Below are 261,442 nucleotides of genomic sequence, written 5' to 3'. Positions count from 1 at the left end.
TGGTTTAAATTATCTTTGAGCGGAGGATCTGTATATGGGCTGTTATATTTTATTTACTTGGGCTGAAAATGTTTTCGGCTATAAACAGATTTATTGTAAATCCGGTACATTTATATTCTGGTATTTAAATTGTACTAGTCTATTATTTTTTAAAGGGCCACTAGCTGTTTTGGGCCATGAGCTTAGAAAACCTCGTCCTGCTTTGCAGTTGGGCGTCCAAGAAGGTGCGGCCCATTGGCTATTCAAAAACAGTGACATAAATTGTTTTTTGACAAAATGCTAGAGTGGTGTTTTGAACCCATGAACTCACACATAAGGGCTTTAAGCTCAACTATTAGGCTAGAGTTTATTCTAAGTGTTTTTATTTAGTAATTCAACATGTAATTATGGCATAAAATATTTATTTTTCTAAAATATATTTTTTGCATGTACTTATTGAATATATGCATGTCTTGATATTATATTGTCATATTTTATCGCATTTATTAGGCATTTTATTTTATATTATAAATTGCCTAGATTATTATTTTTGGGTGAATAATAATTATTTGAATGAAATGTGATGATTATTTTTGTACATGTATTGTGATTACATGTAATTGTATGAGTTTATTTTATCATTTGTATTGTTAGACTATTTTAAGAATTGTCTTCAATTTTTTAGAATGTGATAAAGTAGATGATTAAGTAGTCCTAGTTTGATTAGTCCATGCTTCTAATTGGCTCAAAATGAATTTCTTCGATTTAGGAATAAATTATTTTTACATATGATTGACTCGATAGATTACTTATCCTAGTGGGAGTATGATCGATATTAATTTGAAATTAATCTCCTATATGATATAAATTTGAGCGAAAATTAAGGTAGAAATTAATAATTAAGCATTGAGGTGCAAGAGATGACTAGGAAGCTTAACGAATTTTTGATCTTGCAATGTGTATTAATTATTTTTGTTCTGACTTAGATTAACGCGACAAATTTCTTAGATGTGTGTGCAATTAGATGCGCATAGTTTAGTAATTTTGAGATAACCAAGAATAAAGCCTAGAGATTATGTATGCGACTTTGTTATCACATTAATTTCCTCCATGAGCAAGTAGTTGGAAATGAATAAAGATTATTATTAGATAGTCTTAGACTATCATTATTGTGAAACCTTTGAAAGATCTATAATAAAATTGGAAGTACGTGTGGGATGCATGCACTACAATTTTTCATAGAAGTTGATAAGATCAACTGTCAAATAGAGCTAAATCACTATTTTGCCTTTGAATCTTGTGGGTAATAATAGAAGTTGTGTGTTATTTTTGTAACGCAAAAATTAATTGCTCCTATATTTGAGATTGAGTATTATAATCTTGAAGCAACTTAGATTAACTCATAGATAAGCACATACCATTGCTACTTACTAGTATATCTGGCAAGTAAGGACATTAAAATTTGAGTGTGCAAGAGTGTTGATGACATTCTTGATTGTCACATTAATTTTTTAAAGTTTTTATCAGTGCACCTTTCTGTGGTATTAACACTGGTAATCTTGCTTAAGTTTTATTTCTCTCTGACAAGAACAAATAGGTTCTTGCAGATATATAAATTTTGAACCACGCATTGAGAGTAATGTAATACTAAGCACCTTGGAGGTTTGCATGGTAACTATGGCAAAAGTCTGAATAATTACGTACGATTTATCTAAGCCTAACCTAAAAATTTTGCTTATGGTTGCACTGATGAGGTTTTAGGCTAAGATAATTTCTCCCAAAATTTTTCTTTTTTCTCCTATAGTGGATTGGAGAATATGAAAAATATTGAGTATGCAAGAAATAAGGATATATCGCTAGTTAATAGCTAAAACGTTACATACTGCACTTGTTGCACAAAACGATATTTTTATTAGTGCTTTTTAATGCTATATTAGTAAAGTCTATACCTAATTTGGTTTAAGACTCATTGAAAATAGTGGTATTAGTGAGGATTTCTAGAGTTTTTTAAAGTTGGATGGCCACTCTTTGACTGAGTGATATTATTTTTTGGGTGGAGAGATGATATACTAAAATATGCCGTGGAGGTATAGGATAATGAGTGTGAAGCTTGATAAATTGAAATTTTTCTTACTAATGAGATCACTCTCATTGATTTAGAAAAGTAAAAGAGAATAGGCAATATGAGTATTTTCTATGTGAAAGTTCCTAGACGTGCACACCAAGAACATGAGATGATAAAAAAATATTGTTTCATCATATAAATACGATTCCAAATTTTTGGAGGAAAATATATTTTTTCAGTTAAAATATTTTTTCAAAATCGAAATAGTATGAGTTATATGATAAGAACAATTATTTTGCAATTTAATGACTTGCTGAGAATTGAGTTATAAATGAATTATGGTGCAAAACAGTTGTTACATCACACTTGAGTTGATGCAATATGAAGTTGCAGCCTTAATTCTGAGTTGTCATCCTTACTTTGAGTTCATTTGCCTTTGAGAAAGGTTGAGTGACCATTTTGTGCAAACGTGAATTCTATTAAAAATCTAGAGGATCTAAGTTTGATAATTTTTTGGTTGAGTTAAGAAAATTACTCGTATTTTCAGCGAGGGTAGGGAATTGTGGATTTTTGTAAACACTTATTTTTGGAAAGAACATTTCATTACGTTTTATTCCACATTACTTAACCTTAATATTTTCAAATTTTTTATAGAAGATCGTAAAAAATAGTGGGAGTAATTCAACAACTAGTTGGAATATACCTTCAAGTTAATGTGTATAATTAGTGATAGTGACTCTCAAAAGTTATAGAATATAAGGATCCTCATAAATAGCGTGGTAGCTTTGTATCAGTATTCTCTCGTCGTTTAGAGATTAGAAGAGAATATTTGTAATATGACTCTGCTAAAGGTATTGAATTCACATAGTAGGAATCCCAACATAGAATCTTAGATTCGCTTCACTTATATGATCCAACTTGGGGTTGTTGATCTAATTGATGAATGAAAAGTAGAGTTGATAGAGGTATAGATCAATCTCTTAGCACTAATTGAGTTGCATTTAAATAGCTATTGATCGTATATTTATTAGAACTTTTCTTAAAATAGTTAAATAGCTGATTCTCATAGGAGAATTAGATGATTAACTTTTGTGATGTTTAGGCATGAAGTATTATGAGTGCATGATTGTTGTTAGTACTATTTTGGTACAAAAAGCATATGAATGCAGCTGGTGCTGTTTACGTGCGGCCTAAACAAACTATCTATTCAAAGATACCCAATGTACCTAGTCTTTTTTTTATTAAACGACCTATTCAATAAAATGAGATTCTTTAAATGTTGTTGACAATCTTAGAAAAGTGTCATCCTAAGAGATATTACGAACTGATTGTCTTAGATAATTAATTGTCGCCTAATAAGAGGTGTTCCATACTATGAGCTGATAGACATGAGTTTGTAAAAAGTAGCTCAGGCCTCATGTCTTGTGAGACTGTTTACAAGAAAAACAATTTCTAGGAGCTCTTGTTCAAAATTCATAGACAATTAATGAGATAGACAATACCAAAGAATCTAATTTTGCCTAAACTATTTAGTGTTTCTATTATGGTTTGCTCATGGGGGTTAGAGGTTAAAATTTTATTAGAAGGTAAATATAGCTTACTTGAGTAAGTGAGTTTGTGATGCAATTGTCGTTAAAAGTAATGACTAGACTATTATGACTGTCTTTGGGGGCAAATGCCCTAATCGCTTTACCCTTAATGAAAAATAAATTATGGTTATCTCACATGCTTTCGTTGAGTACAAGAGATTTATATGAAGCCTTGAAATCGCAAATTAAGTTTGCTGAATGACATTTGTGGTCACCTTGTAGATTCTTAAAAATCGTAGTTGGACTTGCTGACTAGAATCTAAGATTTATATTGTGAGTTTGACCTAAATAAGATTCGCGATGAGTCGTCGCTGACTTAATGGTTATGCAAGGGACTTTTATATGTAAATGCACAGTCTTTTGATAACAACATGTTTTGAAAAGTTACAACACATTAGAATGGGTATGGAGAGAAATGATCATTGAACACCACTTGAGAGTTCTGATTTAATAATTTGTTGTTGACCATGTGATTTCTTTGTACCTCATAGTATTGCTTGTCGTGCACATGATACTGATGTGTTCTATGATCATGTGACGTGATTGGAAGCATTCTTTGGTAAGCACGCACATTTACCATAATTTTAGGAGTTATGATGAAAAATGTATATTGATAGACTTAGATTGGCTCACTCACATGAGTGATCGTCTTTGGCATTACAAATAGGTAATGAGCAAAGATGAAATAATGTGTCACTTGGTACTTGTCCGTAGAGGGATAAGTTGGAAGACACAAAAGATATGTCGCCTTAGTAGGAGCTAAGATGAGGTCTAAGGACAGTGCATGGTTACCCACAATCCATGTAGCCTGTAGTTTAGCCAGATGCCAGACCCTCTTTGGCACTTTGGATAGCAAGCAAATGGAGGGACTCGGGTTAGGCGCTGAGATAGCGATTAGACTAAGATCTGTACGGTGTATTGAGATTAGATATACGCTCTTTTTTCAGAAAGAGAACTCCATCATAGCATGTATTTCATATTACATGTGCTTTTACGACCAACAGTAGATGTGAGTGAATGGATCCCTACTTTCTCACCGTGTAAGTCCTGTAGATCATAATTGATGACCTTAATTTATTTATGTCCTTAGGAGACCTTTGACTATGTCACGAGGTTAATATTTTAGTGTCTGCTACTTTGGCATGTTATCTATGGACATGAATGATGCGGTCTAAAGAGGCATTGTTGGGAAAGCGATTGAATTGAAACTAAATGACATGAGTACAAAGGGAAGACTATTTGGTAACACATCGATAATGATGTGTACTCATCGCCGGCAAGTTATGTTGCTTCTTGGGAGTTGCAATATAGCTGTGAGTACATCATGTTTTATGGAGATTGAGCATTACTCTGTGTCATTCAGACTCAAGAGGGATTAGGGATGCTTAGTCTGATGTGACCAAATGAGTTGGGGCATAACGAGACATTTTTTAGGGATGTTGCTATGCTGGTCTTCTCTCTAAAAGGTTTGGTATAGTGCTCACATTTTTCTTTTACAGCTGTGCTCGATGGTTGCATAGCCTATTTGTCAATATGAGCAAGATTGAGAACATATTGAGGAATGCAGACCTGGAGTCTTGTCCACTATGTATGAGTGAAAGATGTAAGAAAGGGGCACCCATAGTGGGCACTCATTCACCTTCTCTTGGAGGTTATGAAGTGGTTCTTAAACCACTTCATGAGACTTGATGGCTGGCCATTAAGGGTCAACCGGAGGTTACACTTAGAGAGACTATTTACATAGCCCCTCCCTCCTTTGTATGAGTTGCTTGCATCACAAATAGAAAATCTCTCTCTCAAATAGTTCTTTCTAGTTTCGGCATTTACGCTGTGGAACGTGTGAGTGTTGCTATGATATTACCACGTAGCACACTCCACCATCAATGTAACGATCGTGGATGAACAACGATGTTAGAGAATCTGTGGAACAACCGCACTAGATCCGAGATATTTCTGACGAGATAATATTGCTTCCCCTGTGCATTCTGATTTAGTTTTTCTAACAATTATAAATAGACTCATTTAAAATAATTATGAATAAAAACTTATGTTCAGTTCAATTGGTGTCGTTACTATTTTTATGATTATAAAATGTATGAAATATAAACTTATTATAAATTATAATAAAAACATTAATGCCATTTTTATAAAGAGAATAATAAATCAAAATCTGAGGGGGACGTTCGGCCTTATCATCTTCAATTTCTATTCTTCTTTGCTGGTAAGATTGTTCTATTTGTTATTTTTATTTTTTGGGTAAGTTTCTTCTTCTCAATATTACTATTTTTGTTGCTTTCTGGGTTAAACTACTTGGATGATCCAAGCTGGAAGACAATAAATACAGGATTCAAAGCCATGAATGGATCAATCATTGCTATCCTTTTTTACGAGGACAATGATATAATTACAACTCTCTTTGTATAACTTTTATATAACTATGTGATGAATGAGAGATATTTTTATAAAACAACTTATAAAAGTAACATCACAATATATAAATATTCTCAATTTAACACATGATTGTATAAAAATGATAAATAAGAGTTGTAAGTGTTTCATTATTTTTTCCATAAAGTTGACAATATGTTATTGGAAAGAGAAGTGCTATTGTCATAAAATGATTACACAAAAGTAATCTCACAAATGATTTTATGTGATTCGTTATATCTGCTTTACAATAAAAGTAACTTTACAATCTGACAAATCACATCAAACCACATCAGTTTATGAGATTACTTTTATATAATCACTTCGTGGCTAGAGTATTTCTCTATTGAAAAACATATTCTTATCTCAAAATACATCTGTTTAAAGCTTTAATGTTTTGTGGGGGCAATAGCTTTTTTTTTCTTTTTGTTTTTTTTTTAGAAAAACCATACTCATTCTCATTCACTTGTTGTAATAATCGGCCTCAAGGCTTGACCCAGGCCCACGGCAACTCATCTTTGAAGCTCTAGACGCTGTCGTTTTCGGTGAGTGACTTTCCCCTTCTTTTTCTTTTCTTCTTCTCCCCTTAACTGCCACGATTTTTCCATGCCTACGCAGCTTATTTTTTTCTTTCCTTCCTCATTTCTAAACCTCCCAACCAACCACTCTCCATCTCTTTCTCTCTAAAGTGCAGACCTCTCGTATCCTCTCTCTCTTGCGATTTCAGTGATTTTGGTGCACCTGGGTTTCGATCTCTGGAGTAAACCAAGGTTAGCATCTCTCTCTCTCTCTCTCTTTCTCTCTCTTCGGTAGATTTGAGATTTTCAGTGTTTACATTTGATCACAGATCTTTGGGTTGTCGTCGAGCCCTCTCACCATAACTGCTAACATTGGTAAATCTCCATTCCACTGTCCAATCTCACTCTCATTTTTTACCTCTGTTTATGTGCACCCAGGCCCTCTTTTTCCTCTGTTTTTTGCGCACTCGCCATGGCAATGCCTTTTCACACACAAAATCTTACTCATTCACACACACACACACACACACACACACACACTCAAGCTCTTATAAACTCTTTATTTTTACCCAGTCGCGCACACACTTTAACCACACACTCATTTTATTTTCAGAGTGTTTCCCCTCCATCGAGCAATGCCCCTCTCGCGTTTGTCAATTTTTATCAAAGAGCCCAACATTGGTAAGCCCAAGTTACTCTCCTTTTCTCTTTTGTTCATCGCTGAGTAAAAATGGGATTTTGTTTTGTTAGTTAAATTTTAGTTATTTTAAGGATTATGTTAAAAGTGTGGCGACTTGAGTTGATGTGTGGAAAATGAAGTTGATTAGTGGCTGCTCGGGGTGGTTTATTGACAGTGTGCACAATGTGTGTTTGAGTTGGTTGTGTTGTATGTGTTATGAGTGGCATAGATGCCCATGATTGAAGTGTTGGATGATTAAAAATATATGGTGGTTGTGTTGAAGTTTTAAATTGAAGGTTGGAGTTGACGTGATTGTTTGAGTTATGTTTTAGACGCAGGAGTTGCCATTGTTTGTTTTGGAGATGTACTTGTTGTTGGTTTTGTGTTGGTTATAAGGAATGTATTAATGTTGGGTTGTTTCTAAATGCTTCTGCTTGTAGGCTTGCCTTAGTCCATTTTTGAATAGTGGAATTTTGTTAATTAAGTTGATGATCGGATACGAGTTATTAACATGATAGTGTATAATTTTCTATTTAGGTTGTGACATTGATAGAGCTCGAGTCTAAAGCTTAAGTAACTCTTTACAAGAATCAAGTAAGCAGAGTTCCTATACTAGTTTTGCACAAAAGAAATGAAATGAGGTTGCTTTGAAAATATGCATGTTTATCTTTGAAAAGAAATCTAAAAAATGACCTCAGATGTTTGTTTTGCATATGCATAAATCCTATATAATCAAGGAGGATAAGATGGAGGAGGATTCTGTAAATCAATAACTGATTTACTGGAATCCTCTACAGCCCCCCACAAGCTAAGAGTGGGATTAACACACACTCGAAGCTTGGATCGAAAAAAAAGATAGAGATCCCATGAAACACTCTTGGTGAAGACATTGGCCAATTGTAGGTGAGACGGAACATGTTGAAGACGAAGAGTTCCAGCAACAAGAAGTTCACGTTAAAAGTGATAATCGAGGTCGATGTGTTTGGCGTGCTTATGGGACACGTGATTGGAGCTAAAAAAGATAGCACTTTTGTTATCACAAAGAAGTAGAGGCCGATGAGTTAAGGTGACCCGAAGATCACGTAGAAGATGAGTGAGCCATAAAACCTCAGCAACAGTGAGAGCGAGAGCTCGATATTCGGATTCGCAGCTTGAACAAGAAACCGTGGGCTGTTTCTTGGCACTCTAAGAGACAAGATTATTGCCGAGATAGATGGAGTAGCCAGAGGTGGAGTGTCTAGTGTCCGGGCATCCAGCCCAATCGGCATCTGAGTATGCAACTAAACCCATAGAAGAGGATGAAGTGAACTTGAGGCCAAAGTGAAGTGTGCCTTTTACATAGCGAAGTATTCGCTTGACTGCTTGGAAATGAACAGCAGTAGGTGCATGAAGAAACTGACTTACAGAATTGACTGAATGCGCAAGATCCGGATGTGTAATTGTCAAGTATTGTAAGGCACCTACTAATGAATGGTAGATAGTAGGATCTTCAAATGGAGCACCTTTGGAAGAGAGCCGTTGAGAGACTACCATAGGAGCTGGAACGGGTTTGCTGTCCAGAAGTTGTGCACGGGCCAATATATCAGTAGCATATTTTACTTGGCTGAGGAAGACGCCGTCTGGAATGTAATATGCCTCGAGACCAAGAAAATAATTTAATGGACCTAAATCCTTGATAGCAAACTCGGCATGCACTTGGGTAATAAATCGATTTATGAGAACTGAATTATTCCCAGTGAGGATAATATCATTGACGTAGAGTAGAAGATAAATCAAATCATCCTGCTGATTAAAAACAAATAAAGAAGGGTCCGTGCGGCTGCAAAAAAAATCAAGTTTTAGTAGAAATGAACTAAAACGTTGAAACCAAGCACGTGGTGCTTGTTTCAAGCCATAGAGAGCCTTCTTTAATTTGCAAACATGGAAAGGATGGCGAGGATCAACATAGCCCGGGGGCTGCTCCATGTAGACGGTTTCATGAAGAATGCCGTTGAGAAAGGCATTTTTGACGTCGAGTTGACACAAGGGCCACTTGTGAGACACTGCGAGAGAAAGAACAACACGAACTGTGGAGGCTTTGACCACAGGGCTGAAAGTGTCCGTGTAATCGAGTCCAGGAAGTTGAGTATAGCCCTTTGCAACGAGGTGCGCTTTGAAGCAATCAATGGACCCAACAGAATGAAATTTAGTTCGAAAAACCCATTTGGAACCAACAATATTAGTATTGGATGGCTGGGGAACAAGATCTCACGTATGATTTGTTTGAAGGGCCTTCATTTCGTCGTCCATGGCAGCAAGCCAATCTGGATTTTTGGCAGCCGATTTAAATCCCTTAGGCCCAGAGGTGACAAGCAGAGCATGGAGCAATGGTGAGGACTGCACAAGGTTGAGATGGACTGGATGCCGTGTCTTAAAAATGCCAGATTTTGCACGAGTAACCATAGGATGAGATGCACAAGAAATTGATGGAGTATTGGCATCAGGCGGGGCCATAGAATTAGTAGATGAAACTGCAGGCGTTGTTGAGGTAGTAGACGCAGGTGCAGGTGAAACTACAGGAGCTGTTGAAGTAGCAGATGCACGTGTAGGCGCAAGTGTAGTCGAAGAAGGAGTTGACGCCATATCAAAGGAAGAAACTTGCAAAGTGTCATTTGTGCAAAAATGACAAGGAGCAGGGGAGATCTGCGTAGTAGTGGGCGAAGATGTGCTGGGAGTGTGTTCAAGAGAGTAAGGCTCGAAAAAATTAGAAAAGTCAATATTAGCGATAGAGTTAGCACGAGAAGTGTTTGAAAATGGAAAAAAATTCCCATCAAAATGAGCATGCCGTGTAATATATGTGCGAGAAGTTTCAGTGTCAAAACGACGGAAACCTTTATATGAAGAGCTATAGCCAAGGAAAATACATGGCAAACTGCGTGGAGAAAATTTATGAGGTGCATAATCACGCAAGCAAGGGTAGACTCGACAACCAAATGGATGAAAATTTTCATAATTAAGAGACTTACTAGAGAGAACTTCAAAAGGTGAAAGACCACCAAGAACGGGCATAGACAACCGGTTGATAATGTAAGTAGCTGTGCTGAAAGCGTCAACCCAATACCGAGGAGGAACGTGAGAGTGAAAAAGGAGGCAAGACTAGTTTCCGTCACATTCCAGTGTTTGCGCTCAGCTCTACCATTTTGAGAAGGAGTGTATGGACAGGACATTTGGTGATGAATGCCAAATTGTCGAAGGTGAGATTGAAACAGATTACTTGTAAATTTGGCGCCACCATCGCTTTGAAAAATTTTAATTTTGGTGGAGTGTTGATTTTCAACCAATGTTTGGAATTGGAGGAAAATATTAAAAAAATCCGATTTCAATTTCATGGGATAAAACCAAGTAAAACGAGAGTGATCATTAATAAATAGCACATAATAGATATAGCCGAAATTAGATTTGACGGGAGCGGGACCCCAAATATTGCAATGGATGAGACCTAAAATATAAGTATATCGTGTAGTATTTGGGGAAAAAGGTAAACAATGACTTTTAGCGAGTTGACAAGTAAAGTAAAGAGATGGATTGGGCAATAGAGAAGTCAGAAATAATTGTCCTTTTTTATTCAAAATAGATAAAATAGAATGATTTACATGACCAAGGCGAGCATGCCATAATTCAAAGGAAGCATGTAAATTTTTATTCCTAAGGACAGAAACAAAAGCAGGGTTGCCACAATTCAGCACATAAAGACCACCTTCACATTTACTGGTTGCCACCACTGTTCCTGTGACTCGATTCTATACAACAAAATTATCATGAGAAAAAGTGACAGAGAGAAGGAAATCAGAAGTTAGTTTGCTGTTGGACAACAAGTTTTTGGTAAGACAAGGGACAACAAGAACATCTAAAAGTTTAAAATTGGAAGAAGGAGAGTACGTGCTAGTGTGAGTAATAGGGATAGAAGCACCATTTCCCACTATTACGTAGTCCTTACCATGATAAGGCTCAACCTTTTCCAACTGAGAAGAATCAGGTGTCATGTGAGCAAAAGCGCCGGTATCAGTGAACCAATCAAACTCTGAACCATTTGAAAGAGAACAGGCCGTGGTGAAGGCTTCAGCAAGGTGGGTCGTAGGTTCGTTACACTCATAACGATTCTAACAGGGATCGGAGTATGCCCTTCAGTCTTACAAATCTGACATTGAGGAATATAGGAACCTTGTTTGCCACATCTGTGTCCATGTCCTCCATTATGCCTGCCGCGAGATCAACAGAACTTGGAGTTGCTACCATCCCGTGAAGAATGAGAACCTTTGGTTGCAGTAAAAGCATCAGAGGAAACAGGGGAGGACCCGAGTGACTTCTGAAAAATCTCAAAGTTTTCAGCTTTGGGAACCAAATCTTTGAAGGTTGGTAATGGGGTGAGGAACATCTGGGCAGTAGAGAAATTAACGAAGTCAGCACCCAACCCTCTGAGATACCAGTGAACCTTGTCTATGTCATCAACTGAGCGGCCCATTGCAGTGAGTTGATCACATAACGCTTTAAAGGAATGGGAATATTCAGTGACAGTCTAAGTTCCACGTTTGATGAGCTGCAAATCATCCTTGATGTGAAGTTCACGAGTCTTGGAAATATGGCTGAAAGAATTTTCCAAAGCAAGCCAGACATCACGAGTGGAGGTAAGACCAAGGACTTCAGCCATGGCTTCTTCAGTCAAAGAAGAAAAGATGAGACTGAGATGACGTTGATCTTGAAGTTGCCATTCCGCATATTTAGGATTGGTTGAGAAGAAGAAGAATCAGTGGCCATAGTGGTTGGAGGCGCTGCAATGGAACCATCGACATGGCTAAGAAGGTTCTGACATTGAAGAAGAGGGAGGAGTTGATTTCGCCAGAGAAGGTAATTTGTGGAGGAGAGTTTAATCGTGACCATGTGAATCATGGTGTTGAAAGAGAAGGAAGAATCAACCATTAGAGGATTGAGGAGATTAATCCAAAAATGAATCTGATACCATAACAATATTTGTAAAACCACCGTACTTCTCTCTGGTGGAGTATTGCATTTATATAGATGTATACAAAACAGAGTAGAGTTTGAATACAATCAGAAAAACTAGGAAAGATAATTACAAAGGAAAACCTTATCTCCTATAATCAAGGAGGATAAGATGAAGGAGGATTCTGTAAATCAATAACTGATTTACTGGAATCCTCTACAGTTTATAATCCTACCACAGGGGTGAAACATGGTATACAGCCTCGCCACAGGTATAATAATGGTTTATAACCCTACCACGGGGGTCAAACATGGTATATATATGGCCCAACCATGAGTATAATGGTGGTTGATAACCCTACCACGGGTTGAAACATGGTATACGACTCAGCTATTGGTATAATGGTGGTTTATAACCCTACCACCGAAGTGAAACATGGTATACGGCCCGGCCACGAGTATAATTATGGTTTATAACCTTACCACGGGGGTCAAATATGGTATCTATCCCGATGTGATACTCTGATATGCTACGAAGATGAGGTTTCAGTTTGTGATATGCCAAAGGATTTTTCAAACAAGAAAATTTTATGAAAGCTTCGCTCTAACTTTTTGATAATGTGTTTCAGTTTGTGCAATTCTGAAAGTAAATATGTTATTTTTGTTTTCTGAAAGTACATGTTTTGTTATGCATACCAAACTTTGTAAATGTTCATGTTTACATACTAGTATATATTATCTGCTTACTGAGTTGTTGATAACTCACCTCTTTATCTTCACAATATTTTTATATGACTAATGGTTCAGCTAAGGGTCAGTAATAGAGGTTGTGGGGAAGATTAGCTATGGATAGTAGTTGGGTACCTCGGGGTACTAGTGCCGTTGGTGGATTTACTTATTTAGTAGGTTGATTTCAGTATGTTTAGACGGTTTATGAAAACTTATGTAAATTTCTATTTCACTCTATTATGTTAATTGAGACATGTAGAGAAGTTGATCTATTTTATTTGGGTTACTGTATTGAGGATCTGATATGTGAGTTTGTGCGGTTAATTAAATTTGAAGTATTTTACGTTTGTATTGGAGCCTTTGGAAGTAGATATATTTGGATTTTGGAAATATATTAGCATTGTTGGAGTTGATTATCAGGTGACAGGAGTTAACTCCCTGGACCTCCGGGGTCAGGGCGTTACACTTGTAGTAAAAGAGTCAATTACATGCCATATCATTCATAAAAGCAAAGTAAATAACATTTGGTCTATCTTCTATCCATATTTGCTCTCCATCCATCTGTAATGCCTTTCTTGATAGACCATGTGCTGCACATCCTCTATATGTAAACAAGGCTTGCCAGTTTGATCTCAATGAAAAGAGATGCTTGATATTTTCCAATAGCTCCCTCGACCATGACCGTTCCTGCTTGTAATTTGAAATAGCCTGTATCACATTTTATTGCCCTCAAATAGGACATCCTTAATATCAAGGTCTCTACACAGTTCAACTACCCTCCATAAAGCACAACATTCAGAAAGAATAGGTAGCCCACTAAATGGCTTACAAGAGCATAATGAGAAAAGAATCTCTCCCCCGAAATTCCTTCTATTAAACCACTTCCCAATTTATGATTTACAACATCTAGTGCATCATCAAAATTAAGTTTTGTAAATCCTTCTTCTGGTTTTATCCATTTGGCTTCTTTTGTGCTATCTCTTTTTTGCTCCTTAGCTTCTTCATTAAGCCTATGAGCTTCTCGAAATTCTACAAGGCTTGAAAGAGCAATATTTATTACTTTGTTGGGGTTATCAAATCTATCCTTGAATATAAGTTTATTTCTTCCAGTCTACAAACCCTTTAAAAATGACTGCTAACTCTTCTAGTTTCTCCATCTGAAAATATTGCTCCATCCTTTCCCATAATTGACTAAAATCTTGATGTTATAATATTATTGACTATGGGGCTATAGCTAAAGTTTGGAGAATTATTGTTTTTTGAAGTATGCCTTGTATAAAACGAATAATATAAAAGAACCTTAAGAAAGAGTTTACTCGGTGAAACAAGTTGTTGACTACAAAAGAGTAAATTTGTAAAAAAAAAAAAAAAAAAAAAAAATACAAAAAGTAAAGTTACAAATTGATATAATTTTATATGATACATGATTAGATTTATTTTACAATCTAATATACCACATCAAACAACGACAATTTATGAGTTTACTATTGTGAAATCTTTTTGTGGCTAAAATATTTTTCTATTGGCTATATTAATTTTTCTTTATAACAGATTATTAATGCAAACTTAATAGAAAAATCATGATCCACGCCATTTGATTTTTGAACATCGTAATATGTTATACTTAATCCAGTTAGTATTAATGCAAGGATTTAAAATTTTTAGAGTTTTTATTTGAACTTCATGATATATGTCTTCTTCTTTTTTCCCTCAACAAGTAATAGATTCATTCCAGTAACTAAAATTGTTCCTTACATCACAAAAGAAAACCAGATTAAACGAAGCCAAACACACAGAAGGCTAATAATTTACAAAAGGTGGGTCTTTCCCACTAGGGAGCAAACAGGTGGAGATTTTGATGAGTGGGATATTTCCAAACTCTATGTTGGAATGAGCCTATTGTGCATGGAATGCCCGTATTGATTCTGGGATTGATGTATCTTTTCATCTTGCCATGCTTGAAGGTCTTTGAGCAGAAACCGAGTGTCTCGAGCTATCCCTTCAGTTTCTTAGTTAATGGCCTTATGAGGATTATTAATGGAATTGATTGTTTTAGAGAGTCTCCTGCAAGAACAACTTTGTTAATCTTCCTTGTATGTGCTTCTTGGACCCCTATGAAGGCAGCCATTGCTTCCCCTATGTTTGGATTAGCACTCCAATTGTAGTGTGCTACAACAAATTGTAATGTGCCACGACTATTTATGCATACTGCTATTAAAGTGCTCCTTTCATTTCTAGCTGCCACATCAAAGCTAATAGAAAAAGTATCCTCGGATTCAAGAGGACTCCAACTTTGGTTTGATTCTTATGTCTCTTACACTATTTATAGTTGTTTGGGTATAATTTCAAACATCCTTAAATATTTTATAAATACTATACAGCTCACTTATTTATCAATCTCTTTTTAAAATCAGGATAAATATTATCAATGATCTAAATTTAAAATGTAAATGGTTAATTAATTGATCAAATAAAGAAGATTTTACATTTAGCTAGTTGATGGGTCCAAATTCCCAATCATACGAGAATTCCATTTTTTTTATGACAATCAAATTAGAAAACTTTGATCTTTTGCTTTAAAAAGATCATAGAATCTAAACATCTAAACTCCTCTCTCTAAAACGTTCTCTCCTCTCAAAGGTTCCTCTCTGGGTAGGGGTCTTTCTCCTGTCTCTCGTACAGCTTTTTTGTTGTCTTCGATAACTAGAAAATCTAGATGTTCTATGTCAACATTTGTCCTTATCAGAGAAAGAGAAAAATGCTATTCCTGTTGATTCTTCATTTATGGAATCTAATATTGCACGCGGAGAATGTTGTTTGAATATGTCTTTGGTAACTGATCAATATTTTAACAAAGAGGCACTCAAGAATACAATGAAGCGGGTATGGCAGCCTTCTCAGAAGATTGTTTTTAAGGAGTTGGGTGCAAAAATGTTGCTGGTAGAATTTGATGATATTAGAGATAAACAGAAGGTTCTTTGAGGGGGCCCATGGTCCTTTGATCGTAATTTGATTTTGTTAAAACAACTGGAGGGTGCGTTGCAGGTAGCAAAGATTCGTTTATTTGAAGCTTCGTTTTGGATAAGGGTGTATAATATGCCCTTTAATGCGATGAATGAAAAGGTAGGAAGGCTTGTAGGGGAACAAATTGGCATAGTAAAGGAGGTGGAGGGTGTTCCAGATGGTGTAGTTTGGGGGAAGTTTTTGCGTATTAGGGTGAAGATAGATATTGTGTAGCCTTTTATTAGGGGTACTCATGTAGATCTTGGTCCATTGGGAGTGTTCTGGGTTCGATTTAAGAATGAACGGCTACCCAATTTCTGCTATGGGTGTGGAAAGGTGGGTCATCAGTACAAGGATTGTGTCACTATGAATAATCCAAACGCAGTGGATGTTAACGATGAAACAATGTTGCCTTCGGTCCTTGGTTGCATGCCGGTGTGTCCATGGAGGGCTTTCATAAAACAACAAGATCGAATGAGACCATACAACGTAGCTCTTCGCCATCTTCATCCTCTACGAAGAAGAACCCTGTTCCAATGGAAGAACTAGGAATTGATTCTCCGACGGGGAAAGTGGCGGATAATAAGGTAACGATTGATCATGAAGCTACAAATCAGGACACCAAAGATCTTACTGCGGTTTTAACTGCACCTGTTATGCAAGATTCTTAGGAGGAGATTATGAAAGGAGGAGATTCTGTTTTGCATGACATCAATATGGGGACAGGTGTAACAGATTTGAGGAAGGTCACTAAGGGAAGGAGTATCATGGCTAGCACAACATCTTCAAATGTAGTTACTGCAGACATCCACATGACAGGTGGTGGGCTTAAATTAGTGGATGAATTGGACCCAGTTGATCCAACTTCCCAACCCAAAAGAGGGAGACCAGGGAGGAAATGGACTCTTGTCCATTTTCTCTTGGAAGCCCAATAATAGATCCTATGTTGAAAGATACTCAAGGAAAGAGAAAGGCCATATCACTGACCTCATCCGAGACAAAGCGTTTGAAGAATGAGGGGTCACAGGGAAATGCAATAGAGTTTGATGAAAGACAAACGGTGGAGGCTGCTAAGCAACCCTCTTGATATCAATGAAAATCATTAGTTGGAACTCCCGTGGGCTTGAGAACCTAAGGGAGTTCGAGCTTTTCATGATCTCATCATGAGGGAAGTTTCCATGGTTGTGTTTCTTTGAATAAGGGTGGGTTTTGACGGTTGTTTTATTGTACCGAGTGAAGGGAGGAGTGGACGTTTGGCTCTTATGTGGAAGAATGAGGTTAGTTTGAGTGAAAGCTACCCTTTCTTTCATATTGATGCAAAGCTAGAGGACTCGAGTAAAGGACTTAAGTGGAAGTTTACAGGATTATATGGACATGTAGAAACTTAAAGAAGAGGAGAGTCTTGGGATTTAATTCGACTTTTAAGGGAGCTTGAAGATATCTCATGGTTGGTTTGTGGCTATTTCAATAAGATGTTGAGCAACCATGAGAAGTTAAGTGGAAGACCAAGGCAAGAGAGGTTGATGCATGCCTTTAGAGGTGCTCTTGATGACTGTCATCTACTAGACTTGGGTTTTCAAGGCACTAAATACACGTGGTCTAGTAGGAGACATAATCAACAGGTGATAAGTGAAAGGCTTGACCTTTTTGTTGCTAATATGAAATGGCACGAATGCTTTCCACAAGCTCGAGTATTTCACTGTTCTGCTGCATATTCTGATCACCTACCGATATCACTTTCTCTAAGTGATGCATCGACTAGAAGCACAACTAAGCTATTCAAGTTTGAGGCCATGTGGATAGAAGATGATGAGTGTGAAGAAGTTATTTCAAGACATTGGCAAGAAGCTGCTGGAGGCAATAATTTAATGGCCATATCCCAAAAGATCAAGGGTTGTAGCAAAGGTCTAGAAGTCTGGAATGAGAACAAATTTGGCAAAGTGCATTAGAATCTGAGAAAAGCACAAGCTACTCTTCATAGACTACAAATGACAGATCCTAGACAAGTCTTAAAGGAGGAATTGACACAAGCAAGGAAAAATTTGCAAGTTTGGTTAGAAAGGGAGGAAATCCTTTGGCACCAGAGAGCTAAAGTTTTGTGGCTTAAGGGGTTGATATGAACTCAAAATTTTTCTATCATAAGTCTTCACAAAGGAAGAAAAAGAACTATATTAAAGGACTTAAGGATGAGTGGGGCATATGGAGATTTGAAGAGGAGAGAGACCATCTTACTGTAAGCTATTTCCAGTCCTTGTTTCACTCTCATATTAGTAATAGTAACTTGGACTTTTTGGAAGGATTAAGTAGTCGGGTGTCTGAACAAATGAATGCTGAATTATTGAAAGAATTTCATCGTGATGAGGTCAAGGCAGCTTTGGATCAAATGGCCCCAACAAAATCTCCTGGACCTGATGGAATGGCACCTATTTTCTTTCAACAATATTGGCATATTGTGGGTAATGAGGTTACAAATGGAGTGTTGTCCTCCCTCAGAACTGGTACTCTTCCTTCCTCTCTTTATCAGACTTTCATAGTTTTGATTCCAAAGAAGAATAAGCCTGAGAAAATTTCTGAGTTTAGGCCTATTAGTTTATGCAATATTTTGTATAAATTAGTGGCTAAAGTTCTTGCAAATAGGCTTAAGAGTGTGCTTGATGTAATTATCTCAAAAACTCAATGTGCATTTATATCAGGAAGGATCATTACTGAAAATATTCTAGTGGCATATGAGGTGATGCATTTTCTGAGAAATAAGAGATAAGGCAAGAATGGTTCTATGTCCATTAAGTTGGATATTAGCAAAGCTTATGATCGTGTTAAATGGCCATATTACAAGCAATTATGGAGGCAATGGGATTTAATGCTCAATGGATCTATCTCATTATGATGTGTGTTAAAACTGTTTCATTTTCAGTTTTGATTAATGGTGAGCCAAAAGATTCATTTGCTCCTTCTAGAGGTTTGAGACAAGGTGACTCTTTTTCCCCTTACTTATTCTTACTATGTACTAAAAGTTTGATTTCATTGATCAAACAAGCCGAGAGAATAGGTGAAATTTCAGCTGTGAAGATTTGTAGAGGTGCTCCCAAGATCTCTCATCTACTTTTTGCAGATGATAGTCTTTTATTTTGTAAGGCTAATATGCAAGAAAATAAAAAAATTCAATCCATTCTCAACTATTACAAAGCATCTTCTGGACAAATGATAAACAGAAGCAAAACAGGCCTTGTGTTCAGTTCAAATGTGCAACTACCAACTAAGGATGCAATTTTGGAATTTTGGGGAGTGCAACAAAGTCAGGAGAATGAAAAGTATTTAGGACTCCTATCATTTGTTGGGAGGTCTAAATCTAGAGCTTTTTCTAAAATAAAGCATTGAGTATGGAGAAAGTTGCAAGGATGGAAAGAAAAGATACTCTCGGCTGGTGGAAAAGAAGTTTTGATTAAAGCTGTAGCCCAAGCTATTCCTACCTATTCTATGAGATGTTTCAAGCTTCCACCTTCCTTGTGTCATGATCTTGAACAAATAATGGCAAAATTCTGGTGGGGGCAAAAAAATGAAGAGAAGAAAATTCATTGGATGAGTTGGCCAAAGATGTGTGCAACAAAAAAGGAAGGTGAGATGGGATTCAAGGATTTGAGGATCTTTAATGATGCTCTTTTGGCCAAGCAAGGATGGCAAATAATGTCAAATACAGACTCGTTGCTACACAGTTTGTTTAAGGCTAAATATTTTCCAAAGAACCATTTTCTAGATTCTGGTTTGGGAAGCAATCCATCCTATGTATGGAGAGGAATTTGGGGCACAATTTCAAAATTGAATGATGGGTGCAGATGGAGAATTGGTTTGGGGAACACAATGGAAGTATGGACTGATGTATGGGTACAAGGGTTTAAAAGGATTGCTGATATGAACTTTGTGTCTGTTATAGGTGCAGAGGAAGCTATTGTGAATTCATTATTTGTCCCTGAGCAGACAAAATGGGATGTTAACAAAATTACAACCATGTTCCCTCCTACAGTGGCACTACAGATTGTTAAGATTGTGCTTAGTCTAGGAAATTCAGATGTGATTTGCGGGACGCTTGAAGCTTATGGGAGATACACGGTCAAGAGTGGCTATAGACTTTTCAGATCAGCAAATATGGTGACACAGTGGTGAAGCATCAAATACTGCTCTTATCAGGAAATTGTGGAAATCTATCTGGGCTATGAAACTCCTGTCTAAAGTAAGAGTATTTGCATGAAAGGCTATCAAAGGAGTATTACCTACTAAATAACCTTCGGAAGAAATTGCAGAAAATTGTGTTTTCTGTGATGATAGTAGAGAAGATACTTTGCATGTATTACTCTCCTGCCCATCAATTAGAGAAGTCTGGATTAAAAACTTCCCAAAGCAGTTACAGATTAATGAGTCCAGCTTGTTTATTGATGTTGCTCTTAAACTACTACATTATAATTGTGCTGAGTTGCTGGAGTTGTTGTTTTTAATATGCTGGAGTTGCTAGTATAGAAGAAACGTGAAGATTTTTTAGGAAAAAGATGTACATGTTGATGCTATGTTGGGAAGTGCCTTGTCTATGCAGAAAGGTTTTTATGAATTGAGGAACAAACCTCTATCTGTAATTAGGCATCATTGCAGATGAGAATTCCCACCACCTGGCACTTTCAAATTGAATGTAGATGAAACCTTTTCTCAAGATGGATCTGTGGCAGGTATAGGCACCATATTGAGAGATTCAGGGTGAAGTTAAAATTGCGAAAGCAATAAGAGAAAGGGCAAGTCTAAATGTAATCGAGCTTTAAGGCCTTGCAATCCTTAGGGGGCTACAACTATGTCTTCATCTTGGTATCCATCATATGTCAATTGAATCAGGTTCTCTCTTGGTTGTAAATGAGTTCAATCGAAATGGACAGTCTATGGCCACCACGGGGAACATTGTCAGTGAAGTTAGGAAGTTAATGCATCGATTTCAAAGATGTGTTCTAAAACATGCAAATAGAAGCTGCAATACAGCAGCTCATACTCTTGCCCAGCTTGGTTTGATTGTCTCAGAAATTAGTTCATAGTGGGGTTCTTACCTGGATGTAATTGCTAATTTCCTTTGGATTGATTCTTCTTTGTAATTTGTTTATTTTATGAATGAAGATTGGTTTTCCCAAAAAAAAATGCCCACACTCTCAATACTAATCATGAAGTGACTGCATATAAACACACGTGGTAGGAAAGATTTAATTAATCGAATTTCATTACACATTTAATTAAAAGATTATAATCCAAAATTTTGAGAGATTTTGATCCTGTTGAAATATATAAATATATGTCATTAATTTATATTAGGAAAGGATACCAAAGTGAAAGTTTAAATGCCTGTTTCCACGGATGTAGCAAAAGAAAAATGTTTTTTTTTCCCATCAAAACATACATATTCATAGAAATCAAAGTCTGTCATTACATTGTTTCTCTAATTGAATACAATTCTTTATCAATTTTGGACCCTTTTCTAAGCAAAATAACTCTTTATCACAAAGACAAAGCAATAAGTCTTTATCACAAAGACAAAGCTAGCTTTGTCATCTAATGTGCTTTTTGATTGCATTCTCTGGGTGCATAGTGAAGATTCCACCAATCTCTACCTTGGAAGGAAGCTTTGATGTCTTCTATCATCTGACCACACCAAAACCAGCTCTCTTCAGAATTTTGTACTTCTTTGATGACTACAGGAGCATCTCCTTAAAAAATGACATGTTCTAATCCAATCTTGAGACATAATCCCATAGCCCCCTCTAAAGCAAATATTTCAGCCATAACAGGATGGTTAACAAACATTTTTGGCATGCAAAGAGAAGTAATTAAATCACCTTCCAAATTTTTGATCATAATACCAGCTCCCATCTTTGAAGTGTTTACATCTAATATTGCATCCTAGTTTAATTTATAAAGGTTTGTACTTGGCTTTTTCCACTTGATAGCTCTATTTACTAAAGACTCATTTTGTTTAAGAACGTGGAAAATCCCTTGTGCCTGCTGAAAGCTCTCCATCTCTTCTTTTGCTCCAAGTATAACTTATATGGGACTATCAAACTTTGTTTCAAATGCATATCTATTTCTTCTTAACCAAATTCTTCTAAGAACACAAGCAGCTTCTTTCAGATCCTTCCTTTGTAAACTTGTTGCCATCCCCTCCCATATTTTATAGAATTCAAGCTCTTGCACATTTCCATTTTTGTAAACTACTTAAATCTTTACCCCAAACATCTGAGGTAGCACCACAACTCCACAAGGTGTGACAGCTTCTCTCCTCACACAATTCATATATAGGACAAAGATCATTCTCAGTAATTTTTCTATAGAATACATTCCTCTTTGTAGGAAGGACTTCACTCACAGCTTTCCCTAGAATTTGTTTTACGAAATTTGGAACTTTCAGCTCCCAAGTTTTCTTCCATCCTATACCATTAGTGCTGGTAGACTATTTGCCTTCCAATCTTCTCTTCATATGAACTGATGAATGGTATGTGGTCTTCACAGAAAACATACCAGATTTATTAGAACCCCATATGATTTTATCTTCTAACCCTCTCCTACTAACAAGTAAACTACTAATCATTGCTACCTCTTCTTCATTCATCACATCATGAATAAGATTTGTGTTCCAACAACCCTTATTATCAATTAACTCTTTAGCTGTAGCTTCACTAGAAAAAATCTTCACTTGTGGTTGAACCAAGTGAGTAGTAAGTGTTGGCAACCAATTGTCACTCCATATTTTAATCTTCTAACCATTCTTCACTCTATATCTCATATCTTCTTTTATTAGACTCCCGTATACTCCTCCAAATCTGTGAAGGATCATGACCAAGCTTAGTAGACAAAATAGTACCTGTTTTGAAGTATTTTCCTTTCATAATCTTTCCAACCAATGAATTGGGATAATTAGTAACCTTCATAATTGTTTTGCTAACATAACTGAATTAAAACACTCAACATCTCTAAAACACAACCTTCCTTCACTCTTAGAGATTCCCACTTTGGTCCATTTCTTGTAACACCAACTCTCCATGGTTGATAATAAGGTTATTCTTTTAAAGATTTGGAGAGCCGGAGTGCTACTATTGAACTTGTCTTAAAAATATTTTCTTTTATTCGAAAAGAAGCATCGGATACAAAGATTTCATATAGTAAATGCAATAATTCTTTATTAAAATTTATACTAAAAATATAAATGACTACACATAAGCATTTATTAAACATTTCTTGAATTCTAAAATATAAAAACCATAACTTAAAAATCTCTATACATGATCCAAACTTCTATCACGTCTCCTAGGACCAAGTCCCACCTTACAGCTCGATCATCATAATTATCCTGACTTAGGTGGTTTAAAAACATAAAATAAACAAAATGAGTCAAATACTCAGTAAGAAACTTATCATAACATAAACATACTTAATATAAGATTTTCCATAAAATATTTCATGTTGAGAACTTATAATTTATGACTGTTCATAATTATGCTGATGACATGCATGACTTGTCTGAATTAACTGACTTGTTTGGAAAATCTAAATTATCTTATTATTTTGACTAGCCAACACATATAACCTTGTATGCAAACTTGTGCACCGGCTCTACATCCCGCAGCCACAAAGGGAGCCACTGATAGTATTCTAGCATACTATGGTAGAATGCGCTTGAGTTCGTGACTTGCACATCTACCCTGAAACTGCATTGGTTCCATGCATCTGATTGACCGTCTAATTTATCTCATATTTATCTTACACTTATCTTATGCACTTAATCTTACAAAAGCTTACTTATCTTATGCAATGTAAGATGCATGAGATATATAATACATACATAACTATAATATGCTGAATGAAACATGATCATGAATTATGTTGAATGACATGCTGGTAGATATCTGCTTGGCATTGTGGTGAGAAAAATATGAGAAGTTAAAAAGTTTAGGTAAGCTGGGTTCCTATGCTAGAATTTGCATGAAATATATGTACTGATATTGACTTTATGAAAAATTATGCATGTTTTGTTATGAAATGAGAAGTTGGAAAAAAAACCTTGGTCATTTATTTGCATTACAGATGAGATTTGTACAAGGAGAGAAATTTTTTTTGTCATCATTGGTTTAGACATGAGCAAGTTTTTGGTATTTAGTTCTTGAATTTTGTAAAAAGAGTGATCATGAAAACCTAAAAAATTGTGCATAGTTTTATGAAGATGCTCTGACTCTTTTTTTTTTTTAAGTATGTGAGAATGATTTGAATATGTTTTGTACCCTGTTTTACATTGATATGGCATATGAAAACCTTTGGATTAATGTTCTGATTTTGTATCTGACTCTGATTCTACTCTATTTGGGTTGTTACCAACTTCTCTATCTCTGAGTGCACCCACTTTGGAAACAGAGTGATTTTTTCGTGGTCTTTCCTGTGTGCACACTCGGGGCTCCAAGAATAATAAAGGAAAGATTCACTTCTATCTCTACCCGGTTTGGCCATGGGGATAGCATAGCCCTACCACGGGGGTTAACCATGACTTCTATTCTAATATGATCCTCTGATGTGGTATAGTGATGATACTCAGTTATGCTATGCCAAAGGACTTTGGAATATAAATATTTTGAACTATCGCTCTGATAATTTTGATAAATGATAACAAGTTTTGTTCTGCATACTGAAAATAAAAATGTTTTATTTTGCATTCTGTATTCTGTAAATGCTCATGTTTGCATACTAGTATATATTCTCCGCTTACTGAGTTGTCAATAACTCACTCTTTTATCTCCATAATGTTTTCAGATGTTTTGGATGTTTAAGCTGAAGTCCAAAAATAAGAAGCATGGATAAGGCTATGTGAGCATAGTGGATTAAGTATAGAGAGAATACTTTTGGGTACCTTCATTTTAGTAGAGTTTTGTGTTGTAGTTTTAATTGGTTCTATTGATGAAAATTCTAAAAGTTGATGGTTATTTTGAGACTTCATGGTGTCTTAGAGTAATTATAATAAAGTCATTGGTTTGTAATCTTTCTTTTTTTTTTTTTATGGTTTATAGAGAATTTGGAATGTATATATTGTGTTGTTGGGGGATGATTGTAGGTAATAAGAGCTAACTCTCCAACCCATTCGGGATCGGGGCGTTTCAAATACCTTAACCGAAATAGTCACCGAAACAAAATTCAAAACTTTACTACTAACTATTACAACAACAATCCAAAACGACTACGTATCAAACAATTCTTAACTAAAAAAACTGCAACATCTTCCTTCATCTTTCAATTTCAGCTCCACCGTGATTGAAGACAAAAGATTCAAGTATCAGTTGAGTTTCTCTTGTTTTTTTTGCGGTGGCGAGTTATGGAAAAAGTGGAGGCTTGTGTCTCTTCTGGAAAGGGTTGGTAAATTTGCTTCTGCATTCTTACTCTAAATCCCGTTTTGATGTGTATGTCTTGGGATCCTATTACTGATATAAATTGGAGGTTGTTTGCTATCTATGGCCATCTTGATACTCAATGTCGATATGAAACTTGGGCGTTATTGTGTGCTTTCAAAAATCACTTTGATGGGCCATGGTTATGCTTTGACGATTTTAATGAGATCTTGTATAACTCTTAGAAAATGGAAGGTAGAGAGAGACCATTTAGACAAATGTATGATTTTAGATCTACTTTGGATTATTGTCAACTTCAAAGTCTTGATGCTGAAGGGTCTCTATTTACATGGAGCAATTTAAAGGATGGTATGGCACTGGTGAAAGAAAGAACATATGGGTTTGTAAGTAATAATGCTTGGCTTGAGATATATCCCTCATATAAAATAGAAAAATTGCCACTTCAGTTTCGGGCCGTAGCTGTTTGTTGTTACATACTGAAGGGGTGAAACCTTGTCATGTGCATCCTTCTCTGTTATTTAGGTTTGAGGCCATGTGGGTAGGTGCAAAAGGGTGTGTGGAAACTATTGCATCTATGCATCTGCATGGAAATCATCTTCTTGTGTCCCTTTGGATGAAAAGTTTGAACAATGAAATCATGCTCTTGATATTTGGAGTCAATCCCAATTTGATAATGTCAAGACAACTTTGGCTATCAAAAGGAGGGAATTGATGTAGAGACAACGTTCAAGGTTTACTTGGTTGCAAGATGGCAACCAAAATATGAAGTATTTTCATTGTAAGGCCTCTCAGAGGTGGCGTCGTGATCTGATTGATAAACTAAAGGATGATATGGGTTATGTTCATGAGGGTACTTCATTGGCAGCTATGGTTACAAACTACTTTTCGGATTTATTTTCTTTTACTAATCCCTCTAATTTGGATGATATTTTAAATGTTGTTCAGCCTCGAATTATATGCGCCATTTCACTGATGTGGAGATAAATGAGGCATTATTTCAAATGCAACCATTGAAAGCTCCTCGCTTGGATGGTTTGTCCCTTTTATTTTTTCAGAGATATTAGCATTCGGTGGGTGACTCAGTTGTTACCAATGTGTTACAAGCTCTAAATTCTGGTATATTGCCTACTGAATTTAATCATACTTATCTTGTGTCGGTTCCTAAGAAAAAAATCTTGAGTACCTGAAGGATTATGCACCCATTAGTTTGTGTAATGTGGTCTATTGGATTATTGCCAAAGTTGTTGCAAATAGATTGAAACTGATATTACCTATGGTTATTTCTAAAACTCAATGTGCTTTTGTTCTGAGGAGAATGATTACTGATAATGTCATGGTGGCATTTGAAACTATGGATGCTATATGGAGATGAAAGAGGGGTAAGAAGTGTTGTATGTCAATAAAATTAGATATGAGTAAAGCATATGATCAAGTGGAATGGATTTTTATGGAGAAGCTTTTAATGAGGATGAGTTTTAATTCTCCTTTCATTTAGCTCATCATGGCTTGCATTGCATCTGTTTCTTAAAAGGCCCTCGTTAATGGAGTTCTTACTGATTCTATTTAGCCCACATGAAATTTGAGGCAAGGATGTCCTCTCTCTCCATACTTATTTGTTCTTTGTGCTGAAGTGCTATCCTTAATGTTACAGCAGACTGAGGCACAAAATCTAGTGAAAGGGATTAAAGTGTACAGTAATGCTCCTCGGGTAAGTCACTTATTCTTTGTTGGTAACAATATCATTTTATGTGAAGCATCTATTTCAATAAATATGCATATTCATAATATTTTGTCAATTTATGGGGCTGTATCGGGTCAACAATTAAACCGGAAGAAGACTGAACTGTTGTTTAACCGAAATATGGATAAAGTGGTAAGAAATGAAATAAAGGAAATTTGGGGTGTCCAGACCATTCATCATCATAATAAGTATCTTGGTTTATCTTCTTTGTGGGTAGATCAAAATACTATACATTTAGGGATATAAAGGATAAGGTTTGGGCAAAATTGCAAGTGTGGAAGGAGAAGGTTTTATCCCCAGCTAGTCGTGATTGCTAGATTTTGGTGGGGACAAAGAGGTCAAGAAAGGAAAATACACTGGTCAGTTGGAACAATATGTGCATATCTAAATTTTTTAGAGGTTTGGCTTTTAGGAATTTAGTGGCTTTCAATTTGGCTCTTTGAGCAAAGCAAGGGTAGCGCCTTATACAAAATCAGGGCTCTCTGTTTGCTGCTGTCTTTAAGGCAAAATATTTTCCAAGTTGTGATGTTTTATCTTCCAAGTTGGACTCTAAACCTTCTTACGTTTGGCGTAGTATTTGTGATGCAAAATATGTGATTAGATCAAGTTGTTTATGGTGTATTGGGAAGGGTGATCAGATCAATATTTGAGAAAATAATTGGGTTCCATATTCTTGTAATCCTTCAGTTCTTACTTGCTGCAATACTTTTCTTGCTACTTCTTGTGTCAATGACTTATTCGACACAACAACGTCTGGAGGATGGGATTCAAACTTGATCCACCGAGGGTGTCTCTAACCATACCCCCAATAAGCTCAGCCCATGCAGACCCGTGCACAAGTCCCAAACCATATACCATGCAATCAATCTTGAGTTTGGGGTCAAGAACAATAGCTAAATATAACAAGATATTTTGCCTACTCAAATCCCCTCAATACTTGTCATATTTGACCCTAATCATCAATGTCATCTCCCGCATCCTGGTATAGTCACTCATACACGTCTCATCCAATTCTTCTTTCATACTACATATTTGTTGAGTGAATACATTGAATGTAGGATACAAAGAACCATATATTTTCAATGTCGCCTTGTTGAAAATCCTTAAAAAAAATCTACAAAGATAGCAAAATATCTGACATATTGGATGTTTTCATCACCCAATAATTCAAAAGATGCCTTATATTTTTGGGCCACCTCCAACATCAAAAAGGTTGAGTTCTTCCATCTTGCAGGAATATCAGTACAAATGCCATTCTTGGATGTTATGCATGCATTCCTTGCAGTAACTTTAAATTTCTCCAATTTAGAAGGAGAAGATCTCACAAATCTCACAGCTATTTTGACTTGTGCAACCGAGTCATTAACATCTTTTAAGCCATCGAGCACAATTAAATTCAAAATATGTGCAACACATACAACATGCAAAAAACCACCACCCAAGATTGTCTTATTCGCCTTTCTAAGATAGGTCTTAAGATATCCTAATGCGACATCGTTAGGCGAGGCATTATCAATTGTAACCGTCGTAACTCGTGCCAACTCCACTCCTTTATTACGGCCTCCAAGATCTTCCCAATCGTCTCACCCTTGTGATAAGAAATTAGACAAAATTTCATAATTTTCATATGTAGTGTCCAATCACAATCAATGAAATGCACAGCAAAAGACATGTAAATAAAATTTTGGACGGATGTCCAAGTATCGGTAATAAGGCAAACAACTTGACCCGCCAATTGACCCCTCATTAAATCCTTCTCCTTTTGGTAATATTTTTTAATATTCTTTGCCACAATATGGCGAGAAAGAATATTAAACCTAGGTTCCAAGCAGCTGGAATATTTTTGGAATTCTCTCCCCTCCACAAATTGAAAAGGTAGCTCGTCCATGATAATCATACGAGTTAACTTTCTTCTATACTCATCAAAGTCATACTTAGTATACCCATTTAACATAGAACCCCCACTACTCTCATTCGCCATTTCTTTTAGTCCAATTTCTAGTTTAGATTGACTTTTCTCTTGTAAGGATCTCAATGTTGGACTCTTCTTGCATTGTTCTTCTAAGTGCACCTTTAACTGTGATGTACCATGTATGTGCCCAAATTTAATTTAAGTTTTAGTAGTTAGTAAGATCTCACTAATTATTTATCCTTGATTAATACTAAGATTGAAACCCCTAAATTACTTTAGGGTTTCGGATTGGAACCCTAAATTAGTTTAGGGTTCAATCCAAAACCAATGAACAAAATCACAAATTTACAACAGGTTACAAATCACAATCACATGCACAATCAAATCTCGATTCTCCACAGCACACAGTTCATAAAGGCCCATCCTCCATCTTCATTTAATCCCAACCTTCCTCCAATCTCCATAACTCAAAAAAAAAAAAAAACTTAAAATACTAAAACTAAAAGGTTCGGATTTGGGGCTTACGTTCAGAGACGATGATGCGATGGACACAGAGAGTGACGGCAACAAACCCAGAGAGTGACGGAGATGAGCGAACACAAGACACAATGAAAAGACGATGGAGAGAGAGTGATTCGAGAAGGGAAGGGGGGATAAATTAACCCAGACCAAATGGTGCTGTTTTTTCTATAATGATAAAAAGGACGTCGTTTCGTCTGGGTTGTTTTAAAACAACCCCATAGAGAAAATGGCGTCGTTTTGTCTATGGAGGTTTTTTTTAATATAATTATATATATTATACATATATATAGGACGGGGGAAACCCATAGCGAGACTGGGCTACGTTCAACCCCCACCTTCGCTGGGGGCCACAGATGTAGGTGGGGCTATCAGCCCCCAGCATCTACAAAGCGGATCCCCTCCCTGCCTGGGAGGGGGCGGGCCAAATGAGGCAGTGCAGTGGGGGCAAGGCTCTGCTACCCACCCCTACGATATAATGTTGAGTTGTAGGAAGGATTATAACTTATAGCACATCACCAAGAAAAGATCAAAGGGTAAATTGCCTAAATAGGTTCACTAATCAGAATACATGAATACAATGACGATTACTATTTGCTAGATTCTAACAAACATCTTTTTTTTCTTTTCAATGCATTACAAAAACTTAAAAATGCCTAGAAATTATGGAAGTGCAAATATCAAATCTAATGAAAACTTGTCAAGACAACAATAGTCCTGCTAGGCCAACCCAAGAATCTCTGGGAGCATGGAAATATGACTTTGTTCATGGATGCATAACCAGATGAAGCCTATCAAGTGTTTTCAAATTAATAAGCTAGACCAGACCAGACTTTTGAGTTACACTTGGGATGCTTGAATTGGCATGCTTATTAGAGCATAAAAAAGTGAACTAAATTTTGACTATCCAAACACCCCAGAAGGGAATCATTAAGCCATACAAACTATCACCTGATCATTTATAACAAAAATAATACAAGAAGGAAGGTTGCTTTGTTCTACAAAATGATTAAGGACCCACCACATAGTAATTGTCCTTCTCCACCATGTACTAGACTTCAAATTCTAACGAATCATATAGATCACCCAAAGAGTTGTCACCATTGTTGCTGAACCAAGAAATTCCATGACAAAACTGCAAAACAAGATCTGACAATTTCCCAAGCTTGCTAGAAATCGATGTCAGGGCACAAAAAGGGAAAAGAAAGAAGGAAGCTTAACACTTCTATAGTTAGGAGATCAAATTGATACTTTTTCAGTAAAAATGGAACCTTGTCTAGGCTAAACGCCCATCAACAATATTTGTGATATACTAGGAGTTTAGGGAAAATGCATTTTGCAGTTTTGAACCGCCATCATTTTTTCCAGTTTGCACCCAAAACCATCAAATTTACTCAATTTGCAGTACCCTCGATAATGATCATATTACGTCCTAATTTTCATCAATTTTGAAAGTCAAAACTCTAATCAAGATGCAAATTGAATAAATTGATAGCTTAGGGTTCTAATTATCTGTTTTAGTATCTCAGGGAGTAAATTACTTGCAAAAAGATTAAAAGTATTTCAAGGTGCAAACAATCCTTTGAGCCATACCACTAGTGAAAAGTTAGCAATTTGACTAGTTTCGTGTAGAAAAGCTTTCGAGGATGTTGTGCACGGGATCAAGATTTACTCTTAGGGGTGGGTCTAAAGGACCTTGCCTTGGAGAGGTTTTCTGACATAAAAAAAAAAAAAAAGTATTTCAGAGAGTAAATTGAAAAGCATGGTAGTAGTTCAAGGGAGCAAAATATAATTTCCCCCTATAAATTGAGAACACCAACAAAAAACTTCCCCGCTATAAAAGAGCCACATAAATAGTTACGCTAGAGTACCAATTTGATAAGTACATATCCAATACCCAAAAGAAATCAATTTTTCCTAGAACTTTGATCTATCACTACAAGAGTTATGGCCTTTTGCCATGAATTTTTTTTCCAAGACACGCGGTCGTGGCAAATAATTAATGAATGAAATGAAAACCGTTCGTGAAAAATAAAACACGCATTTTCCCACGCAATATTGTCGGCAAGTACAACTTTGTGGGAAAAACATGTTTTTAAGGTGAAAAATGATTTATTGCCGCAAATAGTTTGGTCATAAACTTTGTCCATTCGTGGGTTATTATCTTGTTGCAACGAAGTTATCGGCTTTTTGCGACGACATTTTGTCGCCGCAAATAAACTTACTTGAATTAATTATTCTCTTAAGGGTTATTTGGTTTTTGCGGCAATATTATCTTACATTGCGGCGATTAAAAGTCACCGCAAAATATAATAAAATTAATACCTGCGTTTTCCTCTTTTCCCTTTCTTGCCCCATCCCTCCCACCCCGTGTCACTCTCGTCTCTCTCTCTCTCCCCCGGCGATTGCGAGCCGAGAACTCACCTCTCTCTCCCTGCGACCTCACCCAGTTTGCCGCCCTTCCCCAACCACCTCTTCCTACCGCAGTCCAGTAGACGCACTAGGTCGACACGGTGAGCCTCTCTCTCTTCTCCCTTTCTCTTCTCTTTGTGTAATTTGTGATGATATGATTGTGTAATTTGTGAATCTATATAATGTGAATCTATGAAATTTGTGTTGATTCTATTGTGTAATGTGTAATCTGTGTAATTTGTGAATCTGTATACATGACAATTTGATAGATTGGATTAGTGAAAATTCTTTAAAAAAAAAAAAAACTCAATTTAAAGAAGACCTTTATCTAAATATAAATATCTAACCATGGCTAACACCCATGACAATTTTGCAAAAGTCATAGTACCAAATGACATAGTGCTCAACTGCTACTTGCAATGAGAAAGCTTGGGTTATGAAGTAACTGTGTATTATCTATCCTCCTTGTATTAGCATTGCGCACAAATGAGGAACCTCAAGTACTCTTCTAGAGCTGGATTTTATCCATATTCCTTGCATTCTTGCGAGAGGTCTGAATTTGGAGATATGCATTTCTGAGATTTTTGAGTGAAGATGACAATGGCATTTTACAATTTACATTGGTAAATTTGGATTTTAATTTCAGTTTAATCTGTAGAATTTTATAGATTTCATCCCCAAAGTCTGGGTGATTTTTTATTTATTTTATTTTTCACGATCTAGTTCAAAACATCTACATTATATCAGTTGAGAATGCATTAAATACTGTCTTGAAAAGGACCTATAAAAACGTAAGAATCAAAACCATTAAAAAATTAAGAACCTCCCTATAAAAAAAAATGTAGAACCTCACTTAGGGATCAAAACATAGAAGCACTGGAAGCTTTTGAGAAGGACTAATTTTACTTGCATCATACCCTGATTTCTTGTTTGACCAAACTATTATCAGATGAAAATAGACATGAGCCATAATATAACTTGGTTGTGTAAAATTTGTCCATGAAGAGGATGATGATGATATATGGTTGTGTAAAACATATTTCCATAAATTTTGAAGACTGAAATCCTGCCTTTGTTTCTGATTGAAAGGTTATTTACTAGGAAAGGACTGAGTCTCATATTATTGTCAGTTTTGTGATGCTCTGTTTCTACATGTTTCTCCTAAAGACAGATCCTTAAACCATTTTGCTTGTACCTGACTCTAAACCATTTTGCTGCATTTGCCCATTCCCTTTCCAACCTTTACCGCACAACTCTCATACTCTTTCTACAATAGAATCGTAGGGTTCAATACATCAATTATAGACAAGATCACATGTATCCTACCATATTTCAAAACGGATTGGTATCATAATGCATGGTTTTCAATTTTAGTATACTCCATGTTAGATTGCTATGGGGGTTTATCTCTATACTTTGACCACCAAGCATATGAGCCTTAATATGTCTTAGGGACCAGTTAACTTACCTACTTATCTTCGCGAATGATTCAGAATAGTGGCATTATTTTTTTATTTCCTTTGGGTGGCTAGTGTTTAGAGCCCACCATCAGTTTGAACTAGGAAATGTACATAGGATCTAGGATACGAGCATTATAATACTAGAATGAAACCTAGCATGTGAGATAGATGACTTTGAGAAGCTTATTACTTGGCAATTTGATATCAGACCAGTTTATTTCTAGCAGTAATCCACAATCCTCTCTTTCTAGCACCAACTTTGAATACGTAAAGTTTAACCAAGTTGTCAAGCCGTACACAAGATAACAAATAGGAATGTTTACAACATTCACCATAAGACCTCAGAGGAACATGAGGATGATGATGATGAATTCTCTAATGTTGATGCAGAAAACGATGATGACACTTATCTTAAGAACTATGGTTTAGTTGATGAAACTAACCCAGCCATGGTCAATCCACTAACCCGAGTCGATAAAGAGCACTTGCCCGTTGATCCGTCAACCATTGCACGAGAGGTGCTATCCAGAGAAAGTGACGATGAGGTCTTCATTGATGATGACCTAGAGTATAACGAAGATTGGAGGATGGAGAATGTAGATGATGGGGAGGACGATGATAGTGAAGCAACACGTCATTTTGATGATTATGCAGACAATGATGATGGTATATCTTATCGTATATATTCATTATGGGTTCTCTAATTATATTTAATGTTTATCTCATCTACAAAGCTATTTAGTTAAAATACATAGCTTCCATTTTGCATCGACCATACATGCAACCTTGAAATGTGGATATGACAGATAGATAGACTAATTTTTTATTAGTATTGTATATTCCTACATGCATTTATATTAATTAATGTTTAGTCATGGATTATATAGCTCTCTGACTTGGTGCAAATTAATTATATTTGCAGAAAGCTCGTGTTAGTTGCTTTGACGGACTCGACGAATCTGGATGAGCCACTGCATCGATGTTGACTTTAGACTTTAGCACTAACAACTAAAATCCTTGTCATGTCTAGTGCTTCCCCATTATGGTGTAAATTTACAATCATGTGGCCTGGATTTTAGTGTTTCCACAAGCTTCATAAAATTGACACCAAAACTGCATCCACCCCTACTTTTTTACATATGCCCGTGGAATATATTCATGTTCATGTTGTCCAGCATGCTTAGAATTTCTAATGACTTACCCAATATATAACATTAGAAGAAAGATCACAGTTGGTGAGCATATTTGGCTAGTTGGGGGAGTATAAAGTGATGATTGAGTCATGATAAAATTACTTGTGACAACCTCAATGGATGTGAGAAATCCGCCAAAATTAAAGTGATGATTGGGTCATGATAAAATTACTTGTGACAACCTTAAAGTGTTGAATCTACTAGTATTCTTCTCCTTCTGCCTTGTTATCATGCCCAAACAATGATGATATGTACTAGCAATATCATAAGCAGTAGTAAAAATGGGTCCTCTTCAACTTGTACATGCAAACGAAAAACTCTCACAATTATAAAGACCAAATCTATTCACATGCAATCTATTATATATATATATATATATATATATATATATATATATATATGAAGCAACATGCAGTTATTTAGTGGAAATATTATATGGTACAGCATGAACCAGAAAAATTTTAAAATAGAATAATAATTTCCGTGCATTTATAACTTAAAGATATGTCCAAAAAACTCTATGACCATAAGGTTTTAGAACAAAAAAAGTTTCATAAAAAATTTGGTGCAATTATAAGTGTCCATGAACCACCATAACCAAATCTCTTCAAACAATCTTAGAAACATCTCCACATGAATCCACAAGTCACACGTACAAGTCCCCACAACAGTAAAAGGCAGGATTTTAAGAATGGGAAAATGTGAACTGGCGGGATCTCTAATGGTATAGTGGTTACATCAGTAGCTCCTGGTTACAGTGTTGAGTCTACTAGTATTCTTCCTCTTTTGCCTTGATATCATGCCCAAACAATTATGATATGTACTAGCAATATCATAAGCAGTAGTAAAAATATTTTTTATTTTTTATCTTTAGCTTGTGCATGCAAATGAAAAATCCCATAATTATAAAGACCAAATCTATTCACAAATCTATTATATATACATATATATATATATATATATATATATATATAAAGTAACATGCAGTTATTTAGTGGAAATATGATATGGTACAGCATGAACCAGAAAAAGTTTAAAATATAAGAATAACAATTTCCGTGCATTTATAACTTAAAGATATGTCCAAAAAACTCTATGAACATAAGGTTTTAGAACAAAAAAAGTTTCATAAAAAATTCAGTGCAATTAAAAGTCCATGAACCACTAGAACAAAATCTCTTCAAACAATCTTAGAAACATCTCCACATGAATCCACAAGTCACACGTACAAGTCCCCACAGAAGTAAAGGAGGGATTTTAAGAATGGGGAATTGTGAACTGGTGGGATCTCTAATGGTACAGTAGTTACATCAGTACATAGCTCCTGGTTACCTGAACTTGTGATGTCGTGCACAAAGGAAGTAGGCTAAAGAAGCAATCAGCTGAGGATTCTTTAGATACTCCAGAGGGTTGCTAAAAGTGTTAGAGTACCACACGGGAGTGTATGCACAACCCAGCCCTTTCTGAAGTTGAAGTGGAGCATCTAATTTGTTCTTCATCTAGTGTGAGCAAAGGCATTTTCGAAGGAAGGAAAAGGTAGATTTTTTTTACTCAGCCTCATCTTATTTCCTTGCATATTTCAAAGCCTTTAATCCATGGTATTAATGTGTGTTTTAACCTCATAAAAATCAATACTTTCATGAGGAATGTGACAAGTGTGAAAGGCATGTGAATGTTTACCTTTGGGTAAAAAATCTTAGGGATTGTTGTTGTGGGTTTGACAGTCAGTGAAATATTTAGAATATTGTTGTTGTTGGAGATAGTAGTAGCCCATGATATTTTCGGCTTGTTTGTTTGCTTCAGCTTGAAGAAGGCTCATATGATGTCCAACGTCAAAACCAGAATTTGTACCTTGTTTGGAATAAATCTTCCAGCTATCTCAATTTCATAACAGTGTTCACCAGCTGGCTTTACTCCCAGTGTAAGGGTTTTGTTTTATTATATCATTAACTTTGATCGGACCAGATTTTGTAATACTCTTGTTTGGATTTAGATTTATTCAAATATATGCCTGTATTCCCTCGTTATTTTAATATTTGTACATTGCATATTAAAGTGTTGAATCATATTCATCTTAAAACTCTAACCTGAGGAAGTATTTGTATCATATTCCTATTGCCGTTTCATTACATAGATCAACAAGTTGCATCGTGCGACCTTCCAGCCACTTGATTAAAAAGTTGATGTGTAAGGCATACTATGGCTTATTTGTAGTAGGCTTGTTTTGTTTGATTATTAACTTGATAAGTTTCTGATATTACAGCAATGGTGATATCTGTAACTCGAGGACGGAGGGGACTACTCTGACCCCAACGTCCACTGATAGTATCAAGCCCTATGATGAAGCTCTAGCTGCACTGCCTTCGACAATGAGCCTAATAGATGAGGCCGAGGATCCCCAAGCTGATGAGTCACCTCAAGCAGTACCTGAAGTGGACCAACAAGAGTCGAACGATGTATAGAATGATAAAAATCAGGGGGATATTATCACAGGTGTGGTAGTTAAATACATGATGTTATATTGTTTTCAGCTTGTCAATTTATTGGTTAGGAGATAATATTCTTCTTGTGCATATCCATGACTCAATTACTAACTTCTTATTATAGTTACGCCCATAAAAAAAAAAAAAAAAAAAAAGGCCGAGGGCCTACGAAGAGGACAACATTTCAAAAGTTACGTAAGTTGGGTAAGATTCCTTTAATTATAAAGGATGGGCACAGGGGTCCATCGTGCGATAATGCGGCTGTCTTCAGTAGTCAAGTGAGCTAGGTAGTGAAAGTACATGCAGAAATAAGGCATGCAAGTTGGAGCAGTGTAGACAACAAAGAGAAGCATGAGCTCATCAGTCGTGTTAGAGTAGGGGTTTATAAAATATACCCATATTTTGAACTTTATTCACTACATAATTTTATTTTTTATTGTGACAAACCATATGTGATTCTGATTTTGGTTTTGCAGCAAGATTTGTGTTGGACTGGACGAAAGAAAACCACTGTGAAGCTATGGTAACGGCTCTCGCTGATAAATACAATGCATACCACTATGAATTGCACAAGCATTACCTCAAATATGCATCGCATGAGGAGGCACTATCCAGTGGGATGTCCCTGGTGGAAAAACCTGTTTAGGAATGGTTATGTGAAAGGTGGTCCAATGGCCCATTCAAGGTACTTGTGACTAGTTTTGATTTTGGAATTATCATGGTCATGCCATGGTGATGGCTTTTATTTAATTGATCTGTCTTTGATGATAACTCTGATGATCTATTACTGACGTGGAACAACCATGTATAGGAACATATTGAGTGTCGTAGTAGACTTTGCATTTAAAATTTAGGCTACTGAATAGTTACCATAATGTGCTGAAATATTTTTCATTTTCTGCTGTTGGGACAAGATGGTGTTTTTAATATATGGATCTTCATTGTGTTTCTATTTATAGATTTAATAAAAAATATCGACTCCATGTTGTTTAAATATGTAAGTTGATTTAATACTCATAGTACATAAGAACCAAGACATGGTTATGTTTACATGGTAATTCCTCCCAAATGTTTGGAGAAGCTAATAATCAACAAGGCATAAGGCCCCACAAGGTACTTGGAGTGTTTGTAGTTTGACTTGGATTATTCAAGTATACCCAAAATGATTAATATGCCATTTACATGACCATTTCACTTGAGTCTAAAGATAAAACAAAAGGGGTTGTCATCTTGGGACCTGAAGTAAGAGACACAGTTGTGTATTATGTTATCATAATACTAGTTATCACTTCTCTTTACTTTAATCTTTGGAAGTTATGATTTGGTTGGTGTGTTAGACTATGCTTCCTAACTGCTATCCAGATTTTCTGAAATAGATTTTTTTATTATTATAGCAACCCATATCCAAGCATTATTTGCTGTATAAGTGTTCGATTTCAAAAGTGGTGGTGCATGACTTTTATTTATCTTGTTTCACAATGTTTCAGGAGCAATCACGAAGAAATACTACTAATAGGAAAAGACAAAAAGTGAAACATACTGGTAGGAGGAAATCATTTGTTAGAATTATGGAAGAGAAGGTAAGACATGTAGTGTGCAGTATAATATAAGTATTTTAATCAAAGTGGAGTTTGATAGTTATATGTTACATACATTTTCTGTGAAGAGTGAGGAGGCACCGAATATGATTGCTTTTTATAAAGAAACACACTGGTCTAGGCAGAATGAGAAATTCATAACTGCAACAAGTGAACACAATTATGTGAGTTTGTAAAAAAAAAATCATCTTTTTTAGTTTCAGCCCAAATTTTTAATGGACTATGCATGACTAACAAAAAATGTTCAATTCTTCTTGATGATATTCAGAATCTTATGGTAGAGAGGTTGAATGAGATGGAGTCTGAGGAGGATGTTGATGCTGTGCTACGCCTGTTTTCAAATAGGTCTTAGGGTTCAAATCTAGATATGCGCAAGGGATGGGGCACTCTATGATTCCTAGGTCCTAAGCCCTCTCCTTCACTGCAAAAAAAAAAAAAAAAAAAAAAAAAAAAAAAAAAAAAAAAAAAAGGCATTTGTGTGATTGGTGGAGAAAAATGAAAGAAACCAGACTTCTGCAGACATTTATAAGACTAAACTAGAGTCACTTTTGTCTAATATGGCTGCTCTAAAAGAACAATTTTCTGAGCATGACAAACAACTGAACATGATAACATCATAGTTGGAGTCAAGTAGGGAGTCACAAGAAGAGACTCAGGGAGATGCTTAGGCATCTCTAGACTTGGAAAGTTTTTTAGAGTGTGGGGCTTTTGTGTTTTGTATTCCCCCTGTGCACATGACAGTGTGTCAAATGTGTTGGGATTTTGATGTTCCCTGTGGAAAGTGTAGGGGGTGTTATATTGAGGGAAAAGTGGCAAGTGGTTGTATAGCATATATTTTGTGTTTGGAATATATAACTTGGTATCACCATGGAAGTAGATACAATAGTTTGGTGCTGGTATAGTGCAGGTAATGGTGTTTGTGATGATGTGAGTTATCTTTTCCTATACAATTCCTTACCTGATTTGTGAAAGTTGATTTAATTTTTTACCTGAGTCCAACTGGGTTAAACTTACAGATTTTTTTGTTGCAGGGATACAACAAGATGTATGTAGGTAGCTGTTATGTGCAAGGGTTCCAGCAAGGAGAAAAATAGCTTGTTGGAACTACACTGTGTCGTACCAGGTGGAGAGAATTGGTAACCACCAACAGAAGTGAAAAATATAACTGGATAGGAGTATGTTATCGGTATTCCCAATGTTACTTTGAGCTAAAATTTCCCCAGTTGCGGTTCATAGTTCATATAGTTGGGCTGTAATGTATCTAGGTGATTTTAAAAATAGTTTGTTTATAATATAAATAGGTTGGTAATGGCTGATGTATACCAACACCTTTTGCAAATTAATAAAACAGATTGATGTTGGTTATGTAACTGGCATAGCTAGCATTAAACTCTGATGCCACATATTATATATAAAGTGTAAACAACTAAGTTGATGCTAAGGATTGGTTTTGCATCAAATCTAAAGGATGTGTTAAGGTGCACATTGTGGTCCATGTTTATTTATGTCTTAAAAAATACTGGAGTGATGGTTCGACTTATGGGAACTTTGACTTGATAGTATACTTTCTTGTTTAAGCACATGGTCTGAAAAGCTACAAATGAGAATATTGATACTGAGCCATATGTTTTGGTAGTGGAATCTACTGTACAAAGATATGCCTCATTATTTTATATAGGGCTTGAGCTAGCCAACACTTTTTAGGGCCTAAAAGATAATTTTTCTTCAACACCATGCAGATTCGGTTGACACAGTATTAAATATTACTTTAAAACCTTTCAGCCATATACTTGTTATTTGATTTTAAGTTTGCTGGAGGATTTTGACCCCCTCATTGTGAGTTTGTTTGTGGCTGTAAATGACCAGAAGTATAACTTGGAGATTTATGCCATGAAATATGTGGATACAAACATTTTAAGCAACAATAACAGTATGGAAGCCTGTTACTGCTAAGGCACATCTTGCTTTCATGGGCTAACATCTTTGTGCTTTTTTTTTTTTTCAGGTCTCTATCAGCCCTCTCATGTGTGGATGAAGAGGATATTTGGTGATCATCTGGGCAGATCAAAAGTTGCTGAAGTACATCACAAATTCAATGAATCTATGTTTAATTTGGAGTCAAGTTGTAGTATCATATATACATACTGATGACCCTCCTGTCATTCCCACTCAACAAATATTAATCATGTATTTCCATGGCCTTAATTGAACAATGGTCCTGATTGGAATTTGTTATAACATATTGATATATAACTATGTTATAGTCATGTGAGTGTTTATTGTAGTATGTTACATAATAGATTGAATTTGATACTTATTTGATCACATAATTTGAGTGTTTGCATAGATTATTGTTGTCTAGATTATGGTTTGCAAAATAGACAACAATAATCTATGCAAAGCTTGATTGCATTGATCTTCAGAGAAAATCAATATTGGTGATCTTCAGTGAAAATGCAAAGCATGATTGCATTGATATAAGAATATGGGAAAAGTATTGATTGGCTAACAATTTGTGAGAAATGTCACAAATCTAGGCTATTGTTTATGCACGATAATAGTTAAAAAAAAAATACTTTTTCCCACAAGCTACTGTTTGTAGGTAAAAAATGGTAGCTAAACTCAACCATCAAAATTATTTCCCTTTTTTCTCTTTTTTCTTTTTGAGAAATTCTATTTGCAGTCCCCAAATGGGGACTGCATAGCATTGCTCTTTTTTCCCCTTACGAGCACAGGTCTTCTCCTTGGTGAGCTCGTAGATAAGTGTTGTAGCTGACATAATAAAAGAGGGCATATATATATATATATAAATACATATATATTTATGCATAAACTATAAAATCTTGTAGCTTGGACTTCTGCATGGGTTTCAAAACCAAAGAATTGAAGCTTCCTCCAAACTCTAAAACCACAAGACCGCGCGCACGTTCCGAGTGTTCTATTCCTACTACACAATTAGCTTAACCATAAGTTGTATAAATATTGAGATCGATCAAACAACAATTCTCTATGTAAAGGACGTGTCTCACTTCCAGTCTGCAACCATTCACCTGCATGATGACAAGAAGTTTCGGTGTGATACACCTGGGAAAACTTCGGTGCTTAAGTCAGTAAGTGTAACAAACAATTCAGAATTCAAAAGAGAGATCGATCCCTTACTGTCAAGGGTTACCTGGTATATATATTCAAACGTGATGCCTATTTGCATGAAATCTCTATCTTCCCATGAAGGTGGTGTGTGGGGTGTGTGTGACTTTGCTGGGCCTTGGACTCTCTAATTCCCTTCAGTTAACAAAGAGTCTTTTATACTGGGCTTCTTTCATATTGGGCTTTTAACACAGAATGGGCCCTCAACTAAAATAGACCCTCCAGCTACCCCGCTAATTCCCTTCGCCCCATGGCGTAGAGAATGCATGTTTGATAAATCTTGCTGCCTCATAAGTGTTGTAAACCTCATTATGGGCCCCCTTTTTGTTTCTAGCCCTAAATCTTTTAATGGCTTACCACGGGCTTGGGCATGGGCAAGGCGCATGGTGCATAGGAAAGCAAATGGCTGTTGGGAAAAGCCCATCCCATCTATCAACTATTGAGTACCCGCCGGTCTTTTATATTCCTCTTCTTGTACCGTTTCACTTCTTCAAAAATCAAGGAGCCCCCATGATTTCCAGCTGACGTGGCGAAATGGGAGGGGGCTTTCGTGTGACGGTTACTCTTTAGCTTCAGTGTCAGGCCACGATGTCTACAACTGCTGGCATTCAGTATTCGCCATTCTGTCTTCTTCGTCTTCTTACTTCTCTTCCCTTCCAGTTTTCATGGCTGAACATGGTGACAACTCTATACAACCTTTTCAAGTCTCAGAGGGCACGACCTTCGACAGGCATGTTGGCATTCAGCCCTTCAAAAGAAGCATCTTCCCGAGATTCGAGGAATATTGCATCCCTAAGAAGGTGGTGATCGAGTTTCCCCCATCGAGGTGCTGTGATGATGAGGGTTTTGCAGGCAAGGTTACTCTGACCACGTCCCTGATGTCCCATGGGTTGGGACTTCCTTTCTGTCACCCCCTTCGCATCATCTTAGACTTACTCGATATAGTGCCGGCTCAACTCCATCCTTTTGCTTTGAGGGCTTATCTTTGTGCTTGCATTCTTTTTTGCATGGTCTTGGAGCCTCTTGGGGATCTTTACCCCAACCTGACCACCCGGGAGTTTTTGGCTTTCTACAACATGTGGCCAACCACCAAGGGTAATGTTGCTAGCTTTTGCAAGAAGGATAAAGGGCAGACTTTGGCTCGATCTGAAACTCAGTATTCTAACACCAAAGCTTGGACAACCAAGTTTTTCTTTATCGCTGGCCAGGGCTAGGACTTTCCCAACCAATAAGTTCTTTTCCGAGATTTTCCAGTTAGGGCGATCTGGTGCCCCTTTCTTGACAATAAGAGTTTGTGGGCAACCATGCCGCCTTTGTCGCGTTGGGAGCTGGCCTGAATTGGGATAGTCCGTTCTTGGGCTGCGACCCACCCTGAAGATCTTTGGACTGATTTTTTGCTGACGCCCGATTACATTGACCGATTTCTGATGTCCCCAATTGCTCCCATGTTCAGGGGCGTTCGTTCATGATTTCATATATAATTCCTGCTCCTTTACGAAAACTCTACGAGAAAAATAAGGTGGATGGTCACTCCGAGCAAAGAAAGAAGGAGAAGAAAGAGAAAAGGTCTGAGAAGAAAGAAAGTGAAGAGAAGAGGGAAGTAAGAAGCAAGAAAAAGAATGACGATAAAAGTCAAAGAAAAAGAGCTTGCTCTGAAGATTCTTTTCCCTCATCGCCTCCATAAAAGAAAACTCTGGTGTCTTCAGAGGTTGCCCGAGCCCAGATGCCCAAGTAGCTAGCCGCAGCCATGCTTCACGTGCCATTGCCTATGGAAGCTTTGGCGCCCTTGGAGGGCGCCCAAACTTAGACGCTTATGCAGCCAGCCATCGCTACGTTCCCTATGCCGCAATTAGAGGAAACTGCTGCACCCTCTGTGGGTGGTCAAGCTCAACCACCCACCCCGCCAGTTACTGCTGCATTTCCAATAACTTGTAGTTCCTCTGCATGGCCACGTTCTTCTAGCCTACGAGATGCTGAAAGTTTGGCCAGCATGGCCCTCTTCGATTTGGCTGTCACTTTCCAAGTTGAGCCCCCCCAGTCGGCGAGCCCATTGGCAGCCAACCCTACATTTGAATTTCTAGCTATTGAAGGTTAGGTGAGGGAGGTTGAGCTGGATGTTGAGGTTGTGGCCGCTCTTAACTTGGATGTTGTCATAGGCGCAGGGGTTTGCCCACCCATGGCGGGCGGTCTCATTCCTTCCCCGGCTGGGTATGTTCGTGAAAACTTGGGCGTCAGGGCTGCTGATCAGGGTGGCGCCATTGGGCATACATCCCTTGTTGTGAGGATGTTCGCATCGTGGTGGGGCAAAATAACCCACCCCAGAGACCCCACCAATCATTGTTTCTGGAGGAAGTAGCCCTTCATTGGTTGGCAGCGGCGAAGGCCTTTCTTTTCCTCCCCTCTATACCCCATCTTTTAGGGGAGACACCGACTCCCTATTCGAGGAGGAATGGGACAATTGTTTGCAAGAAGATACTTGCCTAATCGAGGCTGACTTGGCCTACACCAAGTCCCCCCTTCCGCTTATACGCCTCGGGGGTCCGCCAGAAAAGGTGGCGGATTCAACCCTGAGGCTTGCAAAGGCTTCTTCATTCGGGGTTGTTCCTAGCCCTAGGGAGATCATTAGTGGTGATGCTAGTAGTAGTGCCAATGCCCGAGCTGAAGCCATTACTCAGATGGCTAACCATTTAAAGGACTGGTTTTTTGAGGTACCATGCGGCTTATTTTTCTTCTTGTTGTGCTTCCACACAGTTTCTTATTTGTGTTGTTTCACTTTCTTTTGTAGGGCATTAATGATCTGGCAGCATGGATTGTGGTAGATCGTGCCCGCCTAGAGGAAGTGTTATGTCGCGAAGCGCACTTCCGAGAAGTGGCAGGCTGACAGGGTTGAGCTAGACGTCCTACTGGAAAAGAAGAAAGAGCTTGAAGTACTGCTAAAGCAGTTGGAAGTTTACTCTCATTCGCTGCAAGGCGACTTGGAGATTCACCAGGAAGAAGTCCTTCAGCTAAGTGAAGCTGCGTGCCTTGCCCAAGAGGCGAAAGTCAGGGATGACTTTGCCCTGAAGCTCCTTCGTTCTGAAAGTGACTCGACGAGATCCCAACTTTTTGAGGCTCAGAAAGGCTTTGAAGCCGAGTTGGCCCTCCTTAACTTGGATCTTCTCGCCCGTAGCAAGGACTTAGACTCGACCCTCGAAGAGTTGACTCATTCATAAAAGTACGGTCATGAGTTATCACAGTAGCTAGCGGCGTCCCTGGAGAAAGCCCGCGTTACTGCCCTTAATCTTTCTGAGGTGCAGGGGGCTTTGGTAGAGCTTCAAGAGCGCCATCAGAAGTATAAGGATAACCAAAAGGACTTAGACAAGAACCTTAGGAAGGCAAATTTGGTTGCCATTGTCAAGGACCCACAGCTGACCTGGAAAAAAGATGAGCTTGCTATTGCCTAGGCTGAGATTGATCGCTTGCGTGGTTAGTTAGCTTGCGTCCCTACTACCAGGGATCACGCCTTTGCTTATGGCTATGGTGCCTAAATCCTAAGGCTCAAGTCTCGCCTTGTGATCGATCCTACTGCGGACCTTGCAGCTTTAGACCAGGGCTTATTCTTTCTCGAAGAAAACAACTGTTGTCGAATTGACACGTTTGGGCGGGATGAGATTCCTGATGCTTTTATAGGCGTACCTCCTCTCCTACCGCCCAATGATGCTCTTTAGCTTCCTGGCCCCTCTATTTTTTCCTTGGATTTTTTGTATTTTGCTCTTGCTCTACCTTCATTGGTTTAATAATGGACTTTGGTTTGTTCTAAAACCTATAATGATGTATGTCCGTTAATTTCCTTGCTACATGTCTTTGGTTCCGGGCTTTCTACTTTACATGGGTTGCTTGCTCTTTTGCCCTTGGTCTTGTAAACTACTAGAGTCCTTGAGAAGGGTGACTTGGTCTGAAGACCTCCACACCCTTTTGCATGGAACCACTAGCTGCAAGGGCTTGCTTTTGGTATTTAGGGGTGGCGTGGTTTGATGACTTCTGTGCCTTTTTTCATGGCACCACAAGCTGCTAGGGATTGCTTTTGGTGTTTAGGGGTGGTGTGGTTTGATGACCTCCGTGCTCTTTTTCATGGCACCACAAGCTGCTAAGGCTTGCTTTTGGTGTTTAAGGGTGGCGTGGTCTGATGATCTCCGCACCCATTTTCATGGCACCATAAGCTGCTAAGACTTGCTTTTGGTGTTTAGGGATGGCGTGGTCTGATGACCTTCGCGCCCATTTTCATGGCACCTCAAGCTGCTAAGACTTGTTTTTAGTGTTTAGGGGTGGTGTGGTCTGATGACCTCCGCGCCCTTTTTCATGGCACCACAAGCTGCTAAGACTTGCTTTTGGTGTTTAGGGGTGGTGTGGTCTGATGACCCTCGCGCCCTTTTTCATGGCACCACAAGCTGCTAAGACTTGCTTTTGGTGTTTAGGGGTGGTGTGGTCTGATGACCTCCGCGCCCTTTTTCATGGCACCACAAGATGCTAAGGCTTGCTTTTGGTACCCGCCCTGGTTGTGCTTATCTTTACTAAGGATTTACCAATCAAAGAAATCGTGACAAATTGTGAGTAGTGACAGAGTAATGCAAATGTTCCCGCAATCATGGATATAAATGTAATTAGTGTGAATATAAAAGAAACGAAATTAACAGAAATGAAAGTACTGTAAATGCTATTGATAAAATTTCCTTAAGTGCTCTGCGTTCCATGGATGTGGTAGTTCCTTGCGCTGGTTGTCTTTCAGTCTGTACAACCCAGGCCTGTTGTTAGCTACCACCAAGTAAGGCCCTTCCCATCGGAGCCCCATTTTTCCTTCGCCTTAGGTAGTCACTCCGCTTTTCTTCAAGACCAAGTCTCTTACTTTAAAAGTCCTGGGCCTTACTCTCTTGTTGAAGTACTGCTTGGTTTTAGCTTTTTCTTGCAATATCCTGGCTTCCGCTATTTCCCTTTCTTCCTCTAATAAGTCGAGGTACTCCTCCATCTTTCTATCGTTTTGGGCGGCCGAGAAGTAACTCGTTCTGTAGCTTGGAAGCCCTACTTCGATTGGGGCTACTGCCTCGCAACCATACACCAACGTGAACGGGGATTCCCCCATTGGAGTCTTTACCGATGTTCTATACACCCATAGCACCCCTGGTAGCTCCTCCGTCCATTCTCCCTTTTTCTCTGTGACCCTTTTCTTTAGGATCGAGAGTAATGCCTTGTTTCTTGCTTCTACTTGTCCATTCGCTTGTGGGTGGCCTGATGAGGAGTACTTCACCTTAATCTTCAACTCTGTACACCATTCTCTAAAATGGTCAGAGTCAAACTGACGCCCGTTGTCTGTCACTATGCTCTACAGGATCCCGAATCTGCAAACAATATTCTTCCACAGGAACTTTGTCAAGCTCTTGCTTGTTACAGACGCCAGTGGTTCTGCCTCTCCCCACTTCGTGAAGTAATCCACAGGAAAAGGTCCAACCAGATCCATGCCCCATTGGGCAAAAGGCTGGGCACTGTCATAGATGTTAACTCCTCTGGAGGGGCGTGCGGTACTGGGGCATACGCCTAACATTCGATGCACCTTTTATTGAATTCTCGAGCTTCCCTCAATGCGTTGGGCCAGTAGTATCCTGCCCTTACTGCCATTTTGGCCAAAGCTCTTCCACCTGAATGGTTTTCACATATTCCTTCGTGTATTCTGCCAAGACATACTGCGCCTCTTGCATGGAAATGCATCGTAGTAGCGGGGCGGAGAAACCCCTTATATAAAGGACTCCATTGATGAGCAGGAACCTTGTCGCCTTCCTTCTTATCCTCCTTGCCTCCTCCTTTGCTTTTGGTAGCTTCCCCTCCTCTAGGTACTCAACCACCTCGCTTGCCCACTCTGGAATGTTGGAACCCAGGGTGCCCACTTCTGTCCCAATGGCTAGGACCTTGATGACTCTCCGTTCAACTTGCCATAGGAGAGTGCCTCTTCCATTCCCGATGTTGTTTGCCCTAACTTGTCCTCCATTTCGTTGTCCGCTCTTGGTATCTGAGTTATATTGAAATACGAGAAGAGGTCGCGTGCCTCCCAGACTCGTTCTAAATATTTTTTTCAATTTTTCCCCCTTTGTCGCATATAGGCCCAAAACTTGATTCAAAACTATTTACGAGTCTAACTTGGCCTCTATCTCAGTCGCCCCTATCCTGGCGGCTATAAAAAGTCCTGCCACGAGTGCTTCATATTCGGCTTCGTTGTTTGTTACTTTGAATGTTAGTGTTACCATGTAGTATTGCTCTTGGCCATCGGGGCTCATCAAATGTATTCCCAGGCCTCCGCCCGCCTGCTAGGATGAGCCATCTATGAAAAGTACGCATGGCTTTCTCGCTGAGGCTACCGTCTCTTCTTGGGGGAAACCTGAGAACAACGCCACAAAGTCTGCCAATGCTTGTCCCTTAACCGCCTTTCTTGGCTCATATTCTAAGTCAAACTCGGTCAGTTCCATCGACCATCCTATCAACCTTCCTGTGTCGTCTAGTTTCCTCAGGGTTTTTGCTAACGAGGCTTTCATAAGCACTCTTATTGTGTGGGCTTGAAAGTATGGGCGGAGTTTCCTAGCTGTCGTTATCAAGGCAAAGGCTAGCATCTCAATTTGAGGGTACCTTACTTCTGCTCCTCTGAGAGCCCGACTTATGCAGTACATAGGATGCTCGGCAGTCCCTTCCTCTTTTACTAGGACGGTGGACACAGCATATGGGGAAACTGCTAAGTATGCACAAAGCACATCGCCTTTCTCTGGCTGCCTTAGGAGTGGTGGACTAGCTAGGTGCTGCTTCAATTTTTTGAAAGCCTCATCACACTCTTCATTCCAAGGATGCATCTTGCGTAGTACTCTTAAAAAGGGGAGACATTTGTCTATTGACAGGGCTATGAATCTACCAAGAGCGGCGACTCTGCCCACCAACTGCTGGGTTTCGTTCAGATTTCTTGGCGGCTTCATGTTGAGTATGGCTTCTATCTTCTCTGGAGAAGCCTCGATTCCTCTTTCAGATACTATGAATCCTAAGAACTTCCCCGACTCGACCCCAAAAGCACATTTTGCAGGGTTCAGCCTCATCTTGTAATGGCGTAAAATCCCGAACGCCACTCGTAGGTCGTCAACGTGTTGGGCAAGCTCCTTACTTTTTATTTTCAAGTTGTCCACGTAAACCTCCATAGACTTTCCAATTTGCTCTTTAAACATTCAATTGACCAGTCTCTAGTAGGCCTCCCTTGCATTCTTCAATCCAAATGGCATGACCTAGTAACAATACAGCCCAAGATCTATTATGAACGAACTTTTCTCCTCATCTGATGCATGCATCTGTATTTGATTGTATCCTGAGTAAGCATCCATGAAGCTTAACATACGGTGCCATGTCGTTGCATCCACAATAACGTCGATACGTGGTAAAGGGAAGCTGTCGTTTGGGCAAGTTTTATTCAAATCGGTGAAGTCTACGCATATTCTCCACTTTCCATTCGCCTTTTTACCAAGACCACGTTGAACAGCCATTCTGTATAATGAGATTCCTTGATGAAACCAACATCGAGCAAACCCTCTACCTCCTGATTAATGGCAGCATACTTCTCTGTGCGAGATCCACACCCAAGCAGTGTTCAATGATGTCGTTATTTATGCTAGGCATTTCCTCTTGGCTCCATGCAAAGACATCCCTATGTTTGATCAACAGCTGCTTCAGGACTTCTCTGTCCATCGGCAAAACTGGTGTCCCAACGCATGTAGTAGTTCCAGGGCGGTCTAAATGTAACGTCATGAGCTCCAACGGTTTGTTGACTTCGGCATGTTGCTGATTCTATTCGTCCCTGACTTCCACATCCTTTTCTAAAGTCACCGCCAAAGGTGGAGGAAGGGGGAGCGCTGGTGCCTCGTTCTGTTCTGATATAACACAAACCTCGCCTGGCCCTTTCTTAATTCTTGCACATAACACTCCAGTGCCAAGGCTTGCTCGCCTCGCGACTCCCCCACCCCATTATCGGTTGGGAACTTTATCTTGAAGTGATATGTGGACGTCACTGCCCTGAGATGATTGAGTGTCGGTCTCCCCAATATGGCGTTGTAAGAAGAGGGAGCTTTCATTACCAAGAAATCGGTCATGGTGGTCGTCGTTCATGTTCCAGACCCGACGGTCACTAGAAGGGTGATAGCTCCAATGGGCTGGATCGTGTCTTCAGAGAAACCCTTCAATGGTGTTGGGGAGAGCCTTAATTTACCGACGTCGATACCCATTTTGACGAACGCTTCCCAAAATAGTATATTGGTCAAACTTCCATTGTCGATTAGTACCCGCCTAGTCATATAGTTGGCTATCACAAGGGTGATCACCAAAGCATCATCGTGGGGGTACAATACTCCTTCCCGATCTGCCTCCTTGAAAGATATTACCATCTTATCACCACCAAGCTTTTGCTGCTTGGGAGCTCTATCCGCTACATATACCTCTTCATATCTCGTCTTTCGTGCATATGCCTTCCGACTAGATATGGATACACCGCCTCCTGCAAAGCCCCTGCTATTGTCCGAATTTCTCCTATGGGCGCCCTATTATTGTCCCCTCCTGGGGGCGCCCTGTTCCCATCTTTTTGGGGGCCACTTGCTCAGCACCAATGCTCAAGACTACTACTCATCCTGGTTTCTTGTCTGGTTTCCTGGTGCCTTTTGGGCTGTGAGCATTCTGCAATCATTCGTTCCAATTCCCTCGATCCTTCTAGCTCAATTACTCTCTTCTTCATAGTCGTGCAGCCTTCGATCTAGTGGGACCCAGTTTGGTGGTATTGCAATAGCGACTGCCTGTCTTGAGCTGACACCATTCCTTCTTGTCTTTCTCGTCCTCCCACACTTTCAAATTGTTATGTATTAGCCTAGGATTATAGTTTGGCCACTTTTCTCACTTCTTCTCCTACCGACTTGCACCGATTTTTCTGTTAACCTGCCCGCTCCTCCATTCAGCCTTGTTGTCCGCCTTACGAGGATTCGCCAAGGCCTGCAGAGTATCTCCAGCATTAACGAAATCATCTGCTTTATCCATGAACTCCTTAAGGGTGGAAGGAGTCCTTTTGGCCAATTCTGCCATAAAGAGACTCTGTGGCCATATCCCGCCTAGGAGGGCAGCGAGGGTGACCTTTTTGTCCTGGTCTTCTATTGTCAAATGTTCTTTGTTGAAGCAAGTAAGGTAGGTCTTCAGGTCTTCACTTTCCTTCTGCTTAACCGTTAGCAGGTAGGCAGTTGGGCACCGACGCCTCCTGCTGGACATAAACTAGGTTAGGAAGTGTTTAGCCAATTCTTTGAAACTGTCTATTAACCTTGGCCTGAGGGTCCCGAACCATCATTTTGCTGTTCCCCATAGGGTCAAAGGGAAAGCCCGGCATGCAATCTCGCTTAGAAACCCCTGGAGCGTGATGTGGGCATTGAAGTTCTCCAGATGGTCTACTGGATCTTTGGACCCATCATACATGTCTACCTGAGGTACCTTGAACTTTGGCAGGAGGGGCACGGCCATGATTCGGTTGCTATACGGCAGATTTGTTTGGTTTAGCAAGCATTCCACCAAGGAAGATCCCCCCATCCTCTTCGCCATCTCCTTATACTTTCGTGCCAGTTCTTTCAATTCGTCATGCATTTTTTTCTTCTCTGTCCATCCTAGGTTTGACTCCATATTGTATGGTGCCTCCCTCTTTCCTTTCTCACTATGAGTGGGTATGGTGGTATTGCTAGATTTAGCATTCTTTCGTCACAAATCGTCGTTCTCCTTCTTCAGGATCTCCATGGCTTCCAACGCCTGCTTCAGTTTTTCTTCAGCTGCTGCTAGTCGTGCCTCCACGGATGTTGGCAACATATCCATCGCTTGGCTTGCTAAGGAACGAGTTACAGTTGGCATGTGAGAACGACGTAAAGAGAAAAGAATCCCACAGTTGACGCCACTATAAAGAACGTGTCTCACTTCTAGTCCGCAACCGTTCACCTGGGTGATGACAAGAAGTTTTGGCGTGGTATGCTAGGAAAACTCCAATGCTTAAGTCAATAAGTGTAACAAACAATTCGGAATTCAAAAGAGAGATCGATCCCTTACTATCAAGGGTTACCTATTATATATAGATTCCAACGTGATAACTATCTGGTGTAGAGTTTATTGGTGTGGATCATTACCCGGTAACGAACTAATCACGTATTTGCATGAAATCTCTATCTTTCCGTGAAAGGTGGCGTGTGGGGTGTGTGTGACTTTGCTGGGCCATGGACTCTCTAATTCCCTTCAGTTAACAAAGAGTCTTTTATACTGGGCTTCTTTCACATTGGACTTTTAACACAGAATGGGCCCTCAACTAAAATAGGCCCTCCACTCAATATTGTTTTGTAGCAAAGCGGAAGAGAAACAATCGAGCAGAAAGTCCGAGCACGAATCTCTAAAGGTAGGTAATCTTCTGCTAATTTCTACTTCCCTCTGCATTGTTTTCATTATTTCTAAGAGTCTTGGGAATACTCATGAGATCAAGCTAAATTATTAACTCCAGATCAAAAAGAGGAAATGGAGAGTATGTTTGGTGATGGAGAAAGTTGGGTGATAGGGCCATTGATCAGCAAAGGAGATTTTGGGTCCGTATTTCTTGCCACTTTGAAGAAATCCAAATCAAGGTTCGTTTGTTTCCCTTCAACAATGGCGGTGAAATCTGAAATTTGTAGAGGTGTCTGTTTCTGGTTCGCTCCAGAAGGAGAAAGAGGTTCTCAACAACGAGGAAGGCTCCCCTTATGTGATTGACTGTTTTGGGGAAGAGATTACGACCCAAGAAAAGGGCGAGATGGTCTACAATCTTTTATTGGAGTATGCCTCTAAAGGAACACTAGCAAATTCAATCGAGAAATCTGATGGCTGTCAGTTGCCCAAAACTGATGTAAAGCGCTATACCTGGTCAATCCTCAAAGGGCTCAGTCACATTCATGATTGTGGTTTCATTCACTGCGATTTAAAGCCTGAGAATGTTTTACTCGTGCCCGCCATTAGCCCCAGCAGTAATTTTGTAGCAAAGATTGGAGATTTTGGATTATAGCAAGGATGTTTGTGAGATATTTTTATAGACGGATCAATAGAACTAATGAGTTTTTAGTTTGTCAGAAGATAAATGTCCCAACCGAAAATGCCATATGTCAGGACTAATGGTAGATGTGTTAGCCAAAAAAGAGCTGTTTTTGAGCTTCCCATTGGTCTCCATCGTTTACTTTCTGTAAAGTCATCACTCATCAGGGTGTTTCAATTGATTTCAAGGAAAAAATTTATTTCTACTATTTGTTTATGGCATTAATTAATGACTTTGCAAAAATAAAAAGTGTTTATAAATTAAGATTTGGATACGTGAAATTCATAGCTTCACACACACACACACACACACACACACACATATATATATATATTTCTGCAAAGATAATTTCTGCGAGTCAGAATAATTAGTATTTTTGGAGAAATCAAACTTGTGGAAAATGCTTTGTACAACCTTAATTATTAGTCAACATGCATGTAGCCTGAAGACATCTGCTTTCTACATTCTCCATCTTCAACATTATCTACTAGCCATATATATACACACATGTACATAAGATATATGTACGTATATGCTCTTGGACTAGAAGAATTTCAGGCAGAGTGCAACAGAAGATCAATCGCACTACATTTTATATAAGGATTTCAATAAAATTTTAAAATAATAATTTGTATCCCCTTTGACATTTATAATTTGACAATCACACTTTATTTTTTTCTTGTTATATTGTATTTTGGTGATTGCATCTCGCTAATTTACTAATGATGATCAGTTAATTTTGAAGATTGGGAAAAGCGATTAGTGGTCAGGAGATCATCAACTATTAGAAAAGAGAATATCACTACAAGGAATAAGGCCTTTACCGGCGGTTCATATTCACCACATTAACCCACTAAATCATCATAAACAATTTTTACTAGCGATTTTTACTTTGATGCAGAATGGTTGCCAAAAAATAGATGAAACAAATTGAAAGCATCGAATTTTAATAATTGCTGTGAATAATATTTTTAATGACGGTTTGTCATTCACCGGAAAAAGCTATTTTACACACCGGAAAAAAGATTACATATATTCTCATAAAATGACCGAAATAGTATATGCCGATGAATTGTATACGCTAGAATAGCCTATTATAGCGCCATTAATGATCGCGACGATTAAGAAAACTCGCTGGTAATGTTACTCTATTCCGTCAATGATGTTCGCCGTAGAAAATAAATACCGACGATGTCAACTTGTTCATCATTTGCAATCTTTTAATAATTCGCTAAGAGACTCTTTCATGACGATTTTAGCATCGCAGCATGACATTTTCGTCGTCGAACATTCGGGACCAGTAGTTGCCACAAAAATAATGTAAACATTTGCAGCGACACTGCTGCAAATGAGGTTCATTTCTAACGCTACTAGACATTGCTGGGAAGATATTATTATAGCACGAATGGCAAGGACAACGGATGCGGTCAGTTCCTGTTGTGTGCGCTCAAGCTAATGTGAGGAACTATTCAATGCTTCAACATACTCTGTTGACATAAGTCTATCGTTCAAGTGCATCCAACTTCTATCTATCTAGTCACAAAACAGATCGAGAATTAGTGCTTCTTCATGACTAAGGCGCTGTTAAAGTCGTCTTCGAAATAGGGTTATAAGCACAAGCCTTTCAAAATTGTAAATAGTGATTTTGACACGGCCAAAACAATTAAGGTAGGGATGAAAGCTCTTTAATTGTCATGATAAACAATCAGCATATATACCATGAACTAGGCAATTGGGACACTAATATGGATAATGTGAAAACTATTAGTTTGGACACATCCATATCGAACTATACATTAAATCTGATATTGAATATAGTTGGTTGTTGGGTGAGGATGAAATGTTGTGACGAGTAGGATTTACTCAGGCATGCCAACTACGAATTAAATCAAATAGAAAAAGGTTGAAATCACCATCTAGCGAATTTTCATGTTTTAGGATACAATAACCCTGCAACATCTTTTATATATGATGTCTGCTTCGATAACTAAACCTATATTGGAAGCCTAGTTGTTTTCTTTTATAGGCATATCTATGGTTTAAGGGCAATTGTTTAGGGGGAAAGAATAAATAGTTGCTTACTGACTCGATTGACTCATTCTCCATCCCAAGGATATATTAATGGAATCTGGTTGGAACTAATATTTAAGGTGCAGAACTTATTGTCTAACTAGTTTTTTCATTTGAAGTATTGCAAGTAGTATGTGTTTTGTAATTCTATCCTTCTCATGACTTTTGTAAATGCATAATTAATTGGAAAAATGCCACTATTCTGCACAGAGCAGAATTGTCCATCTTGGAAATTGACGAAGAATGTGAAAAAAGAAAAAGAGATCACATTCTTCGGCCAGTTGCCTCCAAACTAAATATGTAGGAGGCTAAGCTAAAGAACTAGCAAGTCCTACTTTTTCGGAAGTTGTTGTTTCACCTACCCAAACTGAGGCATATACGGTAGCCAACAAGAGCAATTCATTCCTAATCAAAGGCCTTTATAATGGAAGTGTATAGAACTCCCATGTAATCTTTGCATATAAATCTGTTCTGCTTCCCTTCTACAAAACATACTTATAACAAGAGTTGACAATAATTAGAGGTCTATAGGCATGCATTAGCTGCCTATTCATGGGATTTGACAATTGGGAAGAAATAATATATAAGCATGACTTAACTTGCACTCTTTTATGTAATAACAAGAGCAACTATATGGCCTAGTAAGAAGTGTTGGTGGGTCAAATTGGGGTTACGTTGTGGAAATAATTTACCCAAAACCATGGAGATACATAAGAACGAAATGAATTAAGTCATGTGCAACAAATAAAATATAGTTGATTACGTATGTAAGTTAACACAATAGCCTATCAAGAGAGAGATCTCATGCCTTAAATCTATATGCAGTTTCAAAATCTCCATGGAAGTTATAAATAGTTAAAGTAAGCCAACACACAATATAATAATATATTGGATCAGCCATCATTTCCATGCAAGAAATGAGTCTGAAGTAAACTATTACTAGGCTAAGGTTTAATTTCTTTCCAAGATTGGCCCTGTATGTTATGGTTCTGACATTTGAAATTGCATTTCCAGAATATACGAATGTAGGTAGAAAATACATCACGAAACTATATGCACGAAAAATGGCAAACTGATTGCTTCACTAGTTTAAGTAAGGGAAGTGCAATACCTTTAAGATTAACGAACCCAATGGTAGTCGTTCAGGATTGCGATGGAAATTGATGGCAAGAGTCTGTGGATACCAACACGCTAGTTCATACGGATCCCCAAACAACAGCCCTTCCTCCAAGCCTCTCCCAAATCACATAACTTCAAATAAATGGTTTCACAACTAGATGTGGGGTAGCATAAATAAATCCTCAAGATATTTGAAACTCTAATTGCAGAAACCCTAACACGTGAAACTTAAAGGTTGCAAATTACCTCAAAGTTGGCTGTGGTTTCCACGAGAGAGATAGTGGTGGTGGTCTTGGGAGGGAACAGCAGGGCTGGAGATGCCCAAAGAAGAACACGAAAATGCAGCAATATACGTAGTGTTCCTTTCGGGAATTGGAAATGGAGACGGAAACATCAATGAGAATCCACTATGACCTTGAATGGTAGGAATTATGAAGGGGGAAAGCGTGAGGCACGAAAGGAAATATCATGATCTTTTATGGCGGTTTGTTTTAAAATACTACAAAAAAAAACTCTCACCGACGTTATTCGACCGACTCATTGCTAGGCTTTTTTTTCAACGCACAAATTCGCCACAAAAAGATTAAACCCGTTGCAATAGAATGAAACATTGTTCACTAGTGCCCATATTCCAAAATTGTGCTTAATTCAGCGGTGACATGAATGTCGTCGTAATTGCTTGCTTTTTCCATAGATTTTAATTTCAGCGATAGAAAAAAGACCGATAAAAGCCAAATTCCTTGTAGTAAATTATAATTTATAAATCATAATACATTAGTATGATGTCAAGCATCTTTATTTAGGTTGTGAAAATGCTAAAAAAAAAATTTATCTAAAATTATTTGTTTTTTTAAATCCAAAATATGGTTCAATTCATTCTAAAACACTTTTTATTGTTCAAATACATCTAAGGATAAATTTCTGGCCTCTCCATTAACTACTAGGTCAATTCTTCCAGGACATCAACACTGCAAGGGTGAAAAATGACTTAAGATAAAACTGATAAGGATAAGAAGTTGAAACACAACAACAATGTGACAAAAAACCTCATGATAACCGAACTGAACAAATGTAGATATTCATGTCATCAGTAAATTTTATCCTAGTTTTTTTATCATATGAAGCAACACTTGAAGAAACATGTAAATGAGTATAAATATATAAATATATATATATATATATATATATAACAGCTATTCAAATTGAAAGTACAGAGATTTAGATAGCCTTTACACTTCTTTGTATTTACTATCGCACATAGGCTATATGTATTTTATAGTACACATAAATAAATGGATTGTCAATGCTAAGAAAGAAGACACTTCTGTCCGAAAAAAAAAAAAAAAAAAAAAGTGGTCAGAAAGATTGCCATTAGGTAGCATGTTGTGCAAAACACAAACCAATAGTGGCAACCAAAGTAAACAAGCACACGATCAAGTAAACACACAATACACAATTTACATGGTTCAACAACTTGCCTATGTCCACAGAATTGCAAAAATCTTACTAACCAGAGGATCTCAACTCACTCTCTCTAAGGCTTTTACTCTCTCACATAATATGCATTTATTTGACTATTGTTCTTTCTAAAAAATATGTTGAAGATCATATCAAAGAAGTCAAATATAACATATTTATTGTAAACGGTGCTGGAAATCCTAACTGGCAAAAACTGGGTTATTCGCTTGAGCGGCGTGTCAAGTGCGTCTCGAGCCAACAACAAATCAACATTGGCTCGAGCGAATACTAAGGTTTGTATCTCACTCGAGCCCACTATCACGCGAGACTCAAGTGAACTCACGGATTGAGCTTCGCTCAAGCGAAAATTGAGTGAACACTCTGTTTCTTGATTTTCTGCTCACAAACCAGGCTCCACATACAACCCAACAATCTCCCACTTGAAGACTAGTTTTTCACATGCCATCCACTATTTCCAACCCAAGCCCTACCACCTCTCAACTTATAGATCTCGTCTTCAAGCAAGAAGACGTACTGAAGCCAAGCCGACTTCAGTCTCTTATGTACATCCCCCTTAGCCAACACATCCACTGAACAATTCACAGTTCCCACTGCATTAGGAATATTTGGTCTTAAACCAATCTTGTCAACCTCAGCCAACTTCCCAAGCTTACATAAGGAATGACAAAGCTAACTCCCTTTTGCTTCCTCATATGTTTCGCGCAATCAAGCTTACCTTTTTGTACTTTTGTATTTCCTGCACATCACTAGACCCTAATGTGAAATACAAAGAGTTAGGTCTCCTACCATACACTAAGACCAGCACACCTTTAGTGAACTTCCAAGCCCTTGCAGAGAATGCTACTGCATAATCGTTGTCATCAAATTGTTCCACAGAGATCAAGTTTTTCTTCAGATTTGAAATGTGTCTGACTTACTATAAAGTTTGCACGTCCTTGTTTAGAAGTGTGATGCGCATATCATCCACCCCCATTACATCCAGTACCTCTCCACCAGCCATGTATATCTTCCCAAGATCACCAACAACATATATGTGCATGATCTCTAGATGTGAGGTGCTATGGAATGAAGCCCCTGAGTCCAACACACAATCATCAACCTGACTATACACTGCAAGAGTTAGGGCATCATGTATTTCTTTAGCCACTACATTCACCACATCATCCTCAGCACTTTCTTGATTCTTGCAGTTTCTCTTAATGTGGCCCGGCTTGCCACAACTCCAACATGTGATCTGCCGCCCAAATCTCATCTTGCTCTTCTCCTGCTTTTGGAGCTTGACCTGCCATGTCCCCTACCCTAATTGTCAACATTCAGGGCTGATCTCAAACCCAAGAACTCACCCGAGTCTTTTGTACATACCTCTTCAATATGGATCATATCACATACGTCATTGTAGTTCAGTTTCATCTTGCCAGCTGAACTACTCACAGCTATCTTCATGGCCTCTCAACTATTTGGCAGCGATGCCAACAAAATCAATGCTCTGATCTCATCATCAAACTCAATCTCTATAGAAGACAATTGATTTGTGATCGTAATTCGTATTGAATTCATTCAAGTGTTGGGCCATAGACATACCTTCTGACATCTTCAGAAGGTATGTCATGAGATTTGTCGTGGTTCTCTCCTTACTAAGGACTCCAAAAGTTCATAAATCCTAATCTGGACAAGGTTAGCCGAACAATCCCTAGAACTTGTCGATCTAATAGGGTCCACTCACTTGAATTTTAACACTAACGACTCCAAAAGTTCATAAATCCTAATCTCTAACATACTAATCACTCAATCATTGATGGTAACAAGCATGACTAAGCAACAAAAATCAAATTTTTCACTAAATGAAAATCGGCTTCCACAAATACCATAGGACCTGAAACTTAAACATGTTTGGCTTGAACAAAGACTAAATCCATAAGTTTTATGCATATATTCTTGAAATAATACATCTATACACTTCATAATCATGTCCTAACTTGATCACCATATTCAACATATCATAGCAAATCACAACATCCAAGAATCCATTAAACCGAGATCCTCCAAACTTTGTATAAAAACAACCTGTTTGCATATTCATCAAAATCCAACAAAAACTTAGTTATAAAGCTTTAAAAAATCCAACTTTAACCATAAATAAAAGCTTTATGAACAAGAGTTCATACAAATCTAAACCATGGATTTAAGATTCTAAAGCTGAAAGGACAAACTAGACTAATAACTTCCATACTTGAGGGTTTTAGTTCTAACACCTTAGAGAACATGCAAATATATTTTTATTAAAACTTCATAAGCCGTAAATCCTACCAAGAAGTTGTACAAATATCAAAGCACTACATCATAGAACTAAGATTTTAAGACTACTCAACATATCAACACAAACTCTCAAGTCATTCCAAAACTCACTCAAAATAGCAGTTCCTCACCAAAATACTATCATCCATCCTTCAAACTTCAAAAAAAAAAAAAAAATATCCAACACACTTCGAGTAAATCAAGGACTCAAAGTATCAAAAACTTACAAGAGGTTAAAGTTAGGAAAAGAACTTACAAGTTTGAAAATCCAAAGGAACAAAGCACTAACTTTCTCTCCAATACTCTCTCTCTCGGTTTGATCTCAAGGAAGGATGATGAAAAAAAATAAAAGTGAGGGAGAATAAGAGAGAGTGGCATGGGATATAGAGAGGGCTAACTTCGAGTAGGTGGAAGGCTTGACAAGTGATGGGAATTTGGCTTGTGCATGTGGAGAAGCAATCGACTAGAGGGTCTAGAATGCTTATTGTCGAGTACTGAAAATGAGGGATGTAGTTTGAGTGTTTGACTTGCCATAAAAAGTACACTATTTAGGCTGAACCAGGGGTTCAATTTTAGACTATAGAGCAATATTTTGAATACCGGACCGGACAGCGTACCGGTCAAGGCACTGGAATGAAATATTTTGGTACCGGTACCATTTCGGGATAGCGTTTCGGGATAACGTTTCGGGATAATCGATCTATAAATAAATTATATATATAAATATATATATAAATTATATTCTAAAATAATAGTCTATATATAAATAAATTATATACAAATACATATATATATAAATTATAAATAGTTTAGTCTGAATTGAGGGTTAAAAAATAAGCTTGTAGTTTGAAAAAATGAAAAAAAAAAAAACATAGGCCGAAATATAGGCCGGTACAGGCCGAAATTGAGGCCGGTATGACCGGTACCGGCCGGTACGGCCGGTATTTTGGCCGGTACGGAACAGGTATAGTACCTGTACCGACCGAACGACCGAAACGAAAAATTTCAGCCGTACCGGCCGGTACGGTACGAAATTTAAAACTTTGCTATAGAGTGGTCATTCCATGAGGGGAAGCTTGTGTGAAAAGCTAAGAAAATTGACGGATCTCTCAGCTAGAACAAAATCACCAATTCTATTGCCATCATTTAGGGTTTCACTTAAGATTTCAAGTACAGTTGCAATTGATTTGGTCAAATGAGTGTACTATGGTGTAAAGGAGCGGATGTGGGTGTGAGAGATGGTACATTAGTAGATGGTTGCTTGTAGAAATGGTTTAAACCAATGAGGGAAGCATGCATGTAAATTGAGTAGCATTTTGGGTTTGAAAAATTTGGGCTAGGATTCAAGAGGCTAAGGCCTAGGGTAGGTTCGACCTACCTATATCCTATGATCAACGTCGATGTTATTGCATTTAGAGGAAGATACGATAATGGTTTTGAGGATTTATGAAGGCCAACGAGGCTTGGGGTGAGACGACATTGAGTTGATCCACCTTTCTTTTCGATTACCCTTCAAGGATTTGGGGTTTCATTAGGGTTTCAAATGCTCTTTGGTGGTTGGCCATTACTTGAGTAGTTGGAATAGTATGATTGTGTAAGAAGGCATGTTGTTTCCTTGGTTTTTCATTCCATCCACATTACACATTTGTACTCCACTTGACAAGTGTAAAGGATGCTCCAAATGGAGGGTGGTGATGGTGGCATGTGTCCAATGAGATTTCCTAGTGGTCCTATATTGATTTGCACATCCTACATGGCGATGTGACGGTTGTTTGGTCTAGGTTCCATGTGGCACTCTCCGATTGACTTAGTTTTCACATGAAAAATTTGAAAATTTTTATTGCACCATAAAATCTTAAATATTCATACAAGTCTAATAGTGCAATTCGTTTCTCCAAATTTTTCTCCTAAATGGCTCAAATAAATTACAAGGCAAATCAGTCCTTATTGCAAATTACAATCAAATTACACTAACATTGCCACAAGTTTCATACGAGTAGAGAGAGTCCCCGTGATGATTGGTGTGGAACATTTTTGTATTGGCCTCACTTGATAGACAGGTAGAGATATTCTTCAAGTGTAACATGTGTGGTATTTTCGAGTTGGTTGACTAGGTAGCGAGATTTGTCGGGTTGATCATGTGTGTTCGATGTGTGTGTGTGTGTGTGTGTGTGATCGGATTGAGTCATTACTTGTGTTTGATGATTCGAAACTGTTGAACCTACTCGCACGTTGGCCGGATTGAGTCATTCCCCAAGTCGAACGATGGAGTGGTTCCTTGCTAGATATTTATGTGATTTGATATGATGAGTTTCATGTGATTCCTAACTGTTTTGTCATAACTAATTTAATCTACTTATGGTTTTATCTATCATAACTATAGACTTTGATACAAACATAACCCTAGAGGAGGTTCCTGAGGAACAAAGACCAACCGTCCTAGTGGTAGAAGCTGAGACCTCTCACTTTTAGTAGTTGTTGTATTCTTTTATAAATGTATTATTTAGTTAGGCGACAAATCATATTCAGTTTGTTATACCTAGACATAAGTAATGAACATATTGTGTAGTATAATATTATTTGGGAGGTGACTGCGACATATGAATATTAATGCTATTAATAGATGAACATTTTTCTAGTTTAGGCCTTTGGTACAATTAGCCTTTAGTTTTTAACTAAACCATTTACATATTCTGTTGTAGTATACATATGTTTGGCTTACTCGTGCATTCCTTATGAAAAATTGTACGTGTAATCCTAACTTAAATCTGGAGTGTGACCGACCGGCCAGAACTCTTGAAACTACAAATCCTTGCCAAATTCTTTACCGAGGAATAGAGTGCTATAGTTTGCTTTTTGAAACATGCTATTGGTTATATTAATTTTTCTTTATAAAAAGATTTAATGCTAACTTTATAGAAAAATCATGATCCTCCACGCCATATTACTTAATCAAGTTAGTATCAATGCAAGGATTTAAACGTTTTAGAGTTTTTTTTTTTTTTTTTTATCTAAAATTTAAAATCTAAGTTTTTAGACGAGTAGATACATAATATAGGCTCTAAAGAATTTACAGTTGTTCAAATAATTTTCTTAAACTTTTTTAAATGATCATTAAATTCTACACAGCTCAGCATTTATGTATCTATCTCTTTTTAAAGTTAAGATAAGAATTATTAAAAATATAAATTCAAAATAGAAATAGTTAATTAATCATATTAAGAAGATTTTATACTTACCTAATTAATGGGTCCAATCATACGTGGATTCCTTTTTACGATGTCAATCAAAAGACAAAACTTTTGATCTTCCTTTTGCTTTTAAGAAACATCACCAAACTCCCACTCCTAAGCATGGTTGCATATAAACACGTGGTGAGTATTAAATGGAGTTGCCCACTCTCGATAAACCATCTGGACAAAAATATTAATCGATTCAATTTCCGAACACATATAATTAAAAAAAAATAATATTTATAATCGTGAATATATAAGTAACGTATAATTATTTTAAAAATATTAAATAAATATAATATTTATATAAAAAAAATTAATTTTTTAATAATAAATTTTATTCTTTTTTAAAGAGACTATACAATATTTATATATTTTATAATTATATGTAATATTACTCTTAATTAAGAGACTATAATCTAAAAGTTTTGAGACTCTGGTAAAATATATCATAAATTGTTAATATTATGTTAGGGATGGATAACAAAATGAAACTTCTTTATCTTTTAAGATGAAATTGTTATTTAAGTATAGTTTATTTTTAAAAAATATCTCATCTTATCTTATCTCATCATTATAATTTTTTTAATTTTTAATATAAAGTAAAATAAATAATTTAATTTTTTCAAACTTTAAAATAAAAATAATATTAAAAATATATTTTAACAATACTTTATTTAATTTTTTAATTTTAATATCAACTCATTTTAATTTATCTATGAAAATAAACGAGAGCTTAGTTTATTTTTTTTTTAAATTTTTTTCTATACTTGTTTTATAGTTTTAAACAGTTTTAAAAAAAAATTATAACAACATTAAAAAATACTTTTTTAATTACTGAACAATAAAAAAGAAATCGAAAAAATATCTCAGACCTCAGTGGCCAAAGCATTTTCCTCCTCTTAATAACTTTCTAACAACTTAAACAAAATCAACATTTTTTAAAAGAAAATAAATGTGTATAAATATGAACGCTTTATTTTAAAGCTTTTAGAGACAAACAAGATAGAATATCTCATATATACCATACCCTAATTGAAATTTTTTTGGTGCATAATTTATAACAATAATCAAGTTGTGAATTAAATAAGTTAAGGTTTTGAACAATTTGCTAGCTACATGAAAATATATTTTTATATTGATAGTGCCGAACGTAATGTGTCTAGATTCAAGTTGCATACTTTCGATTAGCCAAAAAAAGAGAGAGAGAGAGAGAGAAAAGTCAACGAGAGAAAATAATATATTTAAAAACTTTAACAAACACAAATATATAAGAGAAGGAAAATTATCTATAATTTTTACGATTGTTTTGTTTTTGGTTTTTCTTAAGGATTTGTGTATATTTTTAAAATTATATTTTTAGTTTTTTAATATTGTTTTTTAAAAAATATTTTAATAAATAAATAAAAACTTATACTATCGTATACCATATCGCGTACCGATAAATTTTTTAATTTAAAAAAAAAAATTTGAGAAAAGAAGAAAATTTTCTATATTATAAAAATTATTTTTATCTTTATTTGACATCATTTTATTAAATATATATTATATATCAATATTAATATTTAAATTGGTGCACGAATTTTTTTGTAATAAAATTTTTACTTTAATTTTTTGTATTTACATGTGCCAATTGGTCTAAAGGACGGCGCGGACTTTAGAACAAGTTATTATCCATGGGAAGATTGATATTGAGATTCGGAGAAAGTAGAACCCATGAAGGTGCCCCCACAAAGTTATTTTATTATTATAATTTATTATTATAATAATTATTATTATTATTTATTATAATTTTTTGGATTCGAAGATTGTCTCGTTCCTTTTTATTTTATTATTATAATTTTTTTAAATTTTAAAATAATAATAATATTAAAAAATAATATTTTATTTAATTTTTAATTTTTATCTCACTTCATTATTATTTAAAGGAAAACTGTGATTGCAGTCGGTTGGGAAAGTGCCGCACAATCGGTGTCCATATAGAAAATGAAACGATTCGTTTCATTCATTTTAATAAAAATAGTACTTTCGCCTTCTTCCCTTGTTTCGATTTTTTCTTTATCCTCTCGAGTTTCCCTTCTCCCATGTAGCCTTACAAATATTAGGGACTTTTTCTTCCTCCCTCGTTTTGATTTGTAAAGGAAACAACATCGTTACCACGTTGCCGACTCAAAGGGTCTCACCTAAGACCCAATTACAAGCTGTCAAGAAACAAAATCTTGACAAAGGGTTGCAACTTCGCAGATCTGAAATCTCATTTTCATGTTTCGTTGCCTGAAATCTTGTTTGGCTTGCTGCTTGGCACACCCTAACTACTTTCCAACACTTCACTGTGAGGAATTAAAAAACCCAACTTTTCCAGAGGACAAAGACTTCAAAACTCAATAATTTAAAACTAGGGAGAGATCAACTCAACATAAAAGTGAATCTTTATCACCTAGAAACAGATGCCCAATACAATTGAATGGGAACTGAAATGGAAAAATAGAATATAACGACTAATAGAATGTCTACTGTGATCAAAACAAGTTTCAAATGAAACTACGCGAACAAGGTCCAGTAAGTTCTAGAAACAAGACGCTTTTAGCACCCATAAAAAAAAAATATGATTCAAGAATAATTCATACAAACACATACTTGTTACAATTTTCTTTTTTTTCTTCTTTTTATTTAAACTCAAGAATTTGACTCATTAATTTTCTCAAGGATCAAGCATAGGGAAACACATAAAACATTTACAAAGAAAATGGACTAATCTAAGCAAAATGAAATAAACTAAATAAAGTGGTCATCCGTAGCTAATTGAATGAAATCAAATTTTTATATATTAGAATAAGAGCATAACAAGAAAACACAAAGATCTCAAAGTTTTCTCAAGCTTCAAAATGTTTCTTGGTTCGTGAGCGGGAAAGTTGTGAAAAAGAGAGTTCGAAGTGCAACATTTTTGGTTCTTGATCGTCAGGACAAGTTGCCGTTGCTCAGAACTTGGTCGTCGAAACAAGCTGGTTCTTGGTTGGTGAGAGGGAAAGTAAAAATGGCTCAAACTATGGATCCCCCAAGTTTAATTCAGCTTGTTTTGCTTTTTTTTAATAAAAAATCTTTTTATCTCTTCACATTCTACACTTCATATTATTTTTAATTCTTATTATTTTTTTCTTTTATTAAATATTAATTATATGAATAATGAATAAATAATTTTAAATAATTTTAAAAAAATAAATTTAAAAAAATATTAAAATTTAAAATAATACAAAAATAGAATGCAATAGAAGTTGTATAACAAAATCTTTTTTTAATTTTATAAAAATGTCCTGTCATATCAACAGGAGTGCACGGGGTGTGCGCCAACTTGACTATCCGTAGCGGAATTGGCCACGTTATCATCCGACAGCACACTACTGTTGTAGGCGACTGTACGTAGCGGGATTGTTATTTAAATCAGCAATAAAAGGTGATCAAATCGTGTTTCGCATTGAAAGCTGTCTCTTGACTCACAGTTGACTAGTCCCTGCTCGAAAAAGTAATAAATATTAGTCGTAAATTGCTAAAAATATCATATCTCAGATCTCTTCCCTCTATTGTTTGGCTTTCACATTACGAGCATGGGACACCCTGTAATTTCATTGTAGAGAATATCAAATTATCTGAACTTCTACTTCTGCCGGGCCTGGACTTCAGCTTTTGATATCTGTAACTAAAGCGTGTCAAAATCACGAGTTGGGCTCTTCCTATTGGAGTTCTAATTAGCCGCAGGAATGGATTTTAGGCAAAATAATTTTGTAAGGTTAGTTTGTTCGAGCCCGAGACTTCCCGCAATAGTCTCCGTTTATTCGCTCGGTTTCCTCTGGTTTGGAATTTGACACTTTAAATGCTTTCTTACAGGTTTGGAAGTTGGAGTTCGGAGAGTTCCATGAACGATGGAAAATATTCAAGAAACAGTTCTAGATCCACATTAGGCAGAATTTTTGAGAGTTTTCGGAGAGGATTTGAGAGAGTGTCTGAGACAATTGGCATCCCTAAGAAGATGAGAGTCCATGATCCGCAGGATCAATTTCTTCAAAGGTGGAACAAACTATTTGTGCTTTCTTGTGCGATATCATTGGCATTGGACCCACTGTTCTTTTACATCCCAGTGTTGAAGTTAAACGACGAGGAGACATGCTTATATACGGACAGAACACTGGCGATTATTGTTTGTGTTCTTCGTTCCGTCACAGATGCTTTTTATGCAATTCATATATACTTCCAATTTCGAACTGGGATTGTCCTACCTTCTTCCCGAGTGTTTGGAGCGGGTCGGTTGATTATTGATCCTATGAAAATAGCAAAAAGATACTTGTCCACATATTTCATTGTCGACGTTCTAGGAATCCTTCCATTACCACAGGTATGCATCTTGATATTCAATCAATATAAAGTTTTTGTAGTTTTGGATCCCTAATTGAATTCTAACGCCTAGAGTGGAGTGATATAGATAGATAGATACATGATGTGGATCGTAATTCGTACAACACTTATATTATTGACTCACTTCATGCTTTTATCTTTCTCCCACTCTTTTAAGTCTTAGAGTTCCTGGGATTGAATCCAATTTCTATAATCTTGTTTATCACTCGAACCCTATGGTCTTTAGGCATTCATCAAACTATTTTGCTCAGACATATTCATATGTTTTAACTTCCATTCTTGTTGCTGCTACACCACTTTAGTATTCATATGATGAGTACTAAAACTTATGCCCGTCTGAAGTATGCATCTGGATATGTTAGGACATTGGATTAGGCACACATTGACAAACTATTTGGTTGTTATTAATGGCAGAATTGATTTGTTAGTTCATTTTTTGCTAGCTCTGCAGAATGATACTTCACTCAAATAATGCAGATCATAAACATTTTCTTGGTGGCTACAACCAAGCTGAATTTTTGTGAATTGATTGGTGTAAAAGAAGGAACTATATATGATGCTGCTAATTTCAATTCTGTTGTGTTCTGCTGACTATGTTTAGGTGGTAGTTTTCGTTCTCTCTCCTTCATTCAAAAATGCAGTTCCAATTGTGGGGAAGGAAATGTTGAAGTCCGTAATCTTCTCCCAATATGTGCCGAGGCTTTTGCGGATTTATCCACTATATGTAGAAGTAATTAGAAGCTCTGGCAGACTAACTAATACAGCATGGGGTGGAGCTGCTTATAACTTTTTCATCTACATGCTTGCCAGTCATGTAAATTATAGAACTTTGCTTTTTTGTTTTTGTTTTTCCATTTCTTCATCCTACTCCAAGATTGTTTGCTAACAAATATATGTGATATATACACTAGGTAATTGGAGCGTTTTGGTACTTTTTGGGCATTGAACGACAGGATGCGTGCTGGCAGAAAATGTGTAGGAAAATTAACGGTTGTCGAGATAAATATTTTTACTGTGGAAATAAACTTGGCCAAGCTGACTTTGTTGGTCTAGTAAGTCAGGCTTGCCGTATTGTCGAACCAGATGAAACTAAAAACTCAACTGATCATTTTGACTATGGAATATTTACTGGAGTTTTGAAGTCTGGGGTTGTGGAATCAAGAAACTTCAGAGTAAAATTCTCTTATTGCTTCTGGTGGGGTTTTCGCAGTCTGAGGTTAGTAATATCTAATTTCAAGGAAAAAGATCATGGCAAGTTCTATTCTAAATTTGAAGATTTCAAGTGAGGGAGAGATGCATTAACTTAAGTGCGCTATAGGTGCGTATGTATGTAGATTTTACAGACAACATTAAATGTTCTATAAATATTGTAGACCCACATCATGTGTATATCTCTCTTGCTTGAGGAGATCTTATAGATCTTGTTATAAGTATAAGCTTGTAAACATATGGCAAGGTATTTTTAACTTGTTCCTTATCTTTTCTCAGTTCTATAGGCCAAAATCTGGAAACAAGCACCTTTTTTTGGGAAATAGTCTTTGTTGTTTGCATAGCCATCTCTGGGTTGGTCTTATTCTTAGTACTTATTGGCAATATGCAGGTAAGATTTTGGTCCTCATGGATTCTCTTGGAAATCTATTTTTCAGGCATTATGAGATCATTTCCATACACGTCTAGTTTTGTCGATCCATATGCACATGCACCTTATCTAAACCTTCCAACCGATGGTTTTATACAAAACCAGATTTTCACTAAATTATCAATATAAAGCAAAATTATTTGTTTAATTCAACCATCTTCAAATACTTTTGAGGCATGTTTATTCTCAATAATTATGCTGTTCTATTTTAAACTTCTAACTGCTAGATTACTTGCAGAAACATGATATGGATCTGTTCCTCTAAGTCTATCCACCCAACTTTAACTAAAATCCTCTTTGTGGAACACTCATAGTTCTAAAATGGACTAAGGTGATATCATGTTTTGTGCTATCATAGATATACCTGCAATCTACAACAGTGAGGAGAGTACAAGAACTGAGGGTGAGGAAGACTGATACAGAACAATGGATGTCCCGATGTATGCTCCCTAATGACTTAAGGGAGCGGGTTAGACGATATGAACAGCACAAATGGCTATAAATAAGAGGTGTGGAGGAAGAGAATCTCATCCGTAATCTTCCTAAGGATCTTAGAAGGGACATAAAGCGCCATCTTTGCTTAAATTTTCTTCTAAGGGTGAGTACTTTCCTCGAATGTTTTATGCATCTTTTTGTTCATTTTCTTTTTAGTTACAGTGTTCACCGGGATAATTTTTTCTTTAAGGTTCCCCTGTTCAATGCGATGGATCAACAACTGCGGGATCGGATGTTGGACTGTCTCAAGACAGTGCTTTACACAAAGAACACCTACCTTATTCGTGAAGGGGATCCGATAGATGAGATGATCTTTATCGTGCGAGGAACTCTAACCACTTTTACTACCAATGGTGGAACAACTGGTTTTTCAACACTAGTGATCTTAAATCTGGTGACTTTTGTGGTGATGAGATTTTTAATTGGGCCTTTTGCCCGTCCTTGACGGCATTCCCCAATTCAACTAGAACAGTGGTGGCTAGAACAGAGGTTGAAGCCTTCATTCTAATGGCAGAAGACTTGAGGTCTATGGCCTCTCAGTTTCCGAAACTTCGTAGCAGGGAGTTAATGCATGTTTTCAGGTAGGTCTTCAGGCCATGCTTACTAACTTTTTAGATAATTATTCCATGGTTTTTTTCTTGCTTTGTTGTACTTTAAATGTCACAAGAACTATATATAATAACTTGGAAAAGATATTGAAATGTTTAGTGTAAAGAGAACTATAATCGCTATTGGGACTCTGATAATCTTTCTCATTTGCGTGAATTTCATATTGGAACTGTGTAAAAATGACTTTCAGGTTCTACTCCCATCAATGGAGGACATGGGCGGCCTGTTTTATCCAATCAGCTTGGCGCCGTTTCTGTAAGAGAAAACATGAGAGGGCTTTGTGTGATGCAGAAAATAGATTGCAATATGCTTTGGCAAATGAAGCTGGGACCTCAGAAAGTCTTGGTGCAACTAAGGAACGAACGAAAGGTGCAGGCAACACCAGAGTGCTACAACTGCTGCCATCGAAGCTTGTTGAGCCCAATTTCAACGTTGAAGGTAATAAATTATCAGGGCGTTGCTCATGTCTTATTTTTTTGAATGTGACTCTGTCAAACCCGGATATTGAATCTCTTGATAATGTATTATATTTTATGGGGAAATAGCCTGTTTTATTTTTCTGAGATGGAACTCAGATTTTGGAAAATTGGCTACACAGGTGACAATACTGCACAGGAGCCGTCTACTCATGCAGTTGTTACGGGGCCTGCTACTACACAGACATCAATATGTAATCCTCCCAACATGGCAGAAATTTGTGCAGCACTTGAAGAGCATCGTGTGGGTATGGAGAGGATCATTATGCTCATCATGACTCGACTGACAGACATGGAGGGTCGTATGGCTGGTATAGAGGAGGTCCTTAGGACTCGAAGTCTTTAGTCTATCCAATAGCTATCTATATTCCCATATAGTTTGTTGTATTTATAAATTGTTCCTTTCATTAGAAATAGGCTCATTTAAAATAATTATCAACAAAAACTTATGTTCAGTTCAATTGGTGCCGTTACTATTTTTATGATTATAAAATGTATGAAATATAAACTTATTATAAATTATAATAAAAAAATTAATGCCATTTTTAAAAGGAGAATAATAAATCAAAATCTGAGGGGGAGGTTCCCCCTGGTTCGGTCTTATCATCTTCAATTTCTATTCTTCTTTGCTGTTAAGATAGTTCTATTTGTTATTTTTATTTTTTGGGTTAGTTTCTTCTTCTCAATATTACTATTTTTGTTGCTTTCTGGGTTAAACTACTCAGATCATGATCCAACCTGGAAGACAATAAATACAGGATTCAAAGTCATGAATGGATCAATCATTGCTATCCTTTTTCACAAGGAAAATGATATAATTACAACTCTCTTTTTATAATTTTTATATAACTATGAGTTAAATGAATGATATTTTTATAAAACAACTTATAAAAGTAACATCATTATATATAAATATTCTCAATTTAACACATGGTTGTTAAAAAATGGTAAACAAGAGTTGTAAGTGTTTCATTACTTTTTCCATAAAGTTAACAGTATGTTATTGAAAAGAAGAGTGCTACAGTCACAAAGGGATTACACAAAAGTAATTTTACAAACTGACGTGGCTTCATATGATCCATCAGATCTACTTTACAATAAAAGTAACTTTACAATCTGACAAACCACATCAAATCACATCAGTTTATAGGATTACTTTTGTATAATCACTTTGTGACTAGAGTATTTCTCTATTGAAAAACATATTCTTATCTAAAAATACATATGTTTAAAGCTTTAATGTTCTGTGGGGGCTATAGCTTTTTTTTTTTTTTTTTTTAGAAAAACCATACTTCTTCTCATTCACTTGTAGTAAAAGAGTCAATTACATGCCATATTATTCATAAAAGCAGAGTAAATAACATTTGGTCTCTCTTCTATCCATATTTGCTCTCCATCCATCTGTAATGCTTTTCTTGATAGACCATGTTCTGCATTGTTTCATCCTCTATATGTAAACAAGGCTGGCCAGTCTGACCTCAATGAAAAGAGATGCTTGATATCTTCCAATAGCTCCCTCGACCATGACCGTTCCTGCTTGCAATTTGAAATAGCCTGTATCACACTTTTCGCATCGCCCTCTAATAGGACATCCTTAATATCAAGGCCTCTACACAGTTCAGCTACCCGCCATCAAGCACAACATTCAGCAAGAACAGGTAACCCACTAAATGGCCTACTAGAGCATAAAGAGAAAAGATTCTCTCCCCCGGAATTCCATATTATTAAACCAAATCCCAATTTCTGATTTATAACATCTAGTGCCGCGTCAAAATTAAGTTTTGTAAATCCTTCTTCTGGTTTTATCCATTTGGCTTTTTTCTGCTATCTCCTTTTTGCTCAGCTTCTTCATTAAGCCTATGAGCTTCTCCAAATTGTTTCTTCCAGTCTTGAAGTACCCTTTGAAAATGACTGCTAACTCTTCTAGTTTCTCCATCTGAAAATATTGATGCATCCTTTTCCCATAAATTGACTAAAATCTTGATGTTATAATGTTATTGACTATAGGGGCTATAGCTAAAGTTTGGAGAATTATTGTTTTTTGAAGTATGCCTTGTATAAAAAGAATAATATAAAAGAACCTTAAGAAAGAGTTTGCTCGGTGAAACATGTTATTGACTACAAAAGTGTAAATTTGTTAAAAAAAAAAAAAAAAAACATAAAAAGTAAAGTTACAAACTAATATGATTTTATATGATACATGATTAGATTTATTTTACAATCTAACGTACCGCATCAAGCAATGTCAATTTATGAGTTTATTATTGTAAAATCTCTTTGTAGCTAAAACATTTTTCTATTGGTTATATTATTTTTTCTTTATAACAGATTAATTAATGCAAACTTAATAGAAAAATCATGATCCGCGCCATTTGATTTTTGAACATCCCCGAGAACTATAACATATTACGTAATATGTTATACTTAATCCAGTTAGTATTAATGCAAGGATTTAAAAATTTTAGAGTTTTTATTTGAACTTCATGATATGTCTCTTACAGTATTTATAGTTGTGTGGGTATATTTTCAAACATCATTAAATATTTTATAAATACTATACAGCTCACTTATATATCAATCTCTTTTTAAAATTAGGATAAATATTCTCAAAGATCTAAATTTTAAATGTAAATGGTTAATTAATTGATAAAATTAAGAAGATTTTGCATTTAGCTAGTTGATGGGTCCAAATTCCCAATCATACGAGAATTCCATTTTTTTTATGACAATCAAATTAGAAAACTTTTGATCTTTTGCTTTAAAAAAAATCCCCACACTCCCACTACGAATCATGAAGTGACTGCATATAAACACCGTGGTAAGTACTAAAAAAATCAATCAATCGAATTTCATTACACATTCAATTAAAAGATTATAATCCAAAATTTTGAGAGATTTTGATCCTGTTGGAATATATAAATATAAGTCATTAATTTCTATTAGGAAAGGATACCAAAGTGAAAGTTTAAATGCCTGTTTCCACGGATGTATGTTTTTTTTTTTTTTAATCAAAACAGACATATTCATAGAAATCAAAATCAGTAATTACATTGTTTCTCTAATTTTACATTCCTCCATCGGGATGAGAATGAATGTCGTGGAGGAAGGCCTCGGTTAAGGGTAGCAATGGAGGATTTTAATGAGTTTATTGAGAGTTGTGGCCTAATTGATATGAAATCGGATGGAAGTAAATTTTCTTGGTGCAATGGTCAGGGGGGTTTGGTGAGAAGTTGGTCAAAATTGGATCGAAGCTTGGTGAATTCTTTGGCAGTGGAGCTGTTTCCTGATGCTATAGTGCACTATTTGCCAAGGACGACCTCAGACCATGCTCCGTTGATGATTCATTTGAAACCTGTTGCCTTGCATTATGGTCCATCGGCCTTTAAATTTCAACAAATGTGGGTTTCACATGTGGAATTTAAGAAGGTGGTGATTGATACCTGGAATGGGTCTTCGGGCGAGATGGGTTTATTTGGCTTAGCTGGAAAACTAAAAAGAATGAAGGTTGTTCTTAAGGACTGGAATGTTAGGGTCTTTGGCAAAATGGATGCCCATATTTCAGAGCTGGAACAGCGAATTGAAAGCCTAGAAATTCAGCTCCAAAACATGTTTTCAGAAGAGATTGAGTTAGACATGTTAGTTGCTCGGGAGGAGTTGGCATTTTGGACTCAATGTGAGGAAACTAGGTTGTCGCAACAGGTGAAATTAACTTGGATAGCGAAGGGCAAAGCTTCAGCACAATTCTTTAAAGCGTTTGGCTCTATGTCTAAAACGATGGTTCATGAAATGCGTCTTCAGAATGGTGTTTATCTAAGGAATCCATTTGGGTGAAGTGGAATTTTTTAATCAATTTTTTCAAGCCAGGCCACATCGTGTACTTCCGGATTTATCCAATTTGGTAAGCAGGGATATTTTTTATCATGAAAATACTTTGCTTTTGGTGCTCCCTTCAATCCAAGAAATTAAAGAGCCATGTTTTCAATTTCGATTGATAGCAGCCCAGGACCAGAAGGTTTTGGCTTAGGCTTCTATCGATCATGTTGGGATATTGTGGAGATGGATGTCGTGGAGGTGGTTAAAGAATTTTTCCAAGTAATTCCTTTACCAAGGTTTTATTCTTCCTCTTTTGTTGTTTTAATTCCTAAAGTTGCTAAGCCTTCTAGATTTGACAAGTTTGAACCTATTAGTTTGTGCTCAGTGATCTATAAAGTGTACTAAAAAATTCTTGTCAAGCGTTTATCTCCCATCTTGAGTCAACTGGTATCCCCAGAACAAGGTGCCTTTTTGCCAGGTTGGAGTAGTTATGAGAACATTTCTTTGGCACAAGAAATGATTCACTATATTAATAAACCTGTGTGGGGTGGAAGTGTGATGATTAAAGTGGATATGGCAAAAACATACGATAACATTGATTGGAAATTCTTATTGCATGTGATGAGATCTTTTGGTTTTGTTGAGGGTGTTTGTGATATAATCAGGCAATGAATTACCTCTCCATGGCTCTTTGTGATGATGAATGGCATGACTAAAGGCTTCTTTAAAAGTGGTTATGGCTTGCGACAAGGTAATCCTCTTTCGCTATATTTATTTATTTTGGTTGAAGAAATGTTGTCTCGGCTGCTTAAAAAGAATTTAGTTTCTGAAAAAATTGAGCCTTTTAGTCATCCTCGTGGAGCCCCCTTGTTCACATTTATTGTATGCTAATGATGTGGTAGTATTTGCTAATGGTGGCCGTTCTTCATTAGCAAAAATTCAGGATATTTTCCGAATGTATGAGGATTGGTCGGGGCAGGTTGTTAGTAGTGAAAAATCGTCAATTTTCTTCTCCAAGCGAGTTACACTTGCTAGACGGCGTCGGTTATTATGATTGACAGGTTTTTTGGAAGGCTCGTTTTTAGTGAGATATTTGGGAGCTCCATTAATTTCAGGTCGTCTAAGAGTGGCTCATTTTGTTGATATAATGACTCGTATTAGGGAAAGATTAAGGGGTTGGCAGCATCGATTGCTGTCAAATGGTGCTCGGCTTCTATTATTGTGGCATGTTATCTCTAGTATGCCGATTCACTTAATTTCAGTCATGCATGCACCAAAAATGGTGGTGGCGAAAATCAACCAATCAACCAAATTATGAGCAATTTCTTTCGGAGGTCTTTTAAGGGCAAGTTAAAATGGAAATGGAAGGGGGCGTCGAGATCAGGGGATTGGTGGAAGTTTAACTTGCTCTATTTATGAAATTTGCTTGGAAAATGATGACTGAGAACTCTTTATGGTAAAAATTTTTTAAAGCTAAGTATGCTAAAGATCAACATATATCTTTGGTTGAGGCGAATAAAGGCTCTTTATTCTGGAAGGAGATCTTGCGCTATGTTCCACAAGTTTTGAGTAATGCGAAATGGGGAATTCGGGAAGGGAATATTTCCTTTTGGCGAGATAAATGGTTTGAAAGTGGCCCTCTAGTAAATGAAATTCCTGTCCATGATAGGCCTCTGTTAAAAATATGTGATTGCAGGATCGAAAATGGATGGGATGTAGACTTATTAAGGAACTTAGTGGGAGAGAGTAAGCTGGAAGCTATCTTAGAATTTTTGGGTGGGTCTAAACAGGGTTCGGATATACTGGTTTGGAGTCCTAACCTGAATGGTAAATTCTTGACCAAATCCGCTTGGGAGTGTGTAAGAGTAAAAGCTCCAAAAATGATCTGGTCGGAGTGGATTTGGCACGCGGCTCTCCCAAAAAAATACTCGATAAATATGTGGAAGGCTTTCAATTCTTGTCTGAGTGTTGATGAAAGAATTCGTAGGCTGGGTGTTCCTTTGGTATCCAAATGTGCATGCTGTGAAGGGGGAAATTCAGAAGACCAGGATCATGTTTTGGCTACTGGGAGGCGCCGCATCTCTATTTTATTGAGTATGTCGTTTGTCCCAAACAGGAAATGGAAGCATAGAGTTGAGCTATGGTTCCATCGTGCGACTCGATCCTCACAAAAAGGAAGCCTAATGGGGCTCATTCCATCTATTGTAACTTGGGCCTTATGGATGTGGCGCTACAAAGCTCGGATGGAAGGTAAAGTTGTATCAATTGAAGCCTTATGGATTTCAGTCAAAGCTGCTATTTCTTAGGTTGGAATGAGACTAAAAGCTGGGAGGAAAATTCAGGTGAGAGAAGTACGGGTGTTGGAAGATTTATCTATCCCCTTTATAAAGCCCAAACAAAAGAAGATGTGCATTGTTAAATGATGGATGGGTCAAATTGAATGTTGATGGAAGCTGTCTTGGCAATCCGAGCCGTATGGAGGCAGGTGGTATTATTCGCGATGACAAAGCGAATTTGTTATTGCTTTCTCGGCAGGTTTAGGACACGGTACTAACAATGTTACAGAATTTATGGCCCTACTCTATGGTTTACGGTATTGTTAGGAAATGGGCTTGATGAAAGTTGAAGTGGAATTGGATTCCATGCTAGTGGTTCACTGGTTGGAGGAAAAAAGCTGTGGAATTTGGTACCTTGAGGACTATTGGGATGAAATCCTCGAGATTCTTTCGGGTCGACAGTTTGTGTTTCGTCATATATTCAGAGAGTGTAATGCAGGTGCTGATTTTTTGGCTCAACTTGATACTCAGTCATTCAGAACTTGGACGAGTTATGCGGATCTACCACATAAGCCGAAACGAATATTGAAAGTGGATAAGTTAGGCCTTCCTTTATTGAGATGCTAGGCATGTATAGAGTCTCTTTGAAATAGCATTTAGTATAATGTTTTTTGTATCCACGGTTTGCCTCCGCCATACACGAGGATATTAATAAATTTCGGAGGTTCCTTCCTCCTTAATTTATAAAAAAAAAAAAAAAAAAAAAAAAAAAAAAAAAAAAAGAAAAAAAAAATTGGACCCTCTTCTAAGCAAAATAACTCTTTATCACAAAGACAAAGCTAGCTTAATTCATCATCTAATGTGCTTCTTGATTGCATTCTCTGGGCGCATAGTGAAGACTCCACCAATCTCTACTTTGGAAGGAAGCTTTGATGTCTTCTATCATCTGACCACACCAAAACCAGCTTTCTTCAGAATTTTGTACTTTTTTTATGACTACAAGAGCATCTCCTTAAAAAATGACATGTTCTAATCCAATCTTGAGACATAATCCCATAGCCCTCTCTAAAGCAAATATTTAAGCCATAACGTCAGGATGGTTAACAAACATTTTTGGCATGCGAAGAGAAGCAACTAAATCACCTTCCCAGTTTCTAATCACAATACCAGCTCCCATCTTCGAAGTGTTTACATCTAATGTTGCATCCTAGTTTAATTTATAAAAGTTTGTACTTGGCTTTTTCCACTTCATAGCTATGTTTACTGAAGATTCATTTTGTTTTGGAACGCAGATAATCTCTTGTGCATGCTGAAAGCTCTCCATCTCTTCTTTTGCTCCAAGTATAACTTATCTGGGACTATCAAACTTTCTTTCAAATGCATATCTATTTCTTCTTGACCAAATTCTTCTAAGAACACATGCAGCTTCTTTGAGATCCTTCCTCTGTAAACTTGTTGCCATCCCCTCCCATATTTTATAGAATTCAAGCTCTGCACATTTCCATTTTTGTAAACTACTCAAATCTTCAGCCCAAACATTTGAGGCAGCACCACAACTCCACAAGGTGTGACAGCTTGTCTCCCCACACAATTCATATATAGGACAAAGATCATTCTCAGTAATTTTCCTCTAGAATAGATTCCTCTTTGTAGGAAGAACTTCACTCACAGCTTTCCATAGAAGAATTTTTACAGAATTTGGAACTTTCAGCTCCCAAGTTTTCTTCCATCCTATACCATTAGTGCTGGTTGACTGTTCGCCTTCCAATCTTCTCTTCATATGAACTGCCAAATGGTACGTAGTCTTCGCAGAGAACATACCAGATTTATTAGAACCCCATATGATTTTATCTTCTGAACCTCTCCTACTAACAAGTAAACTACTAATCATTGCTGCCTCTTCTTCATTCATCACATCATGAATAAGATTTGTGTTCCAACAACCCTTATTATCAATTAACTCTTTAGCAATAGCTTCACTAGAAAAAATCTTCACTCCATATTTTAACCATGTGAGTAGTAAGAGCTGGCAACCATGTGATTGAACCATGTGAGTAGTAAGAGTTGGCAACCACTTCTCACTCCATATTTTAATCTTATGACCATTCTTCACTCTCAATCTCATACCTTCTTTTATGATATTCCCAGACTCCCATATACTCCTCCAAATCTGTGAAGGACCATGACCAAACTTAGCTGAAAAAATTGTACCTGTTATGAACTATTTTCCTTTCATAATATTTCCAACCAATGAATTGGGATTATTAGTAACCTTCATAATTGTTTTGCTAACATAACTGAATTAAAACACTCAAAATCTCTAAAACCCAACCCTCATTCACTCTTAGAGATTCCCACTTTACTCCATTTCTTGTAACACCCCACTCTCCATGGTTGAGAATAAGCTTATTCTTTTAAAGATTTGGGGAGTCAAAGTGCTACTACTGAACTTGTCTTAAAAATATTTTCTTTTATTCGAAAAGAAGCACCAGATACAAGATTTCATATAATAAATACAATCATTCTTTATAAAAAATTGTACTAAAAATATAAATGACTATGTGGAAGCATTTATTAAAAATTTCTCGAATTCTGTATTATAAAAACCATAACTTAAAATCTCTATACATGAACTAAGCCCCTATCATGTCTCCTAGGACCAGGTCCCACCCTACAGCTTGATCGTCATAATTATCTTGACTTGGGTGGTTTCAAAACATAAAACAAACAAAAATGAGTCAAATTCTCAGTAAGAAACTAATCATAATATAAGCATACTTAAAATAAGGTTTTTTTATAAAATATTTCATATTGAGAACTTAAAATTTATGACTATTCATAATTATGTTGATGACATGCATGACTTGTTTGAATTAACTGACTTGTTTGGCTAATCTAAATTATCTTACTGTTCTGACTAGCCAACACACATAACCTTTTATATAAAGTTGTGCACCGGCCCTACATCCAGCTGCAGCAAGGGGAGTCGCTGATAGTATTCTGGCATACTATGGTGGATCACGCTTGAGTCAGTGGCTTGCACATCCGCCCTGAAACTGCATTAGTTCCATACATCTGAATGACCATCTGATTTATCTGATATTTATCTTACACTTAATCTTACAAAAGCTTACTTGTCTTATGCAACGTGAGATGCATGAGATGCATAATACATACATAACTATAATATGCTGAATGAAACATGATCGTGAATTATGCTTAATAACGTGCTTGTAGATATCTACTTGGCACTGTGGTGAGAAAATTTAGAGAAGTTAAAAAATTCAGGTAAGCGGGGTTCTTATGTTAGACTTTGCATGAAATGTATGGACTAAGGTTGACTTTATGACAAATTATGCATGTTTTGTTATGAAATGAGAACTTGAAAAAAAAAAGCCATGGTCATTTATCTGCATTACTCATGAGATTGGTACAAGGAGAGAAAAACATTTTATCATGACTGGTGTAGATATCAGCAAATTTTTGGCATTTAGTTCTTGAATTTTGTAAAAAGAATGATTATGAAAACCAAAAAATTTGTGCATAGTTTTATGAAGATGCTCCGACTTTTTTTTTTTAAGTATGTTAGAATGATCTGAATATGTTTTGTACTCTGTTTTATTTTGATGGCATTTGAAAACTTTTGGCATAACGTTCTGATTTTGTATCCGACTCTGATTATGCTCTGCTCTGTTTGGGTTGGTACCAACTTCTCTATCTCTGAGTGCACCCACTTTGGAACAAAAGTAGTTTTTGTGTGGTCTTTCTTGTGTACACACTCAGGGCTCCAATAATAATAAGGGAAAGATTCACTTCTGTCTCTGCCTGGTTTGTCTACCGGGATAGCACAACCCTACCACGAGGTTAAACATGGCTTTTATTCTGATGTGATGATCTGATGTGATATGGTGATGATACTCAATTATGCTATGCCAAAGGACTTTGGAATATAAATATTTTGAACTATTGCTTTGATAATTTTGATAAGTGATAACATGTTTTGTTCTGCATATTGAAATTAAAAATGTTTTGTTCTACATTATGTACTCTGTAAATGCTGGTGTTTGCATACTAGTATATGTTCTTTACTTACTGAGTTGTCGATAACTCACTCCCTTATCTCTACAATATTTTTAGATGTTTTGGAGGTTTCAGCTGAAGTTCAAAAATAGGAAGTATGGATAAGGATATGTGAGCATAGTGGATTAAGTAGAGAGAGGGTACCTTCATTTTGGTAGGGTTTTATGTAGTAGTTTTAATTGGTTCTATTAATGGAAATTCTAAAAGTTGATGGTTATTTTGAGACTTCTTGGTGTCTTAGAGTAATTATAATAAAGTTATTGGTTCGTAATATTATTTTTTTATGGTTTATAGAGAATTTGGAATGTATATATTGTGTTGTTGGGAGATGATTGTATGTAATAAGATCTAACTCTCCGACCCATCCGAGACTGGGGCGTTACAAGTACCTTAACCGAAACAGTCACCGAAACGAAATTCAAAACTTTGCTACTAACTATTACAACAACAATCCAAAATGACTACGTATCAAACAATTCTTAACTAACAAAACTGTAGCATCTTCCTTCATCTTTCCATTTCAGCTCATCCGTGATTCATGACAAAAGATTCAAGTATCAGTTGGGTTTCTCTTGCGGTGGTGAGTTCCGGAAAAAGTGGAGGCTTGTGTCTCTTCTATAAAGGGGAGGTAAATTTAATTCTACATTCTTACTTTGAATCCCATTTTGGTATGTATGTCTCAAGATCTTATTACTAATAGAAATTGGAGGTTGTCTGCTATCTATGGCCATCCTAATACTCAATGTCGATATGAAACTTGGGTGTTATTGTGTGCTTTAAAAAATCAATTTGATGGGCCATGGTTATGCTTTGGAGATTTTAATAAGATCTTGTATAACTCTGAAAAAAACTGGGAGGCAGAGAGAGACCATTTAGACAAATGTATGATTTTAGATCTACTTTAGATTATTGTCAACTTCAAAGTCTTGATGTTGAAGGGTCTCTATCTACATGGAGCAATTTAAGGGATGGTATGGCACTGGTGAAAGAAAGACTGGATAGGTTTGTAAGTAATAATATTTGGCTTGAGATATATCCCTCATGTAAAATAGAAATATTGCCACTTCAATTTCGGGCCATAGCTGTTTATTGTTACATACTGAAGGGGTGCAACCTTGTCATATGCATCATTCTCAGTTATTTAGGTTTGAGGCCATGTGGGTAGGTGCAAAAGGGTGTGAGGAAACTATTGCATCTGCATGGAAATCATCTTCTGGTGTCCCTTTGGATGAAAAGTTTAAACAATGCAGTCATGCTCTTGATATTTGGAGTCAATCCCAATTCGGTAATGTCAAGAAAACTTTGGCTATCAAAAGGAGGGAATTGATGTAGAGACAACGTTCAAGGGTTACTTGGTTGCAAGATGGCGACCAAAATACTAAGTATTTTCATTATACGGCCTCTAAGAGGCGGTGTTGTGATCTGATTGATAAATTGAAGGATGATATGGGTTATGTTCGTGAGGGTATTTCATTGGCAGCTATGGTTACAAACTACTTTTTAGATTTATTTTCTTCTACTAATCCTCTAATTTGGATGATATTTTAAATGTTGTTCAACCTCGAATTAAATGTGCCCTTTCACTGATGTGGAGATAAATGAGGCATTATTTCAAATGCAACCATTGAAAGCTCCTGGCTTGGACGGTTTGTCCCCTTTATTTTTTTCAGAGATATTTGCATTCGGTGGGTGAATCAGTTGTTACCAATGTGTTACAAGTTCTAAATTCTGGTGTATTGCTTGTTGAATTTAATCTTACTTATCTTGTGCCGGTTCCTAAAATAAAAATCTTGAGTACCTGAAGAATTATAGACCCATTAGTTTATGTAATATGGTCTATAAGATTATCGTCAAAGTTTTTGCAAATAGACTGAAAATGATATTACCTATGGTTATTTCTGAAACTCAATGTGCTTTTGTTCTGGGGAGAATGATTACGGATAATGTCATGGTGGCATTTGAAACTGTGGATTCTATAAGGAGACGAAAGAGGGGGTAAGAATGGGTGTGTGCCAATAAAATTAGATATGAGTAAAGCATATGATCAAGTGGAATGGATTTTTTTGGAGAAGCTTTTAATGAGAATGAGTTTTAATTCTCATTTCATTTAGCTCATCAAGGCTAGCATTGCTTCTGTTTGTTATAAGGCCCTCATTAATGGAGTTCCTACTGATTCTATTCATCCTACACGGCATCTGATGCAGGGATGTCCTCTCTCTCCATATTTATTGTCCTCTCTCTCCATATTTATTTATTCTTTGTGCTGAAGTGCTATCCTTAATGTTACAGCAGATTGAGGCACAAAATTTGGTGAAAGGGATTAAAGTGTGCAATAATGCTCCTCGGGTAAGTCACTTATTCTTTGCTGGTAATAGTATCATTTTTTGTGAAGCATCTATTTCAGTAAATGTGCATATTCAGAATATTTTGTCAATTTATGGGGCTGTATCGGGTCAACAATTAAACTGGAAGAAGACTGAACTATTGTTTAACCAAAATATGGATGAAGTGGTAAGAAATGAAATAAAGGAAATTTGGGGTGTCCAGACCATTCATTATCATGATAAGTATCTTGGTTTATCTTCCTTTGTGGGTCGATCAAAATACTATACATTTAGGGATATAATGTGACACCCGGGACCAACACCTAACCGCTTTCTAAAATTTTTTGGATTTATACGTATGGGAAGCCAGTTGATTTGTCGAATATTTTTATGGGCTGATAATGTTTTTTCATGAGACAAGCTGGAACATTGCAGAGTTTGATTCAAGGTCCAAAACTTAGGAAAGAGTCCATTTATTTATTTTTTATTCACTACCAGTCATGGGCCCAAATTTTGAAATGGACCAAAAAGCCCAAGTCCATGAGATTTTCTTTTTGACCCCACGACATGCACGTCATTCCCCTCTTCATGCACGTCTCTCCTTCCTGTTTTCTCTAGGGTTTGTTTTGGTTTTCAATCTCTTATATATATAATAGTGACCTCTGGCTCTGTCACGGGATATAATAGTGACATCTGGCTCTACCACTGGATATAATAGTGGTCTCTGCTCTGAGCGCAATCGCTTTGATAATATGGTGATTTATGTTCTACTTGGCTTTCCGCAGAATGCACAACCCTACCACGAGGGTTAAACATGGTCTTTGTTCTAATATGATATGATAAGATGAAGATGTTCAGTGATGTTGAGCCAAAGGGGTCTTTGAATATGAAAAGTTAGTTTCTGAATATGAACAGTTTGAAGTATCACTCTGATTTTCTGATAATTTGTATTTTGAGATTTGCGTATTGAAACTGAAGTGTTTTGTTTATGCATTCTAAACTTTGTGAAAATGCTCATGTTTACATACTAACATATGTTCTCTACTTACTGAGTTGTTGATAACTCATTCCTTATTTCCATAATATTTCTCAGATGAAATAAATGCTTAGACTGAGGATCAAGAATAGAAAGCAGGTACAAGATTGCTAAGTATAGGGAATAAGTACTGAGATTATTGAAAAGTTATTATTTTGTAGATTGATCGATTGTATTGACTAGATTTATTGGGATGTTGACAATTATATTAAGCCTTGAGTTGTCGTATTTATGGTTATGGAGTTTTTTGAAAATGGATAAGGATATGTTTATGGAGCCTTTGGAATATTTATTTTTATTATGAAAAAGGATTTAGGCGACAGGTAGTAACTCTCCGACTCCATCCGGGATTGGGGCATTACATATAAAGGATAAGGTTTGGGCAAAATTGCAAGGGTGGAAGGAGAAGCTTTTATCCCAAGCTAGTCGTGAAGTGCTCATTAAAGTTGCAGTGCAGGTTATTCCCACATATACTATGAGCTATTTTAAGCTACCAAAAGGTTTTTGCAAAGAACTTGAAGGCGTGATTGCTAGATTTCGGTGGGGACAAAGAGGTCAAGAAAGGAAAATACACTGGTCAGTTGGAACAATATGTGCATATCTAAATTTTTTGGAGGTTTGGGTTTTAGGAATTTGGAGGCTTTCACATATTTTATTTATATAATTGAAATTGCCTCCAAACCACCCCCCCCCCCCCAAAAAAAAATACTAAGGCCTCCAAAACTTTTATTGAAGTTGTCCCCCCAATACTCACGTAGCCCCACTTTGACTTTTCACTTCACCTAACACCCTTAGTCTAGACTCTAATCGCTAACTTTTCACTTCACCTGATACCCTTGAGTCTACAATACTCAAACACAAAAACACCCTCACTCTAACACTAGACTTTAGTGATCTGACATGCTACTAAGTACTAACTAAACACAATTTTAATTTGAACAATTCTGACAATGACAATTACATAGGCTACACAGCCTTCGGCGTGGAATTATTCTGACAATTACAATTTACACGATTACTCAATCCATCAATTCATCACTGATACCTCTCTTTTTCTCTACTACACAATGTCTCTTTAAGTTTTTTTTTTTTTTTTTCATTCTCTACAACACTAACACTAGAGCCAAAGTACAGCTGCACAGACCATAGTTTCTGGTTGATTTTCTCCTAAAGCAGTCTCTACCAATAACACTAGATTCACAGTTTCGGGTATGTTAATCTAAACATGTATAGTGTATTGATGTACATTATTATTATTTACTTGCAAGAACAAACTCTATTTTATTTTCTTTCATCTTCGTTATTAATGTTCTAAATGACCCATTGATTATAATTTATTTGTGAGATACTCACATAGTCACATTTTTTTATCACTTACTTTTGTGAAATTTATTTGTTATTCACATGTTTTTTTGTTCACTTAGTAATAAATACAAACTATACAAAAAAAAAAAAAAATCTAACAACTTTATATCATTATTTATTAGGTACTTCTCAGGTTTATTCTTGATCTATAAATTTTTCTTAAAGTATAGAAAAATATGAGTAAGTAAGAACAATTGATTCTTTTTTTTAAAAGAAAGACGTTGACAATTCGGAGAGTAATATACGTTTAGAGAGCTCAGTAATAACGGAATGTGATGCTCCTCAAATGAGTGATCAAATTATATATATATATATATATATATTCAATTTGTTTGTAGCTTGATGAGGATGTTCGGTGCTACTTGCTCAGTTATCAATACTATCTCAAATGATGGATCAAATTATTCTCAACGTGGTGATGCTGAAGTGGCGTACATGGTATTAACATCTTTTAAATTTATTCTGATATTACATATGACGAAAAAAATCATGGGGTCACTAATGCACTTTGCCAATTTTTGCAACAAAATTTCCAAGATATTGTAAATGCCATGAGCTAAGTTTCAACCACAAAAGTATTCATTCAAAAGCTGAGAGATGAATGGGTGAGAGTCTTTGCTTACTGATGTTAAATCATTTTGTGAAAAACACCAAATTGATGTTCCTGATATGAATGGCCAATATACTAGAGCTCGAGACAAATCTCATCGTCAAGTTGACAAGTCATTGACAACAATGGAATATTATTTTAGGATTGATATATTTACTGCTACAATAGACTTCCAGTTGCAGGAATTGAACAATAGATTTAACGACCATATAATGAAACTTCTCATTCTTAGTGCTGCTTTAAACCCTATAGATGCATACAAATCATTTACAATTGGTGATATATGCAAATTGGTTAAAAAATTTTATCCAAAGTATTTTACTGAGCAAGAAAAATTCCTTTTGAGAATTCAATTGCAGCATACGAGCTTGATGTGATGACGCATCTAGATTTTCAAAATATGTCTACATTATCTGAGCTATGCAGAGGACTAGCAATTTCAGAAAAGTCAAAGATTTATTATTTGATTGACAGGTTAATTTGTCTAGTATTAACTCTTCTTGTTTCTATTGCTACTACTGAGAGAGCATTTTCTGCCATAAAACTTATAAAAACTAGATTGCGTACTCGAATGAAAAATGACTTTCTTGCAGATCATTCGCTAGTTTATATTGAGAAAGAAATTGCCAAAGAATTTCACTTCAGAGATGATAATAGATAAATTTTATTCCATGAAAGATCGTCGTTGAACTCAATTTGAAGGGGAAATCTTAAATTGATATTTCATTTTCTTTTCTTTTTGTAATGGTCTTTAGCAAACTACGGAAATCCTAAGGGAAATTATCTTATAAGATTATTTATAGACATATTTTTTGTATACAATTTTATGACGTATGATTATTATTTCTTATATAGTCACGTGCAAAAAACATATATTACTTATACTCACACATACCACACACTTTGTCAATCGCCCCCCCCCTCCCCCCCCCAAAACATCAAATCCTAGTTCCGCCCCTGCTTGTACTGATAGTTTACCTACGAAGAATCACTTATTTAAATGCAAAATTCTTGATTCTGATCTATGTGCTTTATGCCATAAAGCAGATGAGGATGTTTTCCATCTCCTCTGCAAGTGTACTGCCATTCATAAAGTTTGGGAGGAATATTTTGAAAGGGACATAAGCCTCTCATGTAAAGTTAGACTTTGTAATTTGGGAATTGATGTAGCAATGTTCAAGCACTCAGTACACTGCATGCACCTCATGCAGATCATGCCACTCACGAACTACATACAGACCATGAACCACGGGACGTATCACCACTACCTCATATGATTACTACCGCAGTACACTGCCTCTGCCACACACCAGAATGTTTTGTAGTTTTCTGTAAATCTGTTATAGAGCATATTCTCTTTTTATACCTTCTCTTGTACGAGTATATATTAAGAGGCAGTGCCTCATTGTAAATGTCAAGTTGAGAAATATACAAGGAAAGAATTTCTCCCTTTATTTCTAGCATGGTATCAGAGCATACCCAGGACTAATCGTCCAAACATGTCTAGTTCTTCGAACATCACCTCTTTCAGGTAACTCTCAAACTGGTTCCTTCAGTCATCAACCTGATTCTCGCCCTGTGTGTCAAGTGTGTAACAAGCCTGGTCATATTGCACTCACATGCATATATCGGTTCAACCAATCCTACACCACAGCTACCCTTGCTTCAGCTCATTACACCTCCTCTCCCTATACCACGGACAGTGCCTGGTATCCTAACACTGCGGCAACCAACCACGTAGCCAGTGAGATAGCCAATCTTAACCTCCACTCGACTGACTACCAAGGTTCTGATCATCTTCACGTTGGGGACGGCTCCATTGTTCCTATCACCCAAATTGGTTCAGCTTTTTTTCCCTCAACTTCATCCTCCTTCATTTTAACAAAAATGTTATGTGCTCCTTACTTCAACAAAAATCTAATTTCGGTCAAGCAATTTTGCACAGACAATAATGTTTACTTTGAGTTTTACTCTGATCGTTTTTATGTTAAGGATTGCAATACACAGAAACTTCTACTCCAAGGGACAACAAGTAATGGCCTCTATACCTTCCCATACCAGTCTTATCAAGCTCATTCAACCACATTGCAATCAATTCCTTTATGGCACTCGGGCTTGGGGCATCCCTCCCTCAAGATTGTTCGTCAAGATCTTCTTTGGCATGGCTTACCATTTGATAACATGTCTTCTATGCACTTTTGTAATGTTTGTGCAATGGCTAAACACCATCGCATACTAGCACCTACTAGGAAAACAAAATCCATTGAACCTTTTCAGCTTATTTTTAGTGATCTATGGGGACCATCACCACATGTATCTAAGGATGGTTTCAAATTTTATATCTCTTTTATAGATGATTTCTCAAGATACACTTGGTTGTTTCCTCTTCAAAACAAATCTCAGGCTCTACCCACTTTTGTCAAATTTAAAGCCTATGTTGAGTTGCAATTCAAAACCAAAATTAAACAAATTCAAATTGATTGGGGAGGGGAGTTCAGATCTTTCACGGAGCTACTTTCCACCTCTGGAATCATACATCGAATAACTTGTCCACATACGCACACTCAAAACGGTATCGTTGAAAGAAAGCACAGACATATTATTGATTCGGGGCTAGCTTTACTTGGACATGCCTCGGTTCCACTACATTTTTGGCCATATACTTTTTAGCATGTTGTACGTCTAATTAACATGATTCCCTCCTCTTCACTCAATTTTTCATCACCTTTTCTTACTCTACACAAAAGAGAACTTGACTTCAAACAAATACATGTATTTGGATCATCTTGTTGGCCACTCACACGAGCATACAACAAACACAAATTTGACTTTCGGGCCCTGCAGTGTGTCTACTTCGGTATAAGCCCATCCCACCGTGGCTCAATCTGTTATCACATTGAATCCAAAAGAGTCTACATTTCCAAAGACATCAAACATAGTGAGGCCTCCTTTCCTTTTGAACAAATCCACCAAAATCAACGGAAGCCCACCACTAAGTCCACCAACACCTTACTTCCTCTCTTCATTTCAAATCACAACCAGACGGCCCCATCAATATTAGGTCCAATACCCATAACTTCACCATCTTCGTGCCTTCCTCAAACCTCATAGACACATGATACTCATGAACCACCTTTGCCACAACCAAGGTCCATACTTACACGCTCAAAAACAGCATTTTCCCGCCCACACCAATACACTAATGGCACCGTCTGATGGCCGCCACCACCACAAGCTCATCTTACCATCACTCCTTCCAACCTCACACCTGAAACCCCTCCTGTTACACTACTGCAGAAAAATTTCAAGATTGGCGAGAGGCCATGGCAAATGAATTTAATGCTCTGTTGGCAAACAAGACATGGACACTTGTTCCCTCATATGAAACTCAAAACATAGTGTCCTGCAAGTGGGTTTTTAGAACAAAGAAGCGTGCAAACGGCACCATTGAAAGAAGAAAAGCCCGTCTCGTGGCGAAGGGTTTTCTGCAGCAACCCGGCATCGACTATGATCAAACTTTCAGTCCCATAGTGAAAGCTACAACTATAAGGCTTGTGCTAGCTCTTGCTGTAACAAATGGTTGGCCGGTTCAACAATATGACGTTCAAAACGCATTCCCTCACGGCCCTCTATCAAAAACAGTGTTCATGGCACAATCTCAAGGCTTCTCTCATCCACAATACCCCACACATATCTGCAAACTTAGAAAAGCAATCTACGGTTTAAAGCAATCACCAAGGGCATGGTATTCTCGACTCAGTCAAAAACTTGAGGAACTCGGCTTCACCACCTTACTTGCAGATTCATCATTGTTTGTTAAAATAAATGGCACTATTGCTCTTTACGTCTTAGTCTATGTTGATGACTTACTTGTTACTGGCTCTAACATGAGTCACATAACAGCATTGCTTCATGACTTAAGCTTAGAATTTCCAATCACCAATCTCGGTAAGCTCAGCTTCTTTCTCGGTATTGAAGCAACTTATAACAATGATGGAATTCTCCTCACTCAGAACAAATATATTGCTGAATTGTTGGAGAAGACAAATATGCAGCTTGCTAAACCAGTCAAAACATCAATGGCAGCCTCAGAAAAATTAAGCATGCACTCAGGTTTCATGTTTGAAGACTCATCTCTCTACCGAAGCATCGTTGGATCTCTTCAATACCTATCATTCACAAGACCAGACTTGGCCTTTGCAGTAAGCAAAGTTTGCCAATACATGCATGCTCCACGAGTCCCTCACTGGACAGCAGTGAAACGCATTTTACGGTACTTAAAAACACACTGCTACCCTTGGTTTACAGCTCTTCAAATCATCTTCAATGAACATTAGAGCCTTTTCGGATGCCGACTGGGCGGGTTGTCCAGACGACAGAAAATCCACAAGTGCTTACTACCTATTTTCAGGATCAAGTTTGATCTCTTGGTCGTCCAAAAAGCAAGCCACCACTGCAAGGTCATCTACTGAAGCCGAATTTAAATCAGTAGCAAATGCCACAACCGAAGTGATATGGGTACAAAACTTGTGCAAAGACCTTGGCATTAATCTCACTGCTGCACCGATTCTCTACTATGATAATCTAGGAGCAACATACCTATCCTCCAATCCTGTTTTTCATACAAGGAAAAAACACGTGGAAATAGATTTTCACTTTATACGCGGTCGGGTGCTAAATAAGTCACTCACAGTGGCTTTTATCTCAGGAAGGGACCAACTTGCAGATGCCTTGACGAAGCCACTGCCGGCAGCAAGGTTCCAGTTGCTTTGTTCAAGTCTATGCTTACGTTCACTGCAGCTTGACTTGAGGGGCCTGTTCAAGCACTCAGTACACTGCATGCACCTCATGCAGATCATGCTACTCACGCACTACATACAGACCATGAAGCACGGGACATATCACCACTACCTCATATTGTTACTGCCACTACTACGCAGCAGTACACTGCCTCTGCCACACATCAGAATGTTTTGTAGTTTTCTGTAAATCTGTTATAGAGCATATTCTCTTTTTATACCTTCTCTTGTACGAGTATATATTGAGAGGCAGTGCCTCATTGTAAATGTCAAGTTGAGAAATATACAAGGAAAGAATTTCTCCCTTTATTTCTAGCAAGCAACGATTAACCGGATTATATAACTCTTACATGATTTCTGATTACTGCTTGGGGTATTTGGAAGTTTCGGAGTCTAGTAGTTTCGGAATCTAGTACTTTTTTAGAAAACAGATCTTCCTATCAATGCAATTGTGGATGATTGTTTTGATTATGTGGACAATTATAGGTTGGTCAGGAAATGCAGGCAAGTCCATAAAAATTTATCCTTTGTTGGCTCCCTCCACCATGTGGAAAATGGAAACTTAACTTTGATGGGGCAATTTTTTATTCTTTATTTCATTCAGGGGTGGGTGATATTTTGCGAAATGAAAGAGGGGAAATCATTATGGCCACGTCTAGGAAGGAAGGAAGGAAGAGGGGATTTTTGCAGTGGATGACATTGAGGCTCTTGCTACCTTACGAGGATTACAGATGATTTATCAGATAGGCCTTTCACATCTGGTTCTTGAGGGGGATTCGCTTGTTATTGTGTATGCTTACCGCTCTACTCAAGAACAACAGTCTAGTTTTAGCCCTTTAATACGGGAGATTCACATTCTGCTATCTTCTTTTCAGTCCATTGACATTATGCATGCGGGTAGACAAGGTAATGAGGCGGCACATCTGCTGGCGAGACATGCGCGTGTTGTGGATGATGCTAGTAATTGTCGCATAACCCTCCTGACTTTCTTCTCATGAGTAGCATAGCGGTGGATGCCATGCAACTTTATTTTACGTATATGTTAGATCTGATGTGTGTATTTGTACTTTTATATAAATGACAAATGTTATTTATCAAAAAAAAGAAAAAAGAAAAAAAAAACGTTGCAGTTCCTTGATGTACAGTGCCTATATATTTTTTGGAACGTAATAATTTCAACAGTCGTAAATTAATATACGTTCTGTACGTCTTGCAAGATTGTTCGATTTTTTTCATTATTTGGACACCTGAAAGTGATAGCATCATGTATTATATAATAGAAAAAGAGCCCTAGCTTGTGATCACCATCAATCAATTCCCATAATAGCACATGATCTTGAAGGTACAGAGCCTTGAATCCCAGATCAGGCCGTGGCATTAACATATTTCTGCAAAGATAATTTCTGCGATTAAGAATAATTAGTATTTTTAGAGAAACCAAACTTGTGGAAAATGCATCATACAGTCTTAATTATTAGGTTATTAGGTTGTTTTTCTCTAATATAATTGCTTGTCCATGAGTTCCATTAATATTGCGGATCTTTCGAATCTTCCCAATTGAAAGTTTCTTCTTGGTTTTTGTCAACATGCATGCAGCCGGCCAAAAGACATCTGCTTTCTACATTCTCCATCTTCAATATATATATATATATATATATACATATGTTTGTATGTATGTATAAGGGTGTGATCTGCTGTCATAAGGTAGCTCTTGGATCGACTAGAAGAATTTCAGGCAGAGTGCTACAGAAAAATCCCACCACGTTTATAAGCATTTGAATCAAATTTGAAAATAGTTATTAGTATTCCCTTTGACATTTATAATTTGACAATCACAATATTTTTTTTCTTTTTTTTTTTCTATGTCTGTGATTAATTCCATCTGATCAGTTAATTTTGAAGATTGGGAAAAGCGATCTTTATTTAGGTTGATGAACATGCTGGTACCCTTCTTTTTTTTTTTATCTAAAATTATTTTCTTTTTTTAAAAATGCTTGACCTAAAAAAATCTTAGAAAAGTAACATTACAGACTTATATGGTTTAATATGGTATAACTCATTGTATAACATCTCTTGTGTTATACGTATTAACTTCTTATAATTTTTTTTAATAGTAGGTAAATTATAAAGAAAAGTATATATGCACTATAAATTATAAAATAAAATATTTTTGATTGAGAAAAATATGAAATATAACCGATAGATCCGTAAAATATGATGAAAAAAATTCTAAACAAATAATGAAAAAGTTAAAAGTACATAATATTTTATTATTATATAGTTTACATGCGAAATTAAGTTTTTGGTGCAGTAGTCAAGACGGAAAAAAAAATGATATTAGCAAACAAAAAAAAAAATAAATAGACCAATGCTAATGCTTTGACAAAATTAGGACAATATAACACGTACGAAGGAATGTTAAAGCACTTATAATGGATTCTTTATCTTATTCTTTAAAATATATTATCAAAATTCACTTTTTTTTTTATCTTGCATACTGATTTTTACAATATATCATATATCAGCTTATCTATTTTTTCTTCATATCATTTAAATATTATATTTTTTAATATTTTTTTATTCATTTCAAATATTTTCTTTAACTATCAATGATATCCTCAAATCTTTTGATATTTGCAATATTTCTCCATATACAATGTCATATACCAAATTTATAAACTAAACCAAAATATAAATTAATTCAAAAAATAAAAAGAAGAGATTATATAATAAAAAGAAGAGATTAATTCAGCTTCAGATTTTGTCTTTGGCGACCAACAAAGAAGAAAGTGTGGGATGAGATAGAGAGATAATCTGAAATGAAAATAAATGACTTTTGAAAAAATGGGGAATATCAAACAACAGGAGAGAGAAATTAATTTAAAATATTTACAATGATGAATAGTTCCCTCCACATCTAACATTTACTGTAGCAGAAAATGTAGATTAAATCCATGTCCATATTGAATATGTCCCTAGATTTGATGACCTATCAAACCCTTCTAATTAGTTGAGAATGTGAATTCTCTTTCCATTGAACCATCAAGCATACCACTATGATTGAATGTTTGAGTTCATTATATTTTTTATAAAAATGGATAGAGTTGACATTAGTAATTTTTGTGGCTCATGTATAATGTATGTGTGTATTTTTATGTGAATGGATAAGGTGTAACTTATAAGTATATCGATGACGTGGCATCGCTATTTATTTATTATTTTCCTACAAGATTTGTAGTAGGATTTGTTTTGGAAATGTAATTTTGTGAATGTAATTTTGTTATTAAGGCCATGTAAAGGGATGTGTTTCACGTCTATTAATATACTTTAAGGTCACCTTAACATGATGCATCAAATTACCAATGAGACTTCGGGTGGAGCCTATGCGCTATTTGTTTAGCGTAATAATTGTTGATTTCTCTATAAATTTTATTCAAAATTAATTAGATATGGTATTTGGACTTATATAGTGGGAGATGATTACTAGCTTTTTACGAAATTCTCGATCTCACTATGTAGAAGGAATTCCATGGTCTAGTTAAATTTTGGAATAAAATAAAATGTGATGTGTACTAATGTCAATCTCACGCAACTAATATAGTAATAATGGCCACTAAGAACGTAATTTCTGACCTTACTAAAAGAGATAAACTGGATGAGACCAATTATGACATGTGGCATAGAAATATCCAATATCTGCTTAATGAACAAAAGGTCCTTGAAAATCTATCTCACCTTATAATACAACCTAAAGAAGGAAATACAAAGATCAGTGTGTGCGCTTTACCATGCTTAGCGGCTTATTAGAGAGTTTGAGAACTGCCCAACTGCCCAAGATATGTGAAATCAATTAAAAATTGCCTATGGAAGGACATTAGCGACTAGGCTATATGCTCTCACTTTGAGGATTGAGCAGTATGTTATGAACCCTAAACACATAATGACTGAGCATTCGTGGTAGATGTCTGCCATGATTCATGATCTAAAGGTTGTTGGCAATAATCTCACTGATAGACAACAAGTTACCGCTGTGATATGGTCTTTGCCCAAGTCAACATGAGGGCAAATGAAGCTTATTTTAACACACAATGAGAATATAATTTGACAATCACAATTATTTTTTTCTTTTTTTATTCTAGTTCGGTGATTCCATCTGATCAGTTAATTTTGAAAATTGGGAAAAGTGATTAGCGGTCAGGAGATCAACTATTAGAAGAGAGAATTATAATTTATAAATCATCATGCATTACTATCATGTCAATATCTTTATTTAGGGAAATAGAATCATTTTTTTCAGCTACTTCTCTCTCTCAAATCCAAAACCCTTTTCCTTCCCTCTAAACTCCCTCAAATACTAGATCCGGTTAGAGGGGGTAGGAGCTTCGGCTCCTTCCCCCCTCCCTTCTTCTCTGTCCGATTTCTTTTCCTATGTAGTGTTTTCGTTTTATTTTTGTGTATTTCAAGCCAAATAAGGGAGAATCGTCGTTCAGGACCTTCCGACGTCCATTAGCCAACACACACCCCACCTGGATGCTACCTAGCCGTCGATCTTCAAGACCACCAAACGCAGCGCCAAACGAAGTGGTGTGTAGCCCGCATGCGTGGGTTGAAGCCTCGGAGCACGTCGGCGCGTGGCCCTCACATGCCACCAAGAAGCCTTTTGCCGACGCAACGCTCGGCTTTTCTGGGACCTCTGACTTCGGGACTTCCAAGATCGACCGTCGGCCTTCCTTCCAAAGTGGCACGTGTCTTGCATGCGCCACTGCCGACTCTTTGTGTGTTGTACTTCTATTTTTGCAGCGTTTTCTTAGTGTTTTTTTATTGTTTTTACAGTGCATAGCTTTTGTTCCTCTTCTCCCTTTCTCTTTGACCCAATTGAGGTGTTAAGCCACCTGGATAGGATGCAATCTAGGGCAAAAGCCAATCGAGAGGGGCAGGTGATGCTATGGCCAATGGTCGTGCTGCCGGTGCTAGGTGCTCATGCCGTCTGGGCTCTTGAAGCCGATGCTTGCGGGGGGCGTGCCATCTGAGCTCACACCAGTGCTCGTGGCAAGCGAAGGTGGCAGAGAGTTTTTATGTGTTTTTTGTGTTTATGTATTTTTTTATGTGTTTCTTTTTACAGTTTTTGTTTTTTGTAATTAATAAAAAAAGAAATAGGTTATTAGACTTGGTGTCCATAGCAGCAGAGTCCCATACTCCTCCTCCCTGAGAGTACGGAGGGGGCGAGTGCTTCTCTTCTTAGGAAGAGGGGTCGTGTAGTTTTGTTTTTACAGAGCGTTTTCTCTATTAGGAGAGAGTTTTTAAAAATTAAGACAATGTTCGCCACAAAGGATTTTGTGTGCGGGGATGCCCCAGAGCAAATGCGTAGGTTGGCTTATAGTCTGGATTTTTCCTGTATTGATAAGTTACAACTGTAATTTCGGTTCATTGAATGAAATAAAGTCTGTTTCCATTAAAAAAAAAAAAAAAAAAAAAAAAGATCTTTATTTAGGTTGACAAACACGCTAGTACCCTTCCTTTTTATCTAAAATTATTTTCTTTGAAAAATGCTTGACTTCAAAAAAAATCTTAAAAAATTATCGTTGCGGACTGATATGGTTTAAGATGATACGGCTCATTGTAAAATACTTTTTATCATTCAGGTAGATCTAACAATAAACATCAACACCAGCAAAGGCGACAGATGACTTACGATAAAACTATTAAGGCTGAGAAGCTGAAGCACAACAACAATGTGACAAAGAAACTGATAACCGAACCTAACAAATATAGATATTCAATATCTCACCTGTAAACTTTATCCCAGTTTCTGATCAAGTGCAGCAACACTTGAATAAACATGTAAATGAGTATAAATATAACAGCTACTCCAATTGAAAGTACAGATATTTAGATAGCCTTTCCTCTTCTTTATATTTGCTATCGTACAAAGGCTATATGTATTTTATTGTAATGCTCAGAAAGAAGACACTTCCTTCTGAACAAAAAAGAGGCCGGAAGGACTGCCGTTGCGCAGCAGGGCTAACCTCACAGGACTTGAAGCACCCACTTCAACAGATAATATCCCAGTGTTTCCATTTATATCTGTCATGACAGAGCCAGGGCAGACACAGTTGATGCAGAAACTTGGATACTTTTTGGCCAGGATTCTTGTGTAGGCATTCATGGCTGCTTTTGAGACTGTATAGGCAGATAGAAAAGTTGGCCACCCTTTGGATGCCAGAGAACCTTCTTTAAAATCTTTTAGAAACTCCTTCAACACCTCATCCACTTTTTCTTCAGTAAGGTTTTCAGCATCACCTAAAATTCCTTCAGCCCATTTACATTGAATGCTCTGAAACAGACGCAAGAAAGCTTTTTGAAAAATAAACTGATATAAGATTAACATAGCTTACAAAAGCAGAATAATCCAAAAGACTTGTCACATTTCAGCATTGGCCCAAAGTGAATTCATCAAGTTAATAAAGAATTTTTGCCTGGTTGACTCAGCTTGATCAGATAATGAGATCAATTAACCAAAATTTGGTCTGTATTTCACCCATTCTACAATGATCTAAAATTCAAGGTGAGTCATCTACTAGAGGTCCAACTTGCCTGAATTTCAAGCCTTCCAAAGTAATGTAAAACTCTGTCAAGTTTCTTTAGAAGGTGCTAACAGTGTGTTTGTAAGGGTCGAATGTGCTACTTTCATACCTCTAACTTCCCCAGGGACGATGAAATGTTAACAATCCTTGGTGAACTGGACAATTGCAGGACAGAAATGAGTGCCTCAGCCATTCTTCTAGCACCATAGTAGTTTGTTTGCAAGGATTCTTCTGCTAACTCAGAATTCTGAATCAGTTTACTCCGATCATATTCGGCTCCTGCCTGCAGCAGCACCAAGAAGTCAATCTCCTAGGCTACTAAAGTACTGTGAAGACCATGGTAGACTGCAGCAATCTATGGAGAAAAGAGAAAATCACTCTCCAAAAGGCTATAAAACAGAGCCTAAGAGATGCCAAGTTTTCTCAAGGAAAAGTAGGTGTTTAAAAAAATATATTAAAACGTCAAAAGCATTTCCATGTTAGTGCTTTGCAGAATCTGATTGTCCTTAATTCTTCTTAGAAACTCTAATGTAAACAAGATGGAGTCCACCATGATAAAATTACAGGTTACTGTTCGTTTTTTTAAAAATAAAAAATTAAATAAAAACAAAAGGTGGAATGCAACCATGACATTCAAACAAAAGTTGTTCAAAAAAACTGTAAAAAGTTACTTATGGCCGGTAGAAGTTAACTATTCACTAAAGTACTTACCCCAACATCAGCATCTAGTTTCACTCCAGCAATCCCTGCGTTGTTCACCTGCACATACTTACCCCAACATCAGCATCAAGAAAAAGGTTCGTACAGGAAGATAGACGCAAAATAATAATAACAATGACAATCATAACTAAGAAAAGAAGTCAACGAGTTCCTACAAGAAATCAAAATTCAGCTAACTGTCCAACCATGTCATGAAGAATACTTAAACAAATTTCGTGATGTTCAGGAAGATTGAAAAAGTAGATAAAGAAATCAGCTTTGAATGATATATACCAAGATATCAAGTTTCCCGAACTGGGTTTTGATGAAATCTGCGAAAGAAGTAATGCTAGCAGGGTCAGACACATCAAGCTGATGGAAAACCACTCGATCTGAGAGACCTGAGTGTTGCAGTTTCTGGAGAGCTTCAAGACCCCTCTTCTCATCTCTTGCTGTTAATACCACTACGATCCCGTTTGAAGCCAACTGTCTGACTATTTCAAATCCAATCCCCTTGTTCGCCCCTGTAACAACTGCATACCTGAAAAGGCAAAACAACCAAAAAAGAAAAAACAAATACAAGAAGGAATCAGAGAGAGCGTAAAAGACAACATGGAAGGACTGAAAACTGAAGAATGAGGAAATACCTCTTTGTTGCCTCAGCCATTGATGGTTAACACTTTGAAACGTGGATTGAGAAAAATGAGTAAGATGAGGTCGGGATACTATTTGGTCTGCCATTTGAGAGGAGTGTAGGCCTTTATAGCAGAAAAAATGCATCTGAGCCTGAGGGGTGTGTTTCGCAAATCAAGGCAGATTTTGGAACCTGACATGCTATGTTTTGTACGTTGTATCAATTTTCTCATCCCTCATTTACCGAGGTTTATCGTATGTTAATTGTAACGCTAGGTACCGTGTTGAAGTATACAAGTCGTGTGCTTTTTTTTTTTTTTTTTTTTTTTTTTTTTTTTATGTGAATTTAGATTTATATACTTTTTTTCAAAAGAAGTAAACGTGCACTCCTTAACGTAAATATCGTTTCTTCCTCCAGCTAACTATATATAAGTCAAAATTGTTTTGAAATTAAACAAATTCTAATTTTTTTATTTGCATGATCAACAAAACTTGTGATTTTGTGGAGTTATCTAACACATTACCTTGTTGTGACATTATTAAACCATTAAGAGCATATTCGGGAAGTGAGATAAGATGAAAATTATGTGAATAATAGTGGAATGATTTGACTTAAAATGTTTTATTAGCTTTTAGTAAATAAGAGAGAAAAAGTTGAATTAAAATATTCTAAAGTTAAAATATTATTATAATATAATTTTTTTTAAATCTGAAAAAACAGTATTATTTTTTGTGTTTTCTTTGGAAGTTTGGAAAAATTATAATGATTAAGTATTAATTAGGTAAAAAAATTGAATATTTAAAATTAAAAAGTTTTTGTTTTTGAGTAATATTTGGGAGGGAATCGTGAGAAGTTTCGACATGAAATGAGATCTGAGATGATCTAACTTTCCAAACAAATCCTAAATTAACTTTCAATTTTCTAAAACAACAAATTCAAGAATTGATAGATAATGTGATCACATCAGGATACAATATAATAAAAATAAGATGATAGTATATTGTATAATAGATTTTTTTTTTAATTCTTCGTATTGAAATCTATAATTTTATTTTAATACACTTATATATCACTAATAAATTTGTTATTTATAGTCTCTGAAAAAAAAAAAAAAAAAGCACAAGAAAGCATAATATGCGGGACATTAAAGTTTATAACGACACATGGATAATTTATTAACATTTATTAATATATCCGGCATTAAAATTTTCTAATAATATTTTCTAATTCTAAGTGTGATATGGATTATAGAAACTTGGATTACAAAAATGGATAATAATCTTTTATAATTCTAAGGTCCCGTTCGTATATAAGAGTATTCTCAGATATTCTCAAATATTTAATTCTCAAACAATATCACTTAAAAGACAAAACACTTTTTATTTTTCTAATTTTTCCTCTTTCATTTCACAAAATCTAATAAACATTTTAACTCAAATTATTTTAATACTATTCAAAAACTATTTTATTACTATTTACATATATATATATATATATATATATATTGAAATATTCTACTTGCAAAGTTATAGTTTCAAAGTCGAAGCAGTTGCCCCGTCGTGAAGTACTGGAAGTTTTTGAAAGATTCAAATTGATACCTCATTGGGAAAAAAAGTTGCCAATGGATCGCGTGCTAAGACTTCGTCAAGTTACTGAAAATTACTATTCGACCATAATTTTTAATTAAGAATCAAACATCCATACAAGAAAATGGCTCAAATTACATCCACTTGTTGAATTACGTACATCACTTGCCGAAAGATCCATGCAAGAAATTTAAATTCTTCATTGTTGGTCCAACCATGCAAAAATATAAAATAAAAAATAAAACATTTTGTCACGGTTGGTAATTCATGTGGGAAGACTTTGTTGGAAGAAAAAAATTTCAATCACTTTCACTTCCAATCAACATGCAACAAGTGCATGGAAAGACTTTCCATCTATCAATAACGTACAAATGCATGCATGGGAAAAGCCTCTTAAAAAAACCTTTTTTAATTAAGCACTATAACTTATAAGTTAATTCATGCCTTCTCCAAATGTGGATCTAAATGTAGTAAACCTGGTGCGAAATATTCTTATAGAGTAGAAAGCGTCAAAACAATTAACTACACACACATACATATAGTGCATCTTCACAGGTTGCGATTCCAAACATTACACTACAACAATTTTGAACTTTTAGGACGATTTTTCTTTAGAACGAAATTAAAATCGTCCAAAAATGTAAGATTTTAAGGATGAAATTCTGATTTCGTCCAAAAAAGTTATGAAACATGCTTCCCGTTCAAATGCGTTCGAACGCTATACTTAGGGATGATAAATTTTGTACCTAGTGAAATAATCATTCACGATTGCAGAAACAATTGGCAGGTCGTTTGCAGGAAAGTAATTTGCCGTTCAAACGTCCATTGTAATCGTTCGAACATATAAATCACCAGTTTCGAAAGGTCAGTTAACGTTCGAACAGTGACTCTAATTTAATAAAAAAATTAATCAATTAAAGAATTAATAATAGTAATCAACAATTAATTTATAAAAGAAAGACATAATGCATAATTAATTAAACTTTGAAAACATCAAATATTGTCCATACCAAAAATAAAACAAAATACAAAATAAAAGATATAAAATACTATGGCCCCAACTCTTTGAAGACATCCTCGATTGAATCTACTTTTGCCTTTATCTGTGTCAATCGAGTAGATATCGTCTCCTAAGTCCGAGACACGCGATCAATGGCATCCATGAACTCTGTACGTAAGCCTTCAAAGGCAATTTGGATCTCCGTATACACTATATCAGCAATTTGATCAGCAGTAAGAGTGTGTGATGCCTCGGACTGCGTGGATGTCTGACCGGTCGATACTCCATGATCAGTCTGGTGTGCATCTCTAGTCTGAGTATGGACCGGCTTTGTAGTAGGAGCACGAAGACGAAGTCTCGAGTGCTCCGTGACAGGGTGGAGGAGTTGATCAGTCCAATCAGCTCTCGAATAAGCTCAGCAGCATCAAATAAGACCCCAACTGAAAATAGGAATCGTGTGATCAGGAGGTCGAAAGGCAAAATATATGTCGTAACGTATGAAACCTTTGATCGCATCCTAGTGAATATAATCCACTAGGTCAATAGACATCATACGAGCGACACGTATCATAAATCTCGCCCTATCCATGTCAACCTCCGTCTTGTGTTGCCAAAGGTCAATGTTGTAGGCGATAATTAAGTTCAGAATCTTGAAAAAATCTGAGAAATGAACATGTTTGATGCTCTTCATCCCATCATAAGGAGGAGCATCTGGACCAACAATCAACTGCCTCACCTCTACATCTGAGAGGCCATCCAGTCCATCAGGATCATTGCCCTTGTCCTCAGCTGTCTCCTCACTAGTTGTAGACTCCCTGGACACCACGTTTGAATATGCATTCTCCAAACATGTGATACCAATAAAATCGGCAAGTATGTCTACTGAGAACGGGAATGAAATACCTCGCATGCCGATAACATATTTACCCTCAGCATCCAGACTGGAGGCACCAAGCCCTCTATAGAAGTCAATGACAAAATCAATATATGCCACGAATTGGAACGCCTCATCCGTATGGTCAAAATCGGTGACCAACCGCGCTCCACGAATACATATGTCAAGGAGCGGCCCTCGAAGAGAAGATCTTGAAAATCGTCGATCTTCACTTGACACTCCAGTAAAACTTTACGGCCTAACAATGTATTGACCGTACTACTAAAAGAACCTAGTTCCTTTGGTCTGGCATGCTTTAACCTTACCCTATCAAACATTTTAACCTGAAATTTAAATAATAAAATTAAAAAGATTAGTTACAAAATATAATATACAAAACAATCATAAAATTATATAATTAATGAAACAATATAAATCCGTTTTCTATGTTCAACCGTTCGAACGCTGCAAATATCATTTGAAAGGATTTGATTTGGGTTATAGACAATCGAACACGTACAAAGAGTTTGAATGGTATTGTATATAAATAGTCGAATGGTTGAGATACCATTCCCAAGAAAGTCTTTTGGGTTCTACTTGTTCGACCAGCATCAAACAGTTCGAACGGTAATTTGTATAGGCAATCGAGCGGTTGAGACACCGTTCCCAAGAAAATCTTTTGGGTTCTAATCATTCGAACGGTATACAACCATTCGAACGGTGTTGTATATAGGCAGTTGAACGGTTGGGACATTGTTCCCAATAAAGTCTGTTCTGTTCTTACCGATCGAACGTGATTGAAAACGTTCGAACGGTAATTAGATCGACCTCAGCAACGGCTGAGTTGACTCAATGGTCATTGAAACGAAAGAAATCCACTGATTCCTTTTGTTTCTTCAACAAAATAACACACACGCAAGGCCGAAATGTCCATAGAACCATTTCGGCCTTGTCTTTTGCAGCCCTAGAGTAAGAAATCTAAACATAGAATAAGTTTTATATAAATTCTAAATAATAATGAAAAAAAACAACAAAAATACGAAATAAAAAATTGACCTCTTTGATAGTGGTAATGTTGGTTGACGGTGACGATGATACGGCTGTGAAATGGAATCGATACTACTATCGTTCGAAGGTTTTTAATGTTTGAACGGAAATGAGGCCATTCGCGGTGCTGGGTCCCTTTATAGTGCAGTACCGTTTGAACTGTTTTCTATCCCGTTCAAACGTACATCCTTCTGAAATCTCGGTCGAACTCTCAATTGTAACGTTCGAACGTATATACATTATATTATTACATATTACTATATAATAGAATATATGTTACTAATAGCTATATAGTAACTATATATAATACTTATACTATAGTAGCTATATAATCATGTTGACTATATATATAGTACTTATTAATATATACTATGATAGTATATATTAAAATTTAAAAAATTTATTTATTTATTGTATTTTATATAAAAATTTTAAAAAATTATAATAACAAAATGAGATAAATTGATATAAATTTTTAATCTGACTAAATTTTGTTTCATTATATATAGTGTTATATTATTATTATGTAACATATATGAGTATAGTTATTATAACTTATAACAATTATATAGTTAGTATAATATAATACTTATATTGTACTTCTAATAGTAACTAGCAACTATACTTAGTGTTATATTATTATATGACTTAATAAGTATAGTTATCATAATTTATAATAGCAATATTTATACTATACTTACTTATGCTCTATACTTATACTAATATATAGTAATACTCATATATAGTTATTATACTTATAGCATGTACTAATATGCTTATACTAGTACTATATTTATATATCAAAATATATATAGTGAATTAATAAACTAATTTAATAATGTGGTTGAATTAAATAATTATAATAATATAGTTCGATTAAAAGAGATAAAATTACTATTATTTAAATCCACGAGTACGTTCAAACGTGATACAACACCATTCGACCGTATGTAATATAGTTCGAAGGGTAATATGCATAAAGAAGAGAGTTCGAACACTTGCGCCAAATTTTTTTGGTTACTGGGAAATTTTGGCACTCATTAAATTTTCACGTTTGAACACCACAATTAACCGTTCGAACGCTTTAGCCAAAATTTTTCTATATGGGAAATTTTGAAAAATTTTGGCGCCCATTGAATTTTCATATTCAAACTTCACAATTAGTCATTCGAACGGTAGCCGACGACCTAGGTGACCACTTATTCCATTGTAATAAGTTGTATTTTAATTAGAAGGACGCCATTTCAAGGTATGGGGAACTTATTACAAAAACAAAAGTCGTCGTAATAAGTTTTAAAACCTACTTTCCCTACAAACCCCCTCTGCCCACGAACTTCTCTCATTTTCTCATTTTTTCTTCTTCAACCAGCGCCCAAAATACTTCTCTTCTCCACAATCCTTCACTTTTCTCTCCATAATCCTTCATTCTATCCACGAAATCTAAAACATTAGCACGTTATTGATTCAAGGTAAGTTTTTGTTTTTTTTAAATTTCTATATAAATTAACTCATTTTCTTCATTTTAGTGATAATATTTGTTTAAACACCATTTTGTAGGTGTTTCTTGAGTTATTTCGGTTTGCACAACTCCAAGTATGTCCATATTTGAATTTATCTTCATTGTGAATCGTATATTTGTGTATTTATCTTCATTGTGTATTTATCTCCATAATAGTTTTCATCATCGAATCTATATATTTGTGTATTTATTTTCATTGTTAATTGATGTTTGGGATGATGGGGAAATGTTTTGTGATTGCTCTCTAATTCGTATTTTGGATTTGACCATTCGAACGAAATACCAAATCATTCGAACGGTAGTCCATGTTCGAACTCGTTCGAACGTTAACACAGAAAACAGTTTAATTACTAAATTACAATTATTATGATACTTAAAATACACTTAATAATTAAAATATTTAAAATACACTTAATATTAAAAAATACACTTAATAATTAAAATACATAATAATACACTTAATTATATTACTTAAAATACACTTAATAATTAAAATACATAATTATACACTTAAAATATACTTAAATTAAAACATAATAATTAGGATACTTAAAATACACTTAATATTAAAATACATAATAATACACTTTAAATACACTTAATAATTAAAAAACTTATAAAGAAGCGTTGTTTGGTACGTAATATTTAAATAATAAATTTATATTGATATTATTTAATATTCTAAATGATAATATCTTTGTGTATATATTTTTTCAATAATGATTTCGAACTAAATTTTAGTCGAAGAGAGGAGCGTAAGACTGTTGATGAGCTGATGTATAATGTATTCTGCAAGTATAAGGCGAGGTATTACAAGCATTATAAGAAGTACAAGAACAAGAAAGATGCACGCCAGCATCCTTTTCACGATGTCTAACCTGAAGATTGGGAAAAAGTCTACGACATGTTTGAGGATCCATCATATAAGGTAAATTAAATGAAATCTTTATATGCCATATTTATAATTTTCACTTACTAATTTTTACAATTTCTATGCAGGAGCAAAATTCTATAAACAAAACAAATAAATCGAAGTTGAAGATTCATCATCATGCAGGCTCAAGATCTTTCCATCGCCTCTCCCTTTTTTTGTTATGTATAGTTTCTTTTTTGGAGGTACTAATTTTAATATTGACTTTATATCTTAACAATGTTTCTTGTAGCAAGAGTCAAACAGCAATTATGATCTGAGAAAATTATATGTTGCATCACATACTAATAGTAATGAAGAGTGGATTCATCCCGATGCTCGTAAGAATTATATAAGTATTATAATTTGTTTTAATTAAATATATTTAAATTATTGTGTCAATATTAATTTTTTATGTTGTGTGTATGATAAAATGGTTGCCCTCTATGCTGAAACTGCATCAGATTAGAATTCATCAACAAGTGATGTTGAAATTTTTACACAAGTTCTGGGTCAACGTTTAGAATATTTGGGGGTTTAGGTCACTGCCTTCAAGTTTTTTATTAACGTCAAGTACTATTGTCATTGCTTTAGAGAATGTGAATTTTAAGATCGAAGAATTGATTATAAAACTGCATGAGTTAGATGCTCAATTGAAGAAATAAGTAGACATGGAGATACACATAAAACAGCAAGAATATCAACAAAGAGATATGCAACTCCAAATGCAGATGCTTATGCAATAATTCAGACCTCCAAACAATTGATTCTTTTGTTTTGCATAAATTTTAGGATTTATAAAATTCTGTACTGATAACATTATTAGTATTATTACTATTTTATTTATTTAGCTATAACTTATTAGATTAGTTTTATTTATATTGAACAATTTATAATATATTTTTGAAATATAAATATCTATTTAGTTTTAAATTAGTATACTCCATGAAAATACTAACCATTCGAACGGTTATCAAACGTTCAAACATATATACCTCAGACAGAACCGTTCGAACATCATAAGTTAGAGTTCAAACCGTAGACAAACGTTGTGAACCGTTCGAACAGGCAACTCACTATTTCCTTCCCAATCACGCTCGAACGGCTTATTCAATTATAAAAATTAATATAATTAACGTTTAATCATCAATTTGTTTGTTCGAACGTTTTTTCATGTCTATTTGGTCAAAACGAACTGGTATTGATTGACCAGCCATAAAGTAACTGTTCAAACAAACATTTTGTTTGAACGGTTTTTGGCCGTTCGAACGACTTTTTGAGACGAAATTGAATCGTCCCAAAATAAAAAATTCGTTCAAACGGTCCAGCAAGATTTCGTTACAAAAGATATTTTTTAGAATGAAATTATGATTTTCATCCCAAAATACCTTTTGGGACATTGATATTGAGACGACCTTAAGACGCTTTAGTTTTATCCCAAAAGATCTTATTTGTAGTAGTGTTAATTAGCTGCTCAGTCCATACGATGGACGACAACAAACTACCAGCTTTTATGGTACTTGTCCTCTCCTTGACAAACTACCAGTGTTTCTTTTTTCTCGAGCACTAAAATGATTGTTACGATCAGGATTATGTTTGGAGTACTCCACCCCTGATGATCTTAAATCTCAATTTTTTTTAATAATGCATGTTTAATTAGGACAAAGTTATACAATAACAAGTGGGAAGACTTGGTTCGAAGAAGAGTGGGATATCAGACAATACCAGCTTCTTGATTAAGGAAGAGGAAGTTATATCTATATATATATATAATTCGTACCATTAAAATTATTTACATAATCACTATTTTTAAATAGTACTGTGTCCCATAGTCCGAGAGTAGTTAATAATTACTCGTGGATGGAGATGATTAACAAACAAGCCAGTCTATTTTATAATAATATACAATTGGTGTTTCTCATTTGCTCAAAACAACATTTTTAGAACAAAATACTAGTACTTGTTGAAGAAATCTGTACCGAAACAATAATCTGAAAAAATAAATGTAACTTTGAGGCATGTAAAATATTATCTTTAAGACTTGAAAGAGTTTGCTACCGGGTTACAAGCAATTCACCTCCTAGATACAATAAAATCAGTAACTGCAGATAGCCATTGGGAAATTTTTTTCTTTAGAATTTCTCTATAAAATTGTATAAATGACTGAAAATATAAGAGAATAGAATTATAAAATTCATGGATTTCATCCTTTATTTATAGAGAATGAAGTGACACTTTGTGAAAAATCACAACTCTTAATTTGTGACTTTTCAACAGGTAGTTATTAGTTTAAATGACATAATGTTTCATTTAAAGACCAAGAGACATTTCTAGCCTTGTAGTCCGGTGCCTCCCTTGGAAGGGAGGGCATTGGTTCGAGTGTCTTCAAGTGCCTTTTCGTTAAATTAATTTGGAAGCATTGCACCTATATATTCAAAATGCCTATTCGGCCCTTGTGCAACCATCCTTTCATTTGAAATAAATCAAACTGCACTTGCGGCGTTTGAAACTCCTACTCTTTCATCTGAAATAACACATCATTACCACTAAATCAATACCATCCCCTTGTGGTACTACTTCATAAAAATAAATAAATAAAACCACATTTAATAAATTCACACATTTAATACCACAATCTACAAAATAAATATAACAGTAGTTCAACTATTTTTTAAGGTGCATGTGTGATCTTAACGAGGCTATCCATTCATAGAAATTCGGAGGCTTCACAATATAAACTCCTACCCTTTCATTTGAAATAACATATCCTTACCACTAAACCAATGCCATCCCCTTGTGGTACTGCTTCACAAAAATAAAAATTAAAAAAAAAAATCCACATTTAATAAATTCACACATTTAATATCACAATCTACAATATAAATATAACACAGTAGTTCAACTATTTTTTGTGATCTTAACGAGGCTATCCATTCATAGAAATTCGGAGGCTTCAAGGTTGAGCTAATAGAAGTTAAAACTTTGTTGGAAGAGAACTTCAATTTCCAATTGAAGGAGCTACAATATCTATGACAAACTTTTTCGTTTAGTCACACGATAGACAAAAATTTCTAGTCTCTAGATGGAGATTATTTATTAATTTGGTAGTCATTAGTAAGGAAGGAGAAGTAGTACTCTCACCCCATCCCATTTATGTCATGATATCCTTAAAATTACTTACATAACTACTATTTTTTATCATATGGTAATTAGGTAGGAGTACCTTAGTCGATCGATCGATCTGCTTAATTGGCTCAGAACGGCATACGTGCATGCATATATATGTATGTGTAGAACGTAACAATCCGGTACTTGGAATATTTTTACAAGGTGTGCATGGTCTTAAAGAGGCTATCCATTCATCTAGAAACTTGAGGCTCCAAGGATGATCTATTAGGAATCTAAAACTAAGATCAGTTTTATTACAGCTTAGAATCAAGCCTTGTTAACCTTTTTCTTTGCCCTTGTCGCTTTATTTGTTTTTCTCCCCTCAAGAGGAATCTAGAAGCAAATGTACTTGGAATCATGGATATTGGAGATTTATTATAAGCATGTTAATTTAATATGGCCCCTTGGCTGCCCATTCTAGCCTTCAAGTTATCATCACACTATAACCTAACGGCGCCTTTATTCATGTTTTTCGTAGCAGAACATGAAATATAGTTCCCAACTCAACAAAGAATCTTCACCAACCCTACCTCTACCTTCTTTTGGGTCCTTGGTTTTGAATTCACAACTAATCACAAGTACTCCCAAGAGCATGCCAATTAAGTACACCTATATAGCAGCTAGCACACACACACACACACACATATATATATATAATATTTGACGTGAAAAACACTATTTTATACATAAACTATATGACGTGAATGTTACACATGCATGGTGTTTCGAAAATAGTCTACGTACAATTAGAATAAAGACAGATCGAGTAGTGTTTAAAAAATCACCCTACGTACGTGAGTGCGAGACAAGCCAAACTGCATATATATACGATAGGGAGGCAACCGGTGGTGAGATTTTTTTAGAGAGATGCCTTTTTCTAGGCAGATGAGATGGCCGTCAACCAAGTGTTCTACTAACTCCACTCTCCTACCAGTGAAAAAAATAACTCAATCGGTGAAATTGTAAAAATGTGTCATGAGCTTCGCATAAGACTCGGTTGCTTTGGGGATCTAGAGGATTTTGATATATTAACATTATGAATTGGGCAATTTATTATTTCTAGTGAGTTTTAGGCTTTTAGCTAATTGGGGATGTAACACCCGAACCCAAGTAAAGCCCAGGCCCACAGTGAAACCCAAGCCCAAGCCCTTAGAAACCCTAGATTTTTCGTTTTGTTTTGTTTTATTTTTCCCTCCTCCTCACATGCCACCATTTGCACTAGTAAAGGTGATCTCGGTCTGGTCCAGTCAGTCCCCAGGGGATTCTGTGGACCGAATCAAACCTATTCGGTCTAAGAATTTTTCACCTTAGATCGAACCGAGTAATGCCTAAGACAGGACCAAATTAGTTCGGTTGGTCCATTCGGTCTGGACCATGCCCAAATTGGGCCATTCAGCCCATAATCTAGTTTTTTTTTTTTTTTTTTTTTGCCCAATTTCAATTATTTTTGGCCCACTTCACATTTTGTACATTTTTAAGCTAAGAAATACTTAAAAAACTTTATCTTTAAAAAAATTGATAAAAGAAAACTAATCTATATAAAGAAGTAGAAAAACCAAAAAAAAAAAAAAAAAATAGATATTGCAGTTTGCAATAGTAGATTCCAAGAGTCCATATAAAAGAAAAAAGAAGTTACAAAACCCAAAAAAAAAAATAACACAAAAGTTATTACAAATTACAATCCAAAACTCTCTCTAAAGATACTACAGTATCCACATGTAGACACTAATATTAAATAAGATGAGTTAACAACTTAACATATAATCTATAAGCTTTAAATGGGTATACATGGCATGAAGACCATATTTTCCAGCAATATGAAGATATTCCTGCATAGAGAGAGAGAGAGAGAGGAATCAGTCAGATCAACATGCACAGGGCAGACATGAAAATATATTAGTAACCCAGAAATGCTACATACAACCAGCATACACAACCGGCTGACAAACTGGTCCCACTTTATCCCTTTTCTCCCTCTTTCTCTCCCCATTTCTTTTTACGCCTATCAATGAAAAAGTTAGAAACTTGATTAAGTGCCGACCTGCCAATGAAAAAGCCTCTCTCTCCCCTTTCCTTTTGCTGCCATTGTTTTTCATTCTCGTCTTTCAAACAAAAGCTGGTCAAAGCTCAAATATACACAGAGACAAGGTTGGCTTAGTTTGATACGTTAGCATTTCACAATCTCATTTTTATTGATTCGAACATCTGCAATCTCCTTCCCCTCCACTTCATTCCACACTAACACAGTTCATCGGGGGTATTACAATCTTTCACGCCAACGCCGATGCCCAACATCTGGCATTCTCTCTATAATTTCCTCTGTAAATCTCTTCCCACTCTCTCTGAACCCAAATCTTAGGGCTTTGGAGAAGAACGAGAGCTGGCCAGTAAACCCCCTTCGTCTGCAGTCTACACTCCTCTTGAAGCTTCTTCTTTGTCTCTTTCTAGACTCAGTCGTCACAACTGAATCTCATATATGGTAAATTGTTGAGCTTGCTCGCTAATTGAAGGGGAAAGAAAAAGAAAAGCAGTGGGAGGAGCCCAGCCTGGTTCTCTGGCCATTGACAAGTCGCCGGCAAGCTAACCACTGAATCTCCTTACCACAGATCTTGAGAAAGCAGAAGAGGGAGGAGGGGCAAGGGGGAAGGGGAGAATGAGTGAAATCTGAGAGGGAGAATGACAGGAAGAAGAGGTAGGAAAAAATTGATAGAGAAAGGAGGGGGGGACAAAATGAAGAGAGAAGGAGAGATGCTAGAAAAAAAAAAAAATTTATTCATCTGGTTACACAACGGTTGTCCCAATCGGTTGTAAGTAGAATTTTTCTTAGTAACCTAAACAATGAAAGTGGCACAGATCCACAAAATACACGAAAAAGTACGAATTCTTCATTGCTTTAAAAAGACAGTGCAAGCCATTAATTGCTTTATACACATGACGTATATATATATATGTATGTGTTTGTGTGTGTAATTAACTGAAATCCTTCATGAGTTTTTGGCTTCAACATGCATGGGTCCATGTTTAACATATAAAAATAGTTGATAGTATTTCAGTGGCTGAAATACTATATGGCTTTTGACTACACACTTAGCCCACTTCATCTAACCATTTGGGCATGAAATATAGTGCAGATAGCACACAAGTACTACAAGCTCACATCTCATTTAATGAACACACTTTAGTACCACATTGGTTATTTAATTACACAAGTCAGAACACACTTGATTGCCTACACACTTCCATCCATCCAGGCCAAAAAAAGTTAACCAAATCAATTTACAAGAGCAACAAAATAAAAACAAATCAGAGTATAACACCAAAGTTAACCAAATCAATGTATAACAATTAAATCAAATCAGTTTATAAGAGCAACAAAATAAAACTAAATCAATGTATAACAACCAAAGTAGAGCAACAAAATAAAACTAAATCAATGTATAACAACCAAAGTTAACCACATTTATGCCTAAGCTATATGGGAAGTCTTTTTTCTTCCCAGCCAACAAGATTCACGAATGGAAAAATAAATAAAGTGATTGATACTAAACAATCAGTTTGAAATTACAAAATAGACGTGCTAAAAAACAATCACGAATGGAAAAAGAGATTGCAATTTGCAATGTATAAACAAGCAGATGCAACAATATCTAAAAACAACAAAAACTACAAAATAAAATCGAGGCATACGAAGTAACCTTCAGATTGATGCCAGTCGCGACGGAGGGACTGGTAAGGGCAGCCTGGCAGGGGCTGCGAGTCGCGACGGAGGGGCTGGTTTGTGGGAGGGGATGCGACGGATGGGCTGGAGAGGGGAAGGTATGCAACGAAGGTCCTGGAGAGGGGAGCGGATGCGACGGACGGACAGAGGGGCTGGAGAGGGTAGCCTGGCAGCGACGGAGTCACGACCCCTAGGGTTCCGAAACGTTTGAGAGAGTCAGAGAGGTGAGAGGTCTGCTGTGGAATCGAGATTAGGGATTATGGGAGGGAGTCAGGGGGGTTTCCTTCAGAACGAAGGTGAAAACGACGCCGTTTGGGGTTAAAATTACCCTAAACAGCTCCGTTTCAACAAAACGTAATGAAAAATAAATAAATTGGGTTGCGCGACCAATTTTACACTAAACGACGTCGTTTTCTGTAATGACTAAAATGTGATTTTTCAATTCTTTTATCTTTTTGGCACATAAATTAATAAAAAAAATTATTTAAATTAATAAAATTAAAATTAAGTAAACTATTTAATGTGGATTATTTAATTAACTCATTAAAAAATAATTAATTAAAAATATATTGGTGATGTTAATTGTTAATTTGTTATTAACTAAGAGTATGTCAATGTATTAATGAGCTATATTAAACAATTTATCTACTAAATTTAATTAGATTATAGATGTAGATGTTAATAATTAGTTAATGGTGAATTGGTGATAGGTTACTTAATTGATATTCATATCATACATTAGTTAATGGTATTAATATTTGTAATTGATGAAGATGTAATTGGTTTTACTTCATACATTAGTGATATTAATACTATATGTTATACATTATGGAATATATATTATATATTATATAATAATACATTGATACCAAATTATTACTAATACTATATACTATACTAATAGTGATATTAATATTTAATACTATATAATAATATATGCTCAGACTCATAGTGATATAATCATTAGTCATAGTGATATTAATACTATATATAGACTTATAGTTATGGACTTATAGTGATTTAGTTATAATTATAGTTATAGTGATTTAGTTTAGTTATAATTATATTGATAATGTTAATTGTTACTTTGTTACTATTATAAATTTATACATATATTATAATTTATACTATAACTATTATTAATTTATAATGTGTTAATATATTAATATATACTAGTACTATATATTATAGTTATACATTAAAGAATATAATAATACATTAATACTAAATATATATAGTTATAAACTTATAGTGATTTAATTATTATGATTAGTATAACTATATAATAGTATTAGTATTAGACTGTTAGTATAGCTATATATTAGTAATATTAGTTATGGTGAATCAGTGATTTAGTATAACTATATTCTACATTACCATATTAGAGACTAGGTATTAGTATTAATATAAAATATTAGTATTAGTTATAGCTATATAGCCTATACTAGAATTTAGACTATATAATAGACTAATAGCATTAGTACAACAGTACAAGCATTCTGTATAGCTATATATTAGTATTAATTATAGTGATTTAGTATTAGTATTAATATAAAATTATAAATATTAGTATTAGTTAATAATTACTAAATGGTGAGTTAGTAATAAGATTAGGTTCGATAAAAATTATATAATTAATTATATACAATTATTATATAAATAATATATATAAATAATAAAAAATACATATTATTTATGTTCATTCAGTCCAGTCTGAGGTGAAAAACCCCTAGATCGGGATCGGACCGAAAATATTCGATCCTATAGAAATTGGATCGAGACCGACCGAACACAATCCTGGGTCGGTCTAGTCGTCTGAAATGGTCGGTTCGATCGGTTTTTTTCGGTTCGGACCGGCCGAATCTCACCCTTAATCTTCACGGAACACCCCCCCCCCCCCCCCCCCCCCCCGCGCCCATCACCCCACTCCCTGCCCTTTTTTTTTTTCCCTCTCATAGTCACGACTCACTTCCTGTCTCTCACAAATACAAATTTTAACTTTTATATGAAATTATGTTAATCAGATCAAGTGTGTTATGCGTATTAGTTCAACTCATTTATATGAAACGAGTTTAAATGATCCGTGTCGTGTTTATCTATTTCTAATTAATTATTAAACGATTCAAAATGGGTAACCCGACACGACACGACTCGTTATCTAAAATGATCAAATTAGGATTTGAAAGTTTGACTCGTTTAGCTTAACAGGTCGGGTTCTAATTAACCTATATAGTCAAATATTTATGATTTGACACGACATGAATACGATCCAAAAACATGAATTGCAACCCCCTACAATTAACCACTTATTACCCTATTAACTGTGAGTTTTTCCTTGGTGGACTCACTCTAAAAGATAAGAGCACCAACAAAATCCTATTGAGAGGCCCCAAGGGGTAATCTTTCTACGATCGAACACCTCCCCTAAAGCTCATTTTTCTATATATGTACTTTCAGGCAGTAGATAAGAATCTTTGGCATCAATGGTTGGGACATCCACGAGCTGCGACCATCTAAACTTTTCAATCCCTTGGTTTAATAAAAGTCATTGGCACCACCAAGTCCACTGCTACTTTTTTATAATTATCGACTTAGCAAAATAAGTCGCGTACCTTTTCTTCCATGCTCTGTCATCCATTGAATCTATGTCATCTGTAAAATTCGAACAAACCTCTTGAATTCGAATTCTGACTGATCTACAATTTATTTCAATGATTGCATCTCGTTAATTTGTTGATGATGATCAATTAATTTTGAAGAATGGGAAAAGTGATTAGTGGTCAGGTGATCAACAACTAGAAGAGAGAATTATAATTTATAAATCATGATACATTACCATCATGTCAAGCATCTTTATTTAGGTTGATGAACATGCTATTTTTTATTTATTTATTTATTTATTTTTATCTAGACTAATATTCTTTTTGAAAAATGCTTGACCTAAAAAAAATTTTAGAAAAGTAACGTTATAGACTGATATAATTTAATATGATACGGCTCATTGTAAAATACTTTTTATCGTTCAGGTAGATCTAACAATAAACATCAACACAAGCCAAGGTGACAGATGACTTACGATAAAACTAATGAGGATGAGAAGCTGAAGCAAAACAACAATGTGACAAAGAACCAGATAACCGAACCTAACAAATATAGATATATTCATCTCACCTGGAAACTTTATATCCCAGTTTCTGATCAAGTGCAGCAACACTTGAATAAACATGTAATTGAGTAAAAATATAACAGCTACTCCAATTGAAAGTACAGATATTTAGATAGCCTTTCCATTTCTTTGTATTTACTCTCGTACAAAGGCTATATATATTTTATTGTAATGCTCAGAAAGAAGACACTTCCTTCCGAACAAAAAAGAGGCCGGAAGGACTGCCATTGGGCAGCAGGGCTAACCTCACCGGACTTGAAGCACCCTCTTCAACAGGTAATATGCCAGTGTTTCGATTGATATCTGTCTTGACAAAGCCAGGGCAGACACAGTTGATGCAGAAACTTGGATACTTTTTGGCCAGGATTCTTGTGTAGGCATTCATGGCTGCTTTTGAGACTGTATAGGCAGATAGAAAAGTTGGCCACCCTTTGGATGCTAGAGAACCTTCTTTAAAATCTTTTAGAAACTCCTTCAACACCTCATCCACTTTTTCTTCAGTAAGGTTTTCAGCATCACCTAAAATTCCTTCAGCCCATTTATTTTGAATGTTCTGAAACAGACAAGCAACAAAGTTTTTAAAAAAATAAACTGATATAAGATAAATAACATAACGTAGAATAATCCAAAAGACTAGTCACTTTTCAGCATTTTCCCAAAGTGAATTCATCAAGTTAATAAATAATTTTTGACTGGTCGACTCAGCATGATCAGATAATGAGATGAATTAACCAAAATTTAGTCTGTATTTCACCCATTTTACAATGATCTAAAATTCAAGTTGAGTCATCTGCTAGAGGTCCAACTTGCCTGAATTTCAAGCCTTCCAAAGTAATGTAAAACTCCGTCAAGTTTCTTTAGAAGGTGCTAACAATGTGTTTCTATAGGTAGAATGTGCTACTTTCATACCTCTAACTTCCCCATGGACGATGAAATGTTAACAATCCTTGGTGAACTGGACAATTGAAGGACAGAAATGAGTGCCTCAGCCATTCTTCTAGCACCATAGGAGTTTGTTTGCAAGCATTCTTCAGCTAACTCATAATTCTGAATCAGTTTACTCCGATCAATTCCGGCTCCTGCCTGCAGCAGCACCAAGAAGTCAATCTCCTAGGTTACTATCACCAAGTACTGTGAAGACCATGTTAGACTGCACCAATCTATGGAGAAAAGAGAAAATCACTCTCCAAAAGGCTATAAAACAGAGCCTAAATGATGCCAAGTTTTCTCAAGGAAAAGTAGGTGCTTAACAAAAGATATAAAAGGTAAAAAGCATTTCCATGTTAGTGCTTTGCATAATCTGATAGTCCTTAATTCTTCTTAAGGACAATCAGATTCCTGTTGAAGACGGTGCTTCAATGTAAACAACAAGATGGAGTCCACTTTTTAAAATAAAAAATAAAAAATTAAATAAAAACAAAAGATGCAAGACATTCAAACAAGAGTTGTTCAAAAAAACTGTAAAAAGACACTTGTAGCCGGTATAACTTAACTATTCACAAGTACTTACCCCAACATCAGCATCTACTTTCACTCCACCAATCCCTGCGTTGTTCACCTGCACATAGTTTTGATATTTCATCATTTCTTTTGTCTACATGAGCTATTTTATTTTAGACATGAAAAGATATCGAATCCCTCCCGTTATTTAAAGGATTTCTAACCCATAAGGACTTAATTACAAGATTTACCTTAATTTTATCAAGGATCTGAAGTGCATAATTAGCTGTTATAATAAATTTGATTAGCCACATTTGTTAGTTCTACCATTAATGTATCAAGATCATACGAATTTCATTAACAGCAGAATTGTCTTCGTACCTACACCCTTCGTATCAATCTCACCTGTAATAACAAATTACTAGAAGTTGGTCGTTTAGGCTGTCAGTTATCAAGCTTTATCATTTGGGATACAAATTGAAAAACAGAGATTATTCAAGTGCAATTCAAGTGCAAAATGCAAAATTTCCCCCCATGAAAAAGGTTCATACTGGAAGAAAGAAGCAAAATAAAAATAATAATAATAAAAACAATAATAACTAAGAAAAGAAGTCAACGAGTTCCTACAAGAAATCAAAATTCAACCAACTGTCCAACCTTATCATGAAGGATACTTAACAAATTTCGTGATGTTCAGGAAGATTCAAAAAGTAGATAAAGAAATCATCTTTGAATGACATATACCAAGATATCAAGTTTCCCGAACTGGGTTTTGATGAAATCTGCGAAAGAAGTAATGCTAGCAGGGTCAGACACATCAAGCTGATGGAAAACCACTTGATCTGAGAGACCGGAGTGTTGCAGTTTCTGCAGAGCTTCAAGACCCCTCTTCTCATCTCTTGCTGTTAACACCACTACGATCCCGTTTGAAGCCAACTGTCTAACTATTTCAAACCCAATCCCCTTATTCGCCCCTGTAACAACTGCATATCTGAAAAAGCAAAACACCCAAAAGAAAATGGGAGAGATGGGTGTTATACATGTGGTTGGGGGCTGTGACTGAAAGTTAAAAGACGCCATCGAAGGGCTGAAGAAGTTACCTCTTTGTTGATTCAGCCATTGAAAATTAGAGTTGGGACTTTGATTGAGAAAATGGATAACGTGAACTCAGCACAGACAGATTTACCTCGTCCTAGGATTGGTAGCTTCTGGAGTTCTGAAGAAAAAAAGAATCTGGGGATGTTCTGGCAACGTGGGTGTCTAGCAAGCACAGACAGATTTGGAAGCGAGTGATTCTCGTTTTATATATAAAATATATAAATTATTCCTTAAAAAATTAAAGAATCAAAGTTATTTCTAAAATGTTTTAACTGAACTTGATTTCCCTCCTGAATTAATTTGACCGTGAACTAATGCGAGATCACTATTTGATTCATGCAGGGATCCAATTTCACAGATTTTTCCAACGTTTCTCTTTATATAACCTCTTTTTTTCCTTTTTTCTTTTTTCTCAACTCTTTATATAACCTCTTATTTAATAAGTTCTTTCTTTCAACTTTTGATTACATTCAAATAATCAAAATTGGGTGGACGAGACTTTAGTGAGGAGTTTGGCTCAGTACTTGGCGTTAAATCTTGGTTTTACCTCCTCCAACCTTAAGCTTACACCTTCCGATCACTGCTCCGGCCGTAGCTTTGGTGGTGACCGCCACTAACTCTCTCTAAGGGAAGGTTTGGATTTAAAAATTTATCATAACTTACCTCATCTTATTTAATCATTATAATTTTTATAAATTTTTATATAAAATATAAAAAATAATTAATTTTTTTAAATTTTAAAATAAAAATAATATTTTATTTAATTTTTAACTTTCATTTTCTCTTATCTTAATTTACTATTTAAATCCCTCCCGACAAAAAGAGCTTGATTATGTTCGTACTGTCCGATTGATGACCCCACTTGACAAAAAGTTTTCTTTCTAAAAAAATCTCTAACCCATTTTGGATCTTTGATCCAATCCTCGCTGATTAAGGTTTATTTATTTATTTATGGATTGTATTTCTCTTTATAGGGTAGTCTTATTGTTTTTTTATTTTATTATAATCTGAAATAAAGTCTTCTATAATTCTGTAGATTTAGACTGAACCACGTAAACCTAGGCGGAATCACATAAATCTTGTGTAGTGTGTGATTAATTTCACTTTTATTTTGTTTTTTCACTTATCGTTTCTAACACACTGCTGCTCCGGATCCAGGTGGTAGCTGCCACCTTGAGAAAAGGGATATTCTGATTGGAAATATGTATGCATCAGCTTACGGTGTCATCACCTCATGTGCTGCGATATGAGGTGTGCTGCGGTAAAAAAATAATAATAAAATAAATAAATAAATAATAATAATAATAATAATAATAATAATGATAATGATAATAATAATAATGTGAGGTGGGCTGCGAACTGATTATTTTATCGTTTATTAATCACACTGATTCGATATACATGTACGCATCACTTTTCTGTCTTCTATTGATGAAAAGGGATCGCTTCTCTATTCTCCCGTTTTTCTGATGAGACTGTAGAAATACAAATAGACATAGAATCCTTAGTCGAAAGTGGACACTTCATTCCGAACAAAGAAGAGGCCAGAAGGACCGTCGTTTGGCAGCAGTGCCAACCTTACAGGACTTTCAGCACCTTCTTCAACCGTTAGCAAGCCATTGTTATGGTTCATTTCAGTCTTGACATAGCCAGGACAGACGCAATTGACTCGAAAAGAGGGATATTTCTTTGCCACAATTCTGGTATAGGCACTCACAGCTGCTTTCGAAACCACATAGGCAGTCGGCCAGCCTTTGGATTCCAAGCGTCCCTCTTTGAAATCTTTCAGATATTCTCCTAATACCTCATCCACTCTTTCATCTGTAAGTCTTTCGGCATCCCCTAACACTCCTCTGGCCCACTCGTTTGGTACATTCTGAATCACAAGATGGAAACTTGCATTTAAATTAATGGGGAATTGGATCACAGATGTGTGTGTGTGTGTGTGTGTGTGTATATAAATAGGATTGGAGTGGTTCTAAAATGCCATAGGTTCGAAAAGACAATCTAAATTATTAGGAAAAACTCCAACTGCAGTATTGACTTTGAAGTATAGTCTATGCCTAGCTTGGATCTACCATTTTGCATAAAGATATGACCCCTTCCAAAGTAGATGAAACTCAACTTGGACAATTTTCAATGGAAAATTCTATACGTTACATTATAATCTCACTTTCATCCTATAGTAAGAAGCATACAATAAATGATTATTTAATAGTGATAAATGTGTCACATCATACTTAGTGAGATGAAAGTGAGGTGATAGTATGGTATATAGAATTTTCTTTTTACTACAAGTAATGTTATACACTATATTCTCATCCTATTTTGATCATAATAAGTAGTATGTGGCACATTCATCGCCAATAGATGATAAAGAAGCATGCAATAAATGATCATTTAATGGTAATAGATGTGTTATATCATACTTAGTGAGATAAAAGTGAGATAGTAGTATGATGTATAGAATTTTCCTTAATTATAATATCTACTTTTGATTCAAACCCATTTAAAAACTTGTAGAGGACTTCAATATAAGCAAGCTGGATGCAGCATGCCCAAATATATCTGTAGTTGTTAATTTATACCTTCAAGGTTCCATTGGAAGAGGAAATATTAACAATCCTTGGTGAATTGGATAACTGAAGGAGGGGAACAAATGCTTCAATCATTCTTTTGGCGCCATAGTAGTTTGTTTTAATGCAGTCTTCAGCTAACTCATAAGTCTGAACAAACATTTTGCTCATATCGACTATGGCACCATCCTGCATCAACAAGAAAAAAAAATCTGACCATCCTCTAGCCCTTTTCAAACCATCAACAGTAATTATTCTCACCATCCCCATAGAGAGCTTTAGCTGGACAATAATGGATTGAAAGCATGCGCATGGTTTAGCACCTAAGATTCCTTGTTAAATTAATTTCTTTGATTTGTATGCATATATTTATCAACCAATGATCAAAGAGCATCTAAGGAAAGATATATAATGCATGTCTGCCCAATTGCACATCACTTTCCTCGAGTCCACCCACTATCTTTCTGGCAAAGAAGCATCTAAATAAATCATGCTGGAAAAAATACATACCTTACCATGACCTGAAGCTGCTAAAGCATCCCCATCTACTATAGCTCCAGGAATCCCGGCGTTGTTGACCTGCACAGTTTTTTTTTTCAAGATTTCTCATCACTCATTTTGTTCTGAAAATTCAGCAAAACCAACAACAAAAACATGGAATCTGCCAAAACAGAGACCAAAATATCAGCTTTGAATGATATATACCAAGATATCAAGTTTCCCGAACTGGGTTTTGATGAAATCTGCGAAAGAAGTAATGCTAGCAGGGTCAGACACATCAAGCTGATGGAAAACCACTTGATCTGAGAGACCGGAGTGTTGCAGTTTCTGGAGAGCTTCAAGACCCCTCTTCTCGTCTCTTGCTGTTAACACCACAACGATCCCGTTTGAAGCCAACTGTCTAACTGTTTCGAATCCAATACCCTTGTTCGCCCCTGTAACAACTGCATACCTAAAAAGGCAAAACAACCCAAAAAAGGGGAAAAAAAAAATACAAGAAGGAATCAGAGAGATGGGTGTGCTATATATACGTGTGGTTTGAGATTTCGATGGAAGTGCAGAAGATAACATGGAAGGACTGAAAACTGAAGATTGAGGAAATACCTCTTTGTTGCCTCAGCCATTGATGGTTAGCACTTCGAAACTTGGATTGAGAAAATGAATAAGGAGGTCGGGACACAGCTAATAGCATAGCATTGGTTTGTCTATATGCATCTTTAAAATGTATTGATTTCTCTATATACATCTTTGAAATCACATATTTTGAAGGTTGATTTTGTATATCAAAAAAAGACTCACGTTAAATTATGTATATTTAAACCAAAGAATCATAAAATATTTTATTTTTTATTTTTTTTCTTAAAATTATTATTATTTATATATTTTACAATTAGTATTATGTACTCAAAAATACCAATTTTATATATCTAAATATTATCAATTTCATATATCAAAATAATAAATTTATCAATAAATATTAATATGTATTAAAAAATACTTTGTATCCTCAACTCAATGCAAATTTCATATATCAAATCATCTTAATACAAATTTTATAAAGTTGATTTTAATGGGTAGGACAGAAAAAAAAAATTAAAAATAATATTTAGAGAGTGAATAGTATTTTTTCAAACTATTCATAGCTATGTAAAAATTTAGAGATGCATAAATTAATGTAGATAAATTTAAAAACATATTATGTAAATATGAAGATGAAGATACAGATGAATAACTCATTACTAATACTCTTAGATGATTTTAGATTAATTGAATAAAATATTATTTTTTATTATTATTATTTAAAAATTTAAAAAAATTGAAATAAATTGAGGTATTTTCCAATCCAGAGCTGACTGGTAGATGCTGGCCTTTATTGTGGTCGATGGATGCCACAACAACTTCATGTGTAGCGTAACTCCCAAAAAATCACAAGTTTTGTTCATGCAAATAAAAATAAAATAAAATTTGTTTAATTTCAAAACAATTTTGACTTATACATAGTTTGCCTATAAGATTTTTATTTGAGCAATCATATCCACACAACATATTTTATAATATATATTTTAAAGTAAGAGTATATTTTTAGAGAAATTTTATTTACAATTATGAGTAAGAGACTGTGTGTAATTCTATTGATGAATGAGAGTAAAAAAAAAAAAAATATCATTTTAAAAATGATATTATTGTAATTTTAATTTTTTTTAAACATAATTATATGAACTGGTATAAGAAATGGAGATTATATATAGACTAACTCATTTATTAAAGTGATGTTATTTTTATAAAATATTTTACTAAAGTACCATTTATTTTAACACACAATTGTGTGTGAAAAATAATGTGTATTTATTATTTTTAATCATGACAACACATATGGTATATATTTTAATTCAATTTATAAATTAATTATTTAATAAAAAATAAAAAAATAATATTTACAATTTTAAAATATGCAAATATTAGGCGCTCCTTTGAAAACACGAACATTCCAAAATCTGTCTTGATTTGCAAAACTTTCCAAAACACCACTCATATGCACATTTTCTACAATGAATAAATCTTCACAATCTCCTCACACTCCGCACTCTACATTTTTTTTAATTTTTATTATTTTTTTCTTTTATCAAATATTTATTATATAAATAATGAATCGAAAATTTGAAATAATTTAAAAAGAATAAACTCAAAAAAATTAAAAAAAAATAAAAAATTTAAAAATTTAAAAAAAATATAGAGTGTGGAATGTGATGGAGGTTGTGTAGCAACACTCTTAAATTAATTATCATTTTTCTAAAATAACAAATTTAAGAATTAATAGATAATATCACATCAATATAGTATAAAAAAAATAGGACTATACTGTAGAATATATGTTTTTAATTCTTCGTATTGACACTTATATTAATTTTATTTCAACAAAACTTATATATCACAAATAAATTTATTATTTATAGTCTCTAAAAAGTAAAAAAGCATGAGAAAGCATAATATGCGGGGCATTAAAATTTATAAAGCCATACGAATAATTTAATGAAATTTATAATAATCTTCTCTAATTCTAAGTGTGATGTGGATTATAGAGACTTGGATTACAAGAATGAGTATTTGTTTGAAAGTATAAGACAGATGCAAATTATGATTTCAAAGTCAAGGCAGTTGTCCTATCGATATTAGTCGAAGGGGGTTTTTTTTAAGCAATGAAAACGACTTGAAGTCGTGAAATGGACGGTTTTGAAAGATTCAAATTGATACTTTAATGGGAGAAAAAGTTGCCAATGTACCTCGTGGGTTGGTTTGTTTTCAAGCTTAAAATTTTAAATTTTAAAAATATTTCATCTTATTATTATAATTTTTTTAAATTTTTATATAAATTAAAATAAATAATTCAATTTTTTCAAATCTCAAAATAAAAATGATATTAAAAAATATATTTTAATAATATTTTATTCAATTTTTTAACTTTAATCTCAATCTATCTCATCTCATCTCTGGAAACAAAATACGTACTTTGTTATTGAAAAATTACTATATATTCAACCATATTCCATAATTTTGAAGAATCAATTATCCATACAAGAAAATGCATGACTCAAAATGCATCACGTGTTGAATATTTATAACTCATAATTATTATATATAATTAAAATAGGCATTGTCTAAAAGAAGAATTGTATATATAATTTTCACCATGTCTTATGATTTCTCTCTATTTAAATAAAGAGATTTATTTTTTATTTGGTTACAAGATTAAAATTAAAAAGTGAATAAAAAATTATTTTTAATATTATTTTTACTTGAAGATTTAAAAAAATTAAATTATTTTTTATATTTTATTTAAAATTAAAAAAAATTATAATAATTAGATAAAATAAAATAGACAATTTGTGATAATCATTTTCTTTTCTTTTTCTAAGAGAAACGTCACACCGTCGGTCCACCCATCCAAAAAAATATGTCTTGTCACGGCTGGTAACGTGTGGGAAGACATTGTTGGAAGAAAAAGCCTTCAATTATCAATGATAAATGGGAAGACCTTGACTTCCAATCAACAAGAAGTGGCCGAAAGACTTTGCATCTATCAATAACAAATGCATGGGAAGAGCCTCTTAAAACAAACCTCCTTCATGTAATTTTTTTTTTAAATAAAGTATTGTTATTCATAAACTTCACACATTACACATCATAATTTCTTTTATTTTTTTAATTTTTTAATTTTTTTAATTTTTTTTAATTTTTTAAAAACAATTAAATTTTTTCACTCTTCATCTATATACTATATATTTGATAAGAAAAAAAAATTAAAAAAAAATAACAAAAAAAGTGATATATAGTGTATAAGACTTATGAATAGAATTTTTTATAAATAAATCAATTTTCTCCAAACAACTTCAGTACCGGTACTCCTCTCAGCTGATCTACTGTGTGTTTTATGTTTTTCATGCTTCATTCACCAATACATTAATTACTTGCGTATGCTTTCTCACTACAACAAATAAGATCATTTGGAACCAAAGATTTCGTACCAAAAGATTGACATTTCGTCCTAAAATATATTTTAAAATGGTAAAAAACTGTCCTAGTGTCGTCAGAAATAAAACTCTCCCGAAAGATTTTTTGGGATAAAAATTACAAATTCGTCCCAAAAAATATCTTTTGGGACGAAATTAAGCTGGACCGTTCAATCGCGCTCGAAAGAATTTTTTTCTTGGGATGATTTAAATTCATCTCGGAAATTCATTCGAACGTCGTAAATAACATTCAAACAATGAGGGACTATTCGAACTGATATTTCATGTCTAGTCAATAGATACCAGTCCGTTCAACCAAATACACGTAAAAAAACATTCAAACAAAAAAATTAATGATTGAACGCAAATAGTGAATTGCATGTTCGAACATGTTCGAACGTCGCGCAATTCTTTCATCGTTCGAACTCTAACTTGTGATGTTCGAACGGTTGTGTCCGATTTATATATATTCGAATGTTTGATGAGAGTTCGAACGGTTATTATTTTCTTAGATAATACTAATTTAAAACCAAATAGATATTTATATTTCAAAAATACATTACAAATTGTTCAATATAAATAAAATTAATCTAATAAATCAGAACTAAATAAATAAACTACTAATAATACTAATAAAATTATCAGTACATGATATATAATTGTTCAATATGTAAAAACACTTCTAATGAAAATCAATTGTTTGGAGGCCTGAATTGTTGCATAAGTATCTGCATTTAAAATTGCATTTGTCTTTGTTGTTCTTGCATTTGGAGTTGCATATCTCTTTGTTGATCTTCTTACTGTTTTATGCGCATCTCCATGTCTGCTTGTTAATTGAGCCTCTAACTCCTGCTGTTTTGCCATAAATTATTCGATCCTAGAATTTGCATTCTCTAACGCAATGACAGTAGTACTTGGCGTTGATAAAGAGCTTGAAGGCTTTACACAGCAATTCAAACCCCTCAAATATCCCCAACGTTGATCCAGAACTTGTGTAAAAATTTCAACATCACTTATTAATGAATTATGATCTGATGCAGCTTCAGCACGGAGGGCAAGCATTTTATCCTACACACAACATATAAAATTAATATTGACATAATAATTAAAATATGGTTAATTAAAAGAAATTATAAAACTTACATAATTCTCACGAATATTGGGATGAGTCCACTCTCCATTACTATTAGTATGTGATGCAGCATATAATTTTGTCAAATCATAATTGGTGTCTGACTCTTTCTACAAGAGACATTGTTAAGATATCAAGTCTATATTAAAAACAAACTATATAGAATAAAAAAAATCAATAAAAAAATTACATTACCAATTCTGAGAGAGACGATGGAAAGATTTTGAGCCTGCAGTTAAAGTATTATTATAATATACTATAATAATATATATTATAATATACTATAATATTACATATATATTATAGTATATATAATCTACTATAATAGTATATATATTATATTAAATTATAGGATTATAAATATAATATACATTTAATATAAATTTTTACTAAACTTGAAACAAATACCGATCTAACGGTAAATATTAACGTTCGAACAGTAATTTAAATCTGTTCAAATGGTCAAATATAACGTTCGAAAAGTTATGCACATATTAGTTATCGTGGGTAGAACTTTCTCTCACGCCGCCGTTCCCACCGTTTGAAAATGAGAGAAAACGTTTGAATGCCCATCAATCGCGGTCGTCGGCCACCGTAATCAGCACCTACGTCAAACACTCTTCCACCTAAATGAAGGTATGCACTTTAAAAGTTATTTTACCGTTTATTTTATGGTTTTACAGTTTTATTCGTTTTCTCTAGAAAAATTATATTTTTTCATCAATAGTCACTGTAGAACACAACAAATCCACCAAAGGATGTTTAGAAATGATGAGTAGCATGTGTTTTGTCGAAGAAATCCATGAAATCGATGCATTTTTAATTGTTTTCATGGTCGCTGAGTTGATTCAGCCATGGCCGAGCTCGATCTGGTTTCTGTTCGAATGCGTTCGAACGAGTTTAACCTTACCATTCGAATAGTTTTAAACTGTTCGAACAGTTTTCAATTTTCTGTTCGAACATATATTTTATCGTTCGAATGTAAAATTGTCATTCGATCACTTAATATTACGTTCGAACCATTTACTTTGTATTAGCTTATTAAATTGTTTTCATCGTTTCATTGAATTGTTCTATCAATTAATTTATTAAATTTCTATTAGTTTATAATTTTGTAAATTTTTTCGTTATAATTAGATTTTATCACTAATGTTGAATATATATTTTATTTTTAAAATTTTAGGTTCATATAATGTTTTATAGGGGCCGTGAACGTGGTAGATCAAGGGAACCTTCCAGCCAAACAGTTCGAGAGCGGACTGTTGTACTTGAGCGGCAGGTAAAATTGTATGATTTTGTGGCTCTTATATGGGATGATCATTCTCTCTCATCAGTATTCAATGATCGTGGTTGTGCACCAATCTTAGATCAGTGAGAAGAAGGAATAGAGCTGATTTTCTACATTAAGATCGTTACTGAGTTCTATAAAGAGCTTGGTGGTGCCAGCCCAGACGATGGAGGGGCATACAGGATCTGCGTCCGAAGAGCTCCTGTTATATTTTTAGCGGATAGACTCGCTGCATATATGGGTATTCCTAGACTTGTCGATGCCTATTCGAACTTGCCGCCTAGAGAGTCTAATCCTTCAGGTGATGCAGAGATGTCTCAGGACGAGAGACTAGTTTACACAAATGAGATCGATCCACTTACTGATCATGAGGTTAGAGACTTGATTGTTGGTCCATATGCTCCAGTGTACAATGGGACGAAAAGTATTAGGCAGGCAAATTTATCTTCTTTCTTAAAGATCACGAATTTGATCATCGCCAACAATATTGACCCTCAGCAACACAAGACTGAGGTTGGCATAGATCGAATGAGATTTATGATACGGATTGCTCGTGGCATTCTAATCGACCTCATGGGGTATATATTTGAGAGGATCCAATCAGAGGCTTGGTATATTATGACAGATATACAGCCATTTGGGATCCTTATTACTCGAATTTTGCTACATGTCGGGGTCGTGCCAGAAGCTGCCAAGCATTCTCGGGAGCCGATGGGACCGATCAACAATACCACCCTGTCACGGAGCACGGGACACTCGAGATTTCGTTTTCATGGACCCATTCCAGACATGGCTGATATTTAGAGAGATGCAAGGAGATACTAGAGTATTGGGTGGTGAGACATCTACACAGGCCGAGGCATCACGTACATCTACTCGTGAAGAGATGGCCAACATACTACGTGCTGAGATCGGCATACACACATCAGCGGTAATCGATGCAGTGCATACTATCATGTCTGAGTTGCGTACAGAGATTATAGCTAGCGTCTTTGAGTTACGTATATGGGTTAATGAGTTACGTACAAAGATTAATGCCAATATTGCAACTCAACTCACGCTCAGTACTTGACTGACATAGGTAGAGAGACAATTAGCTATAGTCGAGAATTTGTGCAGAGACCTCGCATCACAGTAGTTTCTATTTTTTATTTATATATTTTTTTTGTTATAGTTATGGATAGTATATATGGTGTTTTGATAATTTGCTTTAGTTGAAAATTAAACATTTTATCTTTTCTAGAGTAATTATTGATTTATATTATGTGGTGTATGGTTGATAATATTTATTTAACTAATAATTTTATTTAACATAAAAGAAATCATTAAAATATTTTTAAATTAATTATATAAAATTAATTAATGAATTTTTATATATGATCTATATTTTTTATATTTTGAGTTTCGTACCGAGATTAATATTATAGGTTCGAATGTATAAATGTGGTGCTTGAATATGTTCAAACTAAATATATTCCGTTCGAACGGTTTAGAAATATTTCCGCTAGGTTTTGCCATCAAATATTTTCCGTTCAAACAAAAATAATTATCATTCGAACGGTTGTGAACTTTTCCCGGCATAATAAATTACTTTCCTGCCAAGATTTTTTTGTTCGAACGGAAACATGTTTTTGAGATGTTTTAATTCTTCACAGAAAATACTATTCAAACGGTTATTTTACCATTCGAACGATTTTGTAAAGTCATCAATTTTTTGGGACGAAAAATCACTTTTAGGAATGAAATTTCGTCCCAAAAAATCACTTTTGGGGATGAAATTTGGTTCGTCCATAAACAATTTTTCTCTAAAAGTCAATTTTGTTATAGTGCCAAAAACTCATTAACAATCTCGTTTAATATCCAATGATCTTAATTAACAATCTAGCTATCTAAATTCATGCATGTTGCCTTCTTCCAATGTGGATCTAAAAGTAGTATCATTTGTAAGTGTGTAAGTGTCACGCAATCATTTTAAAAAAATGAATAAATACGGAATCCATATGAAAAAATAATAATTTTTTAATAATGGACTCCACTCTTTTCCGAAGCAACTGTACAGCACTTCATGTGCACTCCACGACTGCATGCAGCATTACTCTTTCCTTTTTTTTTTTTTCCTTATTCTCGAACACTAAAATGATTGCTACAATCGATCGAGGATTATGTTTGGAGTGCTGGAGTACTCCACCCCATAACATGAATTTTTTTTAATAATGCATGTTTAATTAGGACAGAGTTATACAATAACAAATGGGAAGAGGACTCGGTTGGAAGAAGAGTGGGATATCCGACAATACCAGCTTCTTGATGGAGGTTAATTATTAGGTGTTTGTGATTAAGGAAGAGGAAGTATACACCTTACTCCATAAATATATATATATATATATATATATATATATATATATATACTGGTAAGGTGCTACGTGCAAGGCACGTATACCCTGCACGTAGCAAATAGCTATGTAGAAAACATATTTGCAAAAGCCATAACAGTAACAATTCATTCAAAAAGTGCCAAAATTAATTAAAATCTTCAAAATGGAAGAATACATTATCATTTAGTTCATAACAACATGCACTAAAACATTGAATTAATGAAAAAAACCAAGACGAAAGCTCTTCAAAGATACATTCTAAACAACACCAAATTAAAGACATTCTTTATATAAATTGAACAATATACAAAATCACTATTCCATTGGCAAGCTCTTATCGTGAGAATTGCACACATCCAAAATCACCAAATTTATAAACACCACTCTTTACATAAATATTATAACGTCTGACATCTAGGTAAGCAATTCATCTTTCATGTATAAACTGCAAACGATTTTTTAGTAATGTCCCGTGCAATCTTCATGACCTATACATATGAAGAGCATCACACAAAAAGCTCATAAAGAGCAAAAAGAATCTATCTTGATATGAAAAGGAAAAAATGTCATGAAAAAAAAAAACTTATTAAAAACCCGAAAAAATAAATATCAATCTCAGGTCTACGACCTACCCACCAAAAGTTGCATTAGTGATATCATACCAAAGTTTCATTAAGTTATAAATTCATAATATTCTGCAGTTCGGTGGAAATATATATTTAGAGTTTATGTTGGTGTTTCATTAACGGGTGATGGACAAAATGTTGAATCTCTTATATCGTTGTTGTTGAAATAGATATGGTAAATGATCCTACATGACAATGATGCATCCATTAAATGCCTCGGAGAAGAAAAAACCATGTGTAATCTAGAAACATGAGTTATCCAATCATTTTGTCAGCCCCCTAAGTATATCCTATAATCATGAGATCTTTTGAAATTGAAAATATTTACAATAGAACACTTGTAGCAAAATGCGCACAAAGGGCCTTAGATTACTCTTTTTATACATGCATGCAATTGTTATGCATGTGGTCTGTGTTTGAGGAGAGAGAGAGAGAGAGAGAGAGAGCAGCGAGAAGGAGATTATCATGTAAAGTACATTTCTTCTGTAATACTGTCAACATAGAATATCATCATAACTTCGAAGAGAATGGTGCTCAGAAAAGCCCAAGCAGAGAATGGAAACTCCATACCGTTATCAGAAGGTGATCCCTAAGTGTTTTAACAAAAAGCTCAGAGAGGGAGAGGGTGAGTCATAAAATATACCATTAACAAGGGATTATTTTCTTTCAGAAACATGTATCATTAAACCTATGTCTAAAAAGGTGGAGAGTTACTATGATCATGTCCCACATGGCCACAGGAAATAGAAAGCATGTTGCAGAAGCAATAGTCATGACATGGAGCCATCTTTTAAGTTGATTATGAAATCAGAAAATGGTTAGAATCTGATATTGTCGTTGATATCAGGGAGCTCACATCAATTATGAAAGGGGAAAAATGTATTTGAAATAAATGGGTGAATAGAGAATGCACAATATGCATTTAGCTGAAGATCAGCACCTTGAGAGACATATGCCATGCAATCACCCTTCTCAGTGCTGATAAGATTCCAGTGAAAGGGGGAACTTTCATTTCTTTCATACCCAACACTTGCTTTGTCAGAACCTCAGTTTTAGGGCCATCTTTTGATGGTAATTCTAGGTTAAGCTCACAATAAAACAGAGTGGCAAATAAAGTTGCAAATATGCTTAGTTTCACAACGACAAAGGACAACATTGAAAGAAATGGGGAAACTATAAAGAAAATAGACAAAAAAAAAATGCTAAAAGTACGAAAAAAAAATAGTTAGAAACAATTTAAGATTAAGAGAAGTTTGATGTGAAAAAAGATATAGAATGAAGAATATGATAAGGAAACATCTGAGTATTTAGAGAAAAAATAGTATCTATTTTTCTGATAAGTAGAAAAGAATAATGTTTTTTTTTTTGACAAGTAGAAAATAATAGTATTTATAGAAATGATATCTATTTTCTTCCAAGTATCATTCTCATTGATAAAAGCTAACGGAAAAGTTATCCCATTAGTTGATTCCTTATAAAAATAATTTCTTCATATTAAATCATTCTAATTGACCAACATATCTACGAGTCTACTATAATACCTCACCAACATTAGATATGTCTATAAAAGCAAAACTCTTGCATTCATGTTAAGCATTGGATGAAAACAGAAAAAAGAGAAACATATCAGAAATAAAACCAAAGCTTACATGCTCTAAGATTATGATGTTTAACTGATATGATGAGCATTATTCATATATCATACACCTTAAAATCAATGACAACCAAGCATATTAGAGAGAGCTACCTTCCTCCAGACACAGCCTCTCCGTCCATATAACACTGCAGACAATACTCCAAGAACAACACCATAATACTCTGCCAATATAGCTTTAGTACATATAAAAGCTATGAATATTAACCACGGACAAATAGAGACTATGAAGAAAAAAGGACACACATTATAAAAATTTCAAGAAAAATATGAGCTATACAGTATTTTAGATCAAGTGATTTAAGAAGAAGCAAATATCAAATTCTCCAACACAAATAGAAATTAGGAAAGGGGATCTAGACATAATCCACGAGAAAAAGCAAGGTAGAGAACATATGTTCATAATTTTGAAGTTAAAGCTCCTTGGGTCTTTACCATCTAAAATGGTTTGCAAAAGCCACCCAAGTTTCTTGAGTTCTTAACAAAAACACTTTGAATAGAGGATATCAAAATAATAAAAATTATAAACATTTTTGTATTGATGGAGGCTGGTTAACAAAAACACCCAAGGGATATATGTTTCTCATTTCAAATGTTGTGTGTTCATATACCTGCGAAGGCATCAAAACAGAAATAAGGTATTCTTTTTTAGATATTAGATAGAGTGCATCAACTTTTCTGTTTGTCAGAAATTTCAGCCAAAAAGCATGTTACCACATATTTAAAAATAATTAATGGAGATTTCACTTTGCTGGGGAAAAAAAAAACTAACCCAAAATGAAAAATTAGAGTCCAATTAACTATTATAGCTGGTTGAGTGTGATCATGCCATAGACAAAAATGGCAAGCCATCATGAGAGGTGGTATCTCTTAACCCAGCGTGTTGTGAAGTTATTCAGGGTTCCCCATTACTGAAAACAAAATAATCCCAAGCACAATATTTTCCATCATTGTCAAATTCATAAAAGTTAGGAATTTAAAAATACTGCTTATCAAATAACAATCAAAATCATAATTATAACAGTAATAAGAAATCATGTAAGCCGTAAAAATTAATACTTTCATAAATTAATCCCACGAACAAAAATTCATCTTCCAGAGGAAGAAAAAAGTGATGCTCAATTCCTCTTAGACTGAAATTTGACATCAATGGACGTTGGCTTAAACTCAGTTTGGATTTTCTCATGCTCAGCTCCCTCAAGGGATACACATATCTCTAGGGCGGCATAATCAACATTAGAGCAACCAATATCCTTTAAACCGAGAAATTGAAAACGTAAACTTAGAGAAAAAAAAAAATACATATTATACTTGTTTTGATGCCTTTCAACGCTTTGATGTCTATTTTCCTTCTATGTTGTAGAGAACCTAATATTCAATAGCTTTATTAAAACCCATTTTCAAAAATAAAAATCAGTTATTACCTTGACTTCATCATTATCCTGATCCCAGCTGAATGATCCGAGTGTAACATATTTCAAAGCCGGGTCCAAGGATACCTTAGGTGCAGTTGAAATAGGAGTTGGAATTTGCTAGAGAGGCGCAGAGACAACCTCTTTTGACAACTGCAATGGGAGAATCAAGAGCAGATCAGCATTCACCAAAGCAAAATAAATATCTACCCAGAGATCTAAGATGAAAGAGAAAAAAAGAAATAAATTTGCCTACCCTCTGACGCACCTGCAGCGGCTCCAAATCCTCCGCTTCTATGTCGCGGTGGAGGAGATTGAGAAGAAAAATGGAAGATATGAGTGACTCGGCGTGGTGTAGAGCATGTTGACGGCAACATCGGTTGCAGAGAGGGAGAGAGGGCTCAGGGTGGGCTGCGGCGCAGAAGAGAAAGGAGGGAGAAGAGAAAAGAAAGAAAGAGAAAAAAATAACTTACGGTCTAAACACTCCGCAGCGAAAAGTCGAAGGTAAAGCTGCCGACACTTAAAAAGATATTTACATCCTCACAAAAACGGACACAAAGGAATAAAGAAGAAGGACAAAAAAGACACAATATAACACACAAAGTTTCTACACGGGAACAAGAATTCACTGTTCATTACTGTAGCAGCTCGATAGCCACTTATATAATACTAATAGATATATATATATATATATATATATCTTTATGTATATAAAGTGTCTATGAGACGGATAAGAGACGGAAATTCTTGTTTTAATGTGTGTTTTTTCTTTGGTTAAAGTTAACGGCAACAATCTACATAATGACCGCCTTTTGTTCCTCTCTCTCTCTCCAACTTTTTGTGTGTGCGTGTGCATAATGGCCTTGTAGGGAAAGAATAAAAAATAAAATAAAAAATATAACTTTATTAAAAAAAAATGATAATCTCAAGGTGTAGAATGTATTTGTTTGGACATTTACGTTTTGTTTGCTTCCTAAACTCATCTTAACTCATCATTATAACTTTTTTAAATTTCAATATAAAATATAACAAACAATTCAACTTTTTCAAATCTCAAAATAATAATAATATTAAAAAATAATATTATAATAATATTTTATCATCTCACTTCAACTCAGTTCAACATCTAAACACAGCCTAAGAATGAAATATTATTAATTAAAGCTTTTAAACACTTTAATATATATTTATATCTTTTCAAAGTTTTTAATACCGTTTTGAAGATTGTTTGGTTAAGGCACTGCAATAAAATATTTTGATATCCATACTATTTTTATAGAGCTTATATATAGATAGATTAATTATATATGTATAAGATATATTTCAAAATAACATCAATGCAAGTTTTGAAAAATTAAAACACATATTTATAAAACTTAATAATACTTCTAAGTTCTCAATCCAATTATTAAAAAAATAATCACTTATTTTCATCACGGTAAGGTTTAATTTTTAATTCTTGAGAAAAAGGAATTAAAAAAAGTTAAGAAAATAGTCTTAAGATGTGAGAAGTATAGTGAAAATTATGAAAATACACTAAAAATATAAAATTTCGACCGGTACATTGAAAACTGGCCGATATTGACCGAAACACATCAAAATAACTGATATTTAATCCGGTATAAAACACCTATCTTTCTCGCACCGGTTACTATTCCAGCACAATAAATACCGGCTGGTTTGGCACGGTATTCAAAACCTTGGTATTTGTTGTTAAAAGTTACAAGCTGCAACATGGACTGACCGGTATTTTCAAGAAGAAATTGTCAATTTAAAGATGTTGAGTTGTCAGATTCTTAGATGATGGTCTAAAATTAATACCTTGATAATATTCAGAAGTACCTATAGAACTACGCGTATGTGCTTTGTAATTGTACATCCGACTAATTTAAAAATTAATGTCTTTTCCGGTAAGTATGTCGTGATCTTTCTTTCGAGCCTTAAATTAAGATCTCATCTTTCAAATTCGAAATTAAAATTTTTTTTTTACCTCTTCAGCACAATATATCTTATATTATTCGGATAGTGACTTAAAACCTTATATTATTTCATAATTAATTTTTTTCTTTTTTGGCAATATTTTCATAGTGAAAATTTTCATTTTTAATGTGGAGTAGTTAGGCCTGGTTTGAATAGTGAAATGAGATTATCTGTAAATAGTAGTAAATTAATTTGTGAATAATAATAAAATGGTTTGAGTTAAGATGTTTATAGAGTTTTGAAAAATGAGAGAAAAAAATTGAATAAAAATATTATAGAGTTAAAATATTGTTAGAATATAATTTTTATTTTGGTATTTAAAAAAGTTAAATTAGTTTTTTGTGTTTTATTTGAAAGTTTGACAAAATTGTAATGATTAAATAATGATTAGATGAAAAAATTAAAAGTTTGAAATTAAAAACTGTTCACGTTTAGATATTAAGATAAAATGAGATGAAATTATTGGAGTATCTGACTATCCAAATCATAAATTTCACAACTTAGTAATCATAAGTACTAGAGTTTTACAAACAGAACCACAACAGTGAAATATCCTCAACGAGGTTATACAGTTATCCAGCAAAATATAATACAAAGTCAAAATATATAGGAAAAAGGAGAAATAAATCTCATTTGGCCCAAAACACGTCATTAAATACAATCATCTTGATGATGTAAACTCAATCATCTTGTTAAAGTACTGATCGTAGTAGTTAATTTGTTTGTTAAAGTTCCTTTGTAATATTCTATTAATTATATTATTTACATAAAAGTTGAAGTAATGTCTTCTAAGCTATATATGTCATCAATTATTTTTACAAATTTTGTAAAAAAACATATTATTTGTGTAAAACAATTGTTTGATCTAACTAGACAAACATGCTTTGCACGTTACTTTGACCTAGTGTATATATCTATATATATATATATATATATATATATATAGATATATATATATATATATATAAAAGATGATATCGTATCATTAAAAGTATTTACATAATGATCACTGTGTCCCTGTGATAAGGTGAAAAATAGCACTGTGTCCCATAGGCCGAGAGTAGCTAATAATTACTCGTGGATAGATGGGGATGATTAGTAAACAAGCCAGTCTATTAAATTTTATAATAATATACAATTGGTGTTTCTCATAATTTGCTCAAAACAACGTATTTAGAAGCTGGCAATTGCAAACTACTACTTTATAACTACTTTTACAGTGTGTGATCTTAATTAAGAGGCTATCCATTCATTTAGATTCTAGAAACCATGGGAGGCTTCAAGGAGCTGGAGCTAATAGAATTTAAAACTGGGAGGCCAGGCTATCGATCCATTCATGCATGCATGTATGTATGTAGCCAGCAACAAGTTATCATGCAGAAAATCTAACCTGATTCGTGTTTCTCGTAGCAGAACATGAAATATTATAATTCTGAACTCAACAAGACTCTTCACCAACCCTACCTGATCTACCTTCTTTTGGTTCCTTTGTTTTGAATTCACAAGAACTTCCAAGAGCATGCTAATTAAGTGCACTGGCCTATATATAGCAGCATATAATATTGACGTGAAAACTCTTCTACATCAACTATATGACGCGAATGTACGTACTTACAAAAGGTCCAAAATAGTCCATTACGTACAAGTATAATAAAGACAAAGATCGAGTAATGATTAAAAAATCACCCTGCAAGAGTGAGAGATCATAAGCCAAATATATATATACGAAGACCTTAAAAAAAAGGAGAGGGTGAGTGTAACGCCCCGCCCTCAAGAGGGTCTGGAGAGTTAATTCATATCACTTAAAATCATTACCAAATAATACATTTAAAATAAACTAGCTAGAGTCTCCATAACATTTTAACCTATTTCTTCAATACAAAAATCTATGTTCCTACATAAGGGCACCACAATGGTGTATCATTAATAAAGATAAACTTTCTCACAAAGACTAGAAATGTCCATTACTCAAAGTACCAAAACCACATGTAATATTAACACTACCAAAAATACTCTCCACAGTCATTGTACCCTAAGGCACTTAGTCTTCTATGATCAACAAACTTGCAAGTACTCCCTATTGTTAATTTCCAGTTGTTGAATCAAAAATTATCTGAAACATATTATGGAGATAGGGTGAGTTATCAACAACTCAGTAAGCAGAGAACATATACTAATATGCAAACATGAGCATTTACAGGTTTCAGAATGCAGAACAAAACACTTTTTATTTTCAGAATGCAGAGTCAGAACATGTTATCAAAAATATCAGAGCAAAAGTTCACAATATTCTTATTAAAAATTCGTTTGGCACAACATAACTGAAACATCATATCAGAACAGAATTCCATGTTTAACCCCCGTGGTAGGGTTGTGCAAACCTCGGCGGCAAACCGAGCAGAAACAGAATGTGAATCTTCCCTTTATCATTCTCGGAGCCCCGAGTGTGCACATAGGAAAGATCACGCAGAAAACCACTTTGTTTCTAAAGTGGGTGCACCAGAAACAGAAAAGTTGGTACCAACCTAAACAGAGGCCATAGTTTTACACCCGTGGTAAGGTCAGAACAGAAATAAAATGTCATGCCAGAGGTTTCAAGAATCACATCATATCACGTCAGAGTACAGAACATTTTTCAGAACAAAACCGAGTCAGATTACAAAATATAATTTATGCACAAATTTTCATATTCACTCTCTTTTGTATAATTCAGAAACAGAATGCCAAAACTTTACTCATGTCTACACCAGTCATGACAGACAGTACTTTATTCTTAAACAAAATTTCATGAGTCATGCAGAACAAATAACTGAGGTCATTTCAAATTTCTTTTCATAACAAAACATGCATATTTTTCCAAAATCAACCTCGGTCCATTTTATTTATTTTATGAAAAGTCTAGCATAGGAACCCCGCTTACCTGAACTCCTTAGCCTTTAAAAGAATTGTCCTCAACAAAGCCGAATAAATATTAATCATCACCTATAAAAATCACGCAATCCCCGTAAATTTTCAATCAATCACTTGTTTCGATAATTAAACCTAAATTGCTAAAAGAACCTATTTTAAAACCTCAAAACTTAAAATTCTCATAATTCCTAAAATACCATCATTTTCTAAAACCATCAATATCCACTTAATTGAATTTGTACCGAATAAGAGATTTAATCGAACAAGTATTAAGACAATTACGGAACTCAATAAAAAGTAATATTTAAAAATATCTAAAGCACCACTACGCATTATAAATTAATAAAATACTTAGACTACTTTAAAAATCTTATAAATTACGACATGAAAAACTCCTCTCCTAAAAATAGGTTTACTTCCTTTAGTTAACTATGTTATTAAAATTTTTTCTACACAAAAATAATGTTTTATGAGACTTAAAACAAAACTCATTTTAACATAACAAAATAAATAAATAAATACCTCTCAACCGAAAACATGTATCTGGAGGTATAGGGGTAAAACTGGTAACAGACTCAACTATCAAGTTAACACTTTATAAATATATAACATATATATTATGTACGTACATCACTTATAATCATAAAACCAGACGCACACACACAATGCACGGGAATTACACCCAGTACGCGGCGGCAGGGCTTACCCCAGGGAAACCAAGGCACGCGTGGTGGGGTAAGGCGCGACGGAGCTGGCTGGAGGAGCTGTGGTGGCGTGGCAGGAGAGCAGGAGGGCGGCGGAGCTTTAGTCGAGCAACGCTGAGCACGAGAGAACAAGAGGGAGAGGTGAGCGAGAGAGAGGGAGGAAAGAAATAGATGCTCACCGTGAGGGGTTGCTACGGGCTGTGGTGGTTTGTGGGTGTCCGGCGTCCTCTTCCGTGCAGGTGGTGACAGCTTGTAGCAGCTTGCGTGGTGTGGTGCAGTGCGGTGCAGTGGTTTGGTGGATGGGTCTCTGTTTCGGGTGGCTAAAAACAGGGGAGTTCCGTGGCTTACAGAGGTGGGGTTTACACGGAGAGGTGGTGGCGCGCGGCTTGGGTGATGGACTATGAGAGGTGGAGACACCGGCGCGAACTGTGTTTGGTGGAGTTACGACTCGTGGACTGGCTTTGGGTGCGGCGGTTTACTGGATGCAAGCCGAGCTCTTCGGTTGGTGTTTTACGGAGAAGGTGGTTCTTCAGTGGCTGGCTGTGGTCTGCACTAAGGTTGGGGGGAAGCTCAGATGAGTTTAAATGGCTGAAAGCATGAAGAGAGGGCAGCGGCGCTGAGGATACTTCACACATATATATAAGATATATAAATAGTAAAGAGATAAGAAACCTAGAGGAGAGGATGGGAACACTGCATGAAAAAGGAAAAATGGACACAAACCGAGCAATGGTGTCTGGAAAATGATTCCACGGACCGGTTTCTTACGTCTAAAAAAAAAAAAAGAAAAGAAGATAAAATAAAATAACATAACATAACATAAAGTAAATATACTAAAGCCCACACCTTGGACCCCTAATGAGATTATTGCATGGCTTTTATCTAAAGTTTTGGGTCTCTACTCAATCTAAAATAAATACACTTATTCTATAAATTTTCTGATGAACATCCACTTGAATTATTAAAGACTTTAAAACCTAATTATCAAACCTATTAAAAAATTTATATACCGTCAAAAATATCTTAGGTCCAAACTCTCTTATAAAAATTTTACTCGTAATCCCAAAGGATTTTTCATAACTGTAACCCAATTTTTTTTTTTAAAGCACCCTGACTGGACTCGGATGTTATATCCTCCCCCTTTAAAAAAAAATTTTGTCCTCAAAATTTGCTGCACCCAAAAGTCAAGTCTAATACACCAATCCTTCATATTTTTAACAATCCTAACTTTCTAATGCTGCTCAACTCATCAATCTTCACATCCAACTGTAACGCCCCCAAGAAAATAACTAAAAAGAGAACTAAACCTCACTAATAACTAAACCTCACAAATAACTAAAAGAGAATCTCCCAAAATAATAATTAGAACCTCAGAAGAATCATGCAATCAAAGGGTCTAAACGTAAGTCCTCAGTAACTTCAGTTCACAAAATTTCGGAATCCATAGAAAAATCTACTTCAACCCTACTCTTCCTAAACTTCTCGCTTCCAAAGCAAAACTAATCCATCGAACAACTAAAGCTAGTGGGGTCTCGTAGATATAAAAATATTGTATCTAAAACCCTTTGCAAAACTCTTCAACCAACTTCAATATTCTAAACTATACTACTAGAAAAGTTCCATGCAAGCACGATTAAACCCAACTCAACTAAAACAACAAGCTTTCTAGGAGAACAAGGGTGCGGTACCTGTGATCTCATTCTTGTAGTCCTCAGTATCTTCAGATGTTAGTGCAAACACTCGAGCTGATCCCATTCTACGTTGATTATTTCCTTGACTTTTCTGTTGGGAAACTGGAGGTGGGTTAGGCTTCTTGTTATCCGACAGCAACAAAGGACAATCCTTGATGAAATGTCCAGACTTTCCACAACGAAAACACGTCCTCATTTCTTTTCAGCACTCTCCCGTGTGTGCACTATTACAAAAATTGCAAAGGTTATTCGATTGAGTTCCTTGCATTCGCTTTTGACCTGAGTTGCTCCCTTCGTTTCTCTTTTTCCATGGCCCTTGATCCATACCCGAGGATCCTTGTGGAGTAGCTCTCTTTCTTGTTTCTTGCAGTTCCACACCCCTCTTAATATTTTGCTCCACTAAAATTGCCTTGTGCACAAACTCCGAAAAACTCTGAATCTGCAAGACCATTACCCGTTCATATATTTGGAAATTCAGGCCTTCTTCTCTTCATCCGAGATCAAATATGGGGCGAAACGTGATAACTCTGCAAATTTTGCAGCATACTGACGTACCGTCATGGTCCCTTGCACCAAGTTAGCAAACTCTCGAGCTCTAGCTTCCCGGTCTGCTTTCGGGAAGAAACGGTCAAAGAAGTTTTGCTTAAAGTGGGGCCAGTTCACTACTCCAGTTCCATCAGCTTCTCTGATGGCCTTCTCAGAGTTCCACCATCTCTTCGCTTCTCCGATTAATTTAAAGGCAGCAAATTGAACTTTTTGTTGATCGGTGCACTCCAAAACACTGAATATCTCTTCAATGTCCTGAATCCAATCCTCAGCTGCATTGGAGTCACTTCTTCCATCAAAAGTGGGGGGATGGGTACTATTAAATTGTTTGAAAGTGCATCCACCTTCACTATTGTTACGTTGACGACTTGAAGGATTTTGCGCAAGATCGTCTATTAATTGATGCGCTGCTGCTCGGAGTACTTCGGAAGAACTCGTATTTGCCTCCCTCTCGTTATTTGTTGCATTCAGATCCGACACATTTCATTCTCAACGGCGAGGTGGCATCCTGAAAAAAATTTAAAACTTTACAAATTGTTTAAAAAAAAGACAATTATAGAGTTCAAAAATAAAAAGTGGTACCCGTAAAACAAACATATAGTCTAAACCTTAAGGAGTATGACTTCAACTCATAAACTTGTATACGTCCTACACATCGAAATCCTTCCCAAAGTCTGCAAATCCTAAAACCTTATCTACTATAGTTTGGAGAACCTCAAACCTTAACTATCCCCAACATCAATTACTAATCCTCAACTTCCTATGCCTTAAATGTGAAATTTCTTCCTAAACCTACATATACCCAAAAACTTCATAAGTTATAGTCTGCAGAATCTCCAACCTTCGATCAAAATTTATGTAACATCAAATTCTAGACCTCCGAGTCATGTTCTACAACCTTCAAAATAAACCAATCAAATCTGAAACCTTAAATTCTCAAAATCTCAATCCATAAAGTCTGCAAAATCTCAAACCTGGCTCTGATACCAACTATAACGCCCCGCCCCCAAGAGGGTCCGGAGAGTTAACTCATATCACTTAAAATCATTACCAAACAATACATTTAAAATAAACTAGAGTCTCCATAACATATTAACATATTTGTTCAATACAAATATCCATGTTCCTACATAAGGGCACCTCAATAGTGTATCATTAATAAACATAAACTTTCACACAAAGACTAGGAATGTCCATTACTCAAAGTACCAAAGCCACATGTAATATTAACACTACCAAAAGTACTCTCTACCGTCATTGTACCTTAAGGCACTTAGTCTTCTATGATCAATAAACTTGCAAGTACTCCCTATTCTTGATTTCCAGTTGTTGCATCAAAAATTATCTGAAACATATTATGGAGATAGGGTGAGTTATCAACAACTCAGTAAGCAGAGAACATATACTAATACGCAAACATGAGCATTTACAGGTTTCATAATGCAGAATAAAACACTTTTTATTTTCAGAATACAGAGTCAGAACATGTTATCAAAAATATCAGAGCGAAAGTTCACAATATTCTCAAAAATTCGCTTGGCACAGCATAACTGAAACATCATATCAGAACAGAATTCCATGTTTAACTCCTGTGGTAGGGTTGTGCAAACCCCGACGGCCAACCGAGTAGAAACAGAATGTGAATCTCCCCCTTATCATTCTCGGAGCCCCGAGTGTGCACATAGGAAAGACCACGCAGAAAACCACTTTGTTTCCAAAGTGGGTGCACCAGAAACAGAAAAGTTGGTACCAACCTAAACAAAGGCCACAGTTTTACACCCGTGGTAAGGTCAGAACAGAAACAGAATGTCATGCCAGAGGTTTTAGGAATTACATCATATCACGTCAGAGTACAGAACATTTTTCAGAACAAAACCGAGTCAGATCACAAAATATAATTTATGCACAAATTTTCATATTTGCTCTCTTTTGTATAGTTTAGAAACAGAATGCCAAAACTTTACTCATGTCTACACCAGTCATGACAGAAAGTACTTTATTTTTAAACAAAATTTCATGAGTCATGCAGAACAAATAACTGAGGTCATTTCAAATTTCTTTTCATAACAAAACATGCATATTTTTCCAAAATCAACCTCAGTCCATTTTATTTATTTTATGAAAAGTCTAGCATAGGAACCCCGCTTACCTGAACTCTTTAGCCTTTAAAAGAATTTTCCTCAACAAAGCCGAACAAATATTAATCGTCACCTATAAAAATACACAATCCCCGTAAATTTTCAATCAATCACTTGTTTCGATAATTAAACCTAAACTGCTAAAAGAACCTATTTTAAAACCTCAAAACTTAAAATTCTCATAATTCCTAAAGTACCATCATTTTCTAAAACCATCAATATCCACTTAATTGAATTTGTACCAAATAAGAGATTTAATCGAACAAGTATTAAGACAATTACGGAACTCAATAAAAAGTAATATTTAAAAATATCTAAAGCACCAACTACGCATTATAAATTAATAAAATACTTAGACTACTTTAAAAATCTTATAAATTACCACATGAAAAACTCCTCTCCTAAAAATAGGTTTACTTGCTTTAGTTAACTATGTTATTAAAATTTTTTCTACACAAAAATAATGTTTTATGAGACTTAAAACAAAACTCATTTTAACATAACAAAATAAATAAATAAATACCTCTCAACCGAAAACATGTATCTGGAGGTATAGGGGTAAAACTGGTAACAGACTCAACTATCAAGTTAACACTTTATAAATATATAACATATATATTATGTACGTACATCACTTATAATCATAAAACCAGACGCACACACACAATGCACAGGAATTACACCCAGTACGCGGCGGCAGGGGCTTACCCTAGGGAAACCAAGGCACGCGTGGAGGGGTAAGGCGTGACGGAGCTGGCTGGAGGAGCTGTGGTGGCGTGGCAGGAGAGCAAGAGAGCAGTGGAGCTTCCATCGAGCAGCGCTTAGCACGAGAGAACGAGAGGGAGAGGTGAGCGAGAGAGAGGTAGGAAAGAAACAGGTGCTCACCGTGAGGGGTTGCTACGGGCTGGGGTGGTTTGTGGGGGTCCGGCGTCCTCTTCCATGCAGGTGGTGACAGCTTGTAGCGACTTGCGTGGTGTGGTGCAGTACGGTGCAGTGCAGTAGTTTGGTGGATGGATCTCTGTTTCGAGTGGCTAAAAACAGTGGAGTTCCGTGGCTTACAGAGGTGGGGTTTACACGGAGAGGTGGTGGCGCGCGGCTTGGGTGATGGACTTTGAGAGGCGAAGACACCGGCGTGAACTGTGTTTGGTGGAGTTACGACTTGTGGACTGGCTTTGGGTGCGGCGGTTTACTGGATGCAAGCCGAGCTCTTCGGTTGGTGTTTTACGGAGAAGGTGGTTCTTCAGTGGCTGGCTGTGGTCTGCACTGAGGTTGAGGGGAAGCTCAGATGAGTTTAAATGGCTGAAAGCATGAAGAGAGGGCAGCGGCGCTGAGGATGCTTAACACATATATATAAGATATATAAATAGTAAAGAGATAAGAAACCTAGAAGAGAGGATGGGAACACTGCATGAAAAAGGAAAAATGGACACAAACCGAGCAATAGTGTCTAGAAAACGATTCCACGGACCGGTTTCTTACGTCTAAAAAAAAAAGAAAAGAAGATAAAATAAAATAACATAACATAACATAAAGTAAATATACTTGAGCCCACACCTTGGACCACTAATGAGATTATTGCATGGCTTTTATCTAAAATTTTGGGTCTCTACTCAATCTAAAATAAATACACTTATTCTATAAATTTTCTGATGAACATCCACTTGAATTATTAAAGACTTTAAAACCTAATTATCAAACCTATTAAAAAAGTTATATACCGTCAAAAATATCTTAGGTCCAAACTCTCTTCTAAAAATTTTACTCGTAATTCCAAACGATTTTTCATTACTGTAACCCAAAATTTTTTTTTTAAAGCACCATGACTGGACTCGGATGTTACAGTGAGTGTCTTGGATGACCGATGAGATTGGGGAGAGAGGAAGCGGTCCACTATCTGATGATGGTCACGAAAGGGAGGCAACCGGTTGCGAGAATTCTTTTTCGAGATGTTGATGCATTTTTCTACGTGGCCAGAGTCCATCGATGCAATTGAACGGACCACAATGGTGGCTTCAGCGTTGATCGAATATTCCTCGATCATGCAAACAGTGTTTCTCACCACAGGAATAAAAAGCCAAAAGCTAATTACATATTTTTGGCATAACATGCAAGTACGTCTCCAAAACAAGATTTTCCAAATGAAGAATGCTTATTCGGAGTCTTAGACAAAGAAACTAAATGAGGGAAACTAAGCAATGGATGCTGTTATTATTGAAATATACAATGAATTGTCTTCAATTAGCTAGAAAGGTGACACTTCTTGCTGAACAAAGAAGAGGCCGGAAGGACCGCCATTGGGTAGCAACGCTAACCTCACAAGATGTGCAGCACCTTCCTCGAGAGATAAGACACCGGTGTTATCGTTCATATCAGTTTTCACGAAACCTGACAAACGCAATTGATGCAGAAACTCGGGTACCTCTTGGCTAAAATTCTTGTGTAGGCATTCAAAGCTGTTCTGGAGACTACATAAGCAGACATATGAGGAGGCCAGCCTTTAGTTTCCAAGGAACCCTCCTTAAAATCTTTTAGAAACTCATGCACTACTTCATGATCCACTCTCTACTTCATCCACTCTCTCTTCTGTAAGGTTATTGTCATCAGTTACTACACTATTAGCCCATCTGTTTGGTATGTTCTGAATCAACAAGACAATTAAGAAACCTTATAATTAGAAAAACTGTTCTTTCTTTGAAGTAACACAAAATTAAAGTTAATCATTTTGTTTTATATTCCTACACTCCCGGCCTCATGTATGGGCCGCTAGACACATCTCATTAATGATCAGCTTGCTCAACAAGTGAAATGTTTAATTAAAAATGAGGTAATGCTTGGAGCTGCTAGAAATTGAAGTAGGAACTATTTTTTTTTTTTTATATGAGAATATATATATATATTTTTTTTTATATCAATACCAAGTATATATCTATAATCTATGTGGCTTCAATCAGTACTAATATTTTCAAACTCAACAAATCTAGTACCATGCATGATTAGTACTCAACAGCTAGCTAGTCGACCATTAATTGGGAGTGCTTGAAACCAAATTTGTTCTGTCTAAATATATTATATTCTTATGAAAATAGATTAATTAGTAAATTTCTCTATGATCGATCTATTCAAACATACATATATATATGCATTAAAAATAATTATACCATATATAGAGAAGTTGATCTTGTTTCATACCCCTAACTTCCCTGCAGAGGAGGAAACGTTGACAATTCTTGGTGAGTCAGATAATTGGAGGAGAGGGATAAGCGAATCTGCCATTCTTTTAGCACCATAGTAGTTGGTTCGAATGCATTCTTCTGTCGACTCATAAGTTTGTCTAAATACTTCATTCGGATTGGTTGGATGACGTTGTCCCTACATGATGATCACCAAGATGCATGGTAGCTAAAAGAATAAGATGATCATTATTATATCCAGTTCAATTGTCTGCTGTAGGAGAATGGTAGTTGGCATATATATACCATTTGACAATTTAACTAAATGAAGGAATTGAATAAAAATTATTTTTTGAGTTTTCTTCCCCAAATTTTTGCATTTTCTTAAATAAAGTGACTTATCTGATAGACTAAAACCTTTCCTGAAAATATTAAGATTTAAAAAAAAAGTAATTAGAAAATAATTAATTTTGATTCATCCAATCAAGTTGAGTTGAGTTGTCAAATAATATATATGATCAGAGTAGGACAATGCATTTCACCTATATCCTGAGTAATGGTCATGGATTTAGCATTGCATATATGTATGGACTAAGCTCTGTCCAAGGAGCTAGCTTGCATGCAGCTAATTAATTATCTTATGCTCACTACTTAATTCATGCAACTACATACAGTACTACCAAATGATTAAGGGCATCTTTAATTTGGATATTTGAAAGTATTTCAGAACTTGATAAATAGTAATAAAATAGTTTAGGTGAAGACGTTTTATTAGATATTGGAAATAAGAGAGAAAATATTGAGTAAAAATATTACAAAATTAAAAATTATTTTAATATTATTTTTTAATATTATTTTTATTTTAAAGTTTGTAAAAGTTCTATTGATTTTTATGTTTTATTTTAAATTTTGGATAATGATTAGATGAAAACGTTAAAAAGTTGAGTTGAAAAGTAATGTTTTATGTCTAAATAATATTTAAAAATAAAATTATGAGAAGTTTTGATAATTTTGATCCTTCTTTGCCTTAGTTTTATGTCTGACGTTCCGTTTGGATTCAGAAAGCGTTTCATCTCATCTTATCTCATCTCAATAATTTTCTCAAATTTCTACACAAAATATAATAAATCTTTCAACTTTTTCAAATCATAATTTAATTTTTTTTAAATTTTAAAATAATAATAATATTAAAAAATAATATTTTTAAAATTTTTAACTTTTATTTAAAATTATCTCATCTAATTTTAATACTTGAAATACTGGGCCTTCGGGCAGCCTAAAGAACATGCATGGGTTGAATATTCACCAATCTGGTCAATCGGCGTCAACAACGTCGATCGTCAGCTCTAACCTGATCATGAAGCCTAGCTATCTAGCTATAAAGTAATGGCAAAAAATTAATTTAAACTTTGGTCTTTAACAGAAGCTTGCAGAGTAAAGGTGATTACGTTTGGATATTGAATTGATTTGAATTAAAATAATAAAATATTATTAAAATATTATTTTTTAATATTATTATTATTTTAAAATTTAAAAAAATTATAATAATATGTTGAGATAAACTATTTTGAAATTACCATATGTAAAAGAGTACTTACCTCTGCATCTGGAATGGTTGAAATTAAAGCGTAAAAGTCTATAACGGCTCCCGTAATGCCTGCTTTGTTCACCTGCATGCATGCATCGAGCTCTCATTATTTTCAAAAATAATAACACCCAAATTTATTGTGTTGAAGTGATTTTTTTATAACAACTAATAAATGAAAATAGCCTGTTATCAAAAAAATAAATAAATAAATGAAAATAGCCACTTAAAATGCGTCGACACATCAGCCGAAGTGACAATATCAAGATGTTATAATATAGAGTAATGTTCCTATCTTCTCTAATTTATACCACTCATTTTATCCTTTAACTCGTACCATGGTACCATGTGACTTATTAAAAAATTATAAAAATTTAAAATATATATATTAAAAATAAAATAACGACCGAGAATATAAAAAGATAAAGACTAAAATCTTAGATTTTTGCTATCATTTTATGTTTGTGTTTTTAACTTTTTTAATAAGCTACATGGCACCACACGTCAAAGAGGCAAAGTGAGTAATATAAATTAGAAGACCATAGTAGCATTACTCTATAGTATATTTGATCTTTAGTCTATGTTCTTTGATCTTTTTTTCTCATAATCAAATATATTACCGTAAATAACTACATACATCTGTTTTTGCTTTCACATTTTGGTGAGAGTTTCTATAATTGTAAAAGGAAATGTTGAAGAAAATATTAAAATCGTTCAAATAACGATCACAAGCATTTAAAAATATAATACAAATATATAACTCACATCTTTCCATCAGTTTACATTTTAGAAATAAGTAGTGATTTCACGTGATATCAAAGTCTTAGTGGCTCACGCCATCTTTTTATCCTTGTTTTTTTTCTCCTCCTTTTACCTGCTTCAATCTGCTTCCTAATATGGCCTTCCCATCGATTAATATGGGAAACTTTGTCGCATTGGGTCTCAAGCAAGACAACTACCCTTTATGGTGAGAACAAATTTTAGGCAGATCACCTGCTCACATGGACTCTTCAACTCTTGCTCAATTTCTCTCATGTCCTGAAGGATTTAGTGATGGACAACTAAGGCTACTTTGGAACATGAAAGCAACTGAGCTTATTTGAATTGAGTTCAAATTTAAGCATAGCTCAACATCTAAACACACAACTCTTAAATTACTAAATATCACTCAACTTAAAACATCTTTACACGTGGGATCTATAACCATTTTCAACTCAACATCTCTTTACACATGGGATCTATAACATTTTTTTAACTTTTCATAAATACATCTAAACTCATCTTACATCTAAACATATCTAAACTAATCTTAGATGGGCTCTACAAATTAAGCTCACTCCACCATCTCAACTCACTACTATTCATAAAGAACTAAACTCATTTCAGTTCAACTCAACATCTAAACGCAACCTAAGAATCAATTCGGAGTATACCAAGTGCCAACAATGAATAATGATAGGGTTATTACCCTACTACTACCCATTTACTATTCTTTTTATATTTGATTTTTTTTAATTTCATTGTACTTAATGATTAAGGAAGTGAGTATTAGTAAAGTTATATATTTTTTTAATTTTTTCTTAGTAATTAAGAATGTTAAAAAAATACTTAAAAGAAAATGATAAAAAAATAAATAAAAAATAAAAAAAAAACTTGAAATACACTTAAGTAGTAAATAGATAGTAATAAGATAGCAAGCCTATTTCTACCCGCCGACAATTAGATAGACTACTCAGATGATGGATCATCGATATTTAATAGAGGCAGCCAGCTTGGGTCTAGTCATTGGACTAGACACCACAGCACAAGTCTCAAGGAAGCATATGCCCAACCTTATCAATGACTATTTTGCTATCTGTGTTCCTATAAGACTGTTGACATCTCTGATCGATTATTTGAGAAAGAGTGCAGCTATACATCAGCCGCACTCTCCGCACACTCCACATACAAGATTTTTTTTTTAAACGTAGCACAGGGTGTGCTGCGGCTGCAGCATACAGTAGGTTGTAATAAATATTTTCCCTTTGAGAAAATTTAAGAGCATTTGTGATAGTTTAAAAACTATTTGCGTCCCAGTCCATGACAAAAATAATGCATTCTCTCTCCTTAATAGCCTTGGCCCAAAATACAAATCTTTTATTAAAGTCATGCTCAAACCGCCCATGCCTTCATATATAGAATTTATCCCTTTCTTCAAAGTTATGAAACCCAGCTTGCTCTACATGATACCGAGAGCAATACTGATTAGGATGCTTTCTACTCCAACAAAACTCGCCACTCGAAGTGAAACACTAGACCACAAGGCTCCAACTCTCGCATTCAGCAAGTCAAGGACCGATCCCAGTGCTCCTCCACAAAACTCCAGTGTTGCTCGTGTCCCAACTTGTCAATTTGTGAGAAAAAAGGACATGAAGCTCTTTGATGTTGGCACCATTTTGACAAAGTCTATCAAGACACTGACACCCCTCAAACTCTAGCCGCATTGACTACATCTAATGAAGTCGATGAAGAATGGATGGTAGATACGGGGGCTTTGGCACATATGACACCTATTTTGCAAAACTTACATCCCTATCATGGTCATGATCATGTCATGGTTGGGAATGGTACCATCCTCCCAATTACTCACATGGGTGATGCACATGTTGGTAACTTTTCCAAATCCATTAAAATAGAGAGGGATGCTAGAGACACAAAGGAATCTCACAAAGAGATCTCACATACTGATGTGACACACTAATAGTCTGTCATGTCTCCCTTCTTCTTCTTTTTCTTCTTCTTCTTCTTCTTCTTCTTCTCTCTCTCTCTCTCTCTCTCTCTCTCTCTCTCTCCCCCCGTGCCTCCCCTCCTCCCCCTTTCCTTCCTTACCTATGTTGTCTGCCCTCCCGGGGTGGTTCTCGACCACCACAGATGACCAAAGGATAAGTCATCGGCTCAGATCCCCCAGAAACCTAGCGGCACGCAATCAACTATGCACACAGTGTACAGAATGTGGTCCCCGACCACCAAAGTGCAATGCGAGCTACTGTGAGCTCTATGCTGGCAGTGCCGCTTGTACCGTTGTTGTCTTGATCTGCCCACCCTGCACAAAGAGAGGCATGGGGAGAAGGCAAGGGTGGCAGCACATGGGGAGGGGAGAAAGAAAGAGAAAATAAAGAAAATAAAGGGAGATGTGGCACACTCATCAGTGTGTGAAATCTCTTTGTGGGATTGATTTGTATCCATAGTGTTTTTCTAAAATAACTACAAGAAAATTACTTATTTGCAACTAATTAATTCCAGCGAAATAACCATTTGTAAGTAAAATTAATTGCGAAAAGTCTTTTAGTTACAATAAATTAGTCACAAAAGTCCGTTTTTCTTGTAGTTAATGTTTTGTTAGTCCCTAATATTGAAAGAAAGTTACTCTTTATTAGGCAATACCACTAATTATCCTATTAATTGTGATTTTTTTATGGTGGATTAACTCTAAAGGACAGGAGCACCAACAAAATCTTATTGAGAGGCCACAAGGTGTTAATCTTTATACCATCAGCCGGAAGCTCATTTTTCTATATATGCACTTTCAGGTAGCAAATAAGAGTCTTTGACATAAACGTTTGGGACATCCCCAATCTACGACCATCCAAACTTTTCAATCCCTTTGTTTAATAAAAGGCATTACCAAGTCCTTGACTATTTGTGATAGTGATTTTTGGGGCCCTACCCCATTAATTCTCTTAATAAATTTTCTTATTATGTAATTTTAGTTGATGATTTTAGTCAATACATGTGATTAATTCATTTGAAAAATAAATCTGATTTTTTTCTTGCATTTCATGTTTTTATTAATTTTATCAACCACTAATTTCCCAAACTATTTAAAATCTTTCAATCTGGTGGTGGTGGCGAATTCACAAGTAATGCATTCACAAGTTTTTAACTAGACAATGGTATTGCTCACTATATTTCTTGCCCAAACACCTTGGAACAAAATGGCATTGCTAAATGACACAATCGAACTATCCGGGAATTAGGCCTAGCTATGTCATATCATAGCAATATGCCAAAATGTTTTTGGGTTAAGGCCTTCTCTATGGCGGTTTATTTATAAACTATCTTCCTTCTGTGAGCCTTGGAAATGAATCTTCTTTTTTAAAACTTTATGAGCATCACCCGAATTACTCATCCTTACATGCCTTTGGTTCCAAGTGTTTTCCATACCTATGGAACAATACTATCAATAAATTTGGCCCTAATTCATTTCCCTATGTCTCCATTGGATATAACGACAAGCACAAAGGTTTTAAATATTTTTATCCTCCTACTAGACGCATGTATATCTCCTGGTATGTTATCTTTGATGAGGAAACTTTTTTCTTTCAACACCCTGCTAATCTCCATTATTGCCCTTGTACCCACATACGATTTCAATTTTTCGGACCTGATTTTCCTTCACAGTTCTACTCACTCTCACTCAGTGACATATATCTCTAGTGACACACATATGAAAACCACAATGCCCCTCAATCCACTTCACACAATTCACAACTTGCCCCCATCGACGACACCCCACCATTCAATCCTACTTTACCTGTGGCTATCATAGACACATTTACACCTCCATCCCATGCACCATGTACTGTTACCACTCACCGCAATTCTCGGGATTTCCTTTTCTGGTTTTTTATCACTTTCTGGCTAGGGTTGCTGAGTGGCGGCGGCAGCCACCCCTCTAATGTCTTCCTCACCAACGAGGAATCCTGATACGTCCTTGTCTTATGCCCAGGCGGTGTCGAAGCCTTCTTCATCTTCCAATTTCAAAATGCCTATGCATTATCCAATCGATGTTGATGGCCAACCGGGTTTTATTTTTTCAGAGGCAGAGATGACCAAGGTTGAGGAAGATTTTCATTATGCCCTGGTCTTGAAGTTCTTACGTTCTTGTCTGTCTACTGATGTTATTCGGCTTGCAGTGGTTAAAACTTGGGTTTTGTTGGAGATCCCTACCATCAGTTTCATGGATGCTCATCATGTTTTTATCAAGTTAAATTCTGAAAGGGATTTTGTCCATGCATGGGCACGAGAAGGGCGAGTTATTGATGGGTGCATGTTTCATTTGTTTCATTGGACGAAGGACTTTGATCTTAAGAAGGAACTATCCTCGGCACCCAAGTGGATCTTTTTACAGCCCTTCCGCTACATCTGTATAAGACTAATTGCTTGCAGATTTTGGCATTGAGATTCGGTAGGTTCCTGGGTATTGATAATGCGACCATTAACAAGACTCGAGCCTCAGGTGCAAGGTTATGTGTGGAGGTTGATCTTCTTGAAGAACAAATTCAGGGCTTCCCCATAGTCGTCTCGGCTACTAAGAAGATCTAGTAGGAGGTGCACTATGAGAAACAAGGGTCTTATTGTAGATGGTATTGTCGGCAAGGACATACAGAGGTTGTATGTCATGTAGGGGTGAAGAAAGTGCACAGGGATGATCGTGTGAATCCGACGCAAGATAACCAAGTTAAAAGAACGAAAGTTTGGAGAGTCAAGAAAGCAGGATCTAATGAGATGGAAGAGCAACGGCTTGTTGAGAAGCTGACAGATACAATAGAAAATGTGATAGTAGAGGAGCCAGATGATGATCAGAATAGTGACCAGGCAGTGCAAGTGAGGGAGGATTCTATTGTCGTTGGTTCGGTTAAGTTGGTCAGGGTAGTGGAGGTTCTCCCTGTTGATAAAGGGAAGGAGATTGTTGGATCTGTGTCAATGCTATGTGAGGAGGAGGGGGTTTTGGTGCATGAGGGACCTTCGGATAGGCAGGAGGGCAATCTAGGAGACACAGGGCTTATGGGTGATATGGCCATGCAAGAAGGTTGTTCCTTTGATCAACATAGAACAGAGGATCACCAGGATGTGGTTTCTGAAATTTTGGAGTTGGAGAATAAACTCATAGTGGCTGCAGAAGATGACGGAAACAAGTTTGAGCAGGAAGAAAATGGAAGCCTTTAAAGGCTAGCAAAAGAGAAGGGTTATGGTTCAGATTTGGATTTGAACAATACAATTTCATGATTAAAGAAATTTGAAAACCAAATTTTGCGTCCGTCTCGACGGGTTATTTCCCGTCCAGAAAAATTGAATTTATGATTGGAAGCATAGTGGTATGGAACGTGCGAGGATTAGGCATGTCCAAACGAAGATTAAAGCATTTGATTAGAGATTTTAATCCGTCAGTGTTGTCGATATCGGAACCTTTTGTTGATGAGGAAGCTATGGATGTCTGGGTAAAATTTCTTGGTTTTCTTCTTTTTGTTCTAATGAAGCAATTGGGGGGGGGGGGGAACTTTGGGTGTTTTGGAATGCAGAGTTGAATTTTGAAGTGCAGGGCATGTCTAATCAATTTATTTCTAGTTTCTTTACTAAGGTTGATAAGTGTCTCTATGTCTCGTTTGTTTATCCTAAGTGCACTCAAATGGAATGAAGGGAGCTCTAGTAGGATATAAAGGATGTTCAAAGGGATGATGTTCCCTGGCTTGTGGTTGGCGATTTTAATTCTATCTGTGAGGATGGAGATCGGGTAGAAGGTAATCCAAGGCCATTATCGTCTATGGCGGATTTTAACTCGTGCATTCATAGTTGCGGACTCATGGAGGTGAGTTTTACTGGATGCAAAATGTCATGGTGTAATGGTCAAAAAGGGATGTCCAGGAGCTGGGCGCGATTAGATCGAGCTCTCACGAATCCTATTTTGCTTCAACAATTTCCGAAAGTTCATCTTGAATACTTAAGCTGGAAGTCTTCAAATCATATTCCTATGTTGATTCGTTTTGACAAGGACGCGACTAGTTATGGACTCTTCCCATTCTGATTCCAAAGCATGTGGTGCATGCATGAGAATTTTAAGAAGTGTGTGGAGGATGCTTGGATGGAAGAGGTTCAAGGTACGGGGTTAGTCCATTTGGCAGCCAAGCTTAAAAATCTTAAATGGATTTTGAGAGCTTTGAATAAAGAGGTTTTTGACCATGTAGATCAATCTATTAAGGCCTTAGAAGAACGCATGGAGTTCCTTAAGTGTTCACTGCAAGATGGCTTTCATTCTGATGAGAGTGATTATTTATATACCAAGGCTAAATTGAAAGTATGGGAAAACAGATAAAAGCTCTGATTAGCTCAGCAGACAAAAAGGAAATGGCTAGAGGAAGGTGATTGCAATACGAAGTTTTTCATGTGTTTGTAAATCAACACAGGAAAACTTCGGCTATTTCGAAAATGGCCATGTCTAATGGAGAGGTTTTGGAGAATCTTGGGGAAGTGCATAACACGGCTGTGCTTTATTTTCAATCGTTTCTCATGGGGGAGGAACCTACTGTGCGCCCAGTTTGTAAGACATTATTTCTTCAGTGGTGACTGATGAAGAGAACCTGGGACTCTCTCAAGATCCATCTAAGGAAGAGGTTTGGGCTGCTTTATCGTCTATTCCTAAGAATAGTAGTCCTGGACCCGATGGCTTCGGTTCGGTGTTTTACTTAGCTTGTTGGGATATTGTTAAAAAGGATGTGACAGAAGCTACCCGAGATTTTTTTCAAAGGTACCCCTTTGCGAAGATTTTATTCTACTTCTTATATTGTTCTCATTCCTAAGGTGCAAGATCCTCAAAGCTTTGACAAGTTCAGGCCAATTAGCCAATATAGTGTTGCCTATAAAAAGTTTTCAAAGATCATTATGAATCGCTTGGCTTATTTGCTGCCTCTTATGATCTCTTGGGAGCAAGGTGCTTTTTTCCTAGGGCGTAGAATTTTTGAGCACATCACCCTAGAGCAAGAAATGGTTCAGTCACTTCATCGCAATAGTAATGGAGGTAATGTTATGCTAAAGATTGATATGGCAAAGGCTTATGATCAGGTTGACTGGTCCTTTTTATGTTTGGTTTTGAAGGGTTTTGGCTTGTCAGAGCGCTTTTGTGGTTTAGTGGAGGCCTGTGTGATGTCCCCACGGTTCTCGATCATAATGAATGAAACCTACAAAGGTTTTTCTAAACCATCTCGTGGGTTGCGGCAAGGGGACCTCCTTTCTCCTTATTTGTTTGTTATTATACAGGAAGTTCTTACTCAGCTTTTGCGAAAGAATTTTGAGGAAGGTAGAATTGGCTCCTATTATCATCCTAGAGAGGCTCCCTTGGTGTCTCATCTCCTTTATGCTGATGATCTACTTATATTTGCCAATGGGGAGAAGAGGTCAATTAAAATGCTGCTTCGGGCACTAGATACTTATGCGCTATGGTTTGGTCAGTTAATTAATAAGGATAAGTTGGTTCTTTTCCTATCCAAGAAGATAAATTACTCAAGGAAGTGCGGTCTTCTCAGAATGATAGGATTTGTGGAGGGATCTTTTCCTACTACTTATTTGGGGGTGCCTTTAGTGACGGGGCATCTTATGGCAAGAGCATTGGAGCCTTTGGTAACTAAAATTCGTAATAAGGCAGCCGGGTGGAAAATTAAAATTCTTTCGCAAGGGGGCCGACTCACTTTGCTTAGACATGTTCTATCTTATATGACAACTCATTTGTTGGCAGTTCTTAATGTTCCGAAGGTTGTTCTACTCAAGCTAAACTCTATCCGCTCGACTTTTTTTTGGGGAGATTTTAATGGTAAAGCTAAAAGGAAGTGGGTTTCTTGGTCTGCTATTTGTAAACCGATCGAGGAAGGAGGCTTAGGTCTCCGAAATTTCACTGAAGTGCAGCGATCCCTGCGCATGAAGTTTGCGTGGTGTCTTTTGTCTTAGATAATCTTTGGACGTGTTTCTTCCAAGCGAAGTATGTGAAAGACGGTAACTTGTTATGGCGGTATCACGTACAAGCGGTTCGAGATTTGGAGATCTATTATGCAGGTTTTTCCAGAGGTTTATGATCATACAAAGGTGCGGATCAGGGAAGGTAAAATCTCTTTTTGGCATGATAGATGGCTTTCAAGTTGGCCTTTTAGTGGCTATGTTCAAAATATTGGCAATCACAATCTTCAAGTCTGGGACTTCTGGGTTGGTAATGTATGGGATGAGACGGCTCTAGTGGAATTACTTGGATACTAGAACTCTGGAGGTGATGCGGTCTGTGGTGGCAAGTAAGGAGGGCTCATATGTTTACGTCTGGGAACCAACTCGGGATGGCAAGTTTTCCACTGCCTCAGCTTGGGATCTTATTCGGGTTCGATGTGAGGAAGTTTTTCCATGGAAGAACTGGTTCTGGCATAAGCTCTTGCCAAAAAGAGTGGCCGTTTGTGCTTGGAAGGCATGGTTTAGGTGCCTCCTAGTGGATGCTCGTACACGTGAAATGGGCATAGCTCTTGTATCCCGTTGTGACTGTTGTACAATTGGTGACTTTGAAACTATGGATCATGTTTTATGCTCTGGTGATATTGCTATGGCAGTGTGGAGAAGAGAATCGGCGAAGTTAGGTGTGCGATGCATGGAGTTTTCAACATGGCGTTCGCGTTTGGCATCTTGGCTCAGTTGTGCTAAACTTTTGAGACAAGTAATAATTTCACGTCTCAAATTTATTATGAATAAGATTATAAGATCGAAGGAGATAGAAACAATATTCTGTAAGTTTAATGAGCTTTGCTTACCAAGATATCAAGTTTCCCGAACTGGGTTTTGATGAAGTCTGCAAAAGAAGTAATGCTAGCCGGATCAGACACATCAAGCTGATGAAAAACCACGTGATCTGAGAGACCGATGTGTTGCAATTTCTGGAGAGCTTCAAGGCCTCTCTTCTCATCTCTTGCTGTTAATCCCTTTCGAAGCCAGTTGCCTGACTGTTTCAAATCCAATCCCCTTATTTGCCCCCGTAACAACTGCATACCTAAAACAATAGACGTGCATGCATGAGAGAGAGAGAGAGAGAGAGATTTATATTTGTGGTTGGTAGCCGTCTGTACCGATGGGGGAAGAGCAAATTAAAACGCCATGAAAGGGAAGCTGTACCTCTTTGTTAATGCTGCAGCCGTTGATGGTTAGACTTGGGATACTGATTGACAAAATGCGGGCTAATGGAGGTTGGGTCTTTATTTACTAGTTTGGAAGCTTCTTTTTTTTAAAAAAAATAATAATAATAATAGGAAAAAGGCCGCTTCCAATTTTTGACCTTAGGCGTTTATATATAGTTGGCTTACATCGTTCAACTAGCATATATATATATATATATATATATATATAGCAATTATCAGCATATTGTTGACAGAGTGGCGCATAATCACAAGTAATCTCCATCCTTGGAGTTAAAACGTATGCACTTAGCACTGAAAACATTGAAAAGTTGATTTTCTGCTAATAAAACATTGTAATGAGATCATACTCTGATAGACAATCATTTTTTTTTTTTTTTCCCCAACGAAGTCATCAATTACTATTCGGTCAACACATATACATTATGCTTATTGCGTAATACAGGAAGTTTCTTCCATATAATACAATTCATGAGCATCTTTCAGTATGCATGAGAGGCTCCGTTGCCAAACAATGAGGATCATGATCAAGAGCTTCGTTGACTTTTCTTCCACCATGAACTTGCCAACTTTGTATAGACTAATGATACAAATTATATGAAGGGACGAAGTTAGGGATCTAATTTAAGGGGAGCCGAGGTGTATGTTAAAGCTTGTTTAAAAAAAAAAAATATGACATAACTCGATCCATAGACACTCATCGCTATATATTTCATTAAATAAGATTGATCAATTATGACATCCGTACTAAATTTTTCAGCAATTTCTTTCTCAATATAAACTACTAAATAATCTTCAAAAAAGTCATCATTTATTTATATGAAGTGTGAAAATTCAAAGGAAATATTTCTATAATCCAATCACCATACCTTCAAAATTAATCAACGGAATTAAACTCTTTCTTATTTTGTTTCTGATTGATTAACATTTTAGTATCAAAATAATGTAATAGTTCCACAAACCAGTTCATAAACCAGCAAATGAAAATAGCAATACATTTCAGCAGTACACTTCAATACATTTCAGTAGTAGTTTTACACTTCAGTGGCAGTGCTCAAATAGTTTCAGCAAGTTCAGTTACACATCAACAATTTCAATTACACAGCAAGTCAAGGGGCACATATACAAGTTTAGTCTATGTCAAACACAAAAGGCTACACAAAAAGGTTGCATACCAACTTCAAAATAAAAAAATTCAAATCTCATAGTGGTTGGCCAACCACATGTTTATCCAAAACATGTGGTTGCCCAGCTACTAAAAGCTAGAAATTTGAAGCCAATGGTTACACACCACCATGAGGCGTGGATGGAGATTTCTTAGATCAAAGAGTCCTCATAAATTTTCCTCTGAATATTAAGGAATTATTTTTGCTGCATGGCATTCATGCCAAAAAAATCATTGCTCATGATCTCTACCTCGAACTTTCTCTTATCAAGTTCTAGTTGTGCACCTCTATCATTATCTGCCTTCATAACCCATGATCTCCTCTCTGCCATGAACAACCATCTATCCTCGGTCATTTTTTCTTATACCATGTTGAACTCAGCATCACATGCTTTTTGGGCTTTCTGCTTCCCCAAGTTATCTTTCTTAGCTTTTTTGCCTAGAGACCTCTCAACGTTCTCCTCCATAACGTCATCGGCAACTTCACTATTGCTCATTAGCTGGATGTTTATCATATAATCTTCTCCTCGTATTCAGTGAAATCATGTGTTGCTGCCATTTGGTTGGTGTCTCAAAAGACACCAACAATACTCCAAAGTGAAGTTCCCATTCTCCATCTCTTTATACATTATTTTTGCCTTTTCAATATGAAAAAGTGAAGGAATATTGTTAGAAAACAAATCTTAGATAAATAAATACATTATTAAAGGAAAATAGTACATACATTGTCTTGCTCGGTCACACCACTTGGGTGCAATGATTCTACTTACGCTAAAAATGCACAAAACTTGTTTGTGCATTTCTGGATCATGGACCAACGATTGATCAATGACTCTATCGAATGGTTCACAGTATTTGACTTTTTATACTCGTGATAAAACTCAGAAATTCTGTCTCACATTTGAGTGGATTTTTTATCAGTATCCCGTATGACATCAATGCTAATGTTGAGCCAACCAGAGACAAGTAAGTTATTCTCCTCTACAGTGAAAGATGTACCTCTTTGACCTTTTTTTCCGGAGGCCTCTTTTCACCGTGAAAGGGGTTATTTGGACCACAATATTAGAATGTTGTGTGCATGTTAGAGTGTTATTACAACATTCTCCTCCACTTTGTAAGAGAGTGGTAAAGAAGGGGTCATCTTCAAATGGAGCGTCCATCCTTGAAGAATTGTAATATTTAAGTTGTCAAAAAATGCAGCACATACAAAGTAGAAAATAGACAAGGTAGCACATACATATGCTAAACCAACTTACAAAAAACCAACTTATGTACACAAAACCAACTTATATTTATGTCCTAATATAATGAAAGCTAAATACATATGCAGTAGGTTTTCCAATCACAATTACTAAGGAAAATAAAGCAGACATATGCAAAACCAACTTACAAAAAACCAGTTGGCCAATCACAGATACATATGCAAGCTAAAATACAGCAGGTAGTAGTACTATATAATACAAAACCAACTTACAAAACCACGTAACAAAGCTAATTAGTAATGTTGTGGTCCTTGTTGCCGATAATTATTCTTCAACAAGTACCCGTACTATTCCATTATCATAAAGAAGGTTCAAAATCTGTCTAGGAAGGAGAGAAGAGAAGAGAAATTACAAACCACAGGATTTGTCCTGGCTCTCACTATTTGTTTCACCAGTGAAGTGAGGTAAAGAAAGAATGAACAATTTTTTTTAACAATTCCCAAAATTATGTTCAACAAAGTTTAGGGATAAAGTTTATTAAGGTACAACATTTTAGCAGAATCTACGCTTACTTTGCATAAACAAACATGATAAATAATTAACCAAAAAAATGAGATTTTGAGAAAGGAAAAATCTAGTTGTAAGTGATTATACGCACTAATACGCGCACCCATTCAATATGATTGGTCAGAAAGTAGATTTTATTGAAAACAGTGCTAATTTGAATTTAGAATATGAAGGCAACAACATTAGTACGCAGAAGGTACGCAAACTTGTTTATACATAGCAAAACTCTTTGAGAAAAATCTCTCTCCCTATCAAAGTAATAATAATTAGCCAATAGAGATTTCAGAAAAATAGAGACTTTGAGGAAATTCTCTCTCCCCCTCGTTTCCAACTTTGTTTTCCCTTTTTGTTCTTTTAAATAATAGATCAAATGCGAGTCATAAACTTTTAAATATTATTCTTTTAAATATTATCACCAGACAACTACTGGAGGTGAATGAAATCATATCATTCAAAGCAGGCGCTAGTTCATTCTAGTATACCTAAATATGTATCTCATTGCTCTTAGATCTAGGTAACTCGGCCTATTGACTTGCAAAAAATATCTCCATTCCAAGTTTTTAGACTTTTGGTATCATCTATTAGTGCACTAAACCACATGGATACATATATTGTATCCACTATTTTATTTTATTTTTATGTTGAATATAAATCTTTGAAGCTTCTGGATATTTGTATATAATCCTAGCTCCCATTAATTTATTTGTTAATAGTACTCCAACTCATCAGTCTCTTGTAGCAGTTTATCTCGTATACCTGCCTATTATGGTTCCTGAACATCTCAAAGTCTTAGAAAACTGATAGTTTCCCATCAAACAGAAGCAAAGCAAAATATGATCCATATTTTACTTTTGCTTCATGGGAAATTAGCAGCGTTTGTACCAAAACAAGCTGGCTTGATTTTTTGCACCAGCTTTAATGAATAAGTGAAGATGAAAGGAAAGTTTCTTAATCCAATCTTAATATTCTTTTTCTTCATAAGAAGGCAGTCTCAATATCATGTTATGCATCAAAATGAGCTTTCCTCCATGAGTAAATTGTTCCCTCAAATTATTCATGAAGAAAACTAATTAAAGTAACAAATCCAGTAATGTTGTTGTCATGTTTTCTTTTTAATGGAAACGATTTTTTATGAAATGCAGTATATACCAACAAACCAACACACAGGCGTTCAGCAAATCATGAAATATGCCAACAATATATTACAGAAAGAAAAAACACAATACCCTTTTCCGAGTGGTTGCTTGACAATCTGCAACACAGAGTGTGCATGAGAAAATCAGCCAAAAAAAAAAATAAACCAAAGTTAGTAAAATGTACAATAGGTCTAATAGATGAAGTTCCCAGCCATTCACTGAGAGCAAAAGCCCCCATCGGGGCTGACCATTTTCGTTTCTTCTTGAAACGAGGGTTGAAGGAGAAAAGAAAGGAGATGAATAGTACATGAAAGGAGAAGAAGCTTGCACGAACCTGAAAGGAGAGAAACTAGGGTGGCTCTACTCTGTTTCTGCGTGAAGAATCGAAGAGATCAAGAATCGTGAAAGAATAGTGAATTTATCATGACTTGTGACATTGAAAAAAAAAGGGTTATGAGAGATGCTGGGACAGGAAAAATAGTGATGATTACCTGCTAGATTGGAGTGAGATGTTGTTGAAGAGGCAGGTTCTGAGATAATTGGTGAGGGGTGCATAGGTGGTGGCATGAGTGGTTTATTGTGTCCTGAGGTCAGCTGAGGGAATTGAGCATTGACAAGAGCCAAGAGGTGTTGTGCTTGTGCTTGTGCTTGAGAGAGGTTTAACTAAGAAGTACTTGGTGCAGGAGATGCATGGCCTGCAGCAACAGTTTGATCCACAATGGAACCATCAAGAGCAACCTGGTTTGCAGAAGGAGCAGCTGGTTTTCCAAAACTATTTCCAAACTTAGATTTGGTGAATTTGAAAGTAGGTGGAAACCCTATTAGTTTGTAGCATTTCTCCTTTGTGTGTCCCATCTTCCACAATGTCCACAAACCAAATCTGTTTTCTCCTTTCTCTTCGAGAAAGTTTGATAAGCAAGTAAGGCAGATGGTTCTGTGGTAAGAACAACTATATTTCTTGCTTGTCTTTGCCTCTCTTCTTGTAAATTAAGTGAGAAGGTCTTATCTAGAGAAGGCAAGGGGCTCAACAAGATAATTTGCCCTCTAACAACATCATAGCTATCATTTAAACCCATTAAAAATTTGAAAACATAGTCCTTCTGCTGAACTTCACCAATATTCTTTAAAGCATCACATGTACATAAACCACAAGAGCAACAAGGAAGTGGTCTATAACTATGCAGTTCGTCCCAAATGGTATTACGTTGGGTGAAGTAGTCACTTATAGAAAGATGGCCTTGAACTATGCCACTGAATTTGTGTTGAAGGTGATATATCCTAGTTTCATCAGGTAGTGCAAAACACTCTTTGAGTTTATCCCATACCTATTTAGCTGAAGTCATGAAGAACACATTAGAGGCTATGTCCTTGGAAACTGAATTTAAAATCCAAGCAAGCAGGATGTTGTTGCATCGTAACAAAGATACCTAAGAAGGATCTGCAAGGTTAGGAGTGGAGATGGTACCGTCCAAGAAACCTGAATTATTCTTGATTGAAATGGAGAGAATGAAAGATCTGCTCCAAGAAATGTAGTTGGAGCCAGTTAAGGGTGGTAAAACAATGATAGTGTTTGCATTGTCACTGTGATATAAGAAAAAATGGCTATTTGGATCTTCTGTAGGAGAAAAAGAAGAGGAAGATGAGGAGGCCATAAGTTTAATGAAAAATGATCAAAAATCGAGAAGGTATTGCAAGAAATTACTCCTGCTCTAATACCATGTTAAAAACTATTAAGCACAGAAAGTGAAAATGAGAAAAAATTGATTCTCATTGATGCCTTTAATTATACAAGGGTCATATATATATATATATATATATATACACACATTACAAAAGACAGAAAAGTAAAAAAAGTACTGAAAAAAATAACTTTTGATTATCTACACAATTACAAGCATCAATTCAGAACTTTTATGGATAGTATAGTAGAGACAGCTTTATGCATCGTGTCTCTCATACTTCTTTGTGTGCAACCATGCATTTCCTTAGCTGAGGTTCTTCTTTTATGTGCCATCTCATCTCCTTTTTGCTGCTACTGCTATCTTTTTCTTTCCATGTACTACATCATGCTTTATCAATTTTATGCATCTCTTGAGTGCTGCAGTGTATTTCAAGTATGCTTTGGCTGCTGTCCTCGTGTAGAACCAGATTGCATTTTATTTTGTTACATTGTATTCTATAAGAGAAACCTGACTTATCTTCATCAATATCATTGCCAGCTTGCAGCATCTCAATCCTTCCTTCCCTCCTCCTCAATCCTTCCTTCCCTCCACAATCCACCCCCTTCATGATTACATAACTTACAAAAATCTCTCTTCCTCTCACCAGTCATTTTCTGTTTCACTTTCATTACTTCATGAACCTCAGTCCTATAATGTACCACAGTTTGAGTTTTCCTTGCTATAGCAACCATTAAAAACTGGTCCCTCGCTCAAATGGATGTTCACAATGCCTTTCTCCAGGGAGACCTTGATGAGGACATCTATATGCAATTACCTCCAGGCTATCACATCAAGAGTAAGCAAATTGAGGGGGAGAACTTGGTATGCAAATTACATAAATCTCTCTATAGACTTAAGCAAGCATCTAGGCAATGGTTCTCAAAGTTTTCAAATTCACTCACTGTCATTGGATTTCATCAATCAAAATCTGACTATTCTTTGTTCACTAAGGTCAGTTCGAATGGATTTATAGCATGCTTAGTAAATATAGATGACATCATAGTTGGAAGTGAATCTCAAGAAGAAGTTGATTCACTCAAATTTTACCTTTACAGCAAGTTCAAAATTAAGAACCTTGGACCCCTCAAGTATTTCCTAGGATTGGAAGTAGCTAGGTCCTCACTTGGAATTAACCTTTGTCAAAGGAAGTACACCCTCGAGATATTAGAAGTTTCAGGTCTACTTGGCACAAAGACAGTTCCCACACCTATTGAACTAAACTATAAATTAAGCCACACCACAGAAAAAATCCTCCAAGATCCTACAGCTTATAGAAGACTCATTTGAAGGTTAATTTACTTAACCATCACCTGACCCGACATCACCTATGCTGTAAGTGTTCTAAGCCAGTTCATGGACAGACCCTCACAATCTCATATGCACTTAGCCTATAGGATTCTCAAGACCCTCAAAGGATCCATAGGTCAAGGCATTTTTTTGTCACCAAAATCAGCTTTACATCTAAAGGCCTATAATGATTCTAATTGGGCTGCCTACCCAAGACAAGAAGATATGTCACAGGGTTCTGTATATTCATTGGAGACTCACTAATAAGCTGAAAATCTAAGAAGCAAGCAACATTTTTTAGATCTTCAACTGAGGCAGAATATAGGGCACTAGCATCTACAAGTTGTGAGATCATGTGGCTTATCAGTTTGCTAAAGGAATTTAATATTGACCATACACAATCTGCTTCCCTTTCATGTGATAACCAAGCAGCTAACCACATTATAAGGAATCCAATTTTTCATGCAAGGACCAAGCATATAGAACTGAATTGCCATTTTGTTAGAAAGAAAGTCTTGGCCGGTATTATTACACCAATGAATGTGTCCTCAAAATTTCAGTTGGCAGATATTTTCACTAAGGCCTTACCAACTTCTACATTTCAGTTCTTACTATCCAAGATGGGAATTGTTAACATCTATGCCCATCTTAAGGGGGAGTCTTACAGAATACAATGTAACAAAGTAAATTCAACACGAGGACAGCAGCCAAAGCATACCTGAAATACACTCATCACTCAAGAGATGCATAAAGCTGATAAAGCATGTTGCAGTACATGGAAAGAAAAAGATAGCAACCGCAGCAAAAAGGAGACAAGAGATGGCACAGAAAAGAAGGACCTCAGCTAAGGAAATGCATGGTTGCACACATAGAAGTATGAGGGACACGATGCATAAAGCTGCCTCTACCATACTGTCAATAAAAGTTCTGAATTGATGCTTGTAATTGTGTAGATAATCAAAAGTTATCTTTTCAGTACCTTTTTTACTTTTTTGCATTTTGTAATGTATATATATGACCCTTGTATAACCAAAGGCATCAATGAGAATAAGTTTCTTCTCATTTTCACTTTCTATGCTTAACAGTTTTTAATAGAACTGAGTAGGTCCACAACTTTACACGGGACCACCCCGTGATGGTTCTGGCCTCCAAGGTGGCCAGCTGCACCCCTAACTGAGAGGTCAACCGTGTACCTTGGGTGGCCACACCACCCAATTGACTGGAGTTTAGTTTTTTTAATTTAAAAATTTTTAATAAAACTTTGCCACGATCCTGTATGGGTGAGTCCATTCCACTCCTTCAGTGTAAATTTATAAAAGTTGAGATGTCAACCTCTAGATGAAGGGTGTAAACAAGCCATTTACACTTCATCTTGCTTTAAGATTCTTAGTAATACACACACATATATATACTAGTAAGGTGCTACGTGTAAGGCACGTATGCCCCCTGCACGTAGCGCCCAATTGGAAGAATAAAATAGCTATGTAGAAAACATTTTTGCAAAAGCCATAACAATAACAATTCATTCAAAAAGTGCCAAAATTAATTAAAATCTTCAAAATGGAAGAATACATTATCATTTATTTCATAACAACATGCACTAAAACTTAGAATAGATTCATGAAAATTAAGCTGGAAACATTGAATTGATGACAAAAACCAAGACGAAAGCTCTTCAAAGATACATTCTAAACAACACCAAATTAAAGAAATTCTTTATATAAATTGAACAATATACAAAATCACTATTCCATTGGCAAGCTCTTATTGTGGGAATTGCACATCCAAAATCACCAAATTTATAAACACCACTATTTACATAAATATAATAACGTCTGACATCTAGGTAAGCAATTCCTCTTTCATGTATAAACTGCAAACGATTTTTTAGTTCTGTCCTGTGCAATCCTCATGACCTATACATATGAAGAGCATCACACAAAAAACTCAAAGAGCAAAAAGAATCTATCTTGATATAAAAATGAAACAATGTCATATGAAAAAAAAAAAAACTTGTTAAAAACCCAAAAAAAAAAAAATTGCAATCTCTGTTCTACGACCTACCCAACAAAAGTTGCATTAGTGATATCATACCAATGTTTCATTAAGTTATAAATTCATAATATTCTGCAATTCGGTGGAAATATATATTTAGAGTTTCTGTTGGTGTTTCATTGACGAGTGATGGACAAAATGTTGAATCTCTTATATCGTTGCTATTGAATTAGATATGGTAAATGATCCTACATGACAATGATGCATCCTCCTGCTACCATTAAATGCCTTGAAGAAGAAAAAACCATGTGTAATCTAGAAACATATGAGTTATCCAATCATTTTGTCAGCCCCCTAGGTATATCCTATAATCATGAGATCTTTTAAAATTGAAAATATTTACAATAGAACACTTGTAGCAAAATGCGCAAAAAGGGCATCAGATTACTCTTTACATACATGCATGCAATTGTTATGCATGTGGTCTCTGTGTGTGTGGGGAGAGAGAGAGAGAGAGATAGCAGCAAGCAAAATAAATCATTGCATACCAAAATATCTATCCCTACAGCATCAAAAGTGGTCTTAATTTATAGTTGAATAAATAAATTATTTGATTATGATTAATAATCAACCTAATTGTTTGTTTAATTAAGGAACCATTAAGGATTAATGGAAATTATGGAAAAAAACGTACTAACCTATTTTGAATAAAATGGCGTCGGGGAGGTAGTGGAGATAACCGACATGGGGGACTTCGATTCGGACCCCAAAACTTCATCAGACAGAGAAGATGAGCTCGACAAATACAACATGAACTCCATAATCAAGTCGACCTCCCCCGCGTGCACATCCCAAAGGGTCCAGTTTTGCCACTCAACTCCATCTAGGATTATATCCTCAATTCTCTATTGAACAATCACGTGTTTCTTTATAATTTCAACTTAAATAATTTTTTGCGTCCCTTTCTCCCACTTTTTATTTTTCCACATTGATAAATCACTCTTTCACATTGGTGCATTTGAAAGCCTCTGATGCACGACTTTCTCCCTCTAATCTCAAATGATGTCACCCTCACTTTCTCATGAATTTAAATGAAAGCAATAAATCTAGTTGGTGTCACCATTTACGTACTTCTTTTATTAATGGATCAGACAAAATAGGCACCTCTATTTCTGCTAGTTTTTCATTATTCTCTTATTTTTTTAAATAGAAAATTGGTGTAAATATTTACGAGGTACTCTCCCCTTTAAAAACAATTAAAGACCGATGTACAAAAAGGGAGCTACCATCAAGAATGTGCTAAATGATCATATGGCTTTGTTCAATTTAAGTTTATAATTGAAAACCAACTCTCCACCAAAATAAAATAGTTTCAAAGTAATGGAGGTGGAGAGTACACATCTCAATTATTTTGCAAGTACCTAGCTAAGAATGGGATTCATCACAGAATCACTTGCTCTCATACATCCCAACAAAACGAGATTGCTGATTGAAAGCATAGACATGTTGTTGAAACAAGTCTTACTTTGTTGGCTCAATCACACTTGTCTTCCTAATACTGGCTTGATGCTTTTTAGATAGTTGCTTTCTAATCAACAGATTATCAACACCTAAGTTGCAACATGACATCCCTTACACTAAACTTTACAGTAAGGAACCTGGCCAGGATCCGTGGTGCCAAGGGTGCTAGTGTGTCGACAACACCACAAATTTAGAACTGGAATAAGCGTAACATGCAATTTTCACAAAAATTGCATGTGTGCAAAAAGAATACATGTATATGTTTATCTCAGCGAAATAAGTAAAGGTTTTGTTAGAGACGAAATGCTATTTGTACCAGAGGTCTAAACCGAGAAAATGTTCATCCATTAAACATAAATATCCCTATGTCACTGTCACTTTCCAAATATAATTACACAGCACCAACTGTTCATTGCTTACTTCCAAATACGACAAACCGAATATGATTTGTCGCTTGACTACATAATACATCTCTAGGAATACAAACTACTATTAACAGAGACATGGCTCTATTACTATCACCTGGGTGAAGTCAGTCCTTCATTATTTTACCTTCATAAGTCATCTATGCATATATTTGTGCTGGTTTATGTAGATGATATCATAATTACTGGCACACATTTGTCTAGCCTAAACACAATCTTTTAAAGTTTACAAGCTGAGTTTAAACTCAAGGGTCTTGGAGCACTTTCCTATACCTTAGGAATACAAGTTTGTCAAGATAGGACAGGACTTCACCTTAGTTAGGCCAAGTACATGGTTGATGTGGCACCCCATTCCTCAGTAAAGAACCTAGTGTGGATCCGTGGAGCCAAAGGTGCCAGCCATTCAGCAACACCCCAGATTTAGATTAGGAATTAAGTGTGTAGTTTTCACAAAAAAAAAAATGAACATGTAAGCAAAAAGAATACATGTATGTATGTATCGCAATGAAATAAGTAAAGATTTAATCAGAGACTAAATGCTATTTGTACCAGAGATCTAAATTGAAAAAAAGTTTATCCATTAAATGTAAATATTCATATGTCACTATCACTTCCCAAATAATATTACACAAAACCAGTTGTTCATTGCTTACGTCCAAATACAACAAATTGGACATGATTTGTCGCTTGACTACATAATTCATCTCTATGAATATAAAAGAACTATTAACGGAGACAAACCTCCATTACTATCATTTGGGCAAGGTCGGACCTTCCTCATGAACATCTTCTTGGACTACCTCTACATCAAAGTCTATGGTTCCAATAAGCGAAACCATAAGTTATGGTAGGTCAAACGGCTATGAGAAGATTGATAATAAGAGACAATGCAAGTGAAGATGCAATGCGTTGTTTCATGTAAAACATCTGTGAAGGCATATATTTATGACAAGAGACCACCCTCTTAATAAAATACAAGTATTCATAGTTATGGCGAGGAACCTCCCTTTAAATAAAATACAAGTAGGAAAGTTATAATATATGCAAAGCCAAATCTTACAAAATAGCCACAACATTAACCCTACATTCTCAATATTATCTTAGAAGCTAACCTACGTCAACGATTTTTTAAATACTACGGTAGCGCTGACGCTGCTCCTCCATTTGCTCCCTTTGAAGTCATATGCTTTCTTTGAAGACTTTGACTTCAAAGAAGCTCAAACACTTGTGATCTCAAAAGTGAGATTGTGTCCCTTGTTCAATCTTTTTTATAAGACAGGATTGTCTAGTGTCCTTCTTGCATACTTCTAACTCCTGGCATGCTTGAATAGGAGCCATTTGATATTAGCCTTCCATCTACAGGATGGCATAGACAAATTGATGGAACAAGGCACGCACATTTCTGCAGCTTGCCTTTAGTCCAATCGGCAATCCTTTCCCAAATAAGGATCTCCCACATAGGCTGAATCATACCTCTGAGTTCAGATGATATGGCCTGCAAAGTCGTAAATTTTTTCCACAGACTCACTCTAGATATGACCTTTCAGGTGGAGTATGGACCTTTAGATACGACATTGCTGCCTTCTGAGCACTTTCATGTTATGCCAAAAAGCCCTTACATCCTTATGGGTCATGTTGTCCTTGACTATTGCTCGCCTTATGCTCGTAACTCGCCCTTCGCCCAAGCTACCAACCTCTTCAGTTGTTCATTCTCGCCTTCATACGGTTGGCACATTTTCTCGCTTGACCAGTTACGGGTGAAAAGTCATTTGTTTCACCATAGGCTGGGATGCTTTCTACATAGTGTCACTTGCTCTAGCTACACTTTGCCAGTCTCCCTGCCTAATCTTCCACCTTGCCAAGGAATGGCTCTCTTCTTCATCTTCCCTTTGTCCACAGGAAGTAGTATGTCCCCTTTTTATCCTCACAATTGACTGCTAGATCATGTTGACATGATATGGACCAAGCCATACTCACCAACTTGTGTTTCAGGAAAAATGTTGTCCAAGCTTGATGGAGATTCCTTACCAAATCTAACAGCCTACAAACATATAGTTGGGGCACTACAGTATTGTACCCTATGGGCTTGACATTTCATACTCAGTAAATCAACTTTTTCAATTCCTAGCCTCTCCTACTACAGCTCATTTCAAGGTAGTAAAATGGGTACTGCATTATCCAAGGGGACTCCAGATTTTGGCTTATGTTTCACAATGGGATCTATACAACTTCAAGCATGTTGTGATTATGATTGGGCTAGTGACCCTCTTGACTGTAGGTCTACTCGTGGCTTTGTAGTATTTCTTGGTCCTAGCTTAATTTCCTGGAAAGCTAAGAAACAACTTGTTGTATCTCGATCTATGGCAACAGTAACTGGAGAATTATATTGGTTAAGATTATTGTTCAAGAAACTAGTGGTTACTCTCTTGTCACCTCCTTGCATTTGGTGTGACAATCTTGGAGCACTTGTTTTAGCATCTACCCCAATCTTTTATGCAAGAACTAAGCATATTGAAGTTGATTATCACTTTATTAGATAAAATTTTACACAAAGATATTGTTACTAAATACATCTCTACATATGAGCAATGTGCATATATTTTAACAAAAGGGCTATCCTTTACCAGATTCTTATTCTTTCAAGACAAACTCATGGTCATAGCCCATCTTATGAGTTTGAGAGGGGCTGTTAAAGGAACAACACAACAGCAGTTCTTGCCTACTACACTATCATGCTTGGAGATAAAGTCATCTTGCCAACCTGAGTTGAAGTGTTCCAGTCAATCACAAACTAGTGAGAAAGAGTTATCTACATCACTTAACATTGGGGATAAGTAGATCACTAGTCACAACACTCAAAAGCAATAATTCTTGCATTGTTCACCTGTCATTCTGAATTTGTCATCTTTAGTCACACTGGCCAGATATTTTATGCATTTTAAGCGATTTCTTATGTCAACCATTTAAATAATGAAAACTACTCAAAATATTAAAGATAAGGTATATGTAGCATTTCTCTTTCAGCAATGTTGTTATTTTCTTTTTTACTTTCTCATCAAAGGTATAATCAGCTAGCCTAACTAAAAATATATGTTTTAGCTTTCTTGCACATATATGTTTTAGCTTTCTTGCACGTTTTAGGGGTAATTTCTAGAATTTTGTAGAAAGAATTGGCATTAGAGTGCAATATTTAGTGACCATCTTACATTGAACTCATGGGATGCAGTGTAGTTATTATCATGCTTTAAGTAAAATTCTAGTCCTTTTAACAAAAAAAAATGTTTAAAAAAATAAAATCTTATGCCAATACATATCATATATACACAAACGCAATAACAGATTATTATTTTCAACCAAAAACATGAAAAAATGCATGTTGATTTAGTGTCTAAAGTTTTTATTTTAAAAAGTCAAAACTAAACCGAGTTCCAGGTTTAAACCTAGAAGCCAGATATTGTACCGTACATACCTGAATATATGCAAGTAGAAAAATTCAATTATCGAACTGTATAAAATCCAAGCCGATAACTGTTCTGGTAAACCCGATTACCTAGCTTTCGGGCTAGGCCAAATTTTTTCCAGCCCGCATGAACAGTATTATGAATCAAGGCCACTCTTCTCATCTCTTGTTGTCAACACCACTACAATCCCTTCTAAAGCCAATGGTCTGACTTGTTGTTTCGAATTCAATTCCCGTATTTGCCTCGTAATAATTGCATACCTAAAATAATAAAGAGGGCTTCTAGAGACACAAATGAATCCCACAAACTAACGTTACACAGTGCCACATCAGTTAACTCTTTTTGTTTCTTTGTTTGGCTTCATTTTCCCCTCCCCCTGCATCGTTCCTTTCCCCTGCTTCCTCAATGTTCCCCAAACCGAGCCCCTGTGAACGTGAATGTTGTCGGCAATGTCGATGAGATAGGGATCAAGGGAACTAGCGCGAAGAAGTTGGCGAATGGCTCTCCTTTTAAGGGGCTCGAGTTAGGAAAGTTGGGGGAGGAAAAACTAGGTGTGGGGGAAACGAAAGCTTAACTAACGTGGCACTATGCCACGCCACTTTTTATACTCCTCGTTTATAACACTTACATTATTCAAATCATATCTAATTTAAAAAGAAACATAGCGAGTATCGTTGACAAAGAGCCGGTTATCAGTTCGTAACATGGATGAGTGGAGGGGGCCCACTAGCCTGGAAAACGGGGTTCCTAGTACCTCTCACATTAACCCTACGGAAAAATGATCGAGTTTATATTATATGAGTTGAAACGGATTAAAAAAGTCATTCCAAGTTAATCTAATAAAAGTTGATTTTTAAAAAGGTTAAACAAGTCGTGTCATGTCACTCATTATTTATATAAGTAGTGTTAAGATTTTAAAGCATGTCTAATTTAATTAAACGGTTGTGTTTAGATTAACCCATATAGTCTAATATTGCTGACATGACATGATCTGTGAACACAATGTAGTTTCTTCCACATATAGTACATCTTTCACAGCGAAAGCCGCCTCCTCTGCCAAACAATGAGCAGTTTCATTGACATTTCTTCCCTATGAGCTCCATTCCATTGATTGAATCTAAGATAAACCTCAAGAAGATAGTCGGCCCAGATAGGCAAAGGGCCAATTGAGGGATCAGAAAGTAAAGAAATAGGGAATAACAATTCAGATAAGGAATCCCTGGAATATAAGAAAAGCGGTGGAGGAAAAATGGTGGGAAGATGAAGAACATTTGAGTGACTACCCGTGGGCAAAAAAGGAAATATATAAAAATTATTCTACTCAGCAGTCTTATTCGACATACTTGTTGATATAGATCTTTATTTATTTTTTATTTTCATTTTTTTCTCTCAGAAAGTGTGGCATATGACTGTTGAGTAGAATTTTTAGAAGATATTACAAAGAGGTGAGGGTACATGCAGGAGGAAAATCTTTTGCCATCGTGATTTGGAATTGCTATTTTTCCAATGTTCCATGAGGAAAAATCCTGATCTGCAAAAATCAAACGTACATCATTCTCTGTGTGTCAAATTTTTGTAATTAGAACCTTTAATATAATACATCCAACAGACTAATGACGAGGTTGTCTTGTGGCAATAAATAAAATTATCTTCAATTAAAAAAAGTGACTTTCTTATTGAACAAATAATGGCAGCTAGGGCTGTAAATAATTCGGTCCGGCCCAGCAAAATTGACCGGACCGAAATCCTCAGTCGGTCTCAGTCCCAAAATTATGTAGTCCGATAAAATTTGATCTGGTCCTGGGGTCTACAAATTTTAGACCCGACTGAATCGGACCGAATCTTTATATATATATATTTTTAAAATATTTTTAATAATTTAATATATTATTTTTATATAGTAATTATATAAGTTAATGATGTAATTTTTATCTAATTTATTATCATTAAATATAAAATAATATATGCTATTAATTATGGACAGGTCATTCATAGGACCGGACCGGACCGGACCGATTTACACCCCTAAGATCCACCATTGAGTTAATGCGCACCACCAGAGCAAATGCAATTGATGCAGATACTCGTGAATCTCTACTAAAATTTGTGTTTAGGCATTCAAAGTTGTTCCATACTACAAAAGCGTGCGTGCGCACATACATATGTATGGAAGTTCTGTTCATTAAGCTTGTAATCATATGTATGGAAGTGCTGTTCATTAAGCTTGTAATCATATGTATGGAAGTGCTGTTCATTAAGCTTGTAATCATCATTCTTTTTCATCTCCTGGGAATTGTTTTATTTGAAAAATGATATAAAAAAGAAAAAAATTGGAGTGTTGTGTAGTAATTGGTTTCATTCTTACCTTGCAATTCCACTGGTATTTTCATGGTATTGCCTACATGGTTTTACTAATTAGCTTAGTATGGCATCTGTAAGTTTCAAGATCAGAACACAGCTGAGTTGCCTTCCAATGCAGGAGCAAAGAGCAAGGTATACATACCAAGGTAAGAGAGAGAGTACGGAAGCACCTAGAGCAGTCCTAATGACTACCTAACCTGACGGTTTGATTATCATCTGTTCCTTCCTATGGAAGAGGAAATTCCAAAAGATAGATGATTTTTATAAGTTTGTAAAAAAGAAGACCCACCTCAAAAAGTGTAAAAAAACCTATTCTTTTTCATTGGAACCCACTTTTTTATAAGGTGTCTTGCGTGAAACTCATTTATTTGAAACTTGTAACCAGCATTACACATTCCAAAAACCAGAACCACAACAAATCTTTTACTCGATTAATCCTTGAATCTGTATAACGCGCCCACATCACACGATAAATCATCAATGGCTTTTCGGAGATGTTTATAGTGCATTTAGAAAAAAATGCTTGTGGACCCGTCAAGCCAAAAAATAGTATTTCCTAATAATGTCGAACAAAGAAACTATACAAAACTTATTAGTTTAATTAAGAATGCGCAAATCAAGCTAATGGGTTTTGGCAGAATTGGGGAGGGGTCTCATTGTGTTTTTATCCTTTTACCCTTCTTCTCTAAACCAAGCTTCTAAATTATGAATTCAGGAAAAGAAACCAAGAGTACGATGTTCGGGTGCAGCACCTTGAGATTGCAAGTCACAGGAAAACCGCCTCCAAGAATCAGAGCCTTATTTCTCGTGAACAAGAGGACTGTAAATAGGGTACCACATGTTGCTTCTGACATATTCCACTGTCTTCTCCTGCACCAAAATTATAATTCACAATTAAGAGATTCAAGAAGCTTCAAAGCTATATATATAACTTATAGAAGTGCTGTACAAGCTTCACCTTGTACAAGAAACCTTTATGACTAATAGTCACATCATCACCTTCTACATTTCATAAGTTTCACAACTGCGATTCTTATGCATATGCTTTTTTTTATAAGTATGATTCTTATGCATATGATTTTAGCATATGCTTTTCACAACTGCGATTCTTAGGCATACGATTCATGTGGGATTCTTATGCATATGCTATTCACATATGGGGCTTTTTATTTATATTTATCTTAGTTGAATTCATTCTGTTTGTTTATATCTAGAAGATTAACATGATAATTCTATACCGAAGGTCATTTTTAAAGTTTAATGTGTTTTATCAATCAATGGCTGCTATACTAAAAACAGTGTTGTTTCCAGTAAGATAGCAAGTTGAAAATACTCATACTTTGGACATTTGCTTGAGCTCTCTAGGCCCCACATCACCGTGTCCTTCTGCCAGGTCTTCTGCTACAGCTGCTTGCAGAACAGCAGCTCCAACCTCGGCCGTAATATCCCGAATGCTACATGACGATGAAGAGCAATAACAAAGACCAAAACATTGACTCATGAATTACATAATGAATTCCAACTTCGACAACCAAACAGAAAACCATCCCTATACCTAAGTATTATTCGATAATATCACAATTCTAAAATCACTGCACGAAATAGACTATAGCATATAGTCTCCACTAATGTTGGATGGGTTTTCTTATAAATAATCTTGCTAATGACATTGGAGGCTCTCATTCTAAATATGCATACAGCATAAAAGCTAGATAAATGCAGTAAGAAATAATATTAACATACCACCTTGATCTATTAAAAAAACTAACATCAACTCTCCGTGTGATTGTTAAGGGAATATCAGGAGGAGATATTGTAAAGTAGGCAAATGAAACACAAGTGTGATTCCAGAAAGAGCCAAGGATAATACCTATTGATAGATGGATACAAGATGCCCTGTTGGATTTCTTCATCAGTCATGTAAGAAGCGAGGCTGCATGTATACTGTCATGTTAGTAATTTATGCCAAACCAACAAACCCTCGTGCCGCATTTGTGGGAGAAAAAACTACATAATTCAACCTAATTTGTGTTTCTAGAAGTCATTTTAACCTGAACATTAGTCCATTGGTGAATACGATAATATCATATTACTTTTACAACCATATGTACACACAACGGATTTGTACAATGAATTTCTGTTTATAAAATAGTTAGCACTTACTAACTTTTCTGCCCAGAATGACAAAACATCACAAACACACTAGATTGCCATGAATTCTTACCACATGCCATGCCAAAATTAAGGTGGGAAGTATAATGATGAACAGACATAAAGCCAAATATGGCATGTGTAAGAGGAAACCAAAATGGTCTGTACATAATTCCATAACTGACATGAGTCACATGACATTAAACTGGCATTGACTCCAGGAGGTCTTCTTAAAGCTCTGAAAATATCCTTATTCAGGCCAAAAAAGGCTCTGAAAATGGATAGAGAGCTTTCTCCTCAAAGAAGCCAGGTCCTCAAAAGACTTCTTTCCTTCCCTGCCATTGGCCTTCAATCGCTTGTTCAATCACTCGTTGTAAACCAAGTCATTAAACAATCTCTAAGACCATTATGGGCACATGCAACGTTATTGTGAATAGCCACAGACACAAAACCAATGAAACTTTTTTTTTATTGGCACCAGGTGTCTGAGAACAAAGTCCCAACTAATCCTAGGGAGACGACGCAACACCAATGAAACTAGAAAATAAGAATGCAAAATGCTTGGTAAGCCTTAAAATTTTCAAATAAAAATATGACTGAATATAATCGGTGGTGAAGAACAAAGGCCCAACGAAATATTCAAATTCAAGTATAACATAAGCACTTGGCTGCTACAGAAGTCTATTCAAACTTTGCTTTTTATTAGCCTTCTTAAGAGTAAATTCGGCTTCTCCAGTACAAACAAATAAAATAAAAGAAAATAATGTTGGGTTGACCAAGAAAGCAATTCCATACCATTCAGCAGCTGCTTGTAACATTCCATCTGTTATAAAGTGAGCACCTGAGAGAAGTGTTCCCAAACCAATCCTGAATTGCAGGCATCACAAATTTTAGATCAATTAAATATTTAACAATAATTAGTAAGAAAAAAGATGGCCAAAGAAAGAACTCTAACCCGGGAAACAGGTACATGTTATTTGCTTGATTTACATGACCAACTTTTCCGTTCCCTGCGAATACATTCATGGATTTTTTAAGGTCATAATAACCAAAAAAAGGAACAAAAAGACTGGAATTATATACGACACTATAGTTCACAATGACTGCATATTACTAGTTGGAACCCATTGCTTTAACTTTATGGTGCCAAAATACTTAAAAACAATGTAAAAGTCAATAAGCGGAGATACCAAGATCAACATTTTCAAAAGGGCTTCCACTTGCAAAGACTATATTTTCTCCAGCATGTACAAAAGCTTCAGCAGCAGTGCATTCAGCTGTCATGAAATACACAAAGAGAACATATAAGTGAACCTCAGCATGCCCAAACATATTGAGGAAAAAGCGAATGCATGATGTAAGTCGTAAAAAACAAACCATTCTTTGTGGGATTTGACATTGCAAAAATGGAAGGTTTACTTGAGTCAGATTCTCGCATTGCCTTAAGCACCTAATTCCAATTCCAACCAATACCCAATAAGAAACCCAGTTGCAGTAAAAGCAAAGCAATAACCCAAATCAGAAACGACCACAAAAGTCTCTACAGAATAAACCAATGAAAGTCATAGGTTTTACAAATGACAATTCCATGGAATCAAACCAATATCAACAGCTGCTTTAAAAATAGATGGATTTATTAAAGCACCAAGAATTAATGTCACATATAGACATTCCATGCATCATCCTGTATTGTTATTAACAATAAACCAAAATATACAAAGCACGCCTGTCATAGGAACAACACACATTTCTAACCAAACTTAGTTAACTTCAATAGTTCAATATAATCCCTAAGTTGTTAGATATGACTGGAAACAACAAAACAAGATAAAGAAGGTATTCACCTCCTCATTAAAGATACCACCAACTCCAGACAAACCAAGAAGCACATGGGGCTTGACCTTTTTTACCTGAGAGAACATAAAGCTATCAGGAATTACAGACATTACAGTTTAAAAGAGTATCTCCGACTTTAGAATGCAAATACTGAAATGAAGAGTGGTTCAACTCTCTTGTATCAATATCTTTTGACATAATATAATACATAGCATTTCTATGGATAGAGGCCTATCAATTTGTAAGATATACCACTTCAATTAGACTAGCTCCCTCCCCAAGTCCCAGAATCTCTCTTGAGTCTTTGGCAAATGGTGCTGCAGCAGGATCAAGCCCCTTCCTCTCTGTTGTGACGAGGCCCTGCATCCAAACATTAGAAATTATATGATCTCATTCCACATCTATCTATAGATATTGATGGCCATCATTCATAGCCATGTCCTTATTTTTATTCTTGTTTTATTTTTCTGAACCATTGATTTACCAAAACATTTACAGAACACTCGTTTTATAGTTACATCAGGAAGAAAAGAAACCCCGTGAATAAAATAAATAATCAATAAAACTAGAAGGTCGTTATTATTTCAACACGAATATGTAATTAATATAACTGAGGACATGCCACACCCTCATATATTTTAAATAACACATTTATGGCCACGCAATTTTACAAAAGCAAGATGCCCATATTAAGAGGGAAACGTAGGACTATACATCTTTATCAACTAGAAAAAACTGATTCTTTGCCGTTGTTTCGCTATTTCCTGACATTCTTGAAGCAGCTTGTACAACCATGTTAAGAACACCAAGCCCTGCACTGAAAGCCAGAAGGAAAAATAGAACCCAAAAATACCCTACTTGTCGAAACAAACGGGGAATTGAAGCAAGATGAAGCTAGGAGAAAAAACGCATGCAAAGAACAAAACATTAAGCATAAGCGAAAATGTAGAGATAATAAAGTTAGTTTTGCAAGTACCTCCCAGCTCCCACCACAACTATCTTTTGGTGCACAAAGTCAGCCAATGGTCGACCTTGGGCTCTCACAGCTCCCAATAGTCCTGCAAGTGCAACTCCGGCAGTCCCCTATAACATCAAGTCAGCATGCTGTAAGTCAAGAATCACCCATAATATTCCTATGGCACTCTGCCTTGCATTATATGCCCTCTTAAGTCTATAAAAATAACGGGATATCACACCAAGTACTCACCTGTATGTCATCATTGAACATGCAAAACCTTTTACGATATCGTTGCAGTGTTTCAAAAGCCCACTTCATTTGAAAATCCTCAAACTGAGAAAATTAGGCCAACCATCAAGTCAAAATGGTAGAAAATAAGCATTGATTAAAAGTTATACTTCTAAAAGAAATAAAACCTGTACGATAGCCTTGGGCCAACGTGTGAAAACAGCTTCCATGAATTCATCAACAATTGAAAGATACTCTTCTCCTTCCAACCTAGGTTGTCTAAGTCCTAAATCTGTCAAACTAAAATCATGTGAAATGATGTCCACATGATATTTACTAGAACGAATTGGTTCACAAGCATTTTACATAGTGTGAAGATGAGAAGAACCCTAAGAATAAATTGATTGATGGCATAGCAAGAAATGAATTGAGGAACTGTCAATATACAACTGGTTTCTGATGCCTATTCTCAGTATCAATGAATTTTAATGAGGCCGGGAAAAAGATTCCATGTACATATTGTTACTCACAAAGAGGATCTTCAAGAAGCCTTTGATTATTAGTGCCAACATCAAGCATGACCGGGAGTATCTGTAAGAGATTAGCATAGTTTGAATGATATAAGTGATAGCAGAATTACCAACTTTATAAAGAGGAAATGTGTCAAAGAAAGATAATAGAAAAATATATTGTGATCTCCAAAACTGGATTACCCTCCAAATAATTAGAATATTTTGAAGATAAAGTCAGATAATAAATATGATTGCTAAAACTGATATGGGAATATACTAAGAGCTAGCTAATAAGCAAGCACAGAAAACATCCTCCTGCATCATGTCAAACATTGGCAAGCATTGGTACACCAGAGAGAGAGAGCATACTCTCTGTGGATTGATGCCAGCAGCAGCAACATACATATCAAGTTTTCCAATAGGGATACCAATCCCCTGAACTCCAAGGTCACCTAAGCCAAGGATACGACTGCCATCCGTCAAGACTATCATGTCTACCTGAAACATACAAGGAAATATGAACATGACAAGCACATTGAGAAGTCTAACCATACACCAAGATCAATAAGGGTTTTCTCAAGCTCTTAACTACTTTTTTCAGACTTATTCTTCTTCTGGATATTCAAGTTCATTTATATAATTTTAGAAATGCTTTGCATTTCAGGATCAGGTTTTTTTGCTTTTCTCTTCGGGAGGGGGAGAGATCCTTTCGAGGAGCCCTTTTGCAGTCTCCACACATATACCCAGGTCGAACCTTCTTTGCTTCTCAATGTAGTTTTTACTTATTTAGAAAAGGCAAAAAAAGGTTATATTCCCTCATGGGCTAACAATTTTGGGTTTCAAGAATATAGTTTCAAAAGGGGAGCATTTGAGACCCAACTTTTAAACTAGGAAAAAATGAACTAGTTTTATACCCTGTAATGAGCAGTGGCTCTTTAGTAGCCTTTCTTTTTCATTGGAGGGTATGAATGTAATTTCAGTTTTTTGTTGAAAAACTGTCGAAAAGGCTTTTAAAATTAGAAGTTCAAAAACTAACGTCTCAAATGCTCACCTTTTTAAACTGAGATCTCAAGACCCAAAAGTATCGAATCACAAAAGTGTATGAAATGTTTTTCCCTTTTTTTATTAGTACATATTCAATTCAAAACAAAGAACTAACCATGAGCAGCAAAATGTTGGATGTAATCATTTTCAATACTTGGTGAACAAAGATTCTTCCAAGTCATAAACATATCAATATACTTCAAATGATTTTAGCACAAGATTCAAAAATGAATTTACCCACCATAAAATCTACCACTGTAAAAGTTTTAACAAAATATAACACAATGATTTATGTAGCATAAATCTTGAAAAGAAATGTGGAAAGCAAGGAAGCTTTTAGAAAAGAGAAGGATATAGATTTATGGAAAGAATCGAAAGATATACAATCTAGCAGCAATATAGTTATTAAAAAATCAGATATCGGCAAGTATAATCCATGTCTATAAAATTAGATCGCTGTATTAGTTTACAGCTAAAAAGAAAATAATATAAGCATATGCATTAACATCGAGATAAGATAACACGATACGCACATTAATAGTTTCTTTTATGATCAAAGCCAAATAAAAGGCCTTGGCACCAAGCAAAAAAAAAAAAAAAAAGAACCAATTCATTCAGAGAAAAGTGGATCTACGAACCAACAAGATCATACTTATTACAAAACAAGTTATAACTAAGACAGCGAGATTATGTTATGGATCCAGATTCAGAATCTTTTTCATCTTAAAATATTACATGTAGTGAGAAATTTAGATATAAAGAGCATCTTAACTTACTATCAGAGACTTGAAATATCAATGCATAGACTTAGTTTAAATTTTCTAATTTTATTGAGAGCACAGTAACAAAATAAAAAATTAAAGATGATTACAACGTTTAAAAAGGGACAGTGACTAGGATGCATCATCTAACAAGATTCACTTAATACCTGTTGAGCTGGCCAATTATAGATCATCGACATCATCTCTCCTTTATCTTTTGCACTGAAATACATTCCTCGTGGGCGTCTAAACAACCCTGAATAATTCTGACATACTAACCCCACCGTAGGAGTGTATATTATAGGAGCGAAATTTTTTATGTTGTCAATAAGGACCTGAAGGCAAAGTCAATATATGCATATTAAGTTGCAGTAGAACAAATGATTACTTTAATTTCTGTAAGCTGGAAACCTGTAACCATACTTACTCGGTAATATAAAGTCTCGTTCCTATCATGCAGTCTATTTAAGATCCGCCATTTTGCTAAGGAAACAATACCTTCTGATTGGCCCTGAGTATTTTTCTCTAACGACCGATATGACTCCACTAATAGTTTTAAGAACAGAAAGCAATTAGAAAGCCCCCACAGAAAATCCTTACAGAATTAGTTATAAATGCAATTGACAGAAAAAACAGAACCCAAACATACTGAAACGAGCATACTGCTGCTCAAACGATATCACGCGAGGAGGAAGGAGGCCACGAAGCCCTAGCCGATCCCTTTCAGTCAAAGGGAATCCAGTATCCTGCTCTTGGAAAATGAGGCACAACAACTAAGTAAGTTCACGTAATTTCATCAACCCTCACATCCCACAAAAGACAGCTTCAAAAAAATTGCATTAACTATACCTGTTGTAGAGTTTATTGTTGTTTAATTTCTAAATGATAAAAAACAAAAGTACTAACAATACTTCGAAAAAAATTGCACATTTGCTCCATTCACACAAGCTAATGAAAATTAAATAAATAAACAAATAAAATGTATTACAAACATTTGCTGACATGGAACTAAAACAACTAAGCATGCAAATTACAGCAGTGCATTTTCCTTATCAAAAGTATCATCACTCAAGCAGCTCTCATGCATTCTTCCAAAAGAGAGTCAAAACGCCGACTCTTGAAGCACTAAATTTATCCTGATCCAGTCTAAATCATCAAGCCAAATGGTCAAAGTTAAGAAACATGATCTGCGACACCTTGTTATTCACTCCTCCAGTCAGAGTAACCCGTGGGTGAAAGACGTTGAATTTTTTAACCAAAGTTGAATAGTCCTTTTTATTTCACTATACTAGCCAATGCCACTTTATGCCATGTATATATCCATTTGCACATCAACTGCTACATATCACTTCTCTAGTAATATTATAAAGAAAACTCTACTACAACATTCGCAGCTTGTAAAATTTATGCTCAAAATGTGTAATACAAATAAAATGAGGAAATGGAAAAAACTCCACTACGATTTAAAAAGTAGAAACAACTACACCATAAGTTGTGCATCTTCTATAATCTACACTCAAATACTGACCATTCAGTGTTTTTTAAGTATACCATCAAAATAAATCGAATTCATACTTACTGAGATTCATCCTTCAAGACGAGTATCACCACCACACAACTTAAAAGGAAAATCCATATGCCCGTATAAATCAACTTACTTCAGAAGTACAGCTTAAATACCACTTTGAAAGTACGACTCTTGATTTTTTAAATGCAGAAAACAAAATGTTACTTTCAGCTTCAAGGGACTAAGAAGCAAACAAACGTCATAACTTAGAACAAATTCATAACAACCACAGCAGAATCAATTACAAAAATTGTGAAACTACGAGGGATGACGAGTACCAAAAAAAAGAAGCAAGTTTATCAACAACCAAACACTAAATTCTTTTTAAAATTTTTTTAAAAAAAATGACCTTGTTAAACCAGGGATCGTGGAGAATATCAGCGCCACGCTTGTGAACAATACATGGACCAGGAATCGCCGTCGAGAACCTCCTCGATCTGCTCAGATTCGACGCGGCGATTCGTGCAAGCTTCCACATTCTACGCTCTAAAAAGCCAAAAAAACAAAAATAAAGCTGCCGCTAATCTCCCAAAGCCGGGAGCACAGGCTCCAACCTGACCAACTATGCTCCGCGTTTCCCACTCTGTCGGCAGATTTTCTCGAGAAAATTTCAGTAAGTGGTAGGTCAGAAAGCACCTACGCCTGATCTCAACAAACTGAGAGATGGCTAGTTTTATAGGCACGCGACTTTTTATTTCTTATTTTTTTATACATATATATATATTTATTTAATTTAATTTCAGGACGAGTTTTTGCATCTACACTACTTTGGTGGTTGGTTTGGTCTGGTCGTGTGCACTGTGTACTGTGCAGGAAGAAAGAGGCAGTTGAATGCTGAAGCTGTTGAGTGTGTATGGAAAAGCTTAGAGGAACCCCACTATTAATTAATTATATCTGCCCATAATTTTCGGGCAAGGAACGAACGTGGGAGAATTCGACGGATGATGAAAAGCCTAGGTAGTACCTACCCTCTCTTGCCCATAGAAGGAACGGACAGGCAAGGGGTATAATATTCAAATGAAATATTATTAGGAGAAGCTACTATTTATAACAGTTTTTTTTTGCATATATTATGTAATAAAATTTACACCACATATTTCTTAAATTTAAAATTAGAAATGGATGAGAGAGAGCGGAAATGAGAGAGAGAGCGGAGATGAGAGAGAGGCCGACGAGGGAGAGACGATGAGAGAGAGGCCGAGATGAGAGAGAGAGTCGAGGAGAGAGAGAGAGTTGGTGAGAGAGAACTGAGATGAGAGAGACGATGAGGGATGAGAGAGAGAAGTCGTCTGCGTTTGAAGGAAAAAAAAAAGTGGATGAGAGGCATCCACTTAGTGTGTGTATTGTGTGCACCACTACAGTGGATGCTCTCTAGCACTACTCTAATAATAAAATAAATAATATTTATAGTTTTAGAATATTTAATTTTTGTATATTTTTTAAAAAAAAAAAGTTAATATACCTATACCTTTTTAAAAGAAATTGATATATGTAAAATTTAAAAAAGTTATTTTTTAATAATAAATTTTATTTCTTTTCAAATAAAGTGGGTAAAAGTTATAGATTATGAGACTGTTATTACTTAAATAATAAATAAGAATAGGAGCTTTTTCCTTTTTTTGTTTAGTTTATTCTCTACGGCTCAGTTTTAAAATACGAGTCAAGTCAAGCACGTGGTGGCCGGGTTGGAGTTAAAGCTTCGGTTGGTTCGGGACCATTGAGAAACATTGACTTCACTACCTATTATATTATGCCACGTGTAACCTTCTTGTTCACGAGTTGTGTATGTAGATATATATTTGGAGTTTTATAACATAACTAGAAAGCAACAATTATTATGAAAATTATCATAATTATAAAAATATTAAAGCACCAATTTTTTTTATCATTAAAAAATTCGTTTCAGTGATAATATGTTAATAAACAGATTTACAAATAAATATTTTCGTAAACTTGGAAAGACAGGCTGTTTTTCCATTATTAAAGAAATATATTTAGAATAAATAATTATAAGCCATTCCGATTTATAATTAGTTAGATTGACTTCCTAGCATAAGCTTTTTCTAAGAAAAAATTTAATTGTAAGCGATTATGCGCATTAATATGCACATTCATTCAATATGATTGATCAAAAAGTAGATTTTATTGAAAACAGTGTTAATTTAAATTTAGAATATTAAGGCAATAACATTAATACACAGATTGGTACGTAAATTTGTTTATACATAACAAAACTCTTTTTCTAATGTATACAAGACATGGAGAAAAATAAAGGGAATAAACCTATATAAACAGTATATAAACAGAGATATTGTATGCCTCCTATTTACAAACAACATATAAAGGTAAAGGTAGGTATATCTCTATCTCTCGTGAAACAGACCTTTTCGCCCCATGTATGGGCAAGTTGAGAAACCGCGTTAATTGTGAGCCCCAGAAAGGTTTACCGTGTGCACTTTAATTATTCCTCCTTACAGCAAGCAGTAGTGAAAAAGAGTATTAGGACCAACTGGGGGCTTTTCAACTGTGTGGTCTACAGAAATAAGCTCCCATTTGCTCCTTTTTAGCTCTAAAATAAATATATTCCATAATTGGATTGAATATATTCCAATCATGCAATCTAGATATTTCAATAAGAATACTTCATTATTATTCATTATTCACTATTATTTAATATTTTATTATTATTCACATAATATTTGAGATCACATCACTATCTAAATGTAACTTTTGATGTCCCATCTTACTAGAAACATACCATTTAAGATGATGCTTACAAGGGGATATTTCAAAACCTGATTCTTTTGTTTTTACTAATAGGAAGATGGTCAATATTTGCTTTATTAGATGATAGAAAAAGGAAAAGGGAATAGAATAGCCACATCACATTGTCCGAGCCCTATATGTAGACTCGATTTGAAAAGGAAATTCCAGCATTCATTGGGTGGGATGGAAAACGGGCGGAGGTTCAGTCCCCCAACTCCCAAGTCAAAATTGGCCTGCGGAGATCCATTCTAATAGACTATTAAAATCAATCAATTGGAATATGATTCTATTTTTGAGTGCAAGGGACGGAGTCTTACCCAAGCTACTGTCGGGAACAAAAATCTTTTCAGCTTATTTCTGCCACTGCTGCTGCTGCAGCGGTAAACTGAGGTTGTTTCTGCTTCTCTCCTTTTTCTTTATCTTATTCCAAACTTGAGGTGACCTCTTTCTCTTTCCCACGCTTTTGAATGGAAGAGGGGAATAAGCATTCATGTGATTTGATAACTTAATAAGGCCATCAAAAAGTAGAACCATGAAAAATTACAATCCCTAGGTGTCATTCTTTAGTCAAATCAATTCAGTTCTCATCAATTATTATTTGTTTTCGACTAATGCTATCCTCTCCATTTCAACTGTTAGAAATTCTAAAGCCAAAAAAAAAAACCAACAAGATTGAGACATGAATCAAAAGAGTATATCAATATCACAACTTGCACAACCATCTTATTGTTTTCTTACTGAAAGAAAGCAAAATAGTGAACACCTTGTTTTTGTTATAGATAATCACAATCTAGTAAGATGGAAACGCACACTGTGACTTCTACATCCAACTCTCTTATTAAACATCACGGAAGCAAGTCTCAGAAGACTGACAATTTTCTATACAAGGATTGCTAGCAAACAACAAGAATTGGATACCCGACCTCCACTATTGCTGCTTCACTTGAAGGTCCAGGATATTTTAGTAGTCTTTAGTTCCAAAGTTTTTGCACCACAGCTGTGAAGGAATCGGGCGAACAGGGTGATGTGGCCGTTGCTGCAAGAAAAAAAAAAGGCCTTCTTAGCCATATTCATCAAAAGAGATTTTTTTTTTTTTTTTTTTTTTTTTTTTAATGACGGGGAACCACCCCACAGCAGCATCATAAGAGATTTAATACCAACTACTTATCAAAAAGGAGGTTTAATATCAATTGTGTGAAGACAATTGAATCCAGTGTGCAATTCATTTTGATAAGATAGATAGATTTCCCCCTATTAGCACTTATTCAAGTACTCCAATAGTTTCTCGTCTCCTATGATAAGCATTGAAGGAAATGTAGGCCATTGCGAAAAATTCATGCCACTGTCTACCATAACCACAACCTAACTGTGGCATAAAATACCCAATCCATATAAGATGACACCACACCCATCCCGAAAATTTGAAATTTCAAAGCAATTCTTCCATTCATGTGGGACATCATACAAATTATTTTATAGACCTAAACCTATATTGTCAGGAGCAGAAACTGGAAGACCACAATATGGATGAGGCTGACTGATAACGAATGCTAATAAAAAAATACAAAGGGGGACATGCATACACCAAAATTTTGAAGACAAATCCTTTTTACTTATCAAAAAAACAAAAATTCGAAGACAAATGGTTAATGAATGCGTGTCTGTGTCTATGCCTGTCATTAGAATGTGGAAGGCTACCAATCTGTAATAAAGAGGGGCTCTCTACGCAACCTTAGCTTCAGCCATCAGTGTCTCAGCTAAAAGGTACATTAATAAAGTGGGAGTCTTTAAATAGCATAAATGGCCACAACTGCAAAGAGGAAGATTGCAGTTTATCTGTAAGCCTAGGTGATGCAACTAATAAGGTCCCATGTTTCGGAATACCTAATACATAAAGCAGATAGAATTAAGGTAAAGCTTGATACAAAATACTGAGTGCACATTAAAATTCCCAACTAAAGCGGGTGACTGAAGACACTATGAAATCATTTGTGGTGCGTTTGGATGGTTGGATTTAGGGAGAGGATTTGGATTTGGGTACTTGAAATCCAAATACTCTATTTGGATGATACATTAAAATTTAGATTTTGACCAGATTTTAACCTTTCAAAATCTTGAATTTCAAATTACATTAAAAGGGAAGGAATTTGAAATCATAGCATTGATTTGAAATCCAAATCCAAATTATTCTATCTAAGCACAAGCTAGAGGAATTGTTCCTTTCACTTCTCAGTTAAGTAAATGCAACGTGCTAACTCAGAAAAATACAGTCACTTGACATACAAAGTCTTTCAGCAATTAAGTTTGAAAAAATTATAAAATTGTGAAACCATTTCAAAGTCAACAAAACACCTAAACGAAAATACCATTCCAAAAGCAAATATTTGAGTTTATATCCTGAAACAAAAACAAATTTCATAGATTCAAACTCGTGGCCACAATGTCAACTGGGGAAGCATTACTCATTTCAGCCCCTAAAAGCCTAGTAGAAGGATGCATACAAACGGAAACTACTCAAGAAACTCTCAGAACCCACAAGATAGTAGTTAACAAAATCCACAACTAGAAACAGAATTGAATTGTCAACCTCAATTCGTTTGCATTTATGACAACCACCAAAAATAAGCTGGTAGACATGTATTTCACGCGCAAGAACTAGTTAATCAGATCCTAGATGGTGAATAACTAAGATCCATAAATTTCAGTTTCCCCGAGTTTCCTACATTTTCAGCAAAAAGACTACACGATATACGGTAAAAAGGTCGGCGACACGTCGAATTATACGACCAAAAGCCAATTTCCTTCTGAGACCAAACAGAAATCTACCAAGCGAGGGAAAAAGGAGATCAGATAGGAGAGGACCTCGAGCTCGGCGGACTTCATGGCGATGGGGATGCAGATGAGGAAGACGCCGGCCATGGCGATAGCGGTATTCCGGCGCCAGTGCTTGGGCCTGCAGTACGGGCCGCCCGTCATGCTCCAAACCTTGGCTCGAAAATCTCCATGGTGATGGGTCGCCTCCCCATGTCCATGGTCTGCTCCACCCCCCATTGATCACCACGCTTTACCTCACTCTGTCTGTCTGTCTCCTTCGTCTTGAACTGCAACCAAAACCCTAATTAGCAGATGATAACCCGAGATACATGAGCACAGTTATGCATATTGGGAAGGTTATGGCCGATGATTTGGTTGGGTTACCTGAGGAAGAATGGACCGATTCAGACTTCAGTGTTTGACAGTGCGGTAGTTAGTTTTTCTCTTTTTCAAAAAATAAAAAAAAATGGGCAAGATAAAATTACTAAAGAGAAACTCCAATGATTATAAAAAGGCCAAAAAAAATCACTTTATAACCTTCTTACTGCCTCGTATTTGAGTATCACTTCAATCGTTTCTTGTTTATATACTTTTAGAGCACCTCGATTGGACTCTCCATATGGGATCAATTCTTATAATTTAGAGATAAATTTAGAATTTTAGAGAAAAATCAATTCCTAATGGATTTCTCATTTTGCGATTTACATTTACGGGTTCTATACTCATTCCCTATCGCATTCAGAGGCCTTCCGTCTCGCGTCTTTTTCTCTCTTGGCTCCAACCCTTCCCTCGAAACACCAACGATCGCAGCCCCTCTCCATCGGCAAATTTTGTAAGTTTTGATTTCGGTTTCCCCAAATATTTGTGAGTTTGATTTCGCAATACCAAATTTCGCCCCCTCTCCCTCATTTTCAAAAATTTTTTCTGCAAATCATACCTCTCTCATTCTCTGTTTCTCTCTTCCCCTTTTTGCTTCCTCTAGAGGCCATGGTCAAGGTAAGTATGCAATGAAGAGCCTACAATTTGGTGCTCTGCGTCGGTGATCTCTTCGTTGTTTGGCTGCCGAGAATGTTTTGCTTGCAGATTGATTCAAATTTTTTTTTTTTTTTTGTCACTCTCGTTTAGTCATTCTCATTTTGGGCTTTGTTTGAGGAAACCGGTTATCATTTTAACCATTGTTGCCATTGATTTGTCTGTATTTTGGTTGGCTGTGTTGAGTGTTTGGCTGCCAAGAAAGTGATGATGTTTCGTAGATTTTTTTTTTTTTAAATTACTCTGTATTGATTTTTTTCTTTCACTTTCTATGAGATGTGAATTTCGGACTTATGTGGTTGTGAAATTTGTTTTGTGTTGCAATGGAAGCTGATATTTCCAATTTTGTTGATGTTTTCTCACTGTTGTTTGGTTGCTGTGAAAATCAAGTTATATTTATTGAATTAAAATTGTGTTTTATGTTGTGTTTGTGTGGGATCGTTTTGATTTTGCTCTCATTTTCCTTCATGGGATGTTTGCTTACTGTGGAAATCTCCAGTTGCAGAAAGAAGAAGAAACTGAATATGGGACCTATTGTTTTCGAATTATCTCTTTTTTAATGTGTGATTCAACTTGTGGTTTATCTTCTTTCAACATGTACTATGTAATTATTTGTGGTGTTTGATTTCATGGGGGGAACTATTTGTGGTGTTTGATTTCATGGGTTTTTGTTATTTCTTAGTTTATGCAGAACTATTTGGAGGGTAATGTAGTGCTCGTGATCTTTTTATGAATTCAACTTTCTTATTACACTCTGTGCTTCGGAAGTTATTGTAGTATGTGTGTGTGTCTATAGCAGTTATGTGTCCAAAAGTTAATATATATATGTGTGTGTGTGTGTGTCCAGAACTTATAGTATATGTGTGTGTGTGTCCAAAGCTATATATATTTATAGTATGTGTGTGTTTGTGTCTATAGCAATTATAGGTCATGAATGAATTATAAATAATATTAATTTTTTCTCTTCAACCAAGAATTTAATATTTCCTAATCAAAATATTAAGTGGAGAATGGAAAAGAATAAGAAATGATAGATAAATTTCATGGGTTCCTTAAACCAAATATGTAAATTTCATGATATCCTATAAAATGTAATTTTAGGTTCCTTAAACCAAGTATGTTTCATTGCTCTTTCCATGGGTAATTTGTTCTGTGTTGTTGGGTTTTTTTACAGTATTTCGTATCTCTCGGGGGAGGGGGCTGTTATTAGGCTGTGATGATGATATTATAGTGCGGGTTAATTCACAAGTGTTAATAGGGCTCCATCGATATGGCAGGGTAATCCTCACCCGGATTGCCATATTGCAGTTTGTGGTACTTTCCAGAAAAGGCAATCGACGTTTAGGTGGGGTTTTGCAGCCATTCAATGTGAATGTCTCCTTGCTTACGCATGCTGTCAATATTTCCACCATTCTAAGCCCCATTTAATTCTTTATTTTCAGAACTTTATGGGAAATCAAATGGGAATGCTCTTATTTAGCATTATTGTGATTTGCATATTGTTTGGTTGTTGTTTTGTGTGAATATGTGAATTGGTCAGTTCTGTGCAGTTGTTTTTTGTTGTGTCATTGTTTTGTATTATTTTGTGATAGAAAAATAATGTATTAAATCCCCTCGATTATGATGATGACAAAGCGTGGTGGGGATACATGAAATTTATGGTCATTTCCTCAATGGCTAGGTAACCCGGACGGCCAACAAGTAGTGGCAACCGGTTGTTTAGCCATGAGAAGGTAGCCAAATTTCATAAATTTCACCATTCGGTTCCTAAGCCAACGATGGAAAAACCCCAAACTTCATTCTTATCGGTCTAACATTTCAATGCATTTTTAGATATGGATTCACAAGACCCTGGCCATATGTACTTCACCAACCTCCTAAGTGAAGATCCTCAACTAGACCCCACTTACGGTGGGCAAAGTGAAAACTCTCCTATGACTATTGATTACTCTCCACCCCTACCCCATAACGATCTTATCGGCGTTATGAAATCAATCAGGGGTGCGAACTTCACCTCCAAGGAAGACAAGTTACTTGTCTCCGCATGGCTTAATTGTAGCCTTGATGCAGTCCAAGGAACAGACCAAAAACACTCAACTTTGGGAAAAAATTTATGAATACTTCCAGCAATTTAAAGAAACCACAAATGACCGGACCATCAAGTCTTTAATATATCGGTGGTCGGTTATTCAAAAGGCCACAAACAAATTTTGTGCAAAACTAGCGCAAGTTGAAGGGTTGAATCAAAGTGGCATGACTGAGCAAGACAAGGTAGAATATCCACACTCAAATTGTTTTATGAATATTTAATTTTTTTATACATTGGTTTAACATAAACTTTTTTGTTCACATGCAAGTTTAACAAGGCGAAGATTATGTACGCATCGCTAGAGAAATGCTCCTTCCAATTCGAGCATTGTTAGCACCTGTTAAAGGACCAACCTAAATGGATTTGACGTTCTACAAATCCAGATCCAAAGCGAAGGAAGACGATGTCCCCGTCCCCGACCCCGATCCCGACTCGATGTTCGGGCGCTACGGTGGATTCCTATTTTAATCTAACGGCGGATAATGTGGTAGATAATGACGTGGTCGAATTGGACCGACCAATGGGAAGGAAAGCTGAGAAAAGAAAATGAAAGGCCCAAGCCTCGTCAGCACAGGAGATTGTTGGGCTCAGCAAGCTGAAGTATACGCTTTTGGAGAAGTCACGTGCTCAGGAGAAAGAGTGTTTTCCTCTCAAAGCCGAAAAGATGAAGTATGACAAGGAAAAAGAGATACATTTCATCCGTCTCGAGGATGAAAGACTAAGGTTGAAGGCCGAGAAGATGGAAAATGAAAAGGAAAAAGAGTTAAATAAAATCCGTCAAGAGGACGAAAGACTGAAGTTGGAGGCGGAGAAAGTAGAGCTCGTTAAGAAGGAAGCGGATCAGCGCATTATGATGATAGACGTGAGTGCCATGCCAGAACTGCAACGGTTATATTTCGAGCAACTGCAGAGGGACATCATGGCGAGACGCAATGATGCAGCACATTTTGATTGATGTTTTTATGTAAAAAAGTTTATTTCTTTATTTATTTTTTGTTTCAGACAATGATGGATGACAATATTAAGACAATTTATTTCTTTATTTATTGATACTAAGACAATTTAATTTTTAATTTAGATTGTGTAAATTGATATTTTGAAACAAGGAAATTGCCTATTACAATTTCAGAAACTATTACTGATAACCTCAAATATAATCACTATTAACATCAAGGAAATACGAATTGAGACTTGATTAACTCAAATATAGTCACTACTAACATAAAAGAAATACGAATTGAAACTTGATTAACTCAAATATAGTCACTATAACATGAAGGAAATACCAATCAATTATTCGACATGTCTACTGTTAGGAATATAATAGTCACTGATGTTCAATTAGATCTGCTTGGAGCTGATAATGTGCCGATGTATCTCTAATATTATGATGACGTTGGATGAAGTCCGTAAGCTCAGTTGTATGATTGCGCGAGAATCGAAAATCTTCATCATCAAGTTGATCATACTCAATGTTCGATTCCTCACTATCATCACGCTCGTCTTCAATGATCATATTATGTAGAATAACACATGCCTTCATTATATTTGTTAGTTCCTTAACTTTTCACATTCGGGAAGGTCCACAAATGATTGCAAATCGTTGTTGAAGTATCCCGAATGCACGCTCGACATCTTTTCTTGCGGATTCTTGTGCTTTCACAAAAAAAAAAATTCTTATTCCCTTGTGGTGATGGAATTGTCTTAACAAAAGTTCGCCACTTGGGATAAATACTATCTGCAAGGTAATACCCCATCTCGTAATGGTTGCCATTGATTGTGTAATTGACTGGAGGAGCACGCCCTTGGGCTAGTTCCGTGAAAATAGAAGATCTCTCTAGTACATTAATGTCGTTATGTGAACCGGGCATACCAAAAAATGCATGCCATATCCAGAGATCATATGAAGCAACTGCTTCTAAAATAATAGTTGGTTCACGAATGTGGCCGGAGTACATATCTTTCGAAGCTGCGGGACAATTTTTCCACTTCCAATGCATGCAGTCAATGCTTCCCAGCATTCCTGGGAATCCCCGTTGTTCACCAACCGCAAGCAATCGAGCAATATCATTGACATTTGGAGACTGCAAATATTCATCTGAAAAAACACTTACTATTGTCTCAGATATTTTTTTAAGGCTCTCTATTGCGCTGTTTTCACCAATACGTATGTATTCATCCATAAAATCTCTAGTAACCCCATATGGTAGCATTCTAAGTGTTGCGGTTATCTTTTACATAGAAGATAAACCGAGTCATCCGGCACTATCTCTTCTTTGGACAAAGTACGGCTCGTACGACTCTACCTCATTTAGAATACAGAGAAATAGGGGACGGCTTGTAACGCCCTGGTCCCGCACGGGTCAGAGAGTTACTTCCTATCACTTAAACTCACATTTCAACAATATAATAATAGACTCCAAATTCCCAATATCATATAGAAATCTCGATTCAAACTAATTTTCTCAATATAACCAATTTTTCAAAATGTCAAATCATCATAACACAATAAAATTTCTTAATAAAAATTGCCAATACTCATAAAAACTCTCTATGTTTAATCCACTATACTTAAAACATCTCACCCAATGCCTCATAATCTTGATTCTCAGCTGAACCATCAAAATATCTGAAAAATATTGTGGAGATAAGGGGTGAGTTATCAACAACTCAGTAAGCAGAGAGCATATACTATCATGTGAACATGAGTATTTATAACATTAGATATGCAGAACAAAATATTTTCTTTCAGAATGCAGAAACAACATATTTACTTTCGGAATGCATAAACAAAACTTGGTACAAAACATCAGAGCAAAATTTTCAGAAAAACAAACTTGTTCCCAAAAAGAAAATCCTTTGGCATATCCAAACTAAAACATTATACTCATATCATCTCATAGCATCACATCGGAACAAATACCATGTTTAACCCCCATGATAGGGTTATAAACAACCATTATACCCGTGGCTGGGTCGTATATCATGTTTCACCCTCGTGGTAGGGTTATAAACCATCATTATACCCATGGCTGGGCCTTACAGAAACAGAACGGAATATCTTCGGAATCAAATCACATTCATTTAAAGAATCAGAACTTCATGCCACGGTTTTCAGATGACACATCACATCAAAACAAAATACTGAATATCTTCAAATCATTTCACATGTTCGAAATAAACAGAATCCAAAACATCTTCATTTATTCATAACAAAAACTTTTAGATTTTCATATTCGCTCTTTTTGCATAGTTCAGAAACAGAATGCACAAAATTAGCTCATGTCTACACCAGTCATGACAGAAAAATACTTTCTCTTATATAGAATTTATGCACATGCAAAACAAACGTCTGAGGTCATTTTCAGATTTCTTTTCAAAAACAAGCATGCATATTTTCAAAGCCAACCTTATTTTATTTCTTTTATGCAAATCTAGTATATGAACCCCGCTTACCTGGACTTCTTAGGTACTATTTTGAATCTCCACAACAGTACTGAACAATTGTCAATCGTCACCTATAAAAATTCATGTAACTTAAATGAATCTCTAATGAACAGATAATCTCATATTACACCTGAAGTACCTATTTTAATTCCTTAAAAACCTGAATTTTCTCTTAATTTCAAAATGCCATCACTTCCCTAAGTCCTTAATATCCACATACCTATAAAACTCAGAATATTTCTAAAATTGCATAATAATATTAATAATAAATACAATTATGCCATAAAATACATTTCTAGTTTAAAGACTCATTAAAACAAAACTGATTAAAGTAGGAGAGCAAATATTTCATTTAAGAAAAGTAGACTAATTAGTTTCTCTTTAAAGAGTTCAAAATAAAAATCTTGCACTACAACGTACTTCGAAAAAAATATATATTGATACTAATAATATATTTCAAATATTTATTTAATCTGTATTTAAAAATAAAACTCATACAAAGGGAGTTTAATATATAAAAACTAAAACATGATTAACTTATAATTACTCAAGCATCAGTGTACTGACTTACTACTATAAATCCATACGTCTACGTCCAATTAAAAAAATAACATGCACGTAATATAAAACTCACGATTTCAAACCGAATATACATAATCAACTCATTAAAATATAAATGCATTAACCTAGACATCAGAAATTATAAATCTGGAGACATCATACTAAGGGGAAAAATGATAATAGCACATCTCATCTATTAGGTTAACCGAGACACAAAAATATTTCATTTTTAAGTAACTACTACAAAACAGAGGACCAAGTGCAGTAGCAGGACTTACCCAAGGAAAACTAAGAGGCAGCAGCACCAACGGGGAAGGAGGTTGTGGCGGAGTTGGTTTGCGGTGGATGGTGGCTATCCTGATGGCGGCGCACTGAGAGAAAAAGAGCGAGAGAGAACAGAGAGAGAGAGAGTGTGTGTGGCGCCCTCAATCCCCCTTATATAAATACACAAGGATCGAGACGCCAGGATGGTGACAACACGGTCACACATCCCAACGAAGTGCCAGTGTGTGTACATGCAACAGTGTACAAATAAAATAACGCAGTGGATAGTCAACTAAGTACCAGAATTTAGTTACAATCAAACATCAGTAAAAATTTAAATAGCAGTTATACAGTCATCCATAAAAATATAATACAATAGTTTTCAAATAAACAAATGAGTGATCCCAGATCACTCCTCAGGCGGAGCCATCTCCTCAAGCTTGTCCTCCTCCTCCTCATCTGCATCAAAATCTACGTTACCCCAAAATGGTATCGCAGGTAAGTATAACCTAAAATAATCCTCAAGAATAAAATGCATTTAATGCAACCAACATGCATGCATATGATGAAATATGCATTTTTCCTCAAAACATCATTTTCCCCGAAAATGATAATTTTTCAACACATGCCAAAATCCCATTTGGCCCAAAAATAATCCGTAAAACATTTTTCCAGAAAATAGCCAATTAATCCGTTATTACCCTATGCACCATGGCCTCCCCTATGGACCATCCGCACGTCCTGGCTTCGTAGCGGTGCTCAGTTCCGCGCCCGGCGCGTACATGGCCAAGCACCCACACTACGCAACGAGCGATACCCAGTTCCACGCCCAGTGCGTACGTGGCCAGACATCCTCTAGTCCCCGCCAGCAGAAGGACCACGGAGTCGGCACGAATCTCTCGTCCGATCCCATTGTCGCCCGACGACAATCCAGGGGACGTTACTCAGTATATTCCGCTCCCGAGTAACCAGAAGAGCTCCACCGAGATAATGCCCCATCTCGGCTTGGGGTCGTGATACACACGCACCCAAATTTCATACTCATATGAAAACTCAGTTTTCATAAACACATGAACATGAATGCAATACACGAAAACCCAGTTTTCCTTTACAAACATGATCATGAGTGCCAAATGCAATGTACATGAACCAACACAATATCCAAACCAACAATTACCAATCCAATCAAATCCAACCAAACAACTCCAATCACCAATCCATCCGATCCCCGTACTCCTCGGACTCAGTCCGGCAAAACCAATCAACAGTTCAAATACAGTGAAATGTGTTAGTGCAAAAATACATTAAATTCATAAGAATTCTTTGAAGAAATACTTACAGCGCTATATAGCAATTTCTGAAGGATCACGAAGCTGAAAAATGCGACGTCTGAGCAACACCACAGTGTAAAATACACTGTGGCCGTGGGTCACAATATCCAACTTTTCAACGGGTGCAAACGAAGACTCAAGATTGATAGGGTAGGGCCGAAGGAGGTCGGTGAAGCTAGTGGTGGTGAAGGTTGGCCGTGGGTGGCGGCGCAATGGGCGGTAGAAGACCAAAATATCCAAATCGGAAATGTAGATGGTGGAGCTTCACCGGTGGCGGATCGAAGCTGGGGTTGGGTCCAATGGGTTGCCAAGAGATCGAGGATGAAGTGGTAGGAAGATGGTGGCCGGAGGTGGCGCGACGGCGGCGCAGTGGTGCATGGAACGCCGCGGCTTCAATGGGTTCGTGGTGGTTAATGGCGGCGATGGAGGAGCTGGAAATGGAGGGGGTGATCGCCGTCGGCAGGGGGAGCGGAGGAGCCGGGCGGTGTCGACCACCGCCGGCGCATGGCGGCGGGCTGGGGGAGAGACGAATGCACGGCGAGAGAGAGTGTCGCGCGCGGGAAGGGAAACCAGGGAGGAGAAAAAGAAAAGAAAGAAAAGAAAAGAAGAAAACGAAAACGAAAAGGAAAAGAAATGAGGTCCAATCCTCATAACTTGGGTCACGAAAATGATCCAACGGAAACGATTTTAAAACAGCTAATGAAATAAAATATTTCAAACACAATGATTAACATGAAAATAATAATTAAACCCAATAATAAGTTAATTTAATTCGAGAAGAAATTTAAACACATAACAATAATTAATTTAAAGAAAGCACTTCGAAAATAATTTTCGTAAACTAAAAATCATAAAAATAACCCAATTAAAAATCCAATAATTTTAAAATAAGAGAATAAAATTTTGAATCCATAAAAATAATTCATTCAGTAAAAATACACTAAAATACGGGGTGTTACAGAGAGAGAGACCACAGCTTGAGGGAGAAATGAGATGTTACTGAAAGAGCGGTGGCTTGAGGTGGCGGCAGATCATGGAGTGGCGCATGGGTGGCGGAAGGGTTGCTGGTCGGCATCATTAAGCTTCACCGACGTGTCACGGGGCTGCAAAACTAAGGCGGAGAAAAGTGGTTTTATTGCTCTGCTTCGGAGGTCAGAAACAGGGGACATGCAGTGGCTTGAATGGTGGCTTGGTGGTGTAGGGGCAGCGCGGTGAAGGAGTTCTTTGTTGCACCAAGGTTGAGCAAAAACTTCTGATGTGGTCTTGCTGGCCGTTGAGTTGTGGGGAAGAAACCGAGAGAGGGAGGAAGCGGGAAGGAGGCTCACGGTGGGGAGGTGTTTACGTTGTGCAAGAAGGAGTCGTGGTTGCTGTTTGCCGTGGCTGTGGGAGGTGGTTTCCAGTGTTGGCTTCTGTGAAGGAGCAAGGTAGCTCACGTCGGGATTGTGGTGGTTATTGGTTGTACGAAAAAGTGGTGCTGCACAGCCTCAGTTGGGCTTCTAATTGGCAACATGAAGGGTTGGACGGTGGCTTGCTGGCAGGAGGCGCATGACAGAGGTGGGATGCAGAGGTGGAGGGTAAAGGCGTTGGGCTGGGGTAGTGCTTGTGCGGCGAAGCTCACAGAAAGAGAGAGAGAGAGACGCCTGTCTTAGGTGAGAGAAAAATAAATAAAATAAAATGTGGGAGAGAGAGTAAAGGGGAGGAACAACCGTCGGTGGGTGTGGGGTGATGGGAAGTTGAACAAATTATGATGTACGTGGGAGGGGCTTGGGCAGTTGACAAAAATATGCTGGAAAGGTGTGGCCGTCCTTGTATGGGGTGTGTAGAGAGTGGGTTGGCATATTAAGGGTGTGCATAATCAAAGAAAGCTGGAAACTTAAGAGGAGGAAAGAATCGCGCGTAGAATTGATGCGTAGTTGCGTTGTGCTTTAACCTAAACAAGTTAAAAAATATATATATATATATATATTTATATTCTACCAAAATAAAAGAAAAATAATGTACGTGAGATTTATGCTGAGCCCGAGTGTTACACAGCTCATCCGAAATCTCTTTCGAAATAGATTCGAGAGATATACTGGGTTTTCAGTAAAATTATCACGAAATAGACGCTCGTGCCCTTGAATATGATTACACCGAATAAACTTACGGCGTTGGCGATTGAAACGATGCCTCGATGATTGTCTATCAGCCTCATCATTAAGAACAACATCTAACTCATCTTCAGATAATAAGTATGTGAGCAATTTGTGAAAGAATGTACGAGCCATTTGATGAAGGGAATGAGATATCACGGGAGACTGTTGAATTTCAGTTCTTTAAATCAAATGAGATTTGAGTTTGTGAGAATGTGAATCAAGCAGAATGCGTATTTATAGAGGACAAAGTTACCGTTGCATATAGGACAAAAAATGTTACCGTTTAAGAGAAAACAAAAAAAGTTACCGTTGGAGAAAAGACAAAAAATATTACCGTTGGAAGCAGGAGTTGAAGATGCTGTTGGAGGTAGGAGTTCAAAATGTTACTGTTAGAAAATGCACATATTAAAAAAAAAATTACTATTTTTATAATACGGATTTCGATTTGAAAAATAATACTATATTTGGTAGTCAAAATAGTATAAGTATTTTGGAGAATATGATATTTGAAAAGAAGATAATAAGACAAAAGAGTTAGTAGTTAAGATTGTAAATGAAAGTGAGAAAAAAAATAAAGAAAGAATAGAGAAATATTATTTAATAGAATAGAGATAGGGATGAGGAATGAGATGTAGAAGATTTTTGAAAGATGAGTAAAATTTAGAGAAAAAGTTTAGGGAATGTACTTTTTAGTTAAATTATAGGAAAAATTATGAAGAATCCAATGGGATGCTCTTAGGAGAGGTTTGGATTTAAAATCCACCTCAATTCATCTCATCTCATCATTACAATTTTTTTAAATCTCAAAATAACTTTCCTAAATTTTCACACAAAATATAATAAATAATTCAACTTTTATTCTATTATTCACAAATCATCTCAATCCATCTCAACTCATCTCTGAATCCAAACCTCTCCTTAAAGTTTAAACTGTTCAAATTTATGCACAATTTCTTTTAAAAAAATTAATAAATTCAAAACACACGTAAAAAAATTTATTTTTAATAACATGTCTCACTTTTTTTTAATAAGAATGCGGAACTTGTACATTTAAAGTATAACTAAAATTACTAATTTTACGAAAACTGGTCATTCTTCTTGGACTCAAGTCTCCAATTCATCTAACAAATAACCAAGGACAACAAAATCATGTCCTTTTATTCTAGAAAGCAATTTACAACACTTGATGGCTTCGATTGGAGGGAACTGGGTCATTGAGAATCATCGTTCATGCTATACCCTTGGTAGTAGCAGTTGTACAAAACTGAGGATGCAATTTACAAGATCTTGGTGGCCTCAAGATTTAGCTTCAGCAGTGAGTGTCAATCTGACACCATCTATGAATGAAATGGGGGAAATATTTAGGGTCTGAACTAGCTTGTCTATGTTCATGGATATGTCAGATGGGGACTTGACGCCTCGATCAACCTGAAGAATTATTTAGAGGAAAACAAAAATGTTAACATCGACTGGTACAAGGATAACAAATTCCCATAAAGTAAGACATCGAAAGGAAGCTGTTGCTTAGAAAAATGAGCAGAAAGAATTTCGCTTAAATGTGATTCCGACTGACAAATTATCATGAGCTAGAGACTGTAGTATCAAATGAAGAGCTGATGGGCAATGAAGATATACAAACCGATGATGCAGACACTGGCTTGATCAAGGAGATGTCGTATCCTCTGATATGTGCCACAGCCTCGGCCATTTGTAAACGGGATACCCTATCAGGTCCGCCAACATTTAGTAGCAATTGCATTTGCTTCGCCTCTGGTAGAAACATCATGAATGTTGAAGTCATCATCAAAGATGTGAGATACAGCATGTACAGAGAATACAGAGTACAGGCATCAGAGCAAATACATAAAAGCAGAAGGCTGGCAACATCCGCAAGTGCCATAAGTTTGGCAATGGGACTGGACATTTAGTCCATGTCGCTATTCTGGATCCAGGGGACAATATGTGAAAATTCATGATGTGTGTGCACTATGAGTCATAACGCATAAAGATTCCAGTATTATTGGGTTCTTTTCATAGACAGTGTAATAGAGGGCAACTTTGGTATTGTGATGCCTTGACCAAGTCCTTTTCATTGACAATGTATTAGAGAGCAACTTTGATGTTGTTTACCATCTATATCACCACCAGTATTTTAGCTCGGATACTATAAAATCGCACCTGACATCCATCTGCTTGTCAAAACTTGTATAATTGTCACAACGTCCTTGACATAAACTGGGCAGCGAAACTCATCATGAAAGAACTCCATCTTTTCTCCTTTGGAGAGAACACCATCAATCCACTGCATTAATTGGGTATTAGGTGTCAACTCATCAGTTAAATACAAGATAATAATAGTTTCCAAATTATTAATTCTGTTCTTTAACTTTTTTTTTATAAGTAAACAATAGTATTAATAAAGGATAAGCAAAGCCCAAGTCCACAAGATGGTATACAAAGGATAAACTTGCCAATTCCTCCCAAAAAAAATTTCCATATCCCTAATGACCAATACCACCCCCACACCCCCTCCCGAACAAAAAAAAAAAGCTCCTCTTTCTCACCGCCACAATAAAACCAGTCGCTTGAAAAGGCAATTACAAGATATAACTCTAAAGCTATATTATATGAACAGTAACCAATGTTTAAATTGTTATTATACCTGTATCCATACAATCAATTCTACCATATTTACCTCTCATGTTTTGTTATTACTTTTTCACTGGTAAGTTATAAGAACTTTCTATCAAATAAATAATCCTATACCTTAAACTTATCGCGTTGTCATCTCAGCCACAAAAATCTTACCAAATAGTGGACGGTGAAATTTAGTATTAAACACTAAATTTTATAAAAGTCAAAGAATACCCAAAAAATAAACTTAAAAAAGTCATAACTATTAAAGTATTAAACACAACTTGTTCTAGCATCCATGCAACCGAGATAAACCGATCATGTTACCTCAGAAAGCAATTTTTCAAAAGAGAAATCCTAAATGTACTTAAGAAAAACTTATAAAAAACTTATTTATTTATTTATTTTTTTTATATGTAGGAAAAAAAAAAAAACCTTAATTTTCCACATGTCAACTATTGATATGCTAAAGATTATGAAATTTGAAATTCAAAATTTGAATTTGAAAAGAAAACTGATAAAATGAGTTTTGTAAGTAAAAGTGTAAGTAAAATTGTAAATATATGTAGTACTATTCTGTTCAAAAACTTCCATCTATTGTTTAGGACAGTGAACTATTATTTTGGATAATTCTGACATCTCCATAACTATAAACCACAAAGACGTATGAGGTTCCAACATGCACAGTTTATGTATACAATGACAACTATTATGAGTAGATTTCACTGCCATAAATAACAAAGTCCATACTTGAAGAAAGAATGAAGCAGGTTTCAAACCTATATGTAAAAAACTATTTAGTGAAAAGAACAATGAAAGAACCTTAAAACACAGGCACTTGCTTAGAACATAGCAGTTTGCAACAAGCTGGAGTGAAAAGGCATATTTTATTCTTCCTCTTATTTATAGTTAGGCTACATGTACTAGTCTCTTATCAGATGCATTGGTTATCTAATAAACTTGCAGATATACAATATAAGGTCTGAATTGCGTGTACACACCTGAATTGGAAGAGATTTTGGAACAGGTGAGATTGTATGTGGCCCAAAAATGATACTGCTTCTCAGTATTGCAAAGTTCAAGCATTTTTCAGAAACATACTTCTCAGCTGCCACCTTAGATTCCCCATAAACATTCACAGGCACAGTTTCATCTTCTTCCTTGTAGAAGGACTTCACCCCTTCATAAACTGTTTGAGAACTTATATCATATACAATCTAGCCACAAAGCCAAGTGTAAATGCACAATGGAAAGATAAATGAATGAGAATCTGAGCATTGTTGCGATTCAAGCAAAACACAAAATAGAAAAAGCCCATGAGCTGTAGCTCAAAAGGCACTCCCTCCTCCACAAGGATCTGGTGAAGGGTAAGATCGTGGGTTTAAAACTCATGGGCGTTTCATTCTAGTAATGCAGGAGTGCTTACCTTGATCAGTTGACAATTGAATTAGAAGGGTACTAGTCTCTTTAAAATTTGATAACCAAGTCACAAGAGAAGATGGCACATTAATGGATATGGCAGCAGATGGATCCATTTCACAGGCACGAGGTGCAGAGAGTGCAGCACAATTCACAACCACATCAGGCTGGCATTTCAAAGATGATACACTTGTCAGCGCATACCAACACTGAATAAAATATTTTTCTCTTTTTTTTAAGAAACAGTATATTGGATTATTCAACATCTATGATAATTGGCAGCGGACGAAACTTTCAAGCATTTCAGATTTTCTGAGTTCTGGATAGGCAGTAACGGCTTACCTAGTTACTCCATATGCCATAACGAAAGACTTGATTATTCTCAACTACAAAATGAAAGGAAGATAGCAATCCTCTTATAAATTCAAGGACCTTATCCTAGTTTCCAAGCAACTTCTGATGGGGAAGAAGAAAAGTATAAATCAATAGAACCCATAATACAGTTCGCAGTTACAGGCACTTAAGAGTGTTTTTCTTTTCACGGGCCCTTTCGAACACAAAATGCAGCAATCGAATTTAATCAATCGTTCAAAGCCCAGAGATATTTTTATTCTTTTCTCTTAACATATAGATTCTGCTTAGCAAATTCACCAATCAAAATTACAATTTGTTATTCTGGGTGAAAACAGACCTGGCCAAATGTTTGTGAAATGGCTTCAAACCCTTGTCCGGTTTTGAGATCAACATGGAAAGCGAGCAAATAAGGAAGGGCATCAAGCAATGCCTGAGGGGGATTTGAGTGGTACGTGAATGCCAGATCAAATGGGTCACCTTGGATCTCTGAAAAGCCTTGCAATAGTTGTTGTCCCAAGTATCCCGTGCCTCCCACCACCAAAACTCTCTTCTTAACCATCTTCTCTGTATCTCCTTCTCTGGAAATGGTGGGGGGCGTTTAAGAGTGAATTTTTTCTTTTGAGTTTGTCGTGGGAGATCTCTGAGCAGGGAAGGAGTTCTCTATAGGATGCAGTTCTAAGATTCTCTGCTTTCGATAAATAGACGGGCTCTGTTAGCAATTTTTCTAGGCTGGGGTAGCTTACGAAGTTACTGTTTTCATTTTCATTCAGAGGACAGTCACTGCCCGCTGTTCCTCATGTGTCCGGAAGAGTGAAAACAGAGAGGTTAACGACACGGAAGGTTGTAATGGGAATAGAAGACTAAAATGTTAGGGTTACTAGGTAATGTCTAGTAGTAAGGTTATATATTTTTTTAATTTTTTTTTAATGATTAAGGATGTTAAAAAAATAGTTAAAATAAAATGATAAAAAAATAAAAATACTATAACTAGTAAATAAGTAGTAGATAGATAGTAAGCCTACCCATAGAAGTGACCAGGCACAGGAATGGACAAGTTGGATCGGGAATGTGTCTATTCCGAGTTTGGACTCGGGTTCTTGAGTTCTTTTGACATAGATTAGTATAACTATTAGTCCCGTTTAAAGATCGTTTAGATAGTAAAATGAGATGAGATAAAATGAAGTAAATATCTCACCTCTATATCCAAACGTGCCCTAAATGTTGAGATAAAATAACATATTGATTACATTTAAAGGTAACATAAATTCGCCCGTTACCCCTACAAGATGGTTAGGGTAATGGGTATCCCAATTTTTTTTTTTTAAATAAAAAATGTCTTTTATTTATTGAAAATAAGATTACAAACGTTTGTCAACCCAGGTGATATGAGAAATTACATCTAAAAAAGACTCACACTATAAACAAATGTCATCCACGTTCCAAGCATATTTTGTTAATCTATGTGCAGCTTCATTGCCTAACCGACCGGCATGTTTAACCTTGCAATTCCTGAATCTCTTCATTAGTTCTTGAGTTTCCTTTATAAGATTTCCCAACAGGGACCATGAATCTTCTTCCTCTTGTATTTGTTTTACAATTAATAATAAATCACTCTCCACTATTAGATCATAAATGCCCATATCCAAACATAATTATAGACCTCTAAATATTGCTAAAAGCTTAATCTCCTCTAGACCCAATGCTTCCTTTCATTTTTACTTGTAGCAATAAGCACACTTCCCTCTTCATCTCTTAGTATCACACTAGCACCCGTTGTTTTTTGGTCACTAAAGATGGCTCCATCAACATTCAACTTTAGAACTCCCTGTTGAGGTGGCTCCCATCAACATAATGAATATTTAGACGTTAAAGAACTGGACCTCAAGTCTCTATGAACTTTAAGAAATGCAAGAGCATGCTCTACTACATAATCTAGAGGTATATTTTTATTCTCATAAATCATCTGATTTTTTCTGTACCAGAGACCTCATACCATCATCAAATTTTTCTAGCTCCTATTTCCCACCTCTCCCTCTTATATATTGAGTCATCTCAATGAAAATTGTTTCTCTGGCAGCATCATATAGAAGTGATAAGTGTTTTCTCTAGCTCACTTCTAAAATAGAGCAAGAATATAATGCATGTTCAGTGTCTTCAATTGCTCCCCTGCAAAAATTACAGGAATCATCTGTGATCACTCTTCTTTTCAGCAAATTATTCTTTGTTGGCAATCCGTTATTGCAGGCTATCCAAGCAAATACTTTGGTCTTATGGGGAATCTGTAAATACCATAGGTCTTTCCAAACTCGCCTCGCCTTGCCTAGATGAATTAGAGCATTCTCCTTTTATTATATTTTTCTCCAATGTTCTGAATAATCTATAGGCACTCTGCACATTGAATTTTCCATTATTCTCATGGGTCTAGATTAGTTTATCTTCATATTCTCCTAGATTGAGATTAATCTTCAATATCTCAATGACAGCTTGTTGAGGTTAAAGATCTCTAACTTCTGCTATATTCCACCACTTGTATTATTGTTAATGAGACTGTTAGCTGATTCTTCTCAAATCAATTCTCTCTCATCACTCAAATTTTCTTTAATTCTTTTAACTCCAGGGATCCAATAGTCAGCCCAAATATTTATTGATTTTTCATTGCCCACCCTCCACATGCATCCTATATGAGTTTTTGTTTAGCTTCACAAATGTCTCTCCATGCAAAAGAGGGATTTTGATTCAATTTTGACTCATGGAAATTTAAATTGGCTTTGAAAATTCTATGGATAGAGAAAGATTCATCTTGCATAATTCTCTAACCTTATTTTGCTAGCAAAGCCAAATTGAAGGTTTTAAGATCCTTAAATCTCATCCCTCCTTTTGATTTTGAAACACACATTTTCTGACAGCTTACCAAATGAATCTTATGTTTATTTATTCTTTGACCCCACTAGAATTTTGACATCATACTTTCGCTCAGAATTTCCTGGTAGTTTAAAATAGCTTATTGAGTAGGTAAGTATGGATAATGCCAGTCTTGATAAGTAATTTTCTTCCCCCTTGTGATACAATTTCTCCTTCAAGTTTTTTAACTTACGCCATACCTTTTGTTTTATGTCTGAGAAAGCTTTACTCTTTGCTCGACCCACCACAGGAGGTCATTTAAAATATTTCTCATATTGTTGATGGGTTTTAACACCCCAGAAAGATAACAATGTCATTTACATTGTTGCTAAATACCATGGTTGTTAGAATGGGTAGCCCAATTCTAGTTAGAATGGGTAGCCCAATTCTAACATATGTGATTCGGAATAATAAAATTTAAGATGGATAATATTAATCTTTTTATTAATACAATTTTAGATTGGGCAAAAGATTTTATTTAAGGACAAAAAAATGTAATCAAGTTACATTTTCATTGTTATTATGTAAGATTTAAATAAATAAAAACAAATTGGTCACCTTATGGAGGGAAGGCATTCTCGCTTACTTCCTCATGCCCATCATACACACGACAGGGGTAGAGGTATTTTTATGAAGAATAATGTTAGGTACAAATTTTAAATAAACAAACTTCATGTAGACTCTTTGTAAAAAAGTGAGTCTCACTAAAAAATAATATTTTTTTTACACATTTTCAAGGGGTCTACGTTTTTATAAAATGATTGTGCGAAACTTGTCTATTTGGGACTTATACAAATTATTTCTCATTCAAGATTTGTAATTTTCATAATACTTTTAGAGACTTTTTTAAACCAAGATAGAAAATTTTGTTATTAAAGAAAATTAACTATACAATGGGCAATGCCCTACAGACACCCTAATACATAATATACAATATATAAATTCAAGAGTAATGTTACTTATCATCCATTTTATCATTATTCCCCCATTATCTGATGACACATTAAAAAATATTGAGATAGTTATAATAAAAATTATGATGAATATAATTTTTCTAAATTAAAATTGAATCACAAAATAATACCGAATAATTAGTCTAGTCTTCTAACTAACTACCATAAAAATAATTATTGGCGCAATTTATTAATCGAGTTGCTTGAGATGTCTATTGTGAAAGTTCCATACTAATGAGATGTGTTCTGAGTCTAAAGATGGTACTTAAAAGATCTTTAATTCATATAATAATAGATAAAGAATTTTTCTACTCATCATCCTACACATTACACTTATTTTTATTTATTTTTATTTTATTTTTCTTAAATTAATTAAGTTTTTCTACTCATCATACATACACCAAATGTAACAGTCCTCTAGAATTTTAATGGTGAAATTTCTATAGGCTTTAGGAAACTCGAAAAAATACTGTAAGTTTTCACGATTCGAGCAATTATATAGGTTTTAGTATATGAGCATAATTAGAGGTATTACTCACCATGGTGCAAGAAGTGAGATTTAAATTATTTGAAATAGTTAGAACTGTCAAAATGATGGTCTGCGCCGTTAGACTCAGTTGATTATTTAGAATTTTATGGCGCAATAACCCATTTTAATATTTTCAGGCGGAACGCCTATTCGAAACTGTGTTTTTATTTTTAGGGGCACTTCGAAGTTGAATTTCGGTAAACGATTTTTATTGTAAGTTAATATTGATATTTATGATTTTTTAGTACTAAGTTTATTATTCATTTTTTCGAAATGAATAGTATTAGATACTTGGCACCATGTGGAATGTTTAATGGATGAAATCAAGGTGTGAGATCTTACAACTTAAGCAAATCATATTCCATCCGACTAATCAAATTGTGTCAAACCAAAGAGAACTCAAAAGAATGATGGAAACCGAAATCTTAAACAGTTTTATCTAAACCATAAAGTTGACCTCCAAAACTTTAATGAATCAGTTTCTAGAATTGTATTTAATCATTTGATTAAATTACTTCTACATGCTATTAATTCTTCAAATTTGTGTTAGAACATCATTATCCAACCTTGTATATTTGATTGGGCCAAGAGAAATCGAATTTGGGCTTGATAGCAATCCAAACTTGAGGCCCATTCAATTTAGGCCCATTAAGGCCCACGAATTTGACCACCTTAATATTGATTTTGTCTAAGATATTTCACCCTCCATATGGCTGATCAGATTTGTTCAAGAGGACCTAGAAGGTTCTTGAAATGAATGGCTAAAGGACCACCTCACTCTTTCAATTCTACACTCCACCTAGAGAAAATATCTTGAGCTAATTTTTGTATATTTTATTGGAAGAAAAGATCAACACACAAACTTCATTCCAGGCTTATCATCTTCCATAACTTGTATAAAAATCCCTACATCCCATTCGAACAAAAATCATCTCTCATTTACACTTGGCTTTGTTAGAACACAAAACATACTCTCGAGCAGTTTTTCTGAACTCTTTTGTATGCCTGATTAGAAGTTTTTTTATGTATTTTTTCACAAACTTGCCTCATGCAAGTTGTTTCGTTTTTAGTCTAGTTTACGTGAATATCTTATTTCTTCTATTTGGAGATCCTTTGGTTGGTCAAAAGTTGTTCAAACTTCAGAAAGGTCATTCTAGGCGATAAACTGGAGAATATATTATATTTTAGAGTTTTTGGCCAAGCTAATGAATAGATCTTGGTCTAAAATTTCTATAGAGTATTGTTAACATGGGTGTATGATTATTAGTTGAGGATTTATTGCATGATTAAAAGTTTTGGTGAAAGATTTTCCTAGATTTAGAAACTTCGAATCTGGAAGAGGAAAAACAGTTTCTTTTTTTAGAAAGTTTAAACATTTTTATGGTATAATCTTATTCCAAAGGCTTTGATATTTTTATTTGAGGATCCTAAGCCTCTTATATACATGTTAGAATATTGTTTTGAAGATATTTTATGTTAGTTTCAAAGAGATGAAATTTTATGCAATGAGATATTTGGATGGGCCAAGTGATGATGTTCTTGGCTAAATTCATGTTTTGGTTGATTTTTAACAATGTGATCTTGAGTTTAAAGCTTAGATATGTTTTAGGACACATTTCTAAGTCATGTGATATTTTAGTTTGAAGATCACATATATTTTAAGTCATGGATCAAGAGGTTGATCTAAGTAAGCTAGAAACAAAAATCTGATTTTGAACTTAGAAGAAAAACCGAAAAGTTCAAGTATGGTTTTAGTGATTTTGATGACTTTTGTTCATGATTTAAAAATGATTATTCTTACGATTATATTATGAGGAGAAAAATTTTGGTTTAATAATAAATTTTGAAATTTGAAAGAATTGGAACAAAAATCAAAGGAAATAGCCTATGTAAGTTTCAGTCCCTATAGGGTTTTAGTAGTTATGTTTAGTTTTAAATTTTTCTAAATTGATATTTGAGTTTAGAACAAAATTTAGATGAGGTATGTAAATTTTGGTGGTTTTTTGAGTTAAGATACAAAATCCTTAAGTTATGGATAAAATTGTCATTTTTTCATATATAGAGGGTAAAATGGTACTTTTACTCTAAGTTGATATTTTTCCATATTTCTAATTGTTAGCGATTAAGTTATAACTTTTCAAAATCACTATTTTCAGTTCATTGTGGTCGCACTTGAGTTTTGTTTAGAAATGCAAAGACCGAGATAAGTTAGCTTTTAATTTACTAGCAGTTTACTGTGTATAGGTGATAAGCAAATGAACTACATGTGTATGTATGTTATCATATGTATCATACCAAGTCATTACATATTTATTTGTTATACAAAATTTATTCTGTCATGAATTATTCATCTGTTACACAAGATATTCTACCACGAATTATTCATTTGTTATACAAGATATTTTGTCATATATTGTTATATATTGCAAGTAGTGTGAATACATACAATCTAAGGAAGCTCTGCCAAGGAGATTGGTACTTAAGTGGACTGATGTGACCCTCCAATCTTTCTTGGAAACTTTAAAGTTCTGTCTAGGAAATAAGAATCTTTCCTGGAAACTTACTTCGTAAGTATTATTCATTTCTACGGTAAAATTTATCAAGACAATGTCAAGAAGAAACGGAATGTCATGTATGTTATTCATTGTTGCAATTATGTTATGTTAAGTATGTTGTTTGTTACATGTTATGTCAAATTACGAAATATTATCTATTACATATTATGTCATGTTATAAAATGTTTCTATTTCAAGTAAGTCATGTCATATAAGTTACATTCAAGTCATGTTGTGTTACGTCAAGGCTCCTGTCCTTTCCTATTTAAGTAACGTTTTGTCTCAAATACAGTTTGTGTATTTCGAGAACAGTTATGTCAAGTTTTTCATGTCAATCATGCTCCTAAGTCTAAGATGGAGAAATATCCTAGTGAAACTCTTTTGTTCATGTTGGAGTGTCTAAATAGGTGTAAAATTTCCTGGGTTGATGATGACTTGCATAATTTCTTATATTTTATCACTCCTTAACTTTAAACTTTAGTCTAATTTTATTTATTTTTGTTGATTTTAAGTTTCATTATTTTCATTTAATTTTATTTTAGATTTGAAGAAAATGAAGATCTAAATTTTATAAGTCCATCATCTAGAAACTCATTCTCAATTAAATGAAGAGTTTGGCACTTTGAAAAATAAAACCCAAAGAGAGGTTGGAACGATTAGAGTTTTTTTACTCGTGGGATTTTTGGTTTTGACTTGGTCTTCACGAACGGAAAGTGAACAAATTCTTTTTCATGTGCCAGCTGGAACGGCTAGATGTAACTTGATTTTTTTTACACGCAAGAAACAGATTTGACGTGCAGCTGAGTCTGGATTTCTTTCCGATTTTATGCACGTGGACGAGAGGGAGCAATTGAAATGCGTGGGATACAGGCTTCTCTTGACTTTTGGAACGCACGAAAGAGAAGTTTGAATTGAGAATTTGACTTTTCACAAAAAAAAAAGAGTGCAACATAACAGAAAAAAAAATAGAGAAAGAAAAGAAAGAAAAAAAGCAGCAGATTATATTTTGGCTTTTGGCACATTTTTCGTCTTGGATGCTGCGAACTGAAAGGCTTGGATAGCGAGGAGCATTTTCAGTGTTCATTTTCTTTTATTCTTCTCTCAAAAAAATTATGGTGAATTCGTTTATATTGAATTTAATTTTTAGTATGAACTAAATTTTCTTTATTCTAGGAAAACGATGTAATCTAGTTCCAAACTATGCTTGCTTTTCTATGTTAATTTAAAGTAATTCTCTTCTATGTTTGTCTGATTTATTCTGAACTTATTAATTCTAATTAAATGGTTATCAATTAGATGATTTTAATCTTGTGATTTGCTGTCGAAAGAGGGAATTATAGGATAGATCTTGAATATTTCGGCATAGGTAAATATTGAGATCGAAAGACTTATATGAACCTATGTAGTATTAAAATTATTGGTCTTATTGCTTTCTTGCTTTATTAATTTGCATACACTTGTGTAAAATGATGAACAAGAATAATTTCCAATTGACTATTGAAAGAGGCTTTTGGATGTTTGTAGAGATTTGCTAACAAATAGAGAGAATTAAATTCAATTAGTTAGATGAGTAAAGCATAGTGAGAAATTAGGTAAAATCGATTTCCTAGAAGTTTTCTTTCCCATTGATTTGATATTCGAACAATATCTTTCTTTTCATTTGAGTATTTTTTTAATTAATTTTTTTTAATTTGTAATTACAAAAATCTTAGTGACTTTTCTAAATAAAATCAAGATTAGTATAATTTCAGTATTTGTCAAAAGTATGTTACCAATTCCTGAGGACGATGCTCTTCTCATCACTTTACTATAAAACTACGATACTAAGCACTTACAGTTTTGCACCGATCAAGTTTTTGGCACCGTTGCCTGGGATTGATTTATTTTTATTTTTGTCAATATTGATTCAAAGTAATCTTGATTTTAATTTAGAATTTTATTTTATTTTATTTTCATTTGGGTGTGATTTTTACGTTGAATGCACCGTACTAGAACTCGTGACATTACTCATTTTGATCCAGAGATTGAAAAAACTCTTATATCACAAAGAAAAAAGAAAGTATTAGCCATAGCTGACGGACAACATAATGTGCAGCCACGCACCTTGAAGGATTATGTATGGCCAGTTGTGAATGACAACTACTCGGGTATAAGACGGCAGACCATTAATGCTAATAATTTTGAGCTCAAACCAGCCTTGATCAGCATGGTGCAGCAAGCCCATTTTAGTGGATCGCCAGTTGATGATCTCAATATTCATTTGGCGATGTTCTTGGAAATTTGTGACACAGTAAATATTAATGGTGTTACTATAGACACCATTAGACTGAGATTATTTCATTTCTCTTTGAGGGACAAGGTAAGAGGTTGGCTACAATCTTTACAACTAGGAAGCATCACTAGTTGGTAGGATATGGTTGAAAAATTTCTTGCTAAATTCTTTCCACTTGCAAAAACAGCCCAACTCAGAAGTGAAATTGGTCAATTCAAGCAAAATGATTTCAGGTCACTCTATGAAGCATGGGAAAGGTATAAAGATTTGATTCGAGGTTACTCTCAACAGGATTGCCGGATTGGTTACAAGTTTAGATGCTCTATAATGAGTTAAATGGGCAAATTCGAACCATAGTTGATGCTGCTGCTGGTGGAACTCTGATGTCAGAGACAGTTGAGGGTGCTACCTATCTTTTGGAAGAAATGACCTCAAACAACTATCAGTGGCCAACTGAAAGAACTATGGCTAAGAAAGTTGATGGAATTCATGAATTGGAGCCGTTAGCAGCCCTTTCAGCTCAAGTTACTACTCTATCCCATCAGATTTCAGTTTTGACAACCCAAAGGATACCACAAAGTGCAGAATATATTGCAGCTACAAGTATGACAGTTCCAAGCAATGAAGTGAGTCAAGAACAAGTTCAATACATCAACAATCGAAACTACAACTATCATGGTAATCCTATGCCAAATTACTACCATCCAGGGCTTCGAAATCCTGAGAATTTATCTTATAGAAATACAAAGAATGTGTTGCAACCTCCTCCAGGATTTGATAGTCAACAAAGCGAGAAGAAGATGTCACTTGAGGATGCCATGATTTCCTTTGTTGATGAGACAAATGCAAGGTTTAAAAGACTGATTCACAGTTGGACAACATTGAGACTCATTGTAGCAACATGGGAGCTGCTATAAAGAATATTGAAGTGTAAATTGAGCAACTAGCCACGACCATCAATGCCCAACAAAGAAGAACTTTTCCTAGCAACACATAAGTGAATCCAAATGAACAATGCAAGGCCATCATACTTAGGAGTGGAAGAGAAATTAAGAGGTCATCATCAAAGGAAACCAAGTCCACCCCTACAGCCACAAACAATGGCCAAAGTAAGAATAAAGTAGAAGAAAAGGATGATACACTAAGAAAAACTGACATGCCTCTAGAAATTTCATTTCTTGACAATTCTCTTATTCTCTCTACTCTATTTCCTTATTTTCAATGATTTCAAAAACAAAAATAAGATAATCAATTTTCTAAATTTTTGGATATTTTTAAGAAAATTCACATAAATATTCCTTTTGCAGATGCTTCGGAACAAATGTAAAATTATGTCAAATTCCTGAAGGACATTATTTCTAAGAAAAGAAGGTTAGAGGAGTTTGAAATTGTGAAACTTTCTGAAGAATGTAGTGCTATTCTTCAAAAGAAATTACCTCAAAAATTAAAAGATACAGGGAGTTTCACTTTGCCTTGCGCTATTGGAAATTCAGTTTTTTGATAAAGTTTTATGTGATCTTGGTGCTAGCATTAATCTTATGCTACTTCCTGTTTGCAAGAAACTAGGACTCGAAGAGATGAAACAAGTAACAATTTCTTTACAACTAGCTGACCGATCCATCAAGTATCCACGTGGAATCATAGAATACGTATTGGTAAAAGTGGATAAATTTATTTTTCCTGATGATTTTATGGTGTTAGATATGGAGGAAGAGGAAGATGAAGAAGTCCCACTAATTCTTAGCCGACCATTCTTGGCTACGGGAAGGGCTTTAATTGATGTTTAAAAGGATGAGTTAACATTGAGAGTGAACAAGGAAGAGGTTATGTTCAACATATACCAAGCCATGAGAATTCCAGAAGAGCCAAACACTTGTTTTAGGGTAGATGTCATTAAGCAATGTGTAGAAGAAGTCTTTCAAGAAGATGCACCAGCTGATCACCTAGAACGAGCCTTGCAACAAGATACATCAATTAGCAATGAAGTAGAGAGGAGCTGTGCACTTATTCCTCTTGGAGATCCTGATTGATGAAGATTGAAAAGTCTGGTTGTAGACTTTAAAACAAGTGCTTATGGGAAGCAACATATAGAACTTTCTTTTATTCTTTTATTTTTATTTTTTATTTTTTTTAATAATTTGGATTTTAATGCAAGTTATTTAGCATGAATAAAGAACTGAAAATTATAAACTACGGCTGATTCACTATGAAACCAGGGAAGTTCCTTTTATTTCTTCAATTTTTCTCACTTTTGCATTATAATGAGGACATTGTTTAGTTTAAGTTTGGGGGTGTAAACTCCTATAGTCATTTTGTCTTCTTGTTTGCTATTTATTTTATTTTACTTCTGATTTCATAAGTCTTGAGTTGTTGGATCTCTTACCAAGCATGTATTTGAGTATAATTGAATTCTCTATGACTCTGAAATTTGTGATTGATGATAGAATTGAGAAAAAGTTTTAAAAATTTCTTTTATGTCAAGCTGAGTTTTGTGGGTACTTTGATTTAAACATTTGACCTTGAACATAATTGAGCACATAGTCATTTGTTTTCTTTATTCCATTTTGCTTATGAAGAGAATGAGTTGAATTAACTGGGTCAGGAAAGTTTAATCTTACTTTGCTCTAGAATCTGTTGATGGATCCTTGAGGCGAAATCATAGTTGATACCAAATATTAGAGAAATGATCTAGGTAATTTTTTTGTATAACCAAAAAGCTTTCCCAGCCGTCCTGATTATCATGACATCATTGCATGGTGTATTTCCATAGTCAACCCCCTTAAGCCTTATTTTACATGAGCCTTTATTTATTTTTTTAACTACATAAACCATTATTATTCTAAGTCTGAAAAATCATAATTTACCTTTTACAATTTGAGAAAATACTTTGGTGGAAATCTACATTTGAAGAGAAAGTTAGTTCAAAGAAAATTATACTCTATTTGATCAAAGTGTGTGGAAAAAAAAAGTGAACGAAGAAAAAAAAAAGGTTGAAGATTTGAAAAAGCTAAAAAAATAGAGAAAACTCAATAAGTAAAGTGCAAATCACTTCAAATTTTGTTGAAGGTGTACTTGGTACTACTTCATTGATTACAGCAACAATAATATCACAAGTATGAGCATATAGTCGAAAAAGAGTTATGGTTTGAAATATGTGGAATTCTTTTTCATTGTTCTTTCCACCAAGTATTTTCCCAGTTTGCTTTAATCTTCTATATCCATTTCTTTTTTAGCCCTCACCCTGTGGCCTGTCATTACAACATTGATTAAAGACCTTTTGATCTCTGATTTTGGTGTTTGACTACATTAGTGGATAAGATTTCTGAAAATTGGACTTATGGAGTTAAGTTTTGAGAGAATTCTTCGGATATTAGTTATTCTACTTTTATCTGAGTTTGCAGATGGTTTGGAGTTAAATTGATTATATCACACACACACTCAAGGTCTTAGCTTTAGGTTGAAGTAACTTCTTATCTCTTGCTTGACAAATTGCTAAATTTTTTATTGATTTTCCTTCTATCTTTGATGTTAAAAGAGTAAGATACTAGTGATGAAATCTAATTCAGATCATGACTTAGTGAGTGATGAAACTTCTCTATGGGGTCTAGTTGATAGTCTATAGTGGTCTTTTATTTTATTTTATTTTCGTTTGAAGACAAATAAAGTTGTAAGTTTGGGGGTGTTTGATAACTTGCATAATTTCTTATATTTTATCATTCTTTAACTTTAAATAGTCTAATTTTATTTATTTTTGTTGATTTTAGGCTTCATTATTGTCATTTAATTTTATTTCAAATTTGAAGAAAATGAAGATCTAAATTTTATAAGTCCATCGTCTAGAAACTCATTCTCAATTAAATGAAGAGTTTGACACTTTGAAAAATAAAACCCAAAGAGAGGCTGGAACGGCTAGAGTTTTTTTACTCGTGAGATTTTTGGTTTTGACTTGGTCTTCACGGACAGAAAGGGAACAAATTCTTTTTCATGTGCAAGCTGGAACGACTAGATGTAACTTATTTTTTTTACACGTAAGAAACGGATTGGACATGCAGTTGAGTCTGGATTTCTTTCCGATTTTACGCACGTAGACGAGAGGAAGCAATTGGAATCTGTGGGATACGGGCTTCTCTTGGCTTTTGGAATGCACGGAAGAGAAGATTGAATTGGGAATTTGACTTTTCAAAAGAAAAAAAGAAAAAAAAGAAAGAAAAAGAGAGCATCATAACAGGAAAAAAAAAAAAGAAAAGAAAGAAAAGCAGCAGATTATATTTTGGCTTTTGGCACATTTTTCGTCTTGGACTCTACGGACTGAGAGGCTTGGACTGCGAGGAGCATTTTCAGTCTTCATCTTCTACTATTCTTCTTTCAGGAAAATTATGGTGAATTCGTTTATGTTGAATTTAATTTTTAGCATGAACTAAATTTTCTTTATTCTAGAAAAACGATGTAATCTATTTTCAAGCTATGCTTGTTTTTCTATGTTAATTTGAAGTAATTCTCTTCTATGTTTGTATGATTTATTCTAAACTTATTACTTCTAATTAACTGGCCATTAATTAGATGATTTTAATCTTGTGATTTGCTGTCGAAAGAGAGAATTATATGATAGATCTTGAATATTTCGGCATAGGTAAATATAGAGAACGAAAGACTTATATGAACTTATGTAGTATTAAAATCATTGGTCTTATTGCTTTCTTGCTTTATTAATTTGTATACTTTTGGTAAAATGATGAACAAGAATAATTTCCAATTGACTATTGAAAGAGGCTTGTGGATGTTTGTGGAGATTTGCTAACAAACAGAGAGAATTAAATTCAATTAGTTAGATGAGTAAAGCATAGTGAGGAATTAGGTGAAATCGATTTCCTAGAAGTTTTCTTTTCCATTGATTTGATCTTTGAACAATATATTTCTTTTCATTTGAGTATTTTCTTTGAATTAATTTTATTTTAATTTGTAATTGTAAAAATCTTAGTGACTTTTCTAAATAAAGTCAAGATTAGTATAATTTCAGTATTTGTCAAAAGTATGTTACCAATCATTGAGGACGACACTCTTCTCATCACTTTACTATAAAACTACGATATTGTACACTTGCAGTTTTGCACCGATCAGTTGACGAAATACAATCAACATGTTGCGAATGAGGCATAACTAGCTAGTCACCGGAGCACGCCAGACACTAACATCGATGGAGCCAAATTTCATTTAAACAGTTCATGGGGCCACAACAACTGTGAAACATAAAGTATAATGTCATAACAATTGTAATGCATACACTATGTAAGACACAACAATTGTAACATGTATAATACATGGGGCCACAACAATTGTAGAGTATGTATTAACGCACTCACAGCTAGTGCAGATACTTGTATTGTAATGCTGTAATCAGCAGAGATACATGACTTTAGGGGACCCATGTAGCACCCACATGTTCACATTTATCAAGTTAAATGAAAAAGATTTGAAGTTCATATTATATTCAATTTTACGTTCATGTTATGTTATGTTCATGTTCATGCTATGTTTTATGTTCAAGTTCATGTTATATTCACGTTCATGGTATGCCATATTTCAAGTCCATATTACATTTCAAGTTCACGTTTATCAAGTTAAGTTTCAGTTTAAACTATGTTAGTTATGTTATGTTGTATCTCAAGTTATGCTATGATTACTTATAACTTTGAGTATGCATTTATGCTTTTACTGACATGCATGCATCATTAACCTGTGTGGAGATTCCTATTAACTTGCTGAGATTTGTAATCAAATCTCACAAGGGTAGTCTCAACTACCATTTCCCCACAGAATGGTAGATCTTGTTACATGATCTGAAGGAGAACTGAGAAACAATCAACTAGACACGGTCGACTAAGCAATGGTGCGACATCATAATATTGTAGTTAACTCAATTACTACTTGTACTTATGGAGTTGAATCTCCAGCACACTTATGATCACCATCATTTTGGACTAGTGTTTTGATCTCTAATGTTTAGTATGTCTTTATGTATGAAGTATGTTTTAAGCATTTGAGATATTTTGAGTTTGGTGTATAGTATTGTTTAAGAAAAAAATTATCCGCTGCGAATATTGCATAATGCTAGATGCATGTTAGAAACATTGCATCTTATATATCATGAACATGGTAGGTAATCTTGTGTTGCATGTCTCGACGCTTCAAAATGTCCGTCCAATCCCAAGAAGAATTTGGAGGCATCGCACAAAACATTTGGTAAAGGAAAAAAATAATAATATTATGCATGATGTGTTATGGAGATGATGTATTGAATTTTTCATAGATAAAAATCACTTATTGACAAAGAAAATTAACAGTAGATTTCTAAAAGCGAGTTGGGAGAATCGAACAATGAACATCCCTAAGTCGATTATACCTTAAGCTTTCAAACAATTAGACAAAGTACAAAAAAAAAAAAAAAAAACAAAAACAAAATAACTGTTGCTCGTAGCAAAGACGACAGTGTTTGGGAGCAATGTAAATTGAGTCCACTGACAATTTGTAACGTTTCAAACTTGATTTTTGTTTTTATTTTTATTTTTAGGATTTGTTTGAGATTGCAAGAGGAAATAAAGATTTTCATGGCAGCGTTTTGAATCATAGAACTTTACTAAAAATTAGTTTTACTATTGAAGAAATTCATAGGCCTAACTTATCTCATAATATTAGTTCTACAAAAGAGGATTCTCATTCTTTAGAAACATGCCCAAGACCTTGTTCACATGCCATGTGAAATTATTCTTCAATAACTATAAAAAAAACTTTTTTATTGTTTGATAAACGTGCATCTAAAGCGTTTTTAAAATTAGTTATAGTGGTAATTTTACATATTTGTGCCCACTTTGTGAGAGGGAGATAGAATCTACAATTCATGCACTATGGAGTTGCCCTATATCAAATGATGTCTAGGCTGGAAAATATAGCCCAGTTAAAAAATGGTCCAAGAGTTACATTTCTTGAAGCTATGGAAGAGATTAATGACAAATTAAATAGAGAAGATATTGAATTGGTAGCTCATACAATGAGGATGATTTGGTTTAGCATGAATTCACTTTTGTTTGAAAACAAGTTTGAATACTTAAGGCAGTTGTTCCAGTTAGCAAAACAAAGTCCGGAAGAATTTGTCTTAGCACAAAGAAATAGTAAGGAAGGAATCCACTCAGAGTATCAAGGAGACAACAGACCACTTGGAAAAAACCAACTGAGATGATGTATAAGACAAATTGGGATGCTGCAATGGACAATAGAAATAACAAAGGAAAAATTTGTGTTATAATAAAAAATAATGAAGGTGAGCTTATGACCTCTCCGTGTCAAAATAGTAATCACTTAATGAAACCTATAATAGCTAAAGCATGTGCACTTAGAATGGCAAAAAATCTGCATCAAGAAATTGAGACTGCCTAATGCTGTGTCAAAATGTGACTCAAAAGTGGTGGTAATAGCTACAAATAGCCTTGAGGGAATTAATGCAAATTATGGTATAGTGATTGAGGATGTGCGTAGGATACTTAATGCAGAAAGACACGACTGGAGCGCAGGATACTTAATGCAGAAAGACACGACTGGAGCATTTGTTTTACTTATAAAGAGGCAAACAATGTTGCTCTTATGCTAACAAAACTTGCTACTTCAATGTCGGGTGACACATTTAAGTTGTATTTAGTTGTTGAAACAAACTCAACTCATCTCAAATTAATTATTGGTGAGATCTACTACTTTTTAAACTTTTTATGAAAAAGTTAAACTCATTTTAACATATTTCATATATTTCAACCTAAAAAATTAAATTCATCTCAATCAAAAAAGTTAAACTCATTTCAATAAAATTTATAAAAGATTATTATTCATAACTCAACTCGACTAATCTCAACATCTAAACGTAGATATTCAGTTCGATCATGGCCCCAATATTGGAAGCCCACGCTCACTCCACCCGTATGTATTACTATATATAAAAGCGGAGTCATATAATTCTAACGTGATATTCTACTCATAAAAGTAGGTATTCTACTCATTAAATTTGAAATGTTATATTTATGAAGCGGTAAACTTTTTAAAATCAATATTTCATTATGAACCATTATAACTTTTAAGTTTTATTTCTTTTCTTACATATAAAGATGAGCGGTGCTACTCTGCCGCCCGAGTAGCACCGCTCGGTATTACCGCTAGTTGCAAAAGTAATTTTTTTTTTCATTTTTCTATTCACATTTTTTAATGTATTTAAATATTTTTAAAAAATAAAAAAATATATCAATACATTTAAAATCACTTCCTTCTTAAAAAAAAAAAAAAAAATTTACCGATTGGTACGTTTGGGACGGCAAAGTAGACTTTTTCTATAAAAATATAAATCGATTCAAGACTTCACCCAAAAGTATTAATTCAATATTTATATTTTTTTGTATTTAGAGCGGAGTCATATGATTCTGATGTGGAATTCTACCCTTAAAAGTAGACATTCTACCCATTAAACTTAAATTGTTACGTTTGTTGAGCGATAATCTTTTTAAAAGTAATATTTCATTATGAACTGTTATAACTTTTAAATTTTATTTCTTTTTTTATATATAAAGATATAAATCGATTCAAGTCTCCGCTCAAATGTACTATGTCAATTTTTATATTATTTCGTCAAATAAAACATTTTACAAACCATTTTGAATTTCCCTATTATAAAATTCAATCTCTCTCTAAACTTATCTGCCTCATACATAACAATATGCGCATTGACGGGTTTATAGGCTTGTAAATTATAAACCAAAAAGTACGAAATGGCTTTCCCCTTAATCCGATAATCTGACGGTGTAAATTGAAGGATGAGTAAAGCTCTATCTAGGGCAACGCCTCTCGCATCCTATAAATTTGCTCTGAAACCGTCCCACTCATCTCCTACTCCTCCCTCTTTCCCTTTTGTGTACCCTCGAATCATCCTTTTCATCCAGTCCTCTTTTCTTTTTTATTTCTTTTTGATGCTGTTGTTATTGTTGTTGTTGCAATGGATATCTTAGGGGACGAAGTGAGATCAGATGATGAGCGAAAAACTGCAACAAAATGATAGATTCGTTTCTTGATTACTTGTATTTAAGTCTCTGATGATTCTTTTCGTCCCAGCCATTCTCTCTCAAATCTCCTTTGTTTCTTTCTATTTTCTTTAATCTTTTTTGGGTTTGAATGCTTTTGTTATTTTCTCTGTTTTCTTTTGCCAGTGATGGATTCAAATTCGGGAGATATGATGAGAAAATTTTGGTCCGTGTTTCTGATTAAACCGTGACCGATAAACCATAATAGCACACTCTGATCTCTATCATTCTTTTAATTCCTTTTTGGTATCCCCGTAGATCTTTCTTTTTTGGCTCAATGATTGTATGCCCAGTTTTCTGGGAGATTTATACGCTATTCTGAGCTCTACATGTGCTGAATATAAGATCATTTATGAGAGCTGTTACTCGAAAAAACAGATTTACTTATGGTTGAAGCTTATAAATCAGTTGGGAGTTTAGAATTCCTTGTATTATTTGGGCCTGTTTGTTTAATAAGAAAAATTTTTTGTTTGGGTTTCGTTCCTATGTATTTGCTGTGATGAATCATGAATATTCACATGTCAGACTTCAGAGATTTTTCCTCTTTCATAGGGGAAGAGATCCATGAGATAACATTCATGTTTCTGAGCATAATATGTTAGTTGATTTTCTTGCTGAGAAGCATCTAACCTGTTTTTGTAATTGGAGTTTAGTTGACACTTCCCGGTTAAAACTCAAAAAAGAAGAATCTGTACTCTCAAGTTTGAATTCATGGCTTAACAAGCAACGAATTCAAAATGTGGGTATTTTATGATATTGCTCTGTCTGGGATGAATGATCTTTGAAACTAATATTCTTGGTACCATTTGCCATGAATTTGTTCGGGTTAAAAAAGAAAAATAGATTTCCATTCTAAAGGAAAAAGAGAAGAGCTAGGAAACTTCTGGTGGGGCGAGATTTCACAGATAAAAAAAAATTATTGGCAATTTAGGGTGAGGGCGGTGTGCTATATAATGCTAGCATCTGACCTGAACAAAAGTAATTAGATTTGCCAAAAAGAAGAAAAATTATGGCTCTTGTGGAGGAAGGATGCTGTGAAATGGAGGAGGACAGGGTGTCTCCTACGGCCTACCCCTGATGACAAAAATCTCAAAGAAGAGCTTGGAGGGCAACGAAAATCCGGTTAAAGGACGAATGCAAGACAGATATCACGGAGTAAACAAATTAATGAAATGGATATTGTAAACATCAAAGTATATGAAATAATTACGTGACATTATATATGGGTACAGTATCAAGAATTGGTCAGTATTAAGAGATGGGAGGATATTGTATACCAATAGAGAAAATATTATTTAAATGATATAAAGGAAAATAGTATATTATAAGGACTTATTTGTTATATTATTTAATTATTTAAATGGTAAATTATAAGGGCCAATTTCGGGTTGTTTAGGTGTCTTATAAATTGTTTATATAGTTTTAAATTATATTTAATGATAAAATTACGTTGCTTCATTATTACATATTAAAGAGTTTTTTAATCTCAAATAAGTTAAAAATTATGTTGATTAAACATATTTTTTCAGATAATGTGAAATGTAGTTCTAATTTTAAAAATATTGTCAATGAGCGAAAATATTGTATAATTTTTAGATAATTACAATTTTGCTATTTGATTTTATCACATAGACGATACTACAACTTTAAATGATCTTTGTATTTCAGTTTTACCTCAAAATAGAAGGTAAAGTTTAACTTGCATGTGATAGGATCAAAGAGTAAAATTGTAATTATTTGATAGTTCTACATATATTTTTTCCATTGACAATATTTTTCCATTGCTACATATAACTGGCATGCGCAAATGGGATGCAACCTGTGGCAAGACTTATGTGGAAGATAAAAAGAGAAAAAACAAAACAGAAAGTAAAAAAGCTAGAACAGAGGCATGCAAATAAGAAACCCACACATATTTCCACCATGGAAACACAGGCAGATACCTTCTAAAGTATTTTCTGTATTTCACAGCTTTTCTTTATCCCTTTTGTTTTTTTTTTTTAAGCCATCATGTGTTGCTTATTGTATCCTGAAGGATCTAAACTCTAGTTCTGAGATCTTCACACTAGGACTCAACCATGAAGTTTTTTTCTATTGACAATATTTTTCCATTGCTACAACAACCAGCATGCGCAAACGGGATGCAACCGGCTGTACATGGCAAGACTTATGTGGAAGAAAGAAAAAAAAAATAGAAAGCAAAAAGGCTAGAACGGAGGCCTGCAAATAAGAAACCCACACATTCATGGAAACACAGGCAGATACCTTCTAAAGTATTTTCTGTATTTCACAGCTTTTCTTTATCCCTTTTATTTATTTTTTAAGCCATCATGTGTTGCTTATTGTATCCTGAAGGACCTCAACTCTAGTTCTGAGATCCTCACACTAGGACTCACAGCCATGAAGTTTAATCTTGAAAACCCGTTGACTCATTTTCCATGAATCCAAAACCCACTTTCCTCTTTATAGGAAGAGAAGACGAAAACGTAAAATGAATGATTCATGGAGACTAGATTTGAGTGGAGAAGAGAAGGGGTTGCTTTGAGTGGAGATGATGAAGGGGCTTCAATGGTAGCTTCATGGAGACCAAGTATGGAGTGGAGAAGAAGAAGGGAAGGGTTGGCTTCGTGGAGAAGACGTGCGCATGAGAATTCAAATGAAACGGTACGTTTCATCTCCACGTGAGCACTGGTTCCCCAACGGTTCCCAAAGACGGTTGCATACATCGTTTTTCTATTCGAAAACAGTAATGCTAGATACAGTCGTGGAGTGCATAAGCGTTGTACAATCATTTTTAAAAAAAGTGTGGTTCACTATAAAAAAAATTAGTTTTTTATGTGGGTCTCGTATTTACCTAATTTTTTCAAATGAATTGTTCGGTATTTTTGCACTCCACAAAATATCATTTTTCATTTAGATAATATAGCATTCATATTAGCTTAATTAAATGAAAATGCAAACTAAAATTTGATTAACAATCCCTTAAAATGGTCTATATTCGAAGACGTAAAAAACAAATATATTTATTTAGTTCTTCTAGGTATAGGCAGTTTGGCGCACCAACCACGTACCAATTGCTTAGGTGGACTGTTTTGTTAGATGCCATTTAAAATAAATAAATAAATAAAAGAAAAGATAGGAAAAAGACGAAGAGAATAGAAAGAAGAAGAAGACATCGGCTTCATCTCCCTTCCTCAACATAGGCCACTCAGTCTTCAGAACCCTTCATCTCCCTCAAATCTCATCCCAAATCTCTTCCTCTAACCTTTGATCGATACTTTATGGAGAAACAGTGAGTGAGAGAATGGCCAAAGAATTAACAGAGTACTTGAATTGGATACTCGTAGGCCTGACAATTTGAAAGCTACACATTACAGGTTAATAATCTCTCATATGGGAAAAAACAGTGGTTAAGCACCTCTGATGTTTGGACTAAGGTTCGTTTAGACAGTGAGATGAGATAAGATGGTTTTAAATGAGTTGAATAAAATATTATTAAAATATTATTTTTTAATTTATTATTGTTTTAGAATTTGAAAAAGTTGAATTATTTATTAGTGACATACTAGTGTTGTTGATGTTATTGGATGATTGTGTGCATTATATCATTTAGGGTGTATACATTATTTTTCAAATCTTGCATAGTCAGCTGTTGCTGGTCATGTTGTTGTTGGACTTCATGTAACTGTTGCTGGATATTTTCTTGTTGTTGATGCCTGGATCTCCGGTATTTTCTGCCATAGGATCAATGTATTTGATACCACTTGTTAAGACCCTGTTGTGATGATGTTGTGATGATTGGATGTAAATACTAAATAGGGAATGATGTAATTATGGCTGAGATGTTGCAGGAAAGGAAATGGGAATGAATACAAACTGCTTGAAGAAATGACTCAGAGGGCCATACGTATATTAGATAAGGAAATCTTCAAGTGATTTCCAACCTCCTTACAATATTCAACTAGCAAATTCCAGAATGATCACCTATGCACCTCACTCTCTCCTTAAAGACGACATACTCTTTGTAACAAACTGGGTAAAAAACTATAAACTAACATGTAGCATATTAAAGTAAAATCACTGACCATACACAACGTTTTATATAAAGCACTGCGTATTCAACTTAGACTCAACCACATAACAACTTAAATAAAAATAGTGCGCAACACCACTATACTAAACGGTGCGTAGCACCACTAACATTAAACGATACCTAACCAACAACAGACTTTACTTCATGTTTCCTTGATCTTCCACATCTGCTTTCAACTCTTGATACAACATAGTTTCTTCTTCAAACTACTTGGGTTCTACTTCACTTCGCATAATCCCACTCCAGTTTAGATCTCTGTCTTCATCTTTCCTCTAAGTTTTATCTCTTACGCTGGAACCCAAACAAACCCCCTTCTTCATAACATCTTCTCCACAAGGTGCGGGTAAAGGGCTTGAAGGCTCCACAAAATTTTCCATCAACTTTCTTCCCTTGTCAATCCACTTCATTTCACAAGAACTTCGGTTACTGAGCTCTCTCCTTGTTTCTTCATTCTACGCTCCAAAATTTGTTCAGGCTCAGGTTGAATCTTATCCATGGGGTCCGTGGGAGGAAGATTGGGAAGAATGGGGATCTGTGAACCCAGTTTCTTCTTGAGGCACGAGACGTGAAACGTCGGGTGTATTTTGGAGCCTTCGTGGAGCTTCAATCGATTTGCTACAGTTCCTATCTTCTCTTCAACTTGAAAGGGCCCATAATATCTAGGTGACAACTTCATATTGCTTCTCAGAGCTAGGGCTTTCTGTCGGTATGGTTGAAGCTTCAGGTAAGCCCAGTCTCCCTTCTTAAACTCTCTCTCAGTTCTCTGTTTATTTGCATAATATTTCATTCGGTGTTGAGCTTCTATCAGATTTTGTTTTAGTAAGTTGATTACTTGATCTTTGTTGCGTAGAACTTCGTCTGTTGCTTCATTAGAAATAGTACCAGGGACATATGATATGAGTGTGTGGGGTGGGTATCCATAGACTACTTCAAAGGGGGTCATCTTAGTGGTTGTGTGATAGTTAGTGTTATACCACCACTCAGCCATGGGAAGCCATTGAGACCAGACCTTAAGCTTAGATCCTGTGTAGCGCCTTAGATACCCTTCCACGCTCTTATTCAAGGCTTTAGTTTGGACATCCGACTGAGGATGATAAGCTGAATTGAAGTCAAGGGAGGATACCTGAGATTGGGATATAATCTTCCAAAAAGTACTTAGAAAAATTGAGTCCATATCTAACACCATAGACCTAGGAAATTCGTGTAGTTTGAATACATTCCTCATGAACTCCTCAGCTACCACCTGGGCAATATAAAGGTGGGAAAATGTAATAAAATTACCATACTTTGTAAGACGATCTATCACCATAAGTATTACATTATATCCCTTTGAAACAGGTAGCCCTTCCACAAAGTCTAGGGATATGTTAGTCCAAGGTTGGTTGGGAATGGGTAGGGGCAGGAGTAACCCCGCTGGATGGCTAGTCTCATATTTCATGGAATGACACGTATCACACTCCCTCATCAGCCTTTTGATGTCTTTTTTCATCCCCCTACAGTAAAAATCTCGTTTAGCTCTGATATGTTTTCAAGTATCCCAAATGACCTGCTTGAGGGTTATTATGGACATACTGTAGCACTTTCCTCTTGAAATTCGAATCCTCAGCCAACATAATCCTCCAATTTTTTAGAATAAACCCCTGTTTTAGTGAAAAAACCCTTAGACTATTCAACTCGGACTTGAGTTGGTTCAATAGCTCGGTTAGTCCCTCCAAACCTTGATAACTCTGTTTTAGCTCCTCCACCCATAAGGGAGTAGGAAATGAGACCATTGCACAACATATAGCCCCTTGTAACACTTCATCTTTTCGAGAAAGTGCATCAACCACTCTATTCTCCTTACATTTTTTGTATTCGATAGAAAAGTCGTATCCCATTAACTTCTCCACCCATTTTTGTTGGGCCTTGGTGTCTACCAGTTGCTCAAGTAGAAACTTGAGCGCCACTTGGTCTGTTTTCACCACAAATGATTGACACAGTAAATATGTTATCCATTCTACATTGTTGTAACAAGAGCTAACAACTCTTTCTCATAAGTAGACAATAACAAGGCCTTCCCTTTTAGTGCCTTGCCCAAATCGGAAATGGCCTGTCCCGATTACATTAGTACAGTCCCAAGCCCTGTGCCGTAAGCATCACATTCAATGGTGAAGGGGGTGTTGAAGTCTGGAAGCTTGAACACTGGAGGCTGTGATACAACCCGTTTTAGTGCCTCAAATGCCCTCCTTGCCTCCACATCCCACACAAAAGAATTCTTTTTAAAAAACGCAGTTAGTGGGGCTGCTATAGTTCCATACCCTTTTATAAACTTTCGATAGTATCCCGTTAGCCCTAGGAATCCCTTTAGCGGTTTCATATTCTTAGACTCAAACCATTCTAACATAGTTGCAATTTTAGAAGCATCTGCCATTACCCCTCCAACATTAATAATGTGGCCTAAATGGTCAACTGCAAACTTGCATTTCAACATTTTAGCAAATAAATAGTGTTGCTGCAGCAAGGTTAAAACCTGTTTTAGATTCTCCACACGTTCTCCCTTTGACTTACTATACACCAATATGTCATAAAAAAATACTAACAAAAATTTTCTTATAAAATGTTTGAATACGTCATTAATCAACCCTTGGAAGGTGACTGGGACATTAGTTAGGTCAAAGGGCATTACCAAGAACTCGTAATGCCTTTCATGTGTTCTAAAGGCCGTTTTGGGGATGTCATTAGCTACAAGCTTGACTTGGTGATAACCGGACCTCAAATCTAGTTTATAAAAAATAATCGAGCCTAAAACTTCATCCAACAATTCATCGATTATTGGAATAAAGAATTTTGCCTTCACTGTCTTCTTATTTAAATCCCATTAGTCAACACACAAGCTCCAACTTCCGTCAGCCTTACGAACTAGTAAAACAGGTATGAAAAAAGGACTACTACTCAGCCTCACCACACCTGATTTGAGTAACTCAACAACGATCTTTTCTATCTCTATTTTCTACTAATAGGGGTATTGGTATGGCCCATTGGCAATGGGTTGAATGCCATCTATGAGGAAAATTTGGTGGTCATGTGCACGGGGAGAGGGCAGCCCCCTAGGTTCATTGAACACCCCTTTCAAATTCATCCAAGAATTTAGTAAAGTCATCCCTCACATCTCTCAGATTTTGAGCTTTCTCTTTTTGGCCAACAATTTGGAGTAAAATTCCCTTGCCCTTAGCCATATTAGCCTTGAGCAACTTGTGACCATCCTTCACTACCGATGGTTTTAATTTCAACCCTTTCAACTCTACCATTTTCCCCCTATGTGCAAAACTCATTAACAATTTGGAAAAAATCCTAGGTTATAGGTTCTAATGTCGCTAGCTATTGAACTCCTAACACCACATCATAACCAGTAAGATCAAGTAAATAAATGAAAGGTTTAAAAAAAGTACATTGCACCTTCAAATTTACTGCATTGCACACTCCCTCACTCCTCAAGCATTGATCATTCGCTACCTTGACTTTTAAAGCAATCGAAGGGTCCACTACCAACTTCAATTTAGGAACCAAGGCAAAATCTAAGAAATTATGTGAGCTACCTGAATCCACTAAAATCACTAATTTCTCTCCTTTAATGTTGCCCACCAGCCTCTATGTACTGACTATAGGAGTTCCAGCCATTGCAACTAGTGAAATTTCAGGCTCCTCCACGTTATCTTCAACCTTGTTATCTTCAGCCATTTCCACCTTATACTCTGAAAGGCTGTCACCTTCCTCCACTACTTCTTCTTCATCGGCTTGTAGGAAGTAAATCCTTTATTTTTTGCAGCTATGGGCTGGGATATACTTTTCATCACAGTGGTAGCACAACATTTTCTTACGTTTCTCATCCATTTGGATTGAGAATGCTGGTTTAATATTACCTGTAGGTCCATTCCATCTACTGCTGCTGTTACCCGAGTTAGACCCTCGGAAAAAACCCCCTACTATTTCACCACTCTTTTCTGTCATGTTTTTGTTGATCATATCTATATATTAGTATAACACAACTAATTAATCTCATACCCAATACTATAAAATATAAATAAATTTAGTTTTAAGGATATGTTTGCCCAAGTCATTTGCGTGCGCAGTACTATTTCTATGCAAAAACAAAATGAGCTAGTAGTACTAGTACCTCTTGCCTTTTACTTTCATTCTCAAAATGTCAACATAATTTAGAGGAATAGATAATATGAAAGTAAAATTACTGTCAAGCAATTACCAATTACATTTTTTGTCGTACATATATTTGAAATTGAGTCCGTTAGGTGTTGTTGAACATTGAAATCAATATGCGAATAGGTCAATGCATGTTCCACTTTATATATGCGTAATTATATTCCAATCAAGGATGATGATAATTCTTTTTAGAAACAAAATAAGAATTAAGTGTAACTAATGATTAATTTGTTTATCATTTATTTTTTTGATAAAGGTGTGGGGATATAGAACCCATTTTTTCATTTGGAAAACAGGGTGATATGTCATCAGGCTCTTGGTAATCTTTTTTATCATTTTTAGTAGTTGACATAATAGCACGGATGATTATGTAAGTAAAATTATAAATACAAAAATATTTATGAAGAAATTTTATAAAAACAAATCTACTCACTCATCCAAGAATTTAGTAAAGTCATCATCCACATCTCTCGGATTTTGAACTTTCTCTTCTTGGCCAACAATTTGCAGTAAAATTCCCTTGCCCTTAGCCATAGTAGCCTTCAGCAACTTGTAACCATCCTCCACTACCGATGGTTTTAATTTCAACCCCTTCAACTCGACCATGTTACCCCATGTGCAAAACTCATTAACAATTTGGAAAAAAATCTCAAGTTATAGGTCTCAATCTCTAGCTATTGAACTCCTAACACGACATCAAAACCAGTAAGATGAAGTAAATAAATGAAAGGTTTAAACAACGTACATTGCACATTCAAATTTACTGCATTACACACTCCCCCACTCCTCAAGCATTGATCATTCGCTACCTTGAATTTTAAAGCAATCGATGGGTCCACTACCAACTTAAATTTAACTACCAAAGCGAATTTTAAGAAATTATGTGAACTGTACGAATCCACTAAAATCACTAATTTCTCCCTTTTAATGTTGCCCACCAGCCTCATTGTACTAACTGTAGGATTTCTAGCCATCGCATCTAGTGAAATTTCAAGCTTCTCCACGTTATCTTCAATCTTGTTATCCTCAACCATTTCCACCTTATACTCTGTAAGGTTGTCCCCTTCCTCCACTACTTCTTCTTCATTAGCTTGTATGAAGTAAATCATCGGTTTTCTGCAGTTATGGGCTAGGCTATACTTCTCATCACAGTGGTAGCACAGTCGTTTCTTGCGTTTCTCATCCATTTGGGTTGAGGATGCTGATCTAGTATTACCTGTAGGTCCATTCCATCTAGTGCTGCTGTTACCCGAGTAAGACACTTGGGAAAAATCCCTACTATTTCACCTCTCTTTTTTGCTGTGTGTTTGTTGATCATATCTATATATTAGTATAACACAACTAATTAATCTCATACCCAATACTATAAAATATAAATAAATTTAGTTTTAAGAATATGTTTGTCCAAGTCATTTGCGTGCGCATTACTCTTTCTCTACAAAAACAAAAGGAGCTAGTAGTACTAGTACCTCTTGCCTTTTGCGGTCTTCCTCAAAATGTCAACATAATTTAGAGGAATAGATAATATGAAAGTAAAATTACTGTCAAGCAATTACCAATTATAGTCATTGTTCTACATATATTTGAAATTGAGCCCGTTAGGTGATGTTGAAAATTGAAATCAATATAAGAATAGATCAATGCAAGTTCCCCTTCATATATGCTTCATTATATTCCAATCAAGATTGATGATAAGTCCACTGATAACCAAACACATTTCTTTCTATAAACAAGATAAGGATTAACTGTAACTAATGATTAATCTGTTTATCATTTATATTTTTTATAAAAGGGGTGGGGATGTAGAACCCATTTTTTCATTTGGAAAACAGGGTCATATGTCATCAGGCTCTTGGCAATCTGTTTATCATTTTTAGTAGTTGACATAATATCACAGATGATTATGTAAGTAAAATTATAAATAAAAAAAGTATTTATAATGAAATTTTATAAAAATAAGTCTACAAATTCATCTAAGAATTTAGTAAAGTCATCCCCCACATCTCTCAGATTTTGATAATTCTTTTCCTGGCCAACAATTTGCAGTAAATTCCTTTGCCCTTAGTCATAGTAGCCTTGAGCAACCTGTGACAATCTTCCACTACCGATGGTTTTAATTTCAGCCCCTTCAACTCTACCATTTTCCCCTCATGTGCAAAACTCATTAATAATTTGAGAAAAAAAATCCCAGGTTATAGGTCCTAATGCCTCTAGCTATTGAATTCACCACATCATAACCAGTAAGATAAGTATTGATCATTCACTACCTTGACATTTAAAGCAATTGAAGGGTCTACTACCAATTTCAATTTAGGAACCAAAGTGGAATCTATGAAATTATGTGAGCTACCCGAATCCATTAAAATTACTAATTTATCCCCTTTAATGTTGCCCACTAACCTCATTGTACTGACTGTAGGAGTTCCAGCCATCGCAGCTACTGAAATTCCAGGCTCCTCCACATTATCTTCAACCTTTTTATCCAAAGTCATTTCCACCTTATACTATGTAAGGCTGTCCCCTTCCTCCCCTACTTCTTCTTCATCAGCTTGTAGGAAGTAAATCCTTGGTTTTCTGCAGTTATGGGCTGGGCTATACTTCTCATTACAGTGGTAGCACAGCCGTTTCTTGCCTTTCTCATCCTTTTGGGTTGAAGATGCTGATTTAGTATTACCTGTAGGTCCATTCCATCTACTGCTGCTGTTACCCGAGTAAGACCTTTGGAAAAAATCCCCTACTATTTCACAACTCTTTTCTACAATGTGTTTGTTGATCATATCTATATATTAGTATAACACAACTAATTAATCTCATACCCAATACTATAAAATATAAATAAATTTAGTTTTAAGGATATGTCTGCCCAAGTCATTTGCGTGCGCAGTACTCTTTCTCTACAAAAACAAAATGAGCTAGTAGTACTAGTACCTCTTGCCTTATGCTTTCATTCTCAAAATGTCAACATAATTTTGAGGAATAGAGAATATGAAAGTAAAATTACTATCAAGCAATTACCAATTACATTCTTTGTCCTACATATATTAGAAATTGAGTCCGTTAGGTTTTGTTGAAAATTGAAATCAATATGAGAATAGGTCAATGCATGTTCCGCTTTATATATGCTTCATTATATTCCAATCAAGGATGATGATAAGTCCACTGATAACCAAACACATTTCTTTTTAGAAACAAGATTAGGATTAAGTGTAACTAATGATTAATCTGTTTATCATTTATTTTTTTCATAAAAAGGGTGGGGATATAGAACCCAATTTTTCATTTGGAAAACATGGTTATATGTCATCAAGCTCTTGACAATCTGTTTATCATTTTTAGTTATTGAATAATAGCACGGATGATTATGTAAGTAAAATTTTAAATACAAAAATATTTATAAATAAATTTTATAAAAATAAATCTACAAATTCATCTAAGAATTTAGTAAAGTCATCCCCCATATCTCTCGGATTTTGCACTTTCTCTTCTTGGCTAACAATTTGCAGTAAAATTTCCTTGCCCTTAGCCATAGTAGCCTTGAGCAACTTGTGACCATCCTCCACTACCGATGGTTTTAATTTCAACCCCTTCAAATCGACATTTTTCCCCCCATGTGCAAAACTCATTAACAATTTAGAAAAAATCTCAGGTTATAGGTCCCAATCTCTAGCTATTAAACTCTTAACACCACATCAAAACCAGTAAGATGAACTAAATAAATGAAGGATTTAAACAAAGTACGCTGCACCTTCAAATTTACTGCATTGCACACTCCCCCACTCCTCAAGCATTGATCATTTGCTACCTTGACTTTTAAAGCAATCGAAAAGTCTACTACCAACTTCAATTTAGGAACCAAAGCGGAATCTATGAAATTATGTGAACTATTCGAATCCATTAAAATTACTAATTTCTCCCCTTTAATGTTGCCCACCAGCCTCATTGTACTGACTGTAGGAGTTCCAACCATCGCAACTAGTGAAATTTCAGGCTCATCGACGTTATCTTCAACCTTGTTATCCTCAACCATTTCCACCGCATATTCTTTAAGGCTATCCCGTTCCTCCACAACTTCTTCTTCATTAGCTTATAGGAAGTAAATCTTTGGTTTTCTGCAATTATGGGTTGGGCTATACTTTTCATCACAGTCGTAGCATAGCCCTTTCTTGCGTTTCTCATCTATTTGGGTTAAGGATACAGGTTAAGTGTTTCCTGTAGGTCCATTTCATATACTGCTGCTGTTAGCCGAATAAGACCCTCGGGAAAAAACTCCTACTATTTCACCACTATTTTCTACTGTGTGTTTGTTGATCATATCTATATACTAGTATAACACAACTAATTAATCTCATATCCAATATTATAAAATATAAATAAATTTAGTTTTAAGGATATGTTTGCCCAAGTCATTTGCGTGCACAGTACTCTTTCTCTGCAAAAACAAAATGAGCTAGTAGTACTAGTACATCTTGACTTTTGCTTTCATTCTCAAAATGTCAACATAATTTAGAGGAAAAGATAATATGAGAGTAAAATTACTATCAAGCAATTACCAATTACATTCTTATATTTGAAATTGAGTCCGTTTGGCGTTGTTGAAAATTGAAATCAATATGAGAATAGGTCAATGCAAGTTCCGCTTTATATATGCTTCATTATATTCCAATCAAGATTGATGATAAGTCCACTGTTAACCAAACACATTTCTTTTTATAAACAAGATAAGGATTAAGTGTAACTAATGATTAATCTGTTTATCATTTATATTTTTTATAAAAGGGGTGGGGATATAGAACCCATTTTTTCATTTGTAAAACAGGGTCATATGTCATCAGGCTCTTGGCAATTTATTTATCATTTTTTATAGTTGACATAATATCACAGATGATTATGTAAGTAAAATTATAAATACAAAAGTATTTATAATGAAATTTTATAAAAAGAAATCTACAAATTCATCTAAGAATTTAGTAAAGTCATCCCCACATCTCTCGAATTTTGATAATTCTCTTCCTGGCCAACAATTTGCAATAAAATTCTTTTGCCCTTAGCCATAGTAGCCTTGAGCAACATGTGACAATCTTCCACTACCGATGATTTTAATTTCAGTCCCTTCAACTCTACCATTTTCCCCTCATGTGCAAAACTCATTAATTATTTGGAAAAAGTCCCAGGTTATAAGTCTCAATGTCTCTAGCTATTGAATTTCTAACACCACATCATAATGAGTAAGATCAAGTAAATAAATGAATGGTTTAAACAAAATATGTTGCCCTTTCAAATTTACTGCATTGCACACTCCCCCACTCATCAAGCATTGATCATTCGTTACATTGACTTTTAAAGCAATTGAAGGGTCCACTACCAACTTCAATTTAGGAACCAAAGCGGAATCTATGAAATTATGTGAGTTGCTTGAATCCACTAAAATCACTAATTTCTCCCCTTTAATGTTGCCCACCAACCTCATTGTACTAACTGTAGGAGTTCCAGCCATCGCAGCTAGTGAAATTTCAGGCTCCTCCACGTTATCTTCAACCTTGTTATCCTCAGCTATTTGCACCTTATACTCTGTAAGGCTGTCCCATTCCTCCATTATTTCTTCTTCATCAGCTTGTAGGAAGTAAATCCTTGGTTTTCTGCAGTTATGGGCTGGACTATACTTCTCATTATAGTGGTAGCACAACCCTTTCTTGCATTTCTCATCCATTTGGGTTGGGGATACTGGTTTAGTTTTACCTGTAGGTCCATTTCATCTACTGCTGCTATTACCCGTGTAAGACTCTCTGGAAAACCCCCCTACTATTTCACCACTCTTTTCTGTTGTGTGTTTGTTGGATTTCCTTGCACTTAAGATGTATTCCTCTTGAATTCTTGCTAAACCATATGCTGCATTCCTACTTACAGGGTTGAACATTTTAATGGGAAGACAGATTTCATCTTTCAGTCCACTGATGGAGCAACTCAGCTTATGCTCCTTGAAAAGTCCTCTCAACCGATAGGATATGGCTTCAAATTGTGCTTTGTTAGCTGAGAGGGTATTGGGATTGTTGTAAGTCCTCAGCTCAAAACAAAAGATCATGGGCCTAGTAAAGGCTCCCAATCACGGAAATTGCCCCCCCCCCCCCCCCCCCCCCCCCCCCCCCCCCCCCCCACCTCAAAAGACTCTTAGTAGCACACAAGAGCTTTCTCATCCATGTGGTATGAAACCATGAGCATGCGATGAGGCATAGGAGTTTGATGGAATTCGAAGTATTGATTGGCCTTGATGATCCAAGCCGTTGGGTTCTCTCCTTGAAAATGAGGAAACTCCAATTTCACCTCCCTGAAGTTAGCTCTTCTCAGATCTGGTGCTTCCTCGTCCTCAGACTGCTGTTGATGCTCACGGAACTACTGCTGGTTATGCTAGTGTTACTGATGATTTTGTTGATGTTGCTGGTTGATTGTGTGCATCATATCATTTAGGGTGTCTACATTATTTTTCAAATCTTGCATAGTCTGTTGTTGCTGGTCATGTTGTTGTTGGACTTCATCTAACTGTTGCTGGATATTTTCTTGTTGTTGAAGCTTGGATCTGGTATTTTATGCCATATGATCGGTGTATGTTGATACCACTTATTAGGACCCTGTTGTGATGATTGGATGTAAATCCTAAATAGGGAATGAAGTAATTACAACTGAGATGTTGCAGGAAAGGAAATGAGAATGAATATAAATTGTTTGAGGAAATGCCTCAGATGGCCATACGTATATTAGATAAGGAAATCTTCCAAGGATTTCCAACCTCCTTACAATATTCAACTAGCAAATTCCAGAATGATCTCCTCTGCACCTCACTCTCTCCTTAAAGACGACGTACTCCTTGTAACAGATTGGGTAAAAAACTATAAATTGACCTGTAGCACACTAAAGTAAAATCACTAACCATACGCACCATTTTATATAAAACACTGCGTATTCAACTTAGACTCAACCATAGAACAACTTAAATAAAAAAGGTGTGCAACACCATTATAATAAACTGTGCGTAGCACCATTAACATTAAACGATGCCTAACCAACAACAAACTCTACTTCATGTTTCCTTGATCTTCCACATCTGCTTTCAACTCTTGATACGACATTGTTTCTTCTTCAAACTACTTAGGTTCCACTTCACTTCGCATAATCTCACTCTAGTTCAGATCTCTGTCTTCATCTTCCTTGTAAGTTTCGTCTCTTACGCTGGAATCCAAACAACATGACCCTGCACTGTCGGGTGTTGTAGACAGAGTTCGAGGCCGTGATCGCAGCATGGAACAGATGCCTGGGACTTTTTGAATTGGCCCCACCTCTTGATCTGTCCACCGGCATCTTGATGATGGGGTTGACGGATATTCTCGATGAAGAGGATCAAGAATGCCCAAGGAGTTTGAGCTTGAGAGGTTGATGTGCGAAACCGCCTTCAAGTATAGTTTTCCTATAGAATTTTGTCTCCCGCCTCTTCAACACACACCGTTTTATTAATCCGGCTACATTCCATGTCAACTTCGGTGCACGGTTAGTGGGCGAAATTGCCTTCAAGTAGAGTTTTCCATATTTCATGCTAGCTACTTTATTAGGTTTGATCTGTTTTCACAACATTTCACAACTCATCTCATCTAATCATTACAATTTTTCTAAATTTTCACACAAAATAAAATAAACAATTCAGTCTTTTCAAATCTCAAAATAAAAATAATATTAAAAAAATATTCTAACAATTTTTTATTCAACTTTCAACTTTTATCTCAACTCATCTCATCTCCTCTATGAAAACATACCATCTCCATATTTGTATGGCTACTATTCACCCTCAATTGAATAATTTATATTAATTTCACTCATATTTTGTTGCTACATAACATTTGCACCACTAATTATTATTTATATATAGTTGCTTGTGTTGATAAAATTTACGATGGATCTGAATTGCAAAATATGAAAAAATAAATTACATAAAAAATTAATAAATTATTAATATTTTATCTAATAGAAAGATAATTCAAAGCGGAATCTCTCTTGTATAGAATGGGCAAAATATTTAATCTTATGAAAATTATTTCTTCTGTCCGTGGCTTTTGTTCTTTATAAATGATCATCTTTTATCAATTTTTATGTAGTTGGTTTCAGGTTCTACTTGATTGTTTCGATGATAAGTGTTGTCCAATCTATGATGTGTTGCCTCCACGTTATACGTGTGAAATTGATAGTCGCTTTTGTTTCCCTTGCTATTAGATAGGAACCCATCAGTTTTTTTATTGTAGATTATGAGATGAGATAGATTATGAGATAAGATGAGATAAAAGTTAAAAATTAAATAAAATATTATTAAAATATTATTTTATAATAATATTTTTGTTTTGAAATTTAAAAAAATTGAATTGTTTATTATATTTTATTTAAAATTTTGAAAAAATTGTGGTTATATTTGGATAAATTACTATTCAATATTTTATCATTACTTTTCACTACTTTTTACTACTATTGAATATTTTATCATTATTTTGTATTATTTTTTCATTATTATTTACAGATAATTTGAGATTTCCTCATTACTTAAACATAACTTAAATAAAATGATATGAGTTAAGATCAACTCATTCTCGCCTCAACACTCTTTTGAGATGCCAATATTTAACCAAACGATCATAAATTCCATACCCATCTACATTGGACCATCGCCTCCATTTCTTTGACAATGCTTTTCTATTCATTTTTGTTTTTCAAAAATTTTCTTAGAGATATAATTTGAAATGAACAGTTCTACTCTTCATCCTAAATTTTGATATAATTTGAATGAATCATTCGCACGTGGTGGTGTATCACATTTCAAGTATCTTCTTATATCAACCATTTAAATGATATCCACTTGACGTGTGGCACATCATAAATATGATTAAGTATGATAAGATTAAGTAATGATAGCTCCACGATTCCTTTTATAACTTTTTAAATAATTATATTTTAAAAATAAAGATATTTTTATAAAATAATGATACTTTTATAAAGAATTTTATAAAAAAATAAATATAATTATTTAAAAGTTTGTAAAAAGAGTTGTATATTTAGTTTTTTTTTTTTTTTGATAAAAATTAGCATTGCGTGGACCAGCTCAAAAGGAAAAGGACGCAATCCTTCGTCGAGCACTACAAAAAAGCCCTCAACCAATCTTCTGGGCCCAAATCCAATTGTTCTGTCCAATAGACCAGTAGACGAGACTTGTTGAGAGAGAGAGAGAGAGAGAGAGAGAGAGGCTTCGCCCAATCATGCGAAACTACCAGATATGCCAACGTTCTATATTCAGCTCCCCTTTCTCACGTCTCCAAATTCCAACGCTCCTTCATTTTCTCTCTGCGCCATGTTTATTTTTCCACCAAGTTTCCTTTAAGCTCCGTTTCCCTTTCTACTTGTCTGAATATATCTAGAAATAATTGAAGGTACGGTTTTTTGCCTTCTTTTGTTTTTCAAGTTTTAATTATAGTACAAATCTATGTTTCTTTGATTCTTCTCTGGTTTACCCTTTTATTTTATAATTATTTTCTTGTTTAAGTTGTATTTGACTGTATCTGATCCTAAATTCCTTAACGCTATCGTTCTTGCACGGCTTGCAACATTTGGGGTTCGAAATTAGTTTCTTTCTTTTGTTTCCTAATTTCTCTTGCACATGGTTATTGTGAAAAATCTTGTTTGCTTCCTCTTTTTCCCTTTTCGCATGCGATTTGTTTTTCGGTTTCGGTTCTTGAGTTTGACTTGGAGAAATTCCGAGTAGAAGTTCGCATAAATTGGATTTATATTGGTTTAATTTTGGGATTTTGTTAATCTTTTAGTTTGAATTGTGAATATTAGAGAACATTTTTTATATCATTATAATCGTTCTTTTATATATTTTTCATTGTGCTATATATTTTTGATAAGTCATTTGTGCTATATAGAATATAAAAATTATTATGAACATAATTTAAGATACAAAAATATAATCAATACAGGGATTGATGGTGTCATGACACACGTTTATTGTAATAAACATCACAAATTAGAGATAAGAGTTTTTCCTATTTGACAAAACAAAATTTAATATGCTTAGGGTAAAGAAGAAAAAATGTTAAAGGGGACTCGAGGGAAAATAAATTGTAATACTTCTCTATTCTACTTTGACTACCTTCAAACTTTACTTTGTTCTCTTTTATACGCATGATAACAAGGAAGAACTTAAAAGGAACTTAATGGAGAATAGAGAAAGATTGCAAGTCAGGACTTTAAGAAAGTTTTTTAGGTCCAAAATTTTTAGTTTTTAAGAAAAGTTCATTTTTTTTATAAGATTTTGATTTTTAATAGATACCTAAATATATATGTATCTGTTAGATTATCTAAAATTATACAGATTTTTCAGTAGTTAGGTGGGTTATTTTATTTATTTATTATTATTATTATTATTATTTTTTTTTTTGGGGGGGGGGTTAGATTTGTAGTTTAAGATGAGCAAGATTACCAAGAGTAGTACCTATATGGCTTGGCAACATCAGCTATTGAAAGGTCTTCATCTGTAATAACCCCTTTCCTGAGACTATTTCCTTTTTAGACTTTGCTAGTTCCTAGTTTCATAGCTTGTATTTAGGTGTTTCCGCTTGTATACTTCCTGTGTACTTGGGCTATGCCTATCTACTTGCGTTTTTTTTTTTTTGATAAGTACCTATCTACTTGCATTAATAAATTTCTTATTACTTATAAAAAAAAAAAATTTGACTAATAAACCTTGATGTTTTTGTAATTTAAGGTCAGTAAGATTACCAAGAGTAGTTCCTATATGGCTTAAAAACATCACCTATAGTCTATAGAAGAATATGAGAATGCTTTTTAACCAGTGCAAGGGTCTCTCTCTCTCTCTCTCTCTCTCTCTCTATCTCTCTCTCTCTCTATATATATATATATATATATTTTTTTGTTATGTATATGTACATCTATATCCGACATTCATGCATATATATATGTTATAAACATGCTTTTAATTGAGTTAAGTTCGATTCTTTATCATGGATGCTTCTTTCATAATTTTGTTATAAATTTGTGTGGCAACTAGATAGTTTGGGTGATAATTTACTTCCATCCCTTATGCAGTCAAGGACATTGATTTGTGATTCTTGCACAGTGTGCTTCTTAACTTTAAATGGTATGACACAAGTTGTAAGAGAGCCTATGGAGATGGTTAGATTTCACTGTTGAACTAATGGATAAAAAGCAGCATATAGCAATTTTCACAACTGCCAGCCTTCCATGGATGACTGGAACTGCTGTCAACCCTCTGTTTCGTGCAGCCTATCTTTCGAAAGATGGAGAGAGAAAGGTCACCTTGGTGATTCCGTGGTTATCTATGAAAGATCAAGGATTAGTATATCCCAGCAACATCACATTCATCTCACCATCAGAGCAGGAGAAATATGTCCGTCGGTGGCTTGAGGAGAGGACTGGATTCACATTTGGTTTCAGTATACGTTTTTATCCTGGAAGGGTAGTAACATCTGTAACTTTGTACAATCCTGAGTCAGGCATTTGCACCAAATTAATCACTTTTGGAAGTGGGAAATTTTATTGGACAGTTTAATATCTAGTTATTTACTTGAGTATGGATGTTGTCTACCACGCAAAACGTTTTCCTCATCCCTTGGAGACTCCGCCTTGTATGGCAACAAGAAATTTCTCAAAAGATCTCATTTTTGTTTTTGAAAAAATTGACATCTTCAATCCAAGAATATTTTACAAATCAATTTTCTTTTTATCTTTTAAAAATTTTTCATCTAGTTATTTGCATTACAAAAACTTCTCTCTCCAAACATCATTTTGATGGACCACACCATTTTTCCAAACTCCAATAAAGATATTTCTCAAAAACTTCCTCAATCCAAGCATGCTTTATATGGGCATGGCACTTTCACAAAATGCAACAAAAACCTATTTTTAAGCATTTTTATATCGAGTTAAAAAAATTTCAAGAAAATCTTACATCTAAACAAGCTCTTCATGAACTATAAAGGGTTTATGCCATTTTGTTCCCTTGACTTACCTGTCTAATTCAAACATGATATCAACTCAACTATAACTAAGCCTTTGTTGGGATTGAGTTAATTGTGATGGGCATTGAGGGTAAATTATTGGCCTTTTGCTCTGTGCAGAGTTCTCTGTTCATTTTATAGAACAAACATCAGGCACATTATTAAGAATTAAGAACACGTTCTTATGCTATTTTCCTTCTTATTTTCAATTTTAGAGAATGATAATAATCCATGACATCACTTGTAGTGCAGTTTTCTAAAGATAAAAGGAGCATTCTTGCAGCTGGAGATATCTCAGAAATCATCCCCGATGAAGAGGCAGACATTGCTGTTCTCGAGGAGCCTGAGCATCTTACATGGTATCATCATGGAAAGCGATGGAAGATTAAATTCCGCATGGTTATAGGAATTATTCACACTAACTATTTGGAATATGTGAAGAGAGAGAAGAAAGGAATGCAAGCATTTCTTCTCAAAATCATAAATAGCTGGGTTGTTGGTATCTATTGCCACAAGGTATGTTTCTTGATAACAGTTGGTTTTCGTGAAATATGTTTCTATTTTTGGATGGTTACATATTAATGATGTCCCGTGTCTACTTTATTTTGGCGTTTTGAATTTGTACCACATTTAGTGAAATAGTGCAATCAGTTGTTTTTGAGTCTGGTATGTTTTGTTATATGTGATGTTTGTTTATTGCTATTCTTAGTTAAATCTTCTATATCTTAGAATGCAGTGATATTTCTGCTATATATGGAAACTGGAGAGGCTGTTTTATTATTGGGTATAAGTATCAAGTTTGGGGGTGATGATGCATTTCACATTCAACTTTTATAGAATATGAGAAAAAGCTCCCATATTGGTGCTTGGTTTTGTTTATCCCTGTAATCCTTTTTCTTTCAAGAGTGGGGCTGTATACTCTTTGCTTTCTGGTGGTGGACCTTCCTAATCTTACATAATGGCAGGCTGGCTATTGATAATGATTGGTTTTTCTAATATCAGTTGGCCTTTCCTACTGGATACACTCTGGGATTAAGAGGCTGTCTAGCTAGTAAGTTGGCAAGAGCACAAGAATGGAATTGGCAGTCCCGACCCCCCCTAACGTTTTATAAAGTCACCAATTATCAGGAATACCTAGTTTTCAGCATTGACATGTAATTAGAATAGGGTATATAGTTTTGCTTATTTTTTATGAGCTTAGTTTTGGGATCTAACCCCTGAGCTCAATAGTGTAGAAGGCCTTCCTCCGCCTAAAGTGAGGGTTAATTAATAAAATTGGGGTACCAGTCTCTTCCAAAAAGAAAAAAGCTAGGAAGTTGGCAAGAGTGCAAGAATGAAGTGGGTAGGATTTAGTTTCTGGTGTTAGTTTTCTTTTGTTTCTGGAAGTTGTAGGTATTTCCTTTGTATACGTCCTGTGTACTTGAGCTTATGCCTATTTCTTTGAATAAAAATTATTACTTATAAAAAAAAAAAAAAAAAAAAACAAAGTGGGTAGGATTTAGAGGAGGAGTATAAGCTTTAGGGAGGTTATAATGTTTTATGAGGTGAGATTGCTGAACATTTCAGCAAGAAGGGAATGGAGACCGGTTGAGAATTCAGCAAGGGAAAGGGAACCAATAGCTGAGAATGTCTGCAAGAAAGGGACGAAGAGCAGCTGAAAATATCAGCAAGTAATGTAACGACCCAGGGAAAGTGCTAGCCATATCTGTGCTATAATCCTGAAAAGACTAGTCAATTTGAAGCTTCCCTAGAATCACTTATAAAACCTAGTTTCACCTAGGAAGTAGTAAGTAGCCATGCCTTAGCTCTCATGGCTATCTTTATAACCTACCCACTCTATGTGGGCTTCTAATATTCCCAATATGGGACTTGGTGTTACAGTAAGAGAGAACACATAAAAGTTAGAAAGTGGAGAGAGGGGGAAGAGAGGGGATACCAAGTAGGCTCATACAAATTCAATTTCAGTTCATTCCATCACTACCAATTGATAACAGGTTAACATACTTTTCTAGCAACCATAAGGAAGTAACCATACAGTCTGTCTATGAAGGTTTAACTAGTACAGCTCACTATCTGCTATGACATTTTAAATAATAACAGCTTCCTGTTAAAGCTACTAGCTTTCTTCACCCTAAAGCTCATCACAGAAAAATGCTTTCATCCTGTAACCATCTACCGCTTTATTTAAATCTAGGAAACAATTAACATAAAAAAATTAAATACTTAGCTAAAATATGCTAACAAAAAACCTCGGGCTGTATTATCCTAATTTTGACTTTTCTACGCGAAGTTTCAAGAAATAGTCTCTGGAGTGGGGGCATTTATGCTGACTGCTGTTGCTTCTTGGCTTCCTGCTGTGGCTGGCTGCCACATCATTTTGGTTAGAGTTTGGTTATTTATTTCTATCCCATATGAGTTAGGGCCTGCATCAACTGCATAGGATGGGGTTTTTCCTTCGGGTCATCCAGTATTTATCGATAAAGGAACTTGCATACCTCATACTCATTAGTTAAGAAGATAATACTTTACCCAAGGGCAGGTTTAAATTCCTAACTCTGCTTCATCACAAATATCTACAACACGCCACATGAGACCCTGGTAGGATTAATTACCCAATTAACCATTCTATTTGGCATCATTGACAGTGATGTGTCGCACAGTGAGTGAGGGTGATCTAATTTTCAGGGTAGTGATTTGCTGATGCAGCACTTAACATGGAGTATCTATTCTAGGGCATCATTCTTTTTTTTTTGCATTTCTGGGATGTCGGGCGGTTTAGGCATTTAAATATGGTTGTTTTGGTGATGTAAGTTTTGTGTGGGGATTTGGAGGCATTTAGGATTTTCTCTGTTGAGTAAATCTGCATTAGAGTAACTGTGCGGTTGCATGTGGTGATGGAATGCAAGATCATGGTAATGACTATTCATTACTAATTATGGAGAAGAGACCTTTATGCGTCATTATATTGCCTGAGGAATAGCTTGCTTACCAGATATTTGTGCTGGGTTTGCAGGTAATTAGATTATCTGCTGCAACACAGGATTATCCCAAGTCAATCATCTGCAATGTTCATGGAGTCAATCCCAAGTTCCTTGAGATATACAAGGAAAAGATAGAGCAACAACAAAATGGGAAACAAGTCTTCACTAAAGGTGCCTACTACATTGGGAAGATGGTATGGAACAAAGGCTACAAGGAGCTACTAAAACTTCTTCATGATCACCAAAAGGAACTAGCTGGGATTGAGGTTGATTTATATGGTAATGGAGAAGACTCTGATCAAGTTCAGGAAGCTGCTAAAAAGCTGGAACTAGCTGTTAGAGTTCACCCTGGGCGTGATCATGCTGATCCTCTATTCCATGAGTAAGGCTGTGTGATAATTGTTTTCAAGATGTTTTTTTTTTTTGTTACTGTAGCATCTTGAAAAGTTTTTTTTTTTTTTTTTTTATAAGTAATCAAATTTTATTGATCAAAGAATCGGCAAAGCCATATACATAGGTCTAAAACAGAAAAAATGCCTTAAGCTACGTAGGCACATTTTAGACAAGAAAATCACGTAGGTCCATGCCATTGAAGTCAATAGCAATGGCCCAAGTACAAAGTGTTCTAAAGAAAAAAACTTTCAGCTCCTCCTGCGATCTGTCCTTGTCTTCAAATGTCCTGTCATTCCGTTCCTGCCATATACACCACATAATGCATATAGGGATCATCTTTCATACGGCTTTAATCTGTTGCATGCCTTCTGTGGAGGGTTTTTTTTTTTTTGTTTACCATAGCGCCAAAAAGTATTTGGTAAGTGTTTTAGGAGTATCCCTATGTGCAGTGGGCAAGATCTCTCCCCACCCAAAAGCAGAATTCCAGCAGCTGGTGGTCCGTCAAAATTTTTGTTTTCTGCCCTGGATGTGGTGTGCTCTAGCATACAAATTATTCTTTTATGTTTCCCTTATCCTCTGCAGGGAGGCAATTGGTACCTGCTTTTTCTAGTGTTTCAATTGGTGGCTTGGCAAATTGTGTGGAAAAAATTAAAACGGTCTTAAGTTGTAAACAAATTTCAAATGGAACTCTAGTTGCATAGGACTTATCTAGTACATTCCTAGTCTAATGAGATTTCTCCTTTTGAGATGTTCAATGTGGCTGGATCAAATTCCTTTTTCTCCAGTTTTCTTTCAGTAATAAGGTGTTTCAGAATCCATGCACCAGCAGACCCCACACGAAGAGCCTCATGAGATTTCTCTGCAAAGATTGTTAGCCATTTGGTGTTGTTTCATATGAATTCTTTTTTCTTGTGTCTGTTTCAGTTTTAAAGTGTTCCTGAATCCTAGCACCACGGATGTGGTTTGTACCACTACAGCTGAAGCACTGGCTATGGGCAAAATTGTTGTCTGTGCCAATCATCCCTCAAACGAATTCTTCAAGCAGTTCCCAAATTGCTGGACCTATGATGACAGCAATGGGTTTGTTGAAGCCACATGCAAGGCATTAGCCGAAGAGCCTGCACAGCTGACTGATGCACAGAGGCATGAGCTATCATGGGAGGCAGCCACAGAACGGTTCCTGAAGGTTACTGAACTGGACCAGGTTCCTACTAGTAAGCCGTTAAATATTCCTCAAAAGAACTTTATGTCTACGTCTTTCAATTTTCGAAAGAACATGGAGGATGCATCAGCATATGTGCATTATGTGGCTTCTGGGTCTGAAGCATCACGAAAAGTGTTTGGTGCAATTCCCGGGAGCTTGCAAGCAAATGAACAACAATGCAAAGAACTAGGGTTAGCCATTCCTGCAGCAAAGCGAGGCTCAAGAAAATGATTCTATGAAAAGATACAGGTGCATTAGTTGGATACAGGTGTAAAGCCATTTCTCTTGTTCTTCTCTGTATTCTTTGTTTGCCTGAAATTGAGAATGGTATATGAAGCATGTTTCCACGTCATCAAGTGATTGCTTAGGGGTCTGCTAGCTTTTTCTGTAATTGCTGTATAATTATGCATTATCGTCCACACCTACTTTGCTCCCTGTGATAAATTCTACTTTTTTCTTACGTAGAAACTTCGGCAAGGCAGAGAACATTGGTGATGATATAAAATAATTGGTGCTGAGAAGCCACTATGACCAATTACAAAGTTGAACCTTTCTTAGTTCCATCATATTATGAGAACTAGTTTCCATTATATAAGATTTATAGCACTTGGATTTGTAGCACTTGGATATTTGTAAGCTCATTTTTTTATACGAGAGACGCTAGCAAACAGGTAAGAGTGTAAACACCCTTTTTACACCATAAATTGTCACCTCGTATGTAGTTCCATGAAAAATATTTTACAACCTGCCTCACACAAGTAAAATACACCCCCCTCTCTTACTGCGTACTGCGATTCTCTCTCTCTCTCTCTCTCTCTCTCTCAAATACACAACCACATTCACAACCGAGTGGAGTAGAAAAAAATCCAAAAACAAAAACTTAACAAGAACTAAAACGAAGGATACAAATAACCCCTAAATATCTCTTTCGTGAAACGAACTTGGTAAACAAGCTCACTAGTGCATTTCAACTTAAGAGAGAGAGAGAGAGAGAGAGAGAGGGGAGAAAAGAAATACAGTACGCGGGGGAGGGAGGGGGGTATATTTTACTTGTGTGAAGTCGGCTGTAAATTTTTTTTCCATGGAACTAGGACGTGACAGTTTCTTATTAGACAGTCCAAAAAGGGTGTTTACACCATAACCTGTTTGAAGTTAAACTCCTTTTATACATCAAGACACACCAGTGATGTGGAGCTTATAAAAGCATGCCACAACAATTAATAAATAGTATTTTTATTATTTTTATAAATGTAATCAATGTCACGATAGGTAATGTGTTTATCCATTGACTTGTTAATCGCAAAACTCAAACTGGTATAATTATTTAGTCCCGTATGTAACAGGTACATAACTTATCATGAATAGCCTAACTTCACACCATGCAAAACTGAAGGCAAGGTTAATCCTAGTAAGATGATTCTTTCCATCCACCATAGCTCTCCTCTTCTTCTCTTGATGATTCTTTCCATCCACCATAGCTCTCCTCTTCTTCTCTTGATGATTCTTTCCATCCACCATAGCTTTCCTCTTCTCTTGATGATTCTATCACCCCACCATAGTTCACGGCCTTCTCTGCACAGCACCCCCGACTGTCGCCGCTCTGCTAACAAAAGTATGAGTCTTAGGCATGCACTACCAACACAAGCATGAGAAGGATAAGCATTATTCTATTAGAGAAATGTTAGATATACACAAATACTTCACAAAAGTTAACTTACACAATATGGTTTGATGTATTACATTAGATCTATTTTACATGCACAATAAAAAGTATTTTACAATTTGATGTACCATATCAAAACACATTTTCACAAGTCTACTTTTATAAAATTTGTGTGTAGACAAAACATTTCTCATTATATTATAGATTAAGTTAATCTTTACTAAAATTTTGAAAATCTAACGTAACTCTATGCCTACTACCCAATAAAGTGGTATGGTACTCTTCTTTTTGACAGATTAAACTCCACTAGATTACTTAAACAAATTGAAATGACTGTTCACAGTACTCTTAAGCATACAATTAATAAGCGATACCTCAGGAGTGAAAGTCATGCCAACTCTAATTTCTCCTCGATATTCCTCATCCTTGACAACTCTGTATAAAGTGGGCGGCAGGCTCCCTTCTATGAACAACGCCTCTAAAGGAATTCTGCAGGTTTATTATTCATAAAAATAATAAATAATAAATAAATAAATAAAAAATGAACAAATCTAAGAGGTCAACTACATTTACATAATAATAATGTAAACTAGAATCGTTTGGATAGTGAGATGAGATGATATGAGATGGTTTTAGAAGAATTGAATAAAATATTGTTAGAATTTTATTTTTTAATATTATTATTATTTTGTGATTTGAAAAGGTTGAATTGTTTATTATAATTTGTGTAGAAATTTAAGAAAGATATAATAATGAGATGAAATGAAATTATTTCTGTATCCAAACAGGGCCACTATCTACTACTTAAAAAATAATTTAACTAGTGTCAGTGCATATAAGCTGAAATATTATTCAAGCCATGAATGTAAGGTTGATAATTATATTAAGAGCAATCGAACTTACTCCTTTTATATATATATATATATAATATATATAATATATATATATATATATATATATCTTAGATGTTTTCATCCCGAATTATATTTATTGAAATCATACGTTTTTAAATAGTTATTTCTTTAAGTAATTGACATTCAAAATCATTTAAATTGCATCATATCAACATATGTGATTGAAGATGACAAGATCTAAGATGAAAAACAGCTATTTTCTTCTCCTTCTTCTTCATTTTTTTTTTCTTCTGAGTTAAGAGCCAGTTTGGATTGAGAGATTATCTCAACTAATCTCATTACTATTCACAAATTACCTCAACTCATCTTATCTCATCTCTCAATCCAAACGGGACGTTAATTAGATGATGAATGAATAGTATTGAAATAATGATAACTCACGTGGCTTCTCCAACAAAATCATCGTTGGTGAAAGAATCTTTATCCATTATCTTCAGATTGAGCTCTGAAGCTTCACCAGTCATGACTGTGAAAACAAATGTCTCATTCCATTGCGGTTCAGATCCTTGACCTGCATGTAACAACATCAATATTGATTACTTGTATATAACCCAGCAATCTAGTATTGCCTGAAGCCACTAAGTCCGATTATATTCAAACTTCTTGAAAATAATGCACGTTGAAAGTAATTTAGTACTGGTGAAGTTACCAATCACAAATTACAATCAATGTGATCAGACTCTGATTAATATCATGAGTAGTGAACCTAAAAGGGTACGTACTCTAAATGCCGACTACTGTGCTGTTCATGCAAAAAGACGCAGGTAAAACAATAATGAAGTACTGTACGTGAAAGATATATATATATATATATATATATATAGCTGGAAATTAATGTACCTGATGCAACACTGCTTTTCTGCTCCTGGGTCCGGCAAGTGAGAAGAACATAGGCGTCCATGTGTGCTGCTCATCATAAACACTCGATCCATCAGATAAACACAATCACTGCAATCAATCGTCTGATTTCCATACAAATCGTGAAGTACTGGAGCCCTATGTCTTTAGCAAATAATGATCTTTAGGATGCCCTAGTTCTTAATTTGTTGAAGTCGATCTCCAAGAAATCATTCGTGGGACTAGAAAAATTAATTTGTTTGCTCCTTTTGTCATATATTTAAAAGCTATCTATTCCTAGCTGGAAAAAAAAAAAGAGGAGCTAGTAGAGAGAAAATCATATATATTTCTATAAATTAATTCCAAGCCTCAAAAAAGGGCAACAAATAGGAAGATTATAAAGTGATCACATCTATAGATCATTAGCAACCGCTGTATCGTAATCTTAGAATTTCATAACAACCGGATTAAAAAAAAAAAAAAACCGATATATCAAAAGAATGTACTGTATATAATATAAATGGAGATAACACAGTTCAGATCCACAGATCCAAAGGTATATATCCATGTAAAGGATCAATGAAACACCTGCAGAAATTAAGCATTATACTCAATATTTGCATATGCACACACACATGAGCGCATATATATACGACACAGGTAAATAAATAGAGAAAGATACGGTTTTACGGACACAGAAAATCGGTGTTCTCGAGGCCTTTGGCGCAAACGAGAAGAACTTCAAGCGTTCCTTCTGGCATATTAATTGGAGAGAACTCAGGAAAACTGCAAATCAAGCTATTTATATACCCAGTCGATCAGAAACTCGACTTCCCAGGAATTTTCCTGTGCGCTTTGACGTTTCTGTATCAGTTGATGGAGTACATGGCCGTCCGAGGAATCTAAATGCAAGAGAAAAACAAGTGACGACCTATGTAATAAATTTTACTTTTCTAGATGGTTTAGGTTGGGGTTGAACGGTTTTCTGACGTTACATATCTTCCATTAATTAAGTTGTGTATATATATAATATATAATATATATATACACTAGGGAACAGTCTCGGTTGCGTTAGTATGAGTATTGATCTGCATCCATATTGAATTATTTATTTACTCTCTATATAATAATAAATATTATTATTTTTTATTTTAAAAAAATTGAAACAAAAAGAAAGGAAAATGAGTACACTGTCAGAATAAAAATAACATAAAAAAGAGACATTAATTCATTTGTGTTGCGGGACTATTAAGTGCATTTTGGTAAAACATGATCGTTCATTAAATTCTACAATAAAACTACACGTCAAATAATCAAGGGTGTTAAAGATATTTTGGTAAAACAGGATCCTTAATTAATTAAATTCTACAAGGGTGCTACATGTTGGTCAAGAGTTTTAAGAACCTTTTAGTAAAACAAGACTTAACGAACTTAACGGAAAAACAACAAATATTACTATTCACAATTAGATAGACACTTATTATAATAGAATAGATATATATATTGTTGTAAATTCATGAAATATATTTGATGGATAATCATTAGTATTATTTCATATTCATGTATCTCTATTTCTCATGCTCATATATCTCTTTGATTCATGTATTGTTATTCCCTAACTTCATGTACTCATGTAATATCATGTATCCTCCATGCCTATAAATGGGTGTCTTGAGGAGTATTTGTAGTAGACTTACAACAAGGAAGTTGAGAGAAATAATATTAAATTCCTAAAAAACTAATTCTAGATATTGTGGTCTTTCAAATCTTTTGCTACTTTTCTTTAATTTTACAACACGTTATCAGCACGAGACTCTAGCCCATTGTCCTGTTATTTGACGTTGAAAGCTATCTGTGAGATTGCTCTGATCACTGTAAGTTATAATATCATTTTATAATCATTATGGTATGTTCATATTTTCGAATGACACTATAACATATATTTTATGTAATACTCTTTGAAGTAAAATATTATATTGTCAATGCAATTCATATGACTTCATAAATTTTATAATTCTTACATATTCTAAATCTTATAATATTTACTTACTCGATTTTTAATATATTTGTTATAGATAATGTCGAATCTACAAAATTAGAATTCGTTACTCTTGACGTTTCAAGCAACAATTACTTATCTTGGATTTTGGATGTTGAAATCTATCTTGATGCAATGAACCTTGAAAATACTATCCAAGAAAAGAATGAAATGTCCCTACAGGATCGTGCTAAAGTAATGATTTTTCTTTGCCGTCATTTGCATGAAGAATTGAAAACTAAGTACTTTACGATAAAAGATCATTTGATTTTATGGAATAGTCTAAGGGAGAGATACAAGTACTAGAAGATTATTATCCTTCCAAAAGCTCGCTATGATGAGATGCACTTGAGGTTGCAAGATTTTAAAACAGTGTCTAAGTACAACTTTGTACTTTTCAAAATAAGCTCACAGTTGAAATTATGTGGTGAGAAAGTCATTGATGAAGATATGTTAGAAAAAACATATACCATTTTTCATGCTTCAAATGTGCTCTTACAACAGCAATATCGAGAACGCAAGTTCGTAAAATATTCTGAACTAATATCTTGTCTATTAGTGGTTGAACAGAACAATAAGTTTTTAATGAAAAATCATCAATCTCGTCCAACTGGTTCTACTTCATTCCCTAAAGCGAATGAAACTTCATTTCATAAAGGAAATCATGCACGTGGTCAGGAATGTGGTCGTGGTGAGAAAAACTATAAAAATCAAAGAGACTGTACTCAAAATTACTCAAAGAGAAATTCAGTATACCACCGGAAGTGGAACAACACTGAGACAAAAAATGATGATAATAAAGGCTCACAAAATAAGCACTATGAGGATAAATGTTTTAGATGCGGTATGAATGGACATTGGTCACGTACCTGTCATACACCAAAACATTTGGTAGACCTATATCAAGCCTCTATTAAAGAAAATGAAAAGGGGGTCGAAATGAATTTTGCTGATCACAATAATCCAGTAGATTCAATTTATACCCCAAATGGAGTGGATCTCACCCATCTGGATGTTTTTGATTTCTTTGTGAACCCCAACGAAAATATAGATTTTTTGATTAGTGATGATTTTGGATACAATAATTAATTTTCTTTATTTTCCTTATAATCACATTATATTTCAGTTATTATCTTCGAATACATTGTAATTTTCCCTTATATTAATAAAGTTTTATTTGTTTTTTGCTTTTATTAAGGAAGTATGGATTTCATTTGATCAATTTGAAGAAAACTGATGGAGATGTATGTCTTGCATACAGTTGTACCATACATACAATTCTTAAACAAAAAAATATTTTCAATGTTTAACATTGAATAGAGCTAATGTCAATACCATATCTGGTTTTTCAAATATAATTGAAAGCTCCTGAAGACCAAATATAATGTTAGTAAAATGAACAAAATTTTGTATTGACAATACTTTATATTCTTCAAAATCTAGAAGAAATTTGCTAAGTTTTAAAGATATTCGTCGTAATGGTTATCATATTGAAACCATCAATGAAGGTAATAATGAGTATTTTTACATTACTTATATGATTTCGGGCCAGAAACTCATTAGAAAAATTGTTAGCTTTCTCTTTGGGCTTATATTATACAACTATGAGTACAATTGAATCAAATATTGTAATGCACCGAAGTGCTCTGATCCAAAACTTTTTATGCTTTGGCATGATCGCCTTGGATATCCGGGATCAATTACGATGCGACGAATAATTGATAACTCACATGGACATCCTCTAAAGAACCTGGAGATTCTGTTACCAAGTGATTATCCATGTGCATCATGTTCTCAAGGAAAACTTATTATCAGACCATCCCCTTCTAAGGTAGTAATTGAATCTCCATCATTTTTAGAAAGAATTCATGGGGACATATGTGGGCTAATACATATATGGGCTAATAGATGCATCAATTAGATGGTTACATGTTTGACTCTCTATTTGTAAAGTTGCATTTGTTAGACTTCTTGCACAAATTATTAGATTACGAGCTCAATTTCTTGATTATCCAATCAAGTCTATCAGATTAGATAATGCAGCATATACAATTGCATGTCCCCAAGCAAAAACAGGTAGTTTTGTTCTTATAAGCAAATGTCTAGCAATTAATTGATGTCGTTTAATAAATGATTCGGCTAAACCGTTCTGAGTATGTACATAGGCAACTGAATGTTCAACATGAATTCCTATTGACATGCAATAATCATCAAAGGTTTGAGATGTAAATTCTACTGCATTATCCAATCTGATAGATTTGATTGAATAATCAGTAAATTGGGCTCATAATCTAATAATTTGTGCAAGAAATCTAGCAAATGCAACATTACGAGTAGAGAGTATACAAACATGTGACAATCTAATTGATGCATCTATTAAAACCATAAAATATCTAAATGATGCATTAGCTCACATATATCCCCATGAATTCTTTCTAAAAATAATAGAGAAGACTTTGAATCTATTTGAGGGTGATTTGACATAAAAGATTAGGTCTTACGAAGAGAATAGGAGAGAGAGTTTGGCGGGAAAGTGTGATAATGCATAAAATGGATAGTACAACTATAAGATGAGAGATAAGAGTCCAAAGAGAGTGTCTTTCAGGATGTTATGGTGAATGTTTCCTTCTCTTTTGTACTCTAGACTTTTAAGCATCCTTGCACTTCAAGGAGATTATGATATTTCATCATAAAAATTCTTTTTTTAATTTTTGAAATTTTGCATTTTGATTTTTCAATTTCATCATTGTTTCTGGTAATGTCAATTGCAACTTTAAATAAAAATATATTGTCGATAATAATTTTATTTCTATACCATAATTCTCCTGTACTTACATAATTTATTGAGATCTCGTTATTTTCTAGTACATGTTACTCTTCAGGAGATTCCTCTTCAGTGGATTCTTTTTCAGGACAATTTGATGTTAAAAGTTTGGATGGATCAATTGATTTTGTTGCTTGTTTTGTTGGTATAGTTTTTTCAAGAATGCCAATTTCTTTTCCTTTTCTCTTTTGGAGAATCTTATCATTTGCACCAATAGATCTTATACGCTTCAGGCATGTCTTAAATTCATTTGCTGCTTGATGTCTTGATTGTTCTACAAGGACTTCAATCAGCGCAGGGATACTAGCAGCTGGAATATGAGATTTTATTATTTTCTTACTATCAGTAAATACATCCGATAATTGATTTGCAATGTCTTGTAAATGAATAATCCTCTGAATTTTCAGTTCACATTATTTATATGAGGATCAATATGAGATAATGTGGATGCATTTCATTTTATTTCTTTATGTGCTCTAGGCCTTTTCCTAATGGTGAAAAAATTGTTTCATCAAAACGACAATATTCAAAACGTGCCCAATATAGATACCAAGTCTTCGTTGAGGGCTCATCTTAATGCGTTTGGGAGGTACAATCAGAACATAGACATCATAACCAAAAATACGAAGATGAAAAATATTTGGTGATTGACCAAAAGCAAGTTGCAATATAAAGTAATTATTATGGGCAGTTGGTCTAATCTGAACTAATGATGTAGCATGTAAAATTGCATGTTCCTAAGCAAAAACATGTAATTTGTTCTTATAAGTAAAGGTCTAGCAATTAATTGATGTCGTTTAATAAACGATTCGGCTAAACCTTTCTAAAGAAAAAAGAAAAAGAATTGACATTCTTGAAGAAACCATACCCACAAAATAAGCAACAAAATCAATTGATCCATTCAAACTTTCAACATCAAATTCTCCTGAAAAAGAACCCCTTGAAGAGGAATCTCCTGAAGAGGAACATGCACATGAAAATAACGATATCTCAATAAATTATGTAATTACATGAGAATTATGGTATAGAAATAAAATTACTGTCGACAATATATTTTTATTTAAAGTTGCAATTGACATTACTAAAAGTAATGATGAAATTGAACCACAAGCCGTGACAGAATGTCGACATAGAAACGATTGGCCAAAATGAAAAAATGCAATTAATCCAGAATTGAATTCACTTGCAATATGTAAAGTATATGGACCTATCGCCCAAACACTTAAAGGTGTTACACCAGTTGAATATAAGTACGTATTTGTACAAAAACGTAACGAGAAAAATGAAATCGTGAGATATAAAGCACGACTTGTTATACAAGGTTTCTCGCAGAAACCTAGTATTGATTTTCAAGAAACATATTTTCCTGTAATGGATTCAATTACATTCAGATTTTTTATTAGTTTGGTAGTAATGGAAAATTTGGATATGCGTTTAAGGGATGTTGATACCGCATATTTATATGAATCATTAGATAATGATATATACATGAAAATTCCAAAAGAATATAAACTGCCTAAAGCATATAATTTAAAATCCAGAAGTATTTATTCTATCAAGCTACAAAAATCATTATATGGTTTAAAACAATCCGGACGCATGTGGTGCAATCGTCTTAGCTAATATCTATTGGAAAAAAAAAAATTGAGAATAATTCAATTTGTCCATGTGTTTTTATTAAGAAGTTAGAGTCTGGATTCGTAATTATTGCAGTATATGTAGATGATTTAAATCTCATTAAGACACCAGAAGAGCTCACGAAAACTGTAACTTTTTTGAAAAATGAATTTGAAATGAAAGATCTTGGAAAAATTAAATTTTGTCTTGGTTTACAAATTGAACATATTTCAAATGGAATTTTAGTTCATCAGTCTACATATACAAAAAAAGTCATGAAACACTTTTATATGGATAAAGCTCACTCTTTGAGCACTTCAATGGTTGTTCGATCACTTGATATTGAGAATGACTCTTTTCGTTCTCGAATGGAAGATGAAGAAATTATTGATCCTGAAGTACCATATCTTAGTGCAATTGGTGCTTTAATATATCTTGCAAATTCTACAAGACCTGATATTGCATTTTCAGTCAACTTACTAGCAAGATATAGTTCTACACCAACTCGAATGCATTGGAATGGAGTTAAACATATCCTACGTTACCTTTGTGGTACGATCGACATGTGATTATTTTATCTAAAAGAATCAAGCACACAATTAATTGGATATGCAGATGCAGGTTATTTATCTGATCCGCATAAAGAGCGTTCTCAAGCAGGATACCTATTTACATATGGAGATACAACTATTTCATGGAAGTCTATCAAACAAACAAAGTAGCTACTTTTTTCAATCACTCAGAAATTATTGCAATACATGAAGCACGCCATGAATGCATTTGGTTAAGATTGGTAATTCAATGTATTCAAGAAAAATGTGGTTTACCCACAATCAAAGGCAGCTCAACAATATTATACGAAGATAATGCGGCATGCATTATGCAAATAAGAAGTGGCTACATCAAAGGTGATAGAACCAAATATATTTCACCAAAATTCTTTTATACACACGAGCTTCAAAAGGGTGGTGACATTGATGTCAAGAAAATACAGTCAAATGATAATGTGACAGATTTATTCACTAAGACTTTACCATTTACAATATTCAAAAAGTTAGTACACAATATTGGAATGCAACGTCTCAATGATCTTTTATTATGAATAATTGAAGATTTGCATACCTACGAGAAGAACTCAATTATCATCTAGATCATACTCATTTTTCCTTCACTAAGGTTTTTCTCATGGGGTTTTACTTTGCAAGATTTTAATGAGGCAATCCTAAAACATTCAGAGACACATTATAATGTTATACTCTTTTTCCTTCATCACAGGTTTTTTGCATCGAATTTTCTTTGACAATGTTTTAACGAGGCATATTCTTTGTGTATGGACATCCCAGGGGAAATGTTGTAAAATCATGTAATGTATTTGATGGATGACCATTAGTATTCTTCTATATTCATGTATCCCTATTTCCCATGTATCCATTTGATTCATGTATTGTCATTTCTTAAGTTCATGTACTCATTTACTATCATGTATCATCCATGCCTATAAAAGGGTGTCTTGAGGAGCATTTCTAGTAGATTTACAACAATACAGTTGAGAGAAATAATATTTAGTTCCTGAAGAACTAATTTTATATATTGTAGTCTTTCAATTCTCTTGCTACTTTTTTTTAAGTATGGTATTTTGTAGTTGGTTTGAGTTGGAGTTGAAGCTTGGAATGGTTTTAGCTAATTTTGTCAACTTTTCTGACATTAACTTAATTGATTTATTGGTCATTGTTAATTCTTAACTCATAATTCATGTGGGTCTTACTACAAGAAAACATCTTTTCATCAACTACTATTCATATCTCACATCTTACATCTTATAAAAAATATCTCCATATCTTATGAAAAATACCCTTACACTCTATAAAAAAAGTTATAGATATGAGGTGTGAGTAGGGGTGTAAATTTAAACCGGAAAACTGAAAAAACCAGTCTGGAACTGGTTCTTGAATTATACAAACAGGCCAGACCAGTTTGTGACTAATACTAATATATAACTATACTAATAGTATAATATTAATACTATTATATAGTCTAATATATTATAGAGCTATACTAATATATAACTATACTTTACTAAAACAGATTTGTTTACTAAAACAGATTTTTTTACTAAAACAGATTTTTTTTAGTAGTGCAGATTTTGTAATAGGAACAGATTTTTAGAACAGATTTTTTGAAGCAGTTTTTTTTTATTAACAGATTTTTATTTTTTAATGATAAATTTACATTTTAAAAAATCGGAAAACTTAACCGGACCGGACCGGAAACGGTAAAACCGGAGATACCGGTTTATGAGGGTAACCGGTGCGTAATCGGTTTTGAAAAATACAAAACTGGTACATACCGGTTCGGTTCTAAATTTTATCCAAAACCGGATCGGACCGGACCGGTTACATCCCTAAGTGTGAGAATGAATAGTGATTGATGTATAGTAAATTCTCTTGCTTCATTGCCAACTCATGCACATGTGCTCTCTTCTCTTTTATTTTCTTTTATTTTTGGATGCATTTTTCTTCATTTATACCTTCGCCAGTAACGCTTAAAAGTCCAACGTCAACACATCACAAGGCCAGGGTCTGTATGCGAGTTTCTATCTTATCTTAATTATATATTTATGAGAAAATGATTTTTACATATATTTTCAGAGGGGGTAAGTTTTGCTCATTTGTTTTTTTTTTCTTAAATGAGTAATTATGAGATATATGTAAGAAAAAAAATCACAGAGATTATATACCTGAAAATTGTATCA

The 261,442-nt window shown here is 35.3% G+C and overlaps 10 protein-coding genes, 1 long non-coding RNA gene, 4 other non-coding genes and 2 pseudogenes across 17 annotated transcripts; 8 read left to right on the top strand and 9 right to left on the bottom strand.

The window, feature by feature from the left end:
- The first annotated feature begins 51,589 nt into the window (after positions 1-51,589).
- On the top strand, positions 51,590-52,936 carry LOC121258247 (mitogen-activated protein kinase kinase kinase 20-like). The gene is made up of 2 exons (XM_041159724.1): positions 51,590-51,764; positions 52,572-52,936. Exons 1-2 carry the CDS (start codon positions 51,590-51,592, stop codon positions 52,934-52,936), a joined length of 540 nt encoding a protein of 179 aa, XP_041015658.1.
- Positions 52,937-67,168: 14,232 nt separating this feature from the next.
- LOC121240053 lies at positions 67,169-71,309 on the top strand (annotated as a pseudogene).
- A 2,602-nt stretch (positions 71,310-73,911) lies between these two features.
- LOC121258175 lies at positions 73,912-74,616 on the top strand. The gene has a single exon (XM_041159601.1). The coding sequence runs from the start codon at positions 73,912-73,914 to the stop codon at positions 74,614-74,616; it is 705 nt and encodes a 234-aa protein (XP_041015535.1).
- A 22,147-nt stretch (positions 74,617-96,763) lies between these two features.
- LOC121258092 ((+)-neomenthol dehydrogenase-like) lies at positions 96,764-99,112 on the bottom strand. The gene is made up of 4 exons (XM_041159487.1): positions 98,666-99,112; positions 98,384-98,431; positions 97,782-97,955; positions 96,764-97,422 (listed from the first exon to the last, which is right to left on the bottom strand). The coding sequence occupies exons 1-4, from the start codon at positions 99,110-99,112 to the stop codon at positions 97,045-97,047; spliced, it is 1,047 nt and encodes a 348-aa protein (XP_041015421.1). The 3' UTR covers positions 96,764-97,044.
- A 16,849-nt stretch (positions 99,113-115,961) lies between these two features.
- On the bottom strand, positions 115,962-118,722 carry LOC121264767 ((+)-neomenthol dehydrogenase-like). Its single transcript, XM_041168069.1, has 5 exons — positions 118,534-118,722; positions 118,178-118,424; positions 117,504-117,551; positions 116,903-117,076; positions 115,962-116,546 (listed from the first exon to the last, which is right to left on the bottom strand). Exons 1-5 carry the CDS (start codon positions 118,551-118,553, stop codon positions 116,169-116,171), a joined length of 867 nt encoding a protein of 288 aa, XP_041024003.1. The 5' UTR covers positions 118,554-118,722; the 3' UTR covers positions 115,962-116,168.
- Positions 118,723-119,906: 1,184 nt separating this feature from the next.
- Positions 119,907-122,331, bottom strand: LOC121264759 ((+)-neomenthol dehydrogenase-like). The gene is made up of 5 exons (XM_041168061.1): positions 122,212-122,331; positions 121,813-122,059; positions 121,618-121,686; positions 121,120-121,296; positions 119,907-120,407 (listed from the first exon to the last, which is right to left on the bottom strand). Exons 1-5 carry the CDS (start codon positions 122,229-122,231, stop codon positions 120,036-120,038), a joined length of 885 nt encoding a protein of 294 aa, XP_041023995.1. The 5' UTR covers positions 122,232-122,331; the 3' UTR covers positions 119,907-120,035.
- An 8,324-nt stretch (positions 122,332-130,655) lies between these two features.
- On the bottom strand, positions 130,656-132,023 carry LOC121264782. The gene is made up of 3 exons (XR_005940562.1): positions 131,751-132,023; positions 131,513-131,625; positions 130,656-130,898 (listed from the first exon to the last, which is right to left on the bottom strand). It is a non-coding gene; the product is annotated as an uncharacterized LOC121264782 (long non-coding RNA).
- A 14,258-nt stretch (positions 132,024-146,281) lies between these two features.
- LOC121264777 lies at positions 146,282-160,432 on the bottom strand (annotated as a pseudogene).
- A 15,674-nt stretch (positions 160,433-176,106) lies between these two features.
- LOC121265021 (NAD-dependent malic enzyme 59 kDa isoform, mitochondrial) lies at positions 176,107-185,626 on the bottom strand. The gene is made up of 19 exons (XM_041168455.1): positions 185,048-185,626; positions 183,781-183,877; positions 183,559-183,677; positions 183,299-183,466; positions 181,696-181,824; positions 181,345-181,405; positions 181,003-181,106; positions 180,836-180,919; positions 180,605-180,711; positions 180,343-180,445; positions 179,881-179,988; positions 179,637-179,702; positions 179,170-179,242; positions 178,983-179,069; positions 178,748-178,802; positions 178,588-178,659; positions 177,512-177,574; positions 176,981-177,095; positions 176,107-176,511 (listed from the first exon to the last, which is right to left on the bottom strand). The coding sequence occupies exons 1-19, from the start codon at positions 185,174-185,176 to the stop codon at positions 176,440-176,442; spliced, it is 1,812 nt and encodes a 603-aa protein (XP_041024389.1). The 5' UTR covers positions 185,177-185,626; the 3' UTR covers positions 176,107-176,439.
- Positions 185,627-188,163: 2,537 nt separating this feature from the next.
- Positions 188,164-190,786, bottom strand: LOC121240885. Of its 2 annotated transcripts, XM_041138416.1 has the most exons (3): positions 190,663-190,786; positions 190,327-190,565; positions 188,164-188,500 (listed from the first exon to the last, which is right to left on the bottom strand). In XM_041138416.1, the coding sequence occupies exons 2-3, from the start codon at positions 190,513-190,515 to the stop codon at positions 188,426-188,428; spliced, it is 264 nt and encodes an 87-aa protein (XP_040994350.1). In that variant the 5' UTR covers positions 190,516-190,565; positions 190,663-190,786; the 3' UTR covers positions 188,164-188,425. The 2 variants fall into 2 exon arrangements, with proteins under 2 accessions (XP_040994350.1, XP_040994345.1); XM_041138411.1 differs by lacking the exon at positions 190,663-190,786 and having other exon boundaries at positions 190,327-190,656.
- An 11,349-nt stretch (positions 190,787-202,135) lies between these two features.
- Positions 202,136-206,353, bottom strand: LOC121241158 (methionine adenosyltransferase 2 subunit beta). Its single transcript, XM_041138810.1, has 6 exons — positions 205,882-206,353; positions 205,198-205,357; positions 204,773-204,960; positions 203,316-203,439; positions 202,777-202,907; positions 202,136-202,565 (listed from the first exon to the last, which is right to left on the bottom strand). Exons 1-6 carry the CDS (start codon positions 206,101-206,103, stop codon positions 202,434-202,436), a joined length of 957 nt encoding a protein of 318 aa, XP_040994744.1. The 5' UTR covers positions 206,104-206,353; the 3' UTR covers positions 202,136-202,433.
- A 17,450-nt stretch (positions 206,354-223,803) lies between these two features.
- LOC121243402 lies at positions 223,804-223,882 on the top strand. The gene has a single exon (XR_005936126.1). It is a non-coding gene; the product is annotated as a small nucleolar RNA Z199 (small nucleolar RNA).
- Positions 223,883-224,008: 126 nt separating this feature from the next.
- LOC121243694 lies at positions 224,009-224,086 on the top strand. Its single transcript, XR_005936229.1, has one exon. It is a non-coding gene; the product is annotated as a small nucleolar RNA SNORD18 (small nucleolar RNA).
- Positions 224,087-224,135: 49 nt separating this feature from the next.
- LOC121243407 lies at positions 224,136-224,225 on the top strand. Its single transcript, XR_005936128.1, has one exon. It is a non-coding gene; the product is annotated as a small nucleolar RNA U54 (small nucleolar RNA).
- A 128-nt stretch (positions 224,226-224,353) lies between these two features.
- Positions 224,354-224,459, top strand: LOC121243415. Its single transcript, XR_005936131.1, has one exon. It is a non-coding gene; the product is annotated as a small nucleolar RNA R64/Z200 family (small nucleolar RNA).
- A 16,891-nt stretch (positions 224,460-241,350) lies between these two features.
- On the top strand, positions 241,351-249,318 carry LOC121266408 (digalactosyldiacylglycerol synthase 2, chloroplastic). 2 transcript variants are annotated; one of them, XM_041170233.1, is made up of 5 exons: positions 241,351-241,609; positions 243,288-243,678; positions 244,472-244,735; positions 247,233-247,582; positions 248,518-249,318. In XM_041170233.1, the coding sequence occupies exons 2-5, from the start codon at positions 243,397-243,399 to the stop codon at positions 249,026-249,028; spliced, it is 1,407 nt and encodes a 468-aa protein (XP_041026167.1). In that variant the 5' UTR covers positions 241,351-241,609; positions 243,288-243,396; the 3' UTR covers positions 249,029-249,318. The 2 variants fall into 2 exon arrangements, with proteins under 2 accessions (XP_041026167.1, XP_041026161.1); XM_041170227.1 differs by having other exon boundaries at positions 241,379-241,609; positions 243,319-243,678.
- Positions 249,319-250,202: 884 nt separating this feature from the next.
- On the bottom strand, positions 250,203-252,972 carry LOC121266424 (elicitor-responsive protein 3-like). The gene is made up of 5 exons (XM_041170244.1): positions 252,906-252,972; positions 252,215-252,280; positions 251,756-251,885; positions 250,835-250,949; positions 250,203-250,280 (listed from the first exon to the last, which is right to left on the bottom strand). The coding sequence occupies exons 1-5, from the start codon at positions 252,970-252,972 to the stop codon at positions 250,203-250,205; spliced, it is 456 nt and encodes a 151-aa protein (XP_041026178.1).
- Positions 252,973-261,442: the final 8,470 nt, after the last annotated feature.

The sequence above is a fragment of the Juglans microcarpa x Juglans regia genome, chromosome 1D, assembly GCF_004785595.1.
Source record: "Juglans microcarpa x Juglans regia isolate MS1-56 chromosome 1D, Jm3101_v1.0, whole genome shotgun sequence".
In the NCBI taxonomy this organism is placed as follows: domain Eukaryota; kingdom Viridiplantae; phylum Streptophyta; class Magnoliopsida; order Fagales; family Juglandaceae; genus Juglans; species Juglans microcarpa x Juglans regia.
Note: the sequence above shows the minus strand (reverse complement) of the source record. Positions and strands in the feature narration are given on the sequence as shown.

Bases quoted from the DNA above. Each gene is read 5' to 3' on its own strand.
- LOC121258247 (XM_041159724.1), top strand. From the start codon at position 51,590: ATGGTGGTATTGCTAGATTTAGCATTCTTTCGTCACAAATCGTCGTTC. The intron at 51,765-52,571 runs GCATGTGAGAAC...TGAAATTTGTAG, and splicing joins TAAGGAACGAGTTACAGTTG to AGGTGTCTGTTTCTGGTTCG.
- LOC121266408 (XM_041170233.1), top strand. From the start codon at position 243,397: ATGGATAAAAAGCAGCATATAGCAATTTTCACAACTGCCAGCCTTCCA. The intron at 243,679-244,471 runs GTAGTAACATCT...CTTGTAGTGCAG, and splicing joins TACGTTTTTATCCTGGAAGG to TTTTCTAAAGATAAAAGGAG. The intron at 244,736-247,232 runs GTATGTTTCTTG...CTGGGTTTGCAG, and splicing joins TTGGTATCTATTGCCACAAG to GTAATTAGATTATCTGCTGC.
- LOC121258092 (XM_041159487.1), bottom strand. From the start codon at position 99,112: ATGGCAGACCAAATAGTATCCCGACCTCATCTTACTCATTTTTCTCAA. The intron at 97,956-98,383 runs GTAAGTACTTTA...GTGCTGCTGCAG, and splicing joins AACTAGATGCTGATGTTGGG to GCAGGAGCCGAATATGATCG. The intron at 97,423-97,781 runs GTATGAAAGTAG...CGTCTGTTTCAG, and splicing joins CGTCCCTGGGGAAGTTAGAG to AGCATTCAATGTAAATGGGC.
- LOC121258175 (XM_041159601.1), top strand. From the start codon at position 73,912: ATGGAGGATTTTAATGAGTTTATTGAGAGTTGTGGCCTAATTGATATG.
- LOC121264759 (XM_041168061.1), bottom strand. From the start codon at position 122,231: ATGGCTGAGGCAACAAAGAG. The intron at 122,060-122,211 runs GTATTTCCTCAA...TTGCCTTTTTAG, and splicing joins ATGGCTGAGGCAACAAAGAG to GTATGCAGTTGTTACAGGGG. The intron at 121,297-121,617 runs GTATGTATTTTT...TTGTTGATGCAG, and splicing joins CAGCTTCAGGTCATGGTAAG to GATGGTGCCATAGTCGATAT.
- LOC121266424 (XM_041170244.1), bottom strand. From the start codon at position 252,972: ATGCCAGAAGGAACGCTTGAAGTTCTTCTCGTTTGCGCCAAAGGCCTC. The intron at 252,281-252,905 runs GTCCGTAAAACC...TATGATGAGCAG, and splicing joins CGAGAACACCGATTTTCTGT to CACACATGGACGCCTATGTT. The intron at 250,281-250,834 runs GTATCGCTTATT...AGAGAAGAAGAG, and splicing joins GCATGACTTTCACTCCTGAG to GAGAGCTATGGTGGATGGAA.
- LOC121265021 (XM_041168455.1), bottom strand. From the start codon at position 185,176: ATGTGGAAGCTTGCACGAATCGCCGCGTCGAATCTGAGCAGATCGAGG. The intron at 180,920-181,002 runs GTTTTATTTCTT...TAATTTTCTCAG, and splicing joins GGCCCAAGGCTATCGTACAG to TTTGAGGATTTTCAAATGAA. The intron at 176,512-176,980 runs GTATGAGTATTT...ATTTTGGTGCAG, and splicing joins AGCTCAAGCAAATGTCCAAA to GAGAAGACAGTGGAATATGT.
- LOC121264767 (XM_041168069.1), bottom strand. From the start codon at position 118,553: ATGGCTGAATCAACAAAGAG. The intron at 117,077-117,503 runs GTAAGTACTTGT...GTGCTGCTGCAG, and splicing joins AAGTAGATGCTGATGTTGGG to GCAGGAGCCGGAATTGATCG. The intron at 116,547-116,902 runs GTATGAAAGTAG...TGTCTGTTTCAG, and splicing joins CGTCCATGGGGAAGTTAGAG to AACATTCAAAATAAATGGGC.
- LOC121240885 (XM_041138416.1), bottom strand. From the start codon at position 190,515: ATGGGGGGTGGAGCAGACCATGGACATGGGGAGGCGACCCATCACCAT. The intron at 188,501-190,326 runs GTCCTCTCCTAT...TTTTTCTTGCAG, and splicing joins TGAAGTCCGCCGAGCTCGAG to CAACGGCCACATCACCCTGT.
- LOC121241158 (XM_041138810.1), bottom strand. From the start codon at position 206,103: ATGGTTAAGAAGAGAGTTTTGGTGGTGGGAGGCACGGGATACTTGGGA. The intron at 204,961-205,197 runs GTAAGCACTCCT...GTTCTCAAACAG, and splicing joins TCAATTGTCAACTGATCAAG to TTTATGAAGGGGTGAAGTCC. The intron at 202,566-202,776 runs GTTTGTATATCT...ATAATTCTTCAG, and splicing joins AGCCAGTGTCTGCATCATCG to GTTGATCGAGGCGTCAAGTC.